This window comes from Phocoena sinus, chromosome 5, assembly GCF_008692025.1.
Source record: "Phocoena sinus isolate mPhoSin1 chromosome 5, mPhoSin1.pri, whole genome shotgun sequence".
In the NCBI taxonomy this organism is placed as follows: domain Eukaryota; kingdom Metazoa; phylum Chordata; class Mammalia; order Artiodactyla; family Phocoenidae; genus Phocoena; species Phocoena sinus.
Genome location: NC_045767.1, coordinates 103,905,010 through 104,193,367, shown reverse-complemented (window position 1 = coordinate 104,193,367; position 288,358 = coordinate 103,905,010). Strand labels below are relative to the sequence as shown.

At 39.0% G+C, this 288,358-nt stretch overlaps 4 protein-coding genes across 7 annotated transcripts in view; all 4 read right to left on the bottom strand.

The window, feature by feature from the left end:
- CPE (carboxypeptidase E) overlaps window positions 1-90,964 on the bottom strand; it is a 116,805-nt gene extending 25,841 nt beyond the window's left edge. Inside the window, exons 1-3 of the mRNA XM_032633306.1 lie at window positions 90,485-90,964; window positions 3,453-3,649; window positions 1,529-1,696 (exon numbers count right to left, since the gene is read on the bottom strand). Of these exons, the coding sequence (XP_032489197.1) occupies window positions 1,529-1,696; window positions 3,453-3,649; window positions 90,485-90,788 (669 nt within the window). The 5' untranslated portion in view covers window positions 90,789-90,964. The remainder of the gene's footprint in view (window positions 1-1,528; window positions 1,697-3,452; window positions 3,650-90,484) is intronic.
- LOC116754567 (ubiquitin-conjugating enzyme E2 K-like) lies at window positions 5,135-5,794 on the bottom strand. Its single transcript, XM_032633307.1, has one exon. The coding sequence runs from the start codon at window positions 5,748-5,750 to the stop codon at window positions 5,151-5,153; it is 600 nt and encodes a 199-aa protein (XP_032489198.1). The 5' UTR covers window positions 5,751-5,794; the 3' UTR covers window positions 5,135-5,150.
- A 37,697-nt stretch (window positions 90,965-128,661) lies between the features above and the next one.
- MSMO1 (methylsterol monooxygenase 1) lies at window positions 128,662-152,528 on the bottom strand. Of its 2 annotated transcripts, XM_032633567.1 has the most exons (6): window positions 152,446-152,528; window positions 146,429-146,714; window positions 140,743-140,891; window positions 139,676-139,802; window positions 137,880-138,034; window positions 128,662-129,619 (listed from the first exon to the last, which is right to left on the bottom strand). In XM_032633567.1, the coding sequence occupies exons 2-6, from the start codon at window positions 146,681-146,683 to the stop codon at window positions 129,424-129,426; spliced, it is 882 nt and encodes a 293-aa protein (XP_032489458.1). In that variant the 5' UTR covers window positions 146,684-146,714; window positions 152,446-152,528; the 3' UTR covers window positions 128,662-129,423. The 2 variants fall into 2 exon arrangements, with proteins under 2 accessions (XP_032489458.1, XP_032489459.1); XM_032633568.1 differs by lacking the exon at window positions 146,429-146,714 and having other exon boundaries at window positions 152,446-152,495.
- A 4,283-nt stretch (window positions 152,529-156,811) lies between these two features.
- KLHL2 (kelch like family member 2) lies at window positions 156,812-283,488 on the bottom strand. 3 transcript variants are annotated; one of them, XM_032632629.1, is made up of 15 exons: window positions 283,310-283,488; window positions 271,696-271,821; window positions 257,100-257,206; window positions 240,659-240,780; window positions 212,180-212,342; window positions 183,210-183,319; window positions 178,769-178,885; window positions 177,437-177,586; window positions 172,314-172,431; window positions 164,760-164,957; window positions 164,286-164,387; window positions 162,986-163,114; window positions 162,211-162,351; window positions 159,572-159,715; window positions 156,812-157,926 (listed from the first exon to the last, which is right to left on the bottom strand). In XM_032632629.1, the coding sequence occupies exons 1-15, from the start codon at window positions 283,333-283,335 to the stop codon at window positions 157,898-157,900; spliced, it is 1,782 nt and encodes a 593-aa protein (XP_032488520.1). In that variant the 5' UTR covers window positions 283,336-283,488; the 3' UTR covers window positions 156,812-157,897. The 3 variants fall into 3 exon arrangements, with proteins under 3 accessions (XP_032488520.1, XP_032488523.1, XP_032488521.1); XM_032632632.1 differs by lacking the exons at window positions 240,659-240,780; window positions 271,696-271,821; window positions 283,310-283,488 and having other exon boundaries at window positions 257,100-257,189; XM_032632630.1 differs by lacking the exons at window positions 240,659-240,780; window positions 257,100-257,206; window positions 271,696-271,821; window positions 283,310-283,488 and adding an exon at window positions 226,208-226,352.
- Window positions 283,489-288,358: the final 4,870 nt, after the last annotated feature.

Genomic DNA, 288,358 nt, shown 5'->3' with positions numbered 1-288,358 from the left:
CATATCAAAGCCAGATTAAAGAGTGGCTGAGCTGGCAGCTGCCAGCAGCCAAGGGAAATTTGAATGGCCCTGGAACTGTAATAAAATGGAGACACCGTCTTTTCCAAGCTCTCACTTAGGAAAAATACTAGAAGAAGCTGATAAGCCAGAGTTGAATTGCCTGGAAAGACACAAGACGCAGTGGGGGCTGCCCCCAGCAGTCCTTGCCATTCCTCTGTGATGGGCTCGCCTCCCCTCTGTGGAACTGAAAATAGTGTTCAAACCCAGTGTTTAGTGGGTGTGTGCGTCCATCTGACCTTGTGGTCCATAACAGAGCACTGAGCAATGACGCTGACACAGCAGTAACAATTCCAGGTCCTGGCCTCCAGCACTTCACATGTACTGGCTCATCCAATCCTCATAACCTCACTATGGGCTGGATGCTACTGTCACGTCCACACTTCGGATGAAGGGGAGGAAGCACACAGCGGTTACAGAACTTTGCAAAACTCACACAGCAAGGACAGAACCAGAATTTGAAGCAAAGTGGCTGCCTCCAGAGCCTCCACACTAAACCATCACACTATTCTGACATTTTGAGTCTTTTCCTTTATCCTCTGGGCGGTGGAGACCCGGCAAGGTTAGGGTTTTTCAGCAATAGAGCAATACTTTGTGTATGAAGATCTGGAGAAATTTGAGAAGACTGAATGGAGCTGGGAGAGGCTGAACCCCAAACAGGAATGGGGGCTCCCTTCCTCGTCAGAGCAAACCACAGGGCCTGAGTTGGCAGAGGAAGGAGAGGCTGAAAGGTGTCAGGAGGCCAAATCGCCAAGATCTGGTTACATGGGTGGTGAGTGGTGACAGAGACGGAAAAATCAAGGCTTTGACGATCAAGTAAATGAGAGAATAGTGTTTTCTTAGGGAATGATTTATTTCTGGTCATGCTGAGCTTGAGGCCCCAGGTGTCACCAGATAAAGGGACTCAGTGAGCAGGCAAAAGAGATCTGGGAGAATTTGTATAATGGACAACACTGAAGGTCCAGGAGAGGATGGAAACCCAAGGAGAGACAGGAGGGTAGCAGATGGGACCCTGAAGGCCAGCGTTCAGGCCAAGGCAGAAGAAGCAGGGAAAGAAACTGAGGAGTAGTTTGAAAGGTACTAGAAGAGGTAGGAGGAAGTGCAGTTGTGCAAGGCAGAAGAGGAGAAAGTTCTGGAAAATAAGGAAAAGTTCAACAAGGTGGAATGCTGTAGGAGTTGCTAATCAGATGTGCTGATAAAGGGCCTCTAAAGAGGCCAAAAAGACTTTCTAGACAACTGGGTTCTCCCTCCTACCCCTGTCCCTGCCTCCCACTCCCTAAACCCCTGACCACTTCTAGGGGCAGGACTAGTTTCCAGGCCCCAGGCGTCCCAGCCTTGACTTTCACAGCCATAGTGAACTATCCCATACAAGCTTTCACAACACTCCTGTGTTCTTCATTGTGATGAAGATAATAGACATCTTTCCTTAGGCTGGAGGACAGAACCCAGGAAAACCATACATGTTCTTTACCTTTGTGTTTTGATCCACAATTTTCTTCAGATTTTTCAACAGATGATTATTTGGACCACCTTCTTTCTCATTAACATAAACTATTCTGTCCAGGTCAGGAAAGTTCCGGTTCAGATCTATTCCCTGGGCATTGCTTCGACCCACGAACCAGTCCTTCAGCTCACCAGGCTGAAAAAAAAAAAAAAATCAGAGGAAAATAATCAGTTATTTATTATTATTGTTACCATCTATTTAAGGTCTTCATTAATGGTTTTTAAAATAATTTATTAAGATTATTCATTTCAACAATATCCTCCTACAATGGCATTTTCACTATCTTACTGATATACACATGAAAGTATCAGGTTTAAAGTATATATTATGGATATTTTGAAAATATTCTCAACGAACAATATTTTAAATGTCAATAATAATTTTATTTAAAAGATATTCAACATCAAACTGCAAAAAAAGTCCATGTGTGTTAGTAGTAGATGGCATGCCATCTCACAGCATGCCACTCTGTACTTGGTTTAAGTAAAATACTCACTGCCTCTGAAAACCACAGCAACTACTTCTAAATATTCAAAAGAATAAATTACTAAAGAAGGTTAGATGCTTAAAATGAGTTTAACATGAATTGTTTACATATTAATAATATACCTCTCTCTTACCGTCTTCATGAAAATATATGAGCTCTAGAACTTTTGTTTCAACTTTGTAAGTTGAAAATTTTTTGTTCAATTTGAAACCTTTCATTTCACTAATGATATAATCTGGAAATTTAATAAATTTCCAGAATATTCAGTTATATTCCATAATGTAGACTTTCTTGTTTTACTGTTAAATTTTACTAGATCTCTAATATAGAGATAATGCCCATATTCTTAAAGTCATGTAAACTCAGATACCTTAGACTGTGAGGAATCAAAACCTATAAGACAGAAAATAGCAATGACAGCTTTTTGTCTATCCTGTCTTACAGTTCTGAATATCACCTTAAAATAGTCAATAATTTAATTCTCTATGTTACTAGAATTTTTCTCTCATAACTTTAGAAATTATATCAATATTATACTTACAGAAATTCACTGGTCACTTGATCTTTTATTTTTAAGGTACAAAACAACTTCTTAATTATAGACTAACATACTAAATATATGCTTTAATATGTTAATATGGTATTTTATTTATCAGGTCGCTTGATCTTTTATTTTTAAGGTGCAAAACAACTTCTTAACTATAGATTAACATACTAAATATGTGCTTTAATATGTTCCCGTAAAATAAGAAAATTATTTCAAACTCTAGAAAATAAAATGTCCTCCATCCCTGTCTAAACAAAAAGGGAGCACACTTAACTGTAAAAACATAATTACTTCCCAGCTTCTCTAACAGTTAAAATGTATTAAATTAATTTTGATTTGTAGATAGGAGGGTTTTGTTTTGATTTGTTTGTTTGTTTTTACTTTACACATCACATATAGATAAGGATTAAACATCAGTGAAACATTGGCCAAAAATCCTCATTCCTTGATTTCAGTAGAGGGCGCTATGATATCGCCTCATTCAGAGACAGCAATGGCCTCACTCTTCAATACATGGCAGTAGAGAGTTTTCAAACTTCTAGATTTTTAGGAAGAAATTTACCTAGTCACACACATGAATGAATAAATATGATTCATTTAACAACGAAAACAAAACATTAATTTAATATTGACTAACAAAATTTCTCATTCGCAATCTCTGCTGAAGAAACCCTCGCCCACCATCCCTTACCTTCTGCACTTTTTCCTCACCAGCAAATTAAACACCATATCACTTATACCCGCCCCTCCACTATCTGTAAGCTTCATGTAAGCGTATATTCCTTATATGTGAGCATATATGTACAAACCATAAAAAAAAAGCAAGCATGCCCTGTTGTGAGCTGGCCCACACCCACCTGAGATGCTGCCTTCTCAAAGCCATCAGGGTTGAGGGAGGGCATGATGTGGATCCGGGTGTTGTGGATCAGCTGGACGATTGTCTCATTCCCCTTTTGGTATTCGTTGCACAGGTACTGGGCCAGGAAAACCAGCAGTTCCCGTCCAACAGCCTCATTGCCATGCATATTCCCAATGTATTTAAATTCAGGCTCACCTAAAAGCGCAAAAATAGATAGTATGGAGACTTTTTCTATCGCACCAAAGAGAAGGCAAATGACATATAGTGTAAAAAGTATTGTATAGTTACCAATTTATTACACACAGCTGATAACTTCTTTGCCCTCCACAGTTGATGCCTAAGAAATCTGCACTAAAAATAAAATACTCCAAATGCCCCTCTGTCCTTCTAGTTCTCTCTCCCCAGCTTCCCACTTGTTATGCAGTGAATTATGCCCCCCAAAATCATAGGTTGAAGCCCTAAGTACCAATGTGACTGTATTTGGAGATAAGACCTTTAAGGAGGTAATTAAGGTTAAATGAGGTCATAATCCAGAAGGATTGTTGTCCTTATAAGAAGAGGAAGAGACACCAAAGATTCTGTCTCTCTCTCTCCACATGCATGAATAAAAGGCCATATGAGGACGCCTCAGGCAGGCAGCTGCCTGCAAGTCAGGAAGAGAGGCCTCATCAGAAACTAACACTGCAGGTGCCTTGACCTTGGACTTCCAGCTTCCAGAACTGTGAGAAAATAAGTGTCTGTTGTGGTATTTTGTTATGGCAGCCCAAGCAGACAAATACACACCCCCCCCCATGTGCATCCTACCATTAAACAGTGAACTTTCATGTTTTCTTATTTAGTCCCCACCAAACAGCTAAAAATAGGTATTATTACCCATCTGTATTTTAAGGTGAGCAAACTAAAGTTCAGACTGCTTGAGAGGCCTGACTTCAGTTACAAAGCCAATGAACCCAGGATGCAAATGCTGGTCTTCTCATTTAGTTAAAAATCTACTTTTTTTTCATTCTTTTTTAAACCATAGTGACTAAAAGCATTAACTTCTAGAGCCAGACTGGGTAGTTTCAAATCCTGGCACCAATTCTTACTGGCTGGCCTCAAGTAGTTACTTCAGCTTTCTGTGGCTCTGTTTCCCCATTTATAAATGAGATCCTAGATTCTACCTCATAAGGTTATTATAAAGTTAAATAATGAGTGTCAGTGCTTAGAACAGTGCCTGGCAAAAAACAGTGCTATGTGTTTGCTATTTTTTTTAATATTATTATCATTACATCACATTGTCTTGTCATTGTAAGGTGCTTTACCATACATAATCTAGTTTTCTCTTTATAACAGCCCACTAAAATACAGGAGACAGATAGTTTTATTATCATTATTGTAGAAATGCAGCCAAAGAGGATATTTTGCTGAAGGCCCCAGAATTCAAACATAAATCATGCTGCCTATCCCACTGCATTTTAGGAGGAGTAATAAAATTGCAGAGCATGGCAGCAAAATAATCTTTTTTTTTAATTTACAGAGACGTTTAATTAGCTTTATTTACAGAGCAGAGATTATTTTGTCTCCAATGGTGCCTAGATAGCATCATTAGGCAAGCATGCCAGTTTAAAAGAAATCTATGCAGAATCCTAAAAATAGCAGACGTTGACGCTCCTCAAGAAGGGTCAAGCTTGACTCTATCAGCAGCTCTATGTCTCAGTTACTCAGAAGCAATTCTTGTTGCAGTCTCTACATCCCAAGATTTTGAAGACAAGGCCACTATTACTGCATTCCTATCAAAGCCCATAGCACATAGGTTTTCTATTTTTTTGGTGTATTCTGGACTAGAAACTGGTGCTCCAGCATACACATGTGCCCCAAGTCGAGCTGTCTGTTTGAACATTTCGGGATTTTGTTTGTACTGATTTGCTACTACTGCATCTTGTGGATCTTCTGGTTCTGCAGCTGCCAGTAGTGCTTCTAATGACAATAATACCGTGCGGAGAGTCATTGCTGCTGCCCATTGATCTTTCAGGATATCCAAACAAATAGCCCCTGTCATGGAACTAATATTAGGATGCCATATTTTAGTGATAAACCGGACCTTAGGGGGATTAAATGGATATGTTTCTGGTATTTTAATCTCTAGTTGATATCTTCCTCCTTCATATGGTGTGTCTGGAGGTCCTGCTATTTCTCCTCTTAATTCTGTAAAATTCTCATCTACAAGATCTACTTTAGTTTGATTTTTGCTCGTCTCCTCGCTCTTCAGCACCTCCTTGAACTCTGGCTTGATTCGCTGCACCGCGATGTTGGCCATGTCTCCGCCCGCAGCTGATTCGTGTCCGCCTCCTCCGCCACCACTACGACCGCGGCCACCTCTTCCTTCACCGCCTCCTCCCTCGGCGATTCACACCCGAGCACACGAACGCTGCCAATACCACCCCTGCCGCCGCGCTCTCCTAAGTGTGCAATCACCTCCGCACCCGGCCCCCAAAATCCAAAATAATCTTTATTAATCCTATTGTTCTGCTCCTTTCTGCTTCATCCATCCAAAAGACCCAATTTCTGCAGTGAACAAGATCCTCCCATTTACAAAATCACTAGGACTGCCCACCCCTGGTTAAAAAAAAGAAGTTGGAATTATCCTTCTCTTAGAAATATGTTACCTAAATATTCTTTGCATGAGATTTCTGGGTGTGTGATTTGAGTGACCGCCAGCTGCAGAAACCTTGTCCTGTGTGACCTCTCAGCCTGAGCTGAAGCTAATCTAAATCTAAGGATCAGGTGGGAGCAGGGTCAGGGCTGTATTTATATGTCCCTCATTTTTCACTTAGAGGGAAAGAAAGCCTCACTTAAACCACCTCCAGAGACACACGCCAAAGGTATGCATGTGGGAAGAGATGTTTTCTTTGCTTCTGATTTCAAGTCATAATAATCTTCCTCCTTTCTGTCAAACTCACCCCTTCAGTGTGTGTGTTAGTGGGATTGAGGCACAGGGGACACTGCACCAGTCCACTATGGAAGAAAGCAAGAGACCAGGAAGCCAGTGGGGTCTCAGAAGCCTGCCTCCCAAAGTTATTAGAGAAGATTGCAGTGTTGGAGGCTTTCTGGTCCTGCTGCTTTACCCCAACACAACTTTGGAGCTTTTGTCACTCAAAAGAGCTTGGCCCACAACTCATAATGAGTACGTGAGCACATTGAAATTTCCTATTATTCCTCTGGATTGAAAAACTAAAATTCTTTAATCACTTGAAGGAGGAATAGCAAACTCATAGTCACGCAGCTAAACTTAGCATCCCAGTGTTTTGTTTGGCTATCAGAGACTATCTTGTGTTTGAATTTGAATGTTTGGGATAGAGCGTGCTTTTTCCAGTCTGCCACAGGCCGTACCACTCCATATCACTGCTTTATTTATTTATGTTTCCAGAGTCAGAAAATTTCCAATGTGGTTTTGCTTCCTGCTCTGTAGGAAGTCTCAGGAACCAATCTCCCCAATATGTCTATTATATTTGTAAGGAGGTAGTAATGACACTACAACTGCTTTAGGTTGACATAAAGATAGACTCTAAAGGTCATTTTATAGAAGATATTAACGTGTGGAAATAAAGTACAAGGCATATATGAGTTAGCAAAAGAAAAGGAAAGTGTATTTTTATACACTTCCTCTGTCTTAAGGAACAAATTAGATCGCTAGGTAATACTGTCACCAGAATACAGAAGGGCTGTGATCTTTTAAGGTGACTGACACGTCTTGTGAGTTGGGGAAGAGCCACAGTTTAAATACAGCCTTTGTTGAATGTATGCAAAGCCCAGTGTCAGACACTACAGGGACCCCGAAAACAAGTAAAGCAGCTTTCCTGAACTCAGGGAACACAGGGTCTGGAGGCGGGCGCTGACATGCGAACAGTGTTTATGAGGGAGGCAACCATGCAGGAACTTTGGATCCACAACCAAACAGCTTCAAGACTCCAAAATGAAATGTTACCACCACCTCTCTGGCCTCTCTCTGGCCCTTTATCCTCCCAAAGCCAGAGCTACCTTTGCAAAACATAGTTCCCTCTACCTGAAAATCCATCAGCTAACTTCCCACTGGCCTTCACCATAAACACCAAAGTTCTCCATAGTGTTAGAACAGGCAGGTATCTAGGTGTGAGCAGAGAAAGGGGGGCAGGGGCCAGGTGGCAGGAAACCACGCCTCTTGTAAACAGTGCGGGTTCACGGGCAGATAAAGAAAAGCAGGAACTTCCAGACTGAAAGGAAACCACACATTTTGGGGTTATAAGTATCCTGGAAACAGACAAAGAAAGGTGGGAAAAGGCAAGAATCTCCAGTGTCTGAATGTAACCTGTTGCTCATTATGCTCTCATTACAGTAAAATTAACCTTGCAGATAAGAAATTCCCATCACGCACCAAAGCTATGACACTTCCAATCAAAGCTAAATAAGGACAGAAATCCCTCCTCCCCTTGGGAAGGTGAAGCTGGGATGAAAATCAGGGAAGACGACCCCCAAACCTCTCCTTCCCCAGTGAAATTCCACCCCTTCATTTGTATGGCCCTCATAACTGGCTTGCCAAAGAAACCCAGGGCAGCTCCTTACCTGTCTGCCCACTCTCCGAGAGCGTATTCTTACTTATATAAATTCTCACTTTACTTTCTTAACCTCCCTGTCTCCTTTCTGAATTCTTTCTGTGAGGAGACAAGAACCTTACTTTCACAAGAACAATAGGATCTCTAACCCCCAAGGGGCCTGGCCTGAGGACCTCTCATCTCCTGAGGCACCATCTCCTCTCCAGTCTTCCAGCCACACCTCCTTCAGCACAGGGCTCTTCTGTGATGCTGTCTACTCCTCACATATATTTTGCCCTCTCATCCCTCTGATCACGGATAACTATGGTTTCCTTAGAGTATCTTTCATCCAAGTCCAGTTCCTCTGTTATTTTTAATACCTCAGTTGGAAAATGTACATTAATCAGTGTGATTATGTGCTTAATCCCCATCCCACACTGTATGTAGTGAGATGGTGTCTATGTCAGCTCATGTGTGTATCACCTGTGCCTGGCATCTATGCAGTGAGAGCACAGATATATCAGTTAAATAAATTCATGACTAAATGAATAGAGGAATGGTCTTTTCCTAAATCCCATGTTCCCAGCAGCATAGCTGAGAGTAGAGCTTCCCCTTGAGATGTTCCTTTCTGGAACAGTGAAGGGAATAACTGAAGGGGGCCTGAGGCAGTGTCAGCGAGGCTGCGCCCCGAGTCCTCAGTGCTTGTTGCCCCATCCCGCATTCTCAGACAGGAATGGAAATTCTTTGGGGAGGAAGGCAGCAGTGTTGTGGATAGCTGATTTCCCAAAAAGATTAATCTCCATGGTCACAGAGAACCATAAAGCTCTCCAGGCATGCAGTTCCCTAAGGCTATTTTTGTTGTAAGGTCTAAATAAAGGGTTCTGAAAAGACTTTGCCTCCAGAAATAGAGATAAAATGGAAGATTTTGGAATAAGCCTCTCGCTGTCAATTTACTTTCAATTTGTTTAACAAAGGGGTGACAGCTTTTCCTCAGCACTTAATTTTCTTTTCTGTGGCTATAAAGATGGAGTTTACAACAGGATGACATATGCATTCCTGTTTATAGTGTCTGCGTGGACCAGATGCCAGGTTTAACCAAGACGTCATTCCTTGTGTTTATAACTGGTGATGCACATGTACCCAGGCACTGGCTCATCTCTCTCCTGGCAACGGGAGGAAAAGGCAGCAGGCACCCTTCCTAGTACACTGGGGGACAGTTGTTTTTACCTTCATCTTACTTCCCTCACTATCTTTTTACAAAGTAGTTACCCTGTTCCTGAGGAATCACACTTGCACAGCCTGCATCACATTGGCTCAGGAAGTACAGTTTCCCTGTTGCACCAATTTTTCTACAGTTTTGTGTAACTATCAGTTTTCCAGTCACTTCACATGGCACACAGTCATCAATCAAGCTAGCATTAAAAGACAATCAACTCACAAACCACATTCAGCCTGGCTGGGCTGCATTTCTATCTTCCTCATCTGTGACGTAGAACAATTAATGTACCTGAGTGGATCTGTATTTTCTTCATCAGAACAAGATAAGAATAACTTATAAGACTTTTTAAACATAAGATCCAAACTTTTATTGAAGTCAGAAATAATAAATCCCCACCTGGAGCAAGCAAATAATTTTAAATTCCATACTTGTTGTAACTCTTTTTTTTTTTTTTTTAAACATCTTTATTGGGGTATAATTGCTTTACAATGGTGTGTTAGTTTCTGCTTTATAACAAAGTGAATCAGCTATACATATACATATGTTCCCATATGTCTTCCCTCTTGCGTCTCCCTCCCTCCCACTCTCCCCATCCCACACTTCCAGGCTGTCACAAAGCACCGAGCTAATATCCCTGTGCCTTGCGGCTGCTTCCCCCCAGCTATCTACCTTACTACGTTTGTTAGTGTGTATATGTCCATGACTCTCTCTCGCCCTGTCAAAACTCACCCTTCCCCCTCCCCATATCCTCAAGTCCGTTCTTCAGTAGGTCTGCGTCTTTATTCCTATCTTACCCCTAGGTTCTTCATGACATTTTTTTCCCTTAAATTCCATATATATGTGTTAGCATACGGTATTTGTCTTTTTCTTTCTGACTTACTTCACTCTGTATGACAGACTCTAGGTCTATCCATCTCATTACAAATAGCTCAATTTCATTTCTTTTTAAGGCTGAGTAATATTCCATTGTGTATATGTGCCACATCTTCTTTATCCATTCATCCGATGATGGGCGCTTAGGTTGTTTCCATGTCCTGGCTATTGTAAATAGAGCTGCAATGAACATTTTGGTACATGACTCTTTTTGAATTTTGGTTTTCTCAGGGTATATGCCAAGTAGTGGGATTGCTGGGTCATATGGTAATTCTATTTGTAGTTTTTTAAGGAACCTCCATACTGTTCTCCACAGTGGCTGAACCAATTCACATTCCCACCAGCAGTGCAAGAGTGTCCCCTTTTCTCCACACCCTCTCCAGCATTTATTGTTTCTAGATTTTTTGATGATGGCCATTCTGACTTGTTGTAACTCTTAATTTGCCCCAGTTGTGTATTGATGTAATTTGAAATAACTAAATCAGTAAGGAGGGAGATGGGGAGAGGAAGAAGGGAGGGAGGAAGGGAGGAAGGAAGGCAGGAAGGAAGGAAGGAAGGAAGGGAGGGAGGGAGGGAGGGAGGGAGGAATGAATTTCTATTGCTTTAAAAATAAAACATAAGTATTTTACACCCCAGAACCCCACACCCTTAGGCTCAGCATTTGAGGCAAGTATGCAGCTGACAGCAGACTGGCAAAGCCCCCAAATGGGAGAATTAATGGTCTCAAGGTGACCAGAGACTCTGAAGCAGAATCCATACTCAATAGGCTGATCTTGAAAAAAATGATCAAATAAAGGGGCAAAAGTAAAAAAAAAATACTGTCTGCCTTTCCCACAAAAAGCAAAATTTACTTTCACCTCCTTATTTGACCAAATTAGTCTAACATTTTCTCCTCCTCGAAATAGCTAACAGACAGGCTGACTATTGGGTAGAGTAATTGATCAGATAAATTTAAGGTCCCTTTCACATCTCAGAGTCAATTATTCAATGACCTTATATGGGAAGAAAACTGCAGAGGGAAAATATCTAATGGAAAATGAGATAAATGTGAAAGTGGGTGGTAAATTGTGAAGTTCTATCTAAGAGGTATAGCATCATTATTTAGAAAATATAAGTAGATTAAGCGTATTTTAAGAAAGAACTTGATCATAGTAACAGAACCCTTCATCTTTCATCCTGTAAATAGAGATGAAACTCACACTGAGATGAATCCTCCAACATCATATTATTGCCAAAATATAAGTTCACTAACTCATTCGAAGTGTATATACTTAACTCACTGATTATATAATTCTTAGAGCTAGGGACAATTTCAAAATATATGTTCCTGGCACATGTAATATACTAAACACACTGCTGAACAACTATAGCATCTAAAAACAAAACCCCATTTCTCAAAGATATCATGGTAAAATGCTCTCATAACCAATGATTTTGAGAAACTGATAAGCAGTTACGCAAGCAGCACAATCACTGAACTGACTTGATTCACAAAACACTGGGCAAGCAAGTCAAACACACCTTTGGAACAGATGGACCTTTTAATCGATGACGTTCCTCCCTCAGTTGTGAAACTGGGGTTAAGACATTAGTGCTGGTAATGGTTTCCACTTGTTTGACATTCTAACATATTATAGCCTGTAAATCATTCTTGCAGAATGAACCCTGCAAGCTTCCTAGAACTCGTGGACAAATACGTCATAAATTGGTTCCTGTTTTAGCACATCTTAGCAACCTAAAATGCTGAGCAAATTCCTAAAAGAAATGCATATCTTCAGGGTCCAAAGAAACAATGGAAGAGGATGGGTACGCTTATAAAAAATGATTCCTCTTCTACAGAAGAGATGAGGAGCAAATAAAGGGAGAAAGAGAAACCAAGGAAAGGCAAAAGTATAAAAAACAGCTGCAGAAGAAATTACAGAATTAGAAGATTATATTATCTCCCCTCACTCCCTCCTTCAGAGTAATATTTTTAAATAATTAAATTAAATGACATCTTGAAAGGGAAACCTGATTTTTAATGGGCAGTCAAAATAGAATACATTACAGAATTATTCTGTAGAGATGCATTACAGAATTGTTTTTGAAAATATTATGTATTAGCCATTACACATAATTTTAAAGTCTTCTTACATATGACATCCAGAATGTTTCTAGTAATATTCTACTTGAAGAGGGTAAACAAAAGACCAGAAGATATTTCTAGCCATACAAGTCCACAAAACAATGTAAGAGTTCTAATGTTAATGAATACGTTCAATTTTTTTTAATTAAAATGTTTGTTTTCACATGAGTATGTCAGATACAGTGAGAAGCTGGTAAATGTTTAACAACCAGCTCTGATCTGTAGCATATGCCAATTTCCATGGTGTAAATACTCCTACCATGGCCAATTTGAAGCTATCTATATGAGGTCAATTAGCTCACAAATTTACTGAATAGTAAAAATAGGTCTCCTAAGCCAGTACAAGCCTACTCTAGCACACCACTGGACAGCAATTATTTGGGAGGTATGGCTCCCAGTTTCCTCATAAGTTCTCCAGAAGGGGAATCTGAAGTCTAGGATATTTGAAGACTTTTCAAACACATGATAAGAAATATAATCAGATTAGTCTCTACTCTACTGTCTTTCTTTATGTTTAATTTTATACAGGAAGAATTAAAAGAGGTTTGTTTGGGTTTTTTCTTGTATTCATATAGAGCTGTTTTCCTAAGCACTGCACCATCATCCATTCATTCTAGGAGGAAGGGAAGATAGAAGTGGGGAATTTTTTTGGTTGAGTTAATTATCCCAGAAGGGACTAATGCACTGGATTATATCACCCTTTGCTCTAAATCTGCCCATAATAAATCAATGAAAAAAATTTAACCTAGTCAATAGTTTTTCTAAAATATTTACCAGCAGTTTCACATTTTCAAAGTTCCTCTGTTCTTCCTACAGTCTTGACCTATGAGGCTATCTTTACAGTGGAAAAGGCAATATAATTTCTGTGCCCACTCACAGAAATCAGTTATTTAAAATTAGTAACATGGGGCTTCCCTCGTGGCACAGTTGTGGCAAATTCAGGGGACATGGGTTTGAGCCCTGGTCGGGGAAGATCCCACATGCCACAGAGCAACTAAGCTCATGCACCACAACTACTGAGCCCACGAACCACAACTGCTGAGCCCATGTGCCACAACTACTGCAGCCCACGCGCCTAGAGCCCATTCTCCACATCAAGACAAGCCACTGCAGTGAGAAGCCCGCGCACCACAACAAAGAGTAGCCCCCACTCGCCGCAACTAGAGAAAGCCCGTGCACAGCAACGAAGACCCAATGAATGCAGCCAAAAATAATAAATAAAATAAATTTTAAAATGTTTTTTAAATTAAAATTAGTAACATGAAACACTTTATAATTACTGAGGAGAGACTGCCTACAAAAGCCTTTAGATTCAGAAAAATCTTTAAGAGCATCTTGAAGTGAACACAGAGAACTTTTAATACAGAAATGAGATAAGGCAGAGATTATTTTAATGATGTAGTTTCATGATAGATTATCTTTCTGTAATACTAATCACAGAATTGCTTTAAAGCACTGCAACAGTTATGGATCTCCCCAAATGCTTGGCAGGATGCCTTTGTACACTCATTTACTAAAGGTGGCTTTTGGACCTTAAAGCATCCTTCAGAAATATTAATTTCTAGTTATTTTAGATAACTCTCTTAGAAGATTCTGCTGTCTTTCACCAGTATTCTTATCAAATAAAATAAAATGTAAAGTTAAATTTATCTAAGAGGCCAGGAACAGAATTAAATGAACTGGCACTAGAAGAGAGGAAACAGGAAAGGACCCAGTTTCAGACAAGTGATTATGATTCAGGTCTTTGCCAACTCTCTCACTAATGTATTTGGTTGTGACTGGTATGTTTATTCTGGAAAACAATGCTTATGAGGAACTCTTTTTGTAGCTTGAGAAGAGAAATTTAGGTGCAGCGTCAAGTTTCTGAAGGTTGAAGTTTAAGTTTCCTAAGGTTGTTATGTTGGGAAGGATTTGACTCTGCCAAAGTCCAAGGACAAAACTAGAATTGAAACTAGAAGGTTCAGAGATGGAGCATTTAATACAGCTGAAGAACAAACCTTCTTTCAGCTAGAGCTCTCGGAAGACAGAATGGTTGCAATGAAGTCATTAATTCCCCTGGAAGGCACAAAGCTATCTCAGAGATACGGTATAGAGGTTGGACTGGATGGTCTCTTAAAACATCCTATGATTCCACTGAAACAGGACCTTTGACAAACTATTGGTACTCAAGCTTCTAAACTTGTCCTATACAAATCATAGCCCTCAATACATGATAGTTGACAATTCTGATAGTTCTCTGAAACAGAGAAAATGGTGGACCATCATAGTGAACTAAGACATGATTATGAAATGTAATGGAAAAGCACGAGTCCATTTCTACCAATCATCTCTCTTTATGCCCATGAATAAAGAGCTTATCTTACTTCAAAGATGAATATTTGAGAGGATGAGTAAAGTGAAGTCATCAGAACCTGTACGGGTGGAATATGACAAGCATTTCTAGCAGACAAGGATGAATGAAGAAGAAAAACTTCAATTTGCTAATAAGCAGATAAAGTAGTAGCACAAGTAACTACCTAAAGCAAAATCAGCAATGTAAAAGCTTAGCTGAACAATCTCTCCCCAGAAGCTCCTTGGAACTTTCTTTTTAACTCTCTCAGGCATAACTGAAAAGTCAAATTTATTTGTCAAAACATCTTCAAGATGTTATTTTTTGCAATATCATAACTAAAGACTTGCAGTGCTAAATATATACCAGTCTCAGCAGAAGTGGGCAACATAGTAGAATCTTCAAAGATGAGTAAAGGGCCAAATGGAGTCTGGTCTCTGTGCTGCCTCAATACCTAGCTGGTGATGACTCACCTGTGGGAGGACTGAGTCTACTCCAGGTCTCCCTCCAGGAGATTACTCCATACCAGGGCATGCATGAAGTATCCTCTTTTTTCAAAGATTTTAAAGAAAAGTGTGCTGACTTAACAGCTCTGTAGGCCAGAATCATTTGTGGACTTCCTATACATACAGATTTCTGAGCTCCGTTACCAAAGATCATACTTCAAAAGGTCTGAGAAGGGGCCTGAACACATGTATTTTTTAAAGGATCTAGAGGTGATTCTGGTGCCCTTCCAGGATTGAGAAGGAGTGGTTAAGGAGGTAGGTGCAGGAAAAGTCTAAAGGTAGAGAGGAGGTCGATAATGCCAGCAGACAGGTGGGAATTCCAACAGCCAATTCCATCAGGATACAGCCTGAGTAGGGTGATCGTTCTTAACAATTTGCGGGTCGTGGACTTTTTTTGAGAAGTTGATTTAAACAAAACTATGAATTCTCTTCCCTCGCATTTGCAAGGAAAAAAAATCCACAAAATTATGCGAAGATCTTACAAACTTAAGGAATATTATACTAAACAGTTATGTGTCAAGAAAGAGGGGAAATCATAGCCACCATAAATATCAATCTCTTACACAGGTTTCTTTTCTGTTCCAGACAAATAGGAGACTATTGCATGCACTTCCTTCCTGCATGTGGAACATGGCAGCACAGCAGCAACTTGGCACTATTTTAAAACCTTGGGGAGGTCCAGAGCATGGACTTTGGTGAGACCAACTTGGGTTTGAATTTCAGCTCTAAAATATCTAAACTTCTGCAAGCAACCCCTTCCCTGAGCCCTAGTATTCTTTTCTATAAATTGGCTTACTAAAACCTCTTTTGTCGAGTTGTTGAGGATTAAATGAGAAAATATAGACAAGACATTCTGCACCATGCCCAACAAATAGTAGGTAATCAATAAATGGAAATAATATTGCCCATGACCCACGCTGTTATATGAACAATCTTCTCTACTCAAGGCATATAGAAGCTAGAAGCTTCCAACAGGAATATGAGGTGCGTTGGGATCTTTCAAAGAGCTATGGAATGTAAATGGGTTTGGAAAACTAACCAGTCCTTCCAGGAGTGTAGATAATAATTTCGGCCCAGTGTCAACCTATCCCATATGGCAGGCTCCTCGAGCTTGGACGTGCATGTGAATCACGTGGAGATCCTGTTAAAATGCAGATTCCGATTCAGTAGGTCTGCAGTGGGACCTGAGAGGCTGAAGCTCTAATAATCTCCTCAGAGATACTGCTGCTGGTCTATGGACCACTCTTTCAGTGTAGAAAGACTATTTGAAACCTCTAAAATCAAGAGTAGTGGAGAGAAAGAGCAAGAGAGACTGACTTTTAAATAACAAAAAAACCCTTTAGAAACTTGAGTGCTTCTTCTTATTGTTGGGTTACTCCAACCAACCTGAGTGCCTACCTCCCCAAAGGGACACAGCATAATTCTGGAGGCCATGACATGGCCTTAGGTCTAAGATTCACAATAAATGCTAAACTGCATGACCAAAAAAGTATCTGCTGGTGTACACTGAACCCAATGTTAGATGTGGGAAGATGGTAGACTATTACAGGGCTTACTGAAATAACCCTATAATGCTCCGGAACTATTCAGATCATAGGAAAGTACACTGCTCTTCTCGATTTTAATATCAATGTTTACACTTTAAATATACATTAAATAATTATACACAGGGTTAAATTTTTATTATAGTTATGAATAAATTGAGTAATTAGAGTCATATAGGATTATGTACTATCATATTTTTATTTTGTTTATAGTTCTCTCACTAAAGTACTTTCAAGATTTTCACTGATTGAAACTATTCTAATTTTACCTCCCACTCCATCTCACCCATTTTCTGCTACCCTTTTTATGTCTTCGGAGACTAAGATAAAACCTATAGAGAATTTGTGGGGGTTCTTTTGCAATGAAGAGAAGAGGTAAAATAAGGGACAAAATCTCATACGAGGTCAAGTAGACAACTAAACAGATACACGTGGCCCCCAAAAGACTAGAGATTTCTGATCTTATAATATTTTATATTAGTTTGTATCGATATTAGTATTTTAACTTTTCCTTCCCTTAGGGATTCTTTTATGTTAATTTAAATAAATGCTCTACAAGCATTCAAAAGTAAAAATAATATTGAAATGTTCTGCTAAATAAAATATAAGCCACATGGCTTCAATGAAGAAATAAAGACAATGAAGAAATAATGTCCTAAATATTAACTAATCATCTTTAATTTCATGTGATCACAAATAAACCATATCTAGAATCCCAAAATGTCAACAAAAAGTTTTATATTGAACCTTATTATTGTTTTTGCTATCATTGTTTTTATTCACAATTCTTTTAAAGCTATTTAAGATTTTGTATTTGGATGGTTTGAGATATCTTGTCAAAAACAGTCTTACTGAAACATTTCTTGGTGAACAAAATAAAGTTGTCTGCTTTCAAGTTTAATGATACAAATCATCATGTGTATCAAAATTTTCCATTTAAAAAGATTTTCTAATTGCTTAACAGCTCAGAAAAAGAAAAATAACTGTATCCCAAGCCCAACAAGAGAAAGAATTTCTTTTCTGGGAACATAATTAAATAACAACAAAAAAAAAAAAACAGAAAAATTGCACATGAAATTGCATGAAATGAAAACAAACAAAAATGTATACAGTTCTATCTACACAGATAGATAAGTATATTTCAATAGCTTCTTCCAAAAAGGTTATAGCAATTCACATGCCCATAAGCAATGTAAGACAGTATCTGTTTACCCATACCATGGCCAGCAATGGAGCTTATTGTCTGTTTTTAATTTTAATAATAATTTCAATTTCATTTTAACTTGTATTTCTTTTATTAAAGAAGTTGAACCTTTTTCCTATATTTCATTCATTTGTATTGGCCATCTGCATTCCACCATATGTATCTTGCTTAATTGCAAGTTTTGCCTCTTTTCTATTACGTTTCTGTTTCTCTTATTTTTTATAGAAGCTCATAGTACATTAAGTACAAGTTTCTAGTTTATCATGCAGTCTTGTAAATATTTTCAGTCTATAATTTTAATTTTTTACTTTTTGTCATATATTTTCCCACATAAAAATTCCTAATTTTGCTAGTCAAAAACTATCCAACTCTTTTCTTAAATGGCATCTAGATTTTTCTTCTCTTTTAAGAAAAATTAAACAAATGTAATCCTAAATATTCTTCTATTACTGTATCATTTTAATTTTTGCATTTAGATCTTTATTCCACTTCCATATATGAATATGATGTGAGGTAGTGTTTATCTTATTCCAGATGGAGGCCAATTACACCAACATCATTTTCCCCCTGAATTTAAATTATACATTTATCACAAATTAGATGTCCATATATACTTTAGTCTATTTCTGGATGTCTTTCTATACTACTAGTTATTTCTTTCTGGACTTTACACCATGCTGCTTTAATTAGATAATCTTAAAAGTATATTTTAACAGTTGGTAAGACAATATAATTTTCCTTTTCCAAGATTTTCTCTAGAATTCTGATACATTCATTCTTTCACGTAAAAGTGGAGATAATTTCCTTCATAAGGAACATAAGACTCTGGCTGGAATTTCATTAAAAATGCACATTCATTTTGGAAGAATTACTATATTCATGATTACTAGTTTCAGAATTACTATTTCATGATTTTAAGTATTTCTGCGAATTCAGTTTCCATTTATTCAACTCCTCTTAATAAAACTGTACATCCTTCTTCACAAAGAAGCTGCGCCTTTCTTGTTAAATCTATTCATGGATATATAACTGTGAAAGGAATATTTTTCCAATACGATATGTAACTTATTATTGCTACTATTTTTAAAAAACTGTTAACTTTTTTGTTGTTTCTTTTATTTTTTCAAATGCAAAGAAAATGTCAAAATCAACAAAAGAAGGTAGGGAATTTTCAAAGCTACAAGCAAAAATTAACCACTAAGATAGGAAATATCAATAAAATATAAATTCTGTTGAGTCTGAAAAGAAAAAAAGATAAAAGAAATTTACATACTATTAGAAAAAAGGAAAAAGAACTATAAATGTAGACAAAGTTAAAATAACTTTTATTAGTAGTAAAAAACCAAAGCAACAAAAGATAAATAAACAAGTGGGACTACATCTAACCTGTGACCTGTTTTCCCCACTTGGTCATCATCACCCCCAAAGCTCCACCTCAATCAACAGTTATTTCTCTTTCTAATACATTTCAAATCCAAATGGGTTGCCAGCTTAAGAAAATGCAGTACCTCTCCAAGGGGTTAAAAATGCAAGCTCTGGAGGCATACAGGCTAGATTTTTATCTGCATTCCATCATTTACCAGCTGGGAGACTTTGGGCAAGGTATTTATCCTCTGTACCTCAGTTTCCTCAACTCGGATGCAGGAATAACAATACTACTACTTCATAGGGCTACTGGGAGGATTAAATTAGAAAATCTATTAAAAGCACTTAGCATAATGGCTCGCATGTAATAAATGCCCCAAAAGGTTAACTATTTGATAATGATGATGATGATGACGAAGAGGAGGGAGGATAGATGGGAGAAGAAGGAAGAGAGGAAAAAGGAGGAAGCACTCAGAAAACTGTCTGCTAAATTCTTTGTTCTGACTTCTACATGGAAGACACTTCCAATGACTCTTACCTGCTCCTTCTCATAATTCCTAGAGAACCTTCAAAATGATCCAAACCCCAAGAGATGCTCACATCTTTGTACTTAAGGACCCTTTGATTGGTCTTTGCTGAGTTCTTTCATTTATTCACTCACAGAAGTGTTTATTGAGTGTCTGCTATGAGCCAGGCCCTGGAATTACAATGGAAAACAAAGCAGACGTAGACCTTACGTTCATGAAATTTCAAGTCTCCTGGACCTTGGGTTCTGAGTTCTGGGACCACTTTTAGGTTTCATTGTTCTTCCTCAAACTAACACAAGGGTGTCTCCTAGAGCTCTGACTCACTGGCACAGACTCGGAACTGAAGACACACTGCAGGTTGATCAACTATATTTTCACCAGAGAATAAAAGGACTGTTTATACAAGCTCTGCCTATTCCTCTTTGTCATCGCCATCCAGTAGAACTTTCTGTACTGGTGGCAATCTTCTACATCTGTGCTGTCCAGTGCAGTAACACGAGGGCACCCAAAATGTGGCTAGTGCAACTGAGAACTGGATTTTTAGTTATACTTAATTTTAATTTAAATAGATGTGGCTACCATACTGAAGAACACAAGACTAAACTCCTTACAGCTTTTTTGTTTGTTTGTTAAAATCTGGAAACCGAATTTGGCACTTTTGTATGAATTCCCTGTATGCTGAGTTTATTTACATTACAAAAAGAAAGGTTTGAGGAGTACTGGAAGGAAACTCAGAAGCACTACTGTGGACAAACAAGCAAAAGCTGCAGTTATATTTTGGAATAAAAAACTCATTGTTTTGCTGTAGAAAGAAACTGTCCTTAGTGGGGAAATTTTAAAAGGTTCTGCCAAACCAGAAATTCTATCTGAATAATAAGAATTTACTCCCTTTTTTTAGCAGCAGAGATGACCAATGATTAGAACCATTTACAAAAGTCACCTTGAACACATCTGCATCCACAACCTAGGGCAGCAGCGAGAGAATGGAAGCAATAGAGGTCATTTTGGTGTGGTCAAAACATCCATAGGTCCTCAACCATAACCCACACCCTCCAGCTCGTGATAAAAGTCAAACCCAAGATTCTGAGTGAAGCCAAAGGAAAATAAAAAGGATCTGTAAAGAAAGCCCAAATAAGATGTGTTAAATAATTGAGTGTAACTGAAACCAGGACCTTATGGAAAATGCCCACCCTGAAAGTTACTATTATTGGTTCTAGACTGCTACCTGGAAAACAGAATTAGTGCGTGTGTGGAGCTGGCTTGCGAGTGAGTGCCCTGAAGACTCAAAGGACCACAGTGGCCTACTCCAGAGGCAGGCCTTGACAGGACATTCAAATGATGGCATCATTCTTTAGCAAAATGGAGCTGAGTTACTGTGATGTCCTCTGTCACAGGAAAGCTGAGATCCACCAAGTGCTGATCAGCCTTCTCTATGAGTTCAGGATATACACGAGCCACCTCTTCTCCAAGTTGCTTCAGTTCTCTGGATAAACAATACTTATGCATTTGAGCCATTAAAAACACTTCAACATTCAGCAGATAACCAACCAAACTGGGACTCCTGAGAGTACAAGAGTTCTCAATGACTAATTACTCCAGGGAAACAGTCATAAACCAGCCCATCCTGAGCAAACCAGGATAGGTGGTTATGCTAGCAATGCTGGGCATCTGGTGCAAAGGCCTCAGTTTGCGGTCAGGAGATGTTTCAGCACCTGTATCTCCCTCACTTTGTCTCCTTTGTACTGATGAAATTTTCCATCCAGTGACATCCTGCAGTTCCTTTAAGGTAACAGCATTTTACATTCTTCTTTTACTGATGAGATTAGATTGTAGGGGCTGGACTTTTAAGATTTACCTCATACTGACGTTTGCTAATGCTGTCCATGTGATAAAGAGCATGGGAGTCTCACTGGGAACCAAGAAGCCCCTACCTCAGAGAGGGATGTCAGACATTCAGTAGCCAGTGCTTATCAAAAATTCACAGGTCCCTGAGGCAAGCCCCTCAAGGCAAGCATTTCCCCATTGGAGATACAGAGACACAGGTGGCCATACTTTCTTGCACACTCCTTGGAATTCCCCCAGCATTGATGCTTATATTTACTAAGGACTATAGGTCATAGTGACACTATAAAGGAGCTCAATTGGGAGGGTATGAAGAGGATATCCTATAAAGTGGATAAGGTTTAAAGTATATAAATTATTATAAAAATTTACTCTTGTTCATTCGCATGGTATTTACATGTATCATAAAATCAGTGACATTTCCCAAAACCCTGAAAGTCATGCCACTGCTCCAGAAGCCACAGCTTGGGAAGGGGTATGGCAGTAGCTGGGGGAATTCTGAAACTTATGCTTTGTTCATTTCTGCTGCAAATGAATACCTTGGTAATACTTCCATTTGCCAACATGTATGTTATAAGAGGGGCTTAGCTGATCTGACTTCTGAATAATTAAAGAGACAAAGTTCTTTTCTGTGATGGTGAAGATTAACTCTAAAACCACCAATATTCCTGCTGCCCAGTGATTCAGCACTGACAAAAAAACTAGGAGCCCTTCTGGTTAAAGACATCACAGCATGAGAAGCATGTTGAAAACTTGGAGAGGATACACAGAAAATAAAAACAGAAAACACACATATACACACAGTGATTTTAGTAGGAAAAACTAAACAAAGCAAGAAAGGCTGATGTGGAAGTCTTATGTGAAGCTACATAACAGCCTAATTATATTGTGCAAATGATAGTCTTTGAGCTAAGGTATCTAAAAATTTCTAGAAAAAATATCTTTAAAACATCTAAAAAATCTTTAAAAAATCTAAAAATTTCTAGAAAGCAGAGAAGTAAATCTTCAAACAAGCAAATTGCATTTTGTTCATTCATTGGGTTAATGAGCTGATCTTGGGAATGGTTTAGCTCACTCATAACTCCATCAGTTCCCCATCACCTCAACATTCTTTTAGCTATTACACTGACATTCTCTCAATTTAAGAAATCTGCTCCCCTTTTCTAACCAGATGGCTGCCCCAATCTTCTGGCAAGTTCTAGCAGCAACTGCAGATTTATATTATTAGTAACAGTATCCTTTTATTGTTAGTCTCTCTGAATATTTTATGAGTAGGAAATGCAGCATGAGTTTTCTGTTACATGAGAAATAAGTTTAAAACTGAAGTAAATCTTCAAAGTGACATAAAAAATTGCTTCAGCAGACTTCTGCCACAATATTTTGTTTCTCCTATGTGGATAAATTAGCAATAGAGAACACAGATGAATAATTTACTTCTAACAATTTAACTACGAAATGAATTCCTCTTGCCTTATTTTTTCTGAATGCTTCACATATATGCTTTATTTAATCTCCATAACAACCCTTTGAAGTAGACATAGAGAGGTTAAGTGACTTGCTCAAGGAAACACAGCTAGTCAGAGCTGCACCAATGTTCAAACCTAAGCAATCTGGCTCCAAACTCTGCTCTTAACCACTCCTCTGGAGTGAGGGTTTCCAGCACAGGCTTTTTTTTTTTTTTTAATTGAAGTATAATTGCTTTACAATGCTGTGTTACTTTCTGCTGTACAGTGAAGCAAATCAGCCATATGTATACATATATCCCCTCCCTCTTGGACTTCCCCCCACCCCATCCCATCCATCTAGGTCATCACAGAGCACTGAGTTGAACGCCCTGTGCTAAACAGCAGGCTCCCACTAGCTATCTATTTTACACACGGTAGTGTATTTATGTCAAACCTAATCTCCTAATTCATCCCACCCTCCCCTTCTCCCCGTGTCCACACATCCATTCCCTACACCTGCCTTTCTATTCCTGCCCTGCAAATAGGTTCATGTGTATCATTTTTCTAGATTCCACATATATGCGTTAATACACGATATTTGTTTTTCTCTTTATGACTTACTTCACTCTGTATGACAGATTCTAGGTCCATCCACATCACTACAAATGACCCAATTTCATTTCTTTTTATGGCTGAGTAATATTCCGTTATATATATGTACCACATCTTCTTTATCCATTCGTCTGTCGATGGACATTTAGGTTGTTTCCATGCAGTGCTGCAATAAATACTGGGGTGCATGTGTCTTTTTGAATTATGGTTTTCTCAGAGTATATGCAGTAGTGGAACTGCTGGGTCATATGGTAGTTCTATTTTTACTTTTTTAAGGAACCACCATACTATTCTCCGCAGTGGCTGTATCAACTTACATTCCCACCAACAGTGCAAGAAGGTCCCCTTTTCTCTGTACCCTCTCCAGCATTTATTGTTTGTAGATTTTTTGATGATGGCCATTCTGACTGGTGTGAGGTGAGAGCTCATTGTAGTTTTGATTTGCATTTATCTAATGATTAGTGATGTTGAGCATCTTTTCACGTACTTCTTGGCCAGCTGTATGTCTTCTTTGGAGAAACATCTATTTAGGTCTTCCACCACTTTTTGATTGGGTTGTTTGTTTTTTTTGATATTGAGCTGCATGAGCTGTTCGTATATTTTTGAGATTAATCCTTTGTCCATTGCTTCATTTGCAAATATTTTCTCCCATTCTGTGGGTGCTCTTTTCATCTTGTTTATGGTTTCCTTTGCTATGCAAAAGCTTTTAAGTTTAATTGGGTCCCATTCGCTTATTTTTGTTTTTATTTTCATTACTCTAGGAGGTGGGTCAGGATAGAAAGCCCCAGAGATAAACCCACGCACCTATGGTTACCTAATCTATGACAAAGGAGGCAAGAAGATACAATGGAGACAAGACAGCCTCTTCAATAAATGGTGCTGGGAAAACTGGACAACTACATGTAAAAGAATGAAATTAGAACACTACCTAACACCATACACAAAAATAAACTCAAAATGGATTAAAGACCTAAATGTAAGACCAGACACTATAAAACTCTTAAGAGGAAAACATAGGAAAAACACTCTTTGACATAAATCACAGCAAGATCTTTTGTGACCCACCTCTTGACTTATAAATCAAAATGATAAACAGGGCTTCCCTGGTGGCGCAGTGGTTAAGAATCAGCCTACCAATGCAGGGGACACAGGTTCGAGCCCTGGTCTGGGAAGATCCCACATGCCGCAGAGCAACTAAGCCCATGCGCCACAACTACTGAGCCTGTGCTCTAGAGCCTGTGAGCCACAACTACTGAGCCCGCGTGCCACAACTAATGAATCCCGCATGCCTTGAGTCTGTGCTCCGCAACAAGGGAAGCCACCGCAATGAGAAGCCCGCGCACCGCAACGAAAAGTAGCCCCTGCTCGCCGCAACTAGAGAAAGCCCATGCACAGCAACAAAGACCCAATGCAGCCAAAAACAAACAAATAAATTTTAAAAAAATAAATAAACAACAAAGTCACGGTCTACTGTCCTCCCTAACCCTAACCCTCCCCAGTTAATTCTATGTTTTTCCCCCTCTTCTACCTTATCTATTTCCCTTTTCAGATGATCTTTTTGTTGCCTTGCCAAATTTTAAAGTTGGCTTAAACCAAGGCCACTTTTGGCAATTACCAGACAACTGGTTTTTATGTTTTTGCTATTTGGGGGTGGGGTTGTTTGGTGGTGGTTGTTAACTGAGTTGGTTGGGTTGGTTTTTCTCAAACATGAAGCTGGACTATTTATCCAAAAACATCTTTAGTAAACCAGGCAAATGAAGGGTTTCTCATTATTCCTTTTTTTCTGTGTCAATTATACGAGCCAGATTCTCTGAAGGTTTAAGTCTCTTCCTGACTGCAAATCAGTCACCTCTGAAAAATACACTTACTCTTTAAAACACCAGGACACATATTAGACAGGAGTGTCTTATGCCAGATTGCTCAGTGTGAAAGGGATCAGTCTTAGCACTGGAGTCAGTCCAAGCATCTCTGCTTCTTCCCAGTCTTCATGCTAAATAATAGCGAGCTTACTACTTTTTCATTTCCCTATATATTTCAGGAGTAAGAGTTTTTAATGTTTTAACAAAAAAGTTTTAAAGACTGTAAGTTTTCCCATTGATCATGAAGACTGCTCTGCATGACCAGTCATTTTTATGATCCTATACTGCCACACAAAGTGACAACTGCCTATATATTTACATATCATCAGCACAAAAGTGGCATCTAAAGCTATGAGACTGTGTGAGACCTACTCAGAAAAATGTTTTTTCAAATGTTCTTTCAAATGTTGTGACTCATAAGTGGGTAGTGCAATCAATTTAGTGGACGTGAAGAGAATTTTTAATGAAATAGAAAAAAGAATAAATCAAAGTGCATTGTTTTGTGAGGACTTTGACTCAGTGTGTATGTGTGTGTGCGTGTGTGTACTCAGGAATGTCATAAAATGTATTTTTTTTTTAACTACCTAGGAATCGAAATAAGTTTGAAAGTCACTGAACTAGGAAATGTATACAGACAGAGAAAAGGCTGAAGAACAAAGTCCCAGATACCCTAAGTATTTGAGTCTGGGGAGTTGAAGGGAACTATAAAGCAGATAGAGAAGAATCAGCCAACGAGGAAAGAGGAGAACTAAGAAACCAAGTCCTGGAAGCCAAGTCAAAAAGTGTTTGTTTGGGCTTCCTGGTGGCACAGTGGTTAAGAATCCGCCTGCCAGTGCAGGGGACATGGGTTCGAGCCCTGGCCTGGGAAGATCCCACATGCCACGGAACAACTAAGCCCGTGTGCCACAAAGCCTGTGCTCTAGAGTCCACAAGCCACAACTACTGAGCCCATGAGCCACAACTACTGAGCCCACATGCCACAACTACTGAAGCCCGCGCGCCTAGAGCCCATGCTCTTCAACAACAGAAGCCACCACAATGAGAAGCCCATGCACAATGAAGAGTAGCTCCCGCTCGCTGCAACCAGAGAAAGCCCACACGAAGACCCAATGCAACCAAAAATTAATTAATTTTTTTTGAAAAGTGTTTGTTTGAAGAAGTAAGAAATGACCAGCAAGGTCAACTGCTAATTCAATTACTACCGTATCAGCAACATGGGCACTGACAGTCTTGACAGTGATGGAGATGGTAACTTTCACTGGGGTTGAGGGAGCAAAAGCTTAACTGGAATTTATTCAACAGGAAGGAAAGCCAAGATTCCAACACAAAGGTTTTGCAGTAAAATGGCACAGATTGATATTTAAAATGTGTGAGGGACATGACACCAATGAAGTGAATAAATGTCAGTACACATGGTATCAATCATGGTATATAAAATATGTTCAAATGTATGTGTCATATTATTTTTTGCTCCCTTTCTATACCTTTTATGAATCATAAAGCTAAGAGGGCACACAAGAGGTCATAGTCCTCATATTTCCAAAACTTTCAGGAATTGTTAATATTTCACATCATAGTTATAATTATTTCCTATAATTAAACAACCCATAACATATTCCACTAATGAGTTAATTATATATGAGTTAATTATATATCTACTCTTTATAAAAACACAAACTCATCCTTTCTTCCTTTGCATCTCTGAATTATTTTTCAAGGTATGTTTTCTCCTATAGCCCAAAAAGCATTAGCATTTCAATTCTCCCAGAAAGTCATGATGTGCAAAATCATGGTCTCTTTTCATTTCATGGAGGCTGTATACAGTATTTGAGGCTATAACTTTTCCATCTTTTTTCCTATAGGTTTAACCAACTAGCTCCAAGGATCTTTTGTTATCACACATCAATCACCAGGTGTTGCTACAGCTCTTGTACCTGCTCACAGGCAGTTTCCCTCACTCTTACTTCCAGGATTTCATCTCCATCAATAGCTCATTAAACCCAGTGTTCAAGGCAATATGGTCCAGGTGGGCACTGTGATCCCTATGTTGGTGTTTGTTGGTTCCAATGAGTCCTTTAGGTGCTGGAAGTAAGAAGCTGTAAGAAAGAGGGCACACAATATTTAGTATTAGATTGAGGCACATGAAATTGCCTTTTTTGTAGGTCAAGGATAGTCAGATGTAAGCAGTTTCATATGGTTCAGCCTCTGCAGAAAAAGTTTTTCTTGCAAAATCTGTATGTCCTCCATAGCTGCTAGCCAAACACTACAACAATCTCCATTTCACCTTGATACTAGAAACTAGAAACAGTTTCTCTAATATCAATTTTCACATTACAGACAGCAATTATAGATTTATTTACTTAGCAAATATTTGCTAAGTGCCTACTATAAAGGCACAGGATTTGATGTTGAGAATTCATAGGTGAAACTCCAGACATGTTTTATGACCCTCAGGCTTTACTGTCTATTAAGGGGCTAAAGGTTAGACAAACAATTGGGACTTCCTTGCAGTCCGGTGGTTAAGACTCTGCTCTTCCCATGCAGGGGGTGCTGGTTCGATCCCTGGTCATGGAACTAAGATCCCACATACCACACAGTGCAAGCAAAAAATAAAAACAAAAAACAATGACACAAGTATTTATTTAATTAAATTGAGTTTAAAACTATGAAAAAAAGGTATGGATATAGCAGAAAGAAACTAAATTAGTCTGGAAGGGGGTAGGGACGATTTCCCTGGGAAAGTGACATGTAAGCTGAGAGTTGAGTGAGAGTTAGGAAAGCGAAGGTTTCCAGGGAAAGGAAAACAACTTGTATAAAGACCCCAAGTCAGGAAGGAACTTGGAGCTTTCAAGGACCTCTGTGAAATAAGGCCAAAAGGACTGGCTCAAAATGATCAAGAAGGAAGGGGGTCATAAGCAGAACAAAGACGTGGGCATTTCCAATTTACTCCCATGAGCTGCGAGAAGCAATTAAACATTAAACAGCGTTAAGCAGGGGCCTGACACCATTCACTCTGCATTTAAGAAGCATCACTAGCCACAGTGTAAAGCAGGATCCTCAGCAAACCATGGCTAGGACACCAAACCCTGTAGATGTGTTTTGTTCTGTGTTTCTATCTACCACATTCTTCTCTCTTGCCTTTGTTACCTATGTTCTCTATTAGCCTCTGCCATGGATGGGAATATCTACTTTATTCTGTGAAGCCCTAAATATATGCCCTTCCCTTCAGATCTTTTCTCATATATTTAACTGTTCTTATGACTCTGGGATCTTTATCATCCTTTACCATATTTTAATGCCTTCATGTTCAAACAGAAGCCTAATCAGCTTTCACGAGTCTCTACCCCAAATTCCAAGTTCTTCAAGTACTTAATTTCAGTTATCACAATTGTATGTTATACAGAAAAAGCAGAAACTTTCCATTTCAAATGTTTCAAACTTGTAAGGCAGCAGCATGTTGTGGTGGAAAAAGAATGACTTTTGTCAGAAAAATTCCTCCCATTATTAACTGTGTGTCCTGACGTAATGGGGCTATGAACACCTGCTTCATAGAGAGCTGAGGGAATTAAATACAGAGATTACATATGGAAAGTGCCCCCAAGTTATCTTCTTTCCCTTCTTCCCTTCCCCTCCTCTCTCTTATACAGAAAGACAATCAGTTCTGCTAGCCCTTTACCCTTTGTGTAAGGGTGATTTTGTAGCTTTAACACGTCTAAAGCACAGCCAGACAGGTAGGGAGCAGATGCAAAAACAAACGCTGATGCTAACCTGGGTGGCGTAATGTAGGCATGGACAGTGGGCAACAGAGGTGTCCCCTCAGGACGAGGGAGTCGTACCAGAGCAGGATCTGACAGGTATGGATGTCACTCTACACTACAGCTCCTGAGCTCAGAGGAAATACGGCTCATAGATCAACATAAGGAGATCTAAGGGAAAAAAGCCAGGAGGCTGGGAAAAGGCAGGGGACATGTGGGAAACTCACTAGGAAATGGGGCTGGGGCTCCATCTTTCCAGAGTGAGCAGGTGCAGCAGGGGGCTGAGGCCACATGCTGAAGGGCTATCTTTGGAGGCAAGTTTACTGGAAAAGGCCAGAGCGCAGGGCTGGTCAGGAGCAACCACCAAAGCCAGAGTTTCCTCTAGTAGGGAAGGTGCTGCATCAGTAACAGGATGCAGGTGCTGCATTGGACTTGCCCAGAGTCCCATTCAGTCCTTAGTTTCCTCTGGACTGTGTCAGCATCCTTCAACCTAAATCCAAATATTTAACTGAAATCATTTTCTGATTGTTCCTTTTGCTTTTTCTGAAATACAACTTCCTCACTCTAAATTTCATTCTCCCTTAGTAAGCCTGAAAAGTATATATCCTTAAATAACTTTCTGTTTACATTTCTTTTGTAAGGCATATATAGTAGATATAAATAAAAATCACTTTCATACAGATCTATATTTTTTTCAAACTCCAACATGGAATGAAAACTATACATTTTACCAGCACACAGTTTCAACCATCAATCATACTGTGAATTTCAGACAGCTCTTATCATCTTCCTTTTGGGATCTGTGCTAGAAATGATGAAGCTTAATATTAATTGACAACAGTTCTAGTCTGTTCAAAATGTCACTGAAATGGGATCTTGCAGAATATATGTATAAACATCATTCAAAATGTCACTGAAATGGGATCTTGCAGAATATATCTATAAACATCATTCTGAAATCCCACATAAGCACTTAGGTTTGGAATCAGGCCCCCCAAAAATATTTTTGTTAATTTGTCACACGTTGTTTTGCACTGCTTTTAAAAAAAAATTGTGCAAACTTCCCAAAGTGACATTTTCTTCAGGAACAAGAAGTCTTGTAGCAAGTATGACTAAGATTACTTCTTCCCAAAGTTGAGTCAGCACATGCAATCAATGTGGCCACATATGGTTACTTATATTAAATAAGTAAAATTTTTTAAATGAAAACTACCTCTAAGCTATGTGATTTCTATATCTATTAAAAATTGATACAAAGATAAAAAGACTAAAATCAATCCATTGTAAAGAGTATGGTAGCAATAATAACATTATTTCTATTTTTCTTTGATATTTACACTCAGCTTTATAATGAGTCCCAACACAATCCTGGCTGGACTCATGCCAGTTGAGGTTATGACTTCCCCAGGGATTAGAAGTCAAGCATAAAACGTTTTTTATCTAACCATTAGTCATATATACAGCATGAAAAATAATCCAGAACCACAAGCACAGCATAAACAAGAATCTGTAATCCCTTATGGTTTGTCGTGGTAGTTTATTGTTTTTATATTATATGTACATATATTTAATCTTTCTTACAAATTTAAAGTGTTGGTAACATGACAGAAGCTTAATAATTTTTAAAGTGTGTGTAAAAGAACAAAGAATCTTCCGAATATACTTACTCTGGTAATGCTTTTGTACAAACTTGGATTTCCAAAAGTATTAAATATGGGAGATGCAGGGAATTGTTAGAAACTGTTAAATTAATGGCTCTCAAAGAATCACAACTGCCTGAGTCCACATCCTGTGCCATCCCCTCTGGCCTGCTGGTAACCCACAGCCTGCACAGGCAGATATAAGTGCAGCCATGAACCCACCAGCTTCTATGCGAACTCAGGCAAACCCAGAAGAACTGCCCAGCTGAGCCCAGCCCAAACTGCTGACCTACAGATTTATGAAAAAAATCAAATGATTGTTTTTAAGTCACTGAGTTTTGAGGGTGGTTTGTTATGCAGCAATAGATAACAAACTAATACAGGAGAGAAGAGTGACAACACTGGTTAAGAGAAACAGTAAAGACTGATGTTGTTAAAAGATAAACTGAAGCATACTAAAATTTTTTGGAGTTTATTTGAGCAAAAATCGATTCAAGTCAGGCAGCATCCAATCTAGCAGATAGAAAGGAGCTCCAAGAAGCTGTACAAAATGGAAAATTTTTACAGGCAGAAGGGAGCACAAATGAGGAAGTTATAATAGGCAAAAGAAGAAGGTTGCTTATTGCAAGGTTACTTTCCTTCAGTGGATGGCAGGGGTCTATCAGGCAGGTTACTACTGCTACTAGTGCTGATCAGGTGATTCCTAATTGACTGGGTTAAGATTCCACTTCTGGGAGAGCTGAAACTGTAATTAAGTCTTGGTTTGGTGATGTGGGGCTCAGCAAAAGTGACTCCATATGTTATGAGGAGATTTCACATACAGAAGAGGAGAAAGCAGTGTGACTACAAAGGCAGAGACTGGAGTGAGGTGGCCACAAGCCAAGGAATGCTGGCAGCAACCACAACCTGGAACAGGAAAGGAAGGGGCTCTCCCCTAGAGCCTCTGGAGGGAGCAATGGCCCTGCCAACACCTTTACTTCAGCCCAGTGATGCTGATTTTGAAATTCTGGACTCCAAAACTGTAGAGAATAAATTTCTGTTGTTTTAAACCACCAAGTAATTTGTTACAGAACCCACAGGAAACTAATACAATGGGTAATGCATGTATATGGGAGAGAGGCTGTCTTTATGTATGACGTCAAAGGAAAAATTATCTCCCATTACAGATAAATCTTTTCTCTTTGAGCAGCAGGTCATTCTTTGAGTGTTTTCACTTTGGAATACTTAAAACTTGCCAAGGAGTAAGAAAGTACAGCATAAAGTACATAATCTTAAGGAAAGAGTCCACTTCACTAATAAGTAATAAAAACATTATTTTGGGGGCTTCCCTGGTGGTGCAGCAGTTAAGAATCCGCCTGCCAATGCAGGGGACATGGGCTCCAGCCCCGGTCCGGGAAGATCCCACATGCCACGGAGCAACTAAGCCCGTGCGTCACAACTACTGAGCCCGCGTGCAACAACTACTGAAGCCCGCGCGCCTAGAGCCTGTGCTCCGCAACAAGGGAAGCCACCTCAACGAGAAGCCCGCGCACCACAATGAAGAGTAGCCCTCGCTCACCGCAACTAGAGAAAGGCCACGCACAGCAACAAAGACCCAACACTGCCAAAAATAAAAATAAATAAATTTTTAAAAACACATTATTTTTATGTTATAGAATGCAATACAAATTCATACGATTTTTTTCAAGAAGAAAATTACACCTAAAATAAATATCAAATGTACAAGGTATGGGTGCTTAGGAATACACACCGAGACTGTTGGAGATTCTAAATCACTATCCCCTATTGCTAGAGGAAATTCGATGAAAACTACTGAGATAAGTTATATCCACTTGTATTCATGTAACAAGGATAATGGATACTGCTGACAGAGTCTCAGAGATGTAAAGCATCAGCAACAGGGAGTTCTGTCCATTCTGTAGAAGACAGGGTCTCCTTTAGAGGATCTAATATTCAGAAAGAAAGAATCAAAAAATTTTGTAGGTTCTTACCCAATGTCCATATAATTTTTTCTTTTTAATTCAGAAGGTATTCTCCACAAAACAAGTAAACTATGCTACATCCATAAAATGGAGTATTACGCAACCATTAATATGTCTTCCAAATCCCTGTAGGAAATGGTTGAGGAGATGTTGCTTTAAAAAGGCAAGACAAAACTATAACACCTACATACACAAAACTATAATATCTACATACACATATGCATGGAAAGAGGACCAAAAATGGAGTAATGCCAAAGCACTACTGTGGTTATTTATATTTTTAATTTTCCCAAATGTGTGTGCATGTCTTTCTTTTATAAACCAGAAATGGTCCACCTCAGATAGACACAGGAGATTTTTACTTCTTCCTACTTCTAAAAGAATTTGAGGCAGCTTACATAATTTAACATTACATAAACTAGACACTGAAATTGAAAAGTAAAACCAAGACCAACAAAAGGTGTCTCAAACTTTACTGTGCATAGGAATCACCTGGGACCTTGTTAACACGGAGACTTTGATCCAGTGAGTCTGTCTAAGGCCTGAGAGCCTGCACTTCTAAGGCAGGTGTTGTCAGTGCTGCTGGTAGAGGGGGCGGGCTGGGCACCACACTTTAGGCAGCAAGGAAAGAAACAGGGAGCAGGTGGCGTGGAGCAGCTGAGATGACTTACTCGCTATAACTGGATGTGGGATTTAGCACTTTTCCTACCTGTTTAAACAGAATGAATCACCATACGTAACAAAGGCTAACCTTGGAAACTAACTCAGTAAAAAGAAAATTTCCAATAACCTAGCCTTCAATTTTACTTTTTTAAAATACAGAAGTTTGGGCTTCCCTGGTGGCGCAGTGGTTGAGAGTCCGCCTGCCAATGCGGGGGACACGGGTTCGTGCCCCGGTCCAGGAAGATCCCACATGCCGTGGAGCGGCTGGGCCCATGAGCCATGGCCGCTGAGCCTGCGCGTCCGGAGCCTGTGCTCCGCAAGGGGAGAGGCCACAACAGTGACAGGCCTGCGTACCGCAAAAAAATTAAAAAATTAAAATTTAAAAATACAGAAGTTTGCTTCACATCCTTCTTGAAGAAACAGTATTTATAGATTTACATAGGCTTTTGTTGAGCCACTAAAATAGAGCCTTAAATTTCTACTCTTGAAAGGCATTCTCCAAGAGAATTTTTTTCAGTGTGGTAAAATTACCAGTTATTTTGACTTGGCTGAAAACTCTAGATCATAGCCAGTAAGAGTCCTGAAATCCAAAATACAGAGAATACAAAAAAGTTTATTGCTGACGTCTTCATGCAATTCATTCAGGCATGGATAGGTATTTGGATTTTTGCTTCTGTCTTAGATAAGTTATACAATGCACATCAACATTATAAAAAAAAAAAACATCTACTACCGTACATAACCACTTAATCTAAGGTATCACCTAAGCTAAAGGAGGTATAACTGCGGCATTATTGCCCTTTGGGATCAGATTATTCATTGTGGGGCTGTCCTATGCACTGTAGGATGTTTAGCAGCACCTAAGGCCTCGACCCAATAAATGCCAGTAACACCTCTCCATGAGCTGTAACGATGAAAAATGTCTCCAGACATTGTTAAATGTTCCCTGGGGAGCAAAATCTCCCCTTGAAAACCACTAATCTAAAACATCTACTTGAACTTACTGGTATTAAGTAGTTTTTAGAGGAATATTTTGCTTGTAAACATATCTGACTCTGAGCAATCTTTGTATGATTTTGAGTGCATTATCAATATCTTAGCAACTCTGACAGATTATCTTTCGTTTCTGGCTCATCTTTATCCAACTAAGAAACAGGCAGGTTGAATTTTCTATTTTCCTAAGCAAGAATCAGGCAAAGCTTTCACCCTATCTTCTATCTGTAGGCACATAAAGGGAATATTAATCCAAAATATTTCTTGAGCAGAGTTCTACAAATTCCTTATACTCAGGAGATTGATTCAAGAACCAGATGATGCAGTAAAAAAAGACCTGTAGCAGTTTTTTAACAAGATAAAAGTATAGAAGCTAAAAAATCAGAGTAAAAACTCCTAACAAATATACAGAACCAACCAATGTTGAAAGATTTATATTTTTATAAGAATAAAAAGATTATAAATCTATATTATCTTTATGGTAAGCAACAGTGAAATTAAAAAGAGGCTTCTACTTTTAAAATCATTGTATAAGCTAAAAATAAAGATGATGGCCTTTGTTGTAAAATGCAAAATAGAAAGTAAAGAGTAATGAAAAATAAAACCATAAGAATAATAAAATCAAACATAGTAATTATGGCAATCAATATAAATCTTTTATATTTTACTTTTATAAATCTTTTATATTTTACTATCAAAATGATAAAGGCCTAAGCCTAATTCTACAACTTCTGATAAATATACCTAAAATAAAATAACATGGAAATATTTTTTTAAAAAGAATATGTATAATGCACATAAAGCAAACCCAAAAATAAAAGTGAACTAATTATGCAAAGTTGACTTTATCTTTTTCTAAGAAGTAAGTAAGTTACAATATCTACTGAGTACATATAACTCTGAATAAGGCATCAAGAAAAGTATATACACAAAAACCTTTGGAGATATAAGTAGAAAATGGTCAAAGTACACTTACATAAGAGACCAACTGTCCTCCACCGGTTTTTCAGTAGGTCAAGCAGACAAAAAGAAGGATGGGGAGATTTTAAAAAGAAAGATGAAAATTAATCAAAACATATCCAATTTGATAATCTAGAAATGGGAAATTCACCTTCTAACTTACAAATGAAACATAATGACTAATTACATAATTGGTCATAAAGACATTTTTGAGAAATTTCAAAAGGCAAAATTGTATAAATAAGACTACAGATCACATTCTCTAATAACCATACAATAAAACTGGAAATTAATAAAAGTTTGAAAAGAGGCATATAATTAGAAATTTTAAAACATTTTCCTAAAAAATGAGATTAAAGAAAAAATTAAAATCAAATAGCAATAATGAGTTTGTTTTATCAAAACCTTTAGGATTAGTCAAAAGTATATGTACTCAGAGACACTGCCATTATTTTTTTCATATTTAAATATTAAAATAAATGGACAAAACTATTTTTAAATTATAAAAAGATAGAAAAATTCCTTTAAAAATAATTAAAAGTAAAAAAAATTAGAGAGAAAAACTATGACTTGAATAAACAAATTCCAAAACTCCTTACTTGGAGAAATAATGATGTTGATGAAATAGACTAACACTTGCCAAATTGGTGTTAAGGAAAAAGTCAATAACTGTGCCAAGAAAAAGTCTTCCTCTACACAAATAAGTTCTTTATTTTTAAGTTCTTTAAAACATTGAATAGACTTCACAAGTTTTCCCTTTTACTTTGAAACTTCTCAGATCTTTTCTTATGTTAATATGTACTTTGAATCCTTAAGAAGGGTATTTACTACAATTTCCCAAGCTTATTTGCCCTCTTTTTTAGTATTCTGAGAATAGCTTGCAAAATGCTGAACTAGACAAACCCCTAGCAAAACTATTAATGAAAAAAGCAGAAATGATTAGATTAGAAACAATAAAATGGAAATAATATATAGAGAAAAATGTGTTAAAATGGGGTACTATGCACACACATTAATTAAAATGGGAGAACACACTAAGAAAGCATTGCCTTCTCATTTTAACTTTTGTTTTAAATCAGGACATGATATTAATTAGGATTATAAGATGGAAGAAAACGTGTGCACAAAATATTTAGCCTAAATCCAATTTTAAGTGAGCATTCTATAACTGCAGTTCAAATTGTCCTTTCCCAGGTGAAAAGATAGGCTATTTGCAGGGAGACAAAGAAGTTTCAAGTGTTCCTCTTTTAAAAGCAAGGATAGGGGATTTGTTAGGCAAATGTTAGGGGTACTTTAGTCAAACTTGGAGAAGAAAAGGGAATTCGCCCATTGGGAATAAGCCCTACCTCAGACAGTGAGACACCGGGACGGGAGCTTTAAACTGCCAAGTTCAGGGAATGGAATAGGGGCAGAGGTTATTTGCTGACCAGCCACACAAGGGACATAAAAATTAAGATTCAATCCCTTCTCTGCCCACTGGAGGAAAAGGAGCCAGGCATGCACATCCTGAAAGTAAATCTTTCAATATACCTGCTGTTTTGTGCCCTGAAGAAACCATCAGCCTACAGAGCACAGCAATGAAAAGTCTCCAAATCCTACTACAGGGAGAGTAGAAAAAAACAGATTTAGATGATAAAATATTTTTTACTTTACTACTGCACTTAAATGTCTGCCTTAAGATCATGCTTAATTTGACCAGTCTCAGGCAATTAAGGTAGAGTATTAAGAATTGTAATACTTATGTAATTTTCCTGTATGATACAGACCTAAGTACATTTCCCATTACATTAATAAATATGTAGATCTCCATTAAATAATTTTCTGAAAATAAATTACAACTCTAATTCCAAATCTGACAAAAACTATATAAAATAGAAAAGTATAGGCTGTCAACTGAAAAAAAAAGCACAACCTTAAAGTTGAGAATTATGTTTTATTTGGCAGACAAAACTGAGGACTTAAGCTGGGGTAACAGGTCTCAGCAGCTCTGAAGATGGCTCTGAAGGGGTCAGGGAGGAGCCAGGTTACACAGGAGTTTTTGCAACAAAGACCAGGCAGTCGGAACATCAAAAGATTACTGTTAATTAAAGACAACCAGACATCTCAAGTTAATGAGTTTAGCACTTTTCTTTGTATGGGAAGATTCAAGAGTCTGGGCTCACTGAAATCATTCCTTTGATACACATCTTAGCTATCTAGGGCCATATCCTGCTTTTCTCCATCCTGAATCCCCTCAGGTGCACAGGTGGGGGTTGGCTGCAGTGTCTGACTGCCAGATGGCAGGGCACCCTGTTTCTATCCTGAGTCCCCTCAGTGCACACTGTCAGGGTGGCTGTTATGCTATGGCTTGAAGGCTGCAACACCCTTTGATTATTGATATGGCAGGCAACATTTTTTCAATGACAAGGCCAATCTCCTTTATGAAAACAGATATAAAAATCTAAATGAAATATCAGAAAACAGAATATATTAGAACAATCTGCCCCAATCAGAGTTTTTAATATCTTTTAAATAAAAACTCATTTCAAGTCAAAACAACATTTGATAAAACTAATTAATTACTGTAAAGGCTTAACATATTGAATCTGCAAGTACAGAAGTGTAGGCATGTAGACCATCACGCAGTGACACAGAAGAGCCATTCTCTCAAAAGTCAGAAGAAAGAGACACCTAATGGTATTATTATGTAACAATGCACTAGAAATTCTTAACTTTTAATATACACATGTGAAGAAATTAAGATATATAAACTTTGACAAAATGCAAACATTGTATACAAATTATATCATATATTCAGGAAAACTGAAAGGAATCAACTGGACTACTATTAGACTTGAGAGTTCAGCAAAATGGCCTAAAATAAGATACATATACAAAAAATCAATAATTCTTATACTCCAGCAATAACTTTAAAATATAATTGAAAGACAATTCATCCACAGTAGTAATAAAAATATTGTTTATATAGGAATGACTATAATGAAAAGTATATTACCAATATTAATAAACTGCTAGAATTTTCTGAGAAACAAAAGGTATAAAATATTTTCATTTTTTTCCAGATTCATTCTTTGATGCATTTTCAGTCAGTATTAAAAGAGGATATTTTTGTTACATGATAAAATGATTCTGAAGTTCTCTTATAGAACAGAAATGGTGAGAATAACGAAACAAAGAAAATAATTAAAGAGATGAGATCTGAGAATGAGGGTGAGGAAAGCACTAATCCTGAAAGATATTATGAGATACCCACACATATAAGCCATAAAAGTGAAAAAAATATGGGCACAAGAAGAGAGAAACAATTACGTGTATATGTACATATATCTCTCAGAAATAACCTATTATATTTCTTAATACCTGATAAAAAGACATTCTAAATCTTTGGTTTAAAGATAGTATTCAACAAAGGAGGTTGGATCAATTGGCTAGCAACTTGTAGAAAATAATGTTTAGGTCTGCACCTACCACCATACAATAAAGACTTAGTGGGTGGATGGGTGGGTTGGTCGGTTGGTTGGTTTGGAAACTTTGAACTTTAGCAGTTCCCAACTGAAGGCTGGAATCAGAATCTCCTCTGAAACTTTTTCCATATACATATGCTTAGGCTCTACCCTGGACAAGTGTAAAGGACATGTAGTCTAGGGGACGATGGGATTTATTTGCAAAACTCCTCCCCCTATTAAGATGCACTACCAATGGAAATAGCTAGGAGACAAACAAAACTGAATTCAAATCCTGACTCCGTCGCTTATTAGGTGAAAATATTGACTTGGTTTTTATGATCCTTTGTTTCCCCAATTATAAAGTAGGGAAGATAATAACTGTTAAATGTTATTTTGAGGATTAAATAACTTACTAAAGTGTCTAGATATCATGATTCTGATTCATTTAAAAATATACCAATACACAAGCTTGTTTCTCTGTCTGGAAAATTGTGTATTTAAAAATTAAAATAAATTTTCATGATACAGTTGACCCTTGAACCATGCAGGGGTTAGGGGCACTAACCCTCCACACAGTCGAAAATACATGTACAACTTATAGTCGGCCCTCCGTATGCAAAGCTCCTCCATATTCACAGTTCCTCTTGTCTGCAGTTCTGTATCTGCAGATTCAACCAACTGAGGACCAAGAGGTATTGTAGTACTTACTGTTGAGAAAATAACTGCCTAACAGTGAATCCATGCAGTCCAAATCCATGTTGTTCAAGGGTCAACTTTATATATGCTTTTTTGCCTTCAGTTCTCAAGGTAAAAGGCAGAAGCACCACTATACAATCCACCCCCCAGCCTTTCACTGTAGCCATTTAAACTTAAAACACAAAACTTACTGGTCAGTATGGCTAAAAATCCAAGAGCAAATCAACAAAAATAGATAAGAATCCAATATATTAAACTATTAATAATTTCTTCTAAAGAAGGAGAGTGAAACATCTAATATTTCTTACACATGAAATCAAAGACATGTTCAAGCACACAGCAGAAATGCTTAGGTGGTCTAGAAAAAGGCTATAAAAACTCAGACTTCTTTGATTCCTTAAATTGGATACTGCCCTAAAAAAATGAAGTAAGTAGATCTGAATTAAAATTTAAGCATAGAAGGAGGCATGGCCAAGATGGCAGAGTAGGAAGACCTGGTCTCACTTCCTCCCGGGGACACACCAAAATTACAACTATTTACAGAGCGACTACCTATGAAATGACCTGAAGACTAGCAGAAAAGATTTTCCATAACTAGAGACATAAAGAAGGAACCTCAACAAGAAGGAAAAGAGGGGCAGAGACATGGTATACTCAAGACCTACACCCCTGGGTAGGTGACCCACAGACAGGAGGATAATCACAATTGCAGAGTTTCTCCCCAAGAAGTGAGGCATCTGATCCCCACATAAGGCTCCCCATCCCAGAGGTCCTGCTCCAGGAAGATGAGACACCAGAATGTCTGGCTTTGAAGGGCAACAGGGCTTCCGTACAGGAGAGCCAGAGGGCTGTAGGAAACAGAGACTCAGCTTTTCAAGCGCGTGTGCAAAATCTCACATGTGCTGAGACTCAGGGCAGAAGTAGCATTTTGAAAGGAGCCAGGGTCAGACCCACTTGCTGATCTTGGAGAACCTCTCAGAGAAGTGGGAGGCAACTGGGACTTTCCCTGGGGATATAGATGCTGGCAGCAGCCATTTTAAGGATCTCATTCTACCATGAGGACAATGGCACTGGCAAGTGCCATTTCAGAATCATCCCTGTAGCCTATTAGCACTGGAGGCTTACCTACCCACAAGGAGGCAAGGATGGACCCCCAAGCCCATGCATCCAATCACTCCAAGACTGAGCCCCACCCACCAGTGAGCTCAAACCAGCATGGGACCCCCAGCCCTGGCAGGCAGCCACCCCAGGACCTGGCCCTGCCCACCACTGGGTACCCAGCCCCACAGCCAGCTGTCCCTGGACCCAGCAGCATCCACCAGTGGGCCAGAAGCCACTGCATGAACCAGATCCTGGCAGCTAAGTATGCCAGTGGCCAGCCCTGCTTACTAGCATGCCCATAGTAGTTAACCCTGCCACAACAAAAGGGTCCACTCAGCACACACAGGGGGCATGCCTAGATCATACAGCTCTGGTGACCAGAGGGGAGAATGATGCTGGGCTCCAAAGGATGGCTCCTATATAAGGCCACATCTCCAAGAATCAGAAAACATAACCAACCTACCTAACACATAAACACAGAGAATTAAAATGAGGAGACAGAGGAATATGTTTCCAATGAAGGAACAAGACAAAACCTCAGAAAAAGAACCAAATCGAGTGGAGGTAAGCAATCTACCCAATAAAGATTTCAAAGTAATGATCATAAAGATGCTCAATAAACTCAGGAGAAGAAAGGAAGTGAGAATTTTAAAATGAGTTAGAAAATGTAAAGGATAACCAAACAGCTGAAGAATATAATAACTGAAATAAAAAATAAACTAGAAGGTAGATTAGATGATACATAGGAATGGATCAGTGAACTTGAAGATAAAGTAGTGGAAATCACCCAAGCTGAAAAGAAAAAAGAAAAGAGAATTTTTAAAAAATGAGGATAGTTTAAGAGACCTCTAGGACACTATCAGTGTACTAACATTTGCATTACAGGGGTACCAGAGGAGAAGAGAGAGAGAAAGGGGCAGAGAACTTGTTTGAATAATAATAGCAGAAAACTTCCCAAACCTGGGAAAGGAAATAGACATCCAGGTCCAGGAAGCACAGAGAGTCCCAAATGAGAGGATCTGAAAGAAGTCCACCCTAAGGCACATTATAATTAAAACAGCAAAAATTAAAGATAAAAAGATAATCTTAAAAGGAGCAAGAGAAAACCTTATGAACTGCCATAAGGCTTTCAGATGACCTCTCAGCAGAAATTTTGTGGGCCAGAAGGAATGGCTTTATATATTCCAAATGATGAAAGGACAAAACCTACAACCAAGAACACTCTACCTGGCAAACCTTTCATTTAGATTTCATTCAGATTTGATGGACAGATCAAAAGTTTTACAGACAAGCAAAAGCTAAAAGTGTGCAGCACTGCCAAACCAGCTTTATAAGAAATGTTCAAGGGACTTCTCTAAGACCATAACTAGATACATGAAAATTACTAAATGAAAAATCTCATTGGTAAAGGTAAATATACATAAAGCTAGTAAATCAACCACATGTAAAGCTAGTAGGAAGGTTAAAAAGACAAAAGTAAATATAGTAAAAAGTAAATATAGTAAAAAAGTAAATATAGTAAAATCATCTATATCTACATAAGTAGTCAAAGAATACAAAAAACACAAAGATGTAAAATATAACATCAAAAATATTAAATGAAAATGAGGGAGTAAAAATGCAGGGTTGTTAAAATGTGTTCAAACTTAAGAGAAGATCAATTTAAAATAATCTCATATATGTATGAACTTCATGGTAATCACAAAACAAAAACCCATAATAGACACACACACACACAAAAGAGAAAGGAAACCAAACATAACACTAAGACACTCATCAAATCACATGTGAAGGGAACAAAAGAAGAAAAAGAAATAGAAAACTACAACAACAACCAGAAAACAGTTAACAAAATGGCAATAAGTACATATCTTCAATAATTACTTTAAAGGTAACAGGACTCCAATAAAAGACAGAGTGGGTAAATGGATTAAAAAAACAAGACCCATTTTTATACTTCCTACAAGAGATACACTTCATATCTAAAGACAAGCACAAACTGAGTAAGAGGATGGAAAAAGGTATTCCATGCAAATGGAAATGAAAAGAAAGCTGGTGAAGCAACACTTAATGTCAGACAAAACAGACTTTAAAACAAGACTGTAATAAGAGACAAAGAAGGACATTATATAATGATAAAGGGATCCATCCAACAAGAAGATATAAAATTGTAAACTATATGCACCTAACATAGGAGCACCTAAATACATAAGGCAAATATTAACAAACATAAAGGGATACATTGATAGAAGTACCAGAACACTAGGAGACTTTAACACCCCACTTACATCAATAGACAGATACTTCAGACAGAAAATCAGTAAGGAAACACTGGCTTTAAATGACACATTAGAGCTTCCCTGGTGGCACAGTGGTTGAGAGTCCGCCTGCCAATGCAGGGGACATGGGTTCGTGCCCCAATCCGGGAAGATCCCACATGCCGTGGAGCGGCTGGGCCCATGAGCCATGGCCGCTGAGCCTGCACGTCCGGAGCCTGTGCTCCGCAATGGGAGAGGCCACAACAGTGAGAGGCCCACGTATCACAAAAAAATAAATAAATAAATAAAAATTTTAAAAAATGACACATTAGACCAGATAAACTTAATAAGTATATATATAACATTCCATCCAAAAGCAGAAGAATACACATTCTTCTCAAGTTTTCATGGAACATTCTCCAGGACAGATCACATGCTAGGCCACAAAACAAGGCTCAACAAATTTAGAAAACTGACATCATATCAAACATATTTTCTTACCAAAACAGAATGAGAATAGAAATTAACTACAAAAAAAAATTCTAAAAACATGAACATGTGGATGCTAAACAATATGTTACTAAACAACCAATGGGTCACTGAAGAAATCAAAAGGAAATAGAAAATGCCTGAAGACAAAGGAAAATGAAAGGATAATGATACAAAATCTATGGAATGCAGCAAAAGCAGTTCTAAGAGGAAATTTATAGCAATACAAGCTTACCTCACGAAACAATAAAAATCTCAAATAAACATTCTAAGCTTACACCTAAAGGAACATACTTCAATATAATAAAGGCCATATCATAGTCGATGGAGAAAAGCTGAAAGCATCTCCTCTAAGATCACAAAACAAGATATGGATGCCCACTCTTGCCATTTCTATTTAGTATATTATTGGAAGTCCTAGCCACAGCAATCAGACAAGAAAAAGGAATAAAAGCAATCCAAATTGGAAAGAAGTAAAACTGTCACTGTTCGCATACAACTGATACTATATATAAGAAGTCCTAAAGATATCACCAAAAAACTTAGAACTTATCAATAAGTTCAGTAAAGTTGCAGGATACAAAATTAGTATACAGAAGTCTGTTCAATTTTTACACACTAACAACAAACTATCAGAAAGAGAAATCAAGAAAACAATTTCATTTACAATCACATCAAAAAGAATAAAATACCTAGGAATAAATCTAACCAAGGAGGTAAAAGACTTGTGCTCAGAAAACTATAAGATGATGAAAGAAACTGAAGACGACACAAATAAATTGAAAGATATACTGTGCTTGTAGATTAGAAGAATTAATACTATTAAAATGACCATACTAACCAATACAATCTACAGATTCAATGCAATCTCTATCTAAATACCAAAGTCATTTTTCACAGAACTAGAACAAATAATTCTAAAATTTGTATGGAAATACAAAAGACCCTGAATAACCAAAGCAAACTTGAGAAATAAAAATACGTTGAAGGTATCAAACTTCTGATTTTAAATTCTACTACAATGGTACTTTAATCAAGCTAGTATGGTACTGGCACAAAAACAGACACATAGATCAATGGAACAGAATAGAGAGCTCAGAAATGAACCCATATGTATATGGTCAATTAATCTACAACAAAGCAAGCAAGAATGTACAATGTGGAAAAGAAACCTTCTTCAATAAACAGCATTGGGAAAACTGGACAGCTAAGTGTAAAAGAATCAAACTGGACTACTTCCTCACATCATACACAAAATTAAACTCAATATATATTAAAGACTTAAATGTAAGACCTGAAACCATAAATATCCTAGAAGAAAACATAGATAGTACACCCTTTGATGTCAGTCTTACCAATATTTTTTTGGATCTTTCTCCTCAGGCAAGGGAAACAAAAGCAAAAATAAACAAATGGGACTACAACAAACTAAAAAGTTTCTGCACAGCAAAGGAAACTACCACAAAATGAAAAGTCAGCCTAGTGAATGGAAGAAGATACTTGCAAACTATATACCTGATAAAGGGTTAATATACAAAATACACAAAGAACTCACAACTCAACATCAAACAGACAACCAACCCAATTTTAAAATGGGCAGAGGATATGAATAGACATTTTATCAAGGAAAGACATACAGATGGCCAACAGGCACATGAAAAGATGCTCAACATCACTAACCAAAAACGAAATGCAAATCAAAACCACAGAATACCACCTCACACCTATCAGGATGTCACCTGACACCTATCAACAAAGAAAACAAATAACAAGTGCTAGTGAAGATGTGAAGAAAAGTGAACCCTGATACACTCTTCGTGGGAATGTAAACTGGTGCAGCCACTACGGAAAACAGTATTGAAGCTCCTCAAAGAATTAAAAATAGAACTACCACACAATCCAGCAGTTGCACTTCTAGGTATTTATATAAAGAAAAAATATATATTAATTCAAAAAGATATATGCACCCCTATGTACACTGCAGTATTATTTACATTGGCGAAGATATGGAAGCAACCTAAGTGTCCATCAATTGATAAATAGATAAAGAAGATATGGTGTATATATACAATGGAATATTAATCGGTCATACAAAATGAAATCTTGCCATTTGTAACAACATGGATGGATCTAGAGAGTATTATGCTAAGGGAAATGAGTCAGACAGAGAAAGACAAATACTGCATGATCTCACTTATATGTGAAATCTAAAAAACAAAACAAACAAACAAAATGAAAACAGGTTCATAGATCCGGAGAACAAATGTGGTTGCCAAAAGTGAGGGCAGTGGGAATGCGTGGAGGAAACTGGTGAAGGGGATTAAGAGTATAAACCTCCAGTTATATAATAAATAAATCCTAAGATGTAACATACACTATAATGAATATAGTCAATAATATTGTAATAATGTTGTATGGGGACAGATGGTAAATAGACTTATCACGGTGATCATTTCATAAGGTACTGAGATGTCAAATCATTATGTAGTATACCTGAAACTAACATACTACTGTATGTCAACAATATTTCAATTTAAAAAATTTAAGCATAGGGTGGAGTAGAAGGACGTGCATTCACTCCCTCTGGTGAGAGCACCGGAATCACAACTAACTGCCAAATAACCATTGAAAGAAAGACACTGGAACTCACCAAAAATGATACCCCACATCCAAAGACAAAAGAGAACCCACAATGAGACAGTAGGAAGGGCACAATCACAATAAAATCAAATCCCATATCCACTGGGTGGGTGACTCACAAACTGGAGAAAAATTATACCACAGAAGTCCACCCACTGGAGTGAAGGTTCTGAGCCCCGTGTCAGGCTTCCCAATATGGCAGTCTGGCAACGGGAGGAGGAATTCCCGGAGAATCAGACTTTGAAGACTAGTGGGATTTTACTGTAGGACTTCAACAGGACTGGGGAAAACAGAGACTCCACTCTTGGAGGGCACACGCAAAGTAGTGAGCTCATCATGAGGACTCCAAAGGAGCAGGGACCCTGTAAGAGACTGAACCGGACCTACCTGCTAGTGTTGGAGGGTCTCCTGCAGAGGTGGGGGCAGCTGTGACTCACCACTGGGACAAGGACACTGGCAACAGAAGTTCTGTGAAGTACTCCTCGGTGTGAGCCCTCCCAGAGTCCGCCATTAGCCCCACCAAAGAGCCTCTAGGCTCCAGTGCTGGGTTGCCTCAGGCCAAACAAACAGGGAGGGAACTCAGCCCCACCGAAGGGCAGACAAGTGAATTAAAGTTTTACTGAGCTCTGCCAACCAGAACAACACCCAGCTCTACCAACCACAAGTCCCTCCCATCAGGAAGCTTGTACAAGCCTCTTAGATAGGCACCAGACGGCAGACAGCAGAAGCAAGAAGAAGTACTATCCTGCAGCCTGTAGAACAAAAACGACATTCACAGAAAGATAGACAAAATGAAAAGGAACAGATGAAGGAACAAGAAAAAACCACAGAAAAACAACTAAATGAAGTACAGATAGGCAACCTTCTAGAAAAAGAATTCAGAATAACAATAGAGAAGATGATCCAGGACCTTGGAAAAAGAATGGAAGCAAAGATCAAGAAGAGGCAAGAAATGTTTAACAAACATGGAAAGAATTAAAGAACAAACACCTAGAAGAATTAAAGAAAAAACAAATAGAGATGAACAGTACAATAACTGAAATGAAAACTACACTAGAAGGAATCGATAGCAGAATAACTGAGGCAGAAGAACGGATAAGTGACCTCGAAGACAGAATGGTGGAATTCACTGCCATGGAACAGAATAAAGAAAAAAGAATGAAAAGAAAAGAAGACAGCCTAAGAGACCTCTGGGATAACATTAAACACATCAACATTCGTATTAGAGGGGTCCCAGAAGGAGAAGAGAGAGAGAAAGGGCCCAAGAAAATATTTGAAGAGATTATAGTCAAAAACTTCCCTTACATGGGAAAGGAAATAACCACCCAAGTCCAGGAAGCACAGAGAGTCCCAAGCAGGATAAACCCAAGGAGAAACATGCCAAGACACACAGTAATCTAACTGACAAAAATTAAAGACAAAGAAAAATTATTAAAAGCAACAAGGGAAAAATGACAACATACAAGGAAACTCCCATAAGGTTAACAGCGGATTTTTCTGGAGAAACTCGACAAGCCAGAAGGGAGTGGCACAATATAGTTAAAGTGATGAAGGGGAAGAACCTACATCCAAGATTACTCAACCCGGCAAGGATCTCATTCAGATTTGACAGAGAAATCAAAAGCTTTACAGACAAGCAAAAGCTAAGAGAATTCAGCACTGCCAAACCAGCTCTACGGCGAATGCTAAAGTAACTTCTCTAGGTGGGAAACATAAGGGAAGAAAAGGACCTACAAAAACAAACACGAAAACATTAAGAAAATGGTCATAGGAACATACATATCGATAATTACCTTAAACATGAATGGATTAAATGCTCCAACCAAAAGATACAAGCTCGCTGAATGGATACAAAAACAAGACCCGTATATATGCTGTCTACAAGAGACCCACTTCAGAGCTAGGGACACATACAGACTGAAAGTGAGGGGAGGGAAAAAGATATTCCAAGCAAATGGAAATCAAAAGAAAGCTGGAGTAGCAATACTGATATCAGATAAAGTAGGCTTTAAAATAATGTTATGAGAGGCAAGAAAGGACACTACATAATGATCAAGGTATCAATCCAAGAAGAAGATGTAACAATTATAAATACATATGCACCCAACGTAGGAACACCTCAATACATATGGCAAATGCTAACAGCTATAAAAGAGGAAATCAACAGTTAACACAGTAATAGTGGGGGACTTTAATACCTCACTTACACCAATGGACAGATCATCCAGAGAGAAAATTAATAAGGAAACAAAAGATTTAAATGACACAATAGACCAGGTCAGATAGATTTAATTGATATTTATGACATTCCATCCGAAAACAGCAGATTACACTTTCTTCTCGAGTGCACATGAACGTTCTCCAGGATAGATGACATCTTGGATCACAAATCAACCCTCAGTAAATTTAAGAAAATTGAAATCATATCAAGCATGTTTTCCAACCACAACGTTATGAGATTAGAAATCAATTACAGGGGAAAAAATGAAAAAAAAACACAGACACATGGAGGCTAAATAATACATTACTAAATAATCAAGAGAACACTGAAGGAATCAAAGAGGAAATCAAAAAATATCTAGAGACAATTTACAACGAAAACACAATGATCCAAAACCTAGGGGATGCAGCAAGAGCAGTTCTAAGAGGGAAGTTTACATCAATACAAGCCTACATCAAGAAACAAGAAAAAACTCAAATAAACAATCTAAACTTACACCTAAAGGAACTAGAGAAAGAAGAACCAACAAAACCCAAAGTTAGTAGAAGGAAAGAAATCATAAAGATCAGAGCAGAAAAAAATGAAATAGAAACAAAGAAAACAATAGCAAAGATCAATAAAACTAAAAGCTGGTTCTTTGAGAACATAAACAAAATTGATAAACCTTTAGGCAGACTCATCAAGAAAAAGAGGAAGAGGACTCAAATCAATAAAATTAGAAATGAAAAAGGAGAAGTTACAATGGACACCACAGAAATACAAAGCGTCATTAGAGACTACTACAAGCAACTCTATGCCAATAAAATGGACAACCTGCAAGAAATGGACAAATTCTTAGAAAGATATAATCTTCTAAGACTGAACCAGGAAGAAACAGAAAATACGAACAGGGCAATCACAGGTAATGAAACTGAAACTCAGATTAAAAATCTTCCAACAAACAAAAGTCCAGGACCAGACGGCTTCACAGGTGAATTCTGTCAAACATTTAGAGAAGGGCTAACACCAATCCTTCTCAAACTCTTCCAAAAAATTTCAGAGGAAGGAACACTCCCAAACTCATTCTCTGAGGCCACCATCACCCTGACAGCAAAACCAGACAAAGATACCAAAAAAATAAAATTACAGACCAATATCACTGATGAATATAGATGAAAAAAATCCTCAACAAAATATTAGCAAACAGAATCCAACAACACATTAAAAGGATTATACACCATGATCAAGTGGGATTTATCCCAGGGATGCAAGGATTCTTCAATATATGCAAATAAATCAATGTGATATACCATATTAACAAACTGAAGAATAAAAACCGTATGATCATCTCAATAGATGCAGAAAAAGCTTTTGACAAAATTCAACATCCATTTATGATAAAAACTCTCCAGAGGGTGGGCACAGAGGTTACCTACCTCAACATAATAAAGGCCATATATGAAAAACTCACAGCAAACATCATTCTCAATGGTGAAAAACTGAAAGCATTTCCTCTAAGATCACGAACAAGACAAGGATGTCCACTCTTACCACTATTATTCAACATAGTTTTGGAAGTTCTAGCCACCGCAATCAGAGAAGAAAAAAAGAAATAAAAGGAATCTAAATTGGAAAAGAAAAAGTAAAACTATCACTGTTTGCAGATGACATGATACTATACACAGAGAATCCTAAAGATGCTACCAGAAAACTACTAGAGCCAATCAGTGAATTTGGTAAAGTTGCAGGATACAAAATTAATACCCAGAAATCTCTTGCATTCCTATACACTAACAACGAAAGATCAGAAAGAGAAATTAAGGAAACAATCCCATTCACCATTGCAACAAAAAGAATAAAATACCTAGGAATAAACCTACCTAAGGAGGTAAAAGGCCTGTACTCAGAAAACTATAAGACACTGAAGAAAGAAATCAAAGATGACACAAACAGATGGAGAGATATACCATATTCTTGGATTGGAAGAATCAATATTGTGAAAATGACTATACTACCCAAAGCAATCTACACATTCAATGAAATCCTTATCAAATTACCAATGGCATTTTTTATAGAACTAGAACAAAAGAATCTTACAATTTGTATGGACTCACAAAAGACCCCGAATAGCCAAAGCAACCTTGAGGGAAAACAATAGAGGTGGAGGAACAAGACTCCCTGACTTCAGACTATACTACAAAGCTACAGTAATCAAGATGATATGGTACTGGCACAAAAACAGAAATATAGATCAATGGAACAGGATCGAAAGACCAGAGATAAACCCACATACCTATGGTCAAATAATCTAAGACAAAGGAGGCGAGGATATACAATGGAGAAAAGACAGCCCATTCAATAAGTGGTGTTGGGAAAACTGGACAGCTACATGTAAGAGAATGAAATTAAAACATTCACTAACACCATACACAAAAATAAACTCAAAATGGATTAAAAACCTAAATGTAAGACCGGACACTATAAAACACTTAAAGGAAAACATACACAGAACACTCTTTGGCATAAATCACAGCAAGATCTTTTTGACCCATCTCCTAGAGTAATGGAAATAAAAACAAAACAAATGGGACCAAATGAAACTTAAAACCTTTTGCACAACAAAGGAATCTATAAACATGATGAAAAAACAACCCTCAGAATGGGAGAAAATATTTGCAAACAAATCAACGGACAAAGGACTAGTCTCCAAAATATATAAACAGCTCAAGCAGCTCAGTATTAAAAAAACAAACAACCCAATTAAAAAATGGGTAGAAGACCTAAATAGACATTTCTCCAAGGAAGACATACAGATGGCCAACAGGCACATGAAAAGCTGCTCAACATCACTAATTATTAGAGAAATGCAAATCAAAACTACAATGAGGTATCACCTCACACCGGTCAGAATGGGCATCATCAGAAAATCTACAAACAACAAATGCTGAAGAGGGTGTGGAGAAAAGGAAATCCTCTTGCACTATTGGTGGGAATGTAAATTGATACAGCCTCTATGGAGAACAGTATGGAGGTTCCTTAAGAAACTAAAAACAGAATTACCATATGGCCCAGTAATCCCACTACTGGGCATTACCCTGAGAAAACCATAATTCAAAAAGACACATGCACCCCAGTGTTCACTGCAGCACTATTTACAATAGCCAGGTCATGGAAGCAACCTAAATGCCCATCGACAGATGAACTGATGAAGAAGATGTGGCATACATACACAATGGAATATTACTCAGCCATAAAAAGGAACGAAATTGGGTCCTTTGCAGAGACGTGGATGGACCTAGAGACTGTCGTACAGAGTGAAGTAAGTCAGAAAGAGAAAAACAAATATTGTATATTAATGCATGTATGTGGAATCTAGAAAAATGGTACAGATGAACCAGTTTGCAAGACAGAAATAGAGACACAGATGTAGAGAACAAACGTATGGACACCAAGGGGGGAAAATGGAGTGGGGGGGGGACGAATTGGGAGATTGGGATTGACATGTATACACTAATATGTAGAAAACAGATAAGTAATAAGAACCTGCTGTATAAAATAAATAACTAAAATTCAAAACAAAAAGAAGTCAGGAAAAGAGGGGGAAGTCCACAGGAAAATCAAAAATAAGACAATAAAGCAATATAAATAAAAATAAATAAAAAATTGAAGCATAGAGAATTAGGTCCTAATTTACTTAAAAACAAATCCTAATTCTAAATGTTTTTTGACTGCATCTGCCTTAAAATATTGACAATGAATTTTTTTTCAAATTCTCCCAATAATGCAAAATGATCGGTTCTCACTGTTATATTTTTCCTCAACTTTCTAATTAAAATTCTGTACCTTAAGTCTCAACATTTTTATTTCTCCTTTTCTATATCCCACACCAAAGACCTTTCCACGGGAAAAAAAAATCAAAAAATATTTTGTATATTCTTTCAGTTGGAAAATTATTATTGCCATCCTAGCAACTTATTACCATTCTTAGGAGAATTGTTTCTTACATCAAAAATGTGAAAGGGACAGATTTAATACAAATCAGTCCTTCCTTTTATGAAAAACAAAACTTTTAAAATAATTTTCGTCACAATCTCTAAGTAAACAAAACTTCTAATGGAATAATGCATCCTGACACAAATACACACTTAATATTCTGTTTCTGTACTATCGCCCTTTCTTGTAATAAATACTAGCCAAGAGTTTTAACTTTTCCCCAAAACTTCAAAATACCGATGGATAATTTTATAGTCTGTGATTTTTAGCACAATCACTGCTCACTGAATACTTCCTGTCACCCTCTGCCTCTTTTAAGGCCAAATAGAACATTTCTTGGCTTGCTTCCTTTTCTGCACAGTCTGTTGTCTGGCATTTTTCTCACCACCTCCTGGCCTTCTGTATTTTTGGAGAGCTGCTGCAGTCTGATCAAGTCCCAGCTCTTCGTACTCATGTGTTCCTGGTTTTTCCAGGGGGTTTTGAATGTCAATCGATGGGCTAAGCTCTCATTCACACAAAATGTGTTTGCCTTGCTGCCAGCTGATGATGCTTGCGGTTTAAGCCAACACGTTTATTAAATTCCTGTATCTATTATTCTGAACGACTGCTGCATTGGTATGCTGTCTTGTTATCTTTTTTATATTTATTTATTTATTTGGCTGAGTTGGGTCTCAGTTGAGGCATGCAGGATGTTTGTTGTCACGTGCAAGATCTTCATTGCGGCATGTGGGATCTTTAGTTGATCCATGCAGGGTCTTTTAGTTGCAGCATTCGGACGCTTAGTTGTGGCATGCAGGATTTTTAGTTGCAGCATGTGAACCCTTAGTTGCGGCATGTGGGATCCAGTTCCCTGACCAGGGATCGAACCTGGGTCCCCTGCATTGGGAGAATGGAGTGTTAGCCACTGGACCACCAGTGAAGTCCTGGAATCCTCCATCTTAGAGTAAAGGTGTAGAGGAAACTCTAGAAACTCAAGAAACTCGGTTCTTCTCAGAATTTCATTCCAACAGTGAGTGCAACAGTAGCACTTGAATTTGATCCTTGAAGTTCTTCATAATTTACATTCAGTGAAATGCCCCTTACACAGAATCACAGGGGGAAAAAAAGTCAGACTTTGCTAATACTGAACAAAAAATGATTTACGGTTCTGACTTTCCTCGTCCTATTTATTAAATGCCCACTGTGCATCAGGCACTGTTCTGGGTGCTGAGGATACAGTGCTGGAAAAGACAGACAAAGTGCCCACCTCTCCAAATGGAAGGCCTAATGGGATGTGTGACTGCAAAAGAGAGTGATAAGCAGGCAGCTGTGGGTTTCCTAGAGCTTATGGGGTCAGTCTAGGCCAGGCCTTGGGAATTGGGGGCATCTTACTGACTGTGAAATCTGAAGAATGAGAAGAAGCTAGTCAGACAATGGTGGGAAGAGTAGTCTAGGCAAAAGAAACAGCATGTGCAAAGCCTGGAATGGAACAGTGTTTTGGAGCAGTGGAAATGAAGCAAGTTACATGGAAGGGCTCAAATCGTCTATTGCATTTTCTCCCCTTTCTGGTTTCCAATCTGTTAACCCTACCTCCCCCATGTGTAAGTGCTTCACCCTGCTATGAGCTGTGCTACTGGAAATTTGAAACAGTATTTTGTGTCCCCACGTGGGGGAGAGCATTAGGAGAGCAGCCCCTCGGAACCAGCCCAGCGGTGAAAGCATAACTGCTAAGAGTACAGAGGGGCAGGTGAGTGGAGGAGAGTGGGCAGAGTCAAGGCCAGGCTTGGTTACATCCTCCGTGGAAACATCTTCTCCCTCCATCACCCAGCATGGAAGATCAGGCTGACTAAAGAGGCCAGAGTCTCCTGGCACTGAACCAGAAGGCACTGATTTGGTCTCAGTTAAAGTTACGGTTGAGTTGGCACAGGAGTGTGGATGGTGACTGAGCTGGCAGGGAGCACAAGTGGGAACGTGCCTCACCTGGACCAGCACCTAAGTCTCCAAAACAGCATAAGTGCCATGCCTAGAACTGGAGAACCCAAGCCAAGTTCGAATTCTCTATTTTACATTTACTGTTTAAATCTAGTGGATCTAGATCCTTAAAAAAAAAAAAAACTAAACAACCAACCAAAAAGGCTGTCTCCTTTTGAGAGATATATATAATAGGATAATGAAGTTTAGTCCAGTTCTCCCATATTACTTACAAAGCAGACAAAGGACTTAGCATGACAAAGATACACTTGAATTAATTTTGATCTATACATTTCTACATAATCAAGATTATATACTTTCAAGTTATGAAATAATTAGGTGATGCTAGGGAAACAGAGACAGACACAGAATATAAATAATCACCAAAAAGGCTGTACTTGTGGTGAAAATTTAAGTATTAGTCATTGTTAATTATCCCAAAACATACCTTCAGGGAAAATAATACTGAGAAAGTATTAAAGACTGTGGTGACAGCTACCCTAAATAATGACGCTTTCATTTCGCTGTATTTAATCCAAATGGTAAAATAATTTATTAAAATTACCCTCCAGGTAGTAGTAGCTTTAAAAGAAAATCCAAGTCTGTTCTTACACAATCGCTCCCTAGAGAACAACTGATTCTACAAGTGACATGGGAAGAAACACACTCCTGTGTGTTTAGAAGCAGATTAGCTCACTGCCACAGAAACCTGTAAAAACCTTTCTGTGAAGGTTTTCCCAACCAGAAGGTCAGTGATGCAGAGAAACTTTCAGGTTTGGCATTATTAACATTTTCACTAATTTTACCTGTTTTAAGATTTGTGATCAGCAAGGCTAAGGATGAAATAAAGATTCTAGACCAATGTTTCTTTCAAACACACACACACACATATATATATATATATATATTTTTTTTTTTTTTTTTTTTTTTTGCGGTACACAGGCCTCCCACTGCCGTGGCCTCTCCCGTCGCGGAGCACAGGCTCCGGACGCGCAGGCCCAGTGGCCATGGCCCACGGGCCCAGCCTCTCCGCGGCATGCGGGATCCTCCCGGACCGGGGCACGAACCCGTGTCCCCTGCATCGGCAGGCGGACCCCCAACCACTGCGCCACCAGAGAAGCCCTCAAACATATTAATTTGGAATTAATTTATAATAATGAAGTAATTACTGGAAAACTCATTTTTAGTGTTAATTTTGCTACAAACAAAAAAATTGGCTTCCTGCCCTCCCAATCTGGCACTTTGTAAAGTCACTAAAATTCACTTCAAAATGCAAATATTATTCTAAGCAAATGACCAGCTGTCACTGTGGTCGTGTGAGGTGGTACTTTTTAAGCTCAATTTTATTTCTGGATGCATTTCTCTGAATTACTTTACTCCATAGATATATTTATATATATATACACACACACACACAAACACACACACATATATATGTATATATACATATATGTCATCCAGGTTATTTTTGTCAAACATTTCTTTGGACAAATAGTATAAACCAGTTGATTTTTGTCAAACTACTATAACGATGGAGCCAGGCAGCCTTCAAGGGATCACTGTTCAGCCTGTTAATACACACACAATTTATGCAAGAAAAATATTCTTAGCTTCCTGACTGCATCACTTTTTATTTTTCTTACATAAAAACTATTCTTAGAAGCATAACAAATTTTGTTTTTCAATAAGAACATCTGGCTTTAAGTTGTATACAAATACACTCATTATTTAAATTCACCCTTCTTTAAAGCAGGTCATCCTATTCATTACAAGATTCTTTAAAATTTATAGCTTTGCTTGCATTTGTCATGAAAAAGCTTCCTTTGGAATAAAATAAATTTTATCCAAAGAGGCAGAACTATTTTCAAAATATGTTCATCTGACCAATTTGATACATGAAGCCTCTTCAAGGAGTAATTCCTCAAGTTATTTTAGGAAAACTGATGAAAGAGTAAAAACTTAAAACGTGAATTACATAGCTTTAAAAATTCTAAATCCTTCATGGATTTTATTTTGCTATTCTATTCCAGGAAAAATAAACAAATCTTTTGAGAAAATAATAAAGCTAAGACTTTTTTTTTTCCCAGTAAGCTATAAGCAAGCTCAGAAAATATTTCAAACTGAACATTCTTCTTGTCCATATTAAAAACAGTAGTCTCCAAGTGCTATTAATAATTTAACCTAGAATAGAATCATAAATATGCATAAATGGAAGATCACTTGCTCTATCCCAATACTCAGAAAGACCCTGGACTACACTTTTCCAGAGAGATAAACAGCTGGCCAATGTTCAGTATCTCTGGGCACGTCTATGCCAGAAGCTCTAAGGAAGACGAAGACAAGCTTCATTGTCGGCTTCCTGGACCCCTGGGCTGCCCTAGCTGCCGTCCTCTGTGTTCCCACAACATTATCCCATAATATGCATCATGCGCCATAATTATGTTAAGTCAGTTTCCCACACAAAAGTTTCCAAGCCATTTTAGTCATCCCTTTTTTATTTGAGAAAACAAGCTCTGAAAGGTTAAGTAACTGGCTTAAAGTCTCAAAAGTAGTAAGTGATAAAGCCGTAATTCAATTAAGAGCTATCTGATTACGAAGTCCCTCAGACTCTCCATTATAAGTTGTATGTCAATTAAATTTCAATTTAAAAAAAGAGAGAGAGAGAGCATGCTAAGAAGTTTGAGTTCGACCCGAGTACAAGCGGATCATTGGAAGGTTTTGAGCAGAGAAGCAGTATAGATTTGTGTTTGGGGGAAACCACTCTGCTACAGTGGGGTGAATGGGGATGGAGGGATGTGCTGATTGGAGGCTGGTAAGCCAGTGAGCAGCCTGGGGCATTAACCAAGCTACAGATGGAGGAGCAGTCTCCAGAACTTCCCTGATGTACCTCTTCAAATAGGGCACTTTCTGAATTTTTTATTTTTTCATATTTTTTAAATGTGAAGAAAAATACTTGCCCTGCCTGCTTCATGGGCCATCATTAAGGCTAAGACACCACACAGTCGGGGTGCTGACTGCATTGGACGGGGCCATGCGGTGCGTAGGAGCACCGACCCAGGAGTGAGAAAGTCTGGGTTCCAATCCTGTCTGCTCTGCCTTCGCTATGAAACTTTGGGCAAGTTATGTCACCTTTCTGTGCCTCGGTTTCCTAATATGTGAAATAGAGATAGTACTGGTACCTAATAAATTGTGTTTGTTGACAGGATTTAATGGAATAATGCCCGTTTTATTTATTGCCTTATCTCCAGCATCTAGAATTGTGCCTGGTATGTAGTAAGTGCTTATTAATGTTAATATTAAGTTGAAAATTATAAAGGATTATATAATTGTAAGGGGTCACCATAACTATAAAATGTATTTATCATCTCCAATTTTCCCCACCAACAAACTGTACTAAAAAAATCCACAATCTTTGTTAACAGCACATCTGTTCTTTTAAACATAAAATGTAAGTTTACATCCTTCTCCTTTGCTTCTTCCTTAACTTTTCCATAATGTGCTTTATTCTTTCAAACAAAACCCCTTCTGTTGAATGCATTTGTTAACCATAAGTTTCAGGCTGGCTGGGGCCCAAATGCCCTCTAACATCACCTAAATCTGTTCTGCACATGAACAGACGCTGTTCCACCAGAAAAGCTGTTCCATGGACAGACGCTGTTCCACCAGAAGAGCTGTTTCTTGGGTGATGGCAGCCCCTTGCTGTGCCAAAAGTTATGAATGATTACAAAAAAGATGGTTCTGCTGTAGAAAGAAAGGGCTTTCATATCTGAAGAGAGGGATCATTCTCGTGGAGGAATTTAGAGATACTAAGACCCTACTGTTCCGCATACCCCTCTCCCCACTCTTTCGGGTAAAGAAGGGTTTTCTCCTCGAATCATCAGCAACAGGTGTAGTGCTTCATCCAGCAGGGCCAGAATCCACTGAACAATTCACCATATACTGTAATAAGAGCAAACTCTTCACTTTGAATAAAATTGAATTAATCACTTGATCATAAACAAAATGTGTTTGCCATGTACCCCTACCCCCTGACAGGCAGCTAGATGCCCATGAGAAAGCAGCTTCAATCACATCACAAGGTTTCCACTGTGTACCATAAAGAATTAGAATTCAAGCGGCCATACCTAAAAAAGAGGAAACCCTGGTTTCCCTCTTCATTCAATGGAGAATAAGGAGGGGAAGGTACATTCATTGATCAAGGCTGTTGTTGGCCATTCAGCAATTTCTATGGCACTGACTGACCAACTGTGTTCAATGTCAAGTGGATTCTACCAGATGGCTGACTGTGAGCCCCAGAATGAGATAAACTCAATGAAACAAGGGATTATAGGAAGTTGAGGGGAAAGAGCAGGAAGGAGTTAGGAGGAGGGGAGAGAGGGAAAGGAGGAAAGGGAGGGAGAAAGAGGAAAAGGAAGAGAAAATGGGAAAGATGGAGGGAAAAAGTTGACAAAGAAAGGCCATTCTTAAATAAACAAGTACTGACGGCACCTATCTTATTTGACTAAAAAAACTCCCTAATAATACTTCTTTGTTTTAATAATTTCTCTTCACAGACAAGAAAAAGGGCAGGAGTATTTCCTCCAGAGAAGAAAAAGGCCAACTCTCAGAAACAATGAGCTAGATTATTACCTTAAGTAATAGTGTGGTCAAGATCCCTTACGGTAATGCTGAAATAATCACTTCCCTATTTCCTTCAGGTCTGAAAGACAGTAATGCCCTCCATTCATACTCTCTCTGGTCCTGGATTCATCTCCCCATGTAGTCCGGAAATCACCTTTGACATCCCCCAAACCAGGCTTCCTGCTGAACTGTTGTCCTTTAGCCTCAATCCAGTAGCATCCACAGAAAGGGAACCCCAACACACACACAGAAACCATGTACCTAAGGGGCAAAAGGTAGCACCATAAGCGAAAAGAAAAGAAATTTAGAGCAAGATTTTCTCATTATCTAAACTAATCCCAGGCTTTCAGTTAAGTCTTTAAAATATCTGTTAGTAAATTATTCCACCTTCCATTTGGGGAAAGGAACAAAAGTGAAGACAAATTTGGTCCAGTCCCCTTAGTTAATTTTTCTTTTTTTTTTTAATAGCAGCAAACTTATAAAACCTCTGTCTCAACTCAAGTAGTACTGAGATTCTATTTCAGCACATTCTGGGATGACAAGAATCCATCCAAATGTATAATGAAAATAAATCTCCACTAATAGCTGGGTCTTTGGCAGCTGAGAGAGTTACTGGTCTCTTTCATTTACTCACCCAGCAAGGGTGTGAGTTCTACTTTGGGCACAGCTGTGAACGGGACCATTAATAGTCAGGCTGCATCAAAAAGGGATCAGTTCATAGCTCTGGGCGTCAATGATTATTTTTTGATGCTTATAAATTGAATTGTTCTTCTGAAATGGATTGCTCATACAGTTCAAGACTGATCCATTAAGATCTCTGATTTTTTTTAATTTATTAATTTAAAAGCCTTGTATGGTTGATAGAGGAGCAACCAGTACACAATCCTGAGATTCTGTAAATCCCATTAATACTGCTTCTGCAATGAATTTACAGAACTCAGCAATATGAAGGTTACTAGGTGAGCATAAAGTCTAAATAAACTATAGTGTAAAACAATAAAGACTGGCCCATTCATGTCTGCTGCAGGATGAGCGAGATCACCACAGTATTTCATAGCTTCTTAGAAAAGCATTGATACACTGCTATTTTTACATTTTCTTTATCGAGATTTCATTTGTACTTTGAAAGACTTAAAGCCAAAAAGAATCATCAAATTAAGTCCATTACTTATTTTTAGTCTCTCATACAAATGGCGTCAATTCACTGAACCCGACTGGGATAGAAGATTATAACCAGCCTCACTCACATTACTTTCCTGATTCAGATTCACAGTCCAGCTGCTCTCTCTGTACTTCTCCCATCAACCACTCCCCAACCACCACCCCCTCCACAATAAGCTTGCCCATGCACTCAACAGCTCAGCAGCTCTAGGCATATTTGTGACAAAACAAACATGAGAGTTCTGCTCCGTGATTTCACCAGCTGGAGGCAAAGGCTGAGGTGGTTTCTTTTTTAACTTTTTAAATTTGTATTGCAATATAGTTGATTGACAATGTTGTGTTAGTTTCAGGTGTAAAGTGATTCAGTTATACATATATAGGTAAATACATGCATTCTTTTATTTACATTCCCTTCCATTATAGGTTATTACAAGATATTTAGTACAGTTCCTTATGCTATACAGTAGGTCCTTGTTGGTTATCTAATTTATATATAGTAGTGTGTATATTTTAATCCCAAACTCCTAATTTATCCTGCCCCCCCTTCCCTTTGGTAACCATAACTTTGTTTTCTATGTCTGTGAGTCTGTTTCTGTTTTATAAATAAGTTCATTTGTATCCTTTTTTTAGATTCCACATATAAGCAATATCACATGATATTTGTCTTTGTTTGGCTTACCTCACTTAGTATGATGAACTCTAGGTCCATCCATGTTGCTGCAAATGACATTATTTCATTCTTTTCTATGGCTGAGTAATAGTCCATTGTACATATACACCACATCTTTTTATCTATTCATCTGTTGGTGGACATTTAGGTTGCTTCCATGCCTTGGCTATTGAAAACAGTGCTGCAATGAACATTGAGGTGCATGTATATTTTCAAATTACGGTTGTCTCTGGATATATGCCTAGGAGTGGGATTGCAGGACCAAGGAGGCAAGAAAATACAATGGAAGAAAGACAGTCTTTTCAATAAGTGGTGCTGGGAAAACTGGACAGCTACATGTAAAAGAATGAAATTAGAACATTCTCTAACACCATACACAAAAATAAACTCAGAATGGATTAAAGACCTAAATGTAAGACTGGATACTATAAAACTCCTAGAGGAAAACATAGGCAGAACACTCTTTGACGTAAATCGCAGCAATTATCTTTTTGGATCTGTCTCCTAGGGTAACGAAAATAAAAACAAAGATAAACAAATGGGACCTAATTAAACTTAAAAGCTTTTGCCCAGCAAAGGAAACCATAAACAAAACAAAAAGACAACCTATAGAATGGGAGAAAATATTTGCAAATGATATGACTGACAAGGGATTAATCTCCAAAATATACAAACAGCTCATATAGCTCCGTATCAAAAAAATAAAATAAAAATAACCCAAGGAAAAAATGGGCAGAAGATCTAAAAAGACATTTCTCCAAAGAAGATATACAGATGGCCAAGAGACACATGAAAAGATGCTCAACACTAATTATTAGAGAAATGCAAATCAATACTACAGTGAGGTATCACCTCACTCTGGTCACAATGGCCATCACTGAAAAGTCTACAAATAATAAGTGCTGGAGAGGGTGTGAAGAAAAAGGAACTCTTCTACACTCTTGGTGGGAATGTAAATTGGTACAGCCACTATGGAGAACAGTATAGAGGTTCGTTAAAAAACTAAAAATAGAGCTACCATATGATCCTGTTCTTCCCATTCTTGAGTTTACCCATAAATTAATCCATTCCCATAATGCCTCCTACAGAAACTTTTTCCAACTGTCTAACCAGAATTAATGTTTCCCTCCTCTGTGCCCTCTAGGCCCCTTTTATATATATTGACTTTATATTATTTTCTCTCAAGTCTCCTTCCATCCCAACTGAAAGTTCTTTGAGTATCAGGAATCATACATAGCGGAATCATGACAGTGTCTTACAATGGCTCGCAAAGTGTGGTCCCTGGACCAGCAGCATCAGCATCCCTGGATACTTGTTACAAATGCAAAATGTCATGTCCCAAATCAGATCTACTGAATCAGAAACTCTAGAGGTAGGGCCCAGCAACCTATGTTTCAACAAGTTCTCTAAGTGCTTCTGATGCAGGGTCAAGTTTGAGAACCTCTGGTATATTTGAACAAGTCTGGGTTTTGGAAGCAGACAATCTAATTCCTACTGTACCACTGATGACGACATTAAGCAAGTCATTTGACATCTCTGAGTTGCCTCTCCTCATCTGTGAAATGGAGAGAATATTAAACAATGCCTGACATTTAATAAGACCTCAGTAAATACTACTGCCTTTATATTTTGTATCTTCAAAACTGGTGTCTAGTCAACACTGTGAAAATACTTTGCCCTCCATACTTACTTACTTAATTGAATGAAATGAAATGAATGGAATGAGAAGAATAGACACAATCCCCGGGAACCAAATGGTAATGTACCTACAAGCAACACCACTGAATCCCCGGGAACCAAATGGTAATGTACCTACAAGCAACACCACTGAAAGATACAGGTAATGCATAAGGAGGAAAGTCACATAAAACACCAATGAGGTAATATGCCAGGTCAGTAATCTTGACTGCTTTGTCTCAAAATGACCCTCCTGTAATCTCAAATTCCTGCCATATCTTTGCCACAATAAGAATTCCATTCTCTGTTAGAGATAAATATCCCATCAATCTCCCAAATTCTGTAATACTCACTGGGAATAAGTTATGGTACCCACATAAACTTTATACTATAGCAGTTATTTGCTAAATAACTCCTTTCAGTTGGAAATAGCTAACTTTCCTCCCATATTGTAGTCTGGGATTTAGAAAAGTTTGACCTCACAGAATTATCCCTGATATCTGGGGAAACCAATAAAACCCATTCATGACAGCTGAAAATACTGTGGGGGAAGGTTATTTTAAGAGAATAATTTTCAGTAACTGGTGCTGAGATAACTGGATATCCACATGCAGAAGAAGGAAGCTGGACCCCTATCTTACACCATATATAAGTTACCTCAAAATGAATCAAAGACCTAAGTAAAAGAGTGAAAACTATAAAATTCTTAGAAGAAAATATAGGTGTAAATCTTTGTGACCTTGGATTAGGCAACAGTTTCTTAGATGTAACACCAAGAATACAAGGAACAAAAGATAAAATAGATAAATTGGACTACATCAAAATTAAAGACATTTGTGCTTCAAACACCATCAAGAACAGAGAATCCACAGGAGTAAAAGTTTCCAAATCACATGTCTGAGAACAGACTTGATTCCAAAATATATAAAGAACTCTTACTACTTAACACTAAAAAGACAAATAGCCTAATCAAAAATGGGCAAAAGATTTGAAAAGGCATTTCTCCAAAGAAGATATAACTATGGCCTATAAGTACATGAAAAGATGCTCAACATCATTAGCCATTACAGAAATGCAAATCAAATAACAATGAGATACCACTTCACACCTAGTAGAATGGCCATATCAAAATGACAGAAAATAACAAGGTCAATAGGATGTGGAAAAATTGGAACCTTCATATATTGATGGTAAGAATGTAAAATGGTGCAGCCACTTTGGAAAACAGTCAGGCATTTCCTAAACATGTTAAGCTAAATGTTACAATGTGACCTAGCAATTTCACTGCTAGGAATATACCTAAAAGAAATGAAAACATATGTCCACACAAAAACTTGTACATGAATGTTCATAGTGGCATTGTTCATAATCATCAAGAAGTGGAAAACAATCCAAATGTCTATCAGGGTGAACGGATAAATAAATTGTGGAATATTCACATAAAGAAATATTATTTGGCAATAAAAATGAATTAAGTACTGATACATGCTACAACATGGATGAATCTTAAAAACGTTATGTTAAATTAAAGAAGCCAGTTAACAAAAGACACATATTGTATGATTCCATGTATATGAAATACCTAGAACAGGCAAATCTATATAGACAAAAGGTAGATTAGTAATTGCCGAGGGCTGGAAGAAATAGGGAAATGGAGAATGATTGCTAATGGATACAGGGTTCCTCGTTAGGGAGATGAAAATGCTCTCAAATTGACTGTGGTGATGGCTGCACAGCACTGTGAATACACTGAAACCAATGAATTTCATCCTTTAATGTGTGAATTGTTTGGTGTGTGATATCTATCTCAATAAATAAAATTTATTGTAATAAATATACTGTAATAAAATAATAATAAAACAGCAAGGCTTTTTGGCCATTAAAATAAAAGAAGCAAGGTTTAGGATACAGCTTGAGAACAGGATGACTGAAATCTCAGGGAAAAAAACTGTGACATCAGTTCAATTATATTCTTCTTGATTACAGTGTGTCAAAGAAAATTTTTTAAAAAGATGAAAATGAGATTAAAAATGTGAATTACAAGGGGCTAGTGACTTCATATTTTTATGTCATTAGCAACCAGAAAATACATCTCCCAAGGCATATACTGTCATTTAAATCTTGCTCAAAAATTAAACCATTGTCACATTAATAGTAATGGCAAGATTTTGGAGCTGGGGCCCTAGTGATTGCCTATTTCAACTCCCAGTTTCTACAAAAATAAACTTCTCTACCATTTTTTATACCATTCCACATTACTTCCCCTCTAGTATGCAAACATTAGTTTTTACTTAATGCAATTCTAATAAGTTGTCTTCTGGAACATGTGTTTCATGGCCTCAAGTATGCAGATTTATTTTTATCTTAATTTTCTCACACTGTCTTCTTTTCAAGCTTTGCTCATTTGAATCTTTGTTGTTTTGGTAGGTGGTGATGGTTTTCTTTGTGATATACATACATCATATCCATTCACCCTTCAGCTTTTTCCTTTTAATATCTTGTCTAGATAGTTATACAGAACTACAAAAGAATCAAGTAGCAACCTAAAAACTCTTCATAATCACCATTCATTTTTAGTTCTTTCCCAGTGCTGGACTTCTTAAATCTGAGCTCAAATTTGGTGTGTCTACACTTCAGTTCAAGACCATCTCCCAGTATTTGTTTCAAATCTTGAAAAGAGGAGGAAGTCTGACAATTTACATTCCAGATTTCAAAGCAGTAATTATTCCAAAGAAAAAGAAAAGCTTTTACAAGTACTTTAAAGACATAGGTAGTTTTCTCCTTTCCATTTTTCAACTTGCCAAATTTATTAGATTTCCGTATCGAATCGTTCCTCCTCTTCAGTAGAGATAAATCTTTCTGTGATATATTTGAAAGTCTATATCTTAACTCACATGGTAACATGTAACAGGCCAGAATCACTTGAGGTACAAATATCCTCCAAAAGTGAATTATGTAACAGGAGAAGTCTCTGTAACTGTAAGAATAATAAAGACATCACAACTGGAAACAGTCACTTACAAAAGTCATGCAAGATATGAAGAGGCAAATTAACACCTAAGTAAACAGTGGGTGAATCCGGCTGAAGACATTTTCCATCATTATTACACATTCTCCTTCTCTCTCACACATATAGTGGCTCAAAAAAATCATGATATCTTGATCTATAATGAAGTTTTACTAAATCTTTAATAAATATATCAATGAAGTTATCGTCTTCTGAAAAACTGATACGAAAAAAAGTAATCTACAGATTTATCACCTTCCCCTACCTATCTTTTCCTCTTTATCCCACTGTCACCACCCTCTTCTAAGTCCTCATCAAATTATGCCACTATTATTTCAACAGCCTCCTGGCCCTCTTCCCTGTCCCAACTTTTAATACATCTGGCTTGATAATAAAATAACTAAGTTTAGTAAAACACCACTTTTCATAGAGCCACCCCTATACTTAAAAGCTTACAGATGCCCCTATTATCCACCATTGTCTCTAAGCTTCTTTGTCCAGCTTTCAGGGTCTCATATATTGCGGTAACACTCAGTCTTTTCAAAAATATTTTGTGTTCCCGCAACCATGGACCCTCCTCCACTCAGATAGGTAGGTGTTCTACATTTCATCAAGGTGGGATATATGGTAGGAGAATAAGGTTTGGGGAATAATAACAGTCCCCATTATTTACTAAAGATTATCATGTGCCATGAATGACATAAGGCACATTACATGTGCTATCTCATTCTCTCCCTACATAAATGTGTGTGTGAGAGGTTTCCTGATTTTACAGAATGAACATTGAGCCACATAGAGATTAAATATCTTCTTCAAGGTTTCTAAGCAACTAAATGGCACAGCTGGCAACCTATGTCTGTCTTACTCCAATACTCAAGTTCTTGCCCACATGTTGAATTTCACTTACAGCGAAACTGTCCGCTGGGCAGATGAATATGCAAATCTGAAGTTCAAGAAGAGAAACTAGAGTGATATTTTGCAGTTATTGTCTTATGGTTAGCTGTACCTATCTCTATGAATGAGCTTGTCCACAGAGAGGGAGTATAATAAAAAGAGAAAAAACAGGAACAGAATTCTGAGCAAAAGGGGAGCTCGGAAAATACTGAGAAGATGTGAGGAGAACTAGGAGAGTTACCCAGCACAAGTCAGAGAAAAGGAATTTCAAGTCACAGTTAAGGAGCATGATCAACCCACAAAGCAAAAAAAATTAAGTAAGGTCAAGTAAGGTAAAGATTGAAAACCGCTCACTGGAATTGGTGGTTAAGAGCTAGGGTGACTCAGAACTTATCATCCAAACCTGAACAGCTTTCAAAGTGAAAGAAGGTTCTATTAGCAAATATCCCAGGACCATGGAATATTGTTCCATGCAAACCAGGACACATGGACACCCTGTAAAGAGGTCACCTGTGCCCTTCATACAAACAGTTTCAATAGAGAGATGCAGTGCAAGCCACACTGCTGTGCGTTCAGAATGAATGTGCGATGAAGAGGTAGACAGAGAGAGACTAGTCTTTCAAGAACTTTGGTTTGATTGATGGGTAACAAAAAGGTTACTGTTGGAGGGGAACCCGCCCCCGACTTCCTCCTTCTTCCTTTGTCTGGCTCCTTCCTCTCAACTCTACTGAAACTGCTTCCCCAAATGGCAACAGTGATTTCCAACCAGCCCAGGCAGAGAATAAGTGTCCTCTGCTTCAACCACTTCCACAGCATCTGCATTGTCCTACGCCGCTAGCCCTTGAAACTCTCTCTTGCCGTGATTTTGAGGCACTGAATTTTATCAATTGTCCCTATCTCTCTGACTACTCTCTGCTCTCATCTACCTCTCCTAACCTTAAAATCATCAATATATCCTAAGTTTCTGCCCTGAGACACCTTCTCTCTTTTGTTTATTCTCTCTCCCTCGTGGTCTCATCCACTATCACCACTTTCACCTTCACCAGTCACACAAATGAGTCTGAAATCTTTTCCTCTGTCCTCAAAACTTTCTCCTAAAATGAAGATCCTCATTTCAAACGAAGGACCATACATCTCTCTCCAGTAGTTGGTCCACAGCACATCACCAAACCTGTCAAAACTGCACATTACCTTCTTTGTAAACCAGCAATCTGTACGTTTTCTTTTCTACAAATTGCCACACAGATGACATCTAAACCCTCAGCCTGGTAGTCAAGGTATGGTTAGAGCCTACCTGTTAAGATTTTGCTTCTACTACACATGCAGTAAGCTCTAGACACAAAGTGTTCTGTCAGTATTCACTGCACATTATGTGGGAACCCACTCTTAGAGAGGTGGGGGTTATAACTTTAATGAATGCTACTGCTTCTTCTAGAATTCTCCCTTCATCTTACACTGGCTAAGATTCTGGCCAATCAGGCCCCACTTCTTCCACAGGGACTTCTTGGTATCCTTACTGAATGTCCCACGCCATTCTTTAATCTCAAACTCAACTTTGTATTTCTATGGCACTGCAAGTCCTTAAGACATATTCTGTCTTGATTATCGTAACATGTACATAACATGTACATTATCCTCCCTACTATATTGGAAGCTCCTTAAAATTAGGGTATGTCTCTTAATAGATACACAACAGCTATTTATTATTTAGAATGGATAGCTGTCATTTGTGTAATAGATGCACTTGACACCTTTTCATTCCTTACTTGAAAATCCATTATGTTTATCACCCTCAAATACAAAAGAAAAACTGACATATTAAGCATCCTTAGTAATCATTATTTTGAAAAATATATCTCTAACTATATAGTTTATGGACATGCAATGTGAGAGAACATTTTATTGAATGGGTCCATTTTTAGGTACATCAAAAATAATGTGACCACGTAAAGGTGTATATTTAAACAATTAAATTTGTATAACATAAGCAAGCTCAAAAGTAAAGCCCTTTAATTCCTAGTGTCATAGCCTAGAATTATGAATTACTAATTGGCTATAATAGGCAGTGATTTGAAGTAGAACTTCTTAGTCACTGATTAGTTAAAACAATGAACACCAGCAAAACCTATTTTTAACACCTCAGTGTGTGTCACCCGGTATTCTTTGTCCAACAGAACTGTACCTTTAAATACAGCTAATGCCAGATGGTCTCCTCAATAACAAAACAGCAGGAGGCAACATATTAATGCTACTCAACAAGCAAGTCTGCAGACACTCAACCAATGAAATTAGTCTTCAGTTGCTAAGCCTTTCTGTCACCATGGCAACACCTAGTTCAGAAAAAATATTGGATTTTCAAGATAAATGGGCCACCCGTCTTAAAACTCCAGTATCCTCCAAGCTTATGATCAGATACTTCAGCTAAAAGAACTGCCTAGATCTTCTCATCTCAAAACAGGTCTACCTATGAAAAGCCATTTGCCCTTCTATTTAAAAATATTTATGTACATTCAGTTTCTAACTTTATTGACTTCCTAGATAAACACACTCCATTTAAAGGGGTGTGTGTATGTGCATATACTTGCAGGCTAACAGTTCTAAATATAATGACAAATGTTACTGTCTTAGAAATTTTTCACCAGTACATACTCTTATCAGTCTGTTATTATATCTGACTCAAGAGAATAATCAAAAAAATAATGTGGAAAGACCAGAATGACATTCGTATCGTTACCTAAGATACCTAATATGAATGTTCAAAGTAACAATTAAATCTTACTTTTAATACAGCCTCATTTTTAAGTTGAAATGATCATTTTCCCCAAGGGAGATGATCTTGTTTTACCTCATGAAAATGCAGGGTATCTGAAATAATGTTTGGAAATATATTGTAGAATCAAGATATGATGGGGGGGGTGGAAAGGAGGCTTACTTTGGAAGCAAGGAGACAGGGTATCTTAGAACATGGCAGCAGCTCCCACTCAAATCACATGGTAAGAAGAATTCTCCAAAAAGGAAAGGGAGAAAGGCAAGAAGAAAGGAGACAATTCAGAAGAAGGAAAGGGGATGAAGCAAATGGTATCTGATGCACTGATTTTTTGTATTTATTTAACAGTGTAGCTATATATAAATATATTTTTCGTATCTTGGTTTTGCCACTTATAAGCCCATGATCTCTCAGGTAAGGGAACAAATCACTTATCTCTCTGTGCTTCAGCTTCCTAATTTATAGAATAGGGTTAATAATAGTATCAACTCCATAGGGGTTGAGGATTAGATGAGTTAAACCTTTAAACAGTACTTGACAAATACTAAGCATTATTTAAGTATGAGGGAGAAAAAGTATACTCGTTTTATTTTCACAACATTTAAATACGCTTGTTTAGCCTTTCTATTTCATGGTTAAACTTTATTTTCTACCTTACTCATACTTGTGTGTGTGTGTGTGTGTGTGTGTGTGTGTGTGTGTTAGGTCTTCGTTTCTGTGCGAGGGCTTTCTCTAGTTGCGGCGAGCGGGGGCCACTCTTCATCGCGGTGTGCGGGCCTCTCACTATCGCGGCCTCTCTTGTTGCGGAGCACAGGCTCCAGACGCGCAGGCTCAGTAGTTGTGGCTCACGGGCCTAGTAGCTCCGCGGCATGTGGGATCTTCCCAGACCAGGACTCAAATCCGTGTCCCCTGCATTGGCAGGCAGATTCTCAACCACTGAGCCACCAGGGAAGCCCTTGAACAATAATTTAAGGAGGCACTTTATTCCAGGTATAGTTCCTATACATATTTATTCTTTTAATATAGGCTGTTTGTTAGATATGTAATATATCAATAATTCTTATACCATAGTAATGTTTTATAAAGGATTCACAAATATGGAAAGGAAGTTCTTTAAGAAACTGTATGCTGATTGTTGGTTTGGAAAAATTCTGAACAAATACATAATCCTCTTTAGCACAAATAACTTCTTTAACATTAAAATTTAATGCAGACACATGAACAGGTCAACATGAGCACTATTTTCCTGAAAGGAAACCTCACCCAATTTAAGTTATTTATACTCCATGCCCCTAATCTCCAACATATAATTCATTCTGCTTGGCGCACACGAACCTCGAATTGGCTTACAAACCATAACCTAAAGGCTCTCTCCCAGTGTTTACATTCTCCTGGGATCAGGATTCCAATTTGGAATACACAACTCAGGAATGTGGGATTTCACTGTAAATGGTCAGTGAGATGGGGGATGTCTGGCTGACATTCCAAAAAAATTGCCTTTATGTCTTCTAGGAAGCACTATGGTATAGTATATATCTGATCTTTATTAATAAGGTTAATAAGTTCTTGTTTTGTAACTTCTCTGTAACTGTCCTTCCTTGGACAACCTCTGGTTTTGCCAATCTTGAAGCAAGATTAAGTATTTCATCCCATCTCCCAAAGCAATCTACCACACAAAGCATCACAGAGCATAGAAGATTCTGTGACGTCACCATTCAACATGTCTGTTATCCCCAAAGTTCTTGTAAGCCACCAGCCATTAAGTCTTTTTCTCCCTCTCTGACTGTCCACCCAGCCTCTGAAAATATGCCTCTTCTTTTTATTCAATATTTTTATGTAGGGGGACCTTGAAGATGGCGGAAGAGTAAGACGCGGAGATCGCCTTCCTCCCCACGGATACACCAGAAATACATCCACACGTGGAACAACTCCTACAGAACTCCTACTGAAGGCTGGCAGAAGACCTCAGACCTCCCAAAAGGCAAGAAACTCCCCACGTACCTGGGTAGGGCAAAAGAAAAAACAGAGACAAAAGAATAAGGACGGCACCTGCACCAGTGGGAGGGAGCTGTGAAGGAGGAAAAGTTTCCACACACTAGGAAGCCCCTCCGCGGGCGGAGACTGCGGGAGGCAGAGGGGGGAGTTTCGGGACCGCGGAGTAGTGCACAGCGACGGGTGCGGAGGGCAAAGCGGGGAGATTCCTGCACAGACGATCGGTGCCGACCAGCACTCACCAACCCGAGAGGCTTGCTGCTCACCCACCGGGGCGGGCGGGGCTGCGAGCTGAGGCTCGGGTTTTGGTTTTGGACGGAGCTCAGGGAGAGGACTGGGGTTGGCGGCTTGAACATAGCCTGAAGGGGTTAGTGCACCACGACTAGCCGGGAGGGAGTTCGGGGAAAAGCCTGCACCGGCCGAAGAGGCAAGAGACTTTTTCTTCCCTCTTTGTCTCCTGGTGCGCGAGGAGAGAGGTTTAAGAGCGCTGCTTAAAGGAACTCCAGAGACGGGCGCGAGCCGCGGCTAAAAGCGCGAACCCCAGAGACGGGCGCGAGCCGCGGCTGAGGGCGCGAGCCCCCGAGACGGGCGCGAGCCGCGGCTGAAAGCGCAAACCCCAGAGACGGGCGCGAGCCGCGGCTGAGGGCGCGAGCCCCCGAGACGGGCGCGAGCCGCGGCTGAAAGCGCAAACCCCAGAGACGGGCGCGAGCCGCGGCTAAAACCGCGGACCCCAGAGACGGGCGGGAGACGCTAAGGCTGCTGCTGCCGCCACCAAGGGGCCTGTGTGCGAGCACAGGTCACTCTCCACACCCCTCTTCCGCGGAGCCTGTGCAGCCCGCCACTGCCAGGTTCCCGGGATCCAGGGACAACTTCCCCGGGACAGCGCACGGCGGGCCTCAGGCTGGTGCAACGTCACGCCGGCCTCTGCCGCAACGTCACGCTGCCTCTGCCGCCGCAGGCCGGCCCCGCACGCAGTGCCCCTCCTTCCCCCATCCCCCAACCCCCGGCCTGAGTGAGCCGGAGGCCCCGAATCGGCGGCTCCTTTAACCCCGTCCTGTCTGAGCGAAAAAACAGACGCCCTCCAGCGACCTACACGCAGAGGCAGGGCCAAATCCAAAGCTGAGCTCCTGTGAGCTGTGAAAACAAAGAAGAGAAAGGGAAATCTCTCCCAGCAGCCACAGAAGCAGCGGATTAAAGCTCCACAATCAACTTGATATACCCTGCATCTGTGGAATACCTGAATAGACAAGGAATGATCCCAAATTGAAGAGGTGGAATTTAGGAGCGAAATCTATGATTTTTTTCCCTTTTCCTCTTTTTGTGAAGGTGTACGTGTATGCTCCTGTGTGACATCTAGTCTGTATACTCTAGCTTCCACCATTTGTCCTAGGGCTCTATCCGTCCATGACTATTTTTTTAAAAACTCTTTTTCTTAATAATTAAGTTTAATTGTAATAACTTTATTATACTTTACCTTCGTTCTTTCTTTCTTTCCTTCCTTCCTTCCCTCCTTTAGACAACGAATCACCCCAAATTGAGGAGGTGGTCTCAGGGAGCAGGATTTATGATTTTTCCCCCTTTACCTCTTTTTGTGAAGGTGTATGTGTATGCTTCTGTGTAAGATTTTCTCTGTATAGCTTTGCTTCCAACATTTGTCCTAAGGTTCTATCCGTCCCTTTTTTTTTTTCTAAATATTTTTTAATTCAATAACTGTATTATACTTTATTTTATTTTTACTGTATCATCTTTCTTTCTGGCTTTTTTTCCTTCTTTCCCTCCTTCCTTCCTTCCTCCCTCCCTCCCTCCTTTCTTTCCTTCTTTGCTTCTTTCTTCCTTCCTTCCTTTCCTCCTTTCCTTCTTTCTTTCCTCATACTTCTACTAATTCTCTCTACTTTTTCTCCCTTTTATTCTGAGCCGTGTGGATGAAAGGCTCTTGGTGCTCCAGCCAGGAGTCAGGGCTCTGCCTCTGAGGTAGGAGAGCCAACTTCAGGTCACTGGTCAACAAGAGACCTCCCAGCTCCACATAATATTAAACAGCGGAAATCTCCCAGAGACCTCCATCTTAACACCAGCACCCAGCTTCACTCAACGGCCAGCAAGCCACAGTGCTGGACAACCTATGCCAAACAACTAGCAAAACAGGAACACAACCCCACCCATTAGCAGAGAGGCTGCCTAAAATCATAATAAGGCCACAGACACCCCAAAACACACCACCAGACGTGAACCTGCCCACTAGAGAGACAAGATCCAGCCTCATCCAGCACAACACAGGCACTAGTCCCCTCCACCAGGAAGCCTACACAACCCACTGAAACAACCTTAGCCACTGGAGACAGACATCAAAAACAACGGGAACTACGAACCTGCAGCCTGCAAAAAGGAGACCCCAAGCACAGTAAGATAAGCAAAATGAGAAGACAGAAAAACACACAGCAGATGAAGGAGCAAGATAAAAACCCACCAGACCTAACAAATGAAGAGGAAATAGGCAATCTACCTGAAAAAGAATTCAGAATAATCATAGTAAGGATGATCCGAAATCTTGGAAGTAGAATGGACAAAATGCAAGAAACAGTTAACAAGGACCTACAAGAACTAAAGATGAAACAAGCAACGATGAACAATGCAATAAATGAAATTAAAATCACTCTAGATAGGATCAATAGCAGAATAACTGAGGCAGAAGAACGGATAAGTGACCTGGAAGATAAAGTAGTGGAAATAACTACTGCAGAGCAGAATAAAGAAAAAAGAATGAAAAGAACTGAGGACAGTCTCAGAGACCTCTGGGACAACATGAAACGCACCAACATTCGAATTATAGGGGTTCCAGAAGAAGAAGAAAGAAAGAAAGGAACTGAGAAAATATTTGAAGAGATTATAGTTGAAAACTTCCCTAATATGGGAAAGGAAATAGTTAATCAAGTCCAGGAAGCACAGAGGGTCCCATACAGGATAAATACAAGGAGAAACACGCCAAGACACATATTAATCAAACTGTCAAAAATTAAATACAAAGAAAGCATATTAAAAGCAGCAAGGGAAAAACAACAAATAACACACAAGGGAATCCCCATAAGGTTAACAGCGGATCTCTCAGCAGAAACCCTACAAGCCAGAAGGGAGTGGCAGGACATACTGAAAGTGATGAAGGAGAATAGCCTGAAACCAAGACTACTCTACCCAGCAAGGATCTCATTCACATTTGATGGAGAAATTAAAACCTTTACAGACAAGCAAAAGCTGAGAGAGTTCAGCACCACCAAACCAGCTTTACAACAAATGCTAAAGGAACTTCTCTAGACACGAAACACAAGAGAAGGAAATGACCTATAGTAGCGAACCCAAAACAATATATAAAATGGAAATAGGAACATACATATCAATAATTACCTTAAATGTAAATGGACTAAATGCTCCCACCAAAAGACACAGATTGGCTGAATGGATACAAAAACAAGACCCTTATATATGCTGTCTACAAGAGACCCACTTCAGAACTAGAGACACATACAGACTGAAAGTAAGGGGATGGAAAAAGATATTCCATGCAAATGGAAACCAAAAGAAAGCTGGAGTAGCAATTCTCATATCAGACAAAATAGACTTTAAAATAAGGACTATTAAAAGGGACAAAGAAGGACACTACATAATGATCAAGGGATCGATCCAAGAAGAAGATATAACAATTGTAAATATTTATGCACCCAACATAGGAGCACCTCAATACATAAGGCAAATACTAACAACCATAAAAGGGGAGATCAACAGTAACACATTCATAGTAGGGGACTTTAACACCCCACTTTCACCCATGGACAGATCATCCAAAATGAAAATAAATAAGGAAACACAAGCTTTAAATGATACATTAAACAAGATGGACTTAATTGATATTTATAGGACACTCCATCCAAAAACAACAGAATACACATTTTTCTCAAGTGCTCATGGAACATTCTCCAGGATAGATCATATCTTGGGTCACAAATCAAGCCTTGGTAAATTTAAGAAAACTGAAATTGTATCAAGTATCTTTTCCGACCACAACGCCATGAGACTAGATATCAATTACAGGAAAAGATCTGTAAAAAATACAAACACATGGAGGCTAAACAATACACTACTTAATAATGAAGTGATCACTGAAGAAATCAAAGAGGAAATAAAAAAATACCTAGAAACAAATGACAATGGAGACACAACGACCCAAAACCTATGGGATGCAGCAAAAGCAGTTCTAAGGGGGAAGTTTATAGCAATACAAGCCCACCTTAAGAAGCAGGAAACATCTCGAATAAACAACCTAACCTTGCACCTCAAGCAATTAGAGAAAGAAGAACAAAAAAACACCAAAGCTAGCAGAAGGAAAGAAATCATAAAAATCAGATCAGAAATAAATGAAAAAGAAATGAAGGAAACGATAGCAAAGATCAATAAAACTAAAAGCTGGTTCTTTGAGAAGATAAACAAAATAGATAAACCACTAGCCAGACTCATCAAGAAAAAAAGGGAGAAGACTCAAATCAATAGAATTAGAAATGAAAAAGGAGAAGTAACAACTGACACTGCAGAAATAAAAAAAATCATGAGAGATTACTACAAGCAACTCTATGCCAATAAAAGGGACAATCTGGAAGAAATGGACAAATTCTTAGAAATGCACAACCTGCCAAGACTGAATCAGGAAGAAATAGAAAATATGAACAGACCAATCACAAGCACTGAAATTGAAACTGTGATTAAAAACCTTCCAACAAACAAAAGCCCAGGACCAGATGGCTTCACAGGTGAATTCTATCAAACGTTTAGAGAAGAGCTAACACCTATCCTTCTCAAACTCTTCCAAAATATAGCAGAGGGAGGAACACTCCCAAATTCCTTCTACGAAGCCACCATCACCTTGATACCAAAACCAGACAAGGATGTCACAAAGAAAGAAAACTACAGGCCAATATCACTGATGAACATAGATGCAAAAATCCTCAACAAAATACTAGCAAACAGAATCCAACAGCACATTAAAAGGATCATACACCATGATCAAGTGGGGTTTATTCCAGGAATGCAAGGATTCTTCAATATACGCAAATCTATCAATGTGATAAACTATATTAACAAATTGAAGGAGAAAAACCATATGATCATCTCAATAGATGCAGAGAAAGCTTTCGACAAAATTCAACACCCATTTATGATAAAAACCCTCCAGAAAGTAGGCATAGAGGGAACTTTCCTAAACATAATAAAAGCCATATATGACAAGCCCACAGCAAACATCATCCTCAATGGTGAAAAACTGAAAGCATTTCCACTAAAATCAGGAACAAGACAAGGTTGCCCACTCTCACCACTCTTATTCAACATAGTTTTGGAAGTTTTAGCCACAGCAATCAGAGAAGAAAAGGAAATAAAAGGAATCCAAATCGGAAAAGAAGAAGTAAAGCTGTCATTGTTTGCAGATGACATGATACTATACATAGAGAATCCTAAAGATGCTACCAGAAAACTACTAGAGCTAATCAATGAATTTGGTAAAGTAGCAGGATACAAAATTAATGCACAGAAATCTCTGGCATTCCTATATACTAATGATGAAAAATCTGAAAGTGAAATCAAGAAAACACTCCCATTTACCATTGCAACAAAAAGAATAAAATATCTAGGAATAAACCTACCTAAGGATACGAAAGACCTGTATGCAGAAAATTATAAGACACTGATGAAAGAAATTAAAGATGATACAAATAGATGGAGAGATATACCATGTTCTTGGATGGGAAGAATCAACATTGTGAAAATGACTCTACTACCCAAAGCAATCTACAGATTCAATGCAATCCCTATCAAACTACCACTGGCATTTTTCACAGAACTAGAACAAAAAATTTCGCAATTTGTATGGAAACACAAAAGACCCCGAATAGCCAAAGCAATCTTGAGAACGAAAAAAGGAGCTGGAGGAATAAGGCTCCCTGACTTCAGACTATATTACAAAGCAACAGTAATCAAGACAGTATGGTACTGGCACAAAAACAGAAAGATAGATCAGTGGAACAGGATAGAAAGCCCAGAGATAAACCCACGCACATATGGACACCTTATCTTTGATAAAGGAGGCAGGAATGTACAGTGGAGAAAGGACAGCCTCTTCAATAAATGGTGCTGGGAAAACTGGACAGGTACATGTAAAAGTATGAGATTAGATCACTCCCTAACACCATACACAAAAATAAGCTCAAAATGGATTAAAGACCTAAATGTAAGGCCAGAAACTATCAAACTCTTAGAAGAAAACATAGGAAGAACACTCTATGACATAAATCACAGCAAGATCCTTTCTGACCCACCTCCTAGAGTAATGGAAATAAAAACAAAAATAAACAAATGGGACCTAATGAAACTTCAAAGCTTTTTCACAGCAAAGGAAACCATAACCAAGACCAAAAGACAACCCTCAGAATGGGAGAAAACATTTGCAAATGAAGCAACTGACAAAGGATTAATCTCCAAAATTTACAAGCAGCTCATGCAGCTCAATAACAAAAATACAAACAACCCCATCCAAAAATGGGCAGAAGACCTAAATAGACATTTCTCCAAAGAAGATATACAGAATGCCAACAAACACATGAAAGAATGCTCAACATCATTAATCATTAGAGAAATGCAAATCAAAACTACAATGAGATATCATCTCACACCAGTCAGAATGGCCATCATCAAAAAATCAAGAAACAATAAATGCTGGAGAGGGTGTGGAGAAAAGGGGACACTCTTGCACTGCTGGTGGGAATGTGAATTGGTTCAGCCACTGTGGAGAACAGTATGGAGGTTCCTTAAAAAACTACAAATAGAATTACCATATGACCCAGCAATCCCACTACTTGGCATATACCCTGAGAAAACCAAAATTCAAAGAGAGTCATGTACCAAAATGTTCATTGCAGCTCTATTTACAATAGCCAGGACATGGAAACAACCTAAGCGCCCATCATCGGATGAATGGATAAAGAAGATGTGGCACATATACACAATGGAATATTACTCAGCCTTAAAAAGAAATGAAATTGAGCTATTTGTAATGAGATGGATAGACCTAGAATCTGTCATACAGAGTGAAGTAAGTCAGAAAGAAAAAGACAAATACCGTATGCTAACACATATATATGGAATTTAAGGGAAAAAAATGTCATGAAGAACCTAGGGGTAAGATAGGAATAAAGACGCAGACCTACTGGAGAACGGACTTGAGGATATGGGGAGGGGGAAGGGTGAGTTTTGACAGGGCGAGAGAGAGTCATGGACATATACACACTAACAAACGTAGTAAGGTAGATAGCTGGGGGGAAGCAGCCGCAAGGCACAGGGATATTAGCTCGGTGCTTTGTGACAGCCTGGAAGGGTGGGATGGGGAGAGTGGGAGGGAGGGAGACGCAAGAGGGAAGACATATGGGAACATATGTATATGTATAGCTGATTCACTTTGTTGTAAATCAGAAACTAACACACCATTGTAAAGCAATTATACCCCAATAAAGATGTTTAAAAAAAAAAAAAAATATTTTTATGTATTTAAACTAAGTTTAGCCCATTCCTGAGCCCTGAAGGCCCAGACCTCAAAAGAGTTCATCAGAACAGCCTTTCAACAAAAGCTTGTTTCTTCCTTGAGAGAGGATTCTACTGCCAAGAAAAATAATATTTTCTGTATATACTTACAGTATACTAAAGTGATTTACTTCAATCCTTTCTGGATTTTTTTGCCACTCAACATACTCTCCCGCCACCCAGGCCCGGTCCCTCCACCTGGAAACACCCATACCCATTACAGCACATAGGTCAGGAAACTGCTCTAAGATATTGAAAACACACTGATAAGTTACATTCCTGTACACTCCCTCACAGACTTCAGTCCACGTAAATAATTCATGACCCTCAAGGGCCACAGAAGTTATGTTTATCCCCCATCTGTATACATTGCTGTGAGGAATATTCTGAAAAGAATGCCCAACTTCCTGTATCAGGAAATGGGTTCTAGCCTCCTCCGAGGCTACACAAGCTCGAGCAGGTTGTTTAAAATCTCTCTGAAACAATTTATTCATCTATAAAAGTGTTCCTTCCAGCTAGGAAAAAAAAACTATAATTCAATGTTCACAGTTCTATGTAACATTAATGAAAACTGGGCTTAACACAAAGAGTGATTCAAAATAAATTTACCCTAATCAAAAATGTATACTTGGAAATTTTAAATAATAAACATTTCTGCATAGTGAATTTTTCTCCCAAAAGCATCCAACAAACTACATGGTCATATGTAAGTGTTAGACAAGAGCAGCTAGATGAATGCTCTGGAGTGGCTGCAGGGCATGGATGCAGCTATGGGCTGCATCTTCCTTCAATAACTCAGACTATAGCACTTTCTTGCTGTGGTTCTTATTTTTGTTAAATACAGTTTTTGAAATGCATAATCAAAACAGAACATGAATTGAGCAGTATATAACTGCTGGAAATTGACCTAATAAAATCAAAATTACTTGACATCTTTTTACTCCATGCCTTCAAGAGAGTGTTCAATAACAGCTACCTAGAGGGGAAAAGGAATTGTAATCAATTATTGCCTATTACAATATACATTATATGCTTCATATCATTATATGATATATATAGCCATATCATTATATATATATATATATATACACATATATATCTATCATAATCTCCATCCCAAATAGTTTTACCCTCATGATGAGGGAAATCAACCCTAAAGGACAACACCCTAAAAACTATATTCTAACAAGGTGGAAATTTCACATGTTAATGGAATGTAATTATCTGTCACAATACTTACTGAATATTGGTATGTCACCGCTATGGGGGATAGTGGAGAAAAAGACACAAGAAGCGTGAATGATCTTACACTGGCATAGAATGAAGTCCTCTCTTCTACTTTCCAGATGTGGTTCATCCTTTAAGACCTACTCAAGTCCCTGCCTCCTTCTGAAAGCCCTCCTTTGATGATCTCTCTCAACTTCCTGTGGAAATTGAATTAATATCTTCATCTTAAGTACTCTGTAAAATACTGTCGTTTGTTGCTCCTTTTGTAAGTATCTCTTCAATTTGCAAAATGTCACTAATATAGCAGGTACTTGGCAACTCTTGTGAAGTACATTTGAACTACAAATATAATAACACACACAGTAATGAAAGATGTACTTCGTTCTGACCTGCAGTACTCAAGAGTTTGATTTCTAAATGTGAACTGATTTAAAAGCATTTCTATCTGGTGTTTCCAAATGTCTAGTGAATGAATGACTTTAGTTTTCTTGGTGATTTGTCCAATTAGGGTGATTTATACCTGCAAGTTGTTAGTAGGGTCTAAAAATAATAAAGTGTTACTACCTTGGTCTGGGAACTGAGGACATCATGGAAAATGTGGTATGGGCTATAAAGGAGAGCCTTCTTGGCCTCTTGGAAATGCTGGTAGGGGTATGAATGTTTTGCTTATGCTACTGTCTTTACAGAGGCTATAAACACTTTACCTTTATTCTATAAGTTTGGGGAAAATACCAGCCAGTCTCACCCTCTGTACATTCATTTCAGAAACACATTCTCATTCATTCCCTCTCCCTGCGCTCACAGGTCATAGAATTACCGCTGCCAGCGATTCAGCTTCAATGTTAAAATAACAACAGCAACAATACAAGTTTTAAAACTATTCAGGAAAAATGCTTGATGTTCCTAAAAGTTACATGTCACTTTTAAAAATACAGTTTGTGCAAACTGAAGTAGAGTCCAAAGAGAAGGGGAAATGGTTTATTAGAACAATACCAGGTGCCCCCAACTCCCATCTATCCAGGAATTTGAATCAACTATGAAAAACACACCCAAAAATCTAGAAATAATGGAAAAGAAGTCTCAAAAATATTTAAAACACTTATCACATAGTTCATGGCTTTTACCACTCGTGCAGGGCCTAGCATTGTACTCAACATACAGCCCCCCATGTAGACACTGAAGTGAAATTAATATACTCTGTCAACGAAGTTTCTCCAGGCCAGTCCACAGGTACCAGTGAAGAGCAAATTAGGCACTAACGTGGGTTTGAGAGATACAGTAAGATTGTGTATAACTCACACATATGAACCAATCCCCTGTAGATGAGGGATGACTACACAGACTTAACCAAAATGTGCATATTTCAAGACTCACAAGATTCTCCAAAACATAAATAACAGCATAATAACACCATAAATATCAGCAATTTATGTAACTTTTCAGAGGGAATTAAGATCATTGTGACAAGATCTTTAAAAAACAAGAAAATCCACATTTCTAATTTTTCTTTTAAATACTTTTCAACAATAGGCAGACTCTTCCTGCATCTTTAAGTCCCCATAAAGGTAAATATTATCTAATCCCTCACCTGTGATAGGCATGAAAAAGCTGTTCATTTAGGACTAAACGAGGTTGTTTATGGGGAACCATCGAGTAAATGGCTGACAAATGAGCCAACACATGTCCCAGTGGGTTCATGACCCACATTTATCAGATGAAAGCCTCCCAGCTGATACCCAGACAATGACCCTTTCTTATTCTAATACCCACAGAAAAGGGGGAAGCAGAGGGGTACGGGGGAGAAGAACAGGCAGGGCCACATTCATCTGTTAGGGTCTCCAAACCCGCCTCAGTGGGTACCCAGTCAGAATCCTCGTGAAAGTAAAGGCAAATTTGGCCAAATATTTAAAATCCTGGTGGAATATCTGACCATACTTAAAGAAGGCAACAAGAGTCCAAGAAAACGTCCTGAAAGAAAAAAACTTTTGAGAAATGATTTTTTCCATATAAGCCACTTAGATAAAAGAGAAAATTCTTCAATTCCTGATAAAAGCTATAGAAAGAAGTAAAAACAATTAAATTGAAGGGGATTTTATAGATGCAAGTGAAATTTAAAATACTGTAAAATGACAGCTCCACTCATGATTATCCTGCTGTCAAGACTTAGACAAAACCTACCTGTCTATACAGTATTTCAGTCCATGTGTCAATATAGCATTAGTCACTATACATCTATAAAATATTCACATGAGAAATATCCACCTATATTTTATATTGCTTTAACATCTTCCAAAAACTGAATGTGACTCCAGAAAATACATTTAGCAAGCAATTTCTCTCTAAATATTTTGCTGTATAGGTTCTGCTGATTACGTAGAGTTAGTGCTGTTTCCAAAAGTACATTAACTTAATTCCCATGACGCTGATTATGTGCAGAATCTGGCCTGACATTTACTGAGTCCAATGAATAACACTGATTTTCTCCAATAAAATTTTAAAAAATTATGCTGAACAATGTCACGACTTGAGACAAATGGAACTATTCAATAGATCTGTTGTACTTTAAAATCAGATGTCCGACACCACACCTAAAACACAAAAAGGGCAAAAGACATTTTATTTTGCAAATGTCTAACATTCCCAGTAGTTTCACCTACAGATACTGTCTTTATATCTGCTATATCAAGAATAGTATAGGGAACTATTTGACCCTTACATCTATATGCAGCATATATTCTGTAGAATCAAGGGATATGTCCACTGGTTATAAAACACGTCAGTTAAGCTCAACATGCGAAAGAGTGAATCCAAGACCAGTACCCAAATACACATTTCAATATGCAAAGGAACTGCTTAAAAGGGTGACCGGCAGATAGAGTAAAATAGCATATACAGAGTGGGCATTTGTTAACTATTCCCTAAATTAAATTGACAGTACTAGCTATACTGACAAAACCCTACAGCTTCTTTTCCTCTTGGAAAGTCAATTTTAGCTTAGAATGATACACAGCAATTTTTATAAAGGTTATGAGAAAAGGTTGTTTTAAAAATTACCCCTTGGCTAGGAAAATAAAAATAACAGTATTCAGGACATTGGTCAGGGATGTGGTGGTCCAACCTGTATATTCAAGTTTTCCTACCCTGAACTCATGGTCAAAGCTTATGATTTGTACAAGTTGCTGAACTGAGCTCTAGAAACAAGATATTTCTTGGGAAAAAATTACAGAATGGCGGTGAAGGAAGATTTTCTGGTTTTGAATACTTTAGGCTATGCAGGAAGGGAAATTGTGTAGGCCCATTCTGGTGGCATCACTTTGGGATCTGAACATCTGAGTAGCTGCCTGCATGTGCAAATACATGAGATAATTGTTGCTTTTCCCTATTACCTTGACATGAATCACCACAGCAAGGGATTTTTTTAGAACCTGGATTTAAGTTAAAGGTCCCATTTAAAAAATAAGTAATCTGTATCCACTTTTAAAATAAACAGCTTCTGTTTGAACTCAAACACCTTTAAAGTGAATGGCATTATTATTATTGAACTATGATGCTCAGAGTGATTTCATAGTAAACAGATTTCTATTAAAAAAACAAAATATTTACCGGTAGTAGAAAGTTGTTTCAGGGTTTATTATCATAATTAACTTATTTATTTTTGTTTAAGAATCAACTTTGTAATTCTCTACATGAGCCACCTTAAAAGTTACTACGTAGGGACAGTTAAAGTTGTAGGTAAAGCATTGGAACATAGTAAGAGGTACTGGCAACACAGTCTCTTCTCTGAGGCCACATTGTATTAGAAAGAGCTGGCTGCTGGAAGGCCTACAAAACACCACATCCTGAATTTCAAAAGAAACATTTGCAGAGCAATGGACTGGCAGCAATTCCTGTAATTAATGAGATGGGAAGGAAAGAGCAAATTTAAACATGTCTCAAATTTGAGCTCATTTGACCCATCAGCTAACTTTCAGATAAATCTCCTCCTCTTCAGCATTTTCAAGTGCATGATTTGAATGCCATTTTCATGAGGGAAGGAAAGTTAAAACCTGGAGATGTGTATGGCTTCTATGTGTAAAACAGCCATACTAACGAATCAGAATAGATATCTTAAAAGCCAAAAATTTTACTAAGTGAATTTTTACTAATTATCTTCAGAACTTTTATTTAACGCTTAAAAAGCAGCTTAACTTTCTATCAATAAAATGTCTCAAGAGGAAAGAAGCCAAGAGGAAACGAGCCTCATACTACTTCACTTACAATAAACACACTCGAAAAGACGTGCAGTAGATGGATTTCTCCATTATGCAAAACCGAATGCATCACAACAAAATATAAGTGTTCACATAAGGAACTTCGATCCTTTCTTGATATCATGCTTCTGGCATACTAACATGTATTAACTCAACACCGAACTTCAACACAGCTTTGTTTTGTGATGCCCATTCTTGCCTGTTTGAGAAATTTCAATTATTCCACAAACATTCACTGAGTGGCTGCTATGTCCTAAGCATAGAACTAGACATTTGGGATAAAGAAATGCGCAAAATACAACTCCTGACCACAAGGATCTCACAGCTTACTGGGGGAACACGTATACCAACAACAGAAAATGCCATAATAGAGATAATAATAATTGTTGACATACTTACTTAAGAGCTTTACATTTACTACTTCATTTAATCATCACATTATTGTCATTTTGTAGGTGACGAATCTGGGGCTTTGAGAGAAGTTAAGTGACTTGCCCAAGAACATTGAGTTTAAAATAGGAAGCCCTGATCTAAACTCAGGTCCCCTGACATTGAAGCATATACTGTAAACCTTGATGCTACCTCACCTCTCTTCAAAGAACTGTGGAAACACAAAAAGACCCCAGTAGGGGTAAGGAAATTAGGGAGGGGTGAGAAAGGAGGTTTCGAAGATCTTTCACTTACATTGAGTCAGTAAAAGAATAAAGTAGTCAGGACCTGAGCAGTTTTATTATAAATTCTTCAGAAAAATAAGTTAGTTTGCCAAAGTAAATGCTGGAATTGCCCTAGATTTGTTTAGCTACCTGAAGATATAGTTCATCAAATAACGATGAACACTTACACTGTTTCCATTGAATGAAGCAAAATAAGATGTCAAGCTGAAGCAAAGCAGGAATGTCCTACATTTTAAAAATCGATAGAAGACAAACGTTTGTGAACGAGGAAACACTGACGATGAGAGGGTAGAAGTCCATCAGGGCCGCCTGCCGGGCTTGTGCAGATGGGCTTCCACTGGAACAGGTAAGCATCCAAGGTCTCCTGTGATGACACACCAAGGAGGCCCCCTCCCAATGATGAAAGCCAATGGAGCACACTCCAGACCAACTTCCAGTTGGGAAGAAACATTTTAACAAATTACCCCATGTTCTTAATAACTAGATGAAAGCAACTTCATTAAATTCTTTTCTATACTACTTTGGCCTCACAGCAGCCCTGTGAGGTTTGAGTTTTTAAAGTATTCCTATTTTATAGACAAGAAAAGGAGGTACACAGAAGTTAAAAGCATGAACCTACGTAACAATAAAACAATGGTAATGCATTTGTCACTTTAATCTTTCCAATCGAAAGCATCTGTCCTATGCCTCGTTGCCTCAAAAATCATGTTCTCAATTCAATAAGCATAACTTCAGAGCTTACTCTACATAAATCAATAAGTCAGCTGTTTATGGGCAAAAAAATGGAAAACATATATGCTCCCCACCCCAAAGAACTCCCTATTTGAGTGTCTCTGCTACAGAATTACCAAATCAATCCTTCAAAATATGATAATGAATAATAATGAGCTAGTGCTGTGCTTCTCTAACTAGTGCAATACCAGGTACAAAATAAGCTCCTTGGGGGATAAAAGGGAGTTCCATGCTGAAAAAGATTGGAAAATACTGTACAGCAAACATCTAAGTTGGAGGTTTGAAACATATATTAGCATATTAAAGGCTCTGATAAGTCTTGCAATATATAAACCTGTTTATCTTTGTTTACTTAATCCTTCTCAAACCAAACTGAACTAATGTCCATCGAATACACTTTGGGAAAAGCTGGTTTATGTATCACCGCTTCTTACTGGAGCTGTTTTTGTATTTGTCAAAAATATCTTTCCCAAAGAACGGTAAAGGTGGGTGGGTATTGGAATATCCTCTGTGCTACACAGTGAGGGAGATGCGGGCAGATGATTCCTTTGCCACCTCTCAAATCAGTTTCCATAGAAAGACACTTATTTTGTCTGAGTACAGGATATAATGTTAGGGGCCAGCTCAATTTCCTCTCTTCCTTTAGCCAATCACAAGTCAATCAAGTACATTATTTCTGGCAAGAGCTACATTGACTCACTTGGGTCTAAAAATAACTCTTGACCACATGTGGTATATCTAGATCCTTCTCCAGAATCTAATGTCAATATTCACCAGTTTTAAGGTGCTACTCAGTTGTAATCATTGCCCACTAATTCACACTAATCTGGTATTAAAAGAGGCCATACGAAATAACCAAAACCCCACTTTTTTTTTTTTTGAGTTGTATAGAAATTTTGCCAGCATTTAGTGTTGCTCACGATATTTGGCAAATGCACACTGGCATTCATACACTTTAAATGTGAACATATTTGGGGAGGAACAAGTCCAAAATAATCATTCCAGCCTTTGAGAGAGGAAAATCTATGCCCTAAAGAATGTTTCTAAGATAACATTTTAGCTATAAATCAGATTTTCTCCCCAAGAGCAATCTTAAACTACACGTGAAAGAATTAGTGTTTTAAACAAACTAATCTTAACTCACGTTTAACCCTAGGAGGAGTGGTCTGGGAATACAGATTCTATTGCTTAGACATAAATTAAGAAAGGCTTCTTTTATGAGTACTGCAATAATTGCTATGCATGCCTAGGAGCACATATATTTGGGTTTGAGAACATGAGTCCCTATGTGTAGAAACATTTTAAATGTATAAAATATAAGCAAACAGAAAGAAAAACGGGAAACATGATCAGGCTTGGCAGGTATCACACCTCATGGGAACATACCCAAGAGCAGAGACTCAATCTTAGCCAAGGCTCCATCCCAGCCCCATGTCTGGTGTCCAGATTCATGATGTGTGAGGAGATGAGACTGGGGCCAAGACCACGCGCAGTTCTTCTGAGAATGGCTGAGACCCACCACCCTCCTCCAGTAGATTTGTGCAGGCCTCCAAAGTGATCAAAATGAAAACTGAGACCCAACGTCCAGCTGGTCAGGAATCAAGCAGACAGAATAGGTATGGATATTCCTCCCTGACCAATTCCAAATAGAATTTTCTTTCCCTTTTGATGAATTCAAATGTGGGATATCTGAGAGAATTGATCACTTTCAGGAGATCAGTTCAAATTCAGCCCATGGCCTGGTACCAAACAAGTCCAATGATCACTTTTTTCTGCTCAGGAAGGGAGCTGGTGGGATCCAGGAACTCCCTCTGTCCATAATCTGCAAATCTAACCACATCAACTTCTACCACAGGGAAAGACTTGATGTATATGTTGTTTTGTTTGGGGAGAGTTTTTCTATTATTATAAATACTTAGACGTTAGCTCTATTTTTTTAAAGTTCAGAAAAAGAATTTAGACTAAGAGGACTAACAAACCTGACACTTCTCTCTTGTTGGAGGATAAAATGAACACGGGCAACTTGATCAAAGTTTTAGTCAAGTAAATGAACTTGTTAAGCTAAATATTATTTCTGAATAGCATCATCAGAAACATTATTTTAACCTTCCCCAAAACACTTATAATGTGAAAACAGTGAAGACAGTTGCCCTCTTTCAAAAGCAGGGGCTCTGTTAAAACATACATCTATATGAGCTACACTGGAATTGGTAAATTTCACTAATCTGTACATTCCTGCCTTCTTGTCATCTATTCTTCAATAACCAAATGCCCTGACCTAAGGTTCGCAGCCTCCTTTCTCTGGGCCCCCCACTCCCTTCTTGCAGCACTGACCACCTTGACACTGTCCTCCAACCTCCCAATTCTCAATCCCCCACAGGGCAAGGACCATCCTGTGTATCACTGCACAGCCCATACGACTTGCCTCATCTACAGTGTGTGGGTGGTTCAAAACACACTGATTGCATCCATTTCTATCTCAAAATAAGTATGGAAATTCCCTTCTCATTTCTTAAAATATTTTAATCTAAAAATGAATATGAAGGCCATTTAAGAATGGTGAATACTTTCCTTCATTCAAAACTTCCTAAAAAGTTAATCCCCACAAGTGCTATCAAACTCATATACTGATCAGATCTCTGCATTCACTAATGTTAAAAACAAGACAATAGGCCCCAAATGGAGTCACTTATGCTAAGTCCCACATCACCAAACTGAAACTTAATTACAGTTTTGGCTCTCCCAGAAATGGAATCTTAAACCAGTCAATCAGGAACCCTGTGATCAGCACAAGTGAGGTAATCAAGGACCCCTGCCATTCCCTAAAAGAAAGTAATCTTGTGATAACCAACCCATCTTTTGCCTAGTGTAACCTCCTTGTTCCTGCTCCCTTCTGCCTATAAAAGTCTTTCATTTTGCACAGATCTTAGAACACCTTTCTATCTGCTAGACTGAATGACGTTTAATTCATGAATCACTGAATAAAGTCAATAAGATCTTTAAAATTTACCCAGTTGAATTTTTTTTAACACTAGTTCCCTGAAGTTTACCAACCTGCTCAGCTCCTCTAAAAAGGTGGTGGAGGGGGAAATCACCCTGTAGTTTTTTAGTGTTTGCTCATAATAGTTTACTTCAACCTTTAAAAATACAATGGGTAGACATTTTGTATTCTATTTATTAAGTAATACCATGAACTTAGTTCCCCTCATTTAACATGTAAACGCTTCTTTGTCCACCTTCTTAAAATGAATTTAATTGGTGTATTTTGTGTTTAAAAGGAATAAAACATTGAAGGCATTGTGTTATTCAGCAAATGACTGATTCATTTTTTCCCTAATGTGACCTGAGTGTCTGCTATGTGCCAGACCCGGCCTGGGTGCTGGAGATACAGCCCTACCTCATGGAGCCTGTAGTCTGAGAGGGATCTGCAGATCTTGACAGACTATACATTCCGGATATTTAAGCAAAAAAATTATGGTTTTCATTTTCAAAAGCATATCGCATTCTAACAGTAATATCACTTTACAATTTTGTTTCTAAACTTGAAGCAAGACAACAAAAAGTTAACGTTCGCTTTCATATAATCTCTTTAAAAAACAACAAAATGTGAGGAGCAACCTACAACAGAATAACAAAAGGTTCTAATAAAGTAGGCAGGAGAATCACAAATATTTAGATTCTCTTTATCTAAGCCTAGGATGTCTTGACTTTGATTATCTGAAATAACTGAAAATGAGTTGTCACATTTAAAATTTTTCTTTATCTTTAGATACAAACACGAAAGTAATTTTCCAAATTTCCAATTCTACATGCTGAATCCTGCTAGAGAGCATTACTGAAAATGTTTTCTAGGATCTGATTTTAGGGTTTTGACTGCAAAATTACACATTTTTGTATACATTATTTGAAGATAAGAGATATTTCCCATTTGAAGATTTATTATTTATCAACCCATACTATTTCCATTTCAAGATCCAAGTGTCTCCATCGATCACCTATTTTCATCCCTTCTCAGTTTATAAATATCATTGTAAAACTATCCTGGCGCTACACTGAGAATTTTTACCTGTTTTCTTGCTTTCTTTGTCATTAAAAACAAAAAAACAAGCATCCCATGCTCATGTCATTAGCCCAGATAACTTCAACAGTACCTTTATGATCATAAGACATAAGACCAGGCCTTAAGAGTTATATCATTTCCAAAAAGCAATGAAAAAGAAGCACCAAGAACATTTTTTAAAATACCTCTTTATTAATACCAAATGCATAACATTTAACATAAGTTAAAACGTGCCCTGACACACTCAGGAGGAAGATGCATAAGATGGCTATATGGAAACATCTGTTGGAATAAGATCCTGGTCACAAACTACTCATCTCCAAGGGCTATAGCAGAGAAAATGGAATATTCCTTTTTCCTTAGAAAAACTGTGTGCAGTTTCAAGATCGGAATGCCTTCCAGAGGCCACTTTCTCACCCTCTACCACCCAGTGTTGCCAAGATCCTTAACATTCCCTGAGTATCCCAGCAGCGCGTGTACCTAATGCGCACATACAGGTAGAGGCGGGTACGTAGAGTCATCAGCACCAATAAACTGGAAATTAGGAAACAAATGATAATTGACTTTTCTCATTTCCTCCAAGCTCCTGCCTTCTGCACCTTATCGTTCTACTCCTGTCTGCAAGGAAGGACGACCTCCTTGCAGAGGCCTCGAAGTTATTCCCTGCGGTCTTCGGTACAGCGAAGTGGGGGTGACAGCGGGTTTGCAGGCGCGCATATTTACTCGCTGCGCTCCTACCTCCATCCTCCGCAGCCCCTCGGGCCTGTGCTCACCCAAGGGGAGCCTAGAGGCTGGGGAGGGCGGCTGGCCGAGACTAGGTGACGGCAATCCCCATCGCCATCCCTCCCTCCACGTCCCATCTTCCACCCCGGGTGCCCCTCTCCCTCCTCCCCCACCGCCAGCCCACCCAGCGCGGCGCCCTTACCCGGCTCGTGGACGCCGGGGCTGTCGGACAGCTCGAGCACCAGCAGCTCGCGGCCCTCGAAGCTGCGCCCCACCGTGTAGATCCTGCTGACCGCGGCGCACTGCAGCCACACGGACACCAACGCCTCGCGCAGCTCGGGGTAGCGGTGGTACTCGAAGGGGATGCCGTCCTCCTGAGGCCGCCGGCGCCGCCTCGCGCCCGCAGGGGGCCCTCCGGGCCCCCGGGCCTCGGCGCCCAGCAGCCACGCACAGGCCGCCAGCGCCCCGCACAGCACCAGCAGCGCGCGGCCCCCTCGCCCGGCCATCGCGCCACGCGTCTCCCGTGCGGCCTCCTGTGTGCCCGGCGCCTCGGGGCGCACAGCCCGCGGGTCCCCTTGCCTCGCCTCCCGGCGGCCTGGAGCAGGCAGCGGAGGGAAGACCCGAGTAGCGAGCGCGGAGCCTGAGCGGAGCGCAGGACGCACCGCCGCCGAGCGCGGGACGAAGGGGAGGTGGCGCGGAGCCGGGCGGGGCGCGCGAGCGCGCGGGCGGGGCGGGGCGGGGCGGCGCCGCGGGCCGGATTTGCGGATAACCGGGGGCAGCTGCGCGATTTGCGGGCTCGGAGCTACGTCAGAGCCAAATGGCGCCGGAACGACCCAGGTGGGATGACAGCTAAGGTTGGGTCTGGATATGTTGCTGTCATTGAGAGACCCGTGATACTGCCTATGGAAAAAACACTCTGGGATTGTTAGTGCAGTCTTTTAATGTGCCATCAATCCCAAGCCGACCAGGTTTCTATCTTGATGCTCCAAAAACTAGAGAATATTGTAGAAAAAAAGGACAAAAGAAGTATTGGCAGCCGCTTGCCTTCTCCCTGTGATGTGTGTTTAATAACTGTACTGATAGTCCAAACACAAACCCACGGGTTGGATGTTCATTGATTGCAAGGTCTGGCTGGAAAACAGAACACAATGCACTGTGACTCAGAGGTTTAAGAGACTAAAAATGCCTTCTATCAATTTGTAGATACTGTCTTTAATTGTATTTATGCACATTCCTGGATTCTTGGGGGGGGGGACGCACAAGTGAGATAATGTCATCTGCCAGTGCCTATGCCAACCCCCTTCTCTAACTCCTGTGGGAAAACAGAGTGCCGCTGGGGAGTGCTGGACAAGGGATTTAGTTTGATATTAAGGTTAAATCTTTCCAGAACAGCTTATCTGGGTGGTTCAGGCTCAGGGTCTCCTACCTGGTTGAAACTAAGATGTTGGCCAGGAGTGCAGTCATCTAAAAGGCTTGAATGGGGCTGGAGAGTCTTCATCCAAGAAAAAAATAAAAGATCAAATCCTGTTATAGAAAGAAAACTCTGATGGTGAAAGATAAGATCTCCATTCCCATAATTGTTGCAAAAGTATAAAATCATTTACAGCTTTAAATACCCAGCCTTTACACAGGATTTGTAGTCCTGGAACAACTCTGGAGCAGATGTTATTCTGAAGAGGTTGCCATTTGGATTAAAAAATAGCACAAATCTAAATAAATAAATAATCCATTGGGTATTTCAACCAAACAGTAAAACTGGACATCATGTGTGTGATTTTTCACGTTAGCCATTTTTTTTCTTACTCTTTCTCCACCTGTCTAACAGTGCAGTGCACCGAATAAAAACTTTCTCCTGGAAAAGAATCCAGATATTTAAATGATTTTATTGGATCAAAAAAAAGTGCTGCTGGAGAGGTTGGTTTCAAAACCCTCTGACTGTCTACGTTTCCACAGCAGCATGGATCTTCTTTTTTGGATTTTTTTTTTTTGGGAAAAGCTGCCACTATAAAGACATGCCACTCAGTTGAATTTGGACCCCACCATGATCCTTGTCAATGTAAGCAGAGCTAAGAACCATATATTTTTCTCTATGACCAGTCTGAGTTTGATTACATGGTCCAGAAGTTTGAAACCAGAGCTATACTTAGATTTCTAAAATCATGCCCAAAAGAGCAATCTTGGAAATCTAGAAAAAGAAAACAGTGTAGCCAAAGCCAATAACTTCAGAAGTAGAAGGTTAGGATTTTCATGTTAGCAATTTAAGGTAACCACACTAATTTGAGGCAAGGTGGGCCATATACTGGTAATGACACACATGAACAACATATGATTCAGTGAAGTCTTGTTGCCCTTAAGCTTCTCTTCGAACAAAGGGTGTTTTCTATTTTCTCCCAAATCTCAGTTTTATGGATTTCTTTTTAAACTTTTTTTGAAAATGGGTGGAATCCCACCAGCTCTGTGGCCTCACATGCGGGAGATTTTTGTGAATCTTAGAAGTTTGTTTTCTTTATCTATAAAATGAAAGATTTGGATTCATTCATGTGCAGCCAGATCATCTAGAGAATTTGTAAAGTATGCAGATTCCCAAGCCCCCACCAATGCAGAAAGTCTGCGATGGGTTTCAGGTGTTAACAAGGTTCCAGGTTTTAACAAGAACACCAGGTATTTCTGATTTTGATGTTTGATTGACAAACATACTTCAACAAAGTGTTTGTTCTATGGGTTTTCTGAAGTCTTTTCAAAATCTCAAATGCTGTGATCCTGGAAGTTTTCTTTTTGAGAAAAGTTCCTGCTCACCAAAGCTCTGGGACACACCACATACACCAAGGAATCAGTTCAAAGGAATTAAAACTTTGTCTTTAAATTTCTGGGCAATTTTAGGTGTAGGACAGCTTCACCGGAGCATAATTACTTTTGTGGTTTCATAAGCAATTATGTAAAAGGTTATATACCCATCCCAATTGCTACATAGAAAATCTTGCATGCTAACTGTCTAATGTGTTTGACCCTGTGTACCCATAGTTAAATCTAGTGTGCACCCACACTTTAAATCATGCACATGCATGCACACGCATGCAAGGAAGAAAGATCTGTTTTTTGTGTTATTTCTGAACATCTGTATGAGCATATTTAAGCTCCCCAAACCTTCACTTCCTGCATCACCTCCACTATTTTCAAACCCAGAAACTGTCTCTTCCTATATCCCAAACCCTGTATTCCCTCCTTCCAAAGCCATGTCTACAACTCATCTAGTCCACAAAGGTTCTGTAAACACATAGCTTTATATCCTTTTAGTGGTGTGCTGATAAATGTTTGACACTCAGCTCTCCATGCGTGGTAAAATCTGATTTAGAGTGTTTGCTGATTTCTGTGGTATTAATATTCCCACCGTGGCTGATTCCAAATTGCCGATGTGATATCACTGAGCACAGCGATGAGGAGAGGCACACAGCACACTTTTATACAAATTCTTTACACTCCTTCCTTTCAAGAGGGGGAGCTTAATTCCCTTCTACTTGAGTTTAGGCAGGACTTCGTGACTCACTTCTAATGAACAAAATATGGCAGAACTGATGGGATATATCTACTAAAATTAGGTTATGACAAAACTCTCTCTCCCCCTCTTTCTCATATCACTTGTCCTGGGCAAGTTGTCTGCCATGTTGTGGAGATGCACACAGCAAGGACTGGGAAGGCCTCTGTGGAAGCCTGAGAGGGACCTATGTCTGCAGCCCAGCGGCTGTGAGTTACTAAGGGCTGTCAACAGCCACGGAGCAGATCCTTCAGCCCCAGTCAAGTCTGGGAGGGCTGCTTGACTGACAGCTTGACTCTAGCCTCCTTACAGACCCTGAGCCAGAACCATCAGCTAGGCAGCAAAAGGTTCCCAACCTACAGAAACTGTTAGAGAATAAATGTGTGTTGTTTCAAGCTCCATATGCTGAGGATAACTAATACATACAGCATCTCTCCTGTACAGATACAATAGACACAAAAAACCTCGAGAGCACAGAGGATAATAAAATATAGCAGCATAATGAACAAGTGGTGGGTTTTGAGTGTTTATTCCCTTTTTCTTCATATAATTTATTTAATTGCAAGTTTATATAATTTATTTTTTATAAATAATGGCTGTGTTTAACAAGTGACTCATAAGATTCCTTTAATTTTAACAATTGGCTCTTGTAAGTGTCAACCAAGAAACACACAAGGCTGCAAATAAGAAAAGAGTTTATTGGGGGGGTCTTAGGAATTGCAATACTAGAGACACAGATTCAGATAAAACCGAGTGTTCCAAGGAAGAGAAAGAGTCAGGGGCTTATAAAGGCAAAAGCGACAAGGTTGTTAAAGTTGTCTGGCAAGAATCATGATTGACCCTGGTGCAAGCAGATATTTGGGGTAAGGGTCCAATAAGCATCTCGAGTTTCTGGAACATTGGGCAGATGTTCTGCATGCCCGCGTTAAGAGAATAAGTGGTCAAAAGGTCAGATTTCATCCGGAATCACTTCCTCAGTGGCCTTGAGGCTTCGTTTCAGAGCTCTCTGAGCAGTCCCGCCTGCATTTGATTTTCCTTCCACACAAGCTGGTATGACCAGCTCCAGCAAATCTCTCTTCTTCCCTCTCCAGGCCCCATTCCTCACTCAGCAGTATCCCTTTCTGGCTGGCCCTCCTCTATGGCCCCCCGGAGAGGCCATGTTGCATTGAACTTCGGGGTTCATGAACCTGCTGCATCAGAATCACCTGGTGAGCATGGCCACATGCCAGACTGGTTAAATCCAATTTTCAGCTGGGTGTGGGGCTTGGAAGTCTGCGCTTGAATAAGTTCCCCCCACCCCCATCCCCTCAGGGTGACTCTGATGCACAGCAGGATTGGAGGGACACTGGTTCAGGAGACGGGTGTTGAGGTTTGACAGACAGCGTGCTAATCCCAGGTCTGCTTGTTTCTGGAAGCTGCTCAGTGACTTCACCCCAAAATGAGGGGCACGATGAGCATCCCATGAACTCGTGATAATGGAAGCAGAGGGAAGCAGAGTTAAAGAGAGAAGATGCTATGCTCCTGGCTTGGAAGATGGAGGAAAAAGCTGCCAAGCCAAGGAAGGCCGGGGAAAGAAGATGGAAAACGAACTAAGGCCTTTTTTTGGTTTTTTTCCCCAGCTTACGTGCTGAATAAATAAGAATTTATCCACATACAAACGCACTTCATTTTCTGTAAAAGAACTCAACGACCACACTGTTCTGTTTCTGACACAGAGGCCGCATGGACGCCCCGCAGGCGGGCGCAGGTCACGAGGGCGGCAGGTGGTCATCCCCGCATTCCTGTACAGCTTGTTGGCTCCCAGCCCAGACAGCGCCTCGAAGGGGCTCTGGGCCAGTGGAGACTCAGTGTGCCCTGGTCCACAGGGCTGAGCTTGACGTCATACCCGTCCTCCCACGCCTGCAAGGCGGGCGCGCACAAGAGGAGTGCCGGCTAAACAAAGCCTTCTGAGCCCCTTCACTCCCTGCTAGGACAGACCCCAGTCGTGGTACATCTCACTGGCACTGCAGCCCCATCCAGACATCCTGCTTCAGAATCCTCCCTCCCCCGTGAACTCCCAGCACCAGTGCCGGGCGTTCCTGGGAAGCCCTGAAGAAATCCTCTGACCAAACTCTGCTTGACCTTCTCCCGTCCACACCATGAAGCCACCCACTGTCAGGAGTCTGTGTCCCCAACCTGACCGGGGCCGCAGCTCGGCTCACCGGTTTCTCGTTTCTCCCGTTTCCCATTTCCTTCATCACTGGGTTGTGTGCAAACCAAGTGTCAGGCAGGTGTCACCAAAATGTTCATGCCACTTTTACTTGTCATTGTGTAATTAAGTTAAAAAACTGGGTAAACTGATAAATACAAGAGTAGAAAAATGTTGGGTGCTTTGGAAACACCTGAATTTTTAAACTTTTTTAATAAATTTATTTTTTGCTGCATTGGGCCTTCGTTGCTGTGCTCGGGCTTTCTCTAGTTGCATCGAGCGGGGCCTACGCTTCGTTGCGGTGCGTGGGCTTCTCCTTGCGGTAGCTTCTCGTTGTGGAGCATGGGCTCTAGGCATGTGGGCTTCAGTAGTTGTGCCACGCAGGCTCAGTAGTTGTGGCGCACAGGCTTAGTTGCTCTGCGGCTCGTGGGATCTTCCTGGACCAGGGCTCAAACCCGTATCCCCTGCATCAGCAGGCAGATTCTTAATCACTGCACCACCAGGAAAGTCCAGGAAACACTTGAATTTTAAAAATGGAATTAGGTGTGAATGAAAAAACAGTGAAGTCCTGAGGAAAAGATAAAAATCTTTAAAGATTCTGCTCTTAGATTTGTTCAAAACCTGTCACTTTAAAGAAGCTGTAACGGTAGAAAATACATTGTGGGGAGAAGACCTCATTCCAACAGCCAACAACCAACTGATGGATGAGTGGACACACGTTTTAAGTTTAAATAAACTAATTAAGTGTGCTTTGTGCTTCTTTTTTTTTTTTTTTTTTTTTTTTTGCGGTATGCGGGCCCCTCACTGTTGTGGCCTCTCCCATTGCGGAGCACAGGCTCTGGACGCGCAGGCTCAGTGGCCATGGCTCATGGGCCTAGCCGCTCCGCGGCATGTGGGATCTTCCCGGACTGGGCCACGAACCCATGTCCCCTGCATTGGCAGACGGACTCTCAACCACTACGCCACCAGGGAAGCCCTGTGCTTCTTTTTTTATGATTCTCTTCTTTAGTTGATTTTTTTTCCATTAACCACCCACTGCATATTCCAGTTCTATCAGCCGAGAGGGTGGATGTACCATAGCAGGCAGGTAACAGCCAAAGGCACTCTGAACTCCCTGAATGAATCAGCAGGACAAAACTCCATGTATAGGTATCACAGCCTGAAACCTAATTACCAACTCAAATTAAATATGGTTTATCACTACAGCTCTGCCGTGTACCAATTCCTCTGTATCCCAGTGGCCACCCCAGTATTACTGACCTCCCAGCAGCACTGCCCAACAAAAATATATTTTGAGCCATATATGTAATTTGGAACTTTCTAGTAGCCATGTTGTTAAAAAAAATAAAGTAAAAAGGAAGAGGGGAAATTAATTTTAATAGTAAAATTTTAACCCAATATATTCCAACTATTATCATTTCAACTTGTAAACAATAGAAATATATTAATGAAATACTTTTTTCATACTAACTTGAAAACCTGTTGTGTAATTCACATCACAGCACATCAGCACAATTCAGACTAGCCATATTTCCAGAGCTCACTGGCCACAAGTGGCTGGTGACAGCTGTATTGGACAGTTGAGATATATTGCTGTTCTTATATTCTTATCTTCTAAAATTATTCCTCCTGCTTTATCTTCCCAGTTAATGCCTTAGTCCAGGCTCTGGTTATTTCTTGCCTGGACTATAGCAACATCCTCCCCTGAAGATTATTCCTCTCATCACCAGTTAATCTCAGTTTCTAATCTTGCTGCCAAAACCACCTTCTCCATCATTCACCTTGATTATGCCATCCACTATCCTGTCCTGTCCATCACTCAGGGATCAAAGCCAAAGCCGTGGTCCTCTTCCTCGGAGAATTCCTTAGAGAGCCTTAGGAAAGCTCACTTCCTTCCTGTGCCCCCTCCTGCTTCTTTCACTACCACACTTTCTCTCTCAAATTCCTGCACCGTCATCCCCCAAGCCACAACTTAGTTACACCTACCCCATCCTTACGCTGTGCCGTCCTTCCCCCTCCCCAGGCCAGCCTTAATCCCCCACCCAACTCCTGCCCCACGTCCCCACTAGGCAGGCTTCCTCTCTCCTGAAACTGCACCTCTTTGCTCTCCTTGCACTTCCCTTTGGTCAACCGTCTTCTCTCCTCTGGAAAAAAAACTGAAATTCTCATTTGAGTTTCCATTCCCCATTAGTTATCATCCAAACACCTCAAGTTTCTCATAGTTCATTCCCCTCCCACTTGACTTCTACTCTGTGGGTTCTACCCACCCAGACTTAACGTCCTCTGGCCTTGCCTGGGCTTCCTCAAGCCCACACTCAGCCTATTGTTCTGCTCTCTCTTCACGTGATCTGTCTGGGTGAACTTATCCGTGCTCATGGTGTCAAGTATCACCTCTCTGTTGCCCTGTTTGTAGCTCCTAAGATTGAGTCCTATATCCATTCCCTCCCACTGAGAGACAGAGACTGGCCTGCTTGTGTGTTTGCCTCCACAGCTCAGCACAGTGAGAGCCACGGCCACTGGGGCTCAGTATGCTTGCCATGAGTGGATGAACTACTACTGCCACCATCTACCTTCTACCTTTGGCACTCAGACTTATGCCTGTGTTTTTAATGCTTTGCTCACTCTGCAAACTCCTGGGCTCTTACATTCTCCTGCAGGATCCCTTCCTAGGTGTGACACAGCCTGTTCAGTTCCCTCTGCACTCATCAACCATATTTACTAAGTTGCTTGCATGTAACAAGTCGTTTGCTAATGTTCTCATTTTATATAATGTAGTTCCTATTTCTGTCTTCATTATTATTGTCTATGTTGTCAGTTTATGTCTACCACGTCACAAATACACTCTTTAGCTATAATGTTTATGTTGACCATCTTACAAATTTTTAAATATTATAAATTAACCAGTCTTGTAAATAAATAAGATCTTTATTTATGGTGTGAGTTAAGTTGCTCAGGAATCTACAGGGGTAACTCTAAACATTGCCCAGGTGTGCATGGCACATCCCTCCCTCATCTCCTCTCCCCCATCACCTCTCCCCTCCCCCTCCCTCTCCCATCTCCTCTCTCCCATCTCCTTTCCTAGGTCTCCCAGGCACCCTTGTTACCACCTGTCAAGTCTTCAGGCTCATTTCCATCTTCACACTCATCACAAGGTACTGTTTCTTTACTTGTGTTGTCTCTTTTCCCTTGAGAAGGTGAGCAACTTAATGGTAGGCCCCTACCACCAGAGTCTAGCCCATAAAAAAGATAATAAATATTTGTTGAAAAATGAGACATGTCCTAACATGTTAATTTAAGTCCACAAGAACTTTGTGCCTTTTAAACTTTAAAGATTTCATGGAAATAACCAATTTACCTCTAAAAGAAGAGTATCATTTCTAATAGTCTCAATATCTAAAATCTTTGAACTAAGCACTGCACTAATTATTGGCTTTAATCCTCCAGCATCTTACCACATTTTACAGATAAGAAGACTAAGGTTTAGAGAGGTTAAATAATTAGTACAAGTTTATATGAATAGGAAGTGATGAGAGCAAGGTGGTAGAGAAACATGGCTTTATTTCCATGGAGTACTGTAGGGCTTTAAATTCACCCGTTCATCCAACAAACTTTTATTTAGAACCAGGTACTTGGTAGTTACTTGGTGGAATGTGGTCAGTGAGGAATACAAAATTGATTAACACATAGCTCCTGCCAGAGAGGAGCTCAGAGCTCACTCTCCAGTGTGGAAACCCAAGATAGTCTTGTCCATGATGAGTGTGTTCACTGTGAATGGGAGAGTTTGTTTTAATTGGGATTTAGTAGAATTAAAGTCTGGGAAAAACACATACTATTAAGAAGTGACTTGTTGAGTGTTTTAAACACCTGGAAAGCAATATACGATAAATATCCAATAACTAGATTGGTCAAGTAATTAATTCACAGATTCAGAATGCACTACACTCTAGCTGTTTGGGAACCCACTTGTGGCAGGAAGTGTCACCAAACACACTGAGTCATTAAGTCTTCCTAGTTGGGTAAAGAAATTAGGTTCAGCCACCACATTGCTCAAATTGTTTTATGAAAGATTCTTCCAAACTTCAGTGTCTTACTTCTGTCTGATTCCTGGCCTCAGGAAATTAACCTTTTGACTTCTTGACTTTGCTTATATTTTATTTTACACTTGCGAAACCCTGATAGCCCAACTACTGTCCCATCTTTAGTCTAGTTTCACCTCTTCCTAGGAGCTAGTTTTTATCTCCTTATCTTGTTCAGGCTGCCTACCAACCTCTGCTATTTCGTTAGCCATTTAACTCATCCACCCCTGGATGTCTATGAGTGACTCAGGCTCAGCAGGGCAGCTGACAGGGGCTGAGCAACAGCATCACAGAAATGATACCTTGAACTGATGGGATTACGTAGGAGAGGAAAGAGTGAGCCAGTGAGAGTCACAGGTGCTCTGATGGAAAATGAGCCACATGACCCTCGGCCATTCTTCCATCCAGCTGGCCTCTAGTTGCCGGCCACAGGGCAGGGCAATCTCTCTTGTCTAAAGTGTCTCCCAAACAACTCCAAGCACAAGCACAGCTTCTCTCACCTTCACCCCTATTGCTTCCATCCCTCTTTCAGTGTATGGCGGTGTATTCCATACTCTCTCATCACCAGATCTTAGCATGAAGTCCCCTGACTTGGATGAATCATCCCCTTCTGCCCTCCCTCCCTCCCCACCACTTCCTGGGTAACTTGCTGTCATTCAGGTCTCAGATAAACATGACTTCCTATGTGAACCTTCTCTAACAGCCTCCATCAGGCAAGAAAGATCCTGCTGCTCTGTGACCCCAAAGTTCCTTGTGCCTCTCTCCCTTCTCAGAGCTCTTTCATAATTACTTGTTTAATCAACTTTTATCTCCCTTATACTTTACATTTTGTGAAGGCAGGAATCACCTCTCTCACGCCTACTAGTGTATCCCAGTGCCTAGCAGAGTTTGATACATAATTGAAACTAAGTAAATATTTGACGGAAAAGGGCTTCCCTGGTGGCACAGTGGTTGAGAGTCTGCCTGCCGATGCAGGGGACACGGGTTCGTGCCCCGGTCTGGGAAGATCCCACATGCCGTGGAGCGGCTGGGCCCCGTGAGCCATGGCCGCTGAGCCTGTGCGTCCGGAGCCTGTACTCTGCAATGGGAGAGGCCACAACAGCGAGAGGCCCGCATACTGCAAAAAAAAAAAAAAAAATTTGACTGAAAGAATATATAAATTCTTAGACATCAAGCTCTGCTCTCAGTTGACATCTGATATACCACCAGTTACGCCTCAACAATTCAAAAATAACTTGGTTAAAATCTATGTTCACTAAGCTGCAACCACTTCCGTCACCACAGGAAGCAGCTCATAGTTATGGATGAATGCAGATCTGAGAGGAGTGGCGTTCTGAGCTTGAGGAAGGACCCCCTCCTCACTGCCTACTTCAGCCAGTTTATGTGGAAATACACCTGAAGCCAGACAGAACCTGGAATATAGTCCAGTGACTGTGAGGTCCTGAGTAGGTGAACTGGTCAGTACTCGCTTTGTTGCAACTAAAATAAACTGAATTCAAAACTGCGTAAGTAAATAGGAAGGAAGAGAGGGACGGAGGGAGGAAGGAGGGAGAGAGGGAGGAAGGGAGGGAAGGGAAGGTAAAAATAAAGTGGAATAGAATGAACACAATTTAAGAAGACCATTAACTTTGGTCAACTAAATTGTCAGGGGGAATAGCCACCTGGACCATCTAGTTCCAGAGTTATTTTATGCTTTCAGTCCAGGACAGTTCTTCTCCCAGCAGGAAAATCACTTTCATTTTTGAAGTGTTATAAGAGATGCTGAAAAATGAAACATGATTTGTTTAGACTAAGAAAACCTGGTAAAATGGCTGATAAACATCATTCCAGCATAAACTTTCCAATCAAATTGAAGACAAATCAGGAATTCCCTGGTGGTCCAGTGGTTAGGAATCCATGCTTCCCCTGCAGGGGGCACGGATTCAATCCCTGGTCAGGTAACTAAGATCCCACATGCCTCGCAGCATGCCACCCTCCCCCGCAAAAAAATTGAAGACAAATTTTTCAAGTTGTTATTTTTAATAAATATGCTAAGTTATAATATTGTGAGCTAATAACTATTATAAGTTTAAATGTGCATTTGGTACTTATATCAATTTCATTTATTGAGTATATCTACCCACCACATTTTACAGAAAAATGTTTGTAAAGTCTGTATATTATCAATTAGCGTGCATATGGGAAAATAGGACTTTCCAATGAAAACGATCAGTATTGGTTCAAAATTTTTCATTTCCTTGACAGTGCATTTGAAAAACATTAGTCAATTAATTTAGAAAATCAAACCTTGGTTGCTTTGTTTAATTTTCAGCTTTTTGTTGCTATTGTTTCTATTTTGTGTTGGGCATTTTGCTATAAAAAAGTTTTTTATAGCTAACTGTGCAAGGTAAGCATTACTAGTCCCATGTTATAGACAAAGAAGCAGAGACTCAGTTAAGCAACCCACCCAGGTCACACAGACAGGCCGCACAATAAACTGACTCCAAACCAGGGTCCGTTGTAGTTCCTGTGCCCTTTCCTCAGACCTCAGGTCTTCAAGCAAGATACTGTCACCTATCGGCAAGGGAGCTACTGCTGAATGGTGAATTGCTTGCCAGTGGTCCCGTTTCCAAGCCCGGTTTCATGTCTATCCATTATAGAAAGGAGATTCAAGTCTAGATAGGTGATTAAATTAAATGACTTTTAAGGTCATTGAAGGATACAGAAACATTCTGAAATTTCATCACCAACTCTGGAAAAGCTCCACTTCCTCCACGTAAGTATTCAAGCTAACAGGAGGTAGAAAAATATCTTCTCTCTGTATTGCAGTCTTACAGTCTTAAAAAGAGAATGGGATGTGTTCTTTAGAAGGAAGCAAGATTCTAGCATCCTGGCCTTCTATTTAGAATCAAAGAAAATAATAATATCCTTACTGTTGCTTACGAGTTGAAATGTGTTCCCCCAAAAGAATTTGGAGTTCTAACCCGCAGGACTTGTGAATGTGAACTTACTTGGAAATAGGGTCTTTGCAGAAGATCAGGTCAAGATGAGGTCATTAGGGTGAGGCCCTAATCCAATAGAGCTGGTGTCCTTATAAAAAAGGGGAAAATTTGACACAGAGATACACACACACACACAAAACACCATGTGAACGTGAAAGCATAGGTCTGGGGAATGCATCTATAAGCCACAGAACACCAGAGATTGCCAGTAGTCCACCAGAAGCTAGGAGAGAGGCATGGAGCAGACTTTCCCTCAGACTGTTCCTCATGGAACAGACTATGGAAGAAACCAACCTTGGCAAAACCTTGATCTCAATTTCTAGCCTCCAGAACTGTGAGACAAAAATTTCTCTACTTTAACCCCCACCCAATTTGTGGTACTTTTGTTATGACAAACTAACACATTGTTAACTAAGGTTCGTTTGTTTTTAACAGCTTTGTTGAGATACAATTCACATACCATACAATTCACCATTTTGAGAGTATACTATTCAATGTCTTTTAGTGTATTGACAGGGTTGTGCCACATCACCAGTCTAATTTTAGAGTATTTTCATTTCCCATGGAAGAAACTTCATACCCATTAACAGTCAATTCCCATTCTTTAGCTACTCCCATCCTTCACCCACCTCCAGACAACCAGTACTCTACTTCCTGTCTCTATCTCTATAAACTGCCTCTTCTGGACATTTCATACAAATGGAATCATACAATATGCGATGTTTTGTGACAGGCTTCCTTTGCTCAGCATGTTTTCAAGGTTCAACAGTTCATGTTGTAGTACGAATCAGTACTTCATTCATTTTTATGACAATGATTTCTGTGCTACAGATATTGCATATTTTATTTACCTATTTACTGGTTGATAAACATTTGGGTTGTTTCCACCTTTTGGCTATTGTGAACCATGCTGCTATAAACATTCACTTACAAATGTTTGTGCTCACATACATTTTCATTTCTCTTTGATATGCACCAAGTGGAATTGCTGAGTCATATGGTAACTATGTTCAGTATGTTGCAAACTCTTCTCTTTTTTTTTTCTTGAATTTCTTAGTGTTTATTGATGTGCCAAAAAGAGAAATAAAGAAAAAAAATCAGCAAACACAGGCTAAACTGCTTGGAGTTGGGGTGGGGGAGTATATCCATGCCCCACAGTATTTGTTTCATTGTTTTTTTTTTTTTAACATCTTTATTGGAGTATAATTGCTTTACAATGGTGTGTTAGTTTCTGCTTTATAACAAAATAAATCAGTTATACATATACATATGTTCCCATATCTCTTCCCTCTTGCATCTCCCTTCCTCCCACCCTCCCTATCCCACCCCTCTATGTGGTCACAAAGCACCGAGCTGATCTCCCTGTGCTATGCGGCTGCTTCCCACTAGCTATTTTACGTTTGCTAGTGTATATATGTCCATGCCACTGTCTCACTTTGTCACAGCTGCCCCGTTCCCTTCCCCATATCCTCTAGTCCATTCTCTAGTAGGTCTGTGTCTTTATTCCTGTCTTACCCCTAGGTTCTTCATGACTTTTTTTTTCTTAAATTCCATACATATGTGTTAGCATACAGTATTTGTCTTTCTCTTTCTGACTTACTTCACTCTGTATGACAGACTGTAGGTCCATCCACCTCATTACAAATAGCTCAATTTCGTTTCTTTTTATGGCTCAGTAATACTCCATTGTATATATGTGCCACATCTTCTTTATCCATTCATTTGATGATGGACACTTAGCTTGTTTCCATCTCCTGGCTATTGTAAATAGAGCTGCAATGAACATTGTGGTACATGACTCTTTTTGAATTATGGTTTTCTCAGGGTATATGCCCAGTAGTGGGATTGCTGGGTCATATGGTATTTGTATTTGTAGTTCTTTAAGGAACCTCCATATTGTTCTCCATAGTGGCTGTACCAATTCACATTCCCACTAGCAGTGCAAGAGTGTTCCTTTTCTCCACACCCTCTCCAGCATTTATTGTTTCTAGACTTTTTGATGATGGCCATTCTGACTGGTGTGAGATGATATCCCATTGTAGTTTTGATTTGCATTTCTCTAATGATTAATGATGTTGAGCATTCTTTCATGTGTTTGTTGGCAGTCTGTATATCTTCTTTGGAGAAATGTCTATTTAGATCTTCTGCCCATTTTTGGATTGGTTTTTTTGTTTTTTTGTTATTGAGCTGCATGAGCTGCTTGTAAATTTTGGAGATTAATCTTTTGTCAGTTGCTTCATTTGCAAATATTTTCTCCCATTCTGAGGGCTGTCTTTTGGTCTTGTTTATGGTTTCCTTTGCTGTGCAAAAGGTTTGAAGTTTCATTAGGTCCCATTAGTATATTTTTGCTTTTATTTCCATTTCTCTAGGAAGTGAGTCAAAAAGGATCTTGCTGTGATTTATGTCATAGAGTGCTCTGCCTATGTTTTCCTCTAACAGTTTGATAGTTTCTGGCCTTACGTTTAGGTCTTTAATCCATTTTGAGCTTATTTTTGTATGGTGTTAGGGAGTGATGTAATCTCATACTTTTACATGTTCCTGTCCAGTTTTCCCAGCACCACTTATTGAAGAGGCTGTCCTTTCTCCACTATACATTCCTGCCTCCTTTATCAAAGATAAGGTGACCATATATGCGTGGGTGTATCTCTGGGCTTTCTATCCTTTTCCATAAATCTATATTTCTGTTTTTGTGCCAGTATCATACTCTCTTGATTACTGTAGCTTTGTAGTATAGTCTAAAGTCAGGGAGCCTGATTCCTCTGGCTCCTTATTTCATTCTCAAGATTGCTTTGGCTATTCGGGGTATTTTGTGTTTCCATACAAATTGTAAAAGTTTTTGTTCTAGTTCTGTGAAAAATGCCAGTGGTAGTTTGACAGGGATTGCACTGAACTGCAGATTGCTTTGGGTACTATAATCATTTTCACAATGCTGATTCTTCCAATCCAAGAACATGGTATATCTCTCCATCTATTTGTATCATCTTTAATTTCTTTCATCAGTGTCTTATAATTTTCTGCATACAGGTCTTTTGTCTCCTTATGAAGGTTTATTCCTAGATATTTTATTCTTTTTGTTGCAATGGTAAATGGGAGTGTTTTCTTGATTTCACTTTCAGATGTTTCATCATTAGTGTACAGGAATGCCAGAGATTTCTGTGCATTAATTTTGTATCCTGCTACTTTACCAAATTCATTGATTAGCTCTAGTAGTTTTCTGGTAGCATCTTTAGGATTCTCCATGTATACTATCATGTCATCTGCAAACAGTGACAGCTTAACTTCTTCTTTTCCGATTTGGATTCCTTTTATTTCTTTTTCTTCTCTGATTGCTGTGGCTAGAACTTCCAAAACTATGTTGAATGAAAGTGGTGAGAGTGGGCAACCTTGTCTTGTTCCTGATCTTAGTGGAAATGCTTTCAGTTTTTCACCATTGAGGACGATGTTGGCTGTGGGTTTCTCATATATGGCCTTTATTATGTTGAGGAAAGTTCCCTCTATGCCTACTTTCTGCAGGATTTTTACCATAAATGGGTGTTGAGTTTTGTTGGAAGCTTTCTCTGCATCTATTGAGATGATCATATGATTTTCTCCTTCAGTTTTTTAATATGGTGTATCATGTTGATTGATTTGCATATATTGAAGAATTCTTTCATTCCTGGAATAAACCCCACTTGATTATGGTGCATGATCCTTTTAATGTGCAACTGGATTCTGTTTGCTAGTATTTTGTTGAGGATTTTTGCATCTATGTTCATCAGTGATAATGGCCTGTAGTTTTCTTTCTTTGTGACATCCTTGTCTGGTTTTGGTATCAGGATGATGGTGGCCTCGTAGAATGAGTTTGGGAGTGTTCCTCCCTCTGCTATATTTTGGAAGAGTTTGAGAAGGATAGGTGTTAGCTCGTCTCTAAATGTTTGATAGAATTCACCTGTGAAGCCATCTGGTCCTGGGCTTTGGTTTGTTTGGAAGATTTTTAATCACAGTTTCAATTTCAGTGCTTGTGATTGGTCTGTTCATATTTTCTATTTCTTCCTGATTCAGTCTTGGCAGGTTGTGCATTTCTAAGAATTTGTCCATTTCTTCCAGGTTGTCCCTTTTATTGGCATAGAGTTGCTTGTAGTAATCTCTCATGATCTTTTGTATTTCTGCAGTGTCACTTGTTACTTCTCCTTTTTCATTTCTAATCTTATTGATTTGAGTCTTCTCCCTTTCTTTCTTGTTGAGTCTGGCTAATGGTTTATCAATTTTGTTTATCATCTCAAAGAACCAGCTTTTAGTTGCATTGATTTTTGCTATCATTTCCTTCATTTCTTTTTCATTTATTTCTGATTTCATCTTTATGATTTCTTTCCTTCTGCTAAGTTTGGGTTTTTTTTGTTCTTCTTACTCTAATTGCTTTAGGTGCAAGGTTAGGTTGTTTATTCGAGATGTTTCCTGTTTCTTAAGATAGGACTGTATTGCTATAAACTTCCCTCTTAGAACTGCTTTTTGCTGCATCTCATAAGTTTTTTGAATTGTCGTGTCTCCATTGTCATTTGTTTCTAGGTATTTTTTTATTTCCTCTTCGATTTCTTCAGTGATCACTTCGTTATTAAGTAGTGTATTGTTTAGCCTCCATGTGTTTGTATTTTTTACAGATATTTTCTTGTAATTGATACCTAGTCTCATAGCATTGTGGTCGGAAAAGATACTTGATACAATTTCAATTTTCTTAAATTTACCAAGGCTTGATTTGTGACCCAAGATATGATCTATCCTGGAGAATGTTCCATGAGCTTTTGAGAAAAATGTGTATTCTGTTGGTTTTGGATGGAATGTCCTATAAATATCAATTAAGTCCATCTTGTTTAATGTATCATTTAAAGCTTGTGTTTCCTTATTTATTTTCATTTTGGATGATCTGTTCATTGGTGAAAGTGGGTGTTAAAGTCCCCTACTATGAATGTGTTACTGTCGATTTCCCCTTTTATGGCTGTTAGTATTTGCCTTATGTACTGAGGTGCTCCTATGTTGGGTGCATAAATATTTACAATTGTTATATCTTCATCTTGGATCGATCCCTTGATCATTATGTAATGTCCTTCTTTGTCTCTTGTAATAGTCTTTATTTTGAAATCTATTTTGTCTGATATGAGAATTGCTACTCCAGCTTTCTTTTGGTTTCCATTTGCATGGAATATCTTTCTCCATCCCCTTACTTTCAGTCTGTATGTGTCTCTAGGTCTGAAGTGGGTCACTTGTAGACAGCATATATATGGGTCTTGTTTTTGTATCCATTCAGCCAGTTTGTTTCTTTTGGTGGGAGCATTTAATCCATTTACCTTTAAGGTAATTATTGGTATGTATGTTCCTATTCCCAATTTCTTAATTGTTTTGGGTTTGTTATTGTAGGTCTTTCCCTTCTCTTGTGTTTCCTGTGTAGAGAAGTTCCTTTAGCATTTGTTGTGAAGCTGGTTTGTTGGTGCTGAACTCTCTCAGCTTTTGCTTGTCTGTAAAGCTTTTAATTTCTCCATCAAGTCTGAATGGGATCCTTGCTGGGTAGAGTAATCTTGGCTGTAGGTTATTCTCTTTCATCACTTTAAATATGTCCTGCCAGTCCCTTCTGGCTTGCAGAGCTTCTGCTGAAAGATCAGCTGTTAACCTTATGGGGATTCCCTTGTGTGTTCTTTGTTGTTTTTCCCTTGCTGCTTTTAATATGTTTTCTTTGTATTTAAATTTTGACAGTTTGATTAATATGTGTCTTGGCGTGTTTCTCCTTGGATTTATCCTGTATGGGATCCTCTGTGCTTCCTGAAGTTGATTAACTATTTCCTTTCCCATATTAGGGAAGTTTTCAACTATAATCTCTTCAAATATTTTCTCAGTCCCTTTCTTTTTCTCTTCTTCTTCTGGAACCCCTATAATTCGAATGTTGGTGGGTTTAATGTTGTCCCAGAGGTCTCTGAGACTGTCCTCAGTTCTTTTCATTCTTTTTTCTTTATTCTGCTCTGCAGTAGTTATTTCCACTATTTTATATTCCAGGTCATTTATCCGTTCTTCTGCCTCAGTTATTCTGCTATTGATCCCATCTAGAGTATTTTTAATTTCATTTATTTTGTTGTTCATTGTTGCTTGTTTCATCTTTAGTTCTTCTAGGTTCTTGTTAAATGTTTCTTGCATTTTTTTATTCTATCTCCAAGATTCTGGATCATCTTTACTATCATTATTATGAATTCTTTTTCAGGTAGACTGCCTATTTCCTCTTCATTTGTTAGGTCTGGTGGGTTTTTATCTTGCTCCTTCATCTGCTGTGTGTTTTTCTGTCTTCTCATTTTGCTTATCTTACTGTGTTTTGGGTCTCCTTTTTGCAGGCTGCAGGTTCATAGTTCCTGTTGTTTTTGGTTTCTGTCCCCAGTGGCTAAAGTTGGTTCATTTGGTTGTGCAGGCTTCCTGGTGGAGGGGACTAGTGCTTGTGTTCTGGTGGATGAGGCTGGATCTTGTCTTTCTGGTGGGCAGGTCCATGTCTGGTGGTGTGTTTTGGGGTGCCTGTGGACTTATTATGATTTTAGGCAGCCTGTCTGCTAATGGGTGGGGTTGTGTTCCTGTCTTGCTAGTTGTTTGGCATAGGGTGTCCAGCACTGTAGCTTGCTGGTCGTTGAGTGAAGCTGGGTGCTGGTGTTGAGATGGAGATCTGTGGGAGATTTTCGCCATTTGATATTATGTGGAGCTGGGAGGTGTCTTGTGGACCAGTGTCCTGAAGTTGGTTCTCCCACCTCAGAGGCACAGCACTGACTCCTGGCTGCAGCACCAAGATCCTTTCATCCACATGGCTCAGAATAAAAGGGAGTAAAAGTAGAAAGAAGGAAGGAAGGAAGGAAGAAAAGAAAGAAAGAAAGGATAAAATAAAAATAATGTAAGATAAGATAAAATAACGTTATTAAAATAAAAAGTAATTATTAAGAAAAAAACTTTTTTTTAAAGAGAAACAACAACAAAAAACGGACGGATATAACCCTAGGACAATTGGTGAAAGCAAAGCTATACAGACAAAATCTCACACAGAAACATACACATACACACTCGTAAAAAGAGGAAAAGAGGAAAAAATAATAAATCTTGCTCTCAAAGTCCACCTCCTCAATTTGGGATGATTTGTTGTCTATTCATGTATTCCATAGATGCAGGGTACATAAAGTTGAGTGTGGAGCTTTAATCCGCTGCTCCTGAGGCTGCTGGGAGAGATTTCCCTTTCTCTTCTTTGTTCTCACAGCTCCCAGGGGCTCAGGTTTGGATTTGGCCCCGCCTCTGCGTGTAGGTCACCGGAGGGCGTCTGTTCTTCGCTCACTCAGGACCGGGTTAAAGGTGCAGCTGCTTCGGGGACTCTGGCTCACTCAGGCTGCGGGGGGAGGGAGGGGTGTGGATGCGGGGCGAGCCTGCGGCAACAGAGGCCGCGTGACGTTGCACCAGCCTGAGGCGCGCCGTGTGCTCTCCCGGGGAAGTTGTCCCTGGATCCCGGGACCCTGGCAGTGGCGGGCTGCACAAGCTCCCACTGAAGGGAGGTGTGGATAGTGACCTGTGCTCGCACACAGCCTTCTTGGTGGCGGCTGCAGCAGCCTTAGCATCTCATGCCTGTCTCTGGGGTCCACGCTATTAGGTGCGGCTCGCGCCCGTCTCTGGAGCTCCTTTAAGCAGGGCTCTTAATCTCCTCTCCCCACGCACCAGGAAACAATGAGGGAAGAAGAAGTCTCTTGCCTCTTCAGCAAGTCCAGACTTTTCCCCGGACTCCCTCCCAGCCAGCCGTGGCGCACTAACCCCCTGCAGGCTGTGTTCACGCCGCCAACCCCAGTCCTCTCCCTGCGCTCCGACCGAAGCCCAAGCCTCAGCTCCCAGCCCCGCCCGCCCCGGAGGGTGAGCAGACAAGCCTCTCGGGCTGGTGAGTGCCGGTCGGCACCGATCCTCTGGGAGGGAATCTTACCACTTTACCCTCCGCACCCCTGTTGCTGTGATCTCCTCCTCGGCTTCGAAGCTTTTCCCCTCCGCCACCCGCAGTCTCCACCCGCAAAGGGGCTTCTAGTGTGTGGAAACCTTTTATCCTTCACAGCTCCCTCCCACTGGGGCAGGTCCCGTCCCTATTCTTTTGTCTCTGTTTATTCTTTTTTCTTTTGCCCTACCCAGGTAGGTGGGGAGTTTCTTGCCTTTTGGGAGGTCTGAGGTCTTCTGCCAGCGTTCAGTAGGTGTTCTGTAGGAGTTGTTCCACGTGTAGATGTATTTGTGATGTATTAAAGGCAGCCATCGCCAGGACCAGTGTGACAATAATCCAAACGCTTTTCAAAGCAGCTGCACCCACCAGCATTGTGTGAAGCTTCCAATTTCTCCACATTCTTGCCAACACTTGCTGTTGTTTGTCTTTTTGATATAGCCATCTCCATGGGTGTGAAGTGATACCTCACTGCGGCTTAGGTTTACATTTTCCTAATGACCAATGATATTGACCATCTTTTCCTGTGCTTATTAGACATTTGTATATCTTCTGTGGAGAAGTGTCTGTTCAAAACTTCTGCCCATTTTTTTAACTCAATTTTATCTTAAGCAATAATGTCCAGGAAATGATGTGTAGGATGTACTGGCTAGTTGTTTTCTAATATGTTAAGGTAAATATGTAATTATGAAAAACTACTTGTCCACACTTTGGAAAACTGCGTTTACTACCCCAGAGCTTCCCAATCAGTGTGCTGCAGCCTGTGTACTATTAATGAGGTACAGATGTCCCTGATGGCAAGCAGCCTCATCTGTTCAACTCAGTCTGCTAGATAAATATTGTCTGCTGCCCATTTTAAATTGAGTTATTTATTATTATTATTATTAAATTTGAGTTCTTTATATATAGAAGATACAAGTCCTTTATAAGATATAGAATATGCAAATGTTTTTTTCCCATTCTTTGGATTGGATTTAGTTTCTTGGTAGTATTGTGTGCCACACAAGCGTTTTTAACCTTGATACAGTCCAATTTATCTATTATTTTCTTTTGTTGCTTGTATTTTAGGGTCATTTCTAAGGAACGATTGACCCAATTCCTATGTTTTCTTTTAAGAATTTTATATTTAAATCTTTTACGTTTAGTGCTAGAATCCATTTTGGGTTTTTTTTTATGTATGGACTGGGTAGGGATCTAACATCTTTCTTTTGCATGTGGATATCCAGCTGTTCTAGCACCATTTGTTAAAAAGACTATTTTATACCCATTTAATTGATTTGGTACTGTTGTCAAAATCAATTGATTATCAATTAAGGATTTATTTTTGAATTTTCAATTCTGTTCCCTTTACTTATGTCTTTCTTAAGCCAGTGCCACATTGTCTTGATTATTGTAACTTCATAGTAAGTTGTGAAATTGGAAAATGCGAGTCCTTCAGCTTTGTGCTTTTTCAAGATTATTTTGACTATTCTGGGTCTCTTACATTTGCATATAAATTATAGGATCCCGCTTACCATCTTCTACAAAAAAGACAGCTGGGATTTTGACAGGGATTGCACTGAACCTATAGATAAATTGGGGAAGTACCTTAACAATATCGTCTGGTGATCCCTGAAAATATAGGATGTCTTTACATTTATTTTGATCTTTAATTTCTTTCAATAATATTTTGTAGTTTTCAGTGTATGTCTTGTATTTCTTTTGTTAAATTTATACCCAAGTATTTTATTCTTTTTGATGCTATTGGAAATGTAATTTTTTTGTTAATTTTATTTTTTAGACTGTTCATTCTTAGTGTTACTGGCCAGAACCAGAACTGAACTCAGGTTCGGCTGCTTGTCACTCAAAAGTCAATGTTTGAGAGACAAGGGTTGGTGGAAAAAGAAAGATGCTTTATTCAGGAAGCTGGCAACCTGGGAAGATGGTGGACTAGCATCCCCCAAACCAGCTCCAAGTTGCCAATCAGAGTGCAAGAGCTTTTAAAGTAAATCTGCAGGGACATGCAGGTGGGGGTTATGTGCAGAACAGCACAGTAAGTTCCGAGAATCATCTTAAAATTGGTCATGCAAAGTTCTGGTCAAGGTCATCTTGATTGTTTTAAGCAGTTACTTTTCAGCTCTAGGTTGTTTTTTTCCCATTCCCTTGAAGCCAGTTCCTGGAATTGTCCTAGCGATAGATTTAGTACTACTCAAGATGGAGTAGCTTATGTCATGGCTACAGTCTGGTCATCATGCAGTTAGCTTTTTCCCTCTGGTGGCAGTCTTAGTATCTGCAAAACAACTCAGGAATGTGCATCTGACAGTGTTATCTATGTCCTTCAGGGAGGAACTAAAGATTCTGTGACTGCTATATGGCCAATTTACTGTTTAAACTGTCACCAGTTCTCTTGGCCTAACAGCTATTTTTGTCATACAAGTCTATATCTTTTCAATCATTAATTCTTGAGCAATGCTTTTGTGAGTCAGGGGATGCCCCTAGTGACTAAAGCCTTTTTCTGCAAACAAGAAACAGGGGACATGGAAGGGCTTTTGTACCTGGGAGTTTCCCACAGTGTCCTGCTTGGTTTCATTAGTGTATAGAAACACAATTTATTTTTGTATATTGGTCTTGTATTCTGCAACCTGGATAAACCCATTTAGTTATTCTAATTAGTTTTAGTAGATTCTTTAGGATTTTTTAATATAAAAGATTATGCCATCTGCAAATGGAGGTAATTTTACTTCTTCTTTTCCAATCTGGGTATGTTTTATTTCTTTTCCTTGCTCAATTAGCCTGCCTAGAACCTCCATTACTATGATAAATAGAAGTGGCAAGAACAGACATCCTTGTTCTTTTCCTAATCTTACAGGAAAAGCCATTAGTATTTCACCATTAAATATGTTAGCTGTGGGTTTATGGTAGATGCCCTTTATCAGGTTGAGGTAGTTCCCTTCTAGTGCTAGTTTGTTGAGTGTTTTCATCACAATAATGTTGGATTTTTGTTGAATGCTTTTTTCTCTTTTTTCATTGAGATGATCACATGGTTTTTATTCTATTAACATGATGTTTGTTGGTTTGGGGATGTTAAACTAATCTTACATTTCTGGGATAAATCTGATGTTGGTATATAATCCTTATTATATGTTACTGGATTTGGTTTGCTAGTATATTCTTGTGGATATTTGCATCTATAGTCATAAGGGATATTGGCCTGTAGTTTTCCTTTCTTGTGATATTATTGCCTGGTTTTGGTATCAGCATAATACTGGTCTAATAGAATGTGTGTTAACTGAATGATATACAGTTACTATTTTTTTTTTCTCTCTCTCTCTCTCAAGTCACTGCCAAGTATTTTCACTTTCTTGAAAACTGTGTGTACCTATAGATATTCTGATTTTTTTTTTTTTTTTTTTTTTTTTGCGGTATGTGGGCCTCTCACTGCCATGGCCTCTCCCGGTGCGGAGCACAGGCCATGGATGCGCAGGCTCAGCAGCCACGGCTCACGGGCCCAGCCGCTTGGTAGCATGTGGGATTCTCCCGGACCAGGGCACGAACCCGTGTCCCCTGCATCAGCAGGCGGACTCTCAACCACTGCACCACCAGGGAAGCCCAGGTATTCTGATTTTGGTCAACAATTGATTGAATATTCATCCACTTAATATTTACACTGAAATAATTTTAGGCATTTTTTTGTCAACGCATTCTTGTTTCAGTCCCAAATAGTCACGTTTTCATTTTATTTGGCTTTCCTAGTAACCCCAGACACTGTGTAGGAACTGGGGAGGCTACTATGAGTGAGATAACCACGACAACAGTCCTTGAGGATTTTCCAGTCTACTGGGGGAACCAGACAAGTAAAGTGGCCTTTGTAATGCAGTGTGCTGAGAGCCATGATAGGGGAAGGACAGTGTTAAGAGAGTACATCAGAGAAGTGCCCCTGTCAGACTTGGAGAGAAGAGATCAGAAAATGATCGCCAGAAATGTCTGATCTGAGACAGAACATGTGGGAATTAGTTAGGTGAAGAGGACGAAAGTTCTTAGAGAAGAAAGATTGTTCTAGGCATCAGGAAGAGAAAATAAAAATGCCAAGAGGAAGGAGAGAACAAGGCTGTGTGCAGGGCTGAGCAGCTCTGTATGGACCCAGCTGGAGCGGTGCAAGTAGGATCCATTGGGACAAAACCTTGTAACCATATGAAAAGTTGTTATAACAAAAAAGTAAAATATCTCCACTAGTACCACGGACAGAGCTGGAAGTATCATTGGAAACAACTCTGTTCAAACTCTCCCTCATTTCACGGATATCTCTGTGACATACTGATTAAGGATCCTATAGCTGTTGCCTAAACCATCAAGGAAGGAGCAGGCAACAAGCTCTAGTGGTTAGAAAGTTCTTTCAAAGTTTGAGTTATTAAAAAAATTTTCTATAACTTTATTTCCTAGTAAAGTTCTTCCATCTGGGGCAATAAAGAATGCCTCACCCTCTTTTACAGAAAACCATCTCAGATATTTGAAGACAACTTTGATATTTCTGTTTAGTCCTATTGTCACCAACCAGTGCTTTCCAAAAGACCTTCTGTAATGACGAAAATGTTCTATAATCTACTCTGTCAAGTGTGTCAGTAGCTACATGTAGCCAGTCACTCCCATACTCGATAGAGCTGCTCTAGACTAGGTCTCTACATTCACTTACACTATTTTTGTGTCATTATTGCTAGGCCTTAAGCCATTCCTAGTTACTGTTTTGAATCAAAATGCACCACAATAAACATGATATGCTTTTCTGTGTGCAGCCAACCAAGCAGTCAAATAAGATGATTGATTACCTTCTCTGCAGTTTGGGCTTGCCAATAATTCAGTTTAAGATTGTCTTGATCTCAGGGTTGGGGCTTATAGGAACTGGAGTAGGGGTTTCAATTTTTAGTTTGATGGTCATTAGTAATCCATCATTATATCCTTCTTTATAAAACCTGATTCCCCATGAATGGCCATTTATCCAGTTTTTATCCTTTTTTCCTGGTTCACTAAAAGAGATCTTGGGGGGACCTTGAAGATGGCGGAAGAGTAAGACGCGGAGATCGCCTTCCTCCCCACGGATACACCAGAAATACATCCACACGTGGAACAACTCCTACAGAACTCCTACTGAAGGCTGGCAGAAGACCTCAGACCTCCCAAAAGGCAAGAAACTCCCCACGTAACTGGGTAGGGCAAAAGAAAAAACAGAGACAAAAGAATAAGGACGGCACCTGCACCAGTGGGAGGGAGCTGTGAAGGAGGAAAAGTTTCCACACACTAGGAAGCCCCTCCGCGGGCGGAGACTGCGGGAGTCAGAGGGGGGAGTTTCGGGACCGCGGAGTAGTGCACAGCGACGGGTGCGGAGGGCAAAGCGGGGAGATTCCTGCACAGAAGATCGGTGCCGACCAGCACTCACCAACCCGAGAGGCTTGCTGCTCACCCACCGGGGCGGGCGGGGCTGCGAGCTGAGGCTAAGGTTTTGGTTTTGGACGGAGCTCAGGGAGAGGACTGGGGTTGGCGGCTTGAACATAGCCTGAAGGGGTTAGTGCACCACGACTAGCCGGGAGGGAGTTCGGGGAAAAGCCTGCACCGGCCGAAGAGGCAAGAGACTTTTTCTTCCCTCTTTGTCTCCTGGTGCGCGAGGAGAGGGGTCTAAGAGCGCTGCTTAAAGGAACTCCAGAGACGGGCGCGAGCCGCGGCTAAAAGCGCGAACCCCAGAGACGGGCGCGAGCCGCGGCTGAGGGCGCGAGCCCCCGAGACGGGCGCGAGCCGCGGCTGAAAGCGCAAACCCCAGAGACGGGCGCGAGCCGCGGCTGAGGGCGCGAGCCCCCGAGACGGGCGCGAGCCGCGGCTAAAACCGCGGACCCCAGAGACGGGCGGGAGACGCTAAGGCTGCTGCTGCCGCCACCAAGGGGCCTGTGTGCGAGCACAGGTCACTCTCCACACCCCTCTTCCGCGGAGCCTGTGCAGCCCGCCACTGCCAGGTTCCCGGGATCCAGGGACAACTTCCCCGGGACAGCGCACGGCGGGCCTCAGGCTGGTGCAACGTCACGCCGGCCTCTGCCGCAACGTCACGCTGCCTCTGCCGCCGCAGGCCGGCCCCGCACGCAGTGCCCCTCCTTCCCCCATCCCCCAACCCCCGGCCTGAGTGAGCCGGAGGCCCCGAATCGGCGGCTCCTTTAACCCCGTCCTGTCTGAGCGAAAAAACAGACGCCCTCCAGCGACCTACACGCAGAGGCAGGGCCAAATCCAAAGCTGAGCTCCTGTGAGCTGTGAAAACAAAGAAGAGAAAGGGAAATCTCTCCCAGCAGCCACAGAAGCAGCGGATTAAAGCTCCACAATCAACTTGATATACCCTGCATCTGTGGAATACCTGAATAGACAAGGAATGATCCCAAATTGAAGAGGTGGAATTTAGGAGCGAAATCTATGATTTTTTTCCCTTTTCCTCTTTTTGTGAAGGTGTACGTGTATGCTCCTGTGTGACATCTAGTCTGTATACTCTAGCTTCCACCATTTGTCCTAGGGCTCTATCCGTCCATGACTTTTTTTTAAAAATTCTTTTTCTTAATAATTAAGTTTAATTGTAATAACTTTATTATACTTTACCTTCGTTCTTTCTTTCCTTCCTTCCCTCCCTCCTTTAGACAACGAATCACCCCAAATTGAGGAGGTGGTCTCAGGGAGCAGGATTTATGATTTTTCCCCCTTTACCTCTTTTTGTGAAGGTGTATGTGTATGCTTCTGTGTAAGATTTTCTCTGTATAGCTTTGCTTCCAACATTTGTCCTAAGGTTCTATCCGTCCCTTTTTTTTTTTCTAAATATTTTTTAATTCAATAACTATATTATACTTTATTTTATTTTTACTGTATCATCTTTCTTTCTGTCTTTTTTTCCTTCTTTCCCTCCTTCCTTCCTTCCTTCCTTCCTCCCTCCCTCCCTCCCTCCCTCCTTTCTTTCCTTCTTTGCTTCTTTCTTCCTTCCTTCCTTTCCTCCTTTCCTTCTTTCTTTACTCATACTTCTACTAATTCTCTCTACTTTTTCTCCCTTTTATTCTGAGCCGTGTGGATGAAAGGCTCTTGGTGCTCCAGCCAGGAGTCAGGGCTCTGCCTCTGAGGTAGGAGAGCCAACTTCAGGTCACTGGTCAACAAGAGACCTCCCAGCTCCACATAATATTAAACAGCGGAAATCTCCCAGAGACCTCCATCTTAACACCAGCACCCAGCTTCACTCAACGACCAGCAAGCCACAGTGCTGGACAACCTATGCCAAACAACTAGCAAAACAGGAACACAACCCCACCCATTAGCAGAGAGGCTGCCTAAAATCATAATAAGGCCACAGACACCCCAAAACACACCACCAGACGTGAACCTGCCCACTAGAGAGACAAGATCCAGCCTCATCCAGCACAACACAGGCACTAGTCCCCTCCACCAGGAAGCCTACACAACCCACTGAAACAACCTTAGCCACTGGAGACAGACATCAAAAACAACGGGAACTACGAACCTGCAGCCTGCAAAAAGGAGACCCCAAACACAGTAAGATAAGCAAAATGAGAAGACAGAAAAACACACAGCAGATGAAGGAGCAAGATAAAAACCCACCAGACCTAACAAATGAAGAGGAAATAGGCAATCTACCTGAAAAAGAATTCAGAATAATGATAGTAAGGATGATCCGAAATCTTGGAAGTAGAATGGACAAAATGCAAGAAATAGTTAACAAGGACCTACAAGAACTAAAGATGAAACAAGCAATGATGAACAATGCAATAAATGAAATTAAAATCACTCTAGATAGGATCAATAGCAGAATAACTGAGGCAGAAGAACGGATAAGTGACCTGGAAGATAAAGTAGTGGAAATAACTACTGCAGAGCAGAATAAAGAAAAAAGAATGAAAAGAACTGAGGACAGTCTCAGAGACCTCTGGGACAACATGAAACGCACCAACATTCGAATTATAGGGGTTCCAGAAGAAGAAGAAAGAAAGAAAGGGACTGAGAAAATATTTGAAGAGATTATAGTTGAAAACTTCCCTAATATGGGAAAGGAAATAGTTAATCAAGTCCAGGAAGCACAGAGGGTCCCATACAGGATAAATACAAGGAGAAACACGCCAAGACACATATTAATCAAACTGTCAAAAATTAAACACAAAGAAAGCATATTAAAAGCAGCAAGGGAAAAACAACAAATAACACACAAGGGAATCCCCATAAGGTTAACAGCTGATCTCTCAGCAGAAACCCTACAAGCCAGAAGGGAGTGGCAGGACATACTGAAAGTGATGAAGGAGAATAGCCTGAAACCAAGACTACTCTACCCAGCAAGGATCTCATTCACATTTGATGGAGAAATTAAAACCTTTACAGACAAGCAAAAGCTGAGAGAGTTCAGCACCACCAAACCAGCTTTACAACAAATGCTAAAGGAACTTCTCTAGACACGAAACACAAGAGAAGGAAATGACCTATAGTAGCGAACCCAAAACAATATATAAAATGGAAATAGGAACATACATATCAATAATTACCTTAAATGTAAATGGACTAAATGCTCCCACCAAAAGACACAGATTGGCTGAATGGATACAAAAACAAGACCCTTATATATGCTGTCTACAAGAGACCCACTTCAGAACTAGAGACACATACAGACTGAAAGTAAGGGGATGGAAAAAGATATTCCATGCAAATGGAAACCAAAAGAAAGCTGGAGTAGCAATTCTCATATCAGACAAAATAGACTTTAAAATAAGGACTATTAAAAGGGACAAAGAAGGACACTACATAATGATCAAGGGATCGATCCAAGAAGAAGATATAACAATTGTAAATATTTATGCACCCAACATAGGAGCACCTCAATACATAAGGCAAATACTAACAACCATAAAAGGGGAGATCAACAGTAACACATTCATAGTAGGGGACTTTAACACCCCACTTTCACCCATGGACAGATCATCCAAAATGAAAATAAATAAGGAAACACAAGCTTTAAATGATACATTAAACAAGATGGACTTAATTGATGTTTATAGGACACTCCATCCAAAAACAACAGAATACACATTTTTCTCAAGTGCTCATGGAACATTCTCCAGGATAGATCATATCTTGGGTCACAAATCAAGCCTTGGTAAATTTAAGAAAACTGAAATTGTATCAAGTATCTTTTCCGACCACAACGCCATGAGACTAGATATCAATTACAGGAAAAGATCTGTAAAAAATACAAACACATGGAGGCTAAACAATACACTACTTAATAATGAAGTGATCACTGAAGAAATCAAAGAGGAAATAAAAAAATACCTAGAAACAAATGACAATGGAGACACAACGACCCAAAACCTATGGGATGCAGCAAAAGCAGTTCTAAGGGGGAAGTTTATAGCAATACAAGCCCACCTTAAGAAGCAGGAAACATCTCGAATAAACAACCTAACCTTGCACCTCAAGCAATTAGAGAAAGAAGAACAAAAAAACACCAAAGCTAGCAGAAGGAAAGAAATCATAAAAATCAGATCAGAAATAAATGAAAAAGAAATGAAGGAAACGAATAGCAAAGATCAATAAAACTAAAAGCTGGTTCTTTGAGAAGATAAACAAAATAGATAAACCACTAGCCAGACTCATCAAGAAAAAAAGGGAGAAGACTCAAATCAATAGAATTAGAAATGAAAAAGGAGAAGTAACAACTGACACTGCAGAAATAAAAAAAATCATGAGAGATTACTACAAGCAACTCTATGCCAATAAAATGGACAATCTGGAAGAAATGGACAAATTCTTAGAAATGCACAACCTGCCAAGACTGAATCAGGAAGAAATAGAAAATATGAACAGACCAATCACAAGCACTGAAATTGAAACTGTGATTAAAAACCTTCCAACAAACAAAAGCCCAGGACCAGATGGCTTCACAGGTGAATTCTATCAAACGTTTAGAGAAGAGCTAACACCTATCCTTCTCAAACTCTTCCAAAATATAGCAGAGGGAGGAACACTCCCAAATTCCTTCTACGAAGCCACCATCACCTTGATACCAAAACCAGACAAGGATGTCACAAAGAAAGAAAACTACAGGCCAATATCACTGATGAACATAGATGCAAAAATCCTCAACAAAATACTAGCAAACAGAATCCAACAGCACATTAAAAGGATCATACACCATGATCAAGTGGGGTTTATTCCAGGAATGCAAGGATTCTTCAATATACGCAAATCTATCAATGTGATAAACTATATTAACAAATTGAAGGAGAAAAACCATATGATCATCTCAATAGATGCAGAGAAAGCTTTCGACAAAATTCAACACCCATTTATGATAAAAACCCTCCAGAAAGTAGGCATAGAGGGAACTTTCCTAAACATAATAAAAGCCATATATGACAAGCCCACAGCAAACATCATCCTCAATGGTGAAAAACTGAAAGCATTTCCACTAAGATCAGGAACAAGACAAGGTTGCCCACTCTCACCACTCTTATTCAACATAGTTTTGGAAGTTTTAGCCACAGCAATCAGAGAAGAAAAGGAAATAAAAGGAATCCAAATCGGAAAAGAAGAAGTAAAGCTGTCATTGTTTGCAGATGACATGATACTATACATAGAGAATCCTAAAGATGCTACCAGAAAACTACTAGAGCTAATCAATGAATTTGGTAAAGTAGCAGGATACAAAATTAATGCACAGAAATCTCTGGCATTCCTATATACTAATGATGAAAAATCTGAAAGTGAAATCAAGAAAACACTCCCATTTACTATTGCAACAAAAAGAATAAAATATCTAGGAATAAACCTACCTAAGGATACGAAAGACCTGTATGCAGAAAATTATAAGACACTGATGAAAGAAATTAAAGATGATACAAATAGATGGAGAGATATACCATGTTCTTGGATGGGAAGAATCAACATTGTGAAAATGACTCTACTACCCAAAGCAATCTACAGATTCAATGCAATCCCTATCAAACTACCACTGGCATTTTTCACAGAACTAGAACAAAAAATTTCGCAATTTGTATGGAAACACAAAAGACCCCGAATAGCCAAAGCAATCTTTAGAACGAAAAAAGGAGCTGGAGGAATAAGGCTCCCTGACTTCAGACTATATTACAAAGCAACAGTAATCAAGACAGTATGGTACTGGCACAAAAACAGAAAGACAGATCAGTGGAACAGGATAGAAAGCCCAGAGATAAACCCACGCACATATGGACACCTTATCTTTGATAAAGGAGGCAGGAATGTACAGTGGAGAAAGGACAGCCTCTTCAATAAATGGTGCTGGGAAAACTGGACAGGTACATGTAAAAGTATGAGATTAGATCACTCCCTAACACCATACACAAAAATAAGCTCAAAATGGATTAAAGACCTAAATGTAAGGCCAGAAACTATCAAACTCTTAGAAGAAAACATAGGAAGAACACTCTATGACATAAATCACAGCAAGATCCTTTCTGACCCACCTCCTAGAGTAATGGAAATAAAAACAAAAATAAACAAATGGGACCTAATGAAACTTCAAAGCTTTTGCACAGCAAAGGAAACCATAACCAAGACCAAAAGACAACCCTCAGAATGGGAGAAAACATTTGCAAATGAAGCAACTGACAAAGGATTAATCTCCAAAATTTACAAGCAGCTCATGCAGCTCAATAACAAAAAAACAAACAACCCCATCCAAAAATGGGCAGAAGACCTAAATAGACATTTCTCCAAAGAAGATATACAGAATGCCAACAAACACATGAAAGAATGCTCAACATCATTAATCATTAGAGAAATGCAAATCAAAACTACAATGAGATATCATCTCACACCAGTCAGAATGGCCATCATCAAAAAATCAAGAAACAATAAATGCTGGAGAGGGTGTGGAGAAAAGGGGACACTCTTGCACTGCTGGTGGGAATGTGAATTGGTTCAGCCACTGTGGAGAACAGTATGGAGGTTCCTTAAAAAACTACAAATAGAATTACCATATGACCCAGCAATCCCACTACTTGGCATATACCCTGAGAAAACCAAAATTCAAAGAGAGTCATGTACCAAAATGTTCATTGCAGCTCTATTTACAATAGCCAGGACATGGAAACAACCTAAGCGCCCATCATCGGATGAATGGATAAAGAAGATGTGGCACATATACACAATGGAATATTACTCAGCCTTAAAAAGAAATGAAATTGAGCTATTTGTAATGAGATGGATAGACCTAGAATCTGTCATACAGAGTGAAGTAAGTCAGAAAGAAAAAGACAAATACCGTATGCTAACACATATATATGGAATTTAAGGGAAAAAAATGTCATGAAGAACCTAGGGGTAAGATAGGAATAAAGACGCAGACCTACTGGAGAACGGACTTAAGGATATGGGGAGGGGGAAGGGTGAGTTTTGACAGGGCGAGAGAGAGTCATGGACATATACACACTAACAAACGTAGTAAGGTAGATAGCTGGGGGGAAGCAGCCGCAAGGCACAGGGATATTAGCTCGGTGCTTTGTGACAGCCTGGAAGGGTGGGATGGGGAGAGTGGGAGGGAGGGAGACGCAAGAGGGAAGACATATGGGAACATATGTATATGTATAGCTGATTCACTTTGTTGTAAAGCAGAAACTAACACACCATTGTAAAGCAATTATACCCCAATAAAGATGTTTAAAAAAAAAAAAAAAAAAAAAAAAAAAGATTGTCTTAACATTGGGGTAAGTTAGTGCCTGTAGTCTACTAAAATTCTTAAGTTTTTTGGATATGTGTTGCTATTAATCCAAGTCTGTAACTCTCAACCTCCATTTGAACAGCTGACCCTTAAATGAAGGCAAAAATTTATTGGTTCTTGACTCTGTCATGTAGGACAGAGCGTTAGCTTTCTGTTTTTCCTTTGCCTTGATCATAAATTTGATAAGCTCACCTTCAATGGCATTATGCAAGGAAGATACATGTGTTTAACAGGACAAGGCCACAGCAAAGTCCCCTGTCACGATACTAGAAACTCTCATTAATCAAGATAATTTGTATTCAGTTGTTCAACCAGGTAAGAATATTATAACTATATTATATTATATAATATTCTAACTATAACTATAACTATATTCCTGGTCAAAAGTGATCAAGGAGGTAGTCAAGTTCTTGCTCTGGATAGTGACTCATGCATGTGATCATTCATCAAGCTGTGGGCTTTTGTTTGTATGATGTACTTCAATTAAAACTTTCTAACAGAGTATTGAAAAATACTGACATCCAGCATTGCAATCTCTATTCAGAACTCTGTTCACAAAGGCTTTAGGTCACAGGCCTCTTCCCCAGCTCTGCATGGCCACCCCTCCTAGGGAGCAAGTTTATTCTCTGGAGAAGTTGAATAGAAATTGAACAAGAGAGGCTCAGGACTCTCTAGATACTGGGGAGGCCTCGTGTGAGGTGGGCATGAGGCTGAGAACAGAAGGATTTTGTGAAAGGGCACCTGCTGAACTTGGGGTCCTAGGTCCCCTTTCCATATCTGATCCCCAGAATGATGGCATCTGGGCATATTCTTCCCCAAATTAGGAAATTCTTCTCTGGAGAAACTGAAACCAACCTACAGAAAAACACGAAGTCTGAAAAGATGGAGTGCTGCCTGACCGTCTAAAATGGTTTCAGAATCACATTTCAAATCCTTTCCCTCCTCAGAAATGTAACTCATTTGAAGCTGGAAACTTCAAAGTTAATTTAAATCTATTAGGTGCTTAATGAAATATCTCCTCCGCTATATTGGGATTCAGTTCCCTCTCAACAGGGCTATCTTGCTTCCTTTTCCACCTTGAACATGGCTTTCCCTTGATAAAGGAGTGCAAGAATTGAGTTGTTCTGAAGCCCCCTAGCATGTTAATGGTGTGCCACCTACCCGTGAGGAGTGGCCCCTGCTTTATTCTCACGGCTTCGTTTTTACCTTCTTCTAGCACTAGCAGATGAATTATTTTCTAGCAAAAGAAATCTCAGAGACTCTTTTTTCTTTTTAAATTTATTTTTGACTGCGTTGGGTCTTTGTTGCTGCATGCGGGCTTTTTCTAGTTGCAGTGAGTGGGGGCTACTCTTTGTTGCGGTGCTCGGGCTTCTCATTGCAGGCTTCTCTTGTTCCAGAGCACGGGCTCTAGGTGTGCAGGCTCAGTAGTTGTGGCTCGCGGGCTCTAGAGCGCAGGCTCAGTAGTTGTGGTGCACGGGCTTAGTTGCTCTGTGGCATGCGGGATCTTCCCGGACCAGGGATCGAACCCGTGTCCCCTGCATTGGCAGGCAGATTCTTAACCACTGTGCCACAAGGGAAGCCCTCAGAGACTCTTCATGGAATACAAGAAGTCTGGCTCAAATCTTCCAAAAGACTAAACAAAGTTTTACATTTTCCTTATCAGGTAGATACAGTCTTTGTTCAACTTAAATACACACATGCCCTCTAACCTGTAATTTGTTCCCTAAAAGAACACATCAAGCTGCATATCCCATGAGAATCTGCACTTATTAAGTCAAACCTTAGGATCCCGCGGTATCAGCATGCAGTCAGACTACAACTGGCCCTGGCAGCCCCACATCTGGCTCTGGCTTTGGAGTGCACATCAAACACCCCTCTCTCTCTCTTCTGGAATCCCCACTATATGCTGTTATTATTTAAAACTTTCTGAATTGATTGTTTAAATGGCAATGTAATTGCCAAATCCTACATTAAGTTGCTGTTACAATATTCTCCCCTTTTAAAAATCAGTAAGGGGCTTCCCTGGTGGCGCAGTGGTTGAGAGTCCACCTGCTGATGCAGGGAACATGGGTTCGTGCCCCGGTCCGGGAGGATCCCACATGCCGCGGAGCGGCTGGGCCCGTGAGCCATGGCCGCTGGGCCTGCGCGTCCAGAGCCTGTGCTCCGCAACGGGAGGGGCCACAACAGTGAGAGGACCGCGTACCGCAAAAAAAAAAGAAATCAGCAAGACATTTCTTGAACTCCTACCATGTACAAGGCATCGCGACAGGTGAACAGAGGATACGGAAGGAAAGATGGAGAATAGCAAAGTCCCAGCTCTGCAGTCAGTGCAGCCACTCATGACCTGCATGACTTTGACCTTATTAATAACCCTCACTGAGCCTGTTTCGGGCTACGAGATTAGCATGAGCAAAGGTACAGGAGAATGAAATTACATAGTGCAAAATAGAAATCTTTGGATTAAAAGAGGTAGCAATACAAGGCAGCACGTGCTGAGGTGTGATAGAGGTGAGTGATGCAGAACGAGGAGTGAGGGAGAGTGGCGAGAGGTTGCTGTCACCTGAAGCAGGGATAGGACGTCGGTAAGGAAGGTGGGGCTGGGGTGGGGAGGCTGGAGCTGGTTCATTAGAGAAGGGGAGGGAATTTATAACACAATAGCTAACGTTTATTGTGCACAGCAACACATACTTCACATGGAGCGTCTTACTAATCCTCACAAACTCCCTATGAAATGTTATCATCCTCATCTCACGGATGAGGAAATCAGTGTAGAGTAGCAGGAGGGGGAAGGGCTTTCTAGGAAATGGACCAGTTCCCTGGAGCCAAGGGGCAAAGCCTGCTGACCCAGCAGCTGCAGCTCAGTTCCCTGTCCTGCCTGGTGATGGGTTCAGTCTCCTGTGAGCAGGTCTCCTGGGAAGGCACCTTGGGCTCTGAGCCTCCGAGTATGCAGTGAGCCTCCGCCCATCCTGACTTTTGCTTATTTTCTCAATAGTTTGAAGGTAGTATTTCATATAGTGGGTTCTACCCTCTCACATCCTTCCTTTCAATGTTCGAAACACAACAGTACTCCTAAGTGTGTCGTAAAGACATTTTACCATGGTCCTCTGGTGATTTTATGGAAGAATGTCAACATTTGACAGCCACCATTTGACGAAGGGCACGTCACTCTTCTGAACATTAGCTGAAAGATTCTGATCTTTTCGAAGAATGGATTAGAAGCTAAATCCTCAGAGACAAACATACAGCCCTCTGTGCACTCATGCATGAAGATCTTGAACAGCTAGGGGAATTTAATAGCCCTAGGCTTTATGTGAGAGTTTATGAATCGGAAGTTGGGATGAGAATTTAAGTATTGCAGACCCAAGCTTTTCCAAAGGTCTACATGTCTTTAGCTAGATTATATAGAAAAAAATAAAATTCTAGTTAATTATGGCTTTGTAGATACTAACTCTAAGCATATCCTACCCATTTTAATTACAATATTAACTTTAAGCTTTCAAATTACATTAGCAAAATCCAAAATAGATAATCCAAGAAACAAAGAATCTCTTGTTTTCTAGAATAGACTCAGATCTATGTATTGTTTTTGTACTCTAGTCTTCGTATTTATTTCTGTCTCACCGTCAAGTGCTAAAAGACAGAACGCTTAATTCAGGTAACTTTAAGTCTGGCCAGTGAATCACATCAAAATCCATTTGTACTAAAGTGCTTGTGAATGAGTCTTACTACTTTCTGGATGGCTACTGGCTTAGAATTTTCTTTCTTTTCAACTGTCTTCTTAAAGACTGTGCATAAGAATGAGGGGGTATTTGGGAAGTATCCCCTGAGATTTTCGCAGATGCAAGTCTGCAGTGCATGAATGGTCAATGTAGTGGCCACAACCATGGCTTCTGAAGTCAAGTCTGGCCCCGTGGGTCTGAGGTAACTTCACCTCTCAGACAATTCCCACAAATATAAATGGAAAAAAATGGCATCTACGTCAGATCGATAAGTGAGACCATGCACAATTCAGGGTGTACTGTCAGTGCTCAGTAAAACGTAACTAAGTATGAAAGAAAATTAGAATGTACCAAGTTGTTTAAAAATGTTTAGCACCATTTTCAACAGTAGGTGTCGCTCTCTCCCTAAGTGCTGGAAGGAGTTGCCTTGTTAGTTCAGACACCTGTGTGTTCCAGGAGTATTAGGGAATGAAAGCAGATGATAAAAGAATTCCCTTATATACCTTACAACTAAACAGCACAGTTTTAGGTACAGCCCCCAACTTGCTGTTTGAGATTTAAGAGATTGATTAAATAGACACACACACACACACACACACACACACACACACACACACACACACACACACACAGCAGTAAGGGTTGGAAAGGGAGAATGAAAAAGGCCATAGAACCAGGTACTAGTTAGAAAACACGGTCTAGCAAGAGTCTCAGCTGTAACTTTCTCAACTCTTATTTGAACCTCTTTACTGTGTAAGTGTTAAAAAAAAAAAAAAGAAAAAAGAAAAAAGAAACCAGAAGATGGCTCCATATTTTTTAAAAATTACCATTTGGTACTACTGTATACAAAGTTAGAATTATCACCTCTTGCCTTAAATTAGACTCTAGATACTTGAAATTAAACCAGCCCTAAAAAGTTTAGCTCCATTCTTCTTTACATGTTCTAAGTGGAGAAAAGAGCTGCTTCGATATCTTCCATTTTATTAGGTCAATAGAATTTCCCACAATAGGTAGCCTGATAAATACATGTTGAGACTGCCAAAAGTTTAGCAAAGGAAGCACTTAAAAAGATAAAAACTATTCCTTTTATGACAAAATTTAATAATTTAGTGATTTCTGTACTTTTCCTGAAAAGAATAAAAGGTGACAAATGATGTTCAAAATTGGAAACCAAATAATCAAACAAAATCACATTTATTTCAATAGCTCCAAGTGCAAATACAGCAAATCAGTACACAAAGTTTCAAGATACAGCTTTAAGTATAATGGAAACTTGATATACAAAAAAGAAAGGGTAAATAGCAGAAATAAAGCTCAATGTTTAAAAAATTCAAGTAACCTGAAAACCTTTAGACTAAAATAGTCTTTCATCAATTCAGAAATGCCTTAATTTATAGATAAGAGTAGTACATTACAGTCAAAAAGGACTTCTCAGAAAGAGAATCACCCCAAACTGGTCAGCTCCAGATAAGAGCAGAAATTCCCGGTGCTGGCTATTTCAGAGTTAGCACTCACTCACACTATACAGATTGGTGTGGTTCAACCCATGGCATCTGATCTTTAAGCAAATTCCAAAATAGTGTTTAAAGTTCAGTACTACTAAGAGTTCTTGAAATGGCCACTACATATTTAAAAGGTTTGAAGACCAATTTCAGCTTCAGGCCTATGGTACAACTTGGGAAAAAGACATACATTAATATTCCTTCCATTACTTAAATCCTTTTTGTAAAGTTAGCAACATGGCCTTTAAAGCTTCCTCAGGGAAACTGTACTTAAACATATAAAAGTTCCCACTAGGAAGATAATTAGAAGTTGTTAATGTTCTTTTTATCACTTAGCAATCAAGACACATGTTTATTTCCACTGCCCAGAAGCAATGTTAGCTACTAGCTTCAATTCAGGAAATGTGTATCTGCAGGAAGGTTTATGTGAGATGCTTATTCAGTCTTTTTCTCAACCTTCTTCATTTTCTCAATGTAGGCAGTAAATTGAGAGTCTGTTCCAAAAAGTCTATCCCACCATGTAAATGTCGAAGCATAGTTTCCAATGAAGTTCATGTGGTGGAAATCGTGATGCCGAGAACCAGCATAGAAAGGAATGAGATTTAAAGGGTTGAGAGGAATGTCATAACCACTGAAATAAAAATGATAAAGAGTATTAAGAAAGTAAATACACCTTAATCGACATTTTCATTGATAGTAATATGCTTGTTAACCATTCAAATAACATTCCACTTTACCTAAGTCACTTATTTCTGACATGTTTACACAAGACAAAAACTCACAGCAAATGGTGCATAGTCTAGAAACCACTTTAAGAAATAAAAAAAAAGTCAACAATTAATAGACATTAATATTACACATCAGGGGATGAAAGAAGGGTTATAGTAATGAATCTTTAGACATAGATTTTCATGACTTTTTTTTTTCTGTTTTAGAAGACTTTCTCTCCATAGTTTGTAATAACACCCATAATACTACATATTTTTTAGTTAAAGTTATATGAAATTAGTACCAAGCATTACAAAGGTTAAACCTGAGGATTACTGTTTTGCAACTTCTTTTAGAGTACCCACCTTTATTTCTAACTACAAGTCTAAAATCTGATATCTACAATTATACCAGTCTGAATCACCCCAATCCTTCCTTAAGGAGTATGAAGGGGGAAGGAAGGAGAAAAGAGCAATGGAAGGAAAGACTGAAGGAAACACCATCTACCACTTTTCTGCCTAAGACTAGAAGCATTAATTTTGCTACTTTAGTGACTCAGAAACAATTCCTAGAATTTCATATTCTGCTTTCACAGATGAAAATTCCCAAATAAAAATGCAATAAATATATAATCATTTTTAAATGATGAAAAATTAGGATACTAGGAATTTGAAAAGGCATTTAATAGAAATAATTTACCAAAACATGCCTTCCAATCAACAGAAAGGAAGCATGTGAAATATGAACATATCACAAGCAGTTTTCATCAGTGCTGGGCAGTGGAGTACACAAATGTTTTATTCAGTGAATCCATTCGGTGGATGTTTCAATATTTTTTTCAAGTAAGAGTTAGGTTTAGGTTCATTACAGAAGGATAAAGTAATTGCTGCTCCTGAATTACAGTATTTAACCAAATTTTTAAGAAAACAACAAGAATATTTTCATTTGAACAATGTTTCAGGAAGACTCTGCAAGGCATGAAATCCAAAACGCAAGAGGGAAGAGATATGGGAACATACGTATATGTATAACTGATTCACTTTGTTATAAAGCAGAAACTAACATACCATTGTAAAGCAATTATACCCCAATAAAGATGTAAAAAAAAAAAAACTGACAGATTTTACTACATAAAAATTTAATACTTCACAACTGCAAAAGAACCATCAAGAGTTAAAATTCAAATGACAGATGGAGAGAAAATATTTACAACATAGGTAACAAACAAAGCTTACACATGAACCAATAGGTTATAAAACGTATAGCCTTAACAGAAAAACTGGTAAATGATATAAAATGGTAATTCAAAGAAAAAATTACTGTTGGTCAACAAGCACAAAGACAGGTTGAGCAGAAGGACGTGCTCTCACTCCCTCTTGTGAGAGCACTGGAATCACAACTAACTGCTGAACAATCATCGACAGGAAGACACTGGAACTCACCAAACAAGATACCCCACATCCAAAGACAAAGGAAAAGCTGCAATGAGATGGTAAGAGGGGCACAATCACAATAAAATCAAATCCCATAACCGCTGGGTGGGTGACTCACAAACCAGAGAACACTTATACCACAGAAGTACACCCACTGGAGTGAAGGTTCTGAGCCCCACATCAGGCTTCCCAACCTGGGGGTCCAGCAATGGGAGGAGGAAGTCCCAGATTCAGACTTTGAAGGCTAGCAAGATTTGACTGTGGGACCCCGACTAGACTGTGGGAAACAGAGACTCGACTCGTGGAAGACACACACAAAGCAGTGTGTGCATCAGACCCAGGGGAAGGAGCACTGACCCCATAGGAGACTGAACTAGATGTACCTGCTAGTGTTAGAGGGTCTCCTGCAGAGGCGGAGGGTGACTGTGGCTCACTGTGGGGACAAGGACATTGGCAGCAGAAGTTCTGGGAAGCACTCCTTGGTGTGAGCCCTCCCAGAGTCTGTCATTAGCCCCACCAAAGAGCCTCTAGGCTCCAGTGCTGCCTCAGGCCAAACAACCAACAGGCAGGGAACTTGGCCCCACCCTTCAACAGACAAATGGATTAAAGTTTTAGTGAGCTCTGTCCACAGAGCAACACCCACCTCTACCCACCATCAGTCCCTCCCATCAGGGAGCTTGCACAAGCCTCTTAGACAGCCTCATCCACCAGAGGGCAGGCAGCAGAAGCAAGAAGAACTACAATCCTGCAGCCTGTGGGATGAAAACCACATTCACAGAAAGACAGACAAAATGAAAAGGCAGAGGACTATGTACCAGATGAAGGGAACAAGATAAAACCCCAGAAAAACAACTAAATGAAGTGGAGATAGGCAACCTTCCAGAAAAAGAATTCAGAATAATGATAGTGAAGATGATCCAGGACCTCGGAAAAAGAATGGAGGCAAAGATCAAGAAGAGACAAGAAATGTTTAACAAAGACCTAGAAGAATAAAAGAATAAACAAACAGAGATGAATAATACAATAACTGAAATGAAAAATACACTAGAAGGAATAAACAGCAGAATAACTGAGGCAGAAGAATGGATAAGTGATCTGGAAGGTAGAATGGTGGAATTCACTGCCACGAAACAGAATAAAGACCAAAAAGAAATGAAGATAGCCTAAGAGACCTCTGGGACAACCTTAAATGCACCAACATTTTAATTATAGGGGTCCCAGAAGGAGAAGAGAGAAAGGACCCAAGAAGATATCTGAAGAGATTACAGTCGAAAACTTCCCTAACATGGGAAAGGAAAGAGCCACCCAAGTCCAGGAAGTGCAGAGAGCCCCAGGCAGGATAAACCCAGGGAGAAACATGCCAAGACACACAGTAATCAAATTGACAAAAATTAAAGACAAAGAAAAATTATTAAAAGCAACCAGGGGGCTTCCCTGGTGGCGCAGTGGTTGAGAGTCTGCCTGCCGATGCAGGGGACACGGGTTCGAGCCCTGGTCTGGGAAGATCCCACATGCCGCGGAGCAACTAGGCCCATGAGCCACAATTACTGAGCCTGCGCGTCTGGAGCCTGTGCTCCACAACAAGAGAGGCCACGACAGTGAGAGGCCCGTGCACCGCGATGAAGAGTGGCCCCCGCTTGCCATAACTAGAGAAAGCCCTCGTACCGAAATGTAGACCCAACACAACCAAAAATAAAAATAAATAAATTAAAAGAAGACTCAACATTAAAAAAAAAAAAAAAAAAAAACAAGGGAAAAACAACAAATAACATACAAGGTCACCCCACAAGGTTAACAGCTGATCTCTCTGCAGAAATTCTACAAGCCAGAAGGGAGTGGCATGATATAGTTAAAATGATGAAGGGGAAGAACCTACATCCAAGGTTACTCTACCTGGCAAGGATCTCATTCAGATTCAACAGAGAAATCAAAAGCTTTACAGATAAGCAAAAGCTAAGAGAATTCAGCACCACCAAACCAGCTCTATAGCAAACGCTAAAGGAACTTCTCTAAGTGGGAAACACAGGAGAAGAAAAGGACCTACAAAAACAATGCCCAAACAATTAAGAAAATGGTAATAGGAACATAAATATCAAGAATTACCTTAAATGTGAATGGATTAAATGCTCCACCCAAAAGACACAGGCTCCCTGAATGAATAAAAAAACAAAACCCGTATATATGCTGTCTACAAGACATCCACTTCAGACCTAGGGACACATACAGACTGAAAGTGAGGGGATGGAAAAAGATATTCCATGCAAATGGAAATCATAAGAAAGCTGGAGTAGCAATACTCATATCAGATAAAGTAGACTTTAAAATAAAGAATGTTATGAGAGACAAGGAAGGACACTACACAATATCAAGGGATCAATCCAAGAAGAAGATATAACAATTATAAATATATAAGAATCCCACATAGGAGCACCTCAATACATAAGGCAAATACTAACAGCTATAAAAGAGGAAACTGACAGTAATGCAATAATGATGGGGGACTTTAACACCTCACTTACACCAATGGACAGATCATCCAGACCGAAAATTAATAAGGAAACAGAAGCTTTAAATGACACAATAGACCAGATAGATTTAATTGATATTTATAGGACATTCCACCTGAAAAGAGCAGATTATACTTTCTTCAAGTGCACATGGAACATTCTCCAGGATAGATCACATCTTGGGTCAAAAATCAAGCCTCAGTAAATTTAAGAAAACCAAAATCATATCAAGCATGTTTTCTGACAACAACGCTATGAGATTAGATATCAATTAAAAGGGAAAAAAAATGTAAAAAACACAAACACATGGAGGCTAAACAATACGTTACTAAATAACCAAGAGATCACTGAGGAAATGAAAGAGAAAATCAAAAAATACCTAGAAACAAATGACAATAAAAACACGACAGCCCAAAACCTATGGGATGCAGCAAAAGCTGTTCTAAGAGGGAAGTTTATAGCTATACAATCCTACCTCAAGAAACAAGAAAAATCCCAAATAAACAATCTAACCTTACACCTAAAGGAACTAGAGAAAGAAGAACCAACAAAACCCAAAGTTAGTAGACGGAAAGAAATCATAAAGATCAGAGCAGAAATAAATGTAATAGAAACAAAGAAAACAATAGCAAAGATCAATAAAACTAAAAGCTGGTCCTTTGAGAACATAAGCAAAATTGATAAACCTTTAGCCAGACTCATCAAGAAAAAGAGGGAGAGGACTCAAATCAAAATTACAAATGAAAAAGGAGAAGTTACAACAGACACTGCAGAAGTACAAAGCATCATATGAGACTACTACAAGCAAATCTCTGACAATAAAACGGACAACCTGCCAGAAATGGACAAATTCTTAGAAAGGTAAAACCTTCCAAGAATGAACCAGGAAGAAATAGAAAATATGAACAAGCCAGTCACAAGTAATGAAATTGAAACTGTGATTAAAAATTTTCCAACAAACAAAAGTCCAGGACCAGACGGCTTCACAGGTAAATTCTATCAAACATTTAGAGAAGAGCTAACACCCATCCTTCTCAAACTCTTCCAAAACACTGCAGAGGAAGGAACACTCCCAAACTCACGCTATAAGGCCACCATCACTGTGATACCAACACCAGACAAAGATACTACAAAAAAAGAAAATTACAGAGCAATATCACTGATTAATATAGATGCAAAAATCCTCAACAAATTACTAGCAAACAGAATCCAACAACACAGTAAAAGGATCATACATAAGGCAAATGTTAACAGCTATAAAAGAGGAAATTGACAGTAACGCAATAATAGTGGGGGACTTTCAAGAAAGTGGGCACAGAGGGAACCTACCTCAACATAATAAAGGCCATATATGACAAACCCACAGCAAACACCATTCTCAATGGTGAAAAACTGAAAGCATTTCCTCTAAGATCAGGAACAACACAAGGATGTCCACTCTCACCACTATTATTCAACATAGCTTTGGAAGTCCTAGCTGTGGCAATCAGAGAAGAAAAAGAAATAAAAGGAATACAAATTGCAAAACAGAAGTAAAACTGTCACTGTTTGCAGATGACATGATACTATACACAGATAATCCTAAAGATGCTACCAGAAAACTACTAGAGCTAACCAATGAATTTGGTAAAGTCCCAGGATACAAAATTAATGCACAGAAATCTCTTACATTCCTATACACTAACAATGAAAGATCAGAAAGAGAAATTAAGGAAACAATCTCCCATTCACCATTGCACCAAAAAGAATAAAATACCTAGGAATAAACCTACCTAAGGAGGTAAAAGACCTGTACTCAGACAACTATAAGACACTGATGAAAGAAATCAATGATGACACAAACAGATGGAGAGATATACCATGTTCTTGGATGGGAAGAATCAATATTGAGAAAATGACTATACTACCCAAAGCAATCTACAGATTCAATGAAATCCTTATCAAATTACCAATGGCATTTTTTATAGAACCAGAACAAAAAATCTTACAATTTGTATGGAGACACAAAAGACCCCGAATTGCCAAAGCATCCTGAAGGGAGAAAACAGAGCTAGGGGAATCAGACTCCCTGACTTCAGTCCATACTACAAAGCTACAGTAGTCAAGAAAATTTGGTACTGGCACAAAAACAGAGATATAGATCAATGGAACAGGATAGAAAGCCCAGAGATAAACCCACGCACCTATGGTCAACTAATCTATGACACAGGAGGCAAGGATACACAATGGAGAAAAGACAGTCTCTTCAATAAGTGGTGCTGGGAAAACTGGACAGCTACATGTAAAAGAATGAAATTAGAACACTCCCCAACAACAATACACAAAAATAAACTCAATATGGATTAAAGACCTAATGTTAAGACCGGCCACTATAAAACTCTTAGAGGAAAACACAGGAAGAATACTCTTTGACATAAATCACAGCACGATCTTCTTTGACCCACCTCCTAGAGTAATGGAAATTAAAAAAAAAATAAACAAATGGGGCCTAATGAAACTTAAAAGTTTTTGCACAGCAAAGGAAACTATAAACAAGACGAAAAGACAACCCTCAGAATGGGAGAAAATATTTGCAAACAAATCAACAGACAAAGGATTAATCTCCAAAATATATAAACAGCTCATGCAGCTCAATATTAAAAAAAACAAACAACCCAATCCAAAAATGGGCAGAAGACCTAAACAGACATTTCTCCAAAGAAGACATACAGATGGCCAAGAAGCACATGAAAAGCTGCTCAACATCATTAATTATTAGAGAAATGCAAATCAAAACTACAATGAGGTATCACCTCACACCAGTTAGAATTGGCATCATCAGAAAATCTACAAACAACAAATGTTGGAGAGGGTGTGGAAAAAAGGGAACCCTCTTGTACTGTTGGTGGGAATGTAAACTGATATAGCCACTAAGGAGAACAGTATGGAGGTTCCTTAAGAAACTAAAAATAGAATTACCATATGACCCAGCAATCCCACTACTGGGCATATACCCAGAGAAAACCAGCAATCCCACTACTGGGCATATACCCAGAGAAAACCATAACCCAAAAAGACACATGCACCCCAATGTTCAGTGCAGGCAATAGCCAGTGTTTACAATAGCCAGGTCATGGAAACAACCTAAATGTCCATCGACAGAGGAATGGATAAAGAAGATGTGGTACATATATACAATGAAATATTACTCAGCCATAAGAAGGAATGAAATTGGGTCCTTTGCAGATACGTGGATGGACCTAGAGACTGTCATACAGAGTGAAGTAAGTCAGAAAGAGAAAAACAAACATCGTATATTAACGCATGTATGTGGAATCTAGAAAAATGGTACAGATGAACCAGGTTTGCAAGGCAGAAATAGAGACACAGATGTAGAGAACAAACGTAGACACCAAGCGGGCGGGGTGGGGTGGTGGTGGTGGGATGAATCGGGAGACTGGGAAAAAAAAAAGAAAAAACCCAGCACAAAGCCAGCCATGCAGCCTCACCAGCCCCTGGGGAATGCAGTGCATAACCCTGAAGGCTCTCTGCCCTCCTACTGACCAAGATTAACAAGACTGTAATGTTCAGTTTGCAAAGGGTGTTGGGTGCAGGGAAAGCATTCTTACAGGTTCCTGCTGGGCATGTAGAGAGGGGCCCTTTTGGAGGGCAGTTCTGCAGCACTTATCAGAATTTTATTTCGTTTTCTCAAATGATACATGAATATACTCTCACCATAAAAATGACAACAGCCATAGATAGGAATGTAAAAAAACCCAAAAATTATTATTTGAACTTTTATCCAATGATTATGTTCTCCTGTTTATTAAAAATAGTAACATTAACAAGGTTAACTTCTCCTATTACTCTACTTAGGGAAAAAGATAACCTATGACAATGATTATGGTGCATGAAATGGGTGAAGGTGGTCAAAAGGTATGAACTTCCAGTTATAAGATGAATAAGTCTTGGACATGTAATGTACAGCATGGAGGCTGAAATCAACAATCCTGTGAATCTGAAAGTTGCTAAGAGAGTAGATCTTAAGAGTTCTCGAATTTGTAACTCTGTGTAGAGATGAACAGTGTGGTGAGCATTTTGCAATATATACATATATCAAACCATTATGTTGCACACCTAAAACACAATGTTACATGTCAGTTACATTTCAATTAAAAAAAAAAAAACAGAAATAAAGATAATCTATGACCATGAAAAAAGGATATTTTATGATACTTTTACCTGAATAGAAACCATAGCTTACCTATGGACATCAATAGTTTCTATCAAACGAATGGTTACCCAGGCCCAAAGAAGAATAACATGATCACATAAAAGCATGATTCCAATGAAAAATCCAGTTCCAAGAATTAATGTTTCCAGAGGATGTGCATATTCAGCTTCCATTCCAAATGGAGCCTAAAATAAGTAAGAATTGCTTAATATATTGTGATGGTTAATTTTATGTGTCAACTTATCTAGGCCATGGTGCCCAGCTGCTTGGTCAAACACCAGTCTAGATGCTGTGTGAAGGTCTTTTTTAGATGTGATTAACAGTTAAGTCAGTAGACCATGAGTAAAGAAGAGGACCCTCCATAACCCAGGTGAGCTTCATCCAATCAGATGAAGGCCTTAAAAGCAAAGACTGACACTTCCCAAGAAAGATGGAATTCTCAAGACTACAATACAGAAACCCTGCCTGGTTTCCAGCCTGCTGCTGCCCTAAGGAATTGAGATCCAGGCCTGCAACATCAACTCTCACCTGCGTTTCCAACCTGTGAGCTGCCCTACGGATTTGATTCACCAGCCCCCACAAGTGCATGAACCAGTTCCTTAAAATAAATCTGTGTGTGTGTGTGTGTGTGTGTGTGTGTGTGTGTGTGTGGAGAACCCTAATATATATATTCTAATTTATTTATGTATATCGTTTTATAAAATTATATCTCTTCTATATGTTATGATAGTACAGTCATCCCTAGGTATCCCAGGGGGATTGGTTCCAGGACCCCCATGGATACCAAACTCCAAGGATGCTCAAGTTCCTTATATAAAATGGAGCAGTATTTGCATATAACCTATGCACATCCTCCCATATACTTTAAATCATCTATAGATTATTTATAATATCTAATACAATGTAAATGCTGTGTAATTGTTGTAAATACAATTTAAACGTTATGTAAATAGTTGTCCACTCGAGGCAAATTCAAGTTTTGCCTTTCGGAACTTTCTGGAATTTTTTCCCCAAATATTTTCAATCCTCAGTTGGTTGAATTCATGAATTCAGAACCCATGGATACTGAGGATCAACTATATATCTAGCCATACATATATAAACATTAACAGTAATTCTCAATAAAAATGTTTTTTTGTTCTTACCAAACATTAAAAGGTCTAGGGATGTCCTTAAAACAATCTACTTTAATAGCTGTCTTTGATGGTTTGAGATAAAGGCATTAAACAATTGACTTGAATTCTAATTTTGGTTTATGCACCTGAATTTGTTCTGCCAAGAAAGGGATGTTTGGTTTATCATATCATGTAATTAGGATCAATGCAGAACATACCAAAATAACAAATTTGACAAAGCTAACATCAAAGCAGTTCTGATAAAAATCACTGTTTTGTGGGAAGGAGTTAGCAATGATGTGGAAATGTGTTAAAACTAACTTGGAAATTGTTTTAGGAATTTAACGATTCAAGGTTTGTTGTTTTGGGTTCCCACTTAAATGACCTTAACAGCACTAGAGGCCTCTATCAAACTGCCAGGGACCCAACTGTGTGAGGATAGTGCTCTGGACCCAAAGACAAAAATGAACGATTTGACGTAACATTTTTTCTTTCAGGTCTCAATTTACCATGAAATTAAGATATTAAAGAAAATCTGTAGAACTCCCTTTGTGTTTAGGTGTGTGTGTATTATATTCTTAACAATCATGCCAAAGGAAAAAGAAATAAAAACATCACTGACAGTTTTTTTTAAAGTCCAGGAGATTTTTTTTTTAAATGACATTTTTGCCTCTAATAGAAAAAAATGGATTAAATATAGTTCTAACATACCTGAAACTCATGATGAATTTTATGAATATGCTTATATATTCTTTTGTGGTGTAAGAGCCTATGCAGGAAATAGTGCCAGGTATCCTCAATCACTGCACAGCCAAAGCATCTTGCCAAAAGCATGTACCTTTAAGATGAAAATACTGTAATGAGGATTAAATAACTTTTACTTAAACAATCTAGACTTTTACCTGGGATCACTGCTGGAGACACTGCATAAAAGCAAATACCAGCTTGACCTAACTGGTTTTATTGATCAACAAATTCTCAAAACAATACATATAGATGCAAGCTAGCTATATGATACCACCTGAAGAAGGGTTAAAGAAGCTGACCACCATACCAATTCTAATTCGCTTAAAAAAAAGTCACAGGTATAAAGTCAGAGTTAAGAAACAAAACTCAAAACTTCTAGGAAAAGAGTAACATTGATAAACGACTTGAATTAAGATTAATAAGAGTAAAATCATCGTTTTTTTCCTGACAAAGAGAAGCATATAAGTGCAATGGGCAAAATATATTTTATATACATAGGAACACATACACAGAAATTCTTTTATATGTTGAATATACAGTAATAGGAAAAGCACTATCTATATACTGTACATCTGTATTCAGGTTAAGTCAGAACAGAGAGTTGAATACAAATAGTATTTGAACACAAATATTTATACTCAGATAATATATATTTCTGTCTGTATGGACATAATTTTTATAAACTTCACAAACTATTCTCTCATTTTTTCTTTCATTTTAGACTTAAAATGCAATATATTTTTTCTTGGCATAAGCATGTGTATCTGTATACAATCAAATAATGGATGCTATGGAAACTTCTGATGCAAGAAACTCACCTTCCAATGAAAATATTACACTAAAATATAGATACATATAAAAATGGGGACATTTTAAGTTTCTGTTACAGTTTACTTTTCTACGTTTTATTTATTTCCAAAGTTTAGAAGAAACAAACAATGACCAAATGAAGAAAGAAAATAACATTAAGGATATTTTAATTGAATGATAAACCATGACTGAGTATAAAAAGCAAATCTTCATCTACATACCATCTTGGCATTGTTTCCCAATCATAAGGAATATTGAAATACTCTGTAAAATAATAGGTTCCACAAATCAAAGGAAGCTGGATACAAAAGTGATTAAAGAGAAGTACTTTAAAACATTTCCATTGATTTTCCCAAGTTTCTGGTTTATCCTATGGAGAAAAAAAATCAAAATATTTAGTATTAGCCTCTGCTATCAGGAGTTTCACCTGAAAACTAGAAGTAAATTCCTAGCTTTTTCTCTAACGTTTATATGGGGACGTAAGTTTATGTTATTTAATTAATCCACGTTATGTGAATTCTATATTATAATTGCTGTGTTACAGTAACTAAGGTCCAGGAACCACAACACACACACACACACACACACACACACACACACACACACACACACACACACACACTTCTAAAACCTTGACAACTATCGATATCATCACTACTTTAAATAGGTGAAGAAATTGTCAATAGACAAACCCAGGCATAACGGTCCCGATGATCTCTACAAACCAAAGGAGCACTACAGAACGAATAACTCTTGTCTTTGCTGTCCACAGATCATTTACTTCTTTTATCAGGAATGCCAGAGAGGAAGAAATGTGTTACGCTAAGATCACAGTTGGGTTCTCCCAATTGCTGAGACAGCTGCACACATAGCATTGGAAGCCTTATTACACAGGTAAATCAACACTGCCAGCCATTCAGCGGTTTTCATTCCCAGAAATAAGTGCATTTTTGTTCTTATACATTGACAGAATTAGAAACTCTCTGAGCTGGAAGAACTGAGAAAACAAATGTGTCCAGTGGTTCCCAAAGAACGGAGAGCTACTGCCCACAGATGAAGTTCACAGATTAAAGTCAAAATGAGGAAGTGAGATTACTGTAGTGAAACGTTCACAAAACCTCATCAGGATTATCGACTTGCTTAACAAGCCATATATAAAAGTCTAAAATTTATTCAATTTAAAGGGGTGCAATTAGTTAAAAAGTGCTTTTGGTTTTACAAAAAGATGGTGATAATAGTTATTGCTCTGTTTTAAATGTCCTTACCTAAAAATTCAGAAACTTACCAATGCAAGTGTTTTAACTGAACCGTAATATTCCAAGGATGAAACCACTGACCTCAGCAGAGGCCCAGAGGTCAACCTCCCTGCCCAGGATCACACAGACAGTTATTAGCGGAACTTGGACTAACTAAAGTCTAGGGTTCCAGTGTTGTTCTTGAAATTCTTTGGGAGAGTTACCTTCCCTGACAAAAAAGAAACAGCATTCAACTGGTAATCAGTCTGGAGAGCTGGCTCTAACCTCTGGGGCTCTGTGAAGCTCACGCCAGTCTGCTCAACAATAAAATGAGGAAATTAGGCGAGATAATTTATAATTGTCTATTTCTACTCTGAGCATGATCTGACCCCGCTCCTCCAAACTTCCAGTCTGTGATTGGGGACAAAATAAATGGAAGATTCTGGCTTGGGCAAGCAAAGGCACTCTTTTTCCCATAGAACTATGTTTAACTGACTTGTGATATCCTGGCTAGACTCTAATACTGATGTAGCTGCAGAAATTAACACAAAAGTGAATCAACTGTAACTAAAAAATCACATGTTTTACTGTTTACCAGGCCCACAGACTTCAGACAGAATGTTTTTAGTATATAAATCCTTGAGGAAAATCCCTAGAGAATTATCAAGACGTAAGACTTAAAAAAATCCTGCAAGGTCTACTTCATTAGTCTCTCATTCCTGTGAATATTCTCCCCAGTAGCAAGCATGTGCATTAGCTGTCTGTTCTGTTTCAAAGCAGAGTTTTCAGTGTTAGCTCCACCAGCAACTTTTTCCTGTACCCTCACTGTTTCAGGGTATCTGCCTTTAAAATGTGTAAACCTGTGTACACTGATTTTTTGGCTTGTTTTTAAACCCCCCTATATTGTGAAAACTTGTACTGATTATCTTCACAACTAATTTTAGTATCAAAAAATCTCAAAGCAGGGACCTTAATGGTTGTGAAAGTCAAGGAAGACATGCTAAGTACAGACTTGAAGGCTTTCGATCTCTGTTTATCAGTAACTAGTTGTAAACTAGATTACTTCTTGTCCTTTCTTTTGCCACATTTTATTCTAAAGTCTTCATAAAACCTTGAATGAAACAGGCCTTTCTCTCTCTGAAAAAGTTACCACCTCTGACCAGTGAGTCAACTGTAGAGGGCAGAAGACAGACAGGGATACTTTGGCCTGGACAGCCATACAACAAATCAGCCCCATAAATAAACCAATGGGTGACCCGTGGCAGCCAGAATTCCAAACATGCACGAGAACTTACACATCCAAACTCAATTCTGCCTTTCAAAGTAGGCCTTTTTATAAGAAGTATTCTGGAAATGTTGTGCCCTTTATTTACAGTAACAGGATACTCTCCTTTAGGCCACAGCCCTTTTAATTCCTTCTCCCTTTACCCTTTGTTCTTCCCTCCTTTGGCTTGGAGTCCACAGGCAGCTGACCCTCTGCACTATCCCCAGAGAGAATCAATGTTAGTACTTGCTTAAAGTGAGACTCACTGGGAGAGGCTACAAAGAGAAGAGACTGGTCGGAGAGGATGTGTGCACTGACTGCCACCCGCCATGGACTCAATGAGTACAAACCAGTCTCCTTAGGTGAACACTCCCAAGATGCCTGCTTTCCACCAAGACTGTGTGCCCTTGAGTTTGAGTTTGGCATGACTTGTTGAAAAAAGTTAACAGTAAGCATTAGAAACTATCGTGGGTTTACCAAGTGTCAACAAATCATTTCTTTTTCTAACAAGCTGGTGCAGATTCCTTCCTGGGAACTGTGTCAAACTCATTAGTCTACACATTACTAGAGTTCACTATTTTCCCTATGTTTAAAACTGAGAAGAGGCACTGTGTATATCTCAACACGTTGCCATGCATAGCAAGCTCTCAAGAAACATTTAGTACACTGAAGTGAATACCTAGAAGCTAGGAACATCATCATTTTGGGGGGGATGATATGAATGCTGCAGAATTACCATGATATATTTAAACATATCATGTAGAAACAAAACCTTAACAGTCTTGATCAAAGTCTCAGCATATTAACATACATTTAAGAGTTGAGACATCAAGGGCTGGAGTGAACTGCAAAATAATACTCATGAATCCCCATAACCTTCCCTTCCAGCTAATTTTAAAATTAAAATTTATGTATGATAAAACCTCTCCATAAAGTGGGTACAGAAGGAACATATCTCAACATAATACAGGCCACAGATGATAAGCCCACAGCTAACAACATACTCAATGGTGAAAAGCTGAAAACATTTCCTCTAAGATAGGAACAAGACAAGGATGACCACTTTTGCCACTTTATTCAACATAATATTGGAAGTCCTAGCCACAGCAATCAGACAAGAAAAAGAAATAAAAGGAATCCAAATTGGAAAGGAAGAAGTAAAACTGCTACTGTTTGCAGATGACATGATACTACACTATACATAGAAAATCCTAAAGATGCCACCAGAAAACTACTGGAGCTCATCAATGAATTTGGTAAAGTTGCTGGATACAAAATTAACACACAGAACAGAAAACTGTGAGACACAGATCAAAGACACTGAAAACGACACAAATAGATGTAAAGATATACTGTGTTCACGGACTGGAAGAATCAATATTGTTAAAATGACCACACTACCCAAGGCAATCTACAGATTCAATGCAATCCCTATCAAAACACCAGTGGCATTTTTCACAGAACTAGGACAAATAATTTTAAAATTTGTACGTAACCACCATAAACCTCCTAGAAGAAAACATAGGCAGAATACTCTGACATAAATCGTAACAATATTTTGTTGGATCTGCCTCCTAAAGCAAAGGAAACAAAAGCAAAAATAAACAAATGGGACCTCATTAAACTTAAAAGCTTTTCTGGACAGCAAAGGAAACCTTTGACAAAACAGACAATCTGCTGAATGGGAGAAAATATTTGCACATGATATGACTGATTAGGGGTTAATATCCAAAATATACAAACAGCTTATACAATTCAACATCAAAAAAAAAAAAACTGATTAAAAAATGGGCATAAGACCTGAACAGACATTTTTCCAAAGAAGACATACAGATGGCCAAAAGGCACATGAAAAGATGCTCAACACCACTAATCATCAAGGAAATGTAAATCAAAACCACAATGAGGGCTTCCCTGGTAGCGCAGTGGTTTAGAGTCCGCCTGCTGATGCAGGGGACACGGGTTCATGCCCCAGTCCGGGAAGATCCCACATGCCGCGAAGTGGCTGGGCCCGTGAGCCATGGCCGCTGAGCCTGCGTGTCCGAAGCCTGTGCTCCACAACGGGAGAGGCCACACAGTGAGAGGCCTGCGTACCGCAAAAAAACAAAACAAACAAAAAAAACCACAATGAGATTTCACCTCACACCTGTCAGAATGGCTATAATCAAAAAGACTACAAATAACAAATGTTGGCGAGGTTGTGAAGAAAAGGGAACCTTAGTACACAGTTGGTGAAATCTAAATTGGTACAGCCACTGTGGAAAACAGTATGGAGGTTCCTCAAAAAACTAAAAATAGAACTACCATATGATCCAGCAATTCCACTCCTGGGTATATATCTGAAAAAAATAAAAACACTAATCTGAAAACACCCACAACGTTCATAGCACCATTCTTTACAATGGCCAAGATATGGAAGCAACCTAAGTGTCCATTAACAGATGAATGGATGAAGAAGATGTGGCATATATACACAATAGAATACTACTCGGCCATAAAAAAGAATGAAATTTTGACACATGCAACAACATGGATGGACCTGGAAGGTATTATGCAAAGTGAAATAAGTCAGAGAAAGACAAATATGTATGTTATCACTTACATGTGGGAAAAAAACCCCAAAATAAATGAACAAATATAACAAAACAGACTCACAGATATAGAGAACAAATTAGTGGTTACCAGCAGGGAGAGGAAAGGGGGAAGGAGTGAGAGGTAGGGGATTAAGAAGTACAAGCTACTATGTACACAATAGATAAGTAACAAGGATATATTGTATAGCATAGGGAATATAGTCAATATTTTATAATAACTTTAAATGGAGCATAATGTATAAAAATTTTGAATCACAATGTTGTACATCTGAAACTAATATACTGTATATCAACTATATCTCAGTAAAAAAATTTTTTTTAATTAAAACTTATAAACCCAAATTAGATAAACATCACATCTACTTAAGGCACAATTTAACAAATTATTCTTGAAACCTTAACAATAAATGCTCTAGGGTTGTGGTGTCCAATATGGTAGCAACTAGAAATGTGGCTATTGAACATTTGAAATACAGCTAGTCTTAACTGAAATGAGCTGAAATTAGTGTAAAATATACACTGGATTTCAAAGAATAAGAACATAACATATCCCATTAAAACTTTTAAATTTTGATTACTTACTGAAATGCAACAGTTGAGATTTATTGGATTAAATAAAATATATTGCTAACATTATTTTCCCTATTTCTTTTTACTTTTTAATGTATTCTACTAGAAAATTATACACGTGGCTTCATTGTCTGTCTATTGGACAGCGCTGATCTAGTCTATTTTGAGTTATAAAGTTATATTTACCTTAAAAATATTCAACAAGACTAATGACAATACTCCATTGCAAGTCCATCATACTCACCTTTTGAATTTTGTACTTTTTCATGTAAGGTATAAATTGAAACAAAAATCCAGGTAAACAGAACAAGAAATAAAGGACCTCATGAACTATGAGTGATCCCCATGTTGCAATCTGGAACTTTGTATAATTATTCAACATATAGTTCCAAGCATTTTTAAATGGTTCCTGCAGAGGATTCTCAGGTAAAAGTGAATCTACATATTCCACAGCCAAGGATGCTGAACTAAAGATGCTGATACTTTCATTTGTTGCCATTTTTCAAATCTCTGCAGACAGCCTTATAATTCTGCAAAAATAAGTAAATAAATAAATATATAAATAAGCAAGCTAAACAATGAAATTCTAAGAAAACAGTTTTTAAAACGCTTCTGATTAATTTTTAAATTACTATAGGAGTGCCAATCGCTCAGGTCCTAAACATGATTAAAAACCCCATTCTACAGGATGTCATCATCACCTCCATTTATGGTGTATGACTTAAAAGTCACCTGTTAACTTTCAAGAGCAGGATCTAAAGAACAATAGTGGATAAGAAATTTCAAGCCATCTTTAGAGACTTTTCAGTGTGGTCTCCAGGAAAAACTTGTAATTTCAATGAGCAATAGTTGGGTCACTTAAAACTAAAAGAATCTATAAAGAAAAAGTCGGCCAAACATGACTTCATAAAAATTAAATACTTATAATGGTGAATAAAAAGACAATCATAAATAAAGTCAAAGATCAAATGACAAACTGGGAAAAATATTTCCAAAAATTATGACAAAGGGCTACAATGAGTGCTTTAGAAAAAGCCTAAAAACCCAACAGAAAAATGACGAAGACCATTCACGGAAGGTTCACAGAAAAATAAATACAAATGCTTACTAAGCAAATAAGCAGTTCAATTTGACTCAAATAGGAAATGCATCCTAAAACAAAATCTTTAAGTTTCATAATGCCCAGTACCCAGTAACAATTTGGGGAAACAGGCACCATTGCACATTGTTGATGGGAGGATTAGTCTATAAAATTCACAGTATTTATTACAACTCAAAATGAATACACCTTTTGACCCAGCAATTTTCTCACTCAAGTGTACCAAGATGAGCACACTAAGATTGAAAGAAGCATTGCTCATAATAGCAAAAAGAAAGAGAAAAAAGTAAAACAAAATGTTAAGTCCATCAACAAGAAATGAATTAAATAAATTCTATCAGGTCCTTCCAAAGACACACAGCCACATAAAAGGAGGAAGATCTACATGTTCTACATAGAAAGATGTCTAAGATACAGTGTTGTGAAACAGCAAGTTGCAGAATGTATAGCAAGAACCCCACTTATATTTTTGTGAAAAGGTTATATACTTTATGCAGTTTCGTGCATATGTACATATGACAGACACACACACAAACATAGAAAATGTACCGAAAATGCATATGTATACACGGTTGGGGGGATTATGAAGAGGAGAAAGATTTTACTTTCCATTTTATACCTTCTTACAATTTTAATTTTTTTCATGAGCATGTTTTACTTATTTAATAAATAAGCTTAATAGGTCACCATATCAAAAACAGAAAAACTTATAAAGAATGTCACTTTCCTAAAAATGTTTACTGATGTCCCTAATTTATGAATTATGATGGGCCACTCTAAAAACAAATATATTAAGCCTCGGAAACTCTTAATAGTATTTAATGCCCCCTTCCCCCATAGACCTCTTAACATAGAGGATCCCGGGAAGCTTAGCCAGCTTCCTCAGGACTCTGAATTCACTTTGCATCCCTATTCCTCTGTCCTACTCATTCTCAAGTGACTTACAGCATGGGGACTATTGTGCCACAGCCTGTGCTCACTCACCCTCTCCTCTAAGACTGTCTGGTCTTGTGTTCTTATCCTACCTCATCAAGAACTTGTCCATCACTTACTCTTTCTCATCTTTCCCTCTTCACTGAGTTCATCCCATCAAGTTTAAAAACATACTCAAGGGCTTCCCTGGTGGCGCAGTGGTTGAGAGTCCGCCTGCCGATGCAGGGGACACGGGTTCGCGCCCTGGTCCGGAAGGATCCCACATGCCGCAGAGCGGCTGGGCCCGTGAGCCACGGCCGCTGAGCCTGCGCGTCCGGAGCCTGTGCTCCGCAACGGGAGAGGCCACAACAGGGAGAGGCCTGCGTACCACAAAAAAAACCCCAAAATACCCAACATACTCAAGTCCTCCCTTCTTGGGAAAAGTTTTCCTAACCTCCATCACCTCTCCCCCAAGCCACTGTTCCCTTTCTCTTTTTCTTTGGACCAACCAACTTCTGTCTCAAGGGAGAGATCAACATACAGCCTGACTGGTTAATTCTCACACACACAACTCACTCAACTACAGCTGACCCTTCAATAACACAGGTTTGAACTGTGCAGGTCCCCTTAGACTCAGATTTTTTAAAATAAATATATTGGAAAATTTTGGGGAGATTTGCACCAATTTGAAAAAATTCACAGATAAACCACATAGCCTAGAAATATCAAAAAAAATTAAGAAAAAGTTAGGTATGTCATGAATGCATAAAATATATGTAAATACTATTCTTACACAGGCGTAAAGTGAGTGATATTTAATATAAAATTAATGTGTTACTGCAAACCAGCCTATTATCAGTGAAGTGTTTTTTTAAAAAAGTAACAATGTTTCCAATACTGTATTATGGATATGACTAATACTATGCTATAAAACTTTATAATGATTCATTTATTAGTGTATAGGCTGAGCTACTCTAAAGCAATAGTATCGACTACACGAGGTGACCACAAAGCAATCATATTGCTGCTTCTTCATTATCAATGCATGAATCCTTATACATGTAAAGAAATATGAATTTCTTTTTCACATTATCTTTTCATTTTTGATGTCTGGTGTTAGTAATATTCATAACATCCACAGTGTTTTGTATCATATAAGACAATGTTGATGTAGGTACTGACAGACCATTCATCTTGTAAAAAGACATAAACTTACGGTATCAATAAATACAGCCCAGTACTGTAAATGTATTTTCTCTTCCTAATTTTTTTTTTTTTTTTTTGCGGTACGCGGGCCTCTCACTGTTGTGGCCTCTCCCGTTGCGGAGCACAGGCTCCGGACGCGCAGGCTCAGCGGCCATGGCTCACGGGCCCAGCTGCTCCGCAGCATGTGAGATCTTCCCGGACCGGGGCACGAACCTGTGTCCCCTGCATCGGCAGGCGGACTCTTAACCACTGCGCCACCAGGGAAGCCCTCTTCCTAATTTTTTAACGTTTTCTTTTCTCAGCTGTTTATGTTATTGGTAAGGCTTCGGTCAACAGTAGGCTATCAGTAGTTCAGTTCTGGAGGAGCCAAAAGTTATGTGTGGATTTTCAACAGCCCAGGGGTTTGGCGCCCCAATCCCCGAGTTGTTCAAGGGCCCACTGTGCTCGCAGTCTAGGTCCCCATCCACACCAAAATGTCTTCAATATTCTAAATTACAAAATAAAAGTTGTTCCAATCCTCATTTTTCATGAGGTCGTTACCAAATCCAATATGCTAAACCAACACCAGTTACTAGCTGTGTGACCTTGAGCAAGTTAAGTCATTTCTCTAAGCCTCAGTTTTATTATCTGCAGAATGTAAAGAATAACAATAGTAACTAGATGATGGGAATCTTTTCATGATATACATGTATATCAAATCACCACAACATACACTTGAACTATCTTACAGTTTTGTCAACTGTACCTCAAAAAAGCTGAAAAAATAGGGAATAACGATATAGTTCTTCTCATGAGTCCAAGAAATAATGCACGTGAAGTACTTAACATAGGACCTGACACATGGTAGCTACAAGAAGCTAACAATTATTAAGGACTTTCTATAGGCCACTAACTTCTAAGAGTGTTACATGCTTTCTCTATATTAAAGACTTTAATCCTTACCACACCTTCAAGGTAGGCACTTTTATTATCCCCATTTTACAAATGAAAAACTGAGGTTTAGAAAGATTAAGTAACGTTCCCAAATTACAAGAAAGCTTCGTGGGGGAGCCTGTGCTCACATTCATTATGCTATACTGTGATCCGAAATAATAAAGCACATAAATATTATAGTAAGAGAGGAATAATTCCCACAGTTTACTCAAGCCCCTTGAAAGAGTATTCCATATAGGCTGCCTTCATTTTCACATTTCCCATCCATTCTCCAGCAATTACAATCTGTTTCTTATTCTAATCAATGCACTGAATTTACTCTTACTAAGTAAAATCACTAAGTCTCCTAGCTTCCAGATCCAACAAACATTTTTTTGAGTTTATTTTATCTGGTCAGTCTGGAAGATTCAATACTTCTCACTTTGAAATGCCCGCCTTTCTTGGTTCTTGGGATTCATATGTATTCACTCTGATTTAATGTGTGGTACTATGTGCAGCCACTGTGCTCCCTGCTGCCCTCACCCCTGACTTCAAAACATAAAATCTAAAAAAAAAAAAAAAAAAAAAACATAAAATCTAGTGAGGAATACAAAGAAGTAACCAAATTGTCACAAAATCTGAGACAAGAACAATAAAGGGTTGGAAATATAGAACAGAGAGGCCCAGGGAAAGAGGCATCTTAGAGAAAGAGGCATCTAAACTCAAGCCTGGAGCATGGAGGGGAGGTGACTAGATTAAAAGAGTAAAGTCGGGTGCGATGGGGTTGGGGGGGGATAGTTTTGAATAGAGGAAACATCAGTTCCAAAGACTCAACCAGGAGATGAGAAAAGATACAGCAGTTTCTGATTTAGTTAAGTCTGTGGTACAGCTTTTGAGAAAGGAAGGCTCAAGAATTGAGGCTGAAGAGTTTCCCAGAGATGCTTTCTTTACTCCTTCCAACTATTCTAGATTACCTGGAGTGAGCTAATCTGCTCCTGTTGTGAGAATATGCTGATATCCACAATCTCTCTCTCTCTCTCTAGGCCTCTCTCCTAAACCCCAGGTTCTGATTATTCAAAAATCTACTGGTCATCTCCAATTTAGACAGTTCAGAGGCACGTCACAGTCAACATGTCCAACGTGTTCCGCTACTGCCTTTTGCAACCCTACCCACACACTCCCTACCTCCTGTACCACGCAGTGAACTGGTTCCACCACCTACTTAGCCATCTGGGACAGAATGTTCCAGACCTCTATCTCTGCTGCCCGGGTTAAGTCTTCACACACTTACCCTATTTAGAGATAACTGCTTTAATTAACATTCAGGAGTTTACTCTCCAGACTCAAGGGAGGGAAATGGACACTGTTGACAACTGAAGCAAAAAATAGGAATTAAAGAGGAAAGGGGAAAGGAAATAAAGAGTGGATTTTCTTTTCCTTTTTTCACCCTTGCACAACTGGATTGACCGGAGGCCTGCTACAGGCTCAGAAAAAAGAAATGTAGTCGTTTGTGGATTCCCTTAGTAACCTTCAAGTTTAGCTGTTGGAGTGCTGTCAGCAGTGCCTGCCCTTCGCCATGCCCGGATCGCGCCTCCAAGCGTGCCTTTCTTAAGCCCTCCCTCCAGAACACGATGCCAGCATCCATCTAAACAGCAGACAGGCTTCACCACCCCTTCTCCAGACCCTTAGAGTTCCAGCGAGCGCCTCCCCACTGATAAAGACATAGGCCTCTGCTCTCCTCCTCTCTCACCTTCTCACCCCCACCCTCGGTATTCCTACAAGAAGGCCTCTGATCGTCCTCCGCTTGGGCCTCTCTGCCCACGAAACAGCGTCCCTTGCCGGTACGTCCTCTGCCCAACTCCCATTCATCCTTCAGTACCCTCCTCGGACGCTCTTCCCAACCGCACGGCCCGCTGCACACACAAACTGATCTTGCCCCCCTCCTTTTGTACAACTCTGGTCACACTGGCACACTGGGCTGTGACCACTGTCCCGGACGGCTGAGGGCCGTGCCCGGTTCCGACACTGACTGAGGGATTTCACCCTTTTCCACCCGTACCCGCCGCCTCGCCCTCCATCCCGGCCTCCATCCGCGGCCAGCGGCCGTATCCTCTTCCACCCCGGCCCCTCACCTGCGCACCGCTGTACCTGCTGCCGTCTCCTCCCGAGCTTCGCTAGGCTCAGCCGCTCGGGCGGTTCCTCCCGCCGTTATTGGCTTGCGAGGGCCCCCGTCCCGCCTTCCAGGCGCTATGATTGGTCTGCGCAGCTGCCGGCATCGTGTGACTCGTGCGAATGGAGCACTGGTGCCGCGGCCATTGGCTGAGCGGATGGAGTGAGGATCGTGAGAGCTGGGCGTCAGACCAGTAGCGGCGCCACGGAGCCTGGGGGCGGGAGCGCACAGCCAGGTAGGTGGGGCGGAGGTGAGACAGTGAGGGGTCGCGTATCAACCTCGGACCCGCTCCCAGGCGCCTGAGCGGTCGCGGGGGACAGCGATTCTGCGGGCTGTGAAGTGTTTTCGCCGCACTGGATTCACAGGTCGCAGCTTTCGCTGGTGCACCCCGAGTTTAGACCATCTCTTTCTCTTCCCCAGCGCCCCTTGATAACTCCCACGTTTACGTTTACGTTTACGTTTACGTGGGAGATGGGGAACTTCAAATGCAGCGCCATTCCTGTTTGCGGAAGGGAAGCCGAGGGTCCGGGAGGATTAGGAGAGACTGGACGCGGCAGTTGGCCCTGCCCGCGGGGAGACCGCCGCCGCGGACCCGCACGGGGCTCACACTTGCAGCCAGGCTTGACCGCCTTCTGTCCCTGCAGGAGTGCAGGAGTGTGCACGGATGGGGGTCATCCACGAATTTAAGCTTTCGCTTAAGAGAGCCTTTTAAAACGTGCACAAGGGCAACATGAGGTTTAGTTGAAGGCACTTTCTATGCAGGACTTTGTACAGACGGGATAATGTCGCTTCTCATGGCTGTGATCGGACTGGCTCTCCTGCCTGAAATAAGGGGTCAGGTACCATCTGCTTTAGGAAGCCCCTTCTTGAGGGATGTGTCTCTTGTTAGGTCCAGTGACCTCTACCCATTCATCTAACTGTCCCATGTGTTTGACACCCACGTTCTTTGTAAAGTATCATGACAGAAAAATCACATCAAATGAAAAGAAACGGGATCTGTCCCTTGAGTGTTCAGAGCCCTGTCTTTAGGAGGTCTATGGTGTCCTGGGGTGGATGTTGTGCTGCACCACCTAGGTCCCCCCTTCAGGACTAAAGCAGGTCTTCAGCTACTGAATGTTGGCAAAAAGAGCCACTTTCCCATGGCACAAGTCCCTTTCCAGGGGGCAGCCTGAGTCCAGTGACTGGTTGATGCATCCCAGCCCCTCACCCCAATTTAGGATTCCTTTGATTGGCCGGCCTAGCTCTAGGCGCCCCCTAGAGGTTGTGGGTGTGACTGCACCGCAGCCCAAGTTTCCCTTTGCCCAAACGTGCCGCCTTCTGTCAAGGAGTGTTAGTTAAGAGCATGCGCTATGGGGTCAGACCTACCAGGTTGTCACTCGTTAGCAGTGTGCTCTTAGATAACTTATTTCTCAAAATTTTATCTAGTACTTCTGTAAAATGGGTATTATAATAATGTTTGTTATGACAATAAATGTGATTATGTATGCAAAGCCCTTTGCACAGTATCTGAAATACAGGAAGTGCTCAGTAATACTATGTTGGTTATTATCTGACTTAAAATCCTACCACAGTAGCGATATATATCTTTTATATTGGAGCAGATGTATGTATGTGAAGGGGTCAAATTATTATTTTAAATCTTGGAGATTCAGAGCTGAAAGGAAATACAGAGATGGCTCCAAAATTACAGAAATAAGCTCAACTCACGTATTTCCTTACAATGAAGAAATGGGAGGTTCAGAGAACTGCAACAGTAGTGATAATTTATTGAGGGTCTTCTGTATGTCAAACCCACTAATATACACCATTTCTTTCAAACTCCGCAATAACCTTGTAAGTGACATAGACACTACTGTTGCCATTTTAGAGAAGACAAAATGTCAGAGGTTAAGAAATGTGTTTAAAGTGGTGACAGTTAGCAACTGACAGAGGGGGATGCAAACTGAGAGCCATCTGATTCCTATGCCCATGGGCTCTGCAATACATCACACACTGCTTTTTTCCTTAGAGTCGTGAAGCCAGGTTTAAAATACCAGAAATTTGATTCAAAGTGTGATTCAACTTTCCCATGTAGCCTCCTCTCCAAAATGAGACACGGCGGCCGTAAAAGCCAGTAGGACACAATTTGCTCAAGACCAAACTGAAACAAGAGGCAGGCTAATCCAGGGGTCCCCAACCCCCGGGCCAGTACTGGTCCGTGGCCTGTTAGGAACCGGGCTGCACAGCAGGAGGTGAGCAGCCCGCCAGCAGACAGCGTACAAATCTTCATCTGTATTTACAGCCACTCCCCATCGCTCACATTACCTCCTGAGCTCCTCCTCCTGTCAGATCAGCATCGGCATCAGATTGTCATAGAAGCGCGAACCCTACTGTGAACTGTGCATGCAAGGGATCTAGGTTGTGTGCTCCCTACGAGAATCCAATGCCTGATGATCTGAGGTGGAGCTGAGGCAGTGATGCCAGCACTGGGGAGCAGCTGCAAATACAGATTATCATTAGCAGAGAGGTTTGACTGCACAGAGACCATAATAAATCAATTGCTTGCAGACTCATATCAATCTTATCAGTGAGTGGCAAGTGAAAACAAGCTCAGGGCTCCCACTGATTCTGAATTATTTTAAGTTGTATAATTATTTCATTATATATTTACAATGTAATAATAATAGAAATAAAGTGCACAATAAATGTAATGAGCTTCAATCATCCTGAAACCATCCCCCTACCCCCACCACCATTCTGTGGAAAAATTTTCTTCCACGAAACTGGTCCCTGGTGCCAAAAAGGTTGGGGACCGCTGGGCTAACCCATTACATCACTATGTAATATTATGCTACCCTGTCTCATAACTCATCAACAGCTGACATTATAAATACATGGGTCCTCATGCTGTCTATAAGGGATGATAATAAAAACCAGGAATCATATGCCAGAGTCCATAAGGGATGGGAGGGGAACTGAAAGTATACACACCATTCACCTCAACCCCAGTCATCACTGCTTTCAGTCAACAAGGTGTAGAGCCAAGCAAAGCAAGCAGCAGAGTTGCTTTACAATGCATTTTCATGGACATAACCTTGAACTCTGCTCACACCTGGTGGTTCCCTTGGCAGGATTTCTAAGACTTCTGACCTCTCTTTTTTGTACAATAATCTGAACAAGCCAGGAACATTTTTATAAGCCTAAACAAAACAAAACAAGATGTTTCAAATTGGAGAGACAAAGGCTGGCGGGGGGTGGGGGGAGTACATTCAAATTCTCTGAAATCATGGAGTTATGAATCTAGCTACTGACAAACCTTGGCAAACAGTTTTATGGTATAGCTATTAAAGCTTCAAAGAAAGAAAAGACAAAGACGTATCTGACATGCTAAGTTTTTTAAGACTGTCACCCTAATAGATTATATTTTAAGAAAAGCTTTAAAGATTTTTAGATAAATCTTTGACAGATTCATGGAGCGTTTCATGGAAAATTAGTGTTTGGAAGTGATCAGGAAACGTAATGACACACTTTTCTTGGTGCCACTGTCAGAAGCAGCTAGCATTGCTCCAAGTTCATTAGATCCTCAACATGTTTGTTGACAATGGATGTGCTTGGAGCCACACTAATGCAGAAATTCATGTTTTCATAAGGTGAACACAGGCTTTTTCTTTTTCTGATTAAAGTCTTCATATTTCCACTTACAACGGAAAATTCAACTAAGTTGGTAATAAATGTGGTTCTATGTTTAAATGTGAATACTCTATATTAACTAAACAAATTTTATCACAGGTATAATTCTTTCCTCTTGATTATTGACTGTTCTGGCAAGAGCTCATGCCTACCTTTTAAATTTCTGAGAAACAGCCACTATACCCCATCACCCCCTTCCATCTCCTCCTCCTTCTGTCCCAGCACCTCAGCTGTCCACCCCACTCCCCCATGCCCATTTCCTCAATTCCTTTTATTTGGTATCAAAACCACAATTTATTTCTCAGTTGTTTTAAAGTAGGTATTTTTTTCTTTGACTTTCTTTTTGGTCCAGTGCTATCTGTTTTATCTTTATCTTGTGCCCTGCCCATATTAGGGACAGAAGAATATAAAACTTTAAATTTCACCAATCCTTGTGAGACTTTTTCCTTGATTATTAAGGTAGCTTTTTCTTGGAGAACAGTTTTCCATGACTTCAGTTGTTGAACTTAACAGACTTGCCTTGTAGGTTTCTTTGGCAACTAATTTTAAATATTGATTTATGAAGTTAGAAAATGCAAATTTTATAAAAGAATACAAAAAGTGAACAGGCAACTTTCTTAGTAGCAAACTAAATAGATAAAAATCAAGGACAATGTGAATCAAATAATATACAAACTTTTATTCAAAGTTAATTCAAGAAAGACACATTTTGGTCATTTTTAAAGTAAGATTAATTGAAGATCTCAGAAAAATTCTATCTGATCAACACAGATGGCTACTCACAGAAAGTTGTCTTTTCTGTTAATAGCAGCTAAATTTATACACACAGAAAAAATTCTTAAGACCATGCAAATTCAGTTCAATTCCATACATTCATTATATTCATCAAAAACCTGCAGTAATGTTCATGCCAAACCGTTAAGAAAAAAATTTGAAATATACACCAAAACATGACCAAGATTAAACCAAAGAAAATAATAAATAAGCATAATTTATATTTTATTTTAAAAAGTTTGGCATCACACATGTATTCAAGTGTGTTACACCAGTTCGTTCCTCAGAAGTGGCATTTTAAAGTGTTAAGCATTGTTAAATATCAAAAAATACAACTCTGTTTTACAATGTAGTACTGGCATAATTCAAAGTACTGTGCCAATTATAAATAGTATAATCAAGTTTCAAACATCTTTTCAAACATATTTAAAGGAAAGCAAATAGACACACATTTATATGCACACAATTTATTATATTCATGTAATCAAACATATTTTATAAAAGCAAACAGTTTTATCCCTCAACTAGTTTGTATACTTACACAGAGTTTAATACCTGTTCAAAGATTTTCAGTTCTTGTGTATACAGATTTTCAGGAGAAGGAATAAAGATGAAACTTAATTTTACAAGAACACATATTTATCCCGCTTCACAAAATAATCCAGTCATTCAAGATTGGTAACTAGTCTTTGTGAAAGCAACTATTGTCCAAAGACTACAGAATAATACTGCAGTCCAAGTTTCTTATTAAAATTCAGTCAGCTGCTGCTCACTGCAGAAAAGCTTACGCGGTGCATCTACCAAAAATAATCTTCAATATCTGACGCCTATAAAGGCAGATGATCTTATCTTCTGCGGAGACTTAAAGTGCAGCTACAAGTGGAGAAGTGCTAGACTCTCAGTCACTTCAGAAGTACTTGTTGAAGTCTGCTTCTTCTCATGTGTAAATGTGCTGAAAATGTCCTTCAGGCTCATAATGGTTTATCAATAACTGTGACCCCTGAACAAAGAAACGAAGAAATAAAACAGAAGTCACAGGAATCATTCTGTATCTCTGAGAAAATACTGAAGTTTTTATATTATTACTTAAGAGGGACTGAACAGATCATGATGTTTCAAAATCTCTTTCTTAGAAACTTTAGTATTACTATCATTTTAATCTAAATGACAATGAAATCTTTGTTTAAAAATTAGGGACCAAAACTACCTAAGACTATTTAATCCAGAGCTCGTCTTTTGCTCTTCACAGTTACAATTAAGGGAAAATAATTTTACTCAAGAAATACTAAGATCCACTTAATACTCAAAGGGGCACAAACAGACTTTTAAGAGTGATGAATATTTTCATTACCTTGATTGTGGTGGTTTTGTGGTTATATACATATGTCAAAACTAATAAAACTGTACACTTTAAATATATGCTATTTATTCTATGTCAGATATATCTCAATAAAGCCATTTTAAAAAATTTCACGTAATTTTGAGGAATGCTATCCTGGGATCCTACTCTATATATCAATAGTTCTAGGGCTTCCCTGGTGGCGCAGTGGTTGAGAGTCCGTCTGCCGATGCAGGGGACACGGGTTCGTGCCCCGGTCTGGGAGGATCCCACATGCCGCGGAGCGGCTGGGCCCGTGGGCCATGGCCGCTGAGCCTGCGCGTCCAGAGCCTGTGCTCCGCAATGGTAGAGGCCACAACAGTGAGAGGCCCGCGTACCCCAAAAAAAAAAAAAAAAAAAAAAAAAAAAAAAAATTAATAGTTCTATTAGGTGTTGTTTTAGATGACAAGTAACAGTGATGGTTAATTAGTATAAATTTCTTTTTTCCCCACTGTTAAATCTATATTAGAATGTTACTGAAACATTCTAATATTTAAAGCAATATAAATATCAGAATAAACTACATGCAACATATACTTTTAAAGACTCATCATTATATTTATTAAAGAGCATTACCATTTCTCTTACGAAGAGAATGGACCAAACTGATATTTTATAATTCAATCAGTGCTGTGCTTAAGTAAGAAAATTACTCTGTAGCCTCACTGTAATAGTATCACATGGAGCCCTGCCAGGGGAGATGTTATAGGGCTCATATCTTTTGGATATTTGAGTAATTAAAGCCTTGCTACATTGTGAATTCCATGACACTGCATACAGATGTAGCCATATTAAATTTTATGATGCCACACTGGAAAGATTTGTAATTTTGAATACAAGTGACTACAGAATGACAAAAGGATACTAGTGCTTTATTTCAGAATATACATATCTGATATTAATTATTTTGAGAATAAGAAATAAGATATACTTTGAGAAAAGACTTCCTTCTTATATAGGAGAAAAACATTCTTTTTTTTTTTTTTTGCAGTACACGGGCCTCTCACTGTTGTGGCCTCTCCTGTTACGGAGCACAGGCACCGGACGCGCAGCCTCAGCAGCCATGGCTCACGGGCCCAGCCACCCGCGGCATGTGGGATCTTCCCAGACCGGGGCACAAACCTGTGTCCCCTGCATCGGCAGGCGGACTCTCAACCACTGTGCCACCAGGGAAGCCCCGAGAAAAACATTCTTAATGTAAAAATCATAATGATGTAATCCTTTCGTATTATAATAGAAGACTATAAGAAAACTGAACAATTATTACCTGCGTAACTTCTCCCTGTGCTCATACAAGATGACACAACTGTCCATTTATCAGTTGTTGGGTTATAATATTCTACTGATGCCAAGTTACAGGAACCATCATCCCCTCCAACTACATATAACAGACCGTTAACTGCACAAACTCCTTTAAAAAAATTACAGAGAGAAAACAATTATTTTAAAAATTTGGATGAATATAAGTATCCCTGAATGTGTCTGGTGAGGTGATCCAGAGACACGTACTTCCTGGAAAGAGGCAAGGAGAGAAGATGGGGGAACCCGAAAAGAATTCCTTTATATCTGAGAATCTAATACTAACTGTAAGCTCCTACTCATGTTACTTATGCAGTAGATGCTTTATATATGCATTATTTCATTTAACCTTCACAATAACCTTACTTTACAGGTTAGAAACTATTTTAATTCCCATTTTATTAAAAACAGTAGGAAATTAAAGGTCAAAGAACTCTCCCAAAGTCAGCTTCTACGGAAATCCTAAGGATAAAGGAAAAATAAATATATATATTAGTAGAAAGTAAAAATGATTCTGAATTTTAATTATTATACTGACTGGTCAACTATTTTATCTCCTTTAAAAGGGAAAACAGTATTATTTATTTAATTATTATGAGAATAAAATATTTTTTGGATTTTTGCGAAATTCAAAACATCTAGAAAAGTATAAAGAAAAAAAGTCCACCACTAATCCTATACCGCTTAGAATCCTGATCATCGAAATTCTGGCTCTTTTCTACATGTATATACTCAGACACTCCTTTTTTTAACCCCAAAGTAGCTCATACTACACATGCTACTTTTTACTCACTCCCACCAAACAATATATACCTTGGACATTTCCCCAAGTTAATAAATACAGATCTACATAATTTTTAATGGCTGCATAGTATTCCATGTATGATAATACCATAATTTGTCTTTTACTGATGGATTTTAAGTTATTTTCAGCTTTTTTGCTCTTATCAATAATGTTACAATGAACAAGGATCTCTTGCACATTTTGCATACTTGTGCAATAATTTTCTTAATATAAATGTTTACAAAGAAAACTGCTGAGTGAAAAGATAAACACATTTTAAAAGCTCTTTATTTCAATTTATTTTTTAAAAGCATATTTAATAATTTTAAACACGATTCAGAGCTTTTATGAACTGGTACTACAGGGCATCAAAACATCCAGAAGGGTGCTGCCCGCACACTGGTCTCTCTACAGACAGTTTTGCTAACACAATTAATAGGTGCTTGTAGATTTTTAACGTAACAAAATAATGAGCCCAAATCTCTACACAGCATTTAAAAGCAATAGTATCTTCTGTGCAAATGGAGTGGATCCCCTTTACTCAAACTCTGTTGTGCTACTATGATAGTCTCTCGACAGGAAGCAAACTCATATCATTTTAAAGTAGTTCAAATACCTGAAAAGCAAGAGCAGGATGACAATAGCTCTACATACACAAAGTGTCTCCTTATTCTTCTGGCTAGAAGAAATGAGCTAATTTTGATTTGAAAACAATAAAACAAGGGTAGAGAAAAAATAAGATTAGAATAATCTTTAGGAAAATAATAACAAAAGTTCAAATTGCAAATGAATTTCCTAATCCAGGAAGCACATGCACGTATGCTTTTCTAACTTCATATGTGCTGGGCCCCAGATTTGTGGGTCTTACTATTAATAGTTCTGGACTATCCATAGCTGAGAGAGTTTTAGTACTTCACCAAGTACCAGTTGTACCAGTTGGATGAGGTAAAAGGTCAAGTAAATTAATTTTATATTTTGCTCTGTTGAGCAAGTTCTTGCAGTCACATATACTTATCTCCCTTAGTGATCACATTTAAATTAAAGAGAAATTAAGAAGAACATTTCTGGGGGGATGGAGGGTGCATCTTGCAACATCATCCAGTGGTATACAGTGAGTTTGAGAATCATCAGGAACTTATTTTGGATTATGGGAACTGGCATGAAGACAATGGCATTTTTAAAAAAATGAGAATTTCCCAAAAAGACTACCCAGGTACCCTGAATCTATTTTCCATTTCTATTTCCCTTCTACAGATCTTCTTTTTAAGTAGGTAGTTCTGTACCTACTTAAAGAGATCTTGAAGACCTCAGCTTTCTTAAAATTATTGTTGTTGTTATTTTAGCTTTTCCATTTTCTAGAAACCCTGAACTGTATTAAATTGAGGTTGCTTCTTCAGGCTTCCCCTCCAGATTCAGATAAATAACTAGTTTTTTAATCTGGTATAAATATTTACTCAACTAGACTAAATTCCCTGAGAACTGGGCTCCAGAATGTGATACAGGTAGACACTCAAAAATGTCTGTGGTAAGAATGAATGAATTCAAGTATCAAATAAAGAGGGTTCTTCCTCTAATTAAGTCTCTACATTCATCACCAAAAAGTAAACTTTGACAGATATTATAAGTTAACAGAAGGATCACATCAACCTGTTATGTCCAGACACTATACTAGGCATTCACTATATAGGATTATTACAAAAGTTTCTGCCTTTAAAGAGCAAGTCTATTAGGGAACTCAGATCAGTAAAAGAACAATGGAAATACACAGTGATACTCTGAATACAATTCAGTATAAATTTTGTAATCATAAACTAGATAGATACCTGCATTTCTTCTACACATGTTCATATCTGCAACCTGTCTCCATGTGTTGGTGGCAGGATCATACACTTCAACACTTTTTCGTACTAAAGGGCCATCATGACCCCCGACAGCATACAATAAGTTGTTTAGCACACCAACACCTGTAAAACACAAAGAACCAAACAATAGTAGAGTAAAAGGGACAAGAAATTTATAATATATTAGGGTTTCTTCAAATGACTTGTAAATAAAACTTCTGAAATGATTATTCATATTAAAAGTCAATATTAAAGCATACAGCCTAAGAAGTAGAAACAAATAGAATTACAAATGAGAATCTCAGAACTATTGTTCTACAAAAGCATGTCAAATACAATAAAAATAATATGGAGGTGAAACACAGAGAGGGAAGTCCTTTACACGAATCTTTTGAAAACAACTTTCATGATAAAAGCAAACCAATATTAGAGCATAAAATCTGTAAGCAATGGATATGGAGTTGATTATTAAGCAAGTTCTCCAATAAGCACTAAAAACAAAAACCTAAAAGTAATGCCAAACAATGTAAATAATTAAACAAAACAGAAGCCTTTAATATAACACTTTAGAAATTTTACAAAGTGAAATTTAAGTGCAGCTACCTACCAACTCTACCTGCATAATGCAAAAGACATTTTAAGTGTCACTAGAATCAGCATATATTTTCTGATAATATAAAGAGATGCCATCATTTCACTTGTTTAATTCTTTTCCATCATTTCCATGCTTCAATTACTAAATGAGGTTCCTATTCACCTGCTCCACTCCGTCTGGTACTCATTTCTGCTATATAGGTCCACTCGTTTGCTGTGGCGCTGTAGCATTCTACTGTGCTGAGACACTGACGTGAAGCTCCATCATAACCCCCGACAGCATAAAGCAGACCTAAACATGGAATCACAGAGAAAGCCAAATTCATAAAAAGCTATTTTTTCAAGTCAGGAAATAATACATTTTCCTCCTTGGTAGCAGAGTTTACCTTTAAAGTATTAGGAACTATTTAAAATCTTGCCTAATGGTGATAGGTGGACTTACCAAATCATATTATTAAGATCTGCAGAATATATATGATATTAATGTAACACTTTCATCAATAATCTGACTGATAGAACAAGAAAGTACACTCAGTATACCTTTGGATAAACACTATTTGGTAAGTGAACATCCTGGAAAACCAAATTAAATATCAAAGTTATCTTAGTAAATTGAAAAAAAAGTTGAATCAAGAGTCAGTACCAGTATACAATGGAATATTATTTGGCAATAAAAAGAAATGAAGTACTGGTAAAACGCTACAGCATGAACAAACCTTGAACATTATGCCAAGTCAAAGAAGCCAGTCACAAAGGACCACATACTGCAATGTATGATTTCATTAATATGAAATGTCTGTAAGTGGAAAATCTACAGAGAGACAGAAAAGTAGATAGTGTTTGCTGAGAGCTGGGAGGATGGGGATGATAGCCAAGGGGAGTAGGACTGCTTCGGGGGGTAATAAAAATGTTCTAAAATGAACTGTTATGACAGATGCACACTGGATTGTATACTTTAAATGCATGAATTGTATGGTATGTGAATTCTATCTCAGTAAAGCTGGTAAAAGAAAAGTTGGTGCAGAGGATTATACCCACCATGGGGAGGGGGTGGGAACCCACAAATTCGCCCAACCAAGTAAAAAAAAAATCATACTAATTAAACTCTTTTGGGGGACAAAGTAGGATATAAATAAATAACTGTGGCAACCCATCCCTTAAATGTTAAACAGCCCTTCTCCAGATGTAAAATTTCATACCATGCCATCTGGTTTGTTCCCCAGATGACGGTATTAAAGTCAGTTAGTAATATTACACAGGTGACACAGAGAGAGGGAGAAGGAGGGGGACAGAGAGAGAGGGAAGGGGACCAGAGGGCAGGCGTGCCTTATTTTAAAAAGGGATAACTAGCGTTTTCCAATAGCCACTATTTCCCTTTTAAATGGCCCTTTGGTTGCCCATTTAGAAAACCAGAGTCCGGGTTACAGGAAGAACCACTCACAACCACCGGGAAGCCGACCCACCTCCAACTACGGCAACACCCACGCTGCTCCTCCTCGTGTTCATGGGGGCCACGTGGAACCACTCGTTAGACTTGATGTTGTAAGCCTCCACCGAGGACAGCCCTGTAATAAAGCACAACGCACTGCACCTCAGGTTCCTTATATGTATTAGTAGGGGAAATACTTCAGCTGCATTAAAGTGGGCCAAAATCCAATTATGTGTCGAAGAGGAAGAGCGAGCTCCTACGCAAGCTACTGACATTTACTGGCTTTTTAAACTTGGGAAGATGACTGACACTGAAGCATGAGAAAGAAAATTTACATACTGAGCACTCTTAACATCATTTAAAGGAATTCTGGATGGAAATTTTAAACTTATCTTCACAATACCTGTTAAAACATTCAAATGCCTCCTAATTTTGCTAGGCCTTGTTCCATAAATGTGATCGCTATGTTAATTCTAACAGCAATGAAGGAAAGATAAAAGAAAATTGCCTGTACTCCCGTCAAAGCCTCCTACGGCATATAACAGTCCATTCAACACAGCAGCCCCCAGGGTGCTTCTCCGGTCTCGCATGTTAGCAACACTGGTCCACTGATCTTTCACGGGGTCATAGGAATCCACAGTGCGGACCCTTAAGGAGCCATTAAAGCCACCAACAGCAAAAACGAGTCCAGCCATGTAGACCATTCCTGAAAAAGAAATACAGCAGTTAATAATGCATGTGCAACCCAACTGCTACCAACATCTGAAGACTGCATTCCAAACAGTCTACAGCTGTTGTCAGAACAGAAGTCCCCCTCAGGAGAAGCCTGGCTGAATAGGTCCTAAGAAACGCTATTCATTAGCGAGAATATAGAATGAATAGACTGTGCTCCTTACTACTACTGAAAAATGCAATGGCATGGGCTGAGGTACTATTTTGACTCTTGGCTTCTTCAGACTTACTTACAGACGTAAACAATGAGCCAATATTTTCCAACTACTTGAACCTGTATACATCTCCCATGGCTTTCAATTTTGGACCTTCTACTCAAAAATATCAGACCAAGTGCTCTTCAAAAGAATCAAGGGCATGAAAGATAAGGAAAGACTATGGAACTGTCACAGATCAGAAGAGACTAAGAAAACATGACAACTAAATGCAATATAACAAGGGAGGATCAAGATGGCAGAGTAGGAGGACATGGAGCTCACCTCACCCACAAACGCATCAAACATACATCTACGTATAGAACAATTCTCACAGAAAACCAACTGGAAACTGGCAGAAGATCTCTTTTACAACCAAAGCTGCAAGAAAGATCTCCACATAACCCAGCAGGATTGGGGGAAAAAGGCATTCAGAACAGGACTGGCACCCCTGGGAGGGATCTGTGAAGGAGGGAAGGTCCACACAGGCAGGACCTCGCCCTGGGGAGCCCCTCTGCCTGCTACGAAGTCTGCCAGGACAGATAGAGGGACTGGAGGTGTTACAGACGTGGGTTCTTGGACTCTTTAAGCAACAGAAATTGATAAGAGGCCAGATGAGGAATTCAGGCAAGGCTTTATTGGGACTTGTGCTTAGCATGAGGGAGCAAAAACAAGTAACAGGTTCCCTTTCTTGCTCCCTGAGGAGAGGGGAGCTGTTTCCTTAAATGGGGTGAGAGTGGGGGCACATAGGTGGCTCGGGCTGGAGGTGTGGCTTAAGTGGTCTGCCCACCCCTTGGTGGTGGTGTGTGCAGGGATCATGCCCAGTACCCTGCTTTTGCTCCTACCACTTCAGAAGTGGCAGCTGGGTTTTGGCCTTATTATTCATAATTACCCTGACTACACATGTGCACAGTTATTTTTAGTCCCTTAGAGTTCCTTTGTATTCTGTTGCTCAAGGAGATGTTTGTCCAGGTGCAAGCACTGCAGTAAAGGGTCCCAAGTCCCAGGTCCCAGCCTGTCTCAGAGGGGTCTGGTCTCTGCTCTCAAGGAGTGTGTGGGTGCTGGTTTACTAGCAATCAGAGCAGAGCTGATAGCTGTAACCTCACCACGCTTCCCAGTCTGAAATGCATGATGGGCAGGGATGCTAGTATGCACAGCGGCTAGATGCTGAGTCTTGGGCAGATGGGCCCAGGAAGAGGACTCTGTCTACCTGCATGGAGACAGCTTGGAGGGCCTGGGGTATGGCCTTATCAAACCTCAGAGCCCACTGTCAGCATTCACACCATGGGGGAGGGTCCAGATCCAGTGGACATTGTTGGTGCACACAACACAGAAATGCATGTTTTGGGTGGCAAACCCCTTGGGAGGAGTATACAGGGGTTCCTTTTCTGTCTGGAGCACTCTAGTTCTGCCCAGCCCACACTGAAGCTTGGAGCCAGATCTAGTGCAGATAGGTCCTGGGAGAGGCCTGCCACAGAGGCAGCCCAGGTCCCAGGTGGCAGCACAACCACCTTGACTCCTGCAGCCACAGCACCCCAGCCCCCAGCACCAGCCCAGTCCACACCACACACCATAGCCTAGCACTAGATCTGGGACAAACACAGTGGAGAAAGGGACACGACCTTGGGCTGCTTCTGGGCAGAACTGCAGATGACTGCAGAGGCGGTGCATAGGTTCACTGTGACCACATGGGCCTCACTTGCTTCACTTCACCTCCTTTGCAACAGAGGCCTCACTTCACCTCCTTTGCAACAGAGCAAGGACAATGGAGCCATATCAAATCTGAGACTCAGGGTTTCTACTCAAACAAATGGGGAGCAGACCTTGCCCCTGACAAGGCTGTGACATCCACAGAGAAAAGAGGAGGCTGTGCCCAATATTCAGGGCAGGCTCTAGACACCACAACTCCAATCACGCCCCCTTATCAAGGGGATAATGGCCAGCACACTCTGAGGAAAGATATGGTTGGCACACAGCCCTTGCACCAAAAAATACTGGACTTACACAGTCTATACAGGGATGCTCCCATATAAAAACAGCCCTTTCAGACCACAATAGACAACTGTTTCTCCTAAATTCATAGAGACAGACAAAGTCAAGTAAAATAAGAAAGCAGGGGAACTACTCCCAATTAAAAGAACAAGAGAAATCCCCTGAAAGAACAAATAATGAAACAGACCTCTCCTGTCTACCAGACTTCTAGTTCAAAAAGGAGGTAATAAAGATGCTGAAGGGATTAAAGATTACTGATAGAAATGCAGATCACTATAACAAGGAACTAGAAACTATAAAATGAACCAGTCAAAACTAGACAACTCAATTGCAGAGATAAAAACAAATCCAGAGGCAATGAATTGTAGACTAAATAATGCAGAAGAATAAATAAGTGATCTGGAAGATAGAATGATGGAAATCATCCAATCAGAGCAGCAGACAGAAAGACAAATGAAAAAAACAAACAAACAAAAAAACCCCAAAGTAACATACAAGATCTATGGGATAATATAAAGCATACCTATGCAAAATAGGGGGGTTACAGAAAGAGAAAAAGGGCTCAAAAATGTATTTGAAGAAATTATGGCTGAAAACCTCCCTAACTTAAGAAGGAAACAGATATCCAGGTCGAGGAAGCACAGAGGGTCCCAAACAAGATGAACCCAATCACACCCACACCAACACATTTCATAATTAAAATGGCAAAAGAGATACTAGGTCAAAAAACAAGCCTCAACAAATTTAAGAGGATAGAAATTATTTCAAGCATCTTTTCCTTCCACAACAGTATAAAACTAGAAATCAACCACAAAAAGAAAAATGGGAAAAAACTGAACACATGGAGACTAAACAACATGCTACTAAAAAACCAATGGTCACTGATGCAATCAAATAAGAAATCAGAAAATGCTTTGAGACAAATGACAATGAAAAACACAACCTTACAAAAACTACGGGATGCAGCAAAAGCAGTTCTAAGAGAGAAGGTCATAGCCACACAGGCCTTCCTCAAGAAAAAAACTCAAATAAACAACCTAACCTACCACCTAAAAGAATCAGAACAAGAACAAACAAAACCAAGGTCAGCAGAAGGAAAAATAATAAGGATAAAAGAGGAAATAAAGAAAATGAAGATCAAAAAAACAACAGGAAAGATCAATAAAACGAAGAGCTGGTTTTTAGAGAAGATAAACAAAATTGACAAACCTCTAGCTAGGCTCACCAAGAAGAAAAGAGAGCAGATCCAAATAAACAAAATAAGAAATGAAAGAGGAGAAATAACAACCACAGAAATACAAAAAATCAGAAGAGAATACTGAGAACAGTTATATAATGACAAACTGGACCTCCTAGAAGAAATGGAAAAGTTTCAAGAAACATATAACCGGCCAAAACTGAGTCAAGAAGGAACAGATAATTTGAACAGACTGATTATTAGAAGTGAAATATAATCTGTAATGAAAACAACTCCCTGCAAACAAAAGACCAGGACCATACAGCTTACCTATCCTTCTCAAACCATTCCAAAAAATTACAGAGTAAGGAACACTTCTAAAGTCATCGTATGAGGGCACCATCATCCTGATACCAAAACCAAACAAAGACACTACAGAAAAAGAAAATTACAGGCCAATATCTCTGAAGAATATACATGCAAAATTCCTCAACAAAATATTAGCAAACCAAATCCAACAATACAGAGAAAGGATCATATCTCATGATCAAGCTGGATTCATTCCAGGGTAAAAAGGGTGGTTCAACATACGCAAATCAATCACTATAATACACCACCTTAACAAAAGAAAAGAAAAAAACCACATGATCATATCAATAGATACAGAATAAGCATTTGATAAAATTCAACATCCACTCATGACGAAAACTCTCACCAAAGTGGGTATAAAGGGAACATATCTCAACATAATAAAAGCCATTTATGACAAAGCCACAGCCAACATAATACTCAACGGCGAAAAGCTGAAAAACTTCCCGCTAAATTCAGGAACAGGACAAGGATGTCCACTATTACCACTTCTATTCAATATTGTATTGGAAGTCCTAGCCACAGAAATCAGACAAGAAAGAGAAATAAAATGTATCCAAATGGAAGTGAAGAGGTAAAACTGTCACTATTTGCAGATGACGTGACACGCTACATAGAGAACCCTAAAGACTCCACACAAAAAGTATTAGAACTAATAAATTCAGCATGGTGGCAGGATACAAGATTAATATACAGAAATCTGTTGCATTCCTTTACACAACAACAAAATATCAGAAAGTAAAAAAAAAAAAAAAATCCCATTTAAAATCCCAACAACCTAAGAATAAACTTAACCAAGGAGATGAAAGACCTATACACTGAAAACTATAAAACAATGATAAAGGAAGATGAAGATAATTCAAAGAACTGGAAAGAAATCTCATGCTCTTGGAAAAATTAATATTGTTAAAATGACCATACAATTTACAGATTAAATGCAATCCTTATCAGAATATCCATGATATTTTTCAAAGAACTAGAACAAATAATACTAAAACTTATATGGAACCACAAAAGACCCAGAAATGCCAAAGAAATCCTGAGGAAAAAGAACAAAGCTGGAGGTATAACTCTTCCAGACTTAGACACTACTACAAAGCTACAGTAATCAAAGCAGCATGGTATTGGCACAAAAACAGACATATAGATAAATGGAAGTGAACAGAGAGCCCAGAAATAAACCCACACACCTATGGTCAATTAATCCACGACAAAGGAGACAAAACTATATAATGGAGAAAAGACAGTCTCTTCAACAAATAGTGTTGGGAAAGCTGGACAGCTGCATGTAAATCAATGAAATTAGAACACTCCCTCACACCATATATAAAAGTAAACATAAAATGGTTTAAAGACTTAAATGTAAGACATGATACCATAAAACTCCTAGGAGAGAACATAGGTGAAACATTCTTGGAAATAAATCACAGCATTATTTTCTTAGAGAAGTTTCCCAAGGCAAAAGAAATAAAGGCAAAAATAAACAATAGGACCTAATCAAACTTAAAAGCTTTTGCAGAGCAAAGGAAACCATCAACAAAATAAAAGACAACCTACAGAATGGAGAAAATATTTGCAAACGATGTGACTGACAAGGGGTTAATAACCCAGATATACAAATAGCTCATACTATTCAAAAAAGAACCCCAAACAACCCAATCAGGAAATAGGCAAAAACCTAAATAGACATTTCTCCAAAGAAGATATATAGATAGCCAACAGGCACATGAAAAAGATGCTCAACATCTCTATTAGAGAAATGCAAATCAAAACCACAATGAGGTCTCACCTCACAGTGGTCAGAATGGCTATCATCAAAAAGTCTACAAATAATAAATGGTGGAGAGGATGTGAAGAAAAGGGAACCCTGCTGTTGGTGGGAATGTAAATTGGTGCAGCCAGTATGGAAAATGGTATGGAGTTTCCTTAAAAAAAAACTGAAAATATAACTATGATATGATCCAGCAATCCCACTCCTGGGCATATATCTGGAAAGGATGAAAACTATAATTTGAAAAGATACATGCACCTCAGTGTTCAGAGTAGCACTATTTATTGGGTTGGCCAAAAAGTTCGTTTGGGTTTTTCTGAAACCTTATGGAAAAACCTGTATGAACTTTTTGGCCAGCCCAATACAATAGCCAAGACATGGAAACAACCCAACTGCCCGTCAACAGATGATTGGTTTAAGAAGATGTGTTATATATACAATGGAATATTACTCAGCCATAACAAAGAATGAAATACTGCCATTTGCAGCAACATGGGTGGACCCAGAGAATATCATACTAAGTAATAGTAATATGCCAATGCTAATTTCTTAGTTTTGATAACTGCATCACAGTTTTTTAAGATATTAATATTAGGGAATTACACACACACAAATAATTTGTGAGTAACACTTTTCTACAAAAGAAACAAATCTTTAAGTCCAAGGACAAAATTCTGATGTACAGGAATTCATAAAAAGTAACATTGTTAAATGGCCAAAATAACACAAAAATAATGCAAGTAAAGTCAGAAGATAAAAGATTAATACAAATAAACATTCACACCACAAATGACAGACAAAAAAGCTACTTCCCTTAATGTATTAAATCAATAAAATAGTATAATAAAAAATGGCAAGAATCATGAACTGACCATTCAGAAAGATGTTTAACTTTCCTCATAATAAAAGTGCAAAGTAGATAATGAGATAGCATTTTTCACCTACCAGATTGCAAAACTCAATTTAATTATAAGGTGTTATAGGGTATTTGTACCTTCATATTTTACTGTTAGTGGAAGTAATAATTGGTATATCTTCCTTGCATACTCTTTGAATCATTAATTCTAGAGTTTTATCCCACTAAAATATATTAGCATACATACATAATAATATATGTATAAGGAATTCATTGCAGTACTATTTATAACGTAAGATTAAAAACAATTTTAATGTTCAATTAAAAACTAGTAAAAATTATACTACATCCAATCCCTGTCCAACATACTAGACAGCTTGAAAGGAATGGGTTAACTTTATGCTGTTATGTAACAATTTCTAGGATATACTGTTAAAGGACTACCATGGTAGAAATGCTCTGTTACACTTAGAACTCATTTGCTATGGGAGCTATGATTTATGGATCCAGGTTTGAGTCACAGGAAGAATCCTTAGAATTTGCAACTGCCTCTTCTGATTACAGTTTTGGATAAATAAAGTCTATTTCAACAAATGTTTGTAAAATGAATGCTTGGAAGAAGGAAACTGTGGCTTATTAGCTAAGTCAGGAATCTCTTAGAACCAAGGGTCCCAACCTAAAGAATTCTCAACACTTCAGCAAAGGTAAGTAGGAAAATATCCAGCAAATTGCTAGCTACTCCACTTTATACTAGAGAATCTAGTATAAAGAATATGTAAATTGAAGACAGAGGAGCTATCCCCATCGATGTCTTATGAGTTGCACGGGGCTCCTCAATCACTCTGTAATCACATGGTTATTTTAATCAAAGCTTTTCCAATAAAGATTTTTCTAGTTAATAAAATAAGACCTGAGAGAGAAGCTCCCAATGACCCAGCAATAGGGAAATGACCACAATGCATGATGCTTACCTGCCCTACATCTCCTGGAAGGCAATTCTGCTACTTGGTGCCATCGTTCTTCTTTGAAGTCATAGCATTCCACACTGCGGATAGCCTTTGGTGCTTGGCCCCCAACTACCACCATTAACTGCAAGGGCAGAAGTAGAGGCACTTGAACCAACAACTACTGCATGTTCAGGGATTTAAAATGTCTTACAAAGACAATGACATGGAGAATATTAGGATGAAGATGGTAGGGGGAGCTGGGGGAAAACAACCACCTCATCAACATTTAATAAACATCAACAAAGGGGACACATGTATGTTAGAACTACAATTCTATTTTCTAGCACATTTAGTCAAAAATAAGGATATCAGAAACTAAGTTTCTGATCCTTCAAGCAAAAGCAGTATTTAAGCCAAAAACAGCAGGCAGTCAGCACTGGCAAGGCTGCAGTGTCATAGGGCTTGCTATAAACTAGATCTCAGCTTTGTAATGACCAGGGATTAGATCTCCACAATCTAGGAAAGCAGACAGAAGTGAAATTTATGTTAGTGGGTAGGTGAGATGAAAAGGACAATAAGGTATTAAAGAAAGATGGAAGAAGGAAAAAAAAAACCTCTTGAAAAAGGAGGACTAATTGAATTGGAGTTCACAAGAGAGCACAGATTCCCAGATGTCAAGTAAAGAGACCTCCCTGGATGCCCCACAAATAAAACAACCAAGAGGACAGATAATGGAGATACTAGAAATCATAACGAATGAATGAAGAATAGTCCAGCACTGAGAATAAGTGAGGTCCATAAACTTCTTCAGTTCAATTCAATCCAACAACTATTTATTAAGTGCCTATCTTCCATATTTGATCAGAACTGTGCTAAGATGTTCTACATAAGAAATGTAAGACAGGGTCTCTACCCCCAAGAACTATTAGATATCACTAAGGAGACAAGACTCTAAAGTACTTCAAGAACTATATACAATTATATGTGACCAGAAAGCTATGATTAGTTATAGACATTAATTGCCATTCCTGATCAGAAAATGAAACATAGCCATAATTTAGTGAAAGCTTCCTGGAGGGAGTAGAACCTTGAGAGATAGATGGGATTTAGCAATCAATGTATTTGTCTTTTAATGAGTATAAGTGGGCACACTGGGCACTCTTTGGAAACACTGAAAACACAGCTGTCAATTCAGAAGAACGTATAAGTTAATAATGTCACGTGTGTAACACTGTAAAGAATGGCAAGGACCTGTCAAGGGAAAAGTGAGATGACAGGAAAAACGGATGTTCAAAAGAAACAAAAAATCAAAACAAACAGAAGATGGAATGACTCATGCATACAAAAAGGGAAGGTTTGCAACCTTGACTGAGCAACGACCTACCTGTACTTGGAACTATAGAAAGATGGGTACACAGAAATCAGAATAAATCTTGTTTCCTAAAAGAAGCCTATTTTAGTAATTTATTTACTGGAAAGTATAAAGAATTTTAAAGGTTTTAAAAAGAAGACTGAATGTAGCACAGTTATATAATTTTTTTTCTGACCTGCCATTCCTCTAGTGTTGAATACAAATAAATAAAAGAAAGAATTAACAAAGAAAATCTGCAATACCCTTCCCTCCTAATCCCAAAGGGAAAAAAGGGAGGGGCAAGGTTATGAAATCACAGAGGTGAAACAGACAGTAAGATCAATCCTGTATCTAGAGGTCTATAGAAGACCTACCTGTGCTTAACTTTTAAACTCCTCCTGGCAGTTAGACAACAGTTGAAAGAGGTTTGGTTAACATCTCTGATGAAGATCAGTTTAAAAAATCTCTAAAGGGAATACTTTTCAAATAATCCTTGAGAAACAATACGGTTTATTAGATTTCATGATTCTCAACTATGAATCTTGTGATTTCCACACAATAGTTCACTTCTTGTAGATCAAAATGAGGATGGAAGGGAATATGTGCTACCGAATATAGAGAAAGGTAGTAATATCTGTTCTTTACTCACCCAAGAGAAGTAAAATGGGGTGAGGACTTGGAACTCCAGGAATCAGAGATAATGGGGAAAGGAAGAATGTATCATGGGAAGACAAGAGCAGGAGAGCAGGGATATTTGTATGAGATCAAGAGACGGTGATAAAAACCACTGTGCTACTAGCATCAAAAGAGGTGTCATGACTCTGACACCCCAATTATTTGTGACGCCTGATCTGAGAAACATCATACTAGTTTATGCTAATGCAAAGGAATAGAAAACTGGGAAGACATCTGTATGGAAAAGTTAAATGTGACGTATTTAAGGAAGGCAAGGGGTCGGGAGTTACACAAATTCAAGTGACCATCCTGAAATGTAGATCAATTAAACTTTGTTCTTTCATTTTCTTCACCTATTAAATATTAGTTTTGCCTCCTGAAATACCAAGTTTCATAATTTTCCAACTGGAAATCTTAATAGATATCCTGGGTAAAAAAAAGAAAAATAAATATATAGAAATAATAAGATTGCATTTGTAAAAATACAGATTCCAAAGATAAAAAGAAGCTAACAACAAAGCACAGTAGCAAAACATATACAGTTTTTCATTATACTGTCCAAATCCAAGAGTGCCTTACACAATCCCAAGACGGTTTACTGACGATACAAAATATCGTCATATAAATAATATCTGAGATATAAAATAATATCTGAGATATAAAAAGATCTTTGATGCAAATTAGTATGCGTCCACAGAATCAGAGCCTAATTAGTCACTGTCATGGTAGAAACATTATCTATTATTCCAGCATTGCTACCACATTTTGTCTCATAGGTCTTACCATGATTATGATATGTCAGCAAGAGAAATTAATCTTTGCCTCATTCTTACCTACCTATTTAGAATTAATCTTGAGTACAACCACTCTAAAATGACAAACAGTGCTACTGAAAAATGTGTTCAACACAAGCAATTTTGCAAAAACATGTGCAGATAAATAAACTTTGAGGAGAGACTATGCAAATGCAAAATCAGGAGCTGAGTAGCTCCCTGCTACCTGTCAGGTCTGCAACCCTCCTCCCCAGCCACCCTGAGAGAACAGAAGAAAACCTTCATGGATCAGCATACCCACCACAAAATCAGAGCTAAAGAACTGAGAAACTGAAAGTTTAATACAGTTAGGAGGCTCACTCCAAAGCCACAACCAGAGAAGCCCAGAGAGTGTTAACTGAACAGATGATCACAACTCTACATAAGAGAAAATACTTGATAGGATTTTACCAAAGACTCTTTAGAATGTTTTCAAAAGCGACATGCTTATTACAGAAATTAGAAGAGAATTAGTTTTCTCTCTAAAGGTTAAGGCATAGCTAAAGATAGCAAAGCTAAAGATGCCAGCAGAGGGAATATGCAAGTTAAGAAGAGATCTTTTATAAATATGAAATGTTTAAAAAGTATTGAAGATAAAACAAGCTATTTAGAAGGAAGTTAAAGAGACCAGCATAAAAGAAATAATAATTCGAATGGGCTAAGCCTATGAACAACTTTTATAAATCTATTTTTTTTGTAAGAACAAAAACTGACACCAAATAATATGGACAAATATGAAGTAATGAAGACTTATAGAGACGGCTACTTATAAAAGGAGGTAAAAGGGTATTTGGAAAATGTGAACACTTATAAAATCAGCAGACCCAGATGGCATGCATACTAAGGTGTTAAGGGAACTAGCTAATGTACTTACTGAGCCACTTACAATTATTTTTGAAAAATCTTGGAGAACTGAGGAGAGATCAGAAAATTTAAAAACGGCAAATACCAATTTTCAAAATAGGGTAGGAAGTGAGTGCCTTGTAAATACTTTTTAAGTGATAATAATTCTCAGTAAAAATTTAGAATATTTTGAGAAAAGCATTTGAACTTCCAGGAGCCTATGAAACGATGAGTAACACGCAGAGGGATGTTTAAAAAAAAAGCATGCCAAATTTGAATCTATATGATCCTGAATCTCAATAGATGTTATGTGCCAAATTATTTACTTTTTGGCTTAGATAATAAACATAATCATATAGACTGAAACTTCCCTACAAACGGACTATGTTGGTAAGTGGGCATTTCTAATGAGGTATCACCAGGGAGAGTACTGAAGTCCATTTTAAATTAAAATATTTACTAATGATCTAGAAAAAAGGAGGGAGTAGCACACTGGCAAAATACAATTGGTTCTAAATTGAGAACTCTTGTTAACACCGGGCAAAACAGAAAAACACTACTAATATGGATTTGAAGCAATTAAAATGTAGACTCCAAAAAAATAAAATAAAATTGAAAAAACACTAAATAAAAGCATTAAAGTGAAAGAATTTAAAAGATTTAATTTAATGAAAAGGTAAAGTAATAACTAAAGGTGATATAAGAAAACAGTGGATAACAGATTAATTCTTATTTCTTAATTCATCATTGCCCCAAACACACATGAGAGCTAAAAATCAATACATAAATAAAAGCATTATATTATGGGTCATTCTGATTAGACCATACACAAAATGGTGCTTAAAGTGCTGGTCTCCTAGTACTGTAAAGATGCAAACAGAGCAGAAGGAATTGCAAACAGAGAGACAGAAATGAGGGGTTATTCGTAAGGAAAATTAAATCAGTAAGACATGAATGGCTTCAACTAAAAAGATAAAGGTAGAATATGAACTTTCACAGAGGAATTACATGAACACTGGAGATCTGGGAAAACATATGGAAAATCTACACTGAAATGACTATGTATGATGTGTGAGTGAACCATTAAATAGTATACAACAGACAATAGGAAGGAACAAAAGGAACAAGCTAGCATCCTAAGTTCTTAGCAATTCTGTGAAACTAGTCGGTTTTCAGTTACTATCCAAACATGTAGCTTACAAAGAAACCTTTGTAAAGAACTAAAAAAAACTCAGAAGGGACAAATACCAGTTGCCTCTGTTCCAGAAGAGTGACATCATGTAGTTTATAAAGATTAAGTGAGTCAAACAATCCCCACCCTCCACAGACAAAATCAATAGAGAAGTTGAATTATATACACTTCAATGAATTCCTGGGCACATGGAAAATCAGATGAGTAAAATATTAACAGCCTCACTATGGGCCTTTCAGATGAGGTAGTAACAAGTATGAACAGCAGATCCTACTTTGGGAAGGTTCATGGGTGTCCTCAGTCGGGTCCGGACACTCTTCATTAATATACGCTGCTCTGTTGGTAGCAGATGATACTTCATAGCTTCAATGAGGTAATCTTTGCAAGCACTGCTGTTCTTCACCAGTGCTTCTTCCTCAACCCTCTGGAAGAAGAAATCAGACCCACCCCATGAGGGGATAGCTACTTCATGATAAGACTGACAAAGAAACAAAGTAGAGGAAAAAAGCAATAACTATCCTCCCTGGTTCCGTCTAAAAGTTACAGAGGAAAGTTTATAAATATCACTAAAAGAAAAGTAAATGATGCCCCCAAATGCTCAAGTATCTGGTCTGCAGAGCAAAATATTTATAGGTAATAAAGAAGAATTGCAATGAAAATTATATACTTCAATGTCAGCTACAGAATAATCTTTGGATAATATTATGTTCACCTATTTGTTATCTTTAAACATTAAGCCAAATAGTAAGAAAAATAAGAAAATTTAGATAATGAGTCCTTCAGGTGGGGGAGGAAATATTTATAAATTAAAGATGTCTTTTTTAAAGCACAAACTAAATACCCGGAAAAGGAATTCAAAATACTTTAAAACAATGTGCCTACACCACAAATAAAACTTGTCCTTGCTATCCCTGACGCCAAGTGCAGGACAGATTTTTTTCTGTTCATTTTCTTAAAGGCAGAGTACCAATGATTACACAAATTACAACAAATAATGAGGCTTCAAGAAATTCTAAAATGATCAGATCTAATCTCCTAATAAAGAAATGTTTCATTACATGGTTTCAATTATAAATTAAAATGTTGAAATGTTCCTAGTAGAATATTAATAAAACAATAAATTTAAAATTGTTCAGAGACTACTAAAGATCCATTTATTGCTATTTATTTCAAATAACCTGGTTTCCCTCAGTTTAGAAGTAAAGACGGAAACCAAATGCAAGCCACTGAAACTGTGAAGGAAAATTAAAAAGTATTTGAGTTGAACATCAAAATTCCATTTCTACAGAGCCGTCAGAGCAGGCTATCAAAAGGAAAGCAAAGGAGATGCAGAGCAGTGACACAGAGCCACAAATGCATTTATTTACATGTACTTAAGTCACCACAAACACTGCCTCCATAAGCTCTAGTACTTGCTTACTCAAATCAGAAATAGGGAAGAAGCAAACCTCTAAGACTGGGAACTGCCCCAAGAGTTAGCAGCTGCCAAGGACAGCAGGTGCGTTTACTGCCCTCTGCCTAGTTACCACTGTGTAACAGGAATCTACATGCTGTCAGCCCAGTGACATGGAGCAGGTGTACTCATGTGTTTTGCAAATGCTTTTACCTGAACTAAATATTCCCGAGGAAGTAAAGGTAACCGTACATGTTCCATCAGCCGAGCCATAAATTCTTGCCTTACATCCTTGTCATGGTTCACCCAAGCTATTACTGCTTCAAACACCTTGCCGAAAATATGGGGGAAAGAAAAATAAGTAATGAGTTATGTACCAAGGCATCTGAATAAAATACAATATTACATTTTGTATACAACTCTTGCTAAGATATCCAAGTTTAATCCATGGCTCAAGTTTTTCAAATCCTGACTTATGATGCACTTGAAAAGTACATCCACTCCATTTCTTTCTTTGCTTTTTATTTTTTTCATTTGGTACTTAGTATGTACTTAATTTAAGAGGTACTCTCAGGAACTTTTAGATAATACAGTATTGTTAGTCACATTAGGTCTCTAGAACTTTTTCATCTTATAACTAGAAGTTTGTACCCTTTGACCAACATCTCCCAGATTCCCCTACTCCCAGCCCCTGGTAACCACCACTCAACTCTCTATGAGTTTGACTTTTGAGTCTGCATATAAGTGAGATGATACAGTATTTGTCTTTCTCTGACTTATTTCACTTAGCATAATGCCCTCAAGGTCCATCCATGTTGTCACAAAAGGCAGCATTTCCTTCTTTTTATGGCTGAGTAATAATCCATTGTGTGTATATAGCACCTCTCTATCCATTCATTCAGGTTGTTTCCACATCTTGGTTATTGTGAAAAATGCTGCAGCCAACACAGCAATACAGATATCTCTTCAAGATTCTGTTTTTATTTCCTTTGGATACATACTCAGAAGTGGGACTGCTGGATCATATGGTAGATCTACTTTTAATTTACTAGATACCTTGATAAGTACTCGAGTACTTTTATGTATTTAGTGAGTACTTTTTGCTGGGTATTTACTACATATTTCATCAAGTACATTATCTAATCTTCTTGAACTTGAGTGGCAGCAGTGATAATTTGATGATATATGATCTAATTCATTGTTGACAACCTCTCCAAATTGAATTTGGTTCTACTTACTTAGATTTAAATCTAAAGTCCCTTTTGAATAAAGCACCCAAAATAATAAAGCAAAGTGATATTTGGAATGAAAATCATGTACTCTTAGCAACAACTCATTTTTTGGCTTTTTCTTTGGGTTTACAAACAAATGCTGGACCATATACTTCTAAATCAAGGATCTGCAGAATAGATTAACTCTCTTTTGTCACAACAGTAGAATGTATTAAAATATAATATTTTATATTAAAAATAATCAAAATAATAAGGGCATTACAACATATATGTATGAGAAAGCTAATAAGCTATTATGAAGACAGTATTTGACTACATAATTTCCTTCCAGACTGATGAATATACAACCCAGTAATCTTTAACGGGTTGTAGAAAATGTTTGATGATATGTAAATGAATAACTAGGAAGCAAAAAATAGGTTATTTTGATGCAGCTATAGAGCAAGAAGCTAAAAATAATCTACATTATAATTAATGAGCCTCTTTAATTCATTCAGTCACCAAGTACCTCTATGTGCCAGACAGGGTACTGTCAATTCTATCTGCTATTTCTCAGCTCTGTCTTCTCTTCTCCACCCCTCTTTCTACCACCCTATGTCAGATCCTATTGCTCACTGGTAACTTCAACATCCTTCTATATGACCCTCACCCCACTTTTGGTCCATTCTGCACACCACCACTTTGGAGCTAGTCTCCAAAAATGGTCCCTAATAAACCACTTCTCTGGTACCTACACCTTATGTAGTAACCTCCCACAGGAATCTAAGCTGGCCCTGTGTAACCAACAGAAGGTTGTGGAGGCAGTGCTGTGGGGCTTCTGAAGCTGGGTCATAAGATGCCTCTGGTCTCTTGAAATGCTCATTTGGGGGAAGCCAGGTGTCATGTAAAAAGTCTGATTACTGGAGATGAGATGCTATGAGACCCAAGCCAGTCATAGAGAGGAAGGGAGGTGGGGAGGGTGAGCTACCAACCAATACCTGGCCCAGGAGCCAGACAAGCGAGTGAAGGAACCATCCTGGGTGTTCCAGAAACATAAGATGCCATGTGCAGAGGGACTGAAGCCTTGGGTATGTGGCTCCAGTAGAATAATGCCACCCATCAAGCCAACCCAGCTGAAGCCCCAGGCACTGCAGAGCAGAGACAAGCTGTCCCTATGTCCCCTGCATGAATTCTGCCCACAGACTGTGAGCATAACGACATGGTTGTTTTATGTCACTGCATTTTGGGGTGGTTGTTATGCAGCAGTAGAAAACCAGAACAGCCTCCGTGACATTTCTACAGTGAAGGCATTATCATAGCACTCTTCTACTGATTAGAACCCTTCAGAGGCTCCTCATCACCAGGATAAAGTCAATTTTTAAAAAAAAAAATTTATTTATTTTTGGCTGTGTTGGGCCCTCGTTGCTGTGCGCGGGCTTTCTCTAGCTGTGGTGAGTGGGGGCTTAGGCTTCATTGCAGTGCATAGGCTTCTTGTTGTGGCTTCTCTTGTTGTGGGGCATGGGCTCTAGGTGCGCGGGCTTCAGTAGTTGCGGCACACGGGCTCAGTAGTTGTGTCATGCGGGGTCTAGAAAGCAGGCTTAGTAGTCGTGGTGCACGGGCTTAGCTGCTCTGCTGCATGTGGGATCTTCCCGAACTAGGGCTTGAATCAGTGTCCCCTGCATTGGCAGGCAGATTCCTATTCACTGTGCCACCAGGGAAGTCCAAGTCAATTTTCTTTAACATGGCTGAGATGGTATTTTATGTCATCTTCCCACCTTATCTCCTACCACTGTGCCAAATATACTGTAAACTCTAATTGTACTGAACTAAAAGAATGCAATCATTCTTTCACACCTCTTTACACTTACATATTCTGTTCCCTCTACCTGGTCTGCCCTTCTCCTTCCCACCCATCCCTGTTTCCCTGGCAAACTCATACGCACTTTTAAAAATTTGGATCATACATCTGAGCCACACTTAACTCCAATCTGTATCCAAGGAATGATTAAAGGCTCCTTCTGGACCCTCTACAGCATTCTGTGATCATTTATTACCCCACTGGTTGTCCCTCTAGTCATGAGTAAAGGATTTTATTTTGCAATCTTCTTGTATGGAGGACTCCATGGCAGTGTCTGGTACACAGTATGCACTCAACACACATCTATTAAACATGAATAGCAGTGTCTTCCTCTCCTCTATATTTCTGGGGTGTTAAGATTATACATTTCACAACCACTTTCACATATTTTTTTATTTGGTAAATATTATAAGAAATGTGTCTTTTTGCCCCAAGCAGTATGAATATCCTTGAGGAAAAGAACAACAAAGTTTATACAACAAATCACACAAAGGAAAAACTCAAGTTTCACTTCCTCCAAACACTGCAGGTTCATAAGCTTTTGCCCCCTGATTCCCACAAGCTACAAAACCTACCCAAATAATAAAACCCACTGAGAAGCTTCTCCCTCCACCAATACAAAAGGTACAGGTGTCTGAAAAAGGCAACCCCAACTTCGGAGAGACAGGTTACAACCAGACAAAGCAGCTGCACAGGGCTCTGGAAAGGGGGAAGGACACATGGAGAGGGTGGGGTGTAAGCTGCAGGGGCCATTCTGAAGGAAGAGGTCAGTCTGGAACTAGCTAAACTTTGCCACCTGGGTGACTTCGTCCAACTCACATGATGGTGAAATTACTTTGGTTTGTGAATATTATGTTTATTTATTTATTTATTTTTGAAGTGGCTTCTTTTTATTAATTAATTAATTTATTTATTTATTTTTGGCTGCATTGGGTCTTCGTTGTTGCACACGGCCTTTCTCTAGTTGTGTTGAGCGTGAGCGGGGGCTACTCTTTGTCGCTGTGCACAGGCTTCTCATTGCGGTGGCTTCTCTTGTTGAGGAGCATGGGCTCTAGGCATGCAGGCTTCAGTAGTTGTGGCACACAGGCTCAGTAGTTTTGGCTCATGGGCTCTTGAGCACAGGCTCAGTAGTTGTGGCGCACAGGCTAGTTGCTCCACGGCATGTGGGATCTTCCCGGACCAGGGCTTGAACCCATGTCCCCTGCATTGGCAGGTGGATTCTTAACCACTGTGCCACCAGGGAGGTCTGAGAATATTATGTTTAGATCACAATTTTCCCTGGTATCTAGCTGTGAGAAGAAACCCAGTTCCCCAAAGGCCCTTTGTTTCAGATAGTTCAATGTATGCAAGCTCTTGCTGTGGGGTCAAGCACAAAACCCTGGTGTCTAACCATTTAGGGAAGCTCCTAAGGGGTGAGAACACAGTTATTTACACAACCAACAAGTCAACTAGCGGAGTTTCTCAACTTCCAGATCAAAGATCACTGGCTGTCACTACACATACAGGATCACAAAGTTACAAAACAAAGTGAAAGAAAGGAAAACTACTATATCACTGTACACTGGGAAAAGAAAAATACACTTACTTTCTCTTCTGAAGAAATGGTAAGTTTGTCACTCGAGATTAAGCTGCACACTTGTTCAATGCCGAGGTTGAGAAATTCTTCACTAAGTACGACATCTGCAAAATGTTGCTCTGTTTGGAGGTTACAAAGAAAACCCATTAACGCCACATTCTATTACCATAGTTTCAAACTGCTTAAAAAAGAAGAGGGTTTTTCCTAATCTAACCTATGAAGGAGAAAACCAAGTGTACTTCCTTAAGGCAAGGACTAACAAGACAAACCCAAACAAACTCTCCTGGGGAAGTGGTCTGTACTTGAGTGACAAAGTGGAAGCACAGGCAGGAAGGTAGCCTTACTGTACACTCGGCTGAATCACTTCTGTTTTTATAAGGGGGTGTTTTAGAGTTAAACACCTATATATTCCTTATCTGGTAATAAGACTATCAGTGTTGAAATTTGTAAAACCTTTTGATTACATAAATCAGATAAAGTACATGGTATTATTATTCACACACTTAAATGTATTATGTAAAACATTAGAGGGCTTTAGGACATAATGGGGTAAGGAGGGGAAGCTGCTTTAATTGAAAACTAAAGACTAAACAAGGAAATCTTAAATGCTGGTCAGTCTGAATAGATAACTCTGAATTCTATGTAAGCAATTTACTTGCGGATCAAGTTACACTATTTTATACCCTCAATTTCTTTCCAGAAACCAGTGAAATTAGTAATTCTTAAAACTGAAAAAGAAACCCTTTCTTTGATTTCACAAATATACCCACTCCTCCAAAGGGGGGGGGGAGGGGGTACTATTAGTATAATCAATGACTTAAAAACTTAAAAAAAAAAGAAAACTAATCATTTACAAAGTATCCTTTCCTCCAAATCTAGCTCTCATTTTAAAGCGTGAGCTCACAAGGAAATATGGTGGTCAAATCCCAGCTCTGCCACGTGCTGGTTTGTAAAACCTTGGGAAAGTTTTGTAATTTCTCTAACCCTTGGCTTCCTCATCTATAAAATGGGGATAATAAAAATACCTTACATAACAAGATTGCTGTGAGGATTAAATAAATTAATGGCTTGTAAGCATCTAGAACTGTGTGTGGTAAACGGTAAAGACTCAATAATTTAGCTCTTATTGTATTGTGATCCCTATATTCTAAAGTAAAAATCTGCTAGGAATTCTAGGTATTTTCTAGGTCTTTACAATTAACTATATTCTAATAGTAATTTTTTTCAAAGCCTTTTTTTCTAAGGTGAAATAAAAGATTCATTTCAAATGTATGTTTCAACATACCATAAAAAGGGTTAGTTGGCTTCCCTTGCAGAGAAGACAGAGCAAAGCAATGCCCCCAGGACTGGAGAGATCAACAGGAGAACACAGGGAGCTGCAGCTGATTGAAACAGAGACTCACAAATGGAAACCGCATGTGAATCAGTGCGAGGGTAGGAAAATCTCAGCATGGACAACTCTGAGAGTTAAAAACTCCAGGGGGACCCAGTCATAGGGGGATCCCCTCAATATTGTGAGATTTCCTCCAGGAGCTCGACCAGGTTTCCACAGTAAATATGAGAGAAGAATCCCCTCTGGCTTCTGGTAGGGGGAGGAGAAATGAATTTCAACAATTTGAAATACCCAAAGCAGTCTGTTTTTAATAAGGCCTGCCCTCAGGAGAAACTAGTTAACCAGAGCCTAACTGACCCAAGGAAGGGAAACACCCAACTCCAGCCCACTCCAGCCATCCTGTCCCACCTAGGGAGGGAGAAAGAAACCTGAGAAACATTTGTCAAGTTCACAGTCCAGAGCCATAGGCTCACTAACAAACTGAGACCTAATCATAGGAATACAGAAGGCTTCCCTCCCCACATCTCACTGCCACATCTCTAAAGGCCTGTTTACAGCAGTTCCTTTCACTGGGTACATCATGTCTGGCTACCAAGAAAAAAATTACAAGGCATTCTAAAAGGCAAAAAACACAACTTGAAGAGACAGAGCAAGCATCCAAACCAGACATGGCAGGGATGCTGGATTTATCAAACTGGGAATTTAAAACAACTATGATAAATATGCTCAGAGCTCTAACGGATAAAGCAGACAGCATGCAGGAACAGATGGGCAATGTAAACAGAGAGATGGAAAATTCTAAGAAAAAAGTAAAAAGAAATGCTAGAGATCAAAAACACGATAAGAAAAATGAAGAACGTCTTTGATGGGCTGATTAGTAGACTGGACACGGCTGAGGAAGCAGCCTCTGAGTTTGAGGAAAATGGTGGATACATGTCATTATACATTGTCAAAACCCACAGAATATACAACACAAGCAGTGAACCATATATACTATGGTCTTCAGTTAATAATAATGTATCAATATTGGCTCATAATCTGTAACAAATGTACCACACTAAAGCAATATGTTAATAATAGCAGAAACTGTAGGAAGAACAGGAAGAACTCTCTGCACCGCCCACTCAATTTGTCTATAAAACTACAACTGCTCTAACAAATATTACTAGTTAAAAAAGAATGCACTGATAAAGAACAACATAAATGATTAATTTGTAACTGAATAATAGTTCCTGACCTCACAAGAAGTTTACACAAAAAAATCATTTCAGAAGTTTTTATACATAAATATTTTCACTTCCAAACATAGGCCTGTAATGATTTTGCACCAAGCTTCTTATACAGTTTTAAAATCTGAATCAAAGAAAGAGATTACTGGCCTCCCTATACTTTTCATGGGGGAAAAAAATCTCTAGTGGTAACAAACACAACAGAGAGAAAGTAACTTTTCTATATCATGACTGTGTAAGTTACCCTAGACTCTTGCCTCATTAATCAGAAAAATGGACTTACTAAAAAACAAACCTGGTAACGTTTTAAAAATAATCAATTACTTAAATTTGTAAGTAAGGGCATTAGTAAACTTTATCCAAAGTCAAGTTTGGGCTCTAAATTCATTGTGTACTCTTTACTAGTGATCAAAGGAGGTTAAGAGGGCAGGAAAAGTAGTCAACTACTACAACTGTACTGTCGACCTTCCTATATCCAGGGCTGTGAAACTCAACTGTATTCATCCTACATCATTTTATACAGGGGACCTGAGTATAGACAGATGTTGGTATCAGCGGGTCTCCTGGAACCAGTCCCCCAAGGATACACAGGGATAATGGCATTGCGAAAACCATAACATAGCTGTTATTCAAACAAATGAACCTGAGGACCCTCACCAATTACAAAAAAACTAGTCTAAATGAAAAGTGGAGAAAGATGAAATGTTCAAGGGAACTTTCATTGTAGAAAGTCATATACATATTTTTAAATAGTTCCAACCCTCACATATGTTCTACTTTCTACCTGAACAACCTCTCCTCCTCAGTAAAATCTTTCGGTATTGGTATCTAATGTTTACCCCTTCACATTAAGCTTTCTTGGAAAGGTTTTGGCAATTATGTAGAGCATCACTAAATATGGAGGGCAGTATCTGGCAACATCAGGAGTAAATTAGTTTACTGTAAAGCCTGCCTTTTCTCTATTTATATGAACAGTATGAATCTTCAAATGTTCTGCTGTATTAACTGACAGGCAATTTGGCAGGACTCTTGCTGGTTAATACACCCCAGGCACCCAGACACACCAGATGACTGGCTCAGTCACTGTAAGGCACTCTGGGGCACGAGTGATATTTTAAATGTCTTTGGTTACACAGGTTTGTCCTGTGAATAATATTCTTAATTTAATGTCACCTAACTTGAGCATTTACTGATCCTTCCCACTAAACTTGAAGATTCCACCTACCTACCTACCTACAACAATTCACATAATTTATATGGCCTGACTTCAACCCACACACCAGCAGAACTCACGGTTATCCTAGGGCCACTATCCCTGGCCCAACCCTCTCTGTTTCCAGAACAGCTTACGCTTGACACTGCCAATTGTCTGTTATTTTATATGTTCTGAAGCCTTGGTCTCCAGATCCTATTGTTTCTTACCAGTCCATGCTTGCTCTGCACGATCCTACCAACCTTAAAACTTTAACCAATTCACTCAGTATCAAACTAAAAACATTAAAAGTAGCGTCCATTCTTTTTGATGTGATGGTAAATAGGATTATTTCCTTAATCTCTCTTTCTGATACTTTGTTGTTAGTGTATAGAAATGCAACAGATTTCTGTATATTAATTTTGTATCCTGATACTTTACCAAATTCATTACTGAGCTCTAATAGTTCTCGGGTAGCCTTTAGGACTTTCTATGTACAGTATCATGTCATCTGCAGACAGTGACAGTTTTGGGACTTCCCTGGTGGCGCAGTGGTTAAGAATCTGCCTGCCAATGCAGGGGACACAGGTTCGATATCTGCTCTGAGAAGATCCCACATGCCGTGGAGCAACTAATCCTGTGCACCACAACTACTGAGCCTGTGCTCTAGAACCTGCGAGTCACAACTACTGAGCCCATGTGCCACAACTACTGAAGCCCATGTGCCTAGAGCCCATGCTCCTCAACAAGAGAAGCCACCGCAATGAGACGCCCATGCACTGCAACCAAGAGTAGCCCCCACTTGCTGTAACTAGAGAAAGCCTTAGCGCAGCAACGAAGACCCAACGCAGCCAAAAAACACCCCACAAACAAACAGTGACAGTTTTACTTCCAGTTTGGATTCCTTATATTTCTTTTTCTTCTCTGAATGCTGTGGCTAAGACTTCCAAAACTATGTTGAATAAAAGTGGTGAGAAGGACATCCTTGTCTTGTTCCTGATCTCAGAGGGAATGCTTTCAGCTTTTCACCATTGAGTATGATGTTAGCTGTGGGTTTGTCATACTTGGCCTTTATTATGTTGAGGTATGTTCGTTCACTCTATGTCCACTTTCTGGAGAGTTTTTACCATAAATGGATATTGAATTTTATCAAAATCGGTTTTGGCATCTACTGAGATGATCATATGGTTTTTATTCTTCAATTTGTTAATGTGGTGTATCTGACTGATTTGTGGATACTGAAAAATCCTTGCATCCCTGAGACAAATCCCTTTTGATCATGGTGTATGATCCTTTAATGTACTGTTGGATTCGACTGGCTAGTATTTTGTTGAGGATTTTTGTACCTGTGTTCATCAGTGATATTGGTCTGTAATTTTCTTTTTTTGTGATATCTTTGTCTGATTTTGGTTTCAGGGTGTTGGTGCCCTCACAGGACAACTTTGGAAGTGTTCCTTCCTCCGCAATTTTTAGAATAGTTTGAGAAGGATAGGTATTAACTCTTCTCTAAATGTTTCATAGAATTCACCTGTAAAGCCATCTGATTCTGGACTTCTGTTTTCTGGGAGTTTTAAAATTACTTATTCAATTTCATTACTTGGTCTGTTCATATCTTCTATTTCTTCCTGGTTCAGTCTTGGGAGCTTCTCTCCATTTCTCATTGAATTTTAACTTTTCCACCTTTGGAAGTGACAGGAAGGGACAATAGGTTTGGCTACTGTGCTGGTCCAGATTGCCAGCAGCAATACCATCTAGCAAATGCTTCCCCTTCAGCCCACTCCCATTTACATAGGGTATCATTCCATAGGTATAGAACTAGTGGTCTATCTCAACCACTAGGTAATACAGCTGTATTCACTGTCAAACCCAAGTTTGCCAGATGGGGTGAACGCACAGTCTATCACATTAGGCCTTTAGGAATCCTGAAGTAGAAGTTTAGAAGTACAGTTAAGGTTTCTTGCTTAGGAATCACCCCTGCTTCTGGCCCCTGCAACTGCAGCCCTGGTCCTGGAACCACTGAATCAGGTAGGAATAAAAGGAAGTTGAGGTGTTGTGGGGTAAACTGTATAGTCATACCAGCATCTTCTCCCACCTCCTCTTCCCCAGATTCTTCTGAAAAGTGAAGGAATCTATCTGTTGAAGACCCTCCCTTGGTCACACCCACATGGGGTATCCTTACCCCATGTTGAGTGTGAGCACACGCTTGTGAAGACATGTAAGCCAGCCCTTCATGCCTTTACCTCCCCCAGTTTTAGACAACAAAAGTTTCAGTTGCCTGTTCTAAGTCTCTATCAAAGTACTACTCCTAGGATATCTCTCCTAGGATACCTCTTTGCTCATTGTTGGACATTATGGATTACTACTGTGGACTGAATTGTGTTCCCCCAAAATTTACATTTTGAAGACAACCGTTAATGTGGTTGTATTTGGAGACAGATCCTTCAAGGAGGTAATTAAATTTAAATGAGGTCATAAGAGAGCCCTAATCCAATAGGACTGGTGTCCTTATAAAAAGACACCAGTGGTGTGCATGCACAGAGAAAATGCCATGTGCGGACACAGTGAGAAGGTGGTCATCTATAAGCTGGGAAGAGAGGTCTCACCAGAAACCAACCTTACTGGCAGCTTGATCTTGGACTCCCAGTCTCCAGAACTGGAGAGGAGGTAAATTTCTGTTGTTTAAGTCACCCAGTCTGTGGTATTTTGTTACGGCAGGAAAACTTTTGGAAATTGCAAAGCACTACAGAATGTAAAGAATCTTTCATTCAATTAAAAAAAATGTTTTTAATATCTACAAAAAAAGTAGCATCCAAACCTATTACATTATTTTCAAAAGCATATAACATTTCTCTTTTCTTCTTTGTAACCCTTGTGCTATAAGAAAAAAAAATATTTTAGTGAAAAACACTTTGGTGATTTAAGCTTCTGGCAAGTACTACTGGAAACTGAGAATAGAGGAGGAATTATTACTCAGTTAATGAGATAGTTTTAATGAATGGCCAAGAGAACACATATAGCACATCTAAATAATATACTAATAAACTCTTCTCTAAGTGACATTAGAGTGTAGTTTAATCTGCTACCTTCACAATGGTCATTCTCAAACCTTATGCTGAAGATGACAGTTCCACTGTTGCCATCAAACCATCCTGCTTTTTGATTGTGGGCTAGAAATGGAACAACTGTGAGAAATACAGAGTAGTATTACCACATGGACAGGATCCACTATCAAGAGGAACCACTGCACATCTGTGCAGGTGAACAGACATGTGCATACTGAAATGGGTCTGTTAGCTACCACCTCCATTCAGTTTTATGCCTCAGAATGCTTTGGGGTAAGGAGAATGGGAAGTGGTTTGTTTTACAGTACCTATAACCAATTCTCTTGAACTAAAATAAAGCAAGTCTTGTCATTTGAATGGGAAGAAGTATAATTCTGTATCTGTTGGAGGAAAAAAACCCTGTTGTCAAACCTGTAAGGGCAAAAGGAGCTTTACAAAGTTGTTATGGGAACATATAAAATTCAAACCACATTTATAAAGGGAATCGCTAGGCCATCTCAGAAGGAAGAGCTTTGGGTGTGATGAGATCACAAATTTTAGTCAACTAATGCAAGACACTTACAATACGGCAACGCATTTCTCCAATACATATTAAAAAAAAAAGCATGGACTCCTAACAATACCTTTAATGAACTGGTAAAATCTTGCATGTGTTTCTAAAACATTAAAATAACATGAACCTGTAATGACTGACAGTGGCAGTTCTCAATTTTACGATTCCTATATGTATATTCAAATTTCTAGGCACCAAAAGCAACTGAAAACATGTTTAGATAGAAATTTGTTCACAGGAACTCTGTAGGAAGAAAGGCAAGAAGGTTAGTGCTACCTGTCATTTTATGTGTTCTTTATACAAATCATTATTTGCCTCTCTGCTGCTTAGTTCCTGTTGTTAAATGCTCTAATATTACCATTACTGCTAATAAAAATGATATATGAACATTTCTTCCCTGGCCTCAAGCTACAAAACCATGAAGATCAAAATTAAAAACAAACAAAAAACCCCAAAACATATCCCTACTATGAAACTGTGTACTATTTCATACTGCCGGTAGGAGTATAAATTAGTACAAGCTCTATAGACATCAATATTGAAATCTCATCCTACAAATACACTTGACCAGTTATGAAATAACAGGTTCCAAGTTATTCACTGCAGCATTGTTTTTAATAACTGCAAAAGAGTTAATTGGTTAGCATTGATTAAAAATGGTACAATTACACAATATTCTGCATCTATAAAAAAGAATAAGAAAGTTCATGCTACGAAGAGAGTTTCAGGAAATGTTGCCAGTTTGAGGGGAGAAAAGGTACTACTGAAGGAGTACACAGAATATTAGCTACCTTTTGTGTAAAGAAAGGGGAAGGATAACACTATAGATTCATGTACACTGGAAAAGTATAAAAGGAACTAATAAAAACACTTCCCTATAGAGGAGGGCATACCTAAGGAGGAGAGAAGTAGGACAGATGTGGAAAAAATGTTTTCAGTGGATAGCTTGGTACATATTATTGTTATATGAACCATGTGAATAGATTACCTAGCCTCCCTCACCCCCACAAAACAAAAAAACCCCCAAAACTAATACTAGTAACTACATTTGTCGGGAGACGGGGGGTAAGGGGGAATGACGGACAAGGGTGAAAGGGAGACTTCTTCAATATACACCTTTCAACACCCTTGTATATACAGTCAAATGATCTTTGATAAGGATGCCAAGACCACTGAAAGAGGAAAGAACAGTCTCTTCAAAAAACAGGGTTGGGGGCTTCCCTGGTGGCGCAGTGGTTGAGAGTCCGCCTGCCGATGCAGGGGACACGGGTTCATGCCACCGTCCGAGAAGATCCCACGTGCCGCGGAGCGTCTGCGCCTGTGAGCCATGGCCACTGATCCTGCGCGTCTGGAGCCTGTGCTCCGCAACGGGAGAGGCCACAGCAGTGCTCTCACTGCCCGCGTGCCGCCAAAAAAAAAAAAAAATGGGTTGGTAAAACTGGATACCCACCTGCAAAAGAATGAGGGTGGGCTCTGGTCTTATACCATACACAAAAATTAATTCAAAACGGACTAAAGACCTAAACCTAAAATCCCAAATTATAAAACTCTAAAAGAAAACACAGGGGAAAAACTTCATGATGTTTGATTTGGCAATTTTTTCTTAGATATGACACCAAAAGCACAGGCAACCAAAACAAAAATAGATAAATGGGACTACATCAAACTTAAAAACTTTGTGCATCAAAGGACACAAAAAACAGAGTGCAAAAGCAACTTATGGGAACTGGAGAAAAATATTTACAGATCATATATCTGATTAGGTGTAACTATCAAGAATATAAAAATAACTCCTACACCTAATAAATAGCAAGAAAACGAACAATCCGATTAACAAATGGGCAGAGAATCTGCATAGACATTTTTCCAAAGACATACAAATGGCCAAAAAAGCATATGAAAAGATGCTCTGTAACATCACTTATCATCAGAAAATGCAAATCAAAACCACAATGAGACATCACCTGACAACTATTAGAATGGCTCATCAAAAAGACAAGAGACAAGTATTGGTGAGGATGTGGAGAAAGGGAACCCTCCTGCACTGTTGGTGGAAATATAAACTGGTGCAGCCACTATGGAAAACAGTATGCAGGTTCCTCAAAAAAACTAAAAATAAAACTACTGTATGATCCAGAAATCCCACTGCTGGTATATATTTGAAGGAAATGAAATCACTATCTTGAGATAATACAGAGATATCTGTATTATCATGTTCACTGCAGCATTATTCATAATAGCCAACATATGGAAACAACCTAAGTGTCCATTAACAAATGAATGAAAAATGATACACACACACTCAATAGAAAAAGAAGAAAATTGGGCCATTTGTAACAACATGGATGGACCTTGAGGGCCTTATGCTAAGTGAAGTAAGTCAGATAAAGACAAATATTATATGATATCACTTATATGTGAAATCTAAAACAGCCAAAGTCATAGAAACAGAGTAGACTGTGGCAGTTACCAAGGCTTGGAGGGGTTAGGTCAAAGGGGATAATCTGCCAGTAACAAGATGAATAAGTTCTGGGGATCTAACATACAGCATGGTGACTACCATCAACAGTAATGCATTACACAGTTGAAAGTTTCTAGGAGAGTAAATCTTAAATGTTCTCACCACAAAAAAGTAATAGTAATTATGTTTTGTTATTCAATTGTGTGAGTTCATTATATATTTTAGATATCAATCCCTTATCAGATATATGATTTGCAAATATTTTCTCCCACTTTGTAGGCTGCTTTTTCACTTTATTTATTATTTCTTTTGCTGTGCAGAAGCTTTTTCTTAGCTTGATGAAGTCCTACTTATTAACTTTTGCTTTTGTTGCTTGTGCTTTTGGTGTCATATCTGAAAAATCATTACCAATGTCAAGGAGCTGTTTTCATCTAGGAGTTTTATGGTTTCCGGTCTTATGTTTAAGTTTTTAATCTATTTGAGTTAATTTTAGTTAAGTGTTGTAAGATAGGGGTCCAATTTCATTCTTCTGTATGTGGTTATCCAGTTTTTCCAACACCACTTACTGAAGAGATTGTACTCCCCCCACTGAATATTCTCGACTTCCTTGCCAAATACTAGTTGGTTGTCCACAAGAGGGTTCTTACCAGGCTCCCAATTCTGTTCCATTGGTCTATGTGTCTGTTTTAATGCCAGTACCCACCCTGTTTTGATTATTGTACCTTTGTAATATAGTTTTAAATCAGGAAGTGTGATGCCTTCAGCTTTGTTCTTCTCTCTCAGGACTGCTTTGGCTATTTGGGTTCTTTTGTGGTTCCACTAAAATTTCAGGATCTTTTTTCTATTTCTGTGAAAAATACCACTGAAATTTTGATAGGGATTGCATTGGATCCATAGATGGCTTTGGGTAATATGGACATTTTAACAATATTAATTCTTCCAATCCATCAATGCAGGATATCTATTTATTTGCATCTTTTTCAATTTCTTTCATCTAAGTCTTGTAGTTTTCAATGTACAGATCTTTCTCCTCCTTGGTTAAATTTACTCCTAAGTATTTTATTGTTTTTGATGCTATTGTGTATGGGGCTGTTTTATTTCTTTTTCATATATTTCATTGTTACTATATATAAATTCAACTGATTTATGTGCTGATTTTGCATCATGCAACTTTAATAAATTTGTTGATTAGTTTCAACAGGTTCTTTTTTTTTTGGTGGAGATCATATCATATAAGATCCTATCTGCAAACAAACAATTTTACTCCTTCCTTTCTGACTGGGTACCTTTTATTTCTTTCTCTTGCCTGACTGCTCTGGCTAGGACTTCCACTACTATGTTGAATAGGAGTGGTAATGGTGGGCACCCCTGTCTAATATCTGATCTTAAAGGAAAAGCTTTCAACATTTTGCTTTTTGAGTATGACATTAGCTGTGGGCTTGCCATATATGGCCTTTATTATGTTACGGTATGTTCCTTCTATACGCAATTTGCTGAGAGTTTTTCTCATGAAAGGATGCTATACTTTGTCAAATGGTTTTTCTGCATCTACTAAGATGATTGTATGATTTTTATCTTTCATTCTATTAAGTGGTGTACCTTACTAACTGATTTGCATATGTTGAATCCTATGCATAAACTCCACTTGATCATGGTGTATGACCCATTTAATGTGCTGTTAATGTCAGTTTGCTAATATTTGGTTGAAAATTTTTGCATCTGTATTCATCAAGGATACTGGCCTATTATCTTTTCTTGTAATGTCTTTATCTGGCTTTGGTATCAGGGTAATGATGGCCTTGTAAAATGAGTTTGAGAGTTTTGCTCCTCTTTGACGTTTTGTAAGAGTTTGAGAAGGATTAGTGTTAATTCTTCTTTAAACGTTTGATGGAATTCACCAGTGAAGCCAACTTGGTCCTTGACTTTGCTTTGCTGAGGTTTTTGATTTCTGATTCAATCTCCTTATTTGTTATTGGTCTGCTCAGATTTTCTGTTTCATGAATCAGTCTTCATAGATTGTATGTTTCTAGGGATTTACCCATTTCTTCGAGGTTATATTGGCATATAAACATCCATCATAGTCTCTTACAATCCTTTGCATTTCTGTGGTATAAGGTGTAATGTCTCTGCTTTCATTATTAATTTTAATTCACTTTAACCTTCTTTTTTCCCTAGTCTAACTAAAGGTTTGTCCATTTCGTTTATCTTTTCAAAAAACCAGGCCTTAATTTCACTTATCTTTTTCTATTGTTTTTCTGGTCTCTATTTCATTTATTTCTACTCTGATCTTTGTTGTTTCCTTCCTTCTGCTATCGTTGGGCTTAGTTTGTTCTTCTTTTTCTAGTTCCCTGAGATACAAAATTAGGTTGTTTGAGGTCTTTTTTCTTAATATAGGCATTTATCACTGTTAACTTCCCTCTTAGAACTGGTTTTGCAGCATCTCGTAGATTTTGGTATGGTGTGTTTTCATTTTTGTTTGTTTCAAGATATTTTTAAATTTCCTTTTTGATTTCTTTTCAGTTGTTTTCTTTTCTTTCTTTTTAATTTCTTTTTTTGACCCATTGGTTCTTCAGGACTGTGTTGTTTAATTTCCACACATTTGTGAATTTCCTCCTGTTACTGATTTATAGTGTTATACCACTGTGGTCAAAAAATATACTTGGTATGATTTTAATTTTCTTAAATTTGTTAAGACTTGTTGTGTGACCTACCATATGGTCTATCCTGGAGAAGTTCTGTGTGTGCTTGAGAATAATGTGTATTCTGCTATTTTCGGATAGAATGTTCTGAATATGTCTGTTAGGTCCACTGGGTCTAAAGTATGGCTCAAGTCCAATGTTTTCTTGTTGATATTCTGTCCGGATGATTATCCATTGTTGATTAAAGGTGGGGTATTGATGTTCCTGAAGATTATTTTATTATTGTCTATTTCTCCTTCCAGATCTTTTAGTATTTCTTAATACATTTAGGTGCTCCAATGTTGCGTGCATATATATCTATGATTGTTATATCTTCTTGATGAATTGAACCATTTATCATTATATAATGACCTTCTCTGTCTCTAGTTACCATTTTTGGCTTAACATCTATTTTGTCTGACATCAGTATAGGTACCCCTGTACTCTTTTGGTTTCCACTTGCATGGAATATCTTTTCCATCTCTTCACTTTGAGCCCATGTGTGACCTCAAAACTGAAGTGAGACACTGGTAGGCACCATATATTATTTTTTTGTTTTTTTAAATCTATCCAACCAATCTATGCCTTTTGATTCTCCAATCAAATCCATTTACATTTAGCGTGATTATTGATAGGTAAGATATTACTAATTCCATCTTACAGTTTTCTGGCTATTTTTGCAGTTCCCTTGTTCTCTTCCTCTCTCACTGTCTTCCTTAGTAAACATGATTTTCTATAGTGGTGTGCTTTGAGTCCCTTTTTTTACCTTTTGTGTATCTACTTTAGGTTTTTGCTTTGTGGTTACCATGAGGCTTACATAAAATATCTTATAGATATAACAATGTATTTTATGCTGATAACAACTTCACTTTAATCATATATAAAAACTTTACCCTTTTACTCCCCCCCCACCTTTTATGGGTTTTGATGTATAATGTACCTCTTTTTACATTGTAAATTCATGAACAAATTATTGTAGCTATAGTTTTTTTTAATACTCTTATCCTTCAACCTTATACCACTATTTTAGAGTATTAGAGTATTCTTAATTTGATTATATGCTTACCTTTACCAGTGTGTTGTATATTTTCATACGTTTTCATGTTATTAATAGCAGCCCTTTTATTTCAGCTTGAAGAACTCCTTTCAGCATTTCTTTTATGGCAGAACTAGTGGTGATGAACTCCCTCAGCCTTTGCATCTGGGAAAGGCTTTATCTCTCCTTCATTTCTGAATCACGGACTAAGAAAGGGCACTCCTGGCACTAAGCTGTGTTGCCATGTGGGAGGGGTGACACAGGTGAGGTCAAACTGCTCCTCTCACCCTCTCCAGCGTGTCCAAACTTGTGCTGGTATTGTTGTTTTTGCTCCAGTGTAATGCTGTATCATCTCCTCTGGAAACCTGGACTTCCAAGAAGGCTCTCTCATCTGTGGGGGTCAGTCTGGCTCAGTGTTCTCCGGGGGCTCCCAGACTGCAGTCAAGAGGGACTGGAACCAGTTCACAGATCACTTCAGGATCTACAGCCAGTACCAAGGTCTGCCTGCCTATTGCCTAATGTACAGTGGGCAAGGCTCCTTCTGGGTCCTTTAGGGTTTGATGCTGGATCCCACAGCTCCCACAAAGGTACCTTCATTTGTGGATGGATACAGGATATTTGTTGTGCAGGGAGGGAAGGCAAGAATGAGGGATGTCTTATACCCATGGCCAGAAAACGTTTATAACCATGTGAAAACATCAGTGATTGAAATTTTAAAAACACAAACAGTAACAAAATATCCCCAAACTAAGCCTAACTAGTTTTTGTCCCCAGTGAGAAAGAAAAGTGTTACTATAAACAGTCAATGCATTTTATTGTCTTGACTTCTGGGAACAATCATCTGCTATCCTCTCCTACTTGGGCCACTGCTCTACCTTGCTGGCCTTTACTTGCTGGTCTCTAAAGTTCTTTAGAGCAGACCTTAATACTGAAGCCTCTACATACTGATGCACACACATCTTTATCTGTTGAAACACAGGCTCTGGCTCACTTTCCCCTCAAATTGTTCTTTGGAAGTTCTTTTCTTAAGATTACTATTTCTTAACCCCTGTGCAGTGTTTCACCCTAAGAACACTCTCTCCTAGCTTGGATTCTATAACACTTTTTTCTACCTTTCTAACTACTCAGTGTGTCTCTATCAGCTCCCTAAAGCTAGGTATTGCCTATAGTCCTGCCTGCCCCAAGTCCCCTTTTCATTTTCTGCTTGTTCTCCTTTAACCATTTCATCCACATTTGTGTGTCCCTAGTTACTGTCAACAGTTGACAATTCCAGAGTCAACCTCTTTCCCAAACCCCAATAACTGAATTTCCAGCTATCTGTTAGTCTCCATATGCTCTGTCTAACCGTCATAGCTATTTTAAACAAACAGATCCACCCCAACACCATTCACCTGCAACACATACAAGCAGTCCTCTAAAACTCACATTATTCATTGCCATAGGTCACTTACTTTGGCTTCTTTTGCACTCTGTGGTCTGACTTTTTAATCATCATACATCTTTCCATTGATGGCTTTGCTTCACTTCTTGGCTTGATGCTCAGCAAAGATTCTCTGACTGAATGTGCTGATTATCTCCTCAAAACAAATTAATGTCTTCTGCTGGCCAAGCTGTCTTTGGCTACTGCTAATAATCCTGCTGAGTCTGAGAACCTCTAAAGTGATACTGCACTTCACTGCTGGTTGTCCCTTGAGCAATCAAGACTAAGACCTACCTACACCTTCCTCCAGACACCTGCCTCCTGACCTCCCATGTTTCTTTTGGGTATTAATGGCTCTGTTATCCACACTGACTCCAAGGCTAAATAAAGTCTCAGTCACAATTGATTCCCCACTCCCTCTATCTCTTTTTACTGTGGTAAAGACATAAGGTAATTTACCACCTTAACCATTTTTAAGTATACATATAGTTCAGTAGTGTTAAATATGCTCACACTGGAAAATCTAAAACTCTATACCTGCTAAACAACTCTCCTCTTCCTCCTCCTCTATCCCTTCCTCTCTATAAACCCTAAAATAAATTGTTTCACAAATCCTGGGACCTTTCTCTATAGTGCCACAAGAAATCATAAGATCTAGTGGTATAAGGGATCTGAAAGGTCACCTGACCACAACTTTCGTATGTAAGAGGAACCTCTATAATGTTTACATTCAATGGATATCTAGCTACAGTTTGTACACATCAGCAGAGAGCAAAGCAGTCACCCTTGAGCGTTTACTATAAGCTTCTTTTTCTCCTTATTTTGTAACATTGATACTACTTATGCCCACCACAGAACAAGATTAAGTTCTTTCTCTCATGAAATTCCTTCGAACTTTTACAGAGAGCATTATATTCTCCTGAATTTTCCTTCTATGGTTTATAAATTCCTAAGTCTTTTGACAACTACTTCTACAACATGGTTTGGGGTCTTCATCATCATCCTGGCTGTGAATTCAGTGCTTCAGTTCATCACTCTCTCTGAAAACAATAACTGAAAATGAATTCGGGACTTCCCTGGTGGTCCAGTGGTTAAGAATCTGCCTTCCAATGCAGGGGATGCGGGTTCAATCCCTGGTCGGGGAACCAAGATCCCACATGCCGCGGGGCAACTAAGCCCATGCGCTGGAACTACTGTCAGTGGGCTCTAGAGCCCACGAGCCACAACTAGAGAGAAGGCCGCGTGCCGCAACAAAGAACTAATGCAGCCAAATAAATAAATAAATAATTTTAAGACAGAAATTAAATGAACTCAATTCCATAGATATGGTCTGACCTAGGCAGAACACACCTTACACCTTTCTAGACACAATTACATTACTGATTGCTATTGAATCCACTATCAACAAAAACCCTAGCAACTTTGGATTGGTTTGGCCAATACAAGCCTAATACTTGTCACAAAGCTGAGATAAGAAATTCTTCCTTTTTGCTAAATGAATTCTTATTCAGATTACTGTGTCTCAGTAAGGTACAGTAAAAATTAGCAGCTACTGCACATTGGCAATAGATATACACACTCTGAAATGTACCTACAAAGCATTACCTAAAATGTAATGCTACAGGACAGAACATCTCAGAGTCTAGTCTGTTTCCTGTACTCTTATTCAGGGTTAGTTCCCAGATTCACAACCTCCTCTCTATCTTCACTACCCTAGTTCTCACTGTTACCAACCTCAACTACTCTTTCCAGTCCTCTCACGCACATGTTGACAGATTATTCTGTTTATAGCACACAGCTTGCATTGTGGTATTAGTGATTTGCCTCTACTAGTTTACTCTGGCACTGAGTAAAGCCAACCAGTAATTATACTGGCATTTGATAATCAGTTCCTTCTCTCTCAGCAAACCCCATAACTGCAACAGAGCATGATTCCCAGTCGTATGGACTATGCCGTGGATATGCAACATACGTTGAACACGTATTTGTACGTATATAATGTACATAGGCATTCTTCCTTATATATGAGGAATCTCTTCACTCTGTAGAGCAGTTTAACTTTGCTGTTTGCTTCCCTCCTACAAATAAAATAAGCGTATCAAGAAATGAGAGATAGTCTCTAAGATCTGTCACACCAGGTTTAAAGGGCTTAGGTCCCTCATCCCAAATGAAGTGAACAATACAAATCCAAAGTTCTGCGTGTTCTGTTTTGTACCCTGTGATAAGGTACAAAGTAGTCTTTATATTTGATTTCTACACAACAAGCACCTTTTTGATCAAAATTAAATGCTGCAAGGGGCCCCTATAATTCCTCTATACTCCATCCAGTGCAGAATCTATCTGAGAAGTGAGGTTAAGTGCATGGATACAACAACAGTATTTTAGACCCACAAACAGCTTACCCCTGAGAGACAAAGTGTTTTGGGGAAAATAAAGATATCTCTAGTCTTCATTTTCTTAATTAATAAAATGACAGTGTTAGACTAGATAACTGCTAAGGTTCCCAACTAGTGCTAATACTCCATGAGTCTTTCATTCTGAATACTATTAGTCTCTAAGGGAAAAAAAAATCATATATATATATCTCCAGCAGTTCCATTAACACAGACAGTTTGGTGAAACCTGAAAAGAGCTAACTCACCTCAGCTAGAAAAACTGTCAACAAAGCAGAACAGAGAAACTGCATGTAGTTTGTTAGGACATAAATGAAGACCATAATAAGTTTAAGAATATAAAAATGATTAATTCTTTTAAGAAGTGTCATTTAAGTCAGCTTAAATTCAATCAACAAGTGGTGTACATCAAATGCTTTCACAGTTCTGCAAAGGAAGAAATCTTCTGTATCAGTAAATTAACATTGAGACAGACCCTCGAATAAGCGGCATCTATTCTTTAGTATGCATATCACAAAGTCAAGGCTGGTAATACCATTATTAGAACCACTCTTTCAAGTTTCCTTAAAGAAGGCAGATTTCAAAATCATGAGCTTATTTCGACAGATGTTTACCCCAAGCAGTGATTCCTAGCCTAAATTACAGAAGGGTGGGCAAATGATTGAAGTAAACTGACTGCAGAAGAAAATGTTATGGGACCAGCTCTCAGAGAGGATAAGGCATAATCTAGATATACCAAATTTGGGTGTGACTTGACTACTACTGGCCTATAAACTCCTCTGAAGCAGGGGTTAAATCGTATTGAGTCTGTCATCACCCACAGCAGTTTGGCACATAAAGAGTGTAGCTCTGAAAGGACTGACCACTGGGTCTAAGCTGAGCAGCCAAGAGATGACTGGAAGAACTGGAACCAGAGAACACATAATTATGAAGAAATACAAGAGCACGAGAAGGCAGGAATATGGTCAGTGCAAAGGTTGAAACCTTGGGAGTTCCAAATACCAACAAGGTTCAACATGCCCTAGAGTTGTACTCTAAGGTGGCCAATGGGTTTATGGAAGGAAGACAGTAGTCTCAAGGAGGTAGGAAGAGGGAGGCTCAAGGGAGACAACAGTATAGATTTTGAAGTTGCTGATGACAAGAGAAACAAAGTACAGAGGGAAAAGACAATACAGGTGTCAGACTTAGTATGACTGGAGGCCTGGAGTCCTAGAGAGCGTACTGCAGACTGACAGTCAGAAAGTGCAGAACCGAGGACAGTGACAGAACAACAGTCTGGAAGTCTGAAATGTACCTACAAAGCATTACCTGGTAATGCTTTGGTGAGCATTACCTGGTAATGCTTTGGTGAGCATTACCTGGTAATGCTTTGGTGAGCATTACCTGGTAATGCTTTGGTGAGCATTACCTGGTGAGTCGGAGGGGAGTGCCCCTTAAAGAAGTTTGCCCCCAACATGCAGGTATGGGACAAAGCAAAGTTTCATTTAAGACAAAGGGAGAGGGTACACACAAGAAAGAAAACAGCTGGGCATATAAAAATGTTTGATCAGTGTCCAAGCATGGTGGGAAGGCTAAAGTAGGGCATTATGGGGTGCCTGGACAGGCCTAGGATATATAAACAGATAATAGGGTTAAGAGCAAGAAGAGAACAGGAAATACACTGAAAGCATGTCAGTGACCTGAGGACTTCTTCACAGGTAGCCCTGTTACTGAGGAATGTCAGGTCCCTCAGAGTTTCAGCTAGAGCACTGGTTTGAATATGATACTAAAAATTTCCCCAAAGGTCAGTTAGAACCAATATTAAGCAGCTTCTCAAATTTTTAATGCGGGGAGTGGTGAGATGTAGGAATGACTAAGAATCGGGAACTTACTCTTTCCCTTAAATTTGTTAGAAATTCTCACAATTCAACCACTGGTAACTTTTGTTTATCAACAAGGAATGTTGAATAAAATTCTTATTTCGAGTTAAAATCTAACTTCCAAAAGAATATTTTGCTGGGACTGTAAAAATGCACCTGAAGTCATAAGTTCAGTTTTTATCTCCTCTATATTTTTAGTTCAGCAAAAATGCTCAAAACAAAGGTCTTAATGATTTGGGAAATGAGTAAAATATGAACACCAATCAAAACACAAGTCCATAAACCAGCATTCTCCAAACAAGTCCATACTCTTGGCATAGGTGTGAAATTTTGCATTTTTAGGTATAGAGCAAAAATAATTTCACACAGCTTTTCTGCTAAGAAAACAATTACTCAAGAGCATAAGAAATGCTGATTACAGTCCAGAACACCAGGTCTCAACACGCAGGTGATTTTGCCTGACTGGTCTGGTGGCCCTCGGTGGTCCATGGTCTGAGGTTGCTACGACCCTGGAAAAGCAGAGTGGGCCAGGGGGGAAGGGCTGTGACTGAAGCAATGGGAGGGGGTCACCAGGATGGGCAGTGCAGACTCTCCCCCAGTGCTGAGACCTCCGACCTTCCCCACTAGGTTTCCCATATTTTTACTTTTTCTAAAGATGCTGATATATGAAAAATGAACACGAGTTCATAGAAGAGATTCCCATGGACCATTTTAATTCTTTCATTACACCTGTACAATTTAATTCAATTATAATGAATAAGACACAGCTCATTTCCAATCTGCAAGAGAAAGGAATGAAGCAGATCTTCTGCCCAGAAGCTCTGGTGAGTTTTCAGAGGATAAGGAGTGCTCCAGTCTCTTAAGCGCAGTCACACTTAGGATCAGGATGTACCCTGAGGTTATGCAACTTTTTTCCCTTTCCCCTCTCTTCCTCAGCCCCTCTTTCTCCTCCTCCCTGCTTCTTTCCATGTACGTATGTACTGATGTATTTAATAACTCTTCTATTGCTCCTTATTTCTTCCTTTCCTTCTTTCTTGCCTGTATGTCACACAGCCCACTTATAAGCCCACTGCCTAGGATGGGGGAAAAAAGTTAAGATATTAACTTTTTTTATTGTCACTGTTCTGGGAATACCTTCAGTCTCCTAGATTTATTTATATGCTCAAATTTGAACTTGAAAGTAATTTAGGAGTTTGAGTAGGCCTTCTGGACACAAAAAATGTTTGAATTGTAAAAATAAAGGAGGGAAGGACTGAAAAACAATGATTTATTATGGCATAAAAAGAGAACTCTAAGTATATTCCTGTGTTGACTCCCTACCTCCCCACCTCCTGTTTGCTTAAGATATAAACAACTCATATATTTTCACTATGAAGAACAACTATTTTACTTTAGTATTATACTGGATTATTTATTTTAGAAAGTTTGTTGCAACTAGTTAACAATACCCCAAAGTTAGGGAAATAGCTTGATTATACGAAGTTGGTCACTGTAATTTTATTTCATTAAAATTATAAGGATGAAATATGTATATGAAATAATATTACTGAATTGCTTCAAAATAATATTGGAGAGGGCGCTTTCAAGATGGCAGAGGAGTAAGACGTGGATATCACCTTGCTCCCCACAAGTACAACAAAACTACATCTACATGTGGAACAACTCCTACAGAACATGTACTGAATGCTGGCAGAAGCCCTCAGACTTGCCAAAAGGGTCTTGGTACTGTGGCCCGGTGTCAGGTCTGAGCCTCTGAGGTGGGAGAGTCGAGTTCAGGACATTGGTACGCCAGAGACTCCCCGGCTCCACATAATATCAAATGACAAGAGCTCTCCCAGAGATCTCCATCTCAACGCTAAGACCCAGCTCCACTCAATGACCACCAAGTTACAGTGCTGGACTCCCTATGCCAAACAACTAGCAAGACAGGAACACAAGCACACCCATTAGCACAGAGGCTGCCTAAAATCATAATAAGGTCACAAACACCCCAAAACACACCACCGGACATGGTCCTGCCCACCAGAAAGACAAGATCCACCAGAACACAGGCACCAGGCCCCTGCACCAGGAAGCCTACCCAACCCACTGAAACAAACTTACCCACTGGACGCAGGTAACAAAAACGACAGGAACTATGACCCTGCACCCAGCAAAAAGGAGAACCCAAACACAGTAAGTTAAGCAAAATGAGAAGACAGAGAAACACACAACAGATGAAGGAGCAAGGTAAAAACCCACCAGACCAAACAATGAAGAGGAAGTATGCAGTCTACCTGAAAAACAATTCAAAGTAATGATAGTAAAGATGATCCAAAATCTTGGAAATAGAATGGAGAAAATACAAGAAATGTTTAATAAGGACCTAGAAGAACCAAAGAGCAAACAAACAATGATGAACAACACAATAAATGAAATTAAAAATCCTCTAGAAGGAATCAATAGCAGAATAACTGAGGCAGAGGACGGGATAAGTGACCTGGAAGATAAAATAGTGAAAATAACTACTGCAGAACAGAATAAAGAAAAAAGAATGAAAAGAATTAAGGACAATCTCAGAGACCTCTGGGACAACATTAAACTCACAAACATTAGAATTACAGGGGTCCCAGAAGAAGAAGAGAAAAAAGAAAAGGGACTGAGAAAATATTTGAAGAGATTATACTTGAAAACTTCCCTAATACGGGAAAGGAAATAGTCAATCAAGTCCAGGAAACACAGAGAGTCCCATACAGGATAAATCTAAGGAGAAACACACCAAGACACATATTAATCAAACTCTCAAATATTAAATGCAAAGAAAAAATATTAAAAGCAGCAAGGGAAAAGCAACAATTAACATACAAGGGAATCTGCATAAGGATTCCCATAAGGTTAACAGCTAATCTTTCAGCAGAAACTCTGCAAACCAGAAGGGAGTCGCCGGACATATTTAAAGTGATGACAGGGAAAAACGTACAACCAACATTACTCTACCCAGCAAGGATCTCATTCAGATTCGACGGAGAAATTAAAACCTTTACAGATAAGCAAAAGTTAAGAGAATTCAGCACCACCAAACCAGCTCTACAACAAAGGCTAAAGGAACTTCTCTAGGCAGGAAACATAAGAGAAGGAAAAGACCTACAGTAACAAACGCAAAACAATAAAGAAAATGGTAATAGGAAAATACATATTGATGACTACCTTAAATGTAAATGGATTAAATGCTCCCACCAAAAGACACATATTGGCTGAATGGATACAAAAACAAGACCCATATATATGCTGTCTACAAGAGACCCACTTCAGACCTAGGGACACATACAGACTGAAAGTGAGGGGATGGAAAAAGATATTCCATGCAAATGGAAATCGAAAGAAAATTGGAGTAGCAATTCTCATATTAGATAAAATAGACTTTAAAATAGAGAATGTTACAAGAGACAAGGAAGGACACTACATAATGATCAAGGGATCAATCCAAGAAGATATAACAATTATATATATATTATATAACCCAATACAGGAGCACCTCAATACATAAGGCAACTGCTAACAGCTATAAAAGAGGAAATCAACAGTAACAGAATAATAGTGGGGGACTTTAACACCTCACTTACACCAATGGACAGATCATCCAAACAGAAAATTAATAAGGAAACAGAAGATTTAAATGACACAATAGACCAGACAGATTTAATTGATATTTATAGGACATTCCATCTAAAAACAGCAGATTACACTTTCTTCTCAAGTGCGCATGGAACATCCTCCAGGATAGATCACACCTTGGGTCACAAATCAAGCCTCAGTAAATTTAAGAAAATTGAAATCATATCAAGCATCTTTTCTGACCACAATGCTATGAGATTAGAAATGAATTACAGAGGAAAAAACGTAAAAAACACAAACACATGGAGGCTAAACAGTACGTTACTAACTAACCAAGAGATCACTGAAGAAATCAAAGAGGAAATCAAAATATACCTAAGGACAAATGACAATGAAAACACGACGATCCAAAACCTATGGGATCCAGCAAAAGCAGTTCAAAGAGGGAAGGTTATAGCTATACAAGCCTACCTCAAGAAACAAGAAAAATCTCAAACAAACAATCTAACCTTACACCTAAATGAACCAGAGAAAGAACAACAAACAAAACCCAAAGTTAGCAGAAGGAAAGAAATCATAAATTTCAGAGCACAAATAAATGAAATAGAAACAAAGAAAACAATAGCAAAGATCAATAAAACTAAAAGCTGATCCTTTGAGAACATAAACAAAATTGATAAACCTTTAGCCAGACTCATCAAGAAAAAAAGGGAGGGCTTCCCTGGAGGCACAGTGGTTGAGAGTCCACCTGCCAATGCAGGGGACACGGGTTTGTGCCCTGGTCCAGGAAGATCCCACATGCCACAGAGTGGCTGGGTCCATGAGCCTTGGCCACTAAGCCTGCGTGTCTGGAGCCTGTGCTCCACAACACGAGAGGCCACAACAGTGAGAGGCCCGTGTACCGCAAAAAAAAAAAAAAAAAAAAAAAAGGCAAAAAAGGGAGAAGACTCAAATCAATAGAATTAGAATTGAAAAAGGAGAAGTAACAACTGACACTACAGAAATACAAAGGATCATGAGAGATTACTACAAGCAACTATATGCCAATAAAATGTACAACCTGGAAGAAATGGACACATTCTTAAAAAGCACAACCTTCTGAGACTGAACTAGGAAGAAATGGAAAATATAACCAGACCAATCACAAGCACTGAAATTGAAACTGTCATTAAAAATCTTCCAACAAACAAAAGCCCAGGACCAGATGGCTTCACAGGCGAATTCTATCAAACATTTACAGAAGAACTAACACCCATCCTTCTCAAACTCTTCCAAAATATAGCAGTGGGAGAAACACTCCAAAACTCATTCTAGGGGGCCACCATCACCCTGATACAAAAACCAGAGAAAGATGCCATTAAGAAAGAAAACTACAGGCCAATATCGCTGATGAACATAGATGCAAAAATCCTCAACAAAATACTAGCAAGCAGTGTCAGCACATTAAAAGGATCATACACCATCATGAAGTGGGGTTTATCCCAGGAACGCAAGGTTTCTTCAATATACACAAATCAATCAATGTGATACACCATATTAACAAACTGAAGGAGAAAAACCATATGATCATGTCAAAAGATGCAGAAAAAGCTTTCGACAAATTTCAACACCCATTTATGATAAAAACCCTCTGGAAAGTAGGCATAGAGGGAACTTACCTCAACATAATAAAGGCCATATATGACAAACCCACAGCCAACATTGTTCTCAATGTTGAAAAACTGAAACCATTTCCACTAAGATCAGGAACAAGACAAGGTTGCCCATTCTCACCACTATTATTCAACATAGTTTTGGAAGTTTCACCCACAGCAATCAGAAGAAAAATAAATAAAAGGAATCCAAATTGGAAAAGAAGAAGTAAAACTGTCACTGTTTGCAGATGATATGATACTATACATAGAGAATCCTAAAGAAGCTACCAGAAAACTGCTAGAGCTAAACAATGAATTTGGTAGAGTAGCCAGATATAAAATTAATGCACAGAAGTATCTTGCATTCCTATACACTAATGATGAAAAATTAAAAGAGAAATTAAGGAAACACTCCCATTTACCATTGGAACAAAAAGAATAAAATACCTAGGAATAAACCTACCTAAGGAGACAAAAGACCTGTATGCAGAAAACTGTAAGACACTTATGAAAGAAATTAAAGATGATATAAACAGATGGAGAGATACACCATGTTCCTTGATTGGAAGAATCAACATTGTGGAATTGACTATACTATCCAAAGCAATCTACAGATTCAATGCAATCCCTATCGAACTACCAAAGACATTTTTCACAGAACTAGAATAAAAAATTTTACAATTTGCATGGAAACACAAAAGACCCTGAATAGCCCAAGCCATCTTGAGAAAGAAAAACAGAGCTGGAGGAATCAGGCTGCCGGACTTCAGACTATACTACAAAGCTACAGTAATCCAGACAATATGGTACTGGCACAGAAACAGAAATATATATCAATGGAACAGGATAGAAAGCCCAGAGATACACCGATGCACATATGGTCACCTTATCTTTGATAAAGGAGGCGAGAATATACAATGGAGAAAAGACAGTCTCTTCAGTAAGTGGTGCTGGGAAAACCGGAGAGCTACATGTAAAAGAATAAAATCAGAACACTCCCTAACACCATACACAAAAATAAATTCAAAATGGATTAAAGACCTAAATATAAGGCCAGATATTACAAAACTCTTAGAGGAAAACACAGGCAGAACACTCCATGACATATATCACAGCAAGGTCCTTTTTGACCAACCTCCTAGAGAAATGGAAATAAATACAAAAATAAACAAATGGAACCTAATGAAATTTAAAAGCTTTTGAACAGCAAAGGAAACCACAAACAAGACGAAAAGAGAACCCTCAGAATGGGAGGAAATATTTGCAAATGAAGCAACTGACAAAGGATTAATCTCCAAAATATACAAGCAGCTCATGAAGCTCAATATCAAGACAACAAACAACCCAATCAAAAAATGGGCAGAAGGGCTTCCCTGGTGGCGCAGTGGTTGAGAGTCCGCCTGCCGATGCAGGGGACACGGGTTTGTGTCCCGGTCTGGGAAGATCCCACATGCTGCGGAGCGGCTAGGCCTGTGGGACATGGCCGCTGAACCTTCATGTCCGGAACCCATGCTCTGCAACAGGAGAGGCCACAACAGTGAGAGGCCCATGTACCGCAAAAAAAAAAAAAAAAAAAAAAAAAGGGCAGAAGACCTAAATAGACATTTCCTCAAAGAAGATATACATATTGCCAACAAACACATGAAAGGATGCTCAACATCACTAATCATTAGAGAAATGCAAATCAAAACTACAATGAGGTATTTATTACTTCACACCAGTCAGAATGGCCATCATCAAAAAACCTACAAACAATAAATGCTGGAGAGGGTGTGGAGAAAAGGGAACCCTCTTGCCCTGTTGGTGGGAATGTAAGTTGATACAGCCACTACGGAGAACGGTATGGAGGTTCCTCAAAAAAATAAAAATAGAGCTACCATACGACCCAGCAATCCCACTACTGGGCATATACCCTGAGAAAACCATAATTCAAAAAGAGGCATGTACCACAATGTTCATTGCAGCTCAATTTACAACAGCCAGGACATGGAAACAACCTAAGTGTCCATCGACAGATGAATGGATAAAGAAGATGTGGCACATATATACAATGGAATATTACTCAGCCATAAAAAGAAACGAAATTGAGTTATTTGTAGTGAGGTGGATGGACCTAGAGACTGTCATATGGAGGAAGTAAGTCAGAGAAAAACAAATACCACAGGCTAACCCATATATATGGAATCTAAAGAAAAAAAAAAAGGTTCTGAAGAACCTAGGGGCAGGACAGGAATAAAGACGCAGACATAGAGAATGGACTTGAGGACACAGGAATGGGGAAGGGTAAGCAGGGATGAAGTGAGAGAGTGGCATGACATATATACACTACCAAATGTAAAACAGATAGCTAGTGGGAAGCAGCCACCTAGCACAGGGAGATCAGCTCGGTGCTTTGTGTCCATCTAGAGGGGCAGGCTAGGGAAGGTGTGAGGGAGATGCAAGAGGGAGAAGATATGAGGATTTAAGTATATGTATAGCTGATTCACTTTGTTATAAGGTAGAAACTAACACACCATTGGAAAGCAATTATACTCCAATAAAGATGTTTAAAAAAAATAATAATATTGCACAAGAGGATACAAAAATTCATGAAGCTGTAGATGTATGATTTGCATACTTTTTTATATGTCCATTAGACTTTATTAAAAAGTTTACATATAAAAAATAATAACAGAGGAGGAGAAGTTAAGAAGGGTGTAGTTAAAACAAGATTATCCATGAACTGACAACTCATGGTGAGGTGGGTGGTGAGTACTATTCTATTTTTGTATGTGTTGCAACTTTTCATAATAAAAGATGCTATAAAATGTTACTTTAGAAACTTGAGCAACTGTAAGATTCAGATGCATGGTATAAAAGCAGTATATCTTTTAAATAAGACTTTGATTTAAGGTTTAGTGCATTAAAAATGAAAAATCAAATTTTCTTTGCAATTTTGTTGAAACTGACAATTTTTCCACAAAAAATTCTTGTCATAATTATGAAGGAAGACTCTATAAACTACGATGTATAGGTGTAGTAATTCTTGTGGAAAATTGTTCACATTCTGTCATATACTACAATAAATTTATGATTGTAAATAAGAGAAAGAAATAATAAAATCTGTCTCCTAAAGACACAGTCAATAAGTTGGTTCTGATATGAGTGAAACTAATAGTTCTAGTATATCATAACTATGTATGGACATGTTTTGCATTAATTCTATTTTATTCATTCCCTCTCTATCTCTTAAGATTCAGTAATATTTATCAAGTACCATGAGATAACCAGCAGCCCTAGAGAGATATATTAAATGCAGATTACATATTATATGCATTCCCCAACTTACAGAAGGGTTATGTTCTAAAAGTTTATCTGTAAATAAGCATTTTGGGACTCATATCACATTTTTCCACTGAAACAATTTTATAAAAGGTAGTTAGGTCAATCAGGCCACCCCACAGAAATCTATAAAGTTAAACTTACTGGACCTATTACATTTTACTGCAGCGCTGTGGGCTTTTTTTTTTTCCAACTAACCACCTTGTACGACTATTTCTTTGATAAATGCAATAGGGATTCTAGGAATACTTCTCTTGTCAGAGGCTCTGTGTACACATACGCACACACCCCTTACCTGGGTTTATGTGCCAAAATGTTCCTTAGTTATCAGAGTATGCAGAGTGGAGCAGAGTTTAGATGAGGGGCTCTTGCATTTGAAGGCTGCAGGAAGTTGGGGTTCTAGAGCTTACTAAGAGGCAGTAGTCTTGGGAGGTTCTATGGTAACTGTTCCTACTGGGTGTCACAGATATAGGGCAGAGATGGGGGATTATACCTTTCACAACGTTTATCTTCTAGAAAATTGTTTTTTAAAAAATTAGACACTTCCTAATAATCACTTTTAATATGAATTTTTAAATGTTTATAAACTCAGAGCAAAATAAATTATAGGTTATGTTTATGTACTTTAGCTGCATCCTAAGCTATAACAATAATCTCTTCTCCCCGACTGGACAGACACAGGCCTCCCTCCACCCACCACAGGGAGAGGATGCCAGCAGGAGGTCCTGGAAATGAGTGTTTAATCTAAGGAGAGGGATGCCTCTATTTGGGATCAACTTTTCTGCCCCACTCCAAGGCAACTAGGTTTCTTTGCTTTGAATATTTTTATGCCACAGAATGTTTTCTTGGATACAAGAAAAAGGTGTAAAAAGCCACAGAGATAAAATGACTTAATTTCATATGTAAACACTTTCTTATATGCCTATTAATTTGATAATTTGAAAGAAAAATACATAGAGATTCAATATTTACATAAAACTACTAGGCCTAATACCACATACAGTTTCTTCTTTTTTCTTTTAAATTCAGAACTCCATGAACATCCTTCAATTATGCAGTGCTACCATACCATTATAAGATTGTAAATGTATTTTTATAAAGTCCAGGTCCATAAATATGACACAACCTTCCAGATTCACTATAGAATCATATCAGAAATCAAGAGTTGCAGATTCTTCCCTGTCTCAAACTCAGCCGACGTTTATTCCACTTGCCTGCATAGGTGTTGGCCTTGTTCAGGAGGTCTGTGCATGCGTGCATATCAGCGAAAGCCCGGATTCCTAAGCAGTTGACAGGGTGAAGCTGAGATTCCAAAAATTCACAGCAAGTCTTCTTCACATCCTGTAACTGTAACAGACCAGCTGCTGGGAGAAGTACCTATAACACACAAGTAAGCATGGTTAGGCAACTGGCTAGAAAAAGTTTCACTGTTCACTGTGTCTATAGAGGGCTTAGGGGTCCAGCCACAGCTCAAGATCTGCATCCAGACCCCAGCATCCCATAGAAGAGTAATGTAACAATTATTTGCAAAAAGGGTGATGCCTCCTTCCATTCCCCATAATTTCTATGGAATCTTTCAAAGATCTCTTCTTGGTCACAAGAATATAAGAGATACCAGATCATATTAGATTAATGACTCTTTTCATAAGCAGAAACAAAATGTTCCTTTGAATTTTAAAAACATAAATTATTAGGCTGTTAGGGGGTGCTATGGTTCAGTGAAAATGGTTTTCTTCCCTTAGTTCAGGCAGTCATGAGCTTCAGTGAATTTGTGGGGAAGGGGTGAGCACAGAGTAATATATGCCACAACAAAGCCTCATTCTGTTTTTCCACTGTCTCTGAGTAACACCACAAACTGCTTTCCTTAGGGGGATAGAACAATTTAAAACTCCACAGTCTAACTACAATCAAACAGTTTCTCTGAAATGTAATATATGTGCTAAAAAAACCCATAAAGAGTAATTGCCTAATAATAACTTTTTAATTTGTATTTTTATTTCAATAACTCCAAGAGATTTTGTATTAATTAGGTTATTCTTTGGGATTTAACCAGTATCTTTACTAGAAATACTACATCCAACACTACAACTGCTTTTCAAATAGGTCAATGATGGAAAAATTCTTCCTTGTAAGTGAATTAGTATGATGCTATGTAAAGGACCATATTTGAAAATCAAACTGGAAAACTTCTTAAAAAAAACTTCATAAAACTTCATAAAAAAGAAGTTTGCAAGTCCTTCTATAAAAGCCAAAGGGGAAAAAAAAACCTATCAGAATAGTCAATTTAAGAAAAGGTCACATTGGCATATTAGCATAAAAAATAAATAAGATCTAAGTTCCTTCCAGAACTGACTTCCATATATGCCAAGCTGCAGCCCAAAGAGAAAAAGAGAAAAGAGATAGTAGTTTTGAATATCCTTTACAATTTCCCTAAATGTATGTAGTAAGTCCTAAATGTGGAAGAGAAAGAGTGCATTCGTATCTTTCTGTAACACAAACTACTCTATTTTCTTAAAGGAACCACAGCAGCTTTAACTCTCAGATCTAAAGGCTGTGGGCCCGCATGTACACAATCAAATGGTTATGAAGCAAGGACTAAGAGGACAACTCTTTGTGTTTTAGTCCAACTCCAACAACTAATATTAGTTTTCTCTGAAAACAAGGAAACAGTACCTGGTGATAATGTCTTTTCCTTCTAAATTTAACAAAAATAAAGTGTAAATAATTCTGTTTATAGCCGAATCTTTTGTATAATATATATAGTGTGTTTCATTATGTTATGGGAATGAATCTCCATGGAAGGCTTTAGTTGCTGACAATTTGCAAGTTGGAGTTTTTCTACACTGGTATAATTGTGCTCTGAAGTAACGTAGAGTACATTCCAAGATGCTTAACTGTGCAGCCATTTAATTCAGCAAATACATATAGTTAAGTGGTCTTCAGCATAAGATTCAATCTCTGTGAAATTTGCACAAATATCAGTAGTAATGATCACCCACCTAATCAGCATCTTCCCACAGACAACAAAGTATAATATAGTAGTACTCAAATTGCTTCGTAATACAGAAAGACACGGATCCTTGAGGGGGAAAGCAGCCAAGCAGAAGCAGGTTCACTCACACATTGTTGGTGAGTGTGTACACTGGTTCAACCTCCATGAAGAGCAATTTGTCTACTTAATCAAAATTACAAATGCACATATCCTCCAACCCAGAAAGTTAACCTACAGATACACTAACATATGCACAAAAGCTCACACACACAAGACATTCATTACAGCATTATTGTGGGTAATAGCAGAAGTTAGAAAAAAGCCTAAATGTCCACCGTAAGGAGACTGGTTAAAGACTGGTGATCATCCATTCGATGGAACACTGCAACCATTCAAAAGAATGAGGAAACTATATGAATGGGAAAATTTCTAAGATATATTCTTAAGCGGAAAATATCAGCAATTGGTTCATACTATGCTGACATACACATACACACCCATATTTATATACATATCCATCTAAAAAAAGCAGCTATATCAGACTTTTAAAAATTTATTTTGCTTCCTTGACTTCAACTTCATCACTACTACCAAGTCTAGACCTACCTTATCAGGAGACTGAAATTCATAAAACTGTAGAATCCCAGATCTGGAAAGGATATGGCAAGTCATGTAGGCCAGAGATATAAAAGTTATTTTAATTGTAGGCCACATGGCTAGAGATTCACATATAATTTTTTATTGATGGCAATGATGGGCCAAGTGGTTCCATGCCTGGCAAACATATATTAAGTACACCTTAAATGTTAGTAACATGTGTAAAATGAATTTATTTATATTTTCCTTTTATCAGTAAATCCTTCAAAAATGCCTCAGCTTTATGATGTAATTTTACTAGGATTAAACTTCAATAGCTCATAATTATTAAATAATTATATATGCTTCAAAACCAATTAATAACTGGCCCAGGCTTACTAACATGATGAAAACAGGAAAGCAGCTGGGACCACACCAAATGCCCATATTACTCTATGTATCAGACAACCAGCTAAAAAACCAAACAAACAAAACATGCTCAAATTACAGATGAACCACATCCCACAATCAGAATCAAACAGCTGGCAGTCTATGAGCTAGATGCCTTGGGATCAAGTCAAATCAAGGCTGATTTGTCTGATGAAGAAACCAAATCCTAGAGAGGCCAAAAGATCTAAACAAGTTGCACAGAGATAGTGATATAAAATTCACCAACTCTTTGGTCTATTACTCTTTCCACTACCTTGAGCCCCACCTGTAGATGCAGAATGGAAGTGCTTGTCTAATTTCTAAATCTGCAATGTTGCTCTTCTCAGAAGAGTAATAAAGACGAAAATCACTTCAACCAAATTCATGCAGTTTGCTTCCGTTTACTGACTAATTATTGTGTCGGGCACTGTCTTAAGCACTTGACAGGCAACAACACCTCATTACCCCCATTAGACACAATGAATACAGAGGCTGGGAGAAGCAAGTAAGTTGCCCTGGATGGGATAGCTTGAATCTGCTAGGAGAGAGGTATTAACCAAAGTGGGTATAATGCTTTTAGATGACACAGACGAACATTCTCATGTTAATAGTTGGGAATACATCTTTAAAGTTACTGTCTATTTATTTCAATAAAATAAATTCTTAAGGAAATTTAAGCAAAAACTGAGTCATGAAGATAAAAACATTACGTATTTAATAGTATGAGCACTACAGAATATAGCAAATCATGAAGGTGGCACACAAATTACTGATTTGGGAGATCAGATTTAGTATCCTAATCTTTCAATATCGGATATCATTCTGGCTTCTGTGGTTTTTACATATCGCTGAAAAGGAAGATGTGCTTTTTAATCTGGGGGGATCATAATCCCATGGTTTATTTTCTACAAAGTGGATTAACTGTACAGTTAGTAACAAATGTGGGAAACACCTATATTGTGAAGAGGTGGTTTCTTAATGTGCTATTCAGGTCACAAAAATATCTTGGGCATTATAATTAAGAGATCTGAAGAATAAATTTATGTCTCTAAAACTAATTTTCCTGAGCTCTCTAAAGAAGTAATTGAATAGTGCTGCTTCATATATGAAATGGAACTATATATATATATATATATATATATATATATATATATATATATATATTATTTTTTTTTAAAAGAATAGCTTTATTACTTTGCCAGGCAAAGGGGGACACAGCAGCCTCCTGCCTCAAAAACCTATGTGTTCCAACCCAGGAGGATTTGATAAGGCGTTTTATAACAGTACTTCCCAAGGGATGGGTTGCTGACAAGATTACGGTGTGTGCAGGGTCTCAGGTCCTTGGTCTCCTAATCTTTTTTTTCTAATTTTTAAATTTAATTAATTTTTTTATACAGCAGGTTCTTCTTAGTCATCAATTTTATTCACATCACTGTATACATGTCAATCCCAATCACCCAATTCATCACACCACCACCGACACCCCACTGCGGCTTTCCCCACTTGGTGTCCATATGTTTGTTCTCTACATCTGTGTCTCAATTTCTGCCCTGCAAACTGGTTCATCTATACCGTTTTTCTAGGTTCCATATATGCGTTAATATACGATATTTGTTTTTCCCTTTCTGACTTACTGCACTCTGTATGACAGTCTCCAGATCCATCCACGTCTCAACAAATGACCCAATTTAATTCCGTTTTACAGCTGAGTAATATTCCGTTGTATATATGTACCACATCTTCTTTAACCATTCATCAGTCGATGGGCATTTAGGTTGCTTCCATAACCTGGCTATTGTAAACAGTGCTGCAATGAACATTGGGCTGCATGCGCCTTTTTGAATTATGGTTTTCTCTGGGTATATGCCCAGTAGTGGGATTGCTGGATCATACAGTAATTCTATTTTTAGTTTTTTGAGGAACCCGCATACTGTTCTCCATAGTGGCTGTATCAATTTACATTCCCACCAACAGTGCAACACGGTTCCCTTTTCTCCACACCTTCTCCAGCATTTCTTGTTTGTACATTTTCTGATGATGCCCATTCTAACTGGTCTGAGGTAATACCTCATTGTAGTTTTGATTTGCATTTCTCTAATAATTAGTGATGTTGAGCAGCTTTTCACGTGCTTCTTGGCCATCTGTATGTCTTCATTGGAGAAATGTCTATTTAGGTCTTCTGCCCATTTTTGGATTGGATTGTTGGTTTTTTTAATATTGAGCTACATGAGCTGTTTATATATTTTGGAGATTAATGCTTTGCCCGTTGATTCATTTGAAAATATTTTCTCCCATTCTGAGGGTTATCCTTTTTTCTAGTTTATGGTTTCCTTTGCTGTGCAAATGCTCTGAAGTTACATTAGGTCCCATTTATTTATTTTTGGTTTTTTTTCCATTACTGTAGGAGGTGGATCAAAAAAGATCTTGCTGTGATTTATCTCAAAGAGTGTTCTTCCTATGTTTGCCTCTAAGAGTTTTATAGTGTCTGCTCTTACATTTAGGTCTCTAATCCATTTTGACTTTATTTTTGTGTATGGTGTTGGGGAGTGCTCTAATTTCATTCTTTTACATGTAGCTCTCCAGTTTTCCCAGCACCACTTATTGAAGAGACTGCCTTTTCTCCATTGTATATCCTTGCCGCCTTTGCCATAGATTAGTTGAACATAGGTGTGTGGGTTTATCTCTGGGCTTTCTATCCTGTTCCATTAACCTATATCTCTGTTTTTGTGCCAGTACCATATTGTCTTGATTACTGTAGCTTTGTAGTATAGTCTGAAGTCAGGGTCTGATTCCTCCAGCTCCGTTTATTTCCCTCAAGACTGCTTTGGCTATTTGGGGTCTTTTGTGTCTCCATACAAATTTTAAGATTTTTTATTCTACTTCCTTAAAAAATGCCATTGGTAATTTGATAGGGATTGCTTTGAATCTGTAGATTGCTTTGAGTAGTACAGTCATTTTAACAATATTGATTCTTCCAAACCAAGAACATGGTGTATCTCTCCATCTGTTGGTATCATCTTTAATTTCTTTCATCAGTGTCTTACAGTTTTCTGCATACAGGTCTTTTGTCTCCCTTGGTAGGTTTATTTCTAGGTATTTTATTCTTTTTGTTGCAGTGGTAAATGGGAGTGTTTCCTTAACTTCTCTTTCAGATTTTTCATCATTAGTGTGTAGGAATGCAAGAGATTTCTGTGCATTAATTGTGTATCCTGCTACTTCACCAAATTCATTGATTAGCTCTAGCAGTTTTCTGGTGGCATCTTTAGGATTCTCCATGTATAGTATCATGCTGTCTGCAAACAGTGACAGTTTCACTTATTCTTTTCCATTTTATATTCCTTTTATTTCTTTTTCTTCTCTGACTGCTGTGGCTAGGACTTCCAAAACTATGTTGAATAATAATGGTGAGAGTGGACATCCTTTTCTTGTTCATGATCTTAGAGGAAACTCTTTCAGTTTTTCACCATTGAGAATGATGTTTGCTGTGGGTCTGTCATATATGACCTTTATTATGTTGAGGTAGGTTCCCTCTATGCCCATTTTCTGGAGAGTTTTTACCATAAATGGGTGTTGAATTTTGTCAAAAGCTTTTACTGCATCTATTGAGATGATCATATGGTTTTTATTCTTCAGTTTCTTAATACGGTGTATCACATTGATTGATTTGCATATACTGAAGAATCCCTGCATCCCTGGGATAAATCCCACTTGATCATGATGTATGATCCTTTGATGCGTTGTTGGATTCTGTTTGCTAGCATTTTGTTGAGGATTTTTGCATCTACATTCATCAGTGATATTGGTCTATAATTTTATTTTCTTCTAGTATCTTTCTCTGGTTTTGGTATCAGTGTGATGGTGGCCTCACAGAATGAGTTTGGGAGTGTTCCTTCCTCCGCAATTTTCTGGAAGAGTTTGAGAAGGATGGGTGTTAGCACTTCTCTAAATGTTTGATAGAATTCACCTGTGAAGCCATCTGGTCCTGGACTTTTGTTTGTTGGAAGATTTTTAATCACAGTTTCAATTTCATTACTTGTGATTGATCTGTTTATATTTTCTATTTCTTCCTGGTTCAGTCTTGGAAGGTTATACCTTTCTAAGAATTTGTCCATTTCTTCCAGGTTGTCCATTTTATTGGCAGAGATTTGCTTGTAGTAGTCTCATATGATGCTTTGTATTTCTGTGGTGTCTATTGTAACGTTTCCTTTTTAATTTCTAATTTTATTGATTTGAGTCCTCTCCATCTTTTTCTTGATGAGTCTGGCTAATGGTGTATCAATTTTGTTTACCTTCTCAAAGAACCAGCTTTTAGTTTTATTGATCTTTGCTATTGTTTTCTTTGTTTCTATTACATTTATTTCTGCTCTGATCTTTATGATTTCATCCTTCTGCTAACTTTGGGTTTTGTTTGTTCTTCTTTCTCTAGTTCCTTTAGATGTAAGGTTAGATTGTTTGTTTCAGATTTTTCTTGTTTCTTGAGGTAGGCTTGTATAGCTATAAACTTCCCTCTTTGAACTGCTTTCACTTCATCCCATAGGTTTTGGATTGTCATGTTTTCATTGTCATTTGTCCCTAGGTATATTTTGATTTCCTCTTTGATTTCTTCAGTGATCTCTTGGTTATTTAGTAATGTACTGTTTAGCCTCCATGTGTTTGTGTTGTTTACATTTTTTCCCCTGTAATTCATTTCTAATCTCAGAGCATTGTGGTCAGAAAAGATGCTTGATATGATTTCAATTTTCTTAAATTTACTGAGGCTTGATTTGTGACCCAAGATGTGATCTATCCTGGAGGATGTTCCATGTATACTTGAGAAGAAAGTGTAATCTGCTGTTTTTGGATGGAATGTCCTGTAAATATCAATTAAATCCTGGTCTATTGTGTCATTTTTCTGTTTCCTTATTAATTTTCTGTTTGGATGATCTGTCCATTGGTGTAAGTGAGGTGTTAAAGTCCCCCACTATTATTCTGTTACTGTCGATTTCCTCTTTTATAGCTGTTAGCAGTTGCCTTATATATTGAGGTGCTCCTATGTTGGGTGCATATATCTTTATAATTGTTATATCTTCTTCTTGGATTGAGCCCTTGATCATTATGTAGTGTCCTTCCTTGTCTCTTGTAACATTCTTTATTTTAAAGTCTATTTTATCTGATATGATTATTGTTACTCCAGCTTTCTTTTGATTTCCATTTGCATGGAATATCTTTTTCCATCCCCTCACTTTCAGTCTGTCTGTGTCCCTAGGTCTGAAATGGGTCTCTTGTAGACAGCATATATATGGGTCTTGTTTTTGTATCCATTCAGCAAGCCTATGTCTTTTGGTTGGAGCATTTAATCCTTTCACGTTTAAGGTAATTTTTGATATGTATGCTCCTATTACCATTTTCTTAATTGTTTTGTGTTTGTGTTTGTAGGTCCTTTTCTTCTCCTGTGTTTCCCACTTAGAGAAGTTCCTTTAGCATCTGTTGTAGAGCTGGTTTGGTGGTGCTAAATTCTCTTAGGTTTTGCTTGTCTGTAAAGCTTTTGATTTCTCCATCGAATCTGAATGAGATCCTTGCCGGGTAGAGTAATCTTGGTTGTAGGTTCTTCCCTTTCATCACTTTAAGTATATCTTGCCACTCCCTTCTGGCTTGTAGAGTTTCTGCTGAGAAATCAGCTGTTAACCTTATGGGAATTCCTTTGTGTGTTACTTGTTGTTTTTCCCTTGTTGCTTTCAATAATTTTTCTTTGTCTTTAATTTTTGCTAATTTGATTACTATGTGTCTCAGCGTGTTTCTCCTTGGGTTTATCCTGTATGGGACTTACTGCGCTTCCTGGACTTAGGTGGCTATTTCCTTTCCCATGTTTGGGAAGTTTTCGACTATAATCTCTTCAAATACTTTCTCAGGTCCTTTCTCTCTCTCTCTTCTTCTGGGACCCCTATAATGCGAATGTTGGTTCGTTTAATGTTGTCCAAGAGGTCTTTTAGGCTGTCTTCATTTCTTTTCATTCTTTTTTCTTTATTCTGTTCTGCAGCAGTGAATTCCACCATTCTGTTTTCCAGGTCACTTATCCGTTCTTCTGCCTCAGTTATTCTGCTATTGATTCCTTCTAGTGTAGTTTTCATTTCAGTTATTGTATTGTTCATCTCTGTTTGTTTGTTCTTTAATTCTTCTAGGTCTTTGTTAAACATTTCTTGCACCTTCTCGATCTTTGCCTCCATTCTTTTTCTGAGGTCCTGGATCCCCTTCACTATTATTATTCTTAATTCTTTTTCTGAAAGGTTGCCTATCTCCACTTCATTTAGTTGTTATTCTGGGGTTTTATCTTGTTCCTTCATCTGGTATATAGCCCTCTGCCTTTTCATCTTGTCTGTCTTTCTGTGAATGTGGTTTTTGTTCCACAGGCTGCAGGATTGTAGTTCTTCTTGCTTCTGCCCTCTGCCCTGTAGTGGATGAGGCTATCTAAGGGGATTGTGCAAGTTTCCTGATGAGATGGACTGGTGGTGGGTAGAGCTGACTGCTGCTCTGGTGGGCAGAGCTCAACTTTAATCCACTTGACTGCTGATGGGTGCGGCTGGGTTCCCTGCCTGTTGGTTGTTTGGCCTGAGGCAACCCAGCACTGGAGCCTACCTGGGCTCTTTGTTGGGGCTAATGGCAGACTCTGGGAGGGCTCACACCAAGGAGTACTTCCCAGAATTTCTGCTGACAGTGTCGTTGTCCCCACAGTGAGCCACAGTCAACCCCCACCTCTGCAGGAGAGCCTCCAACACTAGCAGTTAGGTCTGGTTCAGTCTCCCCTGGGTTCACTGCTCCTTTCCCTGGGTCCCAATGCGCACACTACTTTGTGTGTGCCCTCCAAGAGTGGAGTCTCTGTTTCCCCCAGTCCTGCTGAAGTCCTGCAATCAAATCCCACTAGGCTTCTAAGTCTGTTTCTCTAGGAATTCCTCCTCCCGTTGCCAGACCCCCAGTTTGGGAAGCCTGACGTGGGGCTCAGAACCTTCACTCCAGTGGGTGTACTTCTGTGGTATATGATTTTTCCAGTCTGTGTGTCACCCACCCAACAGTTATGGGATTTGATTTTACTGTGATTGTGCCACTCCTACCATCTTATTGTTGCTTCTCCTTTGTCTTTGGATGTGGGGCATCTTTTTTGGTGAGTTCCAGTGTCTTCCTGTCGATGATTGTCCAGCAGCTGGCTGTGATTCTGGTGTTCTCACCAGAGGGAGTGAGAGCACGTCCTTCTACTCCATCATCTTGATTCAGGTCGAAATGGAAGTACATTGATACAATAAACCTCTATAGCCACAAAGCACTATGATCTAATGGAAAATTTTCATTTGCTTCCTTTTCAATATGCTTCACTAGTATTAACTCTGAGACTGATTTTTAAAATCCTAAGGCACTCTAAGATCCTGAAGTGTATTACAAAATGTCAAAGAAAAAGCAATTATATTGTTAATATAGTCTGAATATTAATGATATATTCTAATAATCTAAAAGTGATTAATTCCCACTTAGTGTATATATTTAGAGAGGACCACATTCCAAAAGCTAAAACATCTCTCTTGGGTATGCCAAGCCCTACGAAAAAATGTAAAGTAGGCAGTTTGTCTTGGGGCTGGCCCTCACCACTCCTTCCTACAGACTCCTCCTACGTTTCCCCCTTAGTTCTATTCCATCAACTCTGATGCTCTCCACTCAGACCCTGGTGCTCTCACCAGGGTCTCAGCTCCTACAGGTCACTACTACCAGCATCGCTCCATTTCATTTGCTTTGTAAAACTCAGCACTGTCAGAATCAATCTTTACGTATCTGTTCCCACATTGACTCTCTCTATCCCTGCAAAAGAACATATACTCTGAGACAGTAGTCACATCTGTTCTACCCTCTATTGTATCCTCAGGTAGCAGGAGAATATATAGGTGCTTAATATATCAACCTGAAAGTAAATTAATTTGTTACTCTGGTGGGTATTTGTATTTTAAGAGATACAATTTTGGATGTTTTTTGACCCAGAAATACTATTCTAAAATGTATATGGGACACTTGTGTCCTACTGCAAATCCTCTCAGTCCCACCTCTTGGTCAAGCTACCACTGCAACAACCAAGTGCAAGTACGACTTGATCACCTTTGTGAAGATGTAACTTACCAGTGCCTCACCCCAGCCCCTACCATACCTGTCTGTGTGCCTACTGGGGGTGCACTTAGGGACCCACACCTGCACAACCTGGAAGCACAGGGGAAACAATGCTTGTGGGACCACCCTGGACCAGTGGAGAATGGTTCAAAGGAAGATGACAGATAAATGCTTCCCCATTTTCTTCCCCAAGCAGATAGCTCTGAGACACATTTCATAAGGCTCCTGAAAAGGTCCTGGTGAAAATAAACATGCCACATTTATATCTATACCACATTTTGAAATGGTTTTCCCTCCTTTTCAATTCAAATCCCCCATATACTCACTGTCACTCTCTTGGATCACTTTCTAACTAAACTAACTGCCCAAAAGCTTTGCTTTCGGGGGAACCCCAGTCTATTATACTACACATGGAACAAACTGTGGATGTGGATATATTTAGTTATAATATTAACTACAGTGCTGTTTACAATATCGAATATTGAAAAGAACTTACATGTCCAATAACAATGCGTAGATTATGCAAATTCTATATTATCAATAAAATTGAATACTTTGTAAGCAAAGATGTCCCTCGGTTTCCACTGGGGACTGGTTTCAGGATCCTCCAAGGATACCAAAGTCCACAGATGCTCAAGCCCCTTACATAAAATGGTGTAGTATTTGCGTATAACCTACACATATCCTCCCATATACTTCAAATCATCTATAGATTAATTATAATACCTAATAAAATGTAAATGTTATGTAAATAGTTGTAAATACAGTTTAAATGCTATGTGAATAGTTATCAGCACACAGCTTTTTGGAACTTCCTGGAATTTTTTTAAAAAATATTTTTAACCTCTGGTTTGTTGAATTCGCACATGTGGAACCTGAAGATATGGTGGGCCCACTGAATTAAAAGAGATATAGTAGATAAATAGTTAATGACTAGGAAGAATGTTCCTAATATATTTAGTATAAAAAGCTAATTTCTAAACAGTCCCCTTTTTTGTAAGTACACATACATATAAACACAGAGACAGTACTAGAGGAATATTCCACAATTGTTAATGGGGATGTTATCTCTGGTTAACAGCAGTATGGAGGCTTTCTATTTTCTTCTTTTTATTTGTATTTTCTAAATTTTCAATCATGAATATGCACCATTTAAATGGTCACATATTATTCTAAAGAAAGTCAGGGAGAAGCAAGTAAAGAAATGCCTTTCTGGACCTCTAGAATTCTAGCCAATATAGCAGTGGTAAGTGAGCTGTTTATTTAGTGACTATCACCCACCACTCACCATAAACTGCCTCAGTTTGGCCTGTCCTCTGAGTACCATGAAGCTGAAAGGCCTTTAGTCATAAAGCTAGTGTTGTGTAGAACAGTAAGATGTTCTACACATTCCTCTTCTTGTTCATGTGAATAGCAATCTCTTTAAGTGCTCGGAGAAACATGAAGTAAAAGAACATGCCAGCTGATTAAATAAATTTAACTCCATATGCTATCATTTTGTTAAACAGAAAAAAAAATTCCCATCTAGATATGTTGATTTCCAACGTATGGAGACACATAAAGCCTAAACACTTTATACTGTGGAGATATTTTCTGCAATAAACAAAGAAGTGGGAGGAAAGCTACCGCTGGCTCCTGAAGACAAGTAGAACACTTGGCACGGAAGACACCCGGGCCAAACAATGAGCACCCATATGACACTCTTACACCAGCTGCACATTTTAAAGTAAGAAGCTTTCATCCTACTTCACATTGTCTGACAAGCCAAATTACATATAAGATGTTTCACTTAGACAAGTACACTCCTTCTGCTTGGCTATTAGGATCTGTAGTTTATTTTCAGCTTGGGTACTTATTCCATAGGGGGAAATAATTTATGTAGTAAATCTTTTAAATCCTGAGCCATTAGCAGGGTGTTTATTAGAAGATACCACCATGGGGTCTGATTATTCCATAGATGTAAGATTTCCAGATGTCTAGGAAAACATGCAAACACGATGCTCACAGCTCAGTCCCTATTAACGTTACAGTCAGTGTACTGCTAAAAAGCAAATTTTTATTAATTTCCCAGCCATCTTATAGTCATAACAGAAGCACCTGTTTATTTAAAGTGCCAGGGCCTTGTGTGCCAGGAATGACATGAAAACATGTAAACAGCTGTCCGAAGGGCAAGAGCAGAGGGTAGAAATTATCCCCAAAGCTAAAGAAGCTGTATGTTGTTAGACTAAAAAAGCCTCATTATGAAATATAACCTATAACTTTCATTAGCATATGTCTTCTAAAATCTGCATTTAGTCCCCAATTTATAAATAAGTCATGTTCCACAAGTTTATTTTTTCAACTGGCTACATGAAACTCATTGCACATTTACTCATAGAAACAGTATTAAAAATAGTTATAAACCACAATAGCAATGAACATAATATTACTACTTGACTGCCAGGACCTCAGGGGGCAGTGGGTACAGAGAAGGAAGAAGAAAGTTTCCTTCCTCTTTCTGGGATGTAGGCCTGGCCAGGGACAGAGTTTTGAAATAGGAAGTGTTTGTCGTTGGCATCCTGCCACCTCATTCGCACTTCTACATCTCAAAGCTCTAAAGCTGGGCCACAGGCAGCCAGTTCTCTGTGCTGTGTACCCAGCTATGATTCTCCACCCAGATCTGCCTTTCCTGCTAAGTGTTTCATCCTCTAAATACACCTACCTTACCTCCCCCTCCGAACATCCTCCCCCCCCAACCCAAGCTCCATTCCTTGGGATAGCTACTGCCAACAGGGTCAAAAGGAAAGCCATCGTATTATTAATTCATATTAAGAGTTAATAACACATCACCTTCCAGGACAAATTCCTTCCAGAGGTATTTAAAGTTTTAAAAGAGGCTGACTCTTAAGCAGAACACATCTGTAATTGATGTGATTTCCAATGATATAATAAATGAAGGAGAAAGGCAAAGGTAGCACTGAAAGAAGAAATATGGGGGCAATATGGTTTTCAGGCAGGATGAAAGCCCCCTCTCCTATACTACCCTTTTTACAGCTGTTTCTTCCATTATTTTTAACCCAAGTTTTCTCTAAAGTCTCCAACTTAGTCAACAGTGACTCAAATGTACAATGAAGACAGCACCTACCTTGCAGAGTTGTTGAAAAAATTTAAAAAGTTGGTCAACCATTCAACACAGTGCCTGGCACATGACCAGAGTAGCACATTAGCGCTAATTCAAGGCTTTTGTTCTTAGTTTGAACATTCAATCCCATTACAATGAAATGCCACGATTTCCTTTCTCCCTCACAAGATGACGTTCTATGCCAGATCATTCACAATAAGCATAAGGTTGCTTTCTTTTTGCATCAAATATTCTAAAAGTAAAAGATATAATCAGGGACAATTTGGAAAAGAACAAACACAACATACAAAAATAGAAAATATATTTGATACCTCACTAATTATCAATTAAATATAAATTAAAATAAGAGCATTTTATGACTACTGATTAAAAAAATTAACATCAAACATTCAGGTCAAGGTATAGTAGACCTTGGCCCCTAGCACATTTTTGCTGTCGCTGTAAACTAGTCAGCTCTCTTAGAAAGGAAACAGGCAACATTCATAAAGAGCTACCAAAAAATATAAAAGTTTAAAGCCTTTGACCCTGAAAGTATGTTCTGGGAATGTACCTTGAGAAAATAGTTCAAAAAATGAAACAGGCTACATCCATGAATTCTACTTTAGCATTACTTATAAGAGTAGGGGAAAAACCAGAAACAACTAAAGATTGAACAGTATGACAATTAACTAAATTATGTTACACTCACATAATGAAATATTATAATCAATGACAATGAAAATTAATAATGGTTGAAAAACTAATATTTCTTAAATATTTGCAATAAGATACAATCATATTATAAAATTAAGTGAATACACAGCTTTAACCTATAATCATACTAGAAAAAGTTTAATGGACATCAATCACGTTCCTTTGATCTCAAGGAACTTGATTAGTAAGACAATGTTGAACAAACAAAACACCTGAACATTCCCACAGGATTCATTTTTCCTAACACATTGTGGACATAAGTAAAGAAAGTGGTCCATGGGTCCTTCAATGACAGCTCGCCTCCCTGCCCTTGCATCCATCAGTTCCATAGCTGGAAGCTTTAGATCTAAATCTAATCTTATCTCTAAGCAGAGAGAACGTTGGGGCTCTAATTAAGCAGCTCAACCCAGTGGGCACTAATTTATCCCCACACTGATGTGGCCCTGGGCACTGTGATGCTCTGCTCCCCAGACCCAGTTCCGGCCCACATGCTCCCCTAACTAGGTCCCTTCTCCCAGTGGACCCTACTGTACTGTGTACTGGCCACTTCTCTGAGAAACCAAAATCATGACCCTGAGTCCCTGCCCAGAAAGTACAAATGTCTGTTCCCAGGTCCCCTTCCTCCTGTCCTGCCAGGACCTCTTGCCTGGCTCAGCCTCGATTCATCAAACAGGGCCAACCTATCCTATGGGCATTCCCTCATTATTCATTTGAAAAACGTTTATTGAGCTTCTAATTAATACCAACCACTAGTCTAGGTTCTGGGGATTTGGGAGTGAACAAAATGAACAAATATACCAGTCATCCTAGAGCCTGGATTCTAAAAGGCAGTGCTTACATTTGGTAGGGGCATGTGGAGTTTCCATCATCCGAGTGCTCCTGCCCTTCACAGTGGTCTCTGGATCACAAAGTCTAAAGTTCACAGGCATGAGAGTACTCAGGAGCTGTTGATATTAATCCCCAATCTGTCACTGAGCTCCTGTAAAGCCTCAGGGGTAGAATGGAGTTAGTGTGTAAAGAATGGAGAATGGAAACTCTACCACAAGCTCTAGAGTTAGAGAGCTCTGGCCTTGAAGGCTGGATAAGCTCCATACTCACTGTATCACCATAGTCACTTAGCCCCTCAGAGCTGGAATTCTCTGATTTGTAAAAAAAAAAATAAACATCCTCTGTCCAGGATGTTACAAAGACTAAGTGAGGTCAGCATTTAGCAAAGTAACTGAAACACAGAAGGCAGGTAGTCCCTTCTTCCAAGAAGAATATTTTATTCTATTTCTCCTATCATTAATCAGAATTAATCCATTTTAATCTCCTCTCCTTTAGTCTCTCCTCTCTATAATTACTACAAATCAAAAAACATGACTGCTGGTCTCTCGACAAACTGAACATACATTTTACTTCTATAGGTCAAAATTCTCTTCTGTATCTCCATCAGATCCTCTAAGATTCTTCCTTTTCACAACCTCAGAATTTCACAAACAACTACCTTCATAACCAGAATTTAAGCCGGTTAGATCAGGGTTGTGAGGTTAAGGCATCGACCTACTGTCTAAAGAAGAAAATAGACACTGACAAGTGCCATCAGTGGGCCTCAAAAATATATATTTTTTTAATTAAAATAAAAACAGGCAAGTTTAAAGGGCCAAGATTATCAGTTAACTCAAAGAACAGAAGTAAGATATACATCTCTTAATACAGGGGACTAAGGACACCTCTGACTTTTCAAAGGTGTTGCATGGATATATTTACAACTATGGATGATAATCACCAAATTAACTGCCAAATATAATTGTCAAAGTAGTTCATATTCATTATCTCCCTTTTGTGTCAGTCATCTGGTCTAAGCACAAATAGGATTGGATTAAACTTTCATTCAAACATGTCTGAAAACCAGAAATTTTTTAAATGAAGGAAAAAAGAAAATTCCTAATATGATCAATTTAAGAGATCCTTTACCAAGGGTTCATTATTCTTCCATCAACAAATATTTCTTCCTTGTTCCAAAATCTGTAATGTTGATAAAAATGGGAGAGTCTTTATCTAACCATCAGTGTTCAGTAGGTATCATAGAATAGTTAATGGGGAACAACTTTACATGTGTAATAAAATGAGTAAGGCCTTAAGCAAGATCTGTATTTTAAAGAAAAAAATTGGGTCATGTGAGGGCACAGTATGACTCAGTTACATCCTACATCCTCCTCTTCCTCTCTTTCTCGTTCTGTCCTCTCCTTCCTCTCGCCCTTTTTGTCCATGCCTATTCCTTTTCCATCTTCTTTCTAAGTTGCTTTATATTATTCAGAGGACCCCATAGATTACCAAATTTACTTCAATGGGATTTTTTCAAGGCTGAAGAGACTGCTAATAATTTTTGAAGATTTTTTTTGTTTTTTTGTAAATATAATGCTAAATCAAAACAGACATATATGCATGTGCATATGTGCACACACATTCTCTCTCTCTCTCTCTCATACACACAAACACACACACACACGTCATACACGCTTACTCCTTAGACAAATAGCTCTTTTCAGGTACATGTTATTTTTCATCAGAAATTATTCTGTGTTCTCTCATCTCGACCTTGTCTGCAATCAATATTCATACATCATCTCTCAACTTTGTTTCTCAAAGCCTAGACTTAACATAAAAAAGAGATTGTAAGATAAAATCAAATTATTTCTGGAGAATGAAAAGTGAGAAAATACATGATAAGAAAACACATGTTAAGCAAAACAAAGAAAAAAATAAAATCATATATAATAGGCAATTAAATAAGTTCATCCATCTTAATAACAGCCTCTACCTGACCCCAACTAGAGCTTAATTATAGTGTGTTATTGTTAATGTCCCTTACCAAAGTGCTTTAAGTTTTCTTCATAACAGCCAAAAACTTTAAACACATGTTCCTCAACATGGTAAATTGCAGTAAATCCACACAAAGGAGTACTCAGCATATTTATAAGGGAGAACAAACTACTGGAACATGTGGTAACATACGTGAATCTCACAAATGTTACGTTGTGCCAAAAAAGTCAGCCTCAGAAGAATACATTCTATGTGGTTCTATTTATACGAAGTTCAAGAGGCAAAATTAATATATTATAATGGAGATCATATCACCCTCGAGTTAGGGTGAGGGATTTACAGGGAAGGGGCCTGAAGTTATAAATGTTCAATATCTTGATTTGGGTGGGTTTAACAGGTGTATGCATTTGTTAACACTTAGCAAATTGAACAGCAAATTGAACAGTTAAAATCTATGGAATGTAATCTACAGCCCACCAGGTGGGGGGAAACAATTGCTTTAAGCCACCACTGAGATTAACCAGAGGTCAGTGGAAGGACTTTATAAATTATGAAACAAAATATTTAATGGAAAATAATAATCCTATCTGATAGAATCCTAAATAAGAAACTAACCCCCGCCAAAAATCAATGTACTTACATGACCAAATTTCTACACTAGTCATCATAAAGCTTCTGAATACATGTTAGTGGTACAGCTATACTTTCACAAAGTAAAGTTATCATAAATTATATGTCCTCAGGAAAGGCACAAGTACACTTAAACCAGATGATCAGGGCTTCCCTGGTGGCGCAGTGGTTAAGAACCCGCCTGCATTGGCAGGCGAAACGGGTTTGATCCCTGGTCCGGGAAGATCCCACATGCCGTGGAGCAACTAAGCCCGTGCGCCACAACTACTGAGCCTGCGCTCTACAGCCCGCAAGCCACAACTACTGAGCCCGCGCACCTAGAGCCCATGCTCCGCAACAAGAGAAGCCACTGCAATGAGAAGCCTGCTCACTGCAAGGAAGAGTAGCCCCCGTTTGCTGCAACTAGAGAAAGCCCTCGTGCAGCAACAAAGACCCAACGCAGCCAAAAATAAATAAATAAATATTAAAAAAAAAAAAACAGATGATCAGAAGTGCATTAATTTTACTAACCTGACAATGGGATTAATACATCAAGGTTCAAAAGGTAGTAATTTTTAAAAATTGTATGTCAATAATGCTAGGGCTTATAAAACCTTTGGCTTATCTCAAACCACATATGCCAGAGTCACAGATAAATTAACAGCTCTAGACTCTAACCACCTAAACTGGTTTGGACGGACAGACCCTTAACACTGGCCACATGCCAGATGCAAACGTCCTATCTCCCACACAGGCTCCATACCTAAACATGAGGCAAAGATCAAAGATCAAGAAAAAATAATCCACCTGATAAGGATTTATTTCTAATTTTTCTCATCCTTGCACAAATTATTCAATGTTGCTTATAAGATGCTAAGTCATAATCAGGATAGAGTCATTTTTTGTTCATCAAGATAAATACCTTTTATATACCACATGCAGCGCCTTAAAACATGGACTCCAAAATGACTCAACCATCTGGACATCTTCAAAGATTATGTATTTTAATGATATGAAGTTACAGCAAATAACATAATTACTAATGCTTCTGGAGTAACTAGCTTTTCTCCAAACAAGAACTTAAAAAACCACTTCAAGTGTGATGTCCATCTAGTTCTATAGGATATTCTTATAATAAAGCTACTAGATTATCTCAAACTAGCTGACCTCAATGGCTTCTTCCATATTAAATTTTAAATAAGTTCTTCATCTGTTCTATACTCTTAACTTATATAGAGTAAAACATAATTTAACTGGCATGATTAAAAATGGATGTTCTCATTGGTCAAATATTTTGGCTAAAATTATGAGGCTTACAGAGTTCTAACTTAAAACATAATAAAATACAGTTAAGATCAAAACTCAATTGTAAATAATTTAAAATTTTACAGTAATTATTAATGTAAAAGAAAGTCATCATTTTTGCCTCTGGATAATAACAATAAACTAAAATTATCACTATTCTGGTAAAGTGATAAAATACTAAGTTAACAGATCTCTAGGTATTAGAATGTCAGATAAATTCACTCCCATGATAGGATTTTCATTGCTATACCATAAACAACCACTAATCCTAAAGGTTTGATTCAAGGCATTTTTTTTTTTAAGTTTTAACAAGTGTTTTCCAAGCACATCCTCTGCCAAAACCCTTTTAGACACAAAGGACTTAATGCTCTACCTCATAAGAGAAACAGAACTCAAGTGGAAAAACAGTAAGCTTTCTGTAGACTCTGCTATGAGAAATATCTGCAGCCACCACAGTCAAACCAATGGAAAAGGCTGTTATAAATCGAAGATACGAAACAGTACTGCCATCACTCCAGAGTGCTGTCTCCACACTAATCCAAATACACAAGACTTGTTGGGTGGAGAGAAATCAATAGCAAATTAAGAATCTTTTTTTTTTTGGTCACAAATAATACATCCTGGTTATAAAGACTGAGAATATAGAGTAAGGGAAAGATTACATGAGCACTTTTTATCCAGCAATCCCAAACAATCTCAAATGAGTTCTTCTTCCCCACAGCCTCAAGTCTTTTTATTGCTGTTCCATTTTCTGGCTAACGTTCATAAAGCACTTTAATATTTTTAGAAGCTTTAACTAGTATACTTTACAACATTTCTACGAGGTGTCAAAGCATCATTAGCCTCATTTAATAGCTGTAAAACAGACAGAAAGGTTAATGTCTTACTCAAGGCCATTAGTGAAGTCAATAGTAAGTTCAAGATTTGAGCTTTGAATTCTAATAGGACAACTAGCCAGAGTCCACCGGCCCATGAAGTTTCTAGCAGACAGCCAATCTAAGGGCTCCTTATTATGTTGAGTTGTTCAACAATAATTTAAATATACAGTATTATATACTCACTTAAATAATTTTATGCTAAGATGCCACTGTAAAAATTTGTAAAACTGTTCAGTAGATGTTTTGTTCACCTTGAAGATGAGCCTTCCTTCTACTGAACTCCTTTGGTACTTGGGCAACTTCTAAATGCGTGGCTGAGAATGGAGAATGGTCATTCAATCAGGATAACTAAAGGGCAGATCCAGAACATGACTGTAACCAAGCTTAAACCATAATCAAGTGTACAGTTACAGTCTCTGTCAGAAAAAATTATTTTTAACATACGGTGCAAAATGGTCCATGTTATTCAATTTCCATATGGAGACAGATGGATAGTTCAAAAATACTACAGCCCTCTACCCTCTGGTTGGAATTCTGGCCTCAACAAGCACTATGGCTGGTACAGTTTGTCACATGCTCAAGTGACTGAGGGTAGAAAAGACAACTACTGAATATCAAATGTTCAGAAATGGGTTATCTGAAGAGCAGTTATTTGTCAGAGTTTTTCTGGATACCACACAGTGTGGAGAGACACTGGATTTGATGGCACTCAATCAATATTCTAGTCACTAGAAATGTGTGTTTGATAGTCCATTAGAGCCCTCTCTTATCCATTTGAAGCAAACCCCTTTCTCTGTGACTCCACACTAACCACACAATCCTCTGATTACTAATTATATCACTTAGATACCTAGATCCTAAGAATGATGCACACTGGCTAATGTACACATATATACAGTCACTAGAAACACCCAATTACATGCAAAGTAAGAGGCTTTACATTTCTCAGGACAGAAGCCTTGCCTGTCTTGTTTGATATTGCATCACCAACAGCTGGAACACTGTCTGGCACAAAATGGATGCTCCATAAATTTTTAATGAACTATTATTGAAAATTGGAATTTATCAGGACCAATACTGGCAGTGGAAAAACAGGCAAGCTCAATAGCTTAGAAGTATGAAAGGGAAAGAGCAAGCCATGTATAAAAAGCAGTAAAATCGTTATTAATTTTTATGTGAACTAGCCTGGTCTAGCTGCAGACCTTAAAAGCCTTAAATCTTCAAGTTCAGTCCAATTCAGTCCTAAACTGATCCTGACCAAGACTGCAAAGTTTATTAGGAGCCTAATCAATGATTATGGTCCATCATTAATCCTGCTGTGCTAAATGTGGTATGCTCCCCCAAAGCACCCCCATGCTTACCAAGCCACAATGTGAACCCTAAAGCCCCACAGAACTGAGCATGACCCCAGATTCTGGGTTTGCTGTCCGTTCCCTAACAGACACCACAATCCCAAACTTACTTAGCTCTGGTCATTACAACTGCCTAGCCCTTACCAAGTCTCTTTCCAGACAAGCCAGAACACAGGAGCTGTACGTTCGGATCACTGTTCACTCAGGGGAGCTCTTCCTGAATCAAAGACATTGTCATCAGCCTAACAGTAGGCACCATCACAAGACCCTGCTGCCATGCATCCTGAAGCACCTCATTCATACCTGAATTTGTCACTCATCCTTGAACATTTTAATTTGGAATGCATGCCACCCTCAATTTGAAAAATATTTATTGAGTGCTTGCCACCCGCCCTGCCCCAAATTATGCCATTATTCCTAGCCCCATTTATTTCTGGCTCAAGCCTCAATCCCAGCCGGGCTCTTAATGAAGTCCCAGCATGTCTCACCTCTATATAAACCAGTTATCTAATCACAGTGTTCCACAAGGTCTTATATAAGAAAGAACAGAATCATCCCCCTTTTTCAGACAAGAAAATCAGGCTCAGAGAGGTTAAGGAATATGGACAAGGTCACATGGCATTTAAATAGCAAAGCCAAGATTCAAATTCAGTTTAAGTCTATACTCTATCCATTACGTTTTGTTCCTTGTTCATTTTTTGTAGCATCAGGACAATCATCAGCATAGGCCTGACTACGGAGCAAATATTCCGTCAATGTCTGTTTAACTCATAGGGTGTCTTCAATGTCCATTTTTAAAATAAATATCCATCAACAGGAATCTCATTTCAATGTTTATTTGCACAATGCAGAAATACAGCAAAAGCACCCTTTACCAACCTTCCTGTTTATTAACCTACTGGCCTGACTAACCAACTCTCCCACGCCCTCTGTACACTCTAACAGGCTTGCACACTTCTACTGCTCCTCTCCACCTGAGATGCAACTTACCAACTCATGCATGTTAGGTTTGCTCCCAATTTGTTTGGAACACTTGCACTTGTTACTGAAATTATATAATTTGAATAAGTATATGTAATCCAATGACATGTGCATGTAAAAAGAGAGCTTTTCTAAGAATGATTTGATCAATGTGTTACCACAAAAAATTTTCTCAATCAAATTAGATGTGTGAGAAATGTCAGAGAAAGTGTATAGTCTGAAGATGACTTTGCACTGAGATTTCTTTTCAAGTGTCTGAGCTCTCGCTGCACTTTAAAAGCGCTGGGTAGTTAGAGCTGATGTATCAGTGTGGTGTGGTATGTGCAAGAACAAGCGTGTGGCTCTCCAAGCAGCGGGCCATACTTAGTTTTACAACGAAAGACTAGCATTTACATTTACAACGAAAGACCATACAGTTACATGTTTGGGGTTAAAACAAAATATTTAGGGTATACAAGTACTCTTTTTTAACCATTTCTCCCCTTCAGCCTTTTTTTGATTAAGTGGTCAACCATATCAACAGGATTCCTATCATGGAAGCCCCTCCTACGATGCCCTCCTTTCAGGAGCCCTCAGGGGTAGAAGGCTCCACAATGACACACTGCTGTCACTTCTGGTCCCATCTCAAACAACAAACACCCTGCCCTACACCACCAAGGAAATGGACACACGACCTCCGATTTTCTACTGTACTGAGGTTGTGTTAAACACTCTAGTGTGTTTATTACCAATAATTAATTTTAATTATCTCTTGAAAAACTCTTGTTTAAATTCTGTTCCTTTTTCAAACGAAAGTGAGTTATCTGTAATGAGGTGGATGGAGCCAGAATCTGTCATACAGAGTAAAGTAAGTCAGAAAGAGAAAAACAAATGCCATATGCTAATGCACATATATGGAATCTAAAAGACGGTACTGATGAACCTAGTGGCAGGGTAGGAATAAAGAGGCAGACGTAGAGAATGGACTTGAGGACACAGGGCAGGTAGGGGAAGCTGGGATGAAGTGACAGAGTAGCACTGACATATATACACTACCAAATGTAAAACAGATAGCTAGTGGGAAACTGCTGCATGGCACAGGGAGATCAGCTCAATGCTTTGTGACCACCTAGAGGGGTGGGACAGAAAAGATAGGAGGGAGGCTCAAGAGGGAGGGGATATGGGGATATATGTATATGTATAGCTGATTCACTTTGTTGTACATCAGAAACTAAATTGTAAAGCAATTATACTCCAACAAAGATATTAAAAAATAAACAAATTCTGCTCTTTTTTTAAAGAGATGAGACTTTCTATCTCAAATAATTCCAGTTTATGCAACATAAAAGTTTAAACAGTTCATGAACTGTTTAAAACACATCCATTCAAAATTATCAGATGCTTCTTCAATTCTGAGATGATAAAAGTTCTAATGTAGACAGAACCTATAGATGAACACTTATAATATTAATTTGGGAATAAGATCATTTACTTACATTGGTACTATTAATAGCCTTACCTTAGTTTTTCACACTTACATCAGGTGAAAAACTCTTATCTACTTTTAGCAAGCCAAAACAAATGCCCAAAAGCTGAGAAGTAAAAACATATGTAACAAAACCAAAAATTTAGCAATAAAGTAAATGTTTTAAAAAACTCAAGATCCTTTAGGATTCTCCAAAATGTTCATCAACACATCAAATGAAGAATAATAAACCTTCAATAATTTTGGTGATACTGAAAAAATGTTTTTCAGTTATAAATGTACTTCTATTTTTGAATATACAAACTCTCTTTTTCAATAACACTAGTAGTTAATGACAGCTTAATAGTTGCTGTGTGATGCTGAACTAATTACTTAACCTTTCTGAGCTTCCTCATTTGCAAAATAGAGTAATACCTATCTAATATGCTGGTGAATATCAACTAAGACATATGTAAAATGCCTAGCACACAGCTGAAGATAAACTCATGTGAAAACCCTTCAAATACACACACACACAAACATACACAAAAAGTCAAGTATTCTTAATGGGGAAGGTGGGAGGAGACAAAGTACATGCATTCTCTGAACATGTATGTGAAACTTCATGCATATATACTTTAGTGCCCTTTACTTGGGAAAGAGTTCAGTTTTTCATTAGCTTCTCAAAGGAGTCCATGACCCCAAAAAAGTTTACCTCCTTTTATAGTAGGCTTTGGCTTTATTTTCTCTGGTCCCATATATATAAAGTTTATAAAATCTGATTGGATACTTTAAACACAAGTAATTTAAATTATTCAACAGCAAAAAAATTCAATTAAAAGTGTGGTCATGGTAAAATATGTATTCTCCTTTTATTTCTCTTTAAAAAAAAAAAATTCATTTGGCTCAAATTATTCCCCAACGTTACCATAATTAAAAGCAACCATCCAAACTCAAAATCAAAGTTTGAAAACCAAAACAAAAAAACAACAGCAATAACAAAAGAAAAAATAATCAGGAAACCCTAAACAGCCAGAATTAAAACCCTATTACTTATATAATAAAATGACAATTGTCCCTTCTTTAGAGTTAATCTTTCAAACTACTTCATTCCTTCATTTTGACTCAAAGTTAACAACATTCACTTCAAACAGTTATTATATATATTTTAAATCTGTGTAATAAGGAGATTGCATAGTATCGCAGAAGGGACCCTTAATTAGGAATCAGGGAAACCAGGGTTATGGTCCTGTTCTGTCACCAACTGACTCTAAGACAGCTGGACCTCAGCATTCTATGGCACTATGCTTCTACATAAAAACATGCAGTCCCAAAGTAGAAGACTCAGATACCTGCTATCCTAAGACTACTTTATTACTAAAACAGAAATGTACAAAAGGGAGGTTACCTGACAAGAGATTTGATTCTAGGTCTAATGAGAAAGTATACCGACAACAATAAACCTTTGAATTACAGAAAGTTCCGTCCCCACTGTCAACACTCTCAGAGCAGATATACTCAGAGCAGAGCTTCTAGTTGGGGCCATTTAAAACTTTAGCTTCACATTAATAAGAATAACAGATACCTCCCCAGAACTGCTCCTTTCCTTAAGGTGAACAGCACTTAGAAGAAAGATTTAACAAAGTACAGACAGACAAAAATATACAAAATAGAGGAAAGAGCAGTTTAGTGTGTCTTGATAGGTAAGCCCTTACTCTGTATTTCAATAAAAAATACTTGTTATGGGGCTTCCCTGGTTGCACAGTGGTTAAGAATCCACCTACCAATGCAGAGGACACAGGTTCAAGCTCTGGTCCGGGAAGATCCCCCATGCCGCAAAGCAACTAAGCCCATGCATCACAACTACTGAGCCTGCGCTCTAGAACCCACTGGCCACAACTACTGAGCCCATGTGCCGCAACTACTGAAGCTCGTGTGCCTAAAAGCCCATGCTCCACAACAAGACAAGCCACCGCAATGAGAAGCCCGCACACCACAACGAAGAGTAGCCCCCGCTTTCCGCAACTAGAGAAAGCCCACATGCAGCAATGAAGACCCAATGCAGCCAAAAATAATAAAATAAATTTTAAAAATAATAATAATAGAAAGAATTTTTTAAAATACTTGTTATGGAAAAGGTAGCTTATTTTAATCAATTTTATTTCCAAACTGACTTTTGCAAAACAAGTATTTTTCAATGGAGTATAAAATAAGGCTTTATATACCAAGATACCCCTACAGTGAAGAAACATCCCTCTTCCAAAAAAAAAACAAAAATAATGTGAATGTTAAGCATTTAATGAGTCTGCCAAGTACAACTCTTTCAATGTATTCCTGTAAGAGCTAGCAATATACACAAAGGCAAATTGGCAGGGCAAGAGGTTTTCTGAGAGGTGTGATGACTAACACTTCAGGACTGGAATATGACAGTTATTAAAAGAAACATGAGAAGCGTTCTCCCAGTTCCTCACAGGCCAATGTCTCTACCACAAGAGCTACTACAAACAGCATTCAGAGCTGAATTCACACACTCCAGTCTTGTAGGCCTAAACCACCTTTTGCAATTTTCCCCCATGTGACACATTATGTGAATCAAAGAAACCAATCAGTAATTCATTTACTGAAGGTCAGATATAGGGTACAGTGAGACTCAGGCACTCAAATGAATAAAAACAAGGAGCAAACGAAACCCAAGATAAGGGTCTTGTTGAAACCAATGCCCCAGAATCCAGCAAATAGCACACCTGTACAGAAAAGACCAGAATGAGATGACACGTACCAAACATTTTCCTCCATGTTAAAAAAAGGTTCATGTAGCATCTGATTCACACCTTTGTACGTGACTTCAGGATCAACCAAGGCTTTTCAAATGCTTTACCTCATGAATGGGACTTCCAGGCAGAGGTTAACTGAGGCCATCTAAGGATCACCAGGAGGCCTTACCACTGCCAGTATTTAACATTTAATAACAGCATGCTCTAACAAGTTAAAGTGAAAAGATTTCAGTCTCCAAATTCAAATATTTTGCAGCATATTTCAACTAGTTACAAGGGACAAAAGATTTCCTATTCGTACAAGTAGAATTCAGAGATTATTTCTTAAGAAGTTAGTCCTAGTTCTTTTTGCTGTCCTCAAAATACAGTCTACCTATTGGAAGGAGTATAAATAAATACAAACTTTTAGATGGCAATATGGCATACCTATCAGAAATTAAAACATGAATGTACCTTTTGATCCAGCTATTACATGTTGAGGAATCTATCCCATGAAATTTTTGGATGCAAATATAAAAATGTTCATTCACTGCAACATTTTTGTAAAGGTGAAAAATCATATATGCTGATTAACATACAGGACACCACACACAAAAGAATGAGCTGGACTCATATGTATTCACATGTAAAGAACTCCAAGACACTTTGTTCAGTGAAAAAAGAAAAGTTACAGGGCTTCCCTGGTGGCGCAGTGGTTGAGAGTCTGCCTGCCGATGCAGGGGACACGGGTTTGTGTCCCGGTCTGGGAAGATCCCATATGCCGCGGAGTGGCTGGGCCCGTGAGCCACGGCCGCTGAGCCTGTGCGTCTGGAGCCTGTGCTCCTCAACGGGAGAGGCCACAGCAGTGAGAGGCCCGCGTACCGCAAAAAAAAAAAAAAAAAAAAAAAAAAAAAGAAAAGTTACAGAACAACAGGTATAGTAAAAGTATACTTATGTCAAGAAAATTGTGTGTGTGTGTGTGTGTGTGTGTGTGTGTAACTGCATAGAAAATGTTCTTAAAGATTAACACCAAACAGATAACAGAGGCTACCCTATGGGGAAAGAGAGTAAATCACAGAGTGTGGGATTGGTGAGTGCAAAGAGAAGTACAGTTTTAAATAGGGACTTTCACTTTCTACTCCACATCTACCTCTATTAGTTAAACATTTACATCATATATATAAAACATTTGTTCTTTATAGAAAGTAAGAGAGGTACGATGCCAAATTTTAGCTAAAATCTAGAATCACTAATAGAGGATGCTGAAATAGTCAAAGAAGTAAAGGCTGTTGGCGGCCAAAAACACCCTTTACAGACTTAACCTTCTAGGGAATAAAGGAAAATATGGGTAGCACTGTAGTTATAAATGAACATGACCATGTCTTCATAAAAGAACAAGCATCATTCAGAGAACTAAAGGATTTGTATCTTAGAACTTTGAGAATATAAAAGATACTGAAATCAGGAACATTATTAAAAAGCTATAATCATTATAATGTCTCTTAGAAATACAGTTTTAACAACAAATCCTACTACAAAGTAGTAGGTACAAAGTGTCTATGTATAGGTATGCCCTGTTGCATTAGAACACTGACATGTGTAAAGGAACAAGTGATATGAGGCATCACCCTTACCTGTACATTCTCTTCTGTCACCTGAATCTCCGCCGTATAAACATAGTCAATCAGCATCCTCAGGGTCCAGCCGTCCACCTCCTTGATTCGAACTCTCTTTGCTCGGCTCTCACTCATCTCACCTGAAACACAAGGAGCAAGGCTGACGCTGCAGCAGACACCCAGCAGGAAGACCAAAACCCAGTCAGACGGGCACTCACTGTATTCAGGAGGCAACATGGTCAGCCACTTCAGCAGGCCTACAACATTCCCCTACCTCCCCTAAAAGCTTACCTGAGGAAACCATACAAGGTACTTCTGTTACCTACTTGTACCTGGAAATCACATCATGGCGATGAATATGCCACGTGTCCAACTGCATGAACTCTTTTTTTTTTTTTTTTTTTTTTGCAGTACGTGGGCCTCTCACTGTTGTGGCCTCTCCACTTGCGGAGCACAGGCTCCGGACACACAGGCTCAGCGGCCATGGCTCACGGGCCCAGCCGCTCAGCGGCATGTGGGATCTTCCCGGACCGGGGCACGAACCCGTGTCCCCTGCATCGGCAGGCGGACTCCAAACCACTGCGCCACCAGGGAAGCCCTGCATGAACTCTTAATACCTGTAGAATTAGAGGTTCAGGACCCAATGCGGTCCATGCCTTTTTTTGGTCCAATGTGTGGACAAAGAATGTCACCTGCCATAGCAGTAAACAAAGGATGTTGCAGCCATCAGCCATTGCAGGCCACCCCAGACTGTGCACATGAGGGGATTCAGAATGGGAAAAAAAAATAGGATACTGGCCCTAGATAGTTAAGGTGTGTATCAAAGGAATGATATCATTGAAATGAGTCTAGAAGCTTGTTATCTTCCCATTCGTAGAAAAGTGCTAAATTTATTAACTTGTCTGGTTTTCTTTAATTGACAATAATATTTTGATGTTCCGACTACCTGGTACTTTTGCAAAAACTCCTACATATTCTGGCTCCTCCCTGACCTCTTTGGAGCAGTCCCTCAGAGAGATCTGAGAGGCTGCCTCTTGGGGTGAAGTCCTCCGAAAGTCCGCTGAATAAAACATAATTCGCAGCTTCAAGGTTGTGCATTTTTTTAATTGACAATGCTTTAGAGCAGTTTCTTTTCCTTTTGAATTTCTATTCAAGACTAGAACACAGCGTTACCCCGTGAGGCTAACTTCCAAGTTCCCGGTACTCACTCACAAGCACGCCAGTGCCTGCCCCTGCCAAGATGCCCAGGAAATGAAAGACAAAAGAGGGGTGTTAAAGAGGTCAGTCAATGGCCAAGGCAGATGGCAATGGGCCTTCTAGCCCAAGTTCCGTTCCTATTTTTCATCTGCAGCAACTTCATCTTGAAGTCATTTCCATACCAGTATTTATTACTAAAGCCAGATGCCCTTCTACATCACTGCCTGCTAAATAAGTGGTACAAGACCTCCCTCTTACTATCCACTGAACTAGTTAAGCATTCAGGGATCATAAATAAGATCCTCTCTTGTATAAAGAAACAGGGAAGCAGAAAAGAGAAGGGATGGCCCCTAAACCCAGGGGACTCATGGAGAGTTAGAAGTAGGTTTGGGCACATATGTGCGCACATAAAATGGCCCAAGAATAGGGAAACATAAGCAATTGAATGGGGAAAGAAAACTCAATTAAAAACAAGACAGTCTAAAAATAATGTTGAGTGTTAGGGGACACCTTAGCAAAAAGGTTTAGTTCTACATTCATCAGGTTTCAAAGATAAAGGAAGTATGAAAAACAATGCCACCATCCCTCACCTGTTAGAAAAACAACGCAATGGCCTCAAGATTTCTTGAAAGTTCATTTCTTTTTCAGGTACAGTATACTGTCAGTGACCATAAATTATCAGAAAAGGCTATAGGAATCCATAATTATAGAAAATTCCTTTGCAAACATAAACACTGGGAAGAGAGAAATAATAATAGTGAAGTATTAGTAACTACCTGCTTCCCTGGAGATTGTCTCTGACAAAAGCTCAAAAAAAGCTGTTCTCCTAAGAGCTAAAATATCTGAAAAACTATTATGCTACTTCCCAGGGGGGAAAACATCCACTGGTATTACAAGGGAAGAGAGAAAATTGATGATATGCTCCTGTTATATGTCTATATAGCAGGAAGACAAGGGATTGGGCTATGTATCTGCTGCCTCAGCACGTTTTGGGGTTCTTTTTTTTTTTTCCTTTCATGAAAAAGGGGAAAGCATGTTTTTTCCCCCTTAAAGAAAAGGGTAAAAAAAGCGCAAGGTCGAGGAATATGGAAACATAATTCTTCATGTACATATAAGGCACCTTCCTCTGTCCTAGTCTCTCTGGATCTTGTAGCTAGATGGGATTTGTGTCATCTGAAAGCTCTTTTGTGGTAAAGTGAGGACACTTTGGTAATTCCCACTTGAACTTTAGCGAGAGGCCACTCTAATTCATTTCTAGGGCCCCGGCGATATGCAAAGTCCCACAGGGCCCGGGGCCACACAAGCATAAAGCCATGTACTTAGTTCTCAAAGAATTCACTCCTCAGGACTTAGGCATGACTTAGACAAAAACAAGTTTGACTTTAATTTACATGTATGACTGAAAAATTATCAGTTCTCTGCCAAGGAGTTTTTAATATTATAGTTTTTAAGGTATTGCTATAAGATGCACTGTACTGATTCACATTCCTTAAGTGTCATTTTTAATATTAATTCTTTCTCTCCCAAGAAAACTGTATCTACTTCCAACAAATTCTATCTCTATCACATACTACCTTAGAAATGCTTTAATCTTGGGGCTTCCCTGGTGGCGCAGTGGTTGAGAGACCGCCTGCCGATGCAGGGGACACGGGTTCGTGCCCCGGTCCGGGAAGATCCCACATGCTGCGGAGCGGCTGGGCCTGTGAGCCGTGGCCACTGGGCCTGTGCTCCGCAACGGGAGAGGCCACAACAGTGAGAGGCCCACGTACCGCAAAAAAAAAAAAAAAAAAAGCTTTAATCTTTATTTTTCATATTAATTTACAAAAACAAATAGCTTGCTGCAGACTGTGTTAATAATTTAAAAATTCCAATAACTATGAAAAACCAAAACACGTACCAAAGAGAGCTGTAAAAGCTACTTAGAGCTAATTCTAGTTGTTAAATATTATCTTACTTCTGTCCTTTGCTGTGTTTATAGAGATTTATTTTTGATAATGAGTTTTGTTTTTCTTTCTTTCTTTTTTTGGCCGTGCCATGTGGCTTGTGGGATCTTGGTTCTCCTACTAGGGACTGAACCCAGGCCCACAGCAGTGAAAACGCCAAGTCATAACCACTGGACCGCCAAGGAATTCCTGATAATGAATTTTAAAAAGATACCCAGTGATACTATAAAGAGTTTAATCTCATTAACATTTTTTTAACTTCCTGTCTTAGTGTTCTTCCCCTGTGTTTGATCATGTATTATAGAACTGAAGCTATACTATGATATCCACACAGATATCGCCACCCTCACCTCCTCTCCATCCCTACTGCCGCTGTGCCACCTCTTCCTTCTTCCTCACCTCCAGGATGGACTCCACACATCTGACCATGGCACTCAAAAGCCTTCAGCTACTCCCAGTCCAGGCATGCAGGCCTGTCCATGTCCCACCCCTGCCTCACTATCCAGCCTCCACTCTCTCTCTCCCACTTCTAGTCTTATTTATATAAGAAAGGAACTTTGTGTAGTTTCCCATACACACCCAGCAATTTCCTACCTCGATGCCTCTGTCGAGCTTCCTCATCTCTGTCTCCTCATGCCCTCATTCCCCAGGCTAACCCCCACATATTCTTCGAGATTCAGCTGGAACCTCTCCAAGCAGCCTTGCCTGCTGATGACCCAAGGCTGGGTTAGGTTCTCACCCTAGGTTACCTCCTGCAAATCCACTCTGTCATAATAATATCTGGTTCTCCCCACCTGGATTCTTGAGCTTCCTGAGAGCAGGGATGATGTCTTTCTTACCTCTGTATCCCACAGTGCCTGACATATGGTAGATGCCCAATAAATAATGGCTGTTTGAATGAATGACTAGAAAAGCAAAAAGTAAAACAAGTGCCAATTTTAAATGTAGCACCTTTACTTAACACAATTACTAACACTTAAGTTAGTCTTGAATATGGGTATTCTAGCTCTGAAGGATTTCAGTCAACAAACATTTATTGAACATCCACTATACAGGCCGAGCTAAGCACTTTCACTAATGAACACTGTACCATCTCTACTGTTTTTGAGAAAAGAAATGAAGTCCTCCAAATCGTAAAAGCTTATGGACACATGTATGGATAGAAACAACTCCATCACAAGGAACTTAATCAGGACTCCTGAAGCCCAGAACAAACTGGTGACTGTATTTACCCATTCTGAAGTTCTAAAAAGTGAATAGGTTTAAGAGGGCAAACCGTAGGATCAATTAAAAACTCATGTGACTCTAATTTCAGTTATTGCTCAGCACATAAATTGAAAAAATAATAAAAATATAATACAGTACACTTTATACTATGTTGAAACCCTAAGAATTGAATGACAAGTTTACAGCCACATTTAATAAATAAATTTTATTCTATTACTCTTCAAGTTATACTTGTCACCTACTCCAATCATTGTTGCCCTTTTGCTCATTATTAGTCTCAGGTTACAAAGAAGCTACTGACACAATGGTATCTTCATTCTGGCAAGATGACCCGAATGCCCCTGCCAGGCACTGGCTATGGTGGCATGGTACATAATTCGCCAATTCTACAACTAATCTAAGGCAAACATGGTAACTACATTACCCTGCCAGTTTGGCTCTAGTTTGAGTAACTTTTGGAACAGGTCTCCCAGTTCCTAAAAGAAAAATAGGAAAGAGACAACCCCTCTCCTTCCTCGAGATGTTGGGTCCACTCTCGTAGGCATCTTGCATTCATGGGGGAAGCAACCATAGGATAAAATTTTTAGTGAGGACAGCCGGGTGGCGAGACAGAAGGAAGAGGATCCCTGATGATCCGATCATACCTGGTGCCCAGCCTATTTTCCAGTTATGAGAGAATATATTTCCTTGCTACTTAAACCAGCTTAAGGGGAGTTTTCTGTTATATGCAGACTAAAGTTATATGCACTTTATGTGCAATGCCCTATTTAATGTTCTTCACAGCAGTCAGCGATATAAGAAATTACCTTTTCTTTATGTTTCCTCTCTAACCATTCCTCCTCTCCCCAAAGCCTAGGATAACACCTAGCACACAGAAGATGCTCAATGAGTACTCCTTCATGAAGGAAAGCACAAATCTTAGACAAATACAACATGCACACAACTTTTAAAATATCTCACATCTTAATCATTCAAATGATAATCTATCTTTTCCTATTCTAATTTACCTTACTAAATCATGTTCAATGTGACAAAAGAAATGATCAAAAAGCACCCCCAAAAAAGAAGAGTGAAAATAAAAATACAGTATTTCTCACTAGATTTCAGATATTTTATAGCCTGTGGCAACACAGAAGTCTCAAATATATTTGTTAAGAAAAATGGCATTTTAAATGTCACATTTGTACACAAACAAGTAATTTAAAAACACAAGAACTCAGGACTTCCCGGGAGGTCCATGGTTAAGGGACCATGCTTCCTTCGCAGGGGGCATGGGTTCGATCCCTGGTAGGGTAACTAAGATCCCGCATGCCACGTGGCATGGCCAAAAAAAAACCAAAACAAACCAAACCAAACAAGGATGATAAAATAAATAAATAAAAACACAAGAATGCAATTTGATTTACTCTTTCTCAAGTAACAGTTAAACAACCTGGCCTTGATCTAAATTGGCCCGTATTTCACAAAAGAAAAACCTGTGACTACATCACAGAATTACTTTTCACCTCCCTTCTTCTACCCAAATACTTGGAACTACAATGAGTAACAGAATTCTTTTTTAGGTGATATAATTTGAATGAAAAATTCACCTACAGCTTTAGGGGAGATGAAAAACAAGGGCCAAAAAGAATACCTGTAGAGTCCCCATTTCCTAATAAGCGAGTCACAGGGAATAACAGGAGTACAAGGCAGCCCTGTGCCACTGCAGACACTTCTGCTTACTGCTGATCATTGAGCCAGAGTACACAAACATCACGGTGTGTGATGGGGTGGAAGCATGCCAAGGTCTACTTGTGGGCCTCGCCATATTTTTTATGACAGATAATATACACATAATAGGACTTCAGACCAGGAAAACAGATAAACAATGGGCTCACAGTCTAGCAAATCTTAAATGAATATATGTATACTAAACCACCTAGACCAGATTTTCATGTCTTCTTTAGGTAAAAAATCTAATCTAATCTCTGCCAAACTGCTGACTATTTAGTGGATTCAAAAGAAGAAAATGAACAAAGATTGCCAGAAAGGTAAATAGCATCCATTGCTGAAGAATCATAAAAGTCTAGCTTACTAATAAGCAAATGAAAAGATGCTCAACATCATTAGCCATTAGGGAAGTGCAAATTAAAACTATAAGAGATGCCATTTCACACCCATTAGAATGACCACAATTGAAAAAAAAAAAGATAGCAGCAAGTGTTGACAAGGATGTAGAGAAAGGGCAACAGTCATACATAACATAGGAATATAAAATGATGCAGCCAATTGGGGAAATAGCATAGCAATTTTTTAAAAGTTAAATATAAATTTACCATATGACCCAGGAATTCCACACATAGGTATCTACCACCATGAGACATCTGTCCACACAAAGAACTGCACATGAATTCATAGCAGCATTATTCTTTATTTTAATTTTTATTTCATTTTTGGCTGCATTGGGTCTTCATTGCTGCACATGAGCTTTCTCTAGTTGTGGCAAGCAGGGGCTACTCTTCGTTGCAGTGTGCAGGCTTCTCACTACAGTGGCTTCTCTTGTAGCGGAGCACGGGCTCCAGGCATGCAGGCTTCAGTAGCTGTGGTGCGCAGGCTCAGTAGTTGTGGATTGCAGGCACTAGAGCACAGGCTTAGTAGTTGTGGCTCACAGGCTTAGCTGCTCCGCGGCATGTGGGATCTTCCCGGACCAGGGATCAAACACATGTCCCTTCACTGGCAGGTGGATTCTTAACCACTGCACCACCAAGGAAGTCCCCAGCATTATTCTTAATAGCCAAAAATTGGAAACAACATAAATGTCCATCAGCTGGTAAATGAATAGTCAAAATGTGCCATTTTCATACAATGGAATCTACTTAGCAATAAAAAGGAACAGACTGATGATACATACTATGACATGGATGAACCTCAAAATTATTATGTGGGAACAAAAATGTTCTAAAGTTGATTTATGGTGATGGAAGTACTACTCAGTAAATTTACTAAAACTCACTGAACACTACAATATAAAATATGCCTCAATAAAGTTGTAAAAAAAAAATCACAATTGAGGTACTCAATTCACATTTTATATGTGTCAGAAATTAACACAAAATCCCTATTTTGTATCTACTTTAGCACCTAGCAATCTAAGATTTGACCAAGTATTCTCAGGCAGAAACAGGCTGAACTGCAAGGACCCACCCACCAGTTAACTGAGATACATACTTAGGAATACTTATAGAATCAAGACATCTTCAGGGCCTCATTCCCATCATTAAGCAAAACTCACTTATTCAGAAATTGCATGTTAGCTGAAACATGAAGAGGTGAGAACCATTAGGCAAAAAAAAAAAGAAAAAGAGAGAAAAGAAAGAAAAGAGGGAAGCTGAAATATAGTTCAGATTCTTAAGTAAACAAAGAAGAAAAATAGAGACATAATGAGATCTCCCATCTCCAGCGTCTCTGGATGTCGAAGGCTCAGGGAGTCTGCAGACTCTAAGTATCATCTTTTGAAGGGAAAGGAAACTAACCCTGATCTTGTAATTTTAAGTTAATCACTATATTTTGTAACTGGAAAATAAAACATTTATCAAAAAAAGTCTGTGTGTAAGACATTTTCAATCTTATATTCTTACAATATAAAGACATTTAGGAATTGAGGGTAAAAAATAATAATGATAATCATGATAATTACTGCCAACATTAATTGAACATTTCCTATGTGCCAAATAAAGGGCTAACATACATGATCTCACTTAATCTTTATAAGAATCCTAGGAAGTAAATATTATCATCCCCATTTTCCAGAAGAGGAAACTGAAGCCCAGATTGATGAAGTGATTAATGATCCCAAAGATCCAGTAACTCTGACAAGGAAGTGGCAGTAACAGTGTCACCTGAAAGAAGGTCACTTACAGGGGCAGCACTTTACTAGTGAATTCCTAAATTAGGCCAATGCAGATCAAATACTCCTTTTACAAACTAGAGATTCTGTTTAGAAAAGACTCCAGGAGTAATAAATAAGATGTAAACCAAAAGACTGAAGTGAATCCAGATTATTTAATTCAGTTCAGAACAGCCAGAATGTAATAGGCTGAAGAGTGAGATGCCTCCAGACTGCTCTCTACTCCCAAACACTAAGCCCATTCTCTCCACATTGCTTTTTGCACTTTTCTTCATCTGTGTAAACCTTTACATTTATTATGTTTCAAGAAATGTCAGATATCCTTCTCTCAATGCTGCCCATCACAGTCCTCACCATCTGTATTACTCCTTTGCACACACAGATCTTCCATAAACTATTATGTATTTAAAGTGTACACATCTCATTTCCCCAGTGATATAATAAACTACTGGGACAGGAAGTATGCTAATTTTTTTTTTTTTTTTTTGGCGGTACATGGGCCTCTCACTGCTGTGGCCTCTCCCGCTGCGGAGCACAGGCTCCGGAGGCGCAGGCCCAGCGGCCATGGCCCACAGGCCCAGCTGCTCCATGGCACATGGGACCCTCCCGGACTGGGGCACGCTAATATTGTTTTGTATTCCTTGAAGTATCTAGCAAAATGTTAGGCCCAGGATATATTTAAGTTTCTAAAGTATGAATAGATTTGTATTTGTGCTTTTTTTTCTATAACTGTATATGTATTTACAAGTATTTATTTGTCCTACCAATAATCTAAGATTATAAGCTCATTGTTGGAACAGATAATAACTTCATATCCTTGTACAGTACTGTATGCTTAAATTTTGTTTTTTTAAGAATGAGGTTAAGGGAGGGTGTGGCCAGGTGGCAGAGTAGGAAGACCTGGAGCTCACCAGCTCCTACAGGCACATCAAATTACAACAACTCACAGAGCAACTATAAATGAGAATGACCTGAAGACTAGCCGAGATTTCCCACAACTGAAGACATAGAAAAGGAACCACAATGAGAAGGATAGAAGGGGCAATGACATGACCTAGTCAAGACCCACCCACCCAGGTCAGCAACCCACAAACAAGATGATAATCACAATTACAGAGATTCTCCCCAAAGAGCAAGGGTTCTGAGCCCCACATTGGGTTCCCCAGTCTAGGAATCCTACACCGAGAAGACAAGCTCCCAGAACATCCGGCTTTGAAGGCCAGAAGGGCTTGGCTACATGAGAGCAAGAGGGCTGCAGGAAACAGAGACTCATCTGTTAAGGGTGTGTGCAAAACCTCATATACTCTGAGACCCAGAACAGAGGCAGTAGTTTGAAAGGAGCCTGGGTCAGACCTATCTTCTGATCTCAGAGAGCCTCCCAGAGAGGCAAGAGCTCACCCTGGGGTCACTGATGCTGGTGGCAGCCATTGTAGGGAGCTCGTTCTACCACAAGGACACTGGTGCTAGCAAGTGCCATTTTGGGGTCCACCCTATAGACTATTAGTGCCAGGGGCTTACCTGCCCACCAGTGGGCTGGCAGCAGCTGTGTGCCCCAACCAGACCATGCAGACAGCCACATGGGAAGCCTACCCCACCCTGTCTGACCACAGCCACTGTGCAAGGCACAGCCTGGCAGCCAACCAGGCCAGGGGCCAGCCCTGCCTACCAGACCGCCCACAGTACTCTTCCCACCACAACAGAAGGGGTCACACAGGGGGTACCCCTAGAGCATACAGCTCTGAACAGGAGGGGAGTGAGCTGCTGGGCCCCACAGGATGTCAACTGCATAAGGCCACCTCTCCAAGATCCAGAAACTTAACCAACCTACCTGATACATAGAAATAAATACAGAAAATTGGGCAAAATGATGAGAGAGCAAAATACGTTCTAAACAAAGGAACAAGAGAAAACCTCAGAAAAAGAACTAAATGAAATGGAGAAAAGCAATCTACTTGATAAAGAATTCTAGGTAATGATCATTAAGATGCTCCACAAACTTGGCAGAAGAATTGGATGAACACCAGTGAGAATTTTAACTGATAAGTGGTTAGAAAATACAAAGACACCCCAAACAGACCCGAAGATAAAATAACCAGAAAAAAAAAAAAAAAAAAAACCCTAGAAGTAATGAACAGTATATTAGATGATACAGAGGAGTGGAAGACAGACTAGTGGAAATCACCCAAGATGAACAGAAAAAAAAAGAATTTGATAAAATGAGGGTAGTTTATGAGACCTCTGGGACAACATCAAGCGTACTAACATTCACATTATAGGGGTACCAGAAGAAGAGAGAAAAGGGCAGAGAACTTAACTTGAAGAAATAGCAGGTGAAAACTTCCTTAACCTAGGGAAGGAAACAGACATCCAGGTAGAGGAAGTACAGAGTCCCAAACAAGAAGAATTTAAAGAGGTCCACACCACAACACATTATAATTAAAATGGCAAAAATTAAGGATAAAGAGAAAATCTTAAAAGCAGCAAGAGAATGCCCACAGACTGTCAACTTACTTTTCAGCAGAAACTTAACAGGCCAGGAGGACGGCCATGATATATTTCAAGTGATGAAAGGATAAAATGTACACCACAAATGCTCTATCTGCAAGACTCTCATTCAGATTTGAAGGACAGAGAAAGAGCTTTGCAGACGAGCAAAAGCTTAAAAAGTTCAGTACCACTAAACCAGCTTTACAAGTAACGTTCAAGGAATCTCTCTAAGTGAAAAAGAAAAGACCACAACTAGAAACATGAAAATTAGGAAAGGAAAATTCTCACTGGTAAAGGCAAACATATAGTAAAAGTCGTAGATCAACAACTTATAAAGATAGAAGGAAGGTTAAAAGTCAAAAGTAGTAAAATCATCTATATCCACAATAAATAATTAAGGAATACACAAAACGAAAAGATGTAAAATATGACATCAAAAACATTAAATATGGGGAGGTGGAAGTAAAAATACAGGGTTGTTACAATGCATTAGAACTGAAGAGATCATCAACTTAAAGTAATCACGTATATAGATACACATAGTTGTTATATATGAACCTTATGGTAATAAACCAAAAACCTTTAATAGATGTATACACACACAAAAAAAAAAGGAGAAAAAGAAAGGAGTCCAAACATAACACTAAAGAGTTATCAAGTCACAAGAGAGTAGAGCAAAAGAAAAAATGAACAAAAGAGAACCAAAAAAATGACCAGAAAACAATTAACAAAATGGCAATAAGTACATACTTGTCAATAACTACTTTAAATGTAAATGAACAAACTGCTCTGATCAAAAGACAGAGTGGCTGAATGGATTAAAAAACAAGACCCATCTATATGCTACGTATAGGAGACTCACTTCCAATCTAAAGACACACACAGACTAAAAATGAAGGGATGGAAAAAATATTCCACATAAATGCAAATGAAAAGAAAGCTGGGGTAGCAAATGTACATCAGACAAGACAGACTTTATTTTTTTTTAATTTTATTTCAGTTTACTTTTTTATACAGCTGGTTCTTATTAGTTATCTATTTTATACATATTAGTGTATATATGTCAATCCCAATCTCCCAATTCATCCCACCACCACCACCACCACCCCTGCTTTCCCCCCTTGGTGTCCATACGTTGTTCTCTACATCTGTGTCTCTATAGACAAGACAGACTTTAAAACAAAGATATTACTGAGAGACAAAGAAGGACATTACCATTTAATGATCAAGGAATCAATCCAAGAAGCAGATACAACAACTGTAAATGTATATGCACCCAACATAGGAGCACCTAAATACATTAAGCAAATACAGGTAAACATAAAGGGAGAAACTGACAGTAACACAATAATAGTAGGGGACTTTAACACCCCATTTACATCTATGGACAAATCATCCAGAAAAAAAAATCAATATGGAAACATGGCATTAAATGACACATTAGACTAGACAGATTTCATAAATATTGATATATATAGAACATTTCAACCTAAAGCAGCAGAATACACATACTTTTCAAGTGCACATGGAACATTCTTCAGGACAGATCACATGCCACAAACTAAATCTGAATATATTTAAGATAACTGAAATCATATCAATGGTATGAGCAGAGAAATCAATTACAAGAAAAAAAATGAAAAAACACAAACACATGAAGTCTAAACAATATGCTACTGAACAACCAATGGGTCACTGAAGAAATTAAAAGGAAATAAAAAAAATATCTGGAGACAAATGAAAAAGAAACACAATCCAAACACAACACAACAATCCAAAATCTATGGAACACAGCAAAAGCTGTTCTAAGAGGAAAGTTTACAGCCATACAAGCATACCTCAGGAAATAAGAAAAATCTCAAAACAATCTAAACTTATACCTGAAGGAACCAGAAAAAGAAGAATAAACAAAACCTAAAGTTAGTAGAAGGAAAGAAATAATAAATATCAGCACAGAAATAAATGAAATAAAGACTAAAAAAACAGAAAAGATCGATGAAAGAGCTGGTTCTTTGAAAAGATACACAAAATTAATAAACCTTTAGCCAGACTCATAAGAAAAAGAGAAGGCCCAATAAATAATCCAGAAATGAAAGAGAAATTACAAATTAAACCACAGAAATACACAGGATCATTAGAGATTACTTCGAACAATTATATGTCAACAAAATGAACAATTTACAATAGATACATTCCTAGGAACATACGATCTCCCAAGGCTGAATCAGGAAGAAACAGAAAATATGAACAGACCAGTTACCAGTAATGAAATTGAATCAGTAATTTAGAAAACTACCAACAAACAAAAGTCCAGGACCAGTATGTGAATTCTACCAAACATTTAAAGAGTTAACACCTATTCTTCTCAAACTATTCCAAAAATTGAAGATGAAGGAACACTCTGGAACACATTCTATAAGGCCAGCATCACCCTAACAAAAAACAGGCAAAAACACCACAAAAAAGTAGAATTACAGGCCAATATCATTGATGAGCACAGATGCAAACATTCTCAAAATATTAGCAAACTGAATTCAACAATACATCAAAAGAATCATATACCATATCAAGTGGAATTTATCCTAGGGATGCAAGGATGGTTCAATATCCACAAATCAATCAATGCGATACACCACATTAACAAACTGAAGAATAAAAATGATATGATCATATCAATAGATGCAGAAAAAGCCATTGATAAAATTCAACATCCATTTATAATAAAAACTCTCTAGAAAGCAGGCATAGAGGGGACCTACCTCAATATAATAAAGGCCATATATGACAAGCCCACAGTTAACATCATATTCAATGATGAAAAGCTGAGAGCATTTCCTCTAAGATCAGGAACAAAACAAGGATGTCCACTCTCACCACTTTTATTCAACATAGTTTTGGAAGTCCTGGCCACAGCAATCAGAGAAGAAACATAAATAAAAGGAATCCAAATTGGAAAGGAAGAAGTAAAACTGTCACTGTCTACAGAGGACATGACACCATATATAGAAAATCCTAATGATGCTACCAAAAAAATCAGAATTAATAAATGAATTCAGTAAAGATCCAGGATAAAAATGTAATACAGAAATCTGTTGTGTTCCTATACACTAATAACAAACTATCAGAAAGAGAAATTAAACAATCTCATTAACAATTTCATCAGAGAATAAAATACCTAAGAATAAATATAACCAAAGAGGCAAAAAACTTGTACTTTGAAAGCTATAAGACACTGATGAAAGAAATTGAAGACAACACAAACAAATGGAAAGATATACTGTGCTCATGGGTTGGAAGAATTAATATTGTTAAAATGACCATAAACCCTAAGGTAATCTACAGATTCAGTGCAATCCCTATCAAAATACCCATGACATTTTTCACAGAACTAGAACAAATAATTCTAAAATTTGTATGGAAACACAAAAGACCCCAAATAGCCAAAGCAATCTTGGGATAGGAGAACAAAGCTAGAGGTATCATGTTCCCTGATTTCAAATTATACTACAAAGCTACAGTAATCAAAACAGTCTGGTACTGGAACACACAAAAAAGATACATAGATCAATGTAACAGAATAGAGAGTAGAGAAATAAATCCAAACTTATATGGTCAATTAATCTCCAACAAAGGAGGCAATGGGGAACAGGTAGTCTCTTAAATAAACAATGCTGGGAAAAGTGGACAGCTACATGCAAAAGAATCAAACTGGACTACTTTCTAGCACCATGCACAAAAATAAACTCAAAATGGATTAAAAACTTAAATGTAAGACCTGAAACCATAAAAGTCCTAGAAGAAAACATAGGCAGCATTGTCTTAGCAATATTTTTTGGATCTTTCTCCTCAGGCAAGGGCAAAAAAGCAAAAATGAACAAATGGTACTACATGAAACTAAAAAGGTTTGGGGGCTTCCCTGGTAGCGCAGCGGTTGACAGTCTGCCTGCCGATGCAGGGGACACGGGTTCGTGCCCCGGTCCGGGAAGATCCCACATGCCGGGGAGCAGCTGGGCCCGTGAGCCGTGGTCGCTGTGCCTGTGCATCCGGAGCCTGTGCTCCGCAACGGGAGAGGCCACCACAGTGAGAGGCCCGTGTACCACAAAAAAAAAAAAAAAAAAAAAGTTTTTGCACAGCAAAGGAAACTATCAACAAAGGCAGCCTACCAAATGGAAGGAGGTATTTGCAAATGAACTACCCAGTAAGGAGTTTCTATCCAAAATATACAAAGAACTCATACAACTCAACAACAACAAAAAAATTGAAAAATGGGAGGAGTACTTGTATACACATTTTTCCAAAGAAGATATACAGATGGCCAACAGACATGTGAAAAGATAGTCAGCATCACTAATCACCAGGGAAATGCAAATCAAAACCAGAATGAGATACTACCTCATACCTGTCAGAATGGCTATTTTCAAGAAGATAATAAATAACAAATATTGGTGAGGATGTAAAGAAAAGGAAGCCCTTGTGTACTGTTTGTGGGATTTTAAACTGGTACAACCACTATGGAAAACAGTATGGAGGTTCCTCAAAAAATTAAAAATAGAACTACCATATGATTCAGAAATTCCACTTCTGAAGAAAACAAAAACAGTAATTGGAAAGATATGTGCACCCCTATGTTCACCAAAGCATTATTTACAATAGCCAACAAATGCAAGCAACCTGTGTCCGTTGATAGATAAATGGATAAAGAAGATGTGGTATATATATATACAATGGATTAACAGGCTTAAAAAAGAATGAAATCTTGCCATTTGCAACAACATGGATGGACCTAGAGGGTATCATGCTAAGTGAAATAAGTGAGACAGAGAATACAAATATCAAATGATTTCATATGTGAAATAAAAACATAAATAAATAAAATGAAAACACTCAACAGATACAGAGAACAAACAGTTCACAGAAGGGAGTATGGTGGGGGTGGGGTCGGGTGGGAGAATTAGGTGAATAGTTAAGTGATACAAACCTCCAGTTATAACGTATATAAGCCATGGGGATGTAATATACAACAGCATAAGGACAATAATATTATAGTAACTTTGTATGGTGACAGATGGTTAAAGGACTTATCGTGGTGATCATTTCATAAAGCACGCAAATGTCAAACCATTATATAGTGCTCCTGAAACATAATATTGTACATCAACTATATTTTTAAAGGCTTCCAGTGTGGCAGGCACAAATTGCTTTTTTGCCAGAAATATTAAAATCATTTTATGTATTTTTACAGTTGCCTAAGTATCCACTCTATTTTCTTATATTTCTGAATCAAAAGGCATTAAATAAACATCTCTTTGTTCACTATAAACACTGGATGAGGCAAATGTGAAAATCATTTGAAGAAATGTGAAACAGTAAAAGCAATTTACTTTTGTCAAAATAAGAAAGTGCCAAAGGCTGTTATAAATGGCAAGAAGGCAAACTTAGCCAATATATGCAAATATAAATGTAAAGGGGGGAAACTGAGCATAAAATTGTATTTGTATGTAACATATACATGTATGTAATGGACACATGTATGTACACAACACCATTACAAGAATGAAAAACAAAGATGAGGAGTAATTTAAAACAAAGCAAGAGCATTTTCTTCTATTACAATGCTTAACTTCATAACAATAAAATGTTAATAAGGAAAGAAAATATGGAAAGAAAAGCCCAGATCTGTATACACTTTATAAACATCCATAACTAAAACATTTCATACCTGTAAACATGGCATGAAAGTAAGGACTACAGGCGGCCAGCACCACTCTGTGAGCAGAGATTTCCATGTCTTCAGCCACAATCGTGACATCACACAGCAAATTCTGACTGTTAACAAAACAGGGAGAGAATAATTTTAATAACAAGAGTAAGTGTATTGAACACCCTATGCAAAAATTTTATAGTAAAAGCCCAATTTTGTGAAGTTAAAACTAACTAAAAATTTCCATCCTTAAAAACAGGATACCCAAACATGAAGAACATAGAAAACAGTCATGACATAGGCCAACATGCCTTGGCCCTCACTCAGAATCTTGCCTTTGTTTAATAGAGAAATCTTTCCAAACTTGATTACTGATTTCTCAACCTAATATAAATTACTGGCAGCAAACCATTAATGGGGTGTAAAAGGGGAGGCTGTTTGCATTAAGAACTGCATCAGCAGAAGTGGCAGATGGTGGTATGACACGAAGATAAAGACAAAATAAAACACATGGAGAAAACTAAATTGGGTCAAAGTATCAAAACTATACAGACATAGAAAATGTCCTAGGTCATCAAGCAAAGGTAAAATTACATTCAACTACACCTGCTGCTTGAAAGGCGTTTGAGCATTTGAAGTCTAACTTAATCAGAACATTTTCCCAATGCAAAATATCTCATTCTTCAAGGTCAGAAAATATTATCACACATAAAATTAAATGTAATTTTAATGCTGTGCGCTGTAAGTTGAAGCACAGGTCACGATGCCATATGTGACATCAGGCAGGTCACGTGTTAGACTCAAGAGGTGGCCATCACTCAGCTGTAGCTTCTCCAGATCAGTGTGGAAAACTGACAAAGTCTACAGTCTGCTCTGCGCAGATAAAATCATTCTGCAATTCTATGAATTCCATGGGTTCACAAGTTAAGCAGGGGGAAGTCAGTGGTGTTTTCAGGAAGGTGTTATACAGGAGCTCCACCTGCATGTATTATTTCACTTAGACCCTACCAAAACCTTATGGGATCCATGTTATTGTGATTTTTACCCTTAAAATGTATAGCTGGGGAAACCAAGGAAAAGATGAATAAGAAGCCTGAAGTCACCACTAGTGGCAATGCCCGGATTCAAATCTATGGAGTCTGGCTCACAAAACCATCTAAAGCTATGTGGTTTTAAGACTTGTTAAAGCTTGAATAAAACAGGGAATATAAAGAAAGAAACAACACCCAATTATTATTTGACATACTGTATACTAGAAGCTATTTTTTAAAGTTCTATATATAGTTTATAAAAGAGCCGGTTTTAGTGGGTTTTTAGCACTACCACTACAAGAATAGTTAGAAAAAATCAAATTCAACAAAGTCCTGCAAGATTATCTCTGCCATTAAGGAGACTAGCAGAAAGGACTGACAATGCAAGGATTACAGGACAAAGTGGAAAGCGCCAGAGTGAAGATGCTAGGGGAACAGGGGAGCATCTAAATCAGACTAGGGGTCAGAAAAGGTGTCCTGCAGCTACTGCCCTTAGCCGAGTTCTAAACACAAGTAAGTGTTAGCTGGATGGAGAAGGACAAGAGAACCCCACACAGAGAGAACAGCAGATGCTGCTGGACAGAGACATGAAGCAGCAAAGCACAAACGGGGTGTGTGGCACAAGAAGCATGGGCGAGAAGGAGAAGAGGGATGCTGGGGTCAGCAGGGCCATCCAGGTTTCCTACGGTGACCAGGTCATCTGGACACAGTTCAAACGTGAGTCAAGTGCATCTTTATGTCTATTTTCCTTTTGTCAATAATCCTTCTTAGTGTTCTGGTTTCAAGATGGAACATAATTGGAATTACACTTGAATGCCTCCAAATCACATAATTGATTACATTCAACTTCAATTATAATTACTCATTGATCCAAACCTTCTAGCATAACACCCACTGGCTATCACATAATTATCTTGGCCTTCCCGGCTTATTACCTGATGTTAGTTAACTAATAGAGTAAAAACACTGCCAAACCAGTATGCAGCCACACCCTGGGTTAGGTCACGTGGAGTCTAATGCCACATTATAGATCAAGGACATGCTTAGTTTTAGTGTTCAATTTTTTATCTTTCTGTCTCTAGCAATAACATGTTTTTAAAACAGCACTCACAGACTAGAGAGATTTGACCAACCTTCTTATCATTCAGCCAATGTGTGTGTCTGTTGACTCTGGCCCTTACCTCTTCATTCCAAGTGTGCATGTTCACAAGAAGCTGAATGACTTTAGGTGAGGAGGGCTACAAATAAAATCCGGCAATAAAAATAACAAACTTGTTTTAGCAACCCATACCCAAAGTCTACATGGTGAGTTTATATTCCTATTATGTGAAATCTAACGAGGGAATGGACTATAGAAGAAAAAGTCTTTCAGAATAATGGTATAAATAAAGTTGCTACTTAGCAAAATCTGAATTTATTCACTCATTCATCAAATATCTAAAGTGCGTACTGGGCACCAAGGACTATGTCAGTTTACCACAGTAAACAAGACAATGTCCGTGATAACAAGGAGTTTACAGTGGAGCTGGGGAAAAAGACAAGGTGACAGGTACTTGCAAAATGAATTGATAGCTATTAGGGCAAGTGTGGGGTGTTTGAGTACACAGGAGACAGGTCAAGCCCAAACATACAGGAAAGCTTTGGAAAGAAAACTGCTTCTAAGCTCAAGTGTGGAGAATAACAGGAGTTACACAGGCCTTATGTAAAACTCAAATGACACAGAAAAAAAGATAGGCACTCATCTCCCAAGTGAAACATCATGAAAATCGGTCCTTCTCAAGAAAAGAATTGCTTTGAAAATGAATCATACCCAAATATATCTAGACACCCTTTGGTTTTCTGATATCAAACAAATGAATTCCTAAGACTAGAAAATCCTATCACTGCTGTATATACAGAAGCCTCCCTTAATCATGGTGGATACATTCCAAGACCTCCAGTGGATCCCTAAAACCACAGATAGTACCGAAACCTATATGTACCATGTTATTTCCTACACATACATACCCATGATAAAGTTCAATTTATAAATTAGGCACAGTAAGAGATTAACAGTAACTAGTAATAAAATATAACAATGATAACTATACTGTAATAAAAGTTATGTGAATGTAACCTCTCTCTCGAAATATCTTACTAAACAAATTTAATGCCTTCTCTATCTTAACTAAGCAATTATCATGCCCTGTGGCTGTAACTTTCATAGTTTGAGGTGCAAAAGCAAAACTAGCATAAATTTCTTTTTCCTTTTTCACTATTTCACAGATAGAAGATTCCTTCTTACCATAGATCTTTAGCAACCTCAGCATATGATTTTTTTTCTTTTCTTACTAAGTCAAGAACATTCACCCCTTTCACTTAAAGGAAGTACTTTACAGCATATCTTCGGCACATCTGAATTGCCAGCATCACTTCTCCTGTGCTTTGGGGCCATTATGAGTTAAAATAATGGTCACTTGAACACAAGCACTGTGATACTGCAAGTCAACCTGATAACCAAGAGGGCTAACGGCCGGGACACACTGGACAGAGGGATGATTCATGCCCCAAGCAGAATGGAGCAGGACAGTGAGATTTCATCACACTACTCAGAACAGTACTCAATTTAAAACTTATGAATTGTGTATTTCTGGAATTTTCCATTTAATATTTTCAGAGTGTGGTTGACTACAGTAACTAAAACCTTGGATAAGGGGGGACTAATGTGTATCTTCTTAAAGTAAAATGTGCCATTAGGCTCTGACATATCTAAAATAATTGGTAGTTTCACGAAACAAGAATTTACTTTCTACTGGAAGTGGGGGTGGTGGAGAGATTACATCGATAGCATCTGTCCACCTTTCTTCCTCAGGTGCCAGGCTGTGTGAGATCTGGAGGCACCTCCTGCCACATGGAGCAGAATCAGAATAACCGCCGAGGTGCTAGGCTGCTGAGATGAGCTTTAGCCAGACTCCACAGAGCAAACACAAGCCACAGCCTCGGAATGTGCCCAAAGGCATCTTTGGAGCAGCATCAGTGTTAGGATAAAGAAACAAGAGCAAGACAGAAAAAGAAGTTAGGCAAGAGGTCAGAAGCCAAGAAAGTTAAAAGCTAGTGAGGAAGCACAGGATGAGCCAGATGCGGAGCTGCTGATCAGCTACTTTATCAGGTTCTGGCTGCTCAGAAAGTAGGGAGGTGGGGAATGAAAACAAGCTGTTTTAAAGGTGAAAGGCTTCCTGATCACTGACTTAAATCAGTTATATTTAACCAAACCTCCAAAAACTGATAGTGTCATTTACAGACAAGGGAGACGCAACCTAGCTAAAATGTCAATAATCTTGAAGAGCAACACAACTCCATAACAAGTGTCACCACCATCACCTTCTTCATCTTAAAACAATGATGGTTTGAATTTGAATTTCTGTGGCAGTGAAGCACAGGGAAAACCTAGCTGTTGGGCTTACTAAGGCTCACCACCACAATTAGAGCCCTGAAAAACAGCACAGCCCCTTCAACAGATTTGCACCTGCTGAGATTTTCTAACAGGAAGCAGGAAAGGATGACAGTCAACTTGGAAACTCGTATGAAAACCTACTACAGTCAGTGATTTAGAAACTGCCTTAAACTAGAAAAGGATCCCAGAATAGAGAATCTCACATAGAATCAAGAGAACAGAATGACAGGGAAAAGTGACAAAACCAAGCCACAGGAAGATGTCGGGGGGAAGCACATTACTGAGTATTTGTCGAGAAGGGAAGGTAACAACTCCAGATTTGAGGACTTTTAAGAATACTTGGTCACAGTTGAGAGGAGGCGAAAAGAATAATTAGAAATAAAGTGAAAGAAGATATGAGTGACAGGGAAAAGATGATGGGGAGGAGGCAAAATGGAGAGATGAGGATTTCAGAGAGGGGAAACAGAAATGGCAGGAGTGGGTTTCTGAACATGTGTGATAAAAGCTCGACTACATGTAGAAAATGGAGAATATGTACAAAGAAAACTTCCTTATTAAAAGTTACCTTTTCAAAAAACTTGGTGAAACAAAACATGAGCTAGATACTCTTAGCTATAATAATTTAAAAGAAAAACAGCGAAGGTAGCATCTTCCGATTTTCTGACTTAGGAGGGGATGCTGAAGGCAAACCCTGAGGCAGCACAGCACCCCACACCAGGAAAGAGAAGACAAAACAGAAGCAAATTCATTCACTACCATCCATTCTTCACATCTTTGAAATGTTTAATGGTTTTATCCATGCTCAACAAACACCACCTAATAAGAAATCTATCACAAGTACTTAAGATACACTGTAGAAGATTACCAGTTAAATTGAGACCATTAGCTTCAAAATGTCTCTTAAACTTTCTTAAATAAACAAGTTTGCTTGATTTAGGGACCCTTCCCAACTGCTCTGTCCTTCAAGGAATGTTTTATATTCTACTTTAGTACAATATAAAAACAAAAGAAACTGACAACGTTTTACTACAGAAATACATATACATAGTGATAAAAAAAATTCACACCCTGTGTAATTTCCTAAATCTCTTTCAAAAACAGTAATATAAAGCTATGAAAATGTAGTCTCACTTCAGTTTGTTGTTTAATTCACTTGCTACCTAAGCAACGAAGTACAAACAATCAAAGAAGAGCCACAAACTCAAAGTTTTCATAGGTGCACAACAGATATAATCCTAGTAATGATCTGGGTCCACAATGGCTAAAAGTCCTGGGGGAAAAATACAATAAGCATTCCCTTAAGAGAGGGATCCAGGATCTTCTGTTTAAATTATCTTCTGGAATGTAAGAAATGCTATTGTAACTGAACAACTAAATGTTTATGGCTTCTGTGTGATATATAGGCAAACATTCAGACTGCTTCATAAGACTTATCCTTGCTAAAAAGTTTCAACTCCTAAATGCAACTTAAGGATCAATATTAGCTTTCTTCTAAACAAATAATAGGTTGCCCCGCCCCAGTAATGCTCATTGGAACTTTTAAAACTCAAGTCCAGTCTTATCCCATATCCTAGAAAACAGACTTTTTTTTTTAAATTTACTTTAAACACAAAACATTAAATCTGACAGCTCCTTTTTGGGTCATCTCAAAAAGCTCACGGTGTAATGTCCTCAAGCAAATGTGTGTCCGGGGTACAGCCTGCTCCTCTGTCTGCTCCACAGGCCCAATACAGTGTGTTGCATAGAGTAAGCACTCTGTAAAGGTCTATTGCTTTGATTTGGAAAATGTCAGTGTGTTAGTGCTTTGAAAAACTCCTCCTCCTGCCAAGCCATACCTAGGAAATGTACAGAGCTGAATTCCCCACCAGAGATGTGTTGCTGTACAAGACTCACCTTTCACTATGCTGCCAGGCTGTTTCTCAACATCATTAGTCTTATGATGCTACACCCTTTCTCAAAAACCTTCACTGATTCCCACTGTCCTTGGAATTAAATCCCAATGAATCACACTGTTTAAGCCTGCCATAATTCTGACCTTTTCCACAGACTCCCTAGCATGAACTCTTCTTGATTCACTTTACCAAACAGGTTACATTTAGCCCATCCCTAACTTGTACAATTATCCAGATCAGGAACTGCCTTTCCTCTCCAGTCCTTTTTATGAATCCTACTGCATCCCTATCAGGCCCAATCAAAACCACCTCTGTGACTTTCTCTTGTGAGAATCCTTTTCAGGACCCACATTTTGCACATGATATTCCACCACCTCATCCTCTTCTCTATATCTCCTGCACAATCAGGTCACTCGAAAGGCAGGGGCCACATCAGACACTGGCTCTGGCTCCCACACAGCCTCTGGGCGTGCTAGCTGACTTCAAAGGAGAACCAGGTACTTACAAATACTTGCTGACTACACTGTTTAGAAGTGACCACAGGGTTTTTAAAACCAATAATTGCAAGTTATTCAAACTCGTATTGGACTGGGTCATAGAGCTATATCTGGGCCTCCTGTCTAAAAGAAATGAAAAACTAGTTTAAAGAAAATGTAACATTCCATTTCTATAAATTTAAATTATAATTCTTAAGTTAAACTTAAGTTATAATTCTATAACTTGGGGCTTCCCTGGCAGCACAGTGGTTAAGAATCTGCCTGCCAATGCAGGGGAAATGGGTTTGAGCCCTGGTCTGGGAAGATCCCACATGCTGAGGAACAACTAAGCCCGTGCGCCACAACTACTGAGCCTGCACTCTAAAGCCCGCAAGCCACAACTACTGAAGCCCACGGGCCACAACACTGAAGCCTGCATGCCTAGAGCCAGTGCTCTGTAACAAGAGAAGCCACCGCAATGAGAAGCCCTCTCACTGCAACGAAGAGTAGCCCCCACTTGCCACAACTAGAGAAAGCCCGTGGGCAGCAACGAAGACCCAACGCAGCCAAAAATAAATAAATAAAATTTATATTAAAAAAAAATTCTATAACTTAAACTTTACAAAACTCCTGCCCTCCTATTCCCATAACCATACCTTACACCAAGTATAATTGAAAGAAAAGTGACTTTTACTTCTAAAATTTCTCTTTCATTAGCCAAAGGTTAATAACAACACTCTCTAGGGTACAGCTGATATTCTACCTATTAGAGGTGACAGCCCAAGAGCAGAATGGAGAGAACAAGGAAGTTCTCCCTTCCCAGAAGTCAGGAAGCCACTCTCAGCTACCTATTTCTGGCAGCAGGAAGTTGACACAAGGACAGGAAATAACAAAAGATTTTCAGCTGTACAAGGAGTAGGTTTCTTCAGAGATTTTGTTTGTTTGTTTGTTTGTTTTAAGAATTACTGGGACTTGTCTGGTGGTGCAGTGGTTAGGAATCTGCCTGCCAATGCAGGAGACATGGGTTCAATCCCTGGTCCGGGAAGATCCCACATGCCACGGAGCAACTGAGCCCATGTGCCAAAACTACCGAGCTTGCGCTCTAGAACCCGCAAGCCACAACTACGGAGCCCACACTCCTAGAGCCCGTGCTCCGCAACAAGAGAAGCCACTGCAATGAGAAGCCCACGCACTGCAACAAAGAGTAGCCCCCACTAACCGCAATGAGAGAAAAGCCTGCGCACAACAACGAAGACCCAACACAGCCAAAAATAAATAAATAAATTTATTTTTAAAAAAACAGAATTACAGGGCTTCCCTGGTGGCGCAGTGGTTGAGAGTCCGCCTGCCGATGCAGCGGACATGGGTTCGTGCCCCGGTCCAGGAAGATCCCACATGCCACAGAGCGGCTGGGCCCGTGAGCCATGGCCGCTGAGCCTGAGTGTCCGGAGCCTACGCTCCGCAACGGGAGAGGCCACAACAGTGAGAGGCCCACGTACCGCAAAAAAAAAAAACAACAGAATTACATAAAATTGGCAATAAGGGGTAAGAGAAAAGGGAGTGACATTAAAAAAAAAAAAAGTGCTGATGAGCCTCAAAGAGAGTTCATTTTTTAAAACACTAGCAAGTCGTTGACTTCATTAAAACAATCCTTGTTGTGGATGTGGCAGCCAAGACTTAGCTATTCAAAGGTCATTCTTCATTCTGAAAATCAACATCAACTATTAGCCTGGTTACATGCTAGCTACTGAAATGGTGCAACACAAAGATCAAAAACATACTGTTCCACAGCCATATAGTTCACCCCCAAAATGGTACAAACAGCTGAATGACGGCTACAGCTAAGTAATCCCAGGATGAGACAAGGTGCACCACATGCAGGGAAGCAGGAAAAAACCTCACAGGCCAAAAGAACGTCAGAGCAGCAATGAACCTTAGACTGCATTCCATCCACTCCCCTCATTTTATAGTTAAGGCTCAAAAAAGTAAAACAACTGGCCCAAGGCCAAAGAGTTTGTCCAAAAACTAGGGTCATTCACCTCAGGAAGGAGAGCTAGGTGTGGCCCTCCCTGTAGTTTACTGACTGAGACCTTCATCAACAGGGGCCCACTCACACATCAGTGGAAGGTCTGGCTACCAGCCCCATGGGAGTGGGGGGAAAAGTAACATGAATAGACCTATTAAAAGTCAGTCTTTCTAGATTTTTCAAAGAAAAAGAAAATGTCTCAAAATAACCAGACTATTTTTCTTACTTTTCCTTCAGTATCACTTAATAACGACTGCATTTTACATTCTAATAACTACTTTTGCAACGAGATTAACTGAAACAGCATGGGCAGACCTGCTGGATTATCCCAGCTATATTTTCTCCCCAAAACTAAATGAAAACCTACTTACTGAAACTGATGTCAGAGCAGCACTAGGAAACAAATCTAATATCCATTATTTAGTTTAATTTTCTCTTATCTCTCTCTCTCCAATCCACTCTCCACCCAGCAGCCAGTGTGTTCTTTTCAAAATACAAATCTGATCTGATCATGTCACATCCCTGCTTAAAACTCTCCAATGGCTTCTCCCACGGCAACTCCTGATAAAGACCAAAATGCAGAAGGCTCTAAGAATGCTGGCCCTCACCTACTCACTCAGCCTCCTCTCTTGCCATGACCCCCCAGCCATCTGCACTCCAGCTACCCCTCAGCTCCTCCAGGAGGCTAGCTCACTCCCACCACAAGACTTGGACACTGCCATTCCCTATGCCTGACTTCATTTCCTTACTTCTCTTTTCCTTTCGATCTCAGCACAATTATTCTTATCTTCTCAGGGAAGCTTTCCCTGACCACTGTTATCTAACTTCATAGCCCTCCCTGTAGCAGTTACTGCCATTAAAATTTACAGTAAATTATTTGTGTGATTCTTTGATTAATGCCTGCTTCCTGCAGTCAATCATAAGCCCCATGAGGGTAGCAGCCATGTCTGTTTTGCTTACCATTGTATCTCCAGCACCCAGCAGATGAATATTTACTGAATCTTTAATTAAAGAAGAAACAAACAAATGATGGAACAAAAAAAAAGGATGAGCTTTCAGGAAGATATAGCATAGAGAGATTAAAGGAAAGTTTAAGTCACTCCCTTCTTAGCCCAAGCTTTTAAATATATGTACTTTCACAAAGGGAATGATGGGAAAATATATGTCTTTCACAAAATGCTAAGAGAATAAAACCAAGCCTGTTAATACATACATTAGTCTTTTAATTAAAAAATTGCTACTCGTTTTTCAATCAACTTTTAAAGTCACTCTTTCACTGCGGTGACTCTTAACATATTTGAGAATTACTTAGCAATGGGCAGGTCACTACTCCCCCAAAACTAACACTACCACCACCACCACCAAAGAGAGATTTACATTTTTCTCTGTCTAAAAGTTTTCTTATATTTCATGCAAATGGAAATGAAAAGAAAGCAGGAGTAGAAATACTCATGTCAGACAAAGCAGACTTTAAAACAAAGTCTATAACAAAAGACAAAGAAGGACATTATAAATAAAGAGATCAATACAAGAAGAGGATGTAACACTCATTAACATATATGCACCTAATACAGGAGCACCTAAATATATAAAGCAAATATTAACAGACATAAAGGGAGATGTTGACAATAATACAATAATAGGAGGGGACATTAACACCCCACTGACATCAATGGACAGATCATCCAGACAAAAATCAATAAGGAAACAGTGTCTTAAATACCACATTGGACCAGTTGGACTTAAAAGATATCTACAAGACAAGACATTCCATCCAAAACAGCAGAATGTACTTTCTTTTCAAGTACACATGGAATGTTCTCCAGGAGAGATCACATGCTAAGCCACAGACAAGTCTCAACAAATTTGAGAGGACACAAATTATATCAAGCATTTTTTCCAACCACAACAGCGTGAAACAAGAAATCAAATACAAAAAGAAGAATGCGAAAAGCACAAACACATGGAGACTAAACATGCTACTAAAAAAACCAATGGGTCAATAAAGAAATCAAAGAGAAAATCAGAAAATACCTCAAGACAAATGAAAATGAAAACACAACTTTCCAAAATCTATGGAATGCAGCAAAAGCAGTTTTAAGAGGGAAGTTTATAGTGATACAGGCCTTCCTCAAGAAAAAAGAAAAATCTCAAACAACCTAATCTACATCTAAAGGAATTAAAAAAAAAGAACTAACAAAGCCCAAAATCATCAGAAGGGAGGAAATAATAAAGATCAAAGGGAAAATAAGTAAAACAGAGACTAAACAAACCAAAACAAAAGCAAACAAAAAACAATGAAACCAAGAGCTTTTTTAAAAGATAAACAAAACTGATAAACTTTCAGCCAGGCTCACCAGCAAGAGAGGACTCAAATAAAATAAAAACTGAAAGAGGAGAAATAACAACCTATACCACAGAGATACAAAAAAATCATAAGAGAATACTACGAACAGTTATATGCTAACAAATTAGACAACCTAGTAGAAATGGACAAATTTCCAGAAACATACAAACTGTCAAGACTGAATCAAGAAAAATCAGACAATTTGAACAGACCAATCACTAGTAATGAAATTAAATCTGTAATTAAAAAAACCTCTCAGCAAACAAAAGTCCAGGACAGGATGGCTTCACAGGGTAGTTCTACCAAACATATAAAGAAGAGCTAATACCTATCTTTCTCAAACTATTCCAAAAAATTAAAGAGGACTGAACACTCCCAAATTCATTCTACAAGGCCATCATTATTACCTTGATACCAAAGTCAGAAAAAGATATTACAAAAAAAGAAAATTACAGGCCAATATATCTGATGAATACAGATGCAAAAATCCTCAACAAAATATTACCAAGCCGAATTCAACAATATATAAATAGGATCACATACCACGATCAAGTGGAATTTATTTCAGGGATGCAAGGATGGTCCAACACCCATAAATCAATGTGATATACCACATTAACAAAAGGAAGGATAAAGATCACATTATCACCTCAATAGATGCAAAAAAAGTATTCAACAAAATTCAACATCCATTCATGATAAAAACTCTCACCAAAGTGGGTACAGAGGAAACATATCTCAACATAATTAAGGCCATTTATGATAAACCATTAGCCAACATAATACTCAACGATTAAAGCTGAAAGCTTTTCTTCTAAAATCAGGAACAAGACAAGGATGCTCACTCTTGCCACTTCTACTTAACATAGTATTGGAAGTCCTAGCCACAGCAATCAGAAAAGAAAGAGAAATAAAAGGAATCTAAATTGGAAGGGAAGAAGTAAAACTGTTACTACTTGCAGATGACATAATACTATATATAGAAAACCCTAACAGTCTCCACCAATAAAATATTAAACTAACAAATGAATTTAGTAAATTTGCAGGAGACAAAATTAATATATGGAAGTCTGTTGCTTTTTTATATACTAATAATGAACTATCAGAGAAAGTAAGAAAACAATCCCATTCAAAATCCACCAAAAAAAAATAAAATACCTAAGAATAAACTTAACCAAGGAGGTGAAAGACCTACACTCTGAAAATATAAAATATTGATGAAGGAAAAGAAGATGATACAAAGAAATGAAAAGATAGCCCATGTACATAGATTAGAAGAATTAATATTGTTAAAATGTCCACACTACCCAAAGCAATCTATAAATTTAATGCAATCCCTATCAAAATACACATGACATTTTTCACAGAACTAGAACAAATAATCCAAAATTTATATGGAACCACAAAAGACCCTGCACAGCCAAAGCAGTCTTGAGAAAAAAAGAACAAAGCTGGAGGTATCACACTCCCTGACTAAAAAGTACCATAATCAAGGCAGCATGGTATTGGCACAAAAACAGAAACATAGATCAGTGGAACAGAATAAAGAATTGCCCATCTATGGTCAATTAATGTACAACAAAGGAGGCAGGAATATACAATGGAGAAAAGACAGTCTCTTCAACAAGTGGTGCTCGGAAAACGGAACAGCTACATGATAAGAATGAAAGTAGAACATTTTCTCAAACCATATACAACAATAAACTCAAAATGGATTAAAGACCTAAATAGAGACCTGAAACCATAAAGCACCTAGAAAAAAAAACATAGGCAGAACACTCTTTGACACAAATCATAGCAATATTTTTTTTGTGTGTCTCCTAAGGCAAAACAAACAAAAGCAAAAATAAACAAATGGGATCTAATTATACTTAAAAGCTTTTGCACAGCAAAGGAAATCATTGACAAAATGATAAGACAACCTACTAAATGGGAGAAAATATTTGCAAATGATACGCCTGATAAGCTGTTAATATCCAAAATACACAAACAGTTCATACAATTCAATATCAAAAACATAATCTGATTAAAAAATGGGCAGAAGGCCTGAATAGACATTTTCCAAAGAAGACATACAAATGGCCAGACACATGAAAAGATGCTCAACATCTGTAATTTTCATAGAAAAGCAAATCAAAACCACAATGAGATATCACCTCACACCTGTCAGAATGGCTATCATCAAAAAATCTACAAATAACAAACGTTGACAAAGATGTGGAGAAAAGGAAACACTCTTACACTGTTGGTGGGAATATAACTTGGTACAGCCACTACAGAAAACATTATGGAGGTTTCTCAAAAAACTGAAAATAGAACTACCAGCAATTCTAATCCTGGGTATACATCTGAAGAAAATGAAAACACTAATTCGAAAAGATACACGCATCGGAATGTACAGAGCAGCATTATTTACAATAGCCAAGATGTAGAAGCAACCTAAGTGTCCATCAACAGTTGAATGAATAAAGAAGATGTGGTATATACACACAATGGAATACTACTCAGCCATAAAAAAGAATGAGATTCTGCCATTGGCAACAACATGGATGGGTCTAGAGGGTATTATGCTAAATGAAATAAGTCAGAGAAAGAAAAATATTCTATGTTATAACTCATATGTGGAATCTAAAAAAGAAAATGAACTAGTGAATATAGCAAAAGAGAAACAGACTCACAGGTGGTTACCAGTGGGGAGAAGAATGGGAGAGGCAGGATGGGGGTAGTGGATTTGACTGAGAGGTACAAACTACCATGTATAAAATGGATAGGCCGCAAGGATATATACACATTATTTTGTGGTGACTTTAAGTGGAGTATAATCTATAAAAATGTTGAGTCTCTATGTTGTACACCTGGAACTAATATGATGTTATAAATTAACTATTCAATAAAAAAAATTTAATAAAAGTTTTCATATGCTTTGCAATGATAAGTTAGAAACCCTAGACCAGCCAGTCCAATAGAAATATAATGTAAGTCAGAATTCTCTAGTAATCCCATTTAAAAATAAAAACAAGTGAAATTAATTTAATAGAATTAAGTAAAATTCTATTTAACCCAAAATATCCAATATTAGCATTGATATCATTTCAAAATGTATTATTTTTAAAACTTATAAATAAATATTTTACTTTTTTTTTGGTAGTTAGTCTTGAAAATCCATTATGTATTTTCCACTTACAGAGCACCTCAATTCAGACTAGCCACATGTGGCTAGTGGCTACCATATTGGACAGTGCAGCCTTATACCATTCACACTTCTGATAAATTTTTTGCTTTCTTCCTTCCTTTAAAAAACTTGCAGAAAAAGCTTTAAATGTTCTCTGTATCAAACAAAGCAAAAATGAGGGGTGGGGAATATATTCACTTTATAGTGAAAAATAAAGGTATGTTAATGTAATAATACCTTCTTAATTCATTCATGACTTTAAAAGCTTTCTTCATATGCCAAGGATTCACTGTCACCGGGCAGTGTTTTTCAGTATTATCATCTTTTGAATCGAGAGGCTTCTGATGACCCTGCTTTGTGCATCTGTACATAAAAGAAAATAACAAAACACAGAAAAAGATCTTATTAAAGATAGCTTAGTTCAGACTTATCAGGCTATGAGAGATACAATGAATGCCCTTCTCCCCCACTCATTTAGAGGAAGTCTCACAGCATTTTTCAACCCAAGACTAAAACAATTCAGAACACTTTCTGATGGTCACTGTGGTTTTAACAAAAAAGTAGATAATTACCTCCCTGGTTTCAAAGCTCTCTCAAAGATGGGCACAGAAAATTCAGTAAACATGGTTTAGCAGATACCTTCAGAAGAAATGCTGAGAAATGATTTTCTCTGTTGGAAATTAACCTGCTTTTACATTCTGCAGTGGGCCTATTTACAAACCAAGACAGGAACTGGGTCGTATTTTACACACACTTCAGAAGCTTAGAATCTGATTTGAATTTTGTTTTCTACCTGCAAGGTTATTCACCCCATATACTTTGGACCTACTTTAACTGTTTACTGAGTATTAACTTTAAGGCAGACACTGTACTAAATTTTCTTTCATTGTTTGTTTAATCCTCACAACAACTCTGTGAGCTAATTACTATTATTATCCCCATATAAAGATAAAGAGATTGAGGCAGAAAACAATCTGGGTAAATGGTAGAGCTGATAAGAGTGCAGCTAGTCTGACCCTCAAGGCCATTCTTTTCACTAATGTTCAATACCATTTCCTACATTAAGCAATGGATAGTTAATATCATATTTAAATGTGTAATTTTTAAGAGTAAAAGCTATGTTAGTATTGCTGTATAAATTATTCTTTCAAAATCTGGGAGCGAAAAAATTAACAAATGAAATCAGGGTGCCATTGTGGGGAGGGTTAACTGCATATGGACGGACAAAAGGAACTTTTTGAGGAGATGGTTGCACAACTCTAGAAATTTACTACGATCACAATTATAATGGGTGAATTTTATGGTATGTAAATTATACCTTAATAAAGCTATTAAAGTTTAATAAATTAGGATACCAAATAAAGCCTAAAAAAATCATACTTGTATATACATCACACAAAGAACAAAAGGCAAACATCATTATTTATTGCACCATTTCTTTTCACACCTCTTCCTTTCCTGACCCATTTCTGAAAGAATAATTCATTCTTTAAATATTATATTATTAATTCAGCAAATAATTTTTGAGTGCCAACTATGTACCAAGCACTATTCTAGGCACAAGGAGTATATCAATAAACAAAATAAAAATCCCTGTCCTCAGGGAGCTTGGAGTCGGGGGGCGGGCGGGGGTGGGGGGCATCGACAATACACACAACAGACCAGTAGAGTAAGTGGCACGTTAGAAGTTAAGAACTACGGAACAAAGAAAGAGGGCCAGGTAAAGAGAGTGAGGAGTATGGGGGTGATGGTGATGGACTGATGGAACTTGCAGTATTAAACAGGGTGATCAGGGCAGGCCAAATTGAGAACTGAGATTAGAATGAGGACCAGGAAGGGGGAGAAGGCCCAGACAGAAGGAATAACTAGAGCAAAGGCCAGTATGCACCTCGTGTGTTCCAGGACATGAGAGCAGGGCCGGAGGGGGGAGTACAGATCATGTAGGACACTAGCTTTTACCCTGAGTGAGCTAATTACTATTATCCCCATATAACAGATAAAGAGATTGAGGCAGAAAACAATTTGGGTACACTAGCTTTTACCCTGAGTGAAATGGCAAGGTACTGCAGAACAGTGACACAACCCAACTTATGTTTTCAAAGGATCATTTTTGCTGCTGGTTGCGAATAGTCTCTATGGGTCAAAGATGAAAAGAGGGAAGCTACTGAGAAGGGTAATGCAGGAGGAGATGACAGTGGCTCAGAACAGCGTAGCAGCAGTGGAGGCAGGAGCAGTGATGAGAAGTGTCTGAGTTCTGGATATATTTTAAAGGAGTGCTAATAAGATCTGTTGACAGAAGGCACGTGCCATGTCAGTGAAGTCTGAATAACTCCAAGTTTTTTAGCCTGAGTAGCTAGAAGCATTGACTTTCCATTAACTGAATGGAGGAGGCTGCAGATAGAACCAGTCTGGAAGTTGGAAGATCAAGGGCTCAGTTTTTACACATGTTGGTTTTAAGATATCAGACTTCCAAGTGAAGATGTTCTCAAATTGGCAGATGATTACAGGAGTCTAAAATTTGAGAGAAAAAAATCTAGCTGGAGACAGAAATGTAGTACATGAAGCCATGAAACTCGGGTACTTGAACATTAAGATAAGCCAGCATTAACCACAGAAGCTATCCTTGCTCGTTCCCCCTCCCCCAGAATCAACACTTATTGAGGGATACCTGATCCTTTGAGGGCTCACCCACTAGAAGTGGACATCAGAGCTGCTACCCCACCAACTGAGTTTCTAAAGGGACCTTACAAACGAATTAGTGCCATTGCTGCCTCCAGTGGGTGAGTCCACGGCTGGAGTGGGAGAATGGGACAGTGCACTCTACTCCTTGTGGCCGTGTGCGCACGTGCACATGCACAGAGGGATGTTACACCCGGCCTAAGAAAAAGAGCTAGAAGCCAAGAAAGAAAGAACATCCAGATCTGGCAGAGGGAAGTGTGGACACACTTTTTAGTATAAGACATATTCTCATAATGCCATTTCCACCACCTTTTCATTAAGAAAACAGTAGGAAAAGGGGAAATTATGTAGATATATGCAACCTACACAAACTTTCTGACCACGTAACACCAAATATCCACATATGTAGCAAGTTAATGATATTTATATCTGCTTCAAATTTAATTATTTAAGTTTACAACAGAGGGAAAATATAGTATCGAGGACTGGCAAAACTATCATAGAAGGCCTTTCTATGCTCAGAATGGAAACGAAAGCAACTCTGCCCTACAAAGAATATCATTAAGAGTCAAGAGTGTTCGTATTTGCTTAAGAAATTGGGAATTAAAACCTCCTGCATTAAAGAATTAACTTTAACACAGATACCATACAACAACCAATGTTTATATTGCTGCTTTCTTTCTTAAAGCTAAATATTTTCAGCTCCCACTTCTCTAATACTCCAGAAACTCTGCAAAGAAAAGATTCCATTCGAAGGCTTAAAGAAATAAATAAGAAATAACACCGCATTCTTTTAAGTGTTCTCTGTACTGAGAGCCCCTTACAAATGCAGCACCCTGCCACAGACTTCATTTTCAACACTGAAGTCCTTTCCACAATTTTCTAATTCCTATATGGTTTTGTGTCAGATGGTCTCTCCTTCAGAAGCAGAACTGAGTAACAGAAAATGATACATCATGTCCAAAATTACAGATGTGGAAGATGAACATCCACTAGAAAGCAACCAAGTGGGAGGGAAAGGTTTACCTTTTAAGTTACACCGTAAGTACAGTTACACCTCCCTGCTTCCCTTGTGAAGCGAAGGGCTAGCCTTTTCCAGAAAAGCTCCTCACTATGAGAACCGTCTTCTTTAAACTATCTGGAGGAGATACTTTTTCAAGGTTCTTTCACTTTTAAGTCTTTCCCCCAACTCTACATCCCATAACCAGTGTTAAAACTACCCAATAGCCTGTTGTTACAACACATATTCTACAATAATTGAGGGTTCAAGGGTTTGGATCCCAGAACACTGCTAACAGATAATCCAAAAGCCTTCCTTCCACGACCGACTCTTCTACAAATTCCCAGCTGTAGGTAAGGCTGGCTTCTCAGACCGGGTAACTTTCTAACTCTGCCTAAGAACACACTACTGCCAATAACTGAATTCTCAAGAGAGAAGGCAAAGACACTAATAAGGGCTGTCTCCTTCCAACAGTCAAGATTCCATAACCAACCAAAGGTTTAAACCTCCTGCAAAAATTTTGAGAACATCTTAGAAATAACATACAGTTTCTTTAGATGCATATTATTTGCTCTGGAATAGTGATTTCCAATGGAGGGGACAGAAGGACCACATGACCCAAGCAATTTTTCTAAACTACCCATAACCATCCCTCTTCATGTGAAGATTCAGGCAAGCCCTTTTTACAGGTCTAGGCATACCAGAATGACAGCATCTCGAGGAGTAGGGGGAAAAGACAGCTATGTATGATTTTTTAAAAAAGAAGGTGATGTAATATGCCCCACCACCCACTTACCTCCCACCACAGGACAATCATCTCAGATAGAGAACGAACACTTTAGGAAATAGAGGTTGTTTATGTTTTCAAGGTTTTCTGGTGGAAATAATGCTGTAAGTCATGTGAATGATGCAGCTGAAAAATTTAACAGGGGACCAGACATTTTCACATTCAGGACAAATACTCAGCCTCTGGGTGGCCACCATCTCTACTCTCCCCTTTGCCTGTACACCTCAAAAGCTGCAAGACTCCCCTGCTTGCAATGAGTCACCCACCATTACTTATAAATTTCTGCCAAGTTCACGTCAGCAGCTGATGTTTTCAAAGTCACCATCCATGTTATACTGCTATGAAGTTCTCCATTACTTTATATCTCTTCTATTTTCTCTGCTGTCTTCCGAGCTAAACTTGCATTTGGAAGCTGATTATCATAAGAACATTGCTCCCATAACAAGTCCAGGATATAAGAAGTAGAGATTCAACCATAACTCATACTTTAATACTTGTTGTGCCACTCTACAGTTTCCTAACAAAATACACTCACATCCTTCACCTCACCCAAATAACCACCTTATTACTTAGAGGTTGTAAAAGTGGGAGGCTTTCTCCACTGGAAACATTTTGGTTTGTGGTAGAGTTGTGCTTTCAGTCTTTGCAATTAGCTACATGCAAAAAGACCTGCTCTGCAAATTTTTTTCAACTGCTTGGAATTTACACTTTTATCAGGTACAGACCCAGCAGACTAACTGTAATCAATGAACATATGGTCATATTACCAAATAATGTTAATGTCTGCCCTACAGACATGTAAGAACTTGAATTAGACCTTCAGTACACAGACCTTTAGAACTGAGTATGAAGCATCTTGTGAGATAAAAAAACTCCTATCCAGTCACAGACCACCATACAGACAACATCATAACAATGCCACTGAATACATTAGTATAGTACATGTATTGCTAAAAGTTATGTTTCCAATTTCCCAGAGCTGGAAAGGAAAAGTCTAGAAAAGCTGGCCATGCTCAATTTTACTAAAACAGCTTAGCACTTAAAGTGGAGTGCTGAACCTTCCGGAGGATGGAGGGGGGCCTTCGCCCTGTCCTCCCCCAGGACCAGGATGTGGCCTTCGAGAGAAACACCAGCAGGAGGAGGTAGCTGGGACTCTGAGGTGCAGAGGTGACGAAGCTCTCTGATGCTAGAACAACAGAGCTGTAAAATGCTCTGCTTCAGTTCAACCCCGCTCCCTCTAACCTACGTGACAAACAGAGGACAACCTGGCACTTTTTGTCCCTGATAGTGATTACTACCAGGAAAGCGACCAGGGTAAAAGCATGTCTTATGCAAGATCAGTCTTATTTTAAAGCATATGTTATAAACAACACAGCATTGTCAGAGTGGGATATCTGTGAGGTGCTAAAATAGGGAGGAGAAGATTGATGATCCATTTCAAACATTTCCACGTCTTTTATCACTCTCATTTCTGAACTTTCTTTTGTCACTTTTCCTATCACCATCACTTGGCTGGTAAGGGGGCAGCACTATGACTTGGCATATTCAGTTGACTGGGCTACATTTCCCAGCATTTAATGAAAAGGCACTGGAAGAGGAGCAAAATCAGCTGCAAGAAATGAACTGCAGTCCTAGCCTGCAGATCCTAACCAAGTGACCTTGGATTAGTCCCTTAGCCTCTCTGGGCTTCAGACTGTGTACTTATAAAATAAGGTTTTTGTTATTCCACAGATCTGTCTAATAGGAAATGTAATATGAAAGTCAAAGATACTGATACCTCACCTACTTGCCTCAGGAGCTGTATAAGCACTAAATACTATGTGAATGTAAACACAGTTAAGAAGAAAAATGTTGGAGTTAGGAGCTAAACTGAACATGGAGATACATTTTTATGAATTTTCTTGGCCTTCTTCATTTTTAATTGCAACACTAAATTAAAAGTTATTGGCAATACTCCAGACCACCACCACTGTTAATAAATCAAGTAGGTAAGCACTGCCTAGCCCACTGCTGCCCTATACTAAGCAGGGTGAGGGATTAGGATGCTGAACACAGAAACCTTCTCCAGTTACCAGCCAACTGAGGAGGCACTTCAGAAACCACCAGGGAATGGCACGAAGTCCGTACACAAGTGCAAGATTATGTGCTACCAATTATAAATAGTATAGGAATTGCAAAGAGGAGCTAGAATGAGTTGATGTATACAAGGAAGACTTTGTGAAGGGGATGGGGCTCCAACTGAGCCTTGGAGGAATTCTAAGTTGTTTTAGCTGAGGACAGGATAGGAAAAGGCTGGAGACTCCTGGCTTGTGATAAGGTATAGTTTACCTTGGGAGGTTAAGGCACATAATGATTTTGAACATATAAGATAAGGCCAAAATGATGGAGGGCTGAGACTTCCTGGCTGAGATATATGGTTTTGTTAAGTGTTTGACTTGATTCGATGTTGCAGGGGTGAGGGGTGGGGGGTAAAAACAATAGGTGGACTGAAAGGTGATGAGAGAACACCTAAAAGTTCAACAGGAGAAATAATCCAGGTATCAAGGGATGAAACCTTGAGTATCATCAGAGTATCAGCAATCAGAATGGACACTTGAAACCAACACTGTACACTTCCTGGGAGCTGATAAAATGTGGAGGATGACGAAGGAAAGAGAAATCAAAGAACATTACAAGGCTTTGTATATCCAGGACCAGAAGAATGATTATTCCACTAAGTGGAGATGTTATAAAGGGAAGTCAGTTTGAGAACAAAGATTATGAAAACTCAGTTTTAGACATGTTGAATCTGATGTATGAGCTAAGGGTAGATGTTCCGTAAGAAGCTCAAAATTCAAAACTGAGGCACAGATCTAGAGCCCAGGCTTAAGATACAGATGAAGCCACAACTTAGTGATTAATAGTCGACTGAAAAGAAGAACTGGCCAAGGCCTGCAGCTGGGAGAAACAGCTATTGCCAACGAACAGAAGCCATGTAAGCCAAAAAAGCAATCAACAGAGAGAGATTAGAGTCCCAGTTTCTCCTCTACTTGATAAGCTTGGGAATGTAACTTAACCTCTGAAAACTAATAATAAGAGACCTACACTTCATAAGGTAGGCTGTTGACAAGATTAAATGAGATAAAGTAATCAAATAAATAAAGTAAATCACCCTTTAACAACCTAAAAACTAGAGCAGGAAACCAAGAAAAAGTAGTGTCATGGCAAGCAAGGGCCTGTTTTTCAAGGCAGGATCAGTGAAAAGAACTAGTCGAAAAATACTTTAGCAAATGCCCATAGCCTGAAATTCGAGACAGAAAAGTACACAATACAAAGTACACAGACCCACCCACTACAGTAACTGTATCATGTATTTGTTTACTGTCAGTTTCAACCATGAGGAAAAGGGACTTCGTTTTGTTTTCTGAGATATTCCCAAAGCCTGGTCACCGAAGGCACCCAATAAATATGAATAAAAAACCTGAACTCTCTCATTGTAAACAGTAAATACATCTGGAATTTGGTAGAATTCTATAGAAAAGCATCTGAAAGGCAATTTCCATTCTCTGTATCACCTTGAAAGAACTTCCTGCCTGATCTTAAGAAAGAATTTCACTTGCTTTCATAAACACTCTTTGTGCAGTTCCGTAACAACCACAGCTGAGTAGATGTACAATCACCTTCACAAAAGCACACTTACTAATATTTACTGATGCCTACTATGTGCATAAGAAAATGTAAATTAGAAACAAAAGGTTTAGGACTATTTGGTGGGAGGGGGAGGAGTGATTTCCCAGAATCAGAGACTACTACATAAATGCTACCTATTTTCAGAATCCACTTCTCAAGTTCCCAAATGCACCTCAAATTTTTCCTTATATATGACACTTCAACACATGTTGATGCACACGTCTTCTTTCAACATCACCATGTGGGCCATTATCGTTCCTGAATATTTTAAACATCTTATACTTAGGACTAGTTAAACAAAAACAAGAATACATTCCAAAGGGTTATAAAAGGCAAACAAATGAATACTGGGGTAACCCATGCCAAGGTTCCAAATTCATAGTAATTAAATCTTAGAATCAGAATGAACATTAAAGGTCATCTGGTCCAGTGGATCGCAAACATCAGGTTTCAATGAACTTTTTATTGATCTGTGACAAAATGAGGACAATGTGTAAGTTTTCATAAAACTAAAAGTACTCAATTTAAGAACTATCCTTTGGCCTGAGATTATGTACTTCCCTGTATTGGGGGAGGGGCACTAAAATGTCCTTTCTTTTACAAAAAGATGATGATAGTTGATAATTTTATCTTTTTTTTTTTTAACTTGGCTAAACAAAAAACTTAGCTATTCTATGTTGGACTTCAGTTTTTTTTTAATTTTACAGTCAGTGAAATCCAAAAATATGAGAATCTGTGCTCTAATCCAACTAATTTTCTGCTGCCTAAATCCCTCAGAATACAGTCAACAAGATGTTTGTCTGCCTATGCTGAACATCTCTAACGCTCAAGAGCTTCCAGTGATGTGGAATGCACTGAAAAAAGACATGGCTGTATATCTGAGGCATGTTTGGAAAAGCAAGAAAGCAAGGCCTACACGGAGAAAGCCAACTTGTGAAAGAGGGCCAGTAGGAAAATGAAGGCCAAGAAAACTTTTCAGTGAGGTCAAAGGGGTGCACTCTGTCCTATACTCACAGTCTTCCTTCAGCTTAGTAATTATGAAAATCCTTTACAAAAATAACTATAAAAGCTAGAATGTATAAAACATTCCTGAGGTCAGGGCTGATCAGTTTACAATTCCTTTCACACATCTCAGTTTATTGCCTGAGACAACTCCTTTGCTAACCTACATATAATTTTAGTTGAACACTTTTCAGGTTCAGTCAGGCAAATGTCCCATGGTCTTAATATCACCCAGATCCAAAAATGCAGGAGAATCTAAAAGCCACATACACTCAAGGATGCAAAAAATAAGAGAGATATAAAGCCCATGACAATCAACATGAGAATCAAAAAGGATGAGAAGAACGTGAAGGCAAGAAGTAGAAAGAGCAGAAGAAATTTTAAAAACCTAATCTCAACAAGCCCATCTGAAGGAACTAGGGAGCCTGGACTAATAGTCACCTGCATCCCTCCAAGACAATGTCTAACAGGCTGAAAGGGAGCAAGGTGGGATTTGAAAAGGATGCAAAACTGGCTGTTAAAAGAGAAGGGCAAGCAAAAGTATCACACTCAGTGCCAGGGAGAAACTAGCATGCAAACATTTGCAGAAGAAATGAATTAATAAACAGACATTTATGCAAAGAGGATCTGAGTCCCTGCTTCCACCACATCATCCAAGGCACTTTAAGCCCACCTCAAACAACTTTCTTTGCCTTTAAGCTCAAGCTCAAAATCTAACCTTATGAAAAGCTGAGCCAGCCCAATAACTTGCACTGGCCTCTGACCTAGCTAAGCTTTAGCACAGCGAGGCCTGACAAAGCTCCTTCCCCAAGAACTGCCATTTCTCAAATCCAGCACCCATGATTCAGTGTGGAAGGAAAAAAAATTATTGGGAGTAGAGGCAAATAGGTCAAGGGGTGGGAAGAAAAACTATTCTGATGCACAGAAAGGTAAAAAAACACTACAGTTCTGGAATTAGGGCTACTCCTAGATAGACCAAATGAAAACAAAACCTATTTGTATTTACCATTAAATGAACAGAAACAAAAGTCTCACCAACTTCAGCCACCCATGGCTGAACAGAGTTTTTTGGGTTTTGGTTTTAACTATTCTTTCATCCCTGTTGGCATTTAGGCTTTCCATTACATCTCAGAGTCTCATTGTTCCAGCACTACTGATGAAGTCTCAATAGCAAAGAACTGTGCTGAACACCAAAATTCTGATTAGTTGATGTCTTAGATTCAGTTTATCAATATTTGCATGCACACATTTATTTCATTTTAATTATCTCTATTTAAATGATTTTTAATATCTCTCCTCCCTCCCTCCAGAGCCTGCTTTTCCACACCCTTTCCTCACCTGCGTTCTAAGGTCCCCCTTTTCTTTCCTTTAGTTCCCTCTGCTCCAGAAGCAAAACAGGGACTGCAGGGAACTGATATAAAGGGGGCAGGCTTACAACAAATATCATCCTATGTGGGATACCCTCTATACTATGTGTTGTCTATAGACAAGTAGCATTTCCTGCCTTGTGTGCCTCTGAGCCTGGGCAGAACTCATGTGCTGATGCTGTGCTCACACATGATGCTAACAATCCACCATCACGTTTCCTAGAGGTTCAGGAGCCTTCCCAAACCTGCTGAAGAACATGACCAGATGACAAAGTCTTCAAAGCGACAGCCATCACCAAGCAACTGAGCTCTTATTCCTACCAGCCCAGGAGGGTCAATTCAACAGTCGTAGGTACTCCTTAAATTTCCATGACCTGTTCCACTCAAGCTAAAATTTCTGTAAGGCACTTTTTAAAAGTGCCAGAATCCTATGAGCGCTCCTAAAAAGACTCAACATCAAAAAAATTTTCAGCCCAAGCCAAATATTTATATTTTGGCTGGTATTCTGCCAAATAGCCACAAGAGGCTGGTGTGATACAACTGCCCTGGAGTGAAGCTGGCCAAATCTAAGTGAAAAACAATAAAGCTCCAAGAATGAGCTGTCATGAAAAGGTACACGGTTCTTAGAATGAGATTTTTTGGCGGTTTGAAAAGTCAGATTCAAAGGGCTCTTGTTACTTCATAAAGGTTAAACTAAAGAAAGCAAATCAAAATTGAAATGTTGAAAATTCCTGGGGATTTATAGTCCACTTTTAACAAAATGCTAAAAAAAACATCTTGTATTGAATAATGCAATATCTTCAATGTCTCCCACATAATTGTTCAGCTTATTTCTGGAAACAATTTTGTCGCAGGTCGTCTTGACTGTACTTGGGTACTAAGCAAAAAGACACCTGTGCCTGATAGGTCGTACACTAACTAATTCGTCCAGGGTGCCAAAGAAACAGAAGATGCTGTGATTTCTGGATATGATTTTCTGCAGTGCCAGGTAAAAGAGGTCACATGCCCTGTTCAGCCGCGGCTCGGCTCGTTCCGAGTGATGTGCAAGCTCCTCGGACAGAATTTTGCTAGGAATTCGGAGAAGCAGGCAAGCTAAGTGGAATTCCTCTCGGCACCGGCGTCTGTACTTTGCAGCTCCCTTTTCCGACGGCCTCGCGCGCATCCTGTGTCTCCATCCCGCGGATGCTCGGCCCTCCCGAGACTCCCGCTCACCGGCGGAGGACCCTCCCCGCACACCGCGCGGTGACGCCCCGCCCGCCAGCCAGGCTGGGTTCCGCCCGCCGCCCGGCCCGCCGCCGGCCCTGCCCGGCCGCAGCGGCCCCGCCCGCCGCCCGTCAGCTCACTCACGCGGGAGGCCGCGGCGGCATCTCCATGGCGGCTCCTCTCAGGCTTCAGCTCGCGGGCACCCGCCGCCGCCAGCACCATTCCAGCTGCGGACGCCTGCCCAGCCCGCCCGCCGCGCCGCGTCCCATCCGCCCGGGCGCCCGCCCGCCCGCCGCCCCGCACCCGCGCTACACCCGCGCCGCACCCGCACCCGCCCCCGAGGTAGCCCAGCTCCGCCAGCCCCGCTCGGCTGGCTCGCTCAGCCTGCCGGCGCTGCTGGGGGCGGGGCTGCAGGCGGACACTTCCGGGTGTGACGGGCCCTCGAGACCCCGCCCCGCACCGCCCCTTCCTGCAACCGCGAAGTACGGGGTGGGTCCGCCGGCCCAGACGCTGGAGCTGGAGACGTAAGGGTGCGGTCTCGCCGGAAAGCACGGCGTCCCTCCGCTCCGCGTTCCCTGACTGTCCCGCTCCACAGGCGCGCTCGCACTGTCCTTTCCCAGCCTGCGGCCACGGAGGCGGGAGGGGTGGGCGTAGCCGATCCTTCCTCTACGGGTGGTGAAACTGAGGCAAGAAGGAATGACTCGCCTGTCCAGGGTCCCAAGCAGGAACTGGAGCCTCCCCGCTCAGGCTGTGATCCGCTCGTTGCACCTGCTGGGCGAGGTCTCGGCGCTGGGATGGAATGCAGAGCAAAACCAGGTCTCCGTGCCCGCGCACCTGTCCATCAGGACGTGACAAGGGAAACAGAAAAACGACGATGCCTGCCTGCCGTGAAAATACCAAATAATCAAGGCGAGGAAACAGGATGCTAAATGGTAGTCAAGGAAGGCCTCTCAAAACATGTCATTTAAAAGAGATGGAAGAAAGCGAACCTTGAGTAAATCAGAGTTCTCAGGGCAGAGGGAAGAGCAGTGCAGAGACTCCTGGCCATCGAAGAGAGGGAAGAGTACAGTGTGGCTGATGGTTCCCCAAGTATGCCGCTGGGCTGCGGTAGCATCTGGGAACTTGTTAGAAATGCAAATTCTCGAGGCCCACTTCAGATCTCAATCAGAAGTTCTGGGGGTGAGGCCCAGCAGCCTGTGCTGTGACAAGACGTCCAGAGGATGCTGGTGCCCTCTAAGGGTTAAGAACCTCTGCGGTAACTGAAGCAGAGTCAGGACGGGACAGTTGGAGGGGTTGGTGTCGGGGAATTGTAACAGATCACACAGGTGTGGTAGGCCATCAAAAAGGTTTTGGCTTTTACTGAGAAGAGGAACAATGAAAAGTTGTGAGCAACGTGATCTGATCATTAAAAGGATGACTTTGCTGGGATTTGTTTTAAAATCCTCCTCAAAAAAAGGGAGGGTAGGGAATAGAAGAAAGAAGATGGGCAAAATGTTAATTTTTGATGCTGAGTGATGAGTGCATGGGGGTAGTCATTTATGTATATTTATGTGTATGTTTTAAAAGTTTCATAATAAAAACTGATTTTTATGTTGCTATATGAGCCATAGATCTAGGGAAGCAAGAAAGCAAGCAAGGAGTTACCTGGCTGGGATGATCAGAGTGATGGAGAGAAGATATAGCAGACGAGAGTTGCTGATAGATTAGATATAAGAGAAAGACTAGAGTGAAAGATGATCCCAAGGGTTTTGGTCTGTGCTCTTGGGAGAGTGGAGTTGACATTTACTGAGATTGAGGAAATAGAGAAGAAACAGATTTGGTGGGGCAAGAAGCATATTTGCCAGTTCTGATTTAGATGTGGTTACGTCTGAGGTGTCTGTTAAACATCCATGTGAAGATAGGTGTAGACAATTAGGTATCTGGGGTGGACATAAATGTGTGGGTTGGCAGCATACAGGTGGTATTTAAGGACTGGTTGAGATCAACTAGATAATGTAATTAGAGTAAAGAAGAGACCAAGAAGTGAGCCCTGGGGCACTCCAACACTAAAACAGTAAGATAAGGAGGATTCAGCAAAGGAGACAGAAAAGGGAGCAGTAGTAAGTTGGAGAAATGTCTTGGTAGCCTACTGACGTGTTCCAGGAAAGGGCTGTATCTAGTAAGGCTTAGCATGAACTCACCCTTCCATAACCTCCTGGCATTATTGACCCACCATGAGGAGGGCATACATGATTGAGTTATTTCTCAAATGTTAGTGGTGATTTTGTTCAGATCCATAATAAAACTTCTTACTTTATAAGGTCATTGTAAGAATTAAATAAAATAATCTATTTAAAACATAGCGGACTTCCCTGGTGATGCAGTGGTTAAGAATCTGCCTGCCGATGCAGGGGACATGGGTTCGATCCCTAGGAAGATCTCACATGCCACGGAGCAGCTAAACCCGTGCGCCACAACTACTGAGCCTGCACTCCACAGCCTGCGAGCCACAACTACTGAGCCCACACGCCACAACTACTGAAGCCCTCGCGCCCTAGAGCTCATGCTCCACAACAAGAGAAGCTACCACTATGAGAAGCCCGTGTACCACAATGAAGAGTAGTCCCCCCCCCCCCCGCCTCGCTCGCCTCAACTAGAAAAAGCTCACGGGCAGCAACAAAGACCCAATGCAGCCAAAAATAAATAAAATTTAAAAATTAAAAATTAGGGCTTCCCTGGTGGCACAGTGGTTGAGGGTCCGCCTGCCGATGTAGGGGTTGCGGGTTCGTGCGCCGGTCTGGGAGGATCCCACATGCCGCGGAACAGCTAGGCCCGTGAGCCATGGCCGCTGGGGCTGCGCATCCGGAGCCTGTGCTCCGCGGCGGGGAAGGCCACGACAGTGAGAGGCCCGCATACCGCAAAAAAAAAATTTTAATTAAATTAAAATTAAAAATTAAAAAAAGTAAAGCATATAGCACTAAGTGTATAAGGGAAACACTTAATAAATGTTCATTGCTTTCGTTATTTCTGCATATTTCCATGACCATCAGTTATACTTGACTCAGCTAGGAATTGAGGTTAAGTGCTAAACCCAAGAGATACACACTAACTTAAGTTTGATCAATCCTTTGGCCTGACCTTCTTCTGCATGCAAGCAGAGTGAGCAGGACTGTTCGATCAGCCATTTCAGGAGATCTTTCAGGACAAAACAAAACAAAAACATAAAATTCTTCTAATGCTTTTGTGTCTTCCCACCCCAAATAGTGTTATAGATGCAAGTGAATACTGAAAAGTGAGGCTATGTCAATCTGACCAATAGGCACACAACTCCAAACCATAGCCCCTTTCACATCCTCCCCTGGATTAGTTTTGTCTGGTACAATTCTCTGCTTCTTAAGGAATCCAGTTCAGCTAGCATGCTAAATGTCTACTCAAACTTTTTCTTTTTCACACACATCCCTAAATTTGTAGGCCTGGGAAAGGGTACTTTTTTACCCTCAACCTTGCTAGGAGTTAAATATCAGCCCCACAAGCTCTGGTATCCTAGTGTGGTGGCCACCAGGTAGATTTGAAGACGTTCGCGTTCCTAATTCAATTCTCTGCCCTGACCCCACTCCATGCAGAGAAGTGGAAGAACTAGGTCCACAGCTCAACATCTCATCTGTGAATCTTGAAGCAATTTGAAAATGTTAATTTACACTGAACCTTTGTTGTTTTCTGAAAAGACGGTGATGGGACCTTTAGCTTTCAGACATAGGCAGACCTGCTTAAGAGCAGTAGCAATTTATGAGGCGAGACTTTCTATTTTCATCTTTGTGTGGGCCAAGTAACTTCACAAAACTGGTCCTTGGCCAGATATAGCCCCAACAGTTAACTCTGTCTCATCAAACACAAGAAAAATAAACAAAAAACCTTGATAGGATGAACACAAATCCATCTGTGAGGAAAAAACTTTTAATATGCCTTCCTTTGTATGTCAGTTTCACCATATTCTGAAGTAAAAGATTAGGAGTAGCTACCCAAGGCCACCAAGGACTTCCTGTCTCCATTCCCATTGGCCTAAGAACTAACTAGCCATGCTGAGGTGTTTGACCACTCCCTGTTCAGGTTATTAGCTCCGACCACCTACCAGTTCTTCTTTAGATGAGCTCTTCACTCCCCCAAAGAGGGATGAGATATTACAGAAGTCCATTCATTTGTTATACTGTTGAAATAGAACAATTCCTTGGCTGTATTAGTAACCATAACCTAAAGCTAAGGTAAGTAGCTAGAATACATCACTGGTAAAGAAGATGCAACCATGCAGAGGAACAAGTCTGTGACAGTAGCTGGTAGAAAAAATTACTTAGATTGAGTCAAAATCAGATGGTGCAGTAGAACTAATGACATGACATGGCAAGCACAAACATATCACATGGCAAGAATCTGGGAACTGAGAATTGCTCCTGTAAAGAAAAGACAATTTCACCAAAGAATATATAAAATGGTAAAGAGTCTGTTTTGTGATTCCATCCAGTGTAAAGGTAGCAAGGATGAAAAGCATCACTCATTCAAAAATGGGATGTTAGGGAATTCCCTGGGTGTCCAGTGATTAGTACCAGCTTCAATCCCTGGTCAGGGAACTAAGATCCCTCAAGCTGCGTGGCAAAAAAGAAAAAAACAAAATCATATTAAAGAAGGTGGAGACCTTCTAAAAAGCTTTAGTTTCTATCCTAAAGAGTTAGTCTAAAATGCATTACTTGAGTTGCTTTTCTAACTTTAAATCAGGGTTTTTGCTTTTATTCTTTTGATTTGGAAGCAGCTTAGTGTATGTAATATATTATGAAGCATTTCAGATTATTCTTGTGAGACTGCTATTTAGCAAAAGGATTTGTCAATACACGAAGGTATTTATTACAGGCTTTGTGGTGTTAAATGCGGTGATGTGAGTCTTCTGCTTCAGACCAGTAGAAAATCTTTAATTGAAGGAATCCTTCATTTCTATGAGTCCAGTTTACTCTACAAAATTTGCTTCCTTGTTTCTGTGAACTTTAAGATACAAACCTTACATCCAGCACAACACAGCTGCCCATTATCCTGTATCGGAGGTTCCTGGAAAGATGAAAGCAAATTGTTTAGTGCAAATTTCAATTGGAAATCTGTTGCAAGTATCCCCCAACAGACTTCAGTATATCAGGTAAGCAATTTCTCTGTGCTTTTTTAACAAAAGGAAAT

What these genes read in the sequence shown, in the direction of transcription:
- LOC116754567 (XM_032633307.1), bottom strand. Translation starts at nt 5,750, where the DNA reads ATGGCCAACATCGCGGTGCAGCGAATCAAGCCAGAGTTCAAGGAGGTG.
- MSMO1 (XM_032633567.1), bottom strand. Translation starts at nt 146,683, where the DNA reads ATGGCAACAAATGAAAGTATCAGCATCTTTAGTTCAGCATCCTTGGCT. An exon ending in AAAAGTACAAAATTCAAAAG is followed by an intron (nt 140,892 to 146,428) that starts GTGAGTATGATG and finishes TTTTCTCCATAG; the next exon opens with GATAAACCAGAAACTTGGGA. An exon ending in TGGGAAACAATGCCAAGATG is followed by an intron (nt 139,803 to 140,742) that starts GTATGTAGATGA and finishes TTCATCTTAAAG; the next exon opens with GTACATGCTTTTGGCAAGAT.
- KLHL2 (XM_032632629.1), bottom strand. Translation starts at nt 283,335, where the DNA reads ATGGAGATGCCGCCGCGGCCTCCCGC. An exon ending in CAAGGCCAACACCTATGCAG is followed by an intron (nt 183,320 to 212,179) that starts GCAAGTGGAATA and finishes ACCTCCAAACAG; the next exon opens with AGCAACATTTTGCAGATGTC. An exon ending in TTCCAGGAGATGTAGGGCAG is followed by an intron (nt 164,958 to 172,313) that starts GTAAGCATCATG and finishes TTTCTTTTTCAG; the next exon opens with GAATGGTCTACATGGCTGGA.